Here is a 248,251-nt window from a genome sequence, read left to right on the forward strand (position 1 = left end):
TACTGATAGTTTTTAAAAATTTGTTCATAGGGCATGGATGACCTTGACAAGGACGCATTTACTGTTCATCCCTAGCTTTCCTGAAAAGTTTGTTGAGGGCCTGCTTCTAAAATTGCTGCAGCCTGTGTGCTCATGGTGCTTTGAAATGATGTTAGCCAGGGGTTTTCAAGTTTCGGACCCAGCGAATGGGGAGATATAATCAGGATGTTATGTGACTTGGAGATGATGGTATCACCATAACAATGCTGCTCTTGTCCTCCTTTGTAATAGAGGTCGCAGGCTGGGAGGTACTGCCATGGTAACCTATTAGGCCTATTACTCACAGACGCAAGCGTTGCAATGCAAGGAGAAATATATAGGTGCTTCAATCCATATTTTTGTGACAGATTCAATTAGTCAGGAGACTGAAACCAGAAGGAATGTAAATTACATGAATGAGGAAGGTGTTCTAAATGAACAGCATATGCAATAAATTTGATCTGTCTTAAATAGAAATGTCTCCTTTAATCATACATAATTATCTTATATCTTATTTTGTAATTTTTTTTACTCGCTCATGGGATGTGGGTGTTGCTGGCAAGGTCAGCATTTATTGCCCATCCCTAACTGCCCTTGAGATATAACCCTGTGAATATAATTGCATGCCAGCTTTGTACTTACATAACTCATTAATGCAATGGTTACTTGCTCTCCCTGCGGCATTCTACTCCAGATATTTTGTGTATAAGGTCAAATTTTGGCTCATGAGATGGATGGGTTTGCCTTTAAAGTTGACTTGCTGTCAGCAGTGAGTGAAGTATGATCACTTAACACCTTCTTACCTTGATAGTTCTAAATTATGTCTTTCATTTCCCACGGGTCCATCAAGCACCTTACAGGAGTTGGTGCAGGAGAAGAAAGAAGACTCCTCAGAGGAGATCACAGACTCAGAGAGTGCACCGTCCCATGTACCAACTCAAATACACTTCGGTGGGACTGGTAAAGAAGTTACTTAGGTTTTCACCTGGTGAGCTCACATATCATAAGTGAGCAAGAGTAGGTGGTGGAGACAGGGACAGTAGTGGAAAGTCCACATTGGAGGCCACAGGTGCTCCAAGTTCTATTCAGTTGGACACAGATGCAAATGATGATGACACTGTTAAGACCAAGGCGGGAGCAATGCACTGTCAATTCAGTCCCACAGGTCATAGCAAATTATTAAAGTTTTCCCACCTACTGGAAATTAGCCAAATTAAACACTTTATAGAATAAAGAATAAAACAGATCAAACCAGGTATCTTTAAACAACAACAAATTAACTATTTATGAATAAATTAAATCTTAAACCCTTTCGAGATAAACCTATGTCTAAAAGACTTTATAACTTCTTATTTCTCCTAACTTTTATGCACACACACATACATTCAAAAACCAATGGTTAACTGGTTTCAAAAATTATGTTTAAAATTAGAGCTGTTTCTTAGGAATAAATAAATAACTGGGTTGTAAGTCTTTGTGGGTTATGTTCCTGGTTCGATGAGGTGTCCCAGAGCCGAACAGTCAGATGCCACTTGAAGTCTCCAGCCAAATTTGACGAACAGTCTTTAATGGATAGGCATTTAAAGCACTTCGGTTGCAGCAGGTGTCACAGTTTTTTCAACAAGGAGTATAGCAACAGGTCTATTTGGATTTTTAAATTCCTATCAGAAGAAACTTCACTAAGAATTTCAGAACTCGCAGAAACACAAAAAGGCACTCCTGAGGCAAATACTTCTTAGAGATTGGAAGTAAAAAGGAATTTGCTTAAACTAAACAAGGGCGGGGGTGGGGGGTGCGGTGAGGGATCAAGCTTGGGTAGATGTAACAAACCAAGGGGCAGAGTCAAGGCAGAACAGCAGAATAGTAATATGGGAAATGAAGATTAATACTTCAGTGCTAATTAATCAAAATCATGTAGGTCTTATAGATGTCTTGCATTTCCTGACAGCATATTTCTAGGACTGTACAAAAGAGAATAACTTTGTGATTTTCGTAAGAGCCCTTTTGGTACTGTAGTAGAGGCGGAAACCTGATTGGATAGAGTGAAACATGGATTCGTATATCAAACCCATGCTCTATCTGCCCAAATCACTTCCACTTCTCACCTGCTACCCCCCCACATTCAATCAGTACTCCACATGCGCCTTGTGTCTAGATGGCCATGTCTGCCTCTGCACAGGTGCACCTAGAGCAGTCTTTGGCAAGGCCCTCATGGGTTCCAAAATCCAGAGATCATTGGTCAAGAGTATCTCAACAGTCAGAGTAGGGACCTGAGTAGCCTACCTTTACTTCTGCTGAACCCACAGGGGTTGTACCACAAAGAAGTGCTGGGAATTCTGCAGCAAGTAACTCACTTCCTAGGGGCGGCACAGTGGCACAGTGGTTAGCACCGCAGCCTCACAGCTCCAGCGACCCAGTTTCAATTCTGGGTACTGCCTGTGTGGAGTTTGCAAGTTCTCCCTGTGTCTGCGTGGGTTTTCTCCGGGTGCTCCGGTTTCCTCCCACAAGCCAAAAGACTTGCAGGTTGGTAGGTAAATTGGCCATTACAAATTGTCCCTAGTATAGGTAGGTGGTAGGGAAATATAAGGTCAGGTGGGGATGTGGTAGGAATATGGGATTAGTCTAGGATTAGTATAAATGGGTGGTTGATGGTCGGCACAGACTCGGTGGGCCGAAGGGCCTGTTTCAGTGCTGTATCTCTAAAACTAAAACTAACTCTCAAAAGCCTGTCCACCATCTACAAAGTACAAGTTAGTAGCTAACCTAAACCTTATGGTTACTGTCTCTTAAATGTTCCTCATCTGACACTTGATCTACTTGACCCACTTCATTCCCCAGAACCAGATCCAGCAATACCCCCTCCATCGTTCAAATTCCTCCAATCAAGCAATGTGAAGCTAATACAAATAAGGTTAAATGTGTCTTAAGAAGAATGCTACGGACAGGTGGTAAAGGGTGTGGGTGGTTCCCACTGTTCAACTCCCAAATGACCGCACTTATGTTTTGTTAAAATTATGCTTTAGACCCTAAGTGTCCTTAGGGTCAAATAAACAGACAAATGACAGATTTTCTCATTGGTAAAAAATAAGTATTTTTAAACAATCATTTTAAAGAAATGATTGCAACCTTACTCACACAGACATTCACCCAGACAAACATACACAAGAATAGATAGATAGAGAAAAAAGGGTAAGAGATAGTTTAAAGTCCCAAGTAAGTGTTCATGGTTTACAGAAGATTATTGAGTCTTCTCAGGATGAAATGTTTTTTTAAAAAAGCCGCAGGCCTGATTATTCACAGTCTTGAATTTGCGGAGGATTTGTTGAGCTCTAGTGGTTGTAATACAGCCCAAAGCTGGTAGTGTGTAGTTTGTTACCTTCACAGAGGGTGGCACAGTGGCGCAGTGGTTAGCACCGCCGCCTCACAGCTCTAGCGATCCGGGTTCAGTTCTGGGTACTGTCTGTGCAGAGTTTGCAAGTTCTCCCTGTGTCTGCGTGGGTTTCCGCCGGGTGCTCCGGTTTCCTCCCACCTCTAAAAGACTTGCAGGTTGATAGGTAAATTGGCCATTGTAAATTGCCCCTAGTGGTAGGAGAATGGTGGGGATGTGGTAGAGAATATGGGATTAATGTAGGATTAGTATAAATGGGTGGTTGTTGGTCGGCACAGACTCGGTGGGCCGAAGGGCCTGTTTCAGTGCTGTATCTCTAAATAAATAAGATGGTTAGTCTCACAGTCACTTACCAGCTGGATCCTTCTCACAGGCTTTCTGTGATGTTGGCTTGATCACCCCCACCAGCAACTCCCCTCCCCCCCCCCCCACCACCCACCCTGCTCTCCAGAGAGCTACCATTTTAAGGTCAAAATTGATCATATTGGAGTTCCTGTTAGGAGAAGCATGTCCCTTTCCCCTGTTGCAACCACGCAATGGATCAGGATCATAAACATGGTCATCATTTGATGCTTGAATGGGAATCATTCTATTATGATGTTTCTGCTTTACACCTTATTTATCTTGGTTTGGCGATGAGTCAGAATGTCTCCAGCATCCTCTGTCAGTTTATTCATGTCAATCAGAGTCATTAATATGCAATAGTTACTTTCAATTCCAAAGGGATTCTCCCCAGAGCTATTTCAGATGAAGTTAATCTTTGCAGACAACTTTGTGGATTTCTAGTACAGGAGGGGGGGTCACATGACCATCACTCCATTTTGACCATGTGTAAGTGATTTTGTTTAGCAGTTGAATATTAAATTCAAATTCTTCCATTTCATTGTTTATTTCATCACAGCTCCTTCCATGCGTGACATGCATATAAAGGGTGCTTGACGTAAATTGAAACTCATTATTTTGACTTTGGCTAGATTGTTGCTGAGATCACATTTGAGATATTGAATGCAATTTTGGACATTCTACTTTCAAAGGAACATTAGTGCATTAGAGATAGTTCAGAGTTAGACAGACAAAGATGATGCCAGGACCTAAGAATCTAAGTAAAAAAGTGAGACTCACAGAACTGAATTTATTTTCGTTGAAGGGAGACCATAATCAGGTTTTACAAATAATGAAAGATATAAATGCAGTGGACATTCAATATAGCAAAGTCCAAGGGAATTACTCTGAACTAATATATCATGATTTTGATATATGGAAAGCTGTTGCTCCTGTCTTGGTCCCATTTACATGAACTTTCCAATATTAATCTCTTGCATTTCTTTTTCTAGACTTTCATAGCCTTAGGCTGCCTGCATTTGCTAAATGTATCTGTGTAGTATTCTTAACCCTGCTCTGGACCAGTTCTGTGGTACTCTCTTACAGTGTTCGCCAATGCAGTTCTGCCAGTCTCACACAACGGGCTGAATTCAATAAGCCCACCGCCAAAGAAATGGCGGCCCGCCCATGCGGGATTCGCACCAAAGAGCCGCCATGATTCCAAGTGCGGTGGATCATTTAAATAGCAAGGTCGGGCCCCCCACCCCAATCACGTGGAGGGGGCAGGCTGTCCGTCCTCGGCAATGGCATCAGCTGCCTGTGCGCAGGCGCTGACGCCATTTTTAAAGGGCTATTAGCCATACCGGCAAATTTAAATATTTAAAGAAAGATTAAATGAAAAATTAAATAACTACATCTATTTTGTCCCTCTCCCACCACTCCAATAACAATTAAATTAATAATTTGTCCTTTACCCCCCAAAACACGTACCTTTATCTTCTGACCTAGGGCCCAACAACTGCACAAACTTTAAATGATAACCCTTCCCACCATTCCCTGCACCCATGATGTTAATTTGACCCCATCCCTGCCCCCCACACCCGCACTGAGAAACTTACCTCCACTCCCCCATCCCCACCAGTGTTGCACCTTGTTTCCCCGGACGGGGATCTGAAGGCACAGCAGTGCCGGCCACTGGAGTAAAGATCACAGCGGGACGTCAGGAGGTGATGGGAGAGTAATTAATGCAGGTATTTTAATTTATTTAAATATTTAAATTGTGGTCCTATCGCTGAGGTCCGTGGCGGGCCTGATCCAAGGCCATCTTCAGGCTGTCCCCACCACTGATCCCGATGTCAAGGGCTCTATAGATTCCAGCCCTATGAATTTTCCATCTTCCAAACAGAACAGGAATTGTGGCCTCAAAATTGGTTTACACAGCACTATTCAGATTGCTATGGCCCCAATATGGCAGGCTGGAAGCATGCATTATATTTCCAGATGTAAGTATGCTACCCACAATATTGAATAACGACAAACAAGAAGGGTCCTTTACCTACACCCGAAGCAGGTGTTAGGCCGAGTACAAGTGAAAATAAGGGACTAAAGCCAGCTTGAGATTCCCTTTCCAAGATTAGTTTGCTCTGAGGTAGCCCACACCATCGCAGACTGCACTCAGGGAAATCAGCCTTAGCGATTGTCTGCAACAGAGAAGGTGAGTAACTTACCTGAATGTGGAGTGGGAAGCAGCCAAGTGCTCCCCCCGACTCCACATTAAAGCATTTGGTTGCCGCTCCTGAATCCCCTCCATCGTTGCTGATCCTGACCTGATCCTTGGTCTCTCCTCTGCTCCTAACCAGCCCAGATATCCCCTCCTCTCCCAACCTCCAACTACCCTCTCCTCCCAACCAGATCCCTGGACCCGACCTGAATGTTAGTCAGATCTCCCCTCTGCTCTCAGTCTGACACCTGTGATCCTTGGCCCGCATCTCCCCTCTGCTCCTGACCGAATCCATGGTCCCAATCTCTCCTCTGCTTCCAGTCCTGACCCTGGCAATGCCCAGTCCCAATCTCCCCTCTGTTCCTCATCCAATCCCTAGCCCCAATTTCCCCTCTTCTCCCAGTCCCAACCCCTGCAATGCCCAGTCCCAATCTTCCCTCTGCTCCTGGTCCTGAACTGGGTAATGCCCAGTCCCAATCTCCCCTCTGCTCCTGGTCCTGAACCGGGTAATGCCCAGTCCCAATCTCCCCTCTGCTCCTGGTCCTGAACCAGGTAATGCCCAGATCCAATCCTTGGCCCCAATTTCCCCTTTGGTCCCGGTCTCGACCCCTGCAATTTCCAGTCCCAATCTCCTCTCTGCTTCTGACCCAATCCTTTGCTCCCGATCTCCTCTCTACTAGAAGGCCGATTTCCAGATCTTCCAGGCTCTGCAGCCAATTTAAATGCCTCTTCTGGTGCTGCAGTCACTGTCCAGCTTCAGCATTGCTTGAATTTTGCAGGCAGGTAATTATAGGCTTCCACGTGGTGGTGAGATTCCCATTGAGAGCCGAACAGCACTGACCCAGGAGAATAGGTCAGGGTTCGGTGGTGCCAGGGCAGTAGGAAAAAGTCCCATCCTATGGAACATCACACTGGGAGGAGTCTCATCTTTACAGTGACGACACTGTCACGGTTCAGGATTCGGGATCCCATGTGGGTTGTGGACCTGTCGACAGATGAATAGTAATTCATATGTAAGACAGGGAGTTGTTTCACACAGAGGAAAAAGATAGGAAATTCTTTAGCAATGCGTTGTTATTCAGAAAGATATTTAGACCTTGATATTGGTGAACCATTTTGATTTCATTTGTCACTACAACCAGTAACTTTATAGCTTGGTACATCCATCACTTTTCTATTACCATCAAGTTGGAGATCAATCCTGTTTCAATGAAAATGCAGAAGGACATCTGAGGACCAGTAGCAAGCATAATGAAGAATGAGGCTTAAGCACAGTGCTAAACAACCAAAGCAGCAAGATTGAGATAAGAGATCCCATAGCCAAAAAATCAGTGAAAAGATATGTAGCTCCACCACATCCAGCAAAGAATTGAGGTGGGCAATAAGGAAAGTAAAGGGAGGAAAGGGCTTCATTGATATCTCTACATCAGTCATGGTGAAATCCAGCATGTGAACATGAGAGTTAAGGTTGTCATACGAACATACGAATTAGGAGCGGGAGTAGGCTACTTGGCCCTTTGAGCCTGCTCCGCCATACAACAAGGTCATGGCTGATCTGATTGTAACCTCAACTCCACATTCCTGCCTACCCCCAATAACCTTTCACCCCTTACTTATCAAGAATTTATCTACCTCCGCCTTAAAAATATTCAAAGACTCTGCTTCCACTGCCTCTTGAGGAAGAGAGTTCCAAAGACTCACGACCCACTGAGAGAAAAAGTTTCTCCTCATCTCTGTCTTAAATGGGCGACCCCTTATTTTTAAATAGTGACCCCTAGTTTAAGATTCTCCAACAAGTGAAAACATCCTTTCCACATCCACCCTGTCAAGACCTCTCAGGCTCTTATATATTTCAATCAGGTCGCCTCTTACTCTTCTAAACGCCAGCAGATACAAGTCTAGTCTGTCCAACCTTTCCTCATAAGGCAACCTGCCCATTCCAGGTATTAGTCCAGTAACTGCTTCCAACGCATTTACATCCTTCCTTAAATAAGGAGACCAATACTGTATGTACACAGTACTCCAGATGTGGTCTCACCAATGCCCTGTATAACTGAAGCATAACCTCCCTATTTTTGTATTCAATTCCCCTCGCAATAAACGATAACATTCTATTAGCTTTCCTAATTAATTGCTGTACTTGCAACTTGCATACTAACCTTTTGTGAGTCGTGCAGTAGGACACCCAGATCCCTCTGCATCTCAGAGTTCTGCAATCTCTCACTATTTAGATAATATGCATTTTTTTAATTCTTCCTGCCAAAATAGACAATTTCACATTTTCCCACATTATACTCCATTTGCCAGATCTTTGCCCACTCACTTAAACTATCTATATCCCTTTGTAGCCTCCTTATGTTCTCTTCACAACTTACTTGCCTACCTATCTTTGCGTCATCAGCAGATTTAGCAACCATACCTTCTGTCCCTTCATCCAAGTCATTTATATAAATTGTGAAATGTTGAGGCTCCAGCACTGATCCCTGTGGCACACCAAATGACTTCTTGCCTTTATTATTTCTCATCTCTACCCAAACCGCTTCCACATCTTAGGTTTCCTGAACTTAGGTCATCCCTCTCTAACGTGCTAATACAATCATTAATTAAGAGAGCCACCCCTCCACCTTTTCCTAGCTTCCTGTCCTTCCTAAATGTCATGTACCCTTCAATATTCAGGTGCCAATCCATGTCATCCTGCAGCCACGACTCTGTAATGGCTATCAGATCGTTCTTATTTATTTCTATTTGCGCTCTCTGTTCATCTGTTTTGTTTTGAATATCAGATGCATTCAGATACAGAGCCTTTAGTTTTGTCCTTTTTGTAATCTCTAGCTTTGTCTGCTGATTTACTCTTAGATTTGTACTCACTGTCCCTTCCTGTCACGGTCTATTTATCTTTTCCCATATTAAAACCTTTCTCCCTTGCCTTGTCTCTATTCTTTGATTTACCACATCTTCCCAAATTTGATCCCTTGTCCCCACTTTTTAGTTTAAAACCCTCTCTACTTCCCTAGTTATGTGGCTCACTAGACACTAGTCCCAGCATAGTTCAGGTGTAGACCGTCCCAACATTACAACCCCAACTTTCTCCAGTACTGCTGCCAGTGCCTCACAAACCGGAACCCACTTCCATCACACCAGTCTTTGACCCATGCATTCATTTCTCTAATCTTATTTGCCATATGCAATTTGCCTGTGGCTCAGGTAATAATCCAGAGATTATTACCTTTGAGCTTCTGCTTCTTAATTTGCTGCCAAGTCCTCATACTGACAATGCAGAACCTCTCTCCTTGTCCTGCCTATGTCATTGGGACCTATGTGGACCACGACGACTGGATCCTCCCCCTCCCACTGCAAGTTCCTCTCCAGCCCTGAGCAGATGTCCCGAACCCTGGCACCATGCAGGCAACACAGCCTTCTGGACTTTTGCTCTTTTCTGCAGAGAACAGTGTGAATCCCCCTCCCTATACTATCCCCTACTACCACTACTTTCATTTCTGCTTTCCTCGCTTGAACGGCTTCCTGTACCATGGTGCCATGGTCAGTCTGCTCATCCACACTACAGCCTTTGCTCTTGTTCATACAAGCTGCAAGAATCTCGAACTTGTTGCTCAATTGCAAGGGCTGAGGCTGCTCCACTCCCACTTTTTCAATCCCCTGATCCCTGCCTGACTTGCAGTCACATCCTCCTGTCCCTGACCACTGCCCAAAACAGACAACTCTATCCTAAGGGGTGTGAATGCCTTCTGAAACTAAGTGTCAGGGAACCTTCCCCCTTCCCTGATGCATTGCAATATCTGCAGCTTGGCCTCCTGCTCATCTACTCTGAGCTGAAGCTCCTTAAGCTGCAGACACTTACTACAGACGTGGTTGCCATGGATTGCCATGGCAGCCAGGAGCTCCCACATACTGCAGCCATGACACATCACCTGTCCTGCTATCTATATTGTATTAATTACATTTTAAAAAAATTCTTAATTAAGTTATAGTTCCCTTCCTCACCAAACTCCCTTCTTCACACTCTGTGCACTCAAGCAGCACTCTGTGCAGACAAGCAGCACTCAGAGACCCCAGAATTTATACTGTCTGGAAAACAATGATGAATCAGCTTTGCTAGAGTTCAGAAACCAGTTTAAGCTAACTACCTAATCACTAGCTGTAGCTACTCTCAGAGAGCTTGTATATCCCTGTTTGAAACTGTAGACAATATCCTAGCTGAAGAACTGTCCACCAGAGCTAGCTGGCACTTTAGCTAAGCTATTCCAATGCGGTTATGACACTGGAATCCAACTGACAATGTGAAAAAAAGCTGAAGTATTTACTGTCCACAAAAGTCCGGGCAAAATTACTCTTTACATTACCACTTCATCTGCCTCCTCCCAATTATCAGAATAGTGATAAAGAATCATCAATTATCCCATTAAGTGAAATCTATTCATAATATCTGCTCCTTGACTCTAAGCTTGGATTCCGTCAGAGCTAGTTAGCTTCGGAACTCGATGCAAGTTTGATCCAGACATAGACATAGGAACTAACTACTGGAGAATGAAAGCAATTGCTCTCAACTTCAAGACAACATTTGAACAACTAGGGCAACAAGACAAGTCAATGGAAAAAAAACCTCTAGTAGCTGGACACATATCTGACACAAAGTAAGATGGCTGGGGTTGTCAAAGACCAATCATCACAGTCCCAGATAGGTGTTCTTTACAATTGTTTCATTACTGATATTCCCTTCATCATAAGGCAAGGCTGTAGTAATTTGCTTTTAACATCCGTGACTCGATGTCATGACATCACATATGGGCCCATAATGACTCACATTGACACCAACTCAATGCCCTAGTTGGCTGTTAGTTCCTGATTCTATCATGTTCTGTTCCATTCACAACTCCTTGGATAACAAAGCAGACCATGTCAGCTTACGGAATGATGTGGACAACATCCAAACTTTGGCTGACAGTTAAGTACCATCTCCAATATGAAAAAAATCTAAACACCTTCCTTTGACCTTCAATTGCACCAACAATGCTTGTCCCCACCATCAGCTTCGTGGGAATCACCGCTGACCATCCCCCCACTGACCACAAACTTAATTAAGTCAGTCAATTCAGCACCATGGATAGAAGATCATAACAAAAACTGACACATTATGATGAGTGGTTCACTTCCTGACTCTTCAATGCCTCTACACCATGCTCAAGTCAGAAGTGTAATGGAATACTCAACGCTTGCCTCAAGAAGCTCGATACAATGCTCAATGTCCATCCCCTTCCTGACTAGCACATTGTGGCTACAGTCTGTACGCTGCAACTCGCCAAATTTACTTTGACAGCGCCTCACATCGCAACAACCACTGAGAAGCAACAACTCAAGGGAGTGCCATAGCTTCCAAATTCTACTCCAAATTATATCTCATCCTGAGTTGGACCTTTACTACTGTTCTTTTATTGTCACTGAGTCAAAATCTTGGAACTCCCTACCTGATTCAATCTTGGGAGAACCATTAGTACAAGGACTAGAATGGTTCAAGGAGAAGGCCTGTTGTCTTATCGACCAACTGAATTAGTTTCTAGCGCCAGTGGGCTGCTAGGAGTAGTAACACAAGGTACTGCTGTCTGTCAGAATAGAGAGACAGTGGTTCCTTTTATGCTTCCCGTTGATGACAGCATATGAGAAAGATCTTTGCCAGGGCCAGGCCATACTTACAAGCTCAAGAGAGATGCAGATTGAAGCTGGTCCTTCAAGAACATCAGTATTCTTGAGATGGGTGTCACTTCAGCCTCTTAGGGCTGGATTTTACAGAGCCCCCCAATGTCGGGTTTTGTGCGGGGGTGCGGAAAATGACTCCACGAGAAGGCTGCTACGCATCCGGACGCTGGAAGGGGCCCACCCAATATTGCCAGTGGCAGCAAGGCCTCGTGGTGGCCCAACCCCCCACACCCCCCCCACTCCCCACCACCCCCCGGCAGCTCAGCGATGGGGCCTCCATTTGCATATTCAAATAAATGTAAATGAATGCATTAATTATACTTAGGTCCCCACCTGAGTTCCCGCTCTGATCTTCGGCCCGGTGGCCGGCACTCCCCTGCCTTCGGATCCCTGTCCGGGGAAACAATGCGGAACACTTGTGGGGTGGGGTGGAGGAATGTAGTTTCTCACTGCAGCGCGGGAGGGAAACGGGGTCAAAGTAACATCATTGGTGCAGGGAATGGTGGGAAGGATTTGAGGTTAAAGTTTATGCACTTTGGGCGGGGCAAGGTCAGGTGGACAAGGTAAGTGTTTTGGGGGGGATAGGGCAAGTAATTAATTTAATTGTTATTGGGGGTGGGAGAGAGGCAGAAGAAATGTCTTTTTTATTTTTATTTCCCTGTGCTTTAAATATTTAAATTTAACAGTAGGACTCAAAGCCCTTTAAAAATGGAGTCAGCGCAGGCAGCTGATGCCAATGCTGGGGACGGACAGCCCACCCCCTCCATGTGATCGGGAGGGCGGTCCACCCTGGCTATTTAAATGAGCTTAGGATTGCGGCGGCTCCGCGACGTGCAGCCCGCACGGGCGGACCACCATTGTTTTCACCCACTGCTGATTTCAGCAGCGGACTTATAAAATTCAGCCCTAAAATTCCAGCAAGAACGTCCCAGCTACCTACCTTACAACTTAGGGGTGTTAGGACATTGCTAGTAACTACAGGCTGATCAGTTTAACAAGGTGGGTAAGGTTTTAGAAACAATAATTAGGGAAAAAAATTAACAGGCACTTGGAAAGGTTTGAGTTCATTGAGGAAAGCCAGCATGGATTTGTAAAAGGCAGATCATAATTTAATTTTTTGATGAGGTAACAGAGAAGGCTTATAAGGGTATGTGGTGGATGTTGTCTCTGGATAGCGGTTGGACAAAGTACAGCATAAAAGGCTGGTTAACAAATTTGAGACTCGTGGAATAGAAGGGTCAGTGTCAGCTTCGATAAAAAATTGGCCTAAGGACAGAAAACAGTCGTAGTAAATGGTTGTTTTTCAGACTGGAGGATGATAGACAGTAGTGTTCTCCAAAGGTCAGTGCTGGGACCATTGCTTTTTTTGATATATGTAGATGACTCTGATCTTGGAATACAGAAGAAAATTTCAAAATTTGCCGATTATTCCAAATTTGGAGTTGTGGCAAACAGTGAGGATGATACCAATTGACTGCAAGAGACATTGATAGACTTGCAGAATGAGCAGTCAAGTGGCAGATGGAATTTAATACAGAGAAGTGTGAGGTGATGCATTTAGGCAGAAGTGATAGGGAGAGGCAATATAGGCTAAATGGTACAGTTCTAAAGATTGTGCAGAGACAGAGGGACCTGGGGATTCATGTGCATAGAAATTTGAAGGTGGCATGTTAAATTGAGAGAGTAATTAGCAAAGCATATGGGATCGTGGGCTTCCTAAATAGAGATATTGAGTACAAAATCAGGGAGCTTATGCTAAACCTTTATAAAGTTCTGGTTAGGCCACAACTAGAGTATTGTATCCAGTTCTGGTCACCACACTTTAGGAAAAATATGAGGGTCCTTGAGAGGGCGCAAAGGAGATTTACTGGAATGGTTCCAAGGATGAGGGATTCTAGCTACAAGGTTAGGTTGGAGAAGCTCTAGTTGTTCTCCTTGGAGCAGAGGAGATTGAAGGGAGATGTGATAGAGGTGTGCAAGATGATGAAAAGCTTAGATAAGGGAAATAGGAAAAGCTGTTCCCATTAGCTGATGGTACAAGGACTAGGGGGCACAGATTTAAAGTTTTAGGCAAAAGATTGAGGGGTGATATGAGGAAGAACTTATTTAAGCAGTGAATGCTATTGACCTAGGGGAGGCAGTGGCATAGTGGTACTGCCACTGGACGAGTAATCCAGAGTTCAGGCTAGTGCTCAGCGGACATGGGTTCAAATCCCACCCCATCAAATGGTGAAATTTGAATTCAATTAATAAAAATCTGGAATAATAAAAAGCTTGTCTAATGGTGGCCATGAACCCATTACCGATTGTCATTAAAAACCCATCTGTTTCACTAATCTCCTATAGAGATGGAAATCTACCATCCTTGTCTGGCCTACATGTGACTCCACTGTGGGTTGACCCTCAACTGCCCTCTAAAATGGCCGAGCAAGCACTCAATTGGGCAATAAATGCTAGCCTAGCCAGTGATGCCCACAAACAAATAATAAAAACAAAACCTGGAACTCACTGCCTGTGAGGTTGATGGAAGTAAAGATGATCAATGATTTCAAAAGGAAATGTGATGGGCTCTTGAGGGAAATAAACTTGCAGGGCTATGGGGATAGAGTGGGGGAGTGAGACTGACTTGGTGGCTCTACAGAGTGCCAGAATGGACTTGATGGTCTGAATGGCCTTCTGTGCTGTAATGACTGCATGACAACTTCCTGACAGATAGGGTTGGTAGACTTAATGGCTTATTAATTCCAGCGGCAGCCATTTTTAAAGGGGTGCTGAAGCACCCAAATATTTCAGGCAGTAAGCCTCTTGATTGTACATATTTGGATCCTAGTTAGCACCTCGATTGCAACTTTTAGTGCACTCCTGCTGGAGTTACTACTGATTTTCAGACCCTATGTATCTCCACCTGTGTTTGTCTCTATGCACAAGTATCTTTGGGCATCTGAGTTTCTGTTTTATATCTGCACAGATGGACTTTTTTGTGTCCCTATGTATGTGTGTGTGTGTATCGATTTGCATAGCTTCGTGTACATGCCAGGCTGCATGTTTGCCTCTCTGTATGAGTATATATCTCTGCTTCTTTGCATGAATGTGTGTCTATCTCTGTCTGTGATATGTTTTGGGTGTTTCATGTTAGCTGTTCTCTCTGTTCAGTGCCCCTAGACACTGTCATAAATGGACCAAAGCTACTAAGTATCATCACCTCATTCCATGACAATATGAAAGGCACAATTCGGCATAGCGGGGCCTCATCAGACCCCTTTCCTATCCTGAGTGGCGTGAAACAGGGCTGTGTTCTCGCACCTACACTGTTTGGGATCTTCTTCTCCCTGCTGCTCTCACATGCGTTCAAGTCTTCAGAAGAAGGAATTTTCCTCCACACAAGATCAGATGGTAGGTTGTTCAACCTTGCCCATCTAAGAGCGAAGACCAAAGTACGGAAAGTCCTCATCAGGGAACTCCTCTTTGCTGACGATGCTGCATTAACATCTCACACTGAAGATTGTCTGCAGAGACTCATCGACAGGATTGCGGCTGCCTGCACCGAATTTGGCCTAACCATCAGCCTCAAGAAAATGAACATCATGGGACAGGACGTCAGAAATGCCCCATCTATCAATATCGGCCACCATACTCCGGAAGTGGTTCAGGAGTTCACCTACCTAGGCTCAACTATCACCAGTAACCTGTCTCTCGATGCAGAATTCTACAAGCACGTGGGAAAGGCTTCCTCTGCTATGTCCAGACTGGCCAAGAGAGTGTGGGAAAATGGCACACTGACACAGAACACAAAAGTCCACGTGTATCAAGCCTGTGTCCTCAGTACCTTGCTCTACGGCAGCGAGGCCAGGACAACGTACGTCAGCCTCCAGAGAATCCTTGGCATCAGATGGCAGGACCATATCTCCAACACAGAAGTCCTCGAGACGACCAACATCCCCAGCATATACACCCTACTAAGCCAGCAGCGCCTGAGATGGCTTGGCCATGTGAGCCGCATGGAAGATGGCAGGATCCCCAAGGACACATTGTACAGTGAGCTCGTCACTGGTATCAGACCCACCGACCGTCCTTGTCTCCGCTTTAAAGACGTCTGCAAACGCGACATGAAGTCCTGTGACATTGATCACAAGTCGTGGGAATCAGTTGCCAGCGATCGCCAGACCTGGCGGGTAACCATAAAGGCGGGGCTAAAGCGTGGCAAATCGAAGAGACTTAGCAGTTGGCAGGAAAAAAGTCAGAAGCGCAAGGAGAGAGCCAACTGTGTAACAGCCCCGACAACCAATTTTATCTGTAGCGCCTGTGGAAGAGTCTGTCACTCTAGAATTGGCCTTTATAGCCACTCCAGGTGCTGCTTCACAAACCACTGACCACCTCCAGGCGCTTATCCATTGTCTCTCGAGATAAGGAGGCCAAAGATTATAAGAAGATTAGAAAATTATATCCCTTCTGACCAGAGTTTACTTGTTCTGCTCAATATTTAGATAAATGATAGTGAGGCCTAGGGATTGTAACAGAAAACCCTGACTCTGTACATCAGCGACATGAAAATATTATCTGCCAGCTCCTCTCTCTTTGAAAGGCAGATTGATGATATACTGTTACTAGACCAAGACTTGTCTGAAGCAACAAATGGTATTATTTAAATAGGAAGTAAGAATAATAAACAGTTTTAGACAGTGTCGGGACTTATAACTTTAACTGGCAGGCGAAAAATGGGTGATTGCAAAAGTGCCCCACTGATTTTCACCCTACTTTATTTCCGTTCTGTGGAAAGCAAGATTGGGTGGGGTGTAAAACAGGCAGCTGATGTGTTACTGCTCTTTTTTTTTGCCTGGCAATAAAAGTTAAAGTTACCTCAGTAAATCATATTTTCACCAGTCTCCTAATCTCCTAGTTCACTACCAGCTGCTTAAAGTAATAACTACGCTATTCACTTTCTCTCTATACAAAGATTTTAATCAGAAATTACCCTGCTCTAGCATCCATTTGACTTAGCTTCCTTGCTTAACTGGCACAAACTTAGGTTGCTGGTTGCAAAGCTGAAACTGATTCCCTGGTAACACAGGCTTCCTGCAGAAATAGGATTACAACTACTTTAAAGTTATGCAGAAACAAAAGGCACCATCTTTCTTTATTATATCAGATCAACAGTCGTCCATTAATATTGAATGAATAGCAGTAGCTTTGGCCACATAAACAATTAACAGCTTGGACTTGCTTTTTTCATGTAACAATTTTTACCTTGTGGAGTCCTCCACAGCAAACCTGTCTGGTGCCTGAGCTGATTGCTTTTTGTTGGAAAATAGCTTCTGTAACCCAGGATTTTTAATCCTTCACATGCTGTTTCTAGTAATGCAGCACACAAGTTAAAAATTCAATTTAGATAAAAATCCTTTTTTTTAGTCAGTGCATGGGTATCCATCTTTAACTCGGTATGCACTTGGAAGATTATCCTGAAACGCAACACATGTGGGGTCAAATAGGATGCTAAGATGATGAAGAGTCTGGTTCAGCCCTGAAAGAGTGGCCAGGGAGGGGGATAAAGTTGTTGGCTAGGGTACGCAGGCTGTGGCAGGACCAAAGATGACTTTTGTCTTTTTGCTATTTAGCTGCAGAAAATAATGGCTCATCCAAGAACTGATGTTGGACAAGAGGTCTGACAGAGGCAGTGGTGAGGTCAAGAGAGGTGGCACAAAGTCAGAGCTAGGCCTCAACTATATATCAGTGCACATGTGGAAGTTGGTTGTGGATGATGTTGCCAAGCAGCAGCAGCAAATTGATGAGGAAGAGTGGGAGGCAAAGGATGAATCTTTGGGAAACTTTGAAGGTGACATTGCAGGGTGGAATAAGAAGCCATTATTAGAGATTTCCTGGTTGGCTAAGAGTGGAACAAAGAGTAGGTTATTCATAGGATTCTTTAGAAATTACAGAACAGAAACAGGCCTTATGGTCCAAATGGTCTGTGCTACACGAACCTCCTCCCACCCTACTTCATCTAACCCTATCAGCTTTTCCTTCTATTCCTTTCTTTCTCAAGTACTTATCTAGCTTACCCTGAAAAGCAATCATGCTATTCACATTAACTACTCCATGCAGTAGCAAGTTCCATATACTAACCACTCTCTGGGCAAAGAAGCTTCTCTTGAATTCCTTGTTGGATTTATTAGTGACTATCTTAAATATTTATGACCTCTAGTTTTGGGATCCAGAAGCAGAAGATACCAATTTAATGTGAATGGCAAAAGGACGAAAGGCGACATGAGGAAACACTTTTTTTACGTAGCGAGTGGTTAAGATCTGGAATGTAATGCCTGAGAATGTGGTGGAGGCAGATTCAATCATGGCTTTGAAAAGAGAATTGGATAAGGACGTGAAAAGAAAAAAATTTGTAAGGCTATGGGAAAGGGTGGGGGAATGCTGAGTTGCTCTTGCAGAAAGCTGGCATGGACACGATGGGCCGAATGGCCTCCTTCTGTACAGTAACCATTCTATGAGTGAGGTATATCATGATGTCACCCAGCCAGATCTAGTGATGGATGGCTAAGCCAGTTGTGCACCAGATATGCTCATGTCTGTGCCCCTTGCCTGAGGAAGGATGATGTGACAATGGCACCAGAGAGTGTTAAGATGGAAGACAATAAAGGTTTTATTGGGGAAATTTGTATCAAAGGTGAAGGTGAGGGAATGGTGGACTAAATCAATAGTTGCAAAAATATCATGCTGAATGGACAGTCAACAGAGAGGCAGTTGGGGGAGATGGTGGAGTAGTGGTAATGGCACTTAATCCAGAGGCCCAGGCTAATGCTCTGGGGACACAGGTTCAAATCCCACCATGGCAGCTAGTGGAATTTAAATTCAATTCATTAATAAATTCAAAAAAAAATCTGGAATTGAAAGCTAGTCTCAGTAATGGTGCCATGAAACTATTATCGATTGTCATAAAAACTCATCTGGTTCATTAATGTCCTTTAGGGAAGGAAATCTGCTGTCCTTACCTGGTCTGGCCTATATGTGACTCCAGATCCACAGCAATGTGGTTGACTCTTAACTGCCCTCTGAAATAGCCTAGCAAGCCACTCAGATGTCAAGGGCAATTAGGGTGGGCAACAAATGCTGGCCTTATCAGCGATGGCCGCTTCCCATGAAGGAAAAGAAAGTGCAATTGTAGGTGACTTGGAGAGGAGTTTCCCCAGATAAAGCTGTAGAATGAAGTGGAATTGGAAGTGGGTAAAAGAGTGTGGGTGGTGACAGATATGAGGAAGTGATATGTTGATCGGGTGAGCTGAAGTAAGGTGGTTGGAGGCTTGATCAAAGCATAAACACCGCATAGCCCTGTTAGGCTGAATGGTCTGTTTCTGTGCTGTAAAATGATATGTAATTCTATGATAAGAAATCACCTTGTTAGTGATTGACCATGGGAAAGGTGAGGCCTCAGGAGATGATGAGATCAAATAGGTGGCCATGGATATATGCAGGAGAATGTATATGGGATGGGGATTTTAGGGAGTATGATGAATTTACATGAGAGACAGCAATGGGAGATGAGATGGAGATTGAAATCATGAAGGAGGTGGAGTCACTGAGTGCAGCGGCTGAGAGAGCAAAGGAGAAACTTGGGGTGGAACTTGGTTTGGTGTCAGTAATCAACAAAAGTTTTAACAGAGGTGAGAGGGATGAATCAGGTGAGGTGCTTGTAGATGGAGAAGGTACCAGATGAATGGTGGGGGGGGGGTAAGATAAAGATCTGGCTTGAAGACAAGGACCACACTGCTACATGGCGGTTAGAGAACGGTAGATGGTGGAAAGTATAGCCAGGTAGTGCGGCTTTGGTAAGCGATATGGTGTTGTCACACGTAAACCAGGATGTCAAATAGATTCATCTCCAATAATGGCTAGGGCTTGTTTGTCTCCTTCTTGCTGTTTGTATTCATGTCTCATTATTTCTGTCTGTATGTATGTCAGTGTTTGTCTTCATGTCTGCCCATGTCTATATCTCAGCTTTTTTCAGGTAACTATTTCTGCATGTATAGAGCACACGAGAAGGCCATTCCACCCATCATTTTTGTGCTGGCTCTTTGAAAGAGCTATCCAATTAGTCCCAGACCCCTGCCCTTTCCCCATAACACTTCAAATTTTTCTGTTTCATGCACGTAAAAACATAGAAAATTTACGGCACAGAAGGAGGCCATTTGGCTCATTGTGTCTGTGCTGGCCGAAAAAGTGCTAGCCAGCCTAATTCCACCTTCCAACTCTTAGGCCGTAACCTTATAGGTCACGTCACTTCAGGTGCATATCCAAGTATTTTTTTAATGTGATGAAGGTGTCTTCCTCTACCACCAGTTCATGCAGTGAGTTCTAGACCCCACCACCCTCTCTGGGTGAAAATATTTCTCTTCAACTTACCTCATTAATCCTTCTACCAATTACTTTAAATCTATGCCCCCTGGTTATTGACCTCTCAGCTAAGGGAAATAGGTCCTTCCTTGCCATTCTATCTAGGCCCCTCATAATTTTATACACATCAATTAAATCTCCCCTCAAATAAAGGACTGCTTGGGTCTGGAAAAAAAACCCCAACCCGAGCCCGACAGAACCAAATCGGATCCGAGCCCAACCCAGCCCGAGTCCTTCCATTTTCTCCTGTGCCCAACCCGACCCACGCCTGACCCGACCCGAACCCGACCCGACCACTGGAATGTTCACTTTCCCCAGGTGACAGCATTCGTTTTACATCCATAGTGCACTCACTGTACTTACCATTTTTGGATGGATGGAATGGAAGGAAGCTGCAGCATGAGCGCGATGACGTCATAGAGACGCTCACTGCGCAGACCCAGAGTCTGTGAAGTCTGGATGCATGTTCCCTCCTTGATGTCCCGGACTCCCTGCTCAGGCAGGCTTTTCAAATTTTTACGCTTACTTACTCAACTTCCCTTTTCCTCCCAGCAGAGCAAAAGGCAGTACTGTGTGTGTCCGATCTGGACCCGGCCCGACCCGAGCCGAGCCCGAAAGCTGGGCCCAGAAGAGCGACCTGACCCAACCCGAACGTGACACGTGTCGTTGGGTCCCGTCGGGTTCGGTCGGGTAGCCGGCCTTTACCCTCAACCTCCTCTGTTCCAAAGAAAATAACTCCAGTCTATTCAATCTTTCGTCATAGCTAAAATTCTCCGTTCCTGGCAACATCTTCATAAATCTCCTCTGCACCCTCTGTAGTGTGATCACATCCTATCTGTAATGTGGTCACCAGAACTGTACTCGGTACTCTAGGTGTGGCCTACCTAGTGTTTTGTATACTTACATAGAAACATTGAAAATAGGAGCAGGAGTAGGCCATTTGGCCCTTCGGGCCTGCTCGCTATTCAAAAAAGATCATGGCTGATCGTCTAATTCAGTACCCTGCTCCCGCTTTATCCCCATATCCCTTGATCCCTTTGGCATTAAGAAATATATCTATCTCCTTGAATATATTTAATGATTTGGCCTCCACTGCCTTCTGCAGTAGAGAATTCCACAGGTTCACCACCTTCTGAGTGAAGAAATTTCTCCTCATCTCGGTTCTAAATGGCATACCCCATATCCTGAGACTGTGACCCCTGGTTCTGGACTCCCCAGCCATCGGGAACATCCTCCCTGCATCTAACCTGTCTAGTCCTCTTAGAATTTTATAGGTTTCTATGAGATCCCCTCTCATTCTTCTAAACTCTAGTGAACTCAATCTCTCCTCATACGTCAATCCTGCCATCCCAGGAATCAGCCTAGTAAATCTTCTTTGCACTCCCTCCATGGCAAGAACATCCTTCCTCAGATAAGGAGACCGAAACTGCACACAATACTCCAGATGTGGTCTCACCAAGGCCCTGTATAACTGCAGTAAGACATCCTTGCTCCTGTACTCAAATCCTCTTGCAATGAAGGCCAACATACCATTCGCCTTCCTAACTGCTTGCTGCACCTGAATGCTTGCTTTCAGCGACTGGTGTACAAGGACACCTCCCCTTTCCCAATCTATCACCATTCAGATAATAATCTGCCTTTCTGTTTTTACAACTAAAGTGGATAACCTCACATTTATCCATGTTATACTGCATCTGCCATGTATTTGCCCACTCACCCAACTTGTCCAAATCGCATTGGAGCCTCTTTGCATCCTCCTCACAGTTCACATTCCTCCCCAGCTTTGTGTCGTCTGCAACCTTGGAAATGTTACATTTAGTTCCCTCACCCAAGTCATTAATATATATTGTGAGTAGCTGGGGCCCAAGCGCTGATCCCTGCGGTACCTTACTAGTCACTGCCTGCCACCCGGAAAAAGACCCGTTTATTCCTACTCTCTGTTTCCTGTCTGTCAACCAATTCTCAATCCATGCCAGTGTATTACCCCCAATCCCATGTGCTTTAATTTTGCACACTAACCTCTTATGTGGGACTTTATCAAAAGCCTTCTGAAAATCCAAATACACCACATTTACTGGTTCTCCCTTATCTATTCTACTAGTTACATCCTCAAAAAACTCCAGCAGATTTGTTTAGCATGATTTCCCTTTCGTAAGCCCATGCTGACTTTGCCCAATCCCGTCTATTCTTTCCAGGTGTTCTGCTATCACATCCTTTATAATAGCCTCTAGCATTTTCCCCACTACTGATGTAAGGCTAACTGGTCTGTAATTCTCTGTTTTTTCTCGTGCTTCTTTTTTAAATAGTGAGGTTACATTTGCCACCCTCCAATCTGTAGGAACTGCTCCAGAGTCTATAGAATTTTGGAAGATGACCACCAATGCATCCAGTATTTCCAGGGCCACTTCCTTTCGTACTCTGGGATGTAGATTATCAGGCCCTGGGGATTTGTCAGCCTTTAACCCCATTAATTTCCCTAGCACTATTTTTTCACTAATACTGATTTCCTTCAGTTCCTTCCTCTCATTAGACCCTTGGTTCCCTAACTTTTTTGGGAGGTTATTTGTGTCCTCCTTTGTGAAGACAGAGCCAAAGTATGTGTTTAATTGTTCTGCCATTTCTTTGTTCCCCATTATAATTTCCCCCATTTCTGACTGTAAGAGACCTACATTTGTCTTCACTAATCTTTTTCTCTTCACATATTTATAGAAGCTTTTACAGTCAGTTTTTGTGTTCCCCCACAGGTTTACTTTCATACTCTAGTTTCCCCCACTTAATCAACCTCTTTGTCCTCCTTTGCTGAATTCTAAACTGCTCCCAAACCTCAGAATTGCTGCTTTTTCTGGCAATTGTATATGCCTCCTCTTTGGATCTAATACTATCCCTAATTTCTTTTGCAAGCCACGGTTGAGCCACCTTTCTGGTTTTATTTTTGCGTCAGACAGGAATGAATAATTGTTGTAGTTCATGCACACGTTCTTTAAATATTATCCATTGCCTATCCACCATCAACCCTTTTAGTAAAGTTTCCCAATCTATCATAGCCAACTTGCACCTCATACCTTCGTAGTTTCCTTTATTTAGATTCAGGACTCTCCATCTTAATGAGGAATTTATTTATTTATTTAGAGATACAGCACTGAAACAGGCCCTTTGGCCCACCGAGTCTGTGCCGACCAACAACCACCCATTTATACTAATCCTACATTAATCCCACATCCCCACCATTCTCCTACCACTTACCTACCTACACTTGGGGCAATTTACAATGGCCAATTTACCTAGCAACCTGCAAGTCTTTGGCTGTGGGAGGAAACAGGAGCACCCGGCGGAAACCCACGCGGACACAGGGAAAACGTGCAAACTCCACACAGGCAATACCCAGAACTGAACCCGGGTCACTGGAGCTGTGAGGCTGCAGTGCTAACCACTGTGCCACTGTGCCGCCCCAAATTCTATCATGTTATGGTTGCTCCTCCCCAAGGGACCCCGCACAACAAAGATTGTTAATTAATCCTTTCTCATTGCACAATACCCAGTCTAGGATAGCCTGCTCTCTAGTTGGTTGCTCAACATATTGGTCTAAAATACCATCAAGTACACACTCCAGGAAATCCTCCTCCACAGTATTATTGCTAATTTGGTTTGACCAATCTATATGTAGATTAAAGTCATCCATGATTACAGTTGTACCCTTATTGCGTCTCTAATTTCCTGTTTAATGGCATCCCTTACATCTCCACTACTGTTTGGGGGCCTATAGACAACCCCCATCAATGTTTTCTGCCCCTTGGTGTTTCTTAGCTCCACCCATATTGGCGTGGGACAGCCACCGGGAAAAGGTAAGTTGATTTGCATGTTTTTTCATTGATTTAAATATTTAAATGAAGGCTCCGCCACTGATAAAATGTGGCAGGGCCTTCTCAGTGTCGGAGGTCATGGCAGGTCACTCCCGCAAGTATTTTACGGGCCCCCCCACCCCGCCATGACCCCCGACATCGAGCGGCTGGTAAAATTCAGCCCTATGTTTCTCACAAACAATATTTCACACTCTTCCTCCTTAACTACAATGAATGTGCCATCCCCCTCCTTTGTGAAGGTAGATGCAAAGTATTCATTAAGGACTATGCCCATGTCTTCCGTCTCCACACAGGTTACCTTTTTAGTCTCAGAAAGGTCCTACTCTTTCCTTTGTTATCCTCTTGCTGCTTTTGTATTCATAAAGCATCTTTTGGTTTATTTGCCAATAATTGTTCATGCCCTCTCTTTGCTTTCCTAATTTCCTTTTTAATTTCACCCTTGCGCTTTCTATATTCCTCTCGGCTTACTGCAGCATTGAGCTCTTGGTATCTGACATGAGCTTGGCTTTTTGTCTTGTCTTACCTTGTACGTTTCTTGACATCCAGAGGTCTCACCCTTTTTCTTCATGGGAACATGTTTGTTCTGAGCATTTTGTATCTCCTCCTTGAGTGCCTCCCACTACTCTGACACTGATTTACCTTCAAATAGTTGTTTACAATCCACTTTGCCAAATTACAGCTCAGCTTAGTAAAATTGGCCTTTAGAACTTTTATTCCTGGTCTATCTTTGTCCTTTTTCATAACTACGCTAAATCTAACTGGATTATGATCCCTACCACCAAAAAGCTCTCCCACTGAAACCCCTTCCAGCTGCCCAGCTTCATTCTCTAAAACTGTGACAAAGACAAAGGACAACTCTTCAAAGCTAAGAAGTGACAATTGCACCCCATCCTAACATATTACAGAATTGCATGTCTTCTTCTAAAACAAAGAAGGCATGAAGTAGCCACATCCTGGGACATTGTGTGATCACCATGGGGAAGAGATAAGAAAGTCTCCTACCAGGAGGTGAGGAGTAAACAGCTTTACCTTTTTAAAAAAGCCTAAAGCCAGAGCCAGAGAGAGAGAGAGAGAGAGGCAACATCTAACAGCTTGTGTTCCAGCAAGCCAGAAAGCACATGCCATGCTGTAGAATCCTACATCTACATTATACAGCAGTGTGAACCAAATGTCCCAGTGTTTTCAACTGAACTTTCAAACAGGGGAGAGATCTACAATCATCTCAGGCCTGCACCCATCGAGAACTTGATTTCCAAGAGAATTTAACAAGTTTATCATGACCTGCCCCCACTAAAAGTCGCCTTCCTTTTTACCCCTCTCTGTCTCTTTTTGTGCGTCTGTGTGCACGAGCGAATGTGTGAGTGGTTGCAATTGCAACAATTACGGGATAAAGCGTATTGATCAATAAACAATTGATTTTCTGTTTTTCAAAACCGACAAGAAAAGCTGTCACTGTCTGTTTATTTGAAAAAATAAAACACCAAGGGGTTAAACCCCAATAACAAGACACTTGCTGTAGTCAATGGGGAGTTGAACAGTGGGAACCACCCACATTGCATCACATGGCTGTAAAAAAGACTGGTCGCTCATGTCCAGGATCTGAACCACCAGATAAATGAGAGATTTGGAAAATGGGAGGAAAATTGACCTCTAAAGTTGTGGAAAAATAAATTAACAGGTTTTCATGTATTCTTCTGTTTTTTCTCTATGGTGCTAGAAACAAAAGAGATGGCCATGTTTAATGCTAAAGAGTTTGTAGAACAGGGAGAGATAGCCCATGATAAGTCAAACAAATTTAAGTGTTGAAGATTTAAAAAGCTTAGCTGCAGATGTTGGAATCACTTTCAGACAAAAAGCAAAGAAACTGAACTGGTGAAAAGTCTAGCCAACTTACCCCTGAACTAGAAGAAGAAAGCCTAGAATTAAAGTCTGCAAAAATAATTCTAGATCGAATCCAGTTACAGATGAAAAAGAAAGAGATGCAGTTTCAGAAGGAAAGAGAGGATGCAACCAGAAAATTTGAGCTAGAAAGGCTACAAACACAAGGTGAGCATGCTACCAGTCTACTCAAACCTTATCCCCAATTCCGAGCAAAACTTTGATGTGCAAGGCTAGTGCCAAAATTTAATTAGGAGGAGGTTGAGTCATACTTTATCTCATTTGAGAAAATAGCTACCAGGCTAAAATGGCCAAAAAATTTTTGGATTCTCCTCTTACAAGGCGAGTTCATGGGTAGGGTTCATGAAGTTTTTTTGCCTGTTATCAGAAAAACATTCCTCTGATTTTGAACAAACTAAAACTGCAATTCTAAGTGCATATGAGCTGGTATCAGAAGCACACAGACAGAAATTCCAACACACATTGCTTTTGATCGCTGGATACGATCTCTCAAGCTAGAACCTATGAAAATTTGAAAGACGTGATATTGCTAGAATAATTTAATATCAGAATCCCAGGTAGTATGTGAATCCACATCGAAGAACAAAGACTCAGAAGAGTAAGGGAAGCAGTTAAAATGGCTGATGGTTATGAATTAACACACAAATCTCTAACTCAGAATAAATTTGGGTCTAGTAACTCTTACAAGCCAGGAAGAGATAGCAGGGATGCAGAAATGGGCTCAGGAGAGAAGGAGAGTAAGGAAGGAAAACCAGACCAGTCTCCAACTTTTAAAAGGAGGAACCTCAGTGATAAACCAGTAGGGGTCTGCCCAACATGTTTTCAGTGTGACAAATCTGGGCATGTCCAAGAAAATTGTTGGTATGCCAAAAAAACTAACAGGAGGCATGTTATGAAAATTATTCTTTTTTTTCTTAAAATATTTTTTAAGGAATTTATAGTTAAACTGAATAAATGTTGGACCAGTTTATTTTTTAAAAAAGAAAGTCATCAAGGGGGCACTGAAACAACTGGATTGGCAACAATGTTACTGGTTGTCACATGACTCAAGTTAACGATAGAACAGTGCACAGTGGCGTAGTAGTTAGCACCGCAGCCTCACAGCTTCAGGAACCCGGGTTCAATTCTGGGTATTGCCTGTGCGGAGTTTGCAAATTCTCCCTGTGACCATGTGGGTTTTCGCCGGGTGCTCCGGTTTCCTCCCACAGCCAAAGACTTGCAGGTTGATAGGTAAATTGGCCATTGTAAATTGCCCCTAGTGTAGGTAGGTGGTAGAGAATATGGGATTACTGCAGGGTTAGTATAAATGGGTGGTTTTTGGTCGGCACAGACTCGGTGGGCCGAAGGGCCTGTTTCAGTGCTGTATCTCTAAATAAATAAATAAAACAGAAACCCTGGTAATAGGGGCAGAGAAGTGACAAGCATCCCTTGACTGGACAAGCCCAGTAGCAGCAGAGCGCACCTGGGATGGGCAGAAAACTCACAAGCTTTTTGGTTGTGTGTCAGTGCGTGTGTTTTACCTTCTGGAATGAGCGGCTGATAAAGTAAAGTCTGCTGAAGAAGTAAAAAGGAGAGAAAACCACAACCCAGCTTCACTTTGCAGCATCTCTGAAGGACCCTGAGAAGTCCACTGTGCCAATTCATCTTGTTTCCTGACTTTGAAGAAATTCTGCTAAATTACTTTTCAAGACCGCCTGTCAGTTTTGGAACAACATATTTCATCTGCTGTTTCCTTCAAAAATGAGCAAGTAATCTGCCCAAGTCGTTTCTTGTCTGTAACAGAGCTCTGAATTTCTAAAATTCCCTTTTATCTTTTTTCGGTTAACTAGTGTATATGTGTGAGTGTAAGTGTGAAGGGAAACACAGAAGTCCTCGAGGCGGCCAACATCCCCAGCTTGTACACACTACTGAGTCAGCGGCGCTTGAGATGGCTTGGCCATGTGAGCCGCATGGAAGATGGCAGGATCCCCAAAGACACATTGTACAGCGAGCTCGCCACTGGTATCAGACCCACCGGCCGTCCATGCCTCTGCTATAAAGACGTCTGCAAACGCGACATGAAATCCTGTGACATTGATCACAAGTCGTGGGAGTCAGTTGCCAGCGTTCGCCAGAGCTGGCGGGCAGCCATAAAGACGGGGCTAAAATGTGGCGAGTCGAAGAGACTTAGTAGTTGGCAGGAAAAAAGACAGAGGCGCAAGGGGAGAGCCAACTGTGCAACAGCCCCGACAAACAAATTTCTCTGCAGCACCTGTGGAAAAGCCTGTCACTCTAGAATTGGCCTTTATAGCCACTCCAGGCGCTGCTTCACAAACCACTGACCACCTCCAGGCGCTTATCCATTGTCTCTCGAGATAAGGAGGCCCAAAAGAAAAGAAAGAAAGAAGTGTGAAGGGACTAAAGTAAAAAAATCTGAACTTTAAAATTTTGATCTGTCTGTTTATGCTTTACTTCATTACTAATTAAGACTTATGATATAATAAACTGATAATTTTGTTGTTCATTAAAGAAACTTGGTTAGTTTGCTCCATTCTGGAAAAAATAGAATACATGATTGACCGTATTCATGCGGGAAAACTTAAAATAATGGAACATTGTTGCTGGAACTTTAGGGCCAATATTTATAAGCTCGCTGGCGGGCGAAAACAATGGTGGTCGGCCCACGAGGGCCGCAAGTCATGAAGCCGCCATGATCCTAAACACAGCAGCTTATTTAAATAGCCGGGGCAGGCCGCCTCCCCATGATCACGTGGAGCAGACTGGCTGTCCATCCCCGGCAATGGCATACGATGCCTGTGCACAGGCCCTGACGCCATTTTTAAAGGGTTTTGAGTCTACCATTAAATTTAAATATTTAAAGCGCAAGGACATAAAAATAAATAAAGACATTTCTTCTGGTCCTCTCCCACCCCCCAATAATAATTAAATTAATTACTTTCCCTCTCCCCACCCAAAACACTTACCTTGTCCACCTGACCTTACCCCCACACAAAGTGCATAAACTTTAACCTCAAACCCTTCCCACCATCCCCTACACCAATGAGGTAACTTTGACCCCATTACCCACCCCCGCACTGAGAAACTACCCTCCTCCCCTCTCCCCACAAATGTTCCACCTTATTTCCCTGGACCAGGATCCAAAGGCCCAGGAGTGCCAGCCACTAGGCCAAAGATCTGAACGGGAACTCAGGTGGGGATGTAAGTATAATTAATGCATTCATTTACATTTATTTGAATATGCAAATGGGGTCCCGTTGCTGAGTGGCAGGGCTGCCACCATGAGGCCTCGCCGCCACTGGCAATATCGGGCCAGGCCCTCCTGGCATTGGGGTGCGTGGCGGCCCTCTCCCGGAGGCATTTCCCGGCCCCCCCCAGCCATGAAACCTGATGTCGGTGGGTCTGTAAAATCCAGTCCAATATATTGTGACCTGTGGAGAAGTGGGACTAGAATGAACAGTGCACTCCTCCCGCCTCAGTCTTAACAGGTGCTGCAGTCAAGCCTGTGTCTGTGACTTTGAAAATGGTAAGCCTGTGTTCTAATATACCTCAAGAGTAGAGCACATACCAGAACTTTTTACACAAAGGAAAAATTACTCCTTTTGTCTCCCAGGCACCAAACAAGGAGATAACTATCCTCAGGGATATCAGTTGCTCCTGGCAGCCAAACTGGCAGAAATGCAGGAAAGCAGGAAAAATACCATGGTATTAGTAAAAGGGCTTACAGGCAAATGCTTGAAGGTTCCCTTAGTTAGAATTTACCTACACAGTAAGTTGCTTACCAAGGTAGTGACAGTTGGAATCGTTCTGAGCTTATCCATGCAGTCGGTAGACCTATTGAATTAGAATTAGAACATTACAGCGCAGTACAGGCCCTTCGGCCCTCGATGTTGCGCCGACCTGTGAAACCATCTGACCTACACTATTCCATTTTCATCCATATGTCTATCCAATGACCACTTAAATGCCCTTAAAGTTGGCGAGTCTACTACTGTTGCAGGCAGGGCGTTCCACACCCCTACTACTCTCTGAGTAAAGAAACTACCTCTGAGCAATGACTTGGCAGGAAGCACAATATTGTACCCACAGTGTCCAGAACAGTCTACGGAGACTGGAGAAACTGAGAGGAACAAACAAAACTCTGTGCAACTGCAGAGGGCAGGGAAAGTCCCAAAAATTCCACAATGGGTGATAGCGCCAGAAGAATTTAAAAGGACCCAGATAGATTTTAAAGAAGCTAAGACAAAAGCCACAAAGGTTGAAGGAAAAGTACCAGAGATATGATTAGCTGAAACATTTTTCAAAGATTTAAATAGGGATGAGGAAAGTTCCCAAACAGAAAAGCCAAGCATAAGGGAGATGCCACACCTAGTTGAAGTGCCACAGGGGAGTGCCTTGGAAGCTGGACAGCCACCTGCGAGCAGTAGTGTCCAAGAGGGCATGGGGCAGATTAGAGAAACACCTATCTCTGAAGTAAAAGGAAAAGGGAAGGTAACATACCTTAAAGTGAACGAAACTTGTCAAAATCACAAGATAACTAAAAGTGAGGTCAATGTGGATCTACCCACTGAAGAATCAAATGATCAGGTTCCAAACTCAAGACTAATCAAACCCACAAATTAGATTTAGAACTCAGCAAAAACAAGGGGCAGGACAAAATCCCAGACACGTCGCAGGGGCTAAAAAACAATGGGCTGAATTTTACCGGCCCCTTGACACCGCGAGTCACAGCGTGGGGGGCGGTAAAATTCTGCAGAGGGAGGCCTGCCTCGACCCGTGATGTTGAGAAGGCCCCGCTGCGAATTACCAGTGGAGGGACAACATTGGTGCGCCTCCCCACCCCGACACACAGCGGCAGCACCACAATTAGCATTTGGTAATCGGTACTTTCCTTTCATGATTATGCAGCCCGCTGCCTCTCCACTGACACTTTCTGATTTTTCGCTGAACGGGCGGCTGTCGCGTGCTGTCTCATTCACGATTGGAAAAGCCTGTGGGTCCACAGAGGTGGAAGGTTTCGTGGCAGAAGGAAAGTTTCATTTCAGGTGTCTCACTCTGCATTCCTAAAGGAAGGTGAGGTGGGATACACAGGGGTCTCACTCTGCCTTCTTAAAGGGAGGGGGCGATACACAGGGGTCTCACTGCATTCTTAAAGGGAGGGGGGAGGGGGGATACACAGGGGTCCCACTCTGCGTTCTTAAAGAGAGGGAGACTGGGATTACTGGAGGGAAAGCTCCGCTGGCATGAAGGGAGGTACTGCATACCCTCTCTCCATTAACAGTGTATGCTCTGTGTTTGTTTGTGCTTGTGAATGGCACACTAGGCACCCTGTGTGTGGGGAGGGTGCCAGAAAGGGCAGTAGCATTAAGGTTATATGGATGGTGGGGGCAATCGATTCAGCTGGTCGGATCTTGATGTGGTCATGCTGTGCCACTGAGTGGTGGCCAAGATGGGCAATACCATGGCACGCCACATAGTGGATTCAGGAAAGCAGCTGATGTACCCGCCAACACCAAACCCTGTCCTGATAGAAACCTTCAAATACATGAAGGGTTCGACTTTATTTATCACATGGAGATAGGGTATGGCTCATCCTACATTGTGTGATCCTCTGTTTGTGAGGATTCGTATGCACCAGAGGCAATATCAATAGGCAGGTGCAATCCACGTAGAGGCCGCTGGTCGTGAGCAGCAGCCCCCAAGGGGAGCTTGCCATTACGTTTGCCATGCATCTACAGGCCCCACATGACATGATATCAGATGTCAGAGCACCAGTGTCAGAGGAGATTGCGCATGTAGAGAGGGTGGTGACACGTCTCTGTGCCCTGCTCAGAGATGACCTGCAGCCCATGGGCTTCGGTGGACATCCCATGCCTTTGGTCCTCATAGTGGCAGTGGTTCTCAAGCCTGACGCCTCTGCAGCTTTTCAGGGGCCCACCAGAGACCTTTGTGGGGATCACACAGTCAGCAGAGTACCTCTGCATCAGGGAGGTCACCAATGCCCTGTACTAGAGGGCCAGTGAGTATGTCCGCTTCAGGACGGACTCTCACAGCCAGGCCCAGAGGGCCATTGGTTCTGGCACCATTGCCGGAGAACCATAGGTTGTAATGTTGATAGACTGCACTCATGTGGCCATCAGGCCTCCCGCCAGGCTGCCACCTGCAGACGTCACCATTAAAGGAGCCCTCTTAAGCTAGGTGAAGCTGGTATTTGATCACCATGGATGCTTGCAGCAAATGTGTGACCGCTTCTCAGGCAGCTGCCATGACACCTGGGTCTTGCGCCAGTTCCGGCTGCCACCGCTGTTCACTGAACTGGCTCAGATGGAGGGGTGGCTTCTTGGAGATAAGGGCTGTCCTTTGCAGACAAGGCTCCTGACACCAGTGAGAGACTCCATCACTGCTGCAGAGGAGAGATACAACGCCAGCCACTGAGCTACATGAGCCACCATTGTGCAGGAGATCAGCATGCTGAAAGAGCGCCTCCAATGCCTGTATGGATAGTGTGATGCCCTGTACGACGGGCCAAAAAGGCCAGCTCCTTTCTTTGCTGCTCTGCACAACTATGCACCCAATAGGGGTCAGGCCTGGCATGATGAGGAGAAATGTCAACGGGATTCCTCCTTGGACAATGAGGATGCTGAGGACCTACAACATGAAAGACACATGGGAGGGCAGATGGCACCCAGGCTCTGCTCGCAGGGCTAGCAGTGAGCTAGGGACGTACGGAAGTGGCTTATCAGACAAAGGCTGTCTGCTCCATAGGAACCGACATGAGCTCTGCAAGACACATATCATCCTCGATCACATGCCGTGCACCAGTCCACATCTGCAGCATCCCTGCGTAAACCATTAGAGACAGCAGCTGACTGAGCCAATGTCCATGCCACTGCATCCGTGGAGACGCTCATGAGTAATGGTGGCATGGAAATGATGTTATTGCATACGTTGGCTCTCCTGAAGGGCCAACAGTGCTAAGGGATGTGACAGTGGTGCTACATGCTGGCACACATTATGCGCACAGAGAAAAGGACACACATGTTGGTGAAGAACATTTCGTGAAAGACGTATTTACATTGCTGTGACACCCGTGCATTCCCATTTGTGTCAGTGTGTTCTCTGTAAACCTCTGTAATACCTTACTTGGTCTATTTAAGTCTCACGTCCTAGAATGTGCAAATTTAAGATTATTCACCCAGGTGCGGCACGCCCACAAAAAGGAATGTTACACTTGAGTGGAAAAAGAGGATTGCAACTTCACAGGACACTGTAAGTATGTGGCAGCAAAGCAGAAAGTGCTGGGGTCACTCAACAGGTCAGGCAGCAATTGTGGAGAGAGAAGCAGAGTTACCTTTCAGGTCTGTGAACTTGGACAAGTTAACTCTGCTTCTCTCCCCACAGATGCTGCCTGACCTGCTGGGTTTCTGCAGCACTTTCTGCTTTGCTGCCAGATTGACAGCAGCCCCACTCTTCAGTAGTCAGGTAAGTATTTCTTTGACAGCTTTCAGGAAGCAGGTGCTGGGACACTTTAAATAGGGCCCCAGCACCTGCTGCACAGCTGTCAAAGGGTTCCTCACTGGGCCGTATGTCCCGCCTCTTCCCACGTAATATGGGAAGGGTGGCTCGGCGCCGTGATCCTAATGAGCCCCCATGCATAATATTGCGGGGCTCTGTGGCGGCCGCTAAATGCGGGCGCTCCAGCGCGGCCTGAATAATATTCAGCCCAATGTATCAGCCACTATCACCCTAGAAGTAAGAACTATCATTGTGCCAGAACCTGAATGGTTAATGCAATGTATTGTAGAAACAGTAGTTAAGTCGTTAAAGTTTGTACAGACAGGGAACCTTGCACAAGCAGTAACAGAAATTTGCATACTACAAGCTTCACCAACAATCACATGTTCCTGGATAGTAACGTTCCTAAAGTAGTACAAACTGGTGCGAGAGAAACTACAACCCCATTTGACAATGTGTAACCAAAAGAAATGCAATTTTTTAATGGTATCTCATCCAAAGGAAGGATGATGAAAAAACATAGACTTGAACCTGAAATGGCTGCTACAAACAATGCTAACAGCAGCAGATGTCAGATGGAGGAGTGAATGAAATGATTGTGTACAGTGGTGTGACCCTAAACATTCTTACTAAACCCAAAAAAAACAAGCAACATAAAAAGGAAATTGAAGGAGGTGTCATGCACACCGGAAGTGTGATGATACAAACTATGGACCAACTCTGAAGAGTTATGAAAAACTGACTTTGCCTTTTAAAAAATGAATCTTTATTTTAAAAAAGTGAACAAGGTCCAAGATGGCCACTGAAGGAAAAGGGACTGGCCTTTATGTATTCAAAGTGTCTGACAAAGACAAAGGACAAATCTTCAAAACTAAGAGGTGTCAATTGCATCCCATCATCAAACATTCCAGAATTGAATGCCTTCTTCTGAAACAAAGGTGTGAAGTAGCCATGCCCTGGGCCATTGGGGAAGAAATGAGAATGCCTCCTACTAGGAGGTGAGGAGTATCACAGCTTTACCTTATAAAAGAGGCTGCGTTTGCTGACAACGCAGCCACTAGGTGGCGCTGCACTGTCACATGCGCAAATGCAGCTTGTTCAACTAAAATGTCACAGTCAGCAACGTTCATGCTGCTGCCAGCACTAAAGATAGCGCTGCTCAAATAATCACACAAAGGCAACGTAAACGCACGGCAGCACACAATGGCCGGAGAGATTGGCTGGCTGGGGAATGGCCAGAGAGATCGGCTGGTTGGGGAATGGCCAGAGAGATCGGCTGGCTGGGGAATGGCCAGAGAGAGCGGGTGGTCAGGTGGGCAGGCGCGGGGTGGGAATGGGCGGAGTGAGCGGGCAGGTGGGAGGAATGGCTGGAGAGCAGGAGATCGGGGGGAATTGCCGGAGAGAGCAGGCAGGGAGGCAGGAGGAGAGCACACCCGCTGCCACCAAGGTCTTCGGCTGCTCTCTCCCCGCTTCCCCCCCCCCGCTGTCTCCCTGCTTCCCCACAACCCCGCCCCCCCCGCTGTCACCCCGCTTCCCCATCCCCCTGCTGTCTCCCCACTTCCCCACCCCCCCTCTCTCCCCGCTTCCCCCCCACGCCGCGCTCTCCCCCAGCTTCCCCCCCCACGCCGCGCTCTCTCCCAGTTTCCCCCCCCACGCCGCGCTCTCCCCCACACCCCGCTCTCATCCCCTCTCCTCACTTCTCCCCCACACCCCGCTCTCTCCCCGCTTCTCAGCTTGCTCTCTCTCCCGTGTTATGCGATGACGTCATCTGGGCATGCGTGTACCCGTCCTGGCAATTTAGGTGATGACGTCATCCGCGCATGCACCAACCGGTCCTGGCAATGCGGAACGCAGCGCACGTGCAGAGAGCAGGAACCCGTTTGCGCATGTGCGCAGGTTGGTGCAGTCGGATGACGTCCCCACTGGCCGCGTTGTCGAGAATCACTTTGTATAAAAAAAGACAGCCTAAAGCCAGAACCAGAGAGAGAGAGAGAAGCAACATCCAGGAGCTTGTGTTCCAGCAAGCCAGAAACGCATGCGCTAGTGTAAAATCCTACATCTGCATTAGACAGCAGTGAACCAGGAGTGTCCCAGTGTCTTCAACTGAACTTTCAATCAACAGCGAGATCTACAATCATCTCAGGCCTGCACCCATCGAGAACTTGATTTCCAAGGGAAGTCAACAGGTTTATCGTGACCTGCCCCCCAGTAAAAGTCACCTTCTTATCTGTCTCTTGTGTGTGTTTGTGTATGCATGTGTGTGTACGAGCGAATGCGTGAGTGGATGCGGTTGTGACAGTTTTGGGATAAGGCATATGGATCAATAAACAATTGATCTTTTGTTTTTTAAAACCTACAAGAAAATCTGTTGCTCTTTATTTGAAAAAAAAACACCAAGGGATTAAACCCTAATAACAAAACACTTGCTGCGGTCAGGTGGGGAGTTGAATAGTGGAAACCACCCACATCGCACCACGTGGCTGCACTGCATCTTGTAGAGGGTACACATTGCTGCCACTGTGCGTCGGTGGTGGAAGGAGTGAATGTTGAAGGTGGTGGATGGGGTGCCAATCAAGCAGGCTGCTTTGTCCTGGATGGTTTCAAGCTTCTTGAGTGTTGTTGGAGCTGCACCCTTCCAGCCAAGTGGAGAGTATTCCATCACATTCCTGACTTGTGCCTTGTAGATGCTGGACAGGCACTGGGGAGACAGGAGGGAGTTACTCGCCACAGAATTCCCAGCCTCTGACCTGTTCTTGTAGCCACAGCATTTATGTGGCTGGTCCAGTTCAGTTTCTGGTCAATGGTAACCCCCAGGATGTTGATGGTGGGGGATTCAGTGATGGTAATGCCATTGAAGGCCAAGGGGAGATGGTTAGATGTTAGATTCCCTCTTGTTTCAGATGGTCATTGTCTGGCACTTGCGTGGCGTGAATGTTACTTGCTACTTACCAGCCCAAGTCTCGATATTGCTGCATAAGGACTTGGGCTGCTTCAGTATCTGAGAAGTTGCAAATGGTGCTGAACATTGTGCAGTCATGAGCAAACATCTCCACTTCTGACCTTATGATGGAAGGTCATTGATGAAGCAGCTGAAGATGGTTGGGCCGAAGACACTACCTTGAGGAACTCCTGCAGTGATGTCCTGGGACTGAGATGATTGACCTCCAACAACCACAACCATCTTCCTTTGTGCTAGGTATGACTCCAACCAGCGGACAGTTTTCTTCCTGATTCCCATTGACTCCAACTTTGCTAGGGCTCCTTGATGCCATTCTTGGTCAAATGCTGCCTTGATGTCAAGGGCAGTCACTCTCGCCTCACCTCTGGAGTTCAGCTCTTTTGTCCATATTTGGACCAAGGTTGTAATGAGGTCAGGAGCTGGCCAGCTTGGTCAGTAGTGGTGCTACTGAGCCACTCTTGGTGATGGACATTGAAGCCCCCAACCAGAGTACATTTTTTGCCCTTGTTACCCTCAGTGCTTCTTCTAGTTGGTGTTCAACATGGAAAAGCACTGATTCATCAGCCAAGGGTGGGGTGTGCGGTATAGTAGGCGGCAATCAGCAGGAGGTTTCCTTGACCATGTTTTAGCTGATGCCATGAGACTTCATGGGGTCTGGAGTCAATATTGAGGACTCCCAGGGCAACTCCCACCCGATTGTGCACCACACTGCTGCCACCTCCGGTGGGTCTGTCCTGCCGGTGGGACAGGACATACCCAGGGATGGTGATTGTGGTGTCTGGGACATTGTCTGCTTGGTATGATTCCATGAGTATGACTATGTCAGGCTGTTGCTTGACTAGTCTGTGGGACAGCTCTTCCAATTTTGGCACAAGCCCCCAGATGTTAGTAAGGAGGACTTTGCAGGGTCGACAGGACTGGGTTTGCCATTGACGTTTCCGGTGCCTAGGTCGATGCCAGGTGGTCCGTCTGGTTTCATTCCTTTTATTAGACTTGGTAATGGTTTGATACAACTGAGTGATTTGCTAGGCCATTTCAGAGGGCATTTAAGAGTCAACCACATTGCTGTGGGTCTGAAGTCACAAGTAGGACAGACCAGGTAAGGACGGCAGATTTCTCTCCCTAAAGGACATTATTGAATTCTAAAGGGGGTGCAGGAGCAGAGTGACCTCAGGGTATATGGGCACAAATCAGTGAAGATGGCAGGGCAGGCTGAGAATGCGGTTAAGTATATGGCATCCTGGGCTTTATATATAGGGCATAACAGTACAAAAACAAGGAAGTCATGACAAACCTGTATAAAACACTGGTTCTATACTGGCATCAACTGGAGTATTGTGTCCATTCTGGGCATCACATTTTAGAAAGCAAGTGGAGGCATCAGAGAGGGTATAGAAAAGATTCATGAGAATGGTTCCAGGGATGAGGAACTTCAGTTACCTGGATAAGTTGCAAAAGCTGGCACTGTGCTTCCAGGAGAAGAGCAGATTAAGAGGGGATTTGATAGAGGTCTTCAAAATCATGAGAGGTCTGGACAGAGTAGATAGGGAGAAACTGTTCCAATTGTCTGAAGGATCCAGAACCAGAGGACACTGATTTAAGCTGACTGTCAAAAGGAGCAACAGTAACATGAGGAAAAACTTTTTACTCAGTGAGTGGTTAGGATCTGGAATGCTCTGCCTGAGATGTGGTGGAGGTGGATTCAATCGAGGTATTCAAAAGAGAGCTGGATAATTAACTGAAGAGAAAATGGAGAAAAGGTGGGGGAGTGGGACTAGGGGAGTTGTAGAAAGCCGGCACAGACACGATGGGCCAAATGGCCTCCTTCTGTGCTGTAACCATTCGAAGATTCTCTCTGTCAGTATCTGTCACTGTCTGGGTGTCAGTTACTGCATTTTTTTCACTATGTCAGTGTCTCTGTGTTGTTCCCCTCTGCCACTCACAGCAGCTCGCCAGTCTCCCGAATCCATTGGTTGGGTGCAGCCTGCGATCTATGGGCTGGAGAAAGCGATGAACATGACGCATCCGCCGGAGCAGAGTCTGCGGATGGGCAATCTCGGCAACAACGGGCAGCCGCAAACCGTGGCTTAACCTGGGCTCCGCAACCTGCTGCCGGCCCGGCTCCCGGCCAAGATACAGCCACAGCCTCTGACTTTCTTGGATGTTTCCCCACCCCCCGCATTGAAACCGCTGCGGCAATCAGCAGCTCGCAGGCCCGGCGATTGGATCTAGAGGGCGGTACAGGAAAAGCAGAAAGTGGCAACCCGATTATCAGAGCTGTGAGCGCTCCACACACAGAAACACACATATACACACACACTGCTGGCAGGAAGTGTGTGCTGGGGGTCAACTACATACAACTTGTTGGCTTTTACCTGCAACTGGGAAAGAAGGAATCAGACCCCCAAGCCCTCTTGAGACATGGGAGAGGTGGCCGAGGGCTAACTCTTGAACCAGGCTGTCCCAATAAAATGTTGCACTAGGTAGGGAGTGAAGAGCCTTTCTCAAATCACCATGCTGCCTGGCGTCGGTGTGTTTGGCACCAGCTTGACGACCAGGGTCATCATCCCTCTGCTCCAGAGCCAAGGCTTCCCGGTGAAAGCCCTGTGGGGAAGGACGCCAGAAGAAGCGGAGGAACTGGCGAAGGAGATGGATGTCCCCTTCTATACTAACCGCATGGACGATGTCTTGCTGCACCAGGATGTCGATTTGGTCTGCATCAACCTGCCGCCTCCCCTGACCCGCCAGATCGCTGTCAAGACTCTGGGTAAGTTGGAGCAGATAGTTTTGTTTTCTATCAGGTTTTTTGTTCCATTTAACGAGCTGGGCAGAGCGGGCGAGGCAATTCCGCGCATTCCTCTATGGCTGTTCAATTATCTGCCTTAATTTGTTCCTTTACAGGATCGATGGGTGTAGGGGAGGGAATTTCTATGTGCTAGCCTGTTGTGGTGCTAAATAGCGAGTATAAATATATGTAAATATATTTATGTAAACCTATTTGTCATCTGCGTCTCCAACATACACACACACACATAGAAACAAACCCTTGTGGTGAATTCAGTGTAAGGTATTATTCTTTGCTGCTGGTTTTCAACCTGATCGTTCACTGCAGTGGCATTTTAAACACAAGGTAATGGACAAAAGGATGAAGGTTATTGATTTTTACTTGATGACCGAGAAAGATCCTCATAAGTCACAAGGGACATGGCTCAACATGTTAAATAGCTTTTCTCATGCGCAAAGTAAATAGAGGATGTGTCACAACCAGTAGCAGGATATAATAAATATTGCCAGAATTGGCACATATCTAGATAACTCAGGGGTGACAAAGCCACACATGAGTTATGATCCTCCTGGTAAGAAGGAATATATCCTAAACCATACCACTGGCTGCGACTTGTTCTATTTCTACAGCAGAATATTTAAATTAATTTATGTTTTGGTAACACCACAAACTGTACAGATAAGAAAATAGCTTCACAGTTCTCAGAAATTACATGCTCTCGGAAGTGATGCGTCACTTCCTCTACCTTCTGTTCATTATGCTTGTGTGACCACTCCAAAACAGTATAGATCGGCTTATAGAAATCTATTTTGAATTAGTACTAAAAAGAGTCAATAATTTGAGAGATTATTTTGTTGGGCAGTGACAAGAGCCATGCTAACATTTGCCTGTCCCTATGTTTATCTTTATTCTGGCATGTATGGAAAGCCATTACCATATGGAAAAATCTCCCGATCAAACTATTGAGATATAAACAGATTTTCAGTTTGCCAACTTACCCTACATACCTAAATCCAGAAAATGTAGGCATGGTTGCGCAAGAACAAAAGCTTAGGATCCCCAAGTGAGCAAAGGGGCACTTCCAGAGCTTAGCTAAAACCACACAGCTTATCAGTGTAAAGTATTGGTAAACTTCCAGCTACTAGGCCAACTTGGACCATCCCTACCTATCAGGGCTTTGGCTTGTAGGGTTAGTTGGAGTTGAATGGAGAGAATCCTTAAACTTCTTCCCTTCAGGCCCCATTATTGAGCCAGGCAGGTTGGCCAGTCACCAACAGCAGACATTATTTGGTCAGGTGTTGGATTATTGAGTATGCCACAGAGGATCAACTCGCATGTCATCCTGGAGCCACCATGACTCCAAAGTAGCCCAGCTTATGTTCCTCAAGGAGGATTGCACCTGTGTATAAGCAGAGTGAGAACGTGAACTGAAATTTTATTAGATAGTGTCGATAATATTTTACTTCAGTTAAATGATTAATTCAAGACATGCTGATATAAGGCTCCGTTTTAAAAAATTCAACCATTAAATCACAAAGGAACAGTTTTCATCATCTACAGGATGCTAACTTGAGCAGAAGAAGGAAAATAAGGTGCTCCGACTACAATGCATTAGTGATTTCTTTCACTCCTGGGAGAAAGCTTCATAATTCACACACAGCATGTTATTGGACTTACTGCAGTTTTAAAGGAGCACTATTCTTCATTTGATGTTGGCAATGGAACTGCTAATAATGTACTTCTGGCACCAGCAATCAGCCAATTAATACAACGTATTATATAAAGGAATATTATTGCTTGGTGATATTTAGTGGTGGTACTATGAATTTTGATAACTTTCCAATAAGAGATTGAAAGGATAGATAGTATGAAAATGTGGATATTATTACAAAATGAATTGATTTGAAGAGTGTTCATGGTTGTAAATACTCTCATGACAGAGTCAAATTAAAAACTGTTGGTGTCCCCGACGTGATGGCAGTCATTGGTGCAATGCTGTTTTACATGAATTTTAAATGTAATTATTCCCGATTTAATGACTGGATCGTGATTTTATGGATGGTGTGCGGTACTCACATGCCTTCAGCACTGTGACCATTAAAAGCTGGCGGCACCAAGCAAGAGGCCTCAGTGCCATGACGGGGAGGTATCCTGATCATTGCAGCACAGGGCAAGTGTGGAGTTCTGCGGCCATTGTTGCTTTGCTGATGTAGGATCTGTAAGGGGGATGTGTGTATTTGGAGTCTCTGCAATGAAGCTGTGTGTATCAAGAAGGTTCTGCAAGGGTCTAGGTTGGGTGTATCGGGGAGGCATTAGAGGGTATCATAAATGCTGTTGTACTGTTTGTGGTGTCTCACACAGCTGGAAAAGATGGTAGCCCCTCAGTAACCTTTAGTCTTGAGGCACATCAGGCATTCAGACGAGCAAATATTGATAAACATAGTTGCCAAGGCAACATTGTCTCTGAATCTGAAGCGATCCGAATGCCCCAGGACATCTGCCATGGGTCTCATACACCCTGTGTTTTTGGATTCCCTTGGCGTGTTGAGGCACCTCAAACAGAGACAGGCCCAAGAGGCAGCTGCATCTGACCCTGAAGCTCCACGACGAGAACAAAAGCAGCTGACTAGGCCAAGAAGGCCCCACATGGGCCAGATTGTGTACTGGACTTGCATCACCTACCTCCAAATGTCCCAGTGACACTGTTAGCAAAAACTGTGGCTCTCCAGGGAGGCCGTCACCAACTTATGTGGCCTTTTTGAAGGACGATTTGCAACCTATCGGATTTGGGAGTAACCCTATGTCAGTGGCCCTAAAGATTACCATGGCACTAAACTTGTGCATGTCTAGATCTTTTCAGGGATCCACGAGGGACATGTGTGGAATCTCCCAGGCTGCAATGCACTGTTACATCAAGGAGATGACCAATGCCCTGTTCAAGAGGGCTGGCAACTATGTGCACTACCAGACTGACCCTGACAGTCAGGCCGAGAATGCCATTGGTTTTGGGGCCATAGCTGGATTCCACAGGTGCAAGGTGTAAAGGTTGCATGCATGTGGCCATCAAGGCTCCAACGAGCTGCTGAAAGGACTTTCATTCAATCAACGTTCAACTGGTCTGCGACCACCGAAAGTGTTTCTTGCATGTGTGTGCCCGCTTCCCAGGAAGCAGCCATGGCACCTACATACTTCAAAAGTCCCAGGTGCCTCAGCTTTTTAATCCCCCCACTCGCCTTCAGGGATGGATTCTTGGGGACAAGGGCTACCCATTGAAGACATGGCTTCTGATGCCTGTGAAGAACCCTTGCACTGCAGCAGAGAAGTACAACACTTGTCATGGCTCCACCTGAGCGACCATCATGCAGGCCATTAGACTGCTGAAGATGAGATTCCGGTGCCTCGATCGATCTGGTGGAGCCCTGCAGTATCTCCAGCGAGGGTCTCACATATCGTGGTGGGCTGCTGTGCTCTGCACAATCTAGCACTGCAGGGGGGGTGGCCTTACATGAGGAAGATATGCCTAAGCAACAATCATCCTCCAATGAGAAGTGCGCAGAGGAGAGACAAGGACAGGCAGCAATGGACGATGATAATACGGCAAGGGAGACCAGACATGTTGAGCAATGCGCAAAGGAGGCAAGGGACAACCTCATAATGAGCTGCTTTCAGCCACCCTGATGTCCACTCACTGAGAATCCAATAAAGATTCACCTTCATGCATGTAGTCTTCCGTCTCCTTTCCATCTGTGTTCCCTGAATGCCGACCAGCTGCAATGCGCGCTAGTGCCCATGGGAAAACATATATTAATGAGATCTTCAGTCACATTGCCATGATAATGAGGGCCGTGGTCAAACTGGCACTGCACTAAAGGATAGGGTGGAGGTCAGAAGCTCACAATTAAAGCATGATGGAACATGGTTTTCACACAATGATGGCCAATGATTGGCACAAAAGAGCATTTAATTATATTCCAAATAACATATTTGCGTCACCTGTGAATACCTATGTGTGGCTAGGCGCTTTTCTTAATACGCTTGTGGGTGCTCCTATGCGGTGTGACCCCTGTGCTAGCAGCTGTGCTGGAGACAGGCTGCTGATCAGGATGCCCTTGGCCTGAGATGACTTCGGCAGATGTCCTCTGGGTGCCTGAGGCCTGGAGGGCCCTGACTGCCTGAGGGTTACCTTGCACTGGTGCAGGACTCTCCTCAGGCGTTGCGCTGCTGGAGCTGGGCTCACTGGCAGAGGGGCTGAGGAGCCAGTGGGCACACTTGAAGCGCCCTGAGGAGAGCCCCCAGATGTGGAGAGCAGCCTATCCTCCTCCCTTTCAAAGCTTACTGGAATCTCTCTGCTCACCAGGGACGAGGAGCGGGAGAAGTCTCCAGGCTCATGTTCCTTCTCGCCTTGCCACTGCTGATTTGAACTTGTGGCCAAGGCGATGGTGTGTAGGCCCTGATGCATCTGCGGGATCTGGCACTCCAAGAAGGTTGTCAACCTCTTGATGGAGGAAGCCATACGCTCGTCTGCCTGGGACATGGCAACAGCATCTCCGCCAGATGTTGCCTTACCTCACCCTGCAACTCCAACATCCCCTGTGCTCTTGACAACAAAGGCTCATTGTCAGCCTGGGGGTTAGCATGGGTCTGTCCTCTGACTGTCGGAGGCCTCAGCTGTTTCAGCCCCAACCAGCTGCTCAAGCACGTGTGCAGTGCTGTCACCAGCTTGTGACCCTGATTCTAATGCCGATCGATTTCTCACTGAGGTGAAATTATCTGCGCTGGTGGAAGGTGCAGGAGAGTCATGAGACAGTGCATCCTCTGAGTGATCCTCCTCCTCAGAGGTCAACGGGTGTCCCTCTGGGGCTGCAGCCACCTGCGAATGCCGACCTGCATGATAGCACACAAACATGTGTGGGTTAGGCTGCACATATCCCGTTATGCCAAGCGTGCCTGAGGTGGTTCTCCAACATTCATGAATATTTCAATGAACTGAAATAATCACTCCCTTCCGCAGGGAATCCAGTCTCCCTGTCATATACAGTGCGTCCACCTTGGCTCCCTGCTACTTCCAAGGCTTCTTCTTTGTCCTGTGTGAGAGGACGTATGTCAGGGACACATTCAACAGTCCTGGCTGCCTCCCTTCTGCGATGGGCCCTCTTCTCCTGCAATAGGAAGAATTGACCCACATTTCACCATGACTGTTCTGCTACTATGGGCCCCACGTGGCGCAGTGGTTAGCACCGCAGCCTCACAGCTCCAGCGACCTGGGTTCAATTCTGGGTACTGCCTGTGTGGAGTTTACAAGTTCTCCCTGTGTCTGCGTGGGTTTCCTCCGGGTGCTTCGGTTTCCTCCCACATGCCAAAGACTTGCAGGTTGATAGGTAAATTGGCCATTAGCAATTGCCCCTAGTGTAGGTAGGTGGCAGGGAAATATAGGGACAGGTGGGAATGTGGTAGGAATATGGAATTAGTGTAGGATTAGTATAAATGGGTGGTTGATGGTTGGCACAGACTCGGTGGGCCGAAGGGCCTGTTTCAGTGCTGTATCTCTAAAACGTCCCCAAATGGGGGATCTGATTTATGTCATGATGACACACGCTGTCATGGCATTTACTGGAGCTGAGCTATGAACAAGGGCGGCATGTGCCCCAGTTGCAGACATGCATCTGTCGTGATGAGGTTATAACCTCTCTGTCATTGCGCTGGCAGTGGTACCCTCACCATATCGCACACCCTTTAGTAACATCCAAACCCCAGAAAAGAGCATTCGAACACAGCAGTCACCTTGGCTGAACTCAGGAGGTCATTGACCTCTTCCTGCACTGCACCCAGTTGCATCGGGTGATTCCATGGCTGCTGATCTCCTCTGCAATCTCCACCCAGACCTGCTTGGTCAGGCAGGAGGACCTCTTCTTGCCATCGCTGGGGAAGAGAACCTCCCGCCTTTCCCTTGCAGCCTGGAGGAGAATCAGGAGAGGCATCACTGAAGCGTGGAGCCACCCTTGGTCTTACCTCTGCCATCCTCTCCACTATTCCTAAGGGGGGTTGATTGTTGAAGGAAACAGTGCTGTGGCTTTCTATGCCTAACAGCAAACCGACCATTCATAGACTGCAAGGCAGGAGTGAATGCAGGGTTGGCAGTCTTTTAAAAATGGTGCCAGCATCTGTTCTGATGTCCATGCATGGCATCTCGCCTGCTGCCCCTGCCACGGTATTGGGGGTGGAGTGCTGCTTCCAAGATGTAAAATGGCTGCCCGCAGCATAATTGCGGCAGTGTGACTGCACACATGATGCACGGGACCGCCGCTGTTTTCTGCACCCGCCACCATTCCTGATGGCGGGATCATTGAATTCAGCCCGATGTCTCCGGTGCCAATATAAAATGAGCACTGTCAAGAAGACTTTTATTGTAATTGTAGAGCTGAGTTCTTTAGGCAATTGGCCTGTATTTGCTGTGGAAGTTTCAATGATTGTATTTCTAATTTCAGATGTGAATCTGTTCCTTGTATTTATGTTTCTGGTTTGAGTTTTGCCTTCCTGGGGCAAACTCTTTCATCACCTTTGCAGTGGAAAACCATCAGCTCTTCATTTTTTTCATGTGGCAGATTTCACTAGAATCACTGAATTATAGAATGGTTTCAGCACAGAAGGAGGCCATTTGGCAGGTCGTGTCACTGCCGACACTGCATGAGCAGATCAGCTAGTTCCACTCCCCCATCTTTTCCCTGTAGCCCTGTAATTTTTTTTCTGTTTCGATAAATATTCAGTTCCCTTTTGAAAGCCATCATTGAATCTGCCTCCACCATACTTTCAGGCAGTGCATTCCAGATCTTAACCACGCGCTGTGTAAAAATAGTTTTTCCTCATGTCACCTTTTGGTTCTTTTGCCACTCACCTTAAATTGGTGTCCTCTGGTTCTCAACCCTTCCGTCAATGGAAACAGTTTCTCTATCTACTCTACCCAGGCCCCACATGATTTTGAACACCTCTATCAAATTTCCTCTCAACCTTCTCTTCCCTAAGGAGAACTTCTCCAATATATCCACGTAAGTCACTTATCCCTGGAACCATTCTCATAAATCTTTCCTGCACCCTCTCTAATGTTTTACTTGCTTGCTAGGGTGTGGTGTCCAGAATTGGACGCAACACTCTGGTTGAAGCCGAACCAGTGTTTTATAAAGGTTAACTATAACTTCCTTTCTTCTGTACTTTCTTTTATAAAGCCCAGGATCCCATATTAACAGCTTTCTTAACCTGCCCTGCTACTTTTGACATAAAAACAAGAAATGCTGGAACCACTCAGCAGGTCTGGCAGCATCTGTGAAAAGAGAAGCAGAGTTAACGTTTCGGGTCAGTGACCCTTCTTCGGAACTCTTTTGACGATTGGTGCACATATAATCCCAGGTCCCTCTGTAGCTGCTCGCCCTTTATAATTGTATCCTTTATTCTAAACTGCCTCTCCTTGTTCTTCCTACCAAAATGTATCACTTCACATTTATCTGCCATGTGTCCATCCATTCCATGAGCCTGTATATGTTCTCTTGAAGTCTATCACTATCCTCCTCACAGTTCACAATGCTTCCATTTTTGTGTCATTCACTATTTTGAAATTGGGCCTTGCACACCCAAGTCAAGGTCATTGATATAGCTCAAGAAAAGCAGTGGTCCTAATACTGACCCCTGGGGAAACATTTCTCCAGTCCGAAAAACAACCGTTCACCACTACTCTCTGTTTGCTGTCACTGAGTCATTTTGAATCCATGCTGCCACTGTCCCTTACACCACATTAACCATATTATCCTCATCAGCTCTCTCTGTTACTTCATCAAAACACTCAAACAAGTTAGTTAAACACAATTTGCCTTTAACAAATTCACGTTGGCTTTCCTTAATTAATTTACATTTGTTCAGATGACTGTTAATTTTGTCCCGTGTTATTGTTTCTAAAAGCTTTACCACCACTGAGGTTAAACCGACTGGCCTGTAGTTGCTGGGCTTATCCACATACCCTTTTTTGAACAAGGATGTAATATTTGTAATTCTCCAGTCCTCTGACACTACCCCATATCTGAGGAGGATTGAAAGATTATGTCTGTGCCTCTGCAATTTCCACCCTTATTTCCCTCAGTTCCCTCGGATGCATCTGATCCAGTCCTGGTGACTTATCAACCTTAAGTACAGTTAGCCTTTCTAATATCTCCGCTTTATCAATGTTTAACTGTTCCAGTGTCTCAACTACCTCCTCTTTTATTATGACTTTGGCAGTATCTTCTTCCTTGGTAAAGACAAATGCAAAGTACTCATTTTGTACCTCAGCCATGCCCCATTCCCCTGCTTCCTGCCTCCATGCATAGGTCTCCTTTTTAGTTCTTAATCTGCCCCACTCCTCCTTTTACTACCCTCTTACTATTTATATGCCTATAAAATATTTTTGGTTTCACTTTTATGTTAGCTGTCAGTCTCTTCTCATACTTTCTCTTTGCTTTTCTTATTTCTTTTTCACTTCCCCTCTGAACTTTCTATAGTCAGCCTGATTATATTATAAACCTGACATCTGTCATATTCACCTTTTTCTGCTTCATCTTTCTCTCTATCTTCTTTGTCATCCAGGGAGCTCTAGCTTTGTTTGCCCTAATTTTCCCCCTCATGGGAAGGTACCTTGACCGCACCCAAACCATCTCCTCTTTAAAGGAAGCCCATTGTTCTGTTACAGTTTTGCCTGCCAATCTTTGATTCCAGTTTACCTGGGCCAGAACCATTCTGACCCTACTGAAATTGGCCCTCCCCCAATTAATTATTTTTACTCTGGATTGCTTCTTGTTCTTTTCCATAGCTAATCTAAACCTTATGATACTATGATCACTGTCATCTAAATGTTCCCCTGCTGACACTTGATCCATTTGACCCACCTCATTCCCCAGAACCAGATCTACCAAGGCCTCCTTTTTTATTGGGCTGGAAACGTACTGATCTAGAAAATTCTCCTGAACACACTTCAAAACTCTTGCTCCCTCTGCCCTTTACACTATTACTATCCCAGTCTATATTAGGATAATTAAAGTCCCCCATTATAACTACTCTATAGTTTTTGCACATCTCTGTAATTTCCTTGCAAATTTGTTCTATATCTTTCCCACTAGTTGATGGCCTATGGAATACACCCAGCAGTGTAATGGTACCTCTAATGTTTCTTGGCTCTAACCAAATAGATTCTGTCCTTGATCCCTCTAGGATGTCCTCTCTCTCGCACTGTAATACTCTCCTTAATCAATACTGTTATTCCTGCTCCTTTCTGTCCTTCCCTTTCTTTCCTAAACACCTTGAATCCAGAAATATTTAGTACACAGTCCTGTCCTTTCCTGAGCCAGGTCTCTGTTATTGCCACAACGTCATATTCCCACTTGGCTATCTGTGCCTGCAGCTCACCAACCTTATTTACCATACTTCGTGCATTCAGATTCTGGGAATTGACCGCCCTGACCATCTCTCTCATTTCCTTCTCAGGTTGTGCCTTGAGGGCCTCCTGGCCCCTTGTGGAAGCATTGCTTCTCTCCTCCTTTCCACCTCCGGTACTACTGCCTCTAGTGCTGTATCAGAAAATCTGGGAGCCCTTTCTCTTTGCTGTTGCTCGAGCTGATATGCAGCACAGTGGCGCAGTGGTTAGCACCGCAGCCTCACAGCTCCAGCGACCCGGGTTCAATTCTGGGTACTGCCTGTGTTGAGTTTACAAGTTCTCCCTGTGTCTGCGTGGGTTTCCTCCGGGTGCTCCAGTTTCCTCCCACAAGCCAAAGACTTGCAGGTTGATAGGTAAATTGGCCATTATAAATTGCCTCCAGTATAGGTAGGTGGTAGGGAAATATAGGGAAAGGTGGGGATGTGGTAGGAATATGGAATTAGTGTAGGATTAGTATAAATGGGTGGTTGATGGTCGGCACAGACTCGGTGGGCCGAAGGGCCTGTTTCAGTGCTGTATCTCTAAAAAAAAAAAATTCCTCCACAGGCAGTCAGCTGCAGCTTCTGTATAATAAGTGCAGCTCCATTTTAAGAGGGACATGCTGCCTTTAGATGAGCAGGCTAGCTGAAACAGGTGCTAACCATGCGCACTTCTGAGCACCGTTTCGACATTGCAGCCAGTGAGCAGGGCGTTTGTGCTGGGCTGTATGCTGCAATCATTGAAATGAGGTGGCAGCATGAAATTTGCATGCTACCTGCCTCAATGGGACCGGGTGCGGTGCAATCATGTACTGTGACCCCAATGGCTGAAAATGGGATCAATCCAATTTCTTTCTCAAATAATACAAATATCAGGAAAGGAGGAACAGGCTGGGGCTCTATTCTCCAGAAAAGAAAAGGCTGAGAGGTGACATGATACATACATTTAAAATTATGAAGGGATTCAATAGAATCGACACAGAGAAGGTGCTTCCACTTGTGAGGGTATCCAAAACCAAGGGTCATAAATATAAGGTAGTCATTAATAAATCCAATTAGGAATTCAGGAGAAACTTTTTCACCCAGAGTTGTGAGTAGGTGGACCTTACTAGAATAAAGAATCTTAGAATGGTAACAGCACAGAAGGAGGTCATTCGGTCCATCAAGACCATACTGGCTTTCTACAGAAGCAATCCAGCTAATTCCAGTCCTTCAGCATATCCCTGGAGCCCTGCATTTTTTTTATCCTTCGTGTATTCATCTAATTTCCTTTGGAAAGCCATGATTGCATCTGCCTCCAAGACCCTTTCAGCCTGTGCATTCCAGTTTATAACCACTTGCTGCATAAAAATTGTTTTTCCTCATGTCACCTTTTTTTTTTGTCAATCACCTTAAATCTGTGTCCTCTGGTTCACGACCCTTCCACCAATGGGAACAGTTTCTCCCTATCTACTCTGTTTAGACCCCTCATGATTTTAAACACCTCTATCAAATCTTCCCTCAACCTTCTCTTTAAGGAGAACAGCCTCAACCTCTTCAATGTATTTATGTAACTGAAATCCCTCATCCCTGAAGCCATTCTAGTAAATCTCTTCTGCATCCCTCTTAAGCCTCACTTCCTTCCTAAAATGCAGAATTGGACATAATACTCCAATTGTGGGAGCTTAACCAGTGTTTTATAGAGGTTCATCATTGTTTTATTCCATGAAAACTGATGGTGAAGGATAGAACTGGAGTCTAGTCTTTACACACTTTTATAAGCATTTATTTACAGATGAGCACATTACAAGCATGCACCTCCTAACCCGACCACCACAGTTTCAGTCTGTTCGTATTTATAGGAGCATAAGTGAATCTCCAGTTAATGCCCACCACCTGCACACAATTAAACACAAAATGAATAGACAATTAACAGATTCCCTTTAAATAAAAATTAGACTTTTGATGTATAACCAAAATTTCAAACAAATTAAATTAAAACCCTCTATATTCTGTGCAAAGCCCTACATTGCGAGATGCCTCTCCTGCAGGACCCTAACAATTTTGTCGTACATGCATTTCTTTTCGTAAAACAATCCGACAGTTGATGCTTTGCATCTACCCATTTAATTTTAGACAATTCCTTTCTCTTCAGCATTTGTTTCAAGCCAGCAAGGTTAATCTGTAAAATTTTCTTACTTACACATTTCGTAGGGTGTACACAATGAACGATTGTCTATATAACATTCAATGGGTATGATATGTTCAGTACAAAGAACAAAGAACAAAGAAAATTACAGCACAGGAACAGGCCCTTCGGCCCTCCAAGCCTGCGCCGATCCAGATTCTCTATCTAAACATGTCGCCTATTTTCTAAGGGTCTGTATCTCTTTGCTTCCTGCCCATTCATGTATCTGTCTAGATACAACTTAAAAGACGCTATCGTGCCCGCGTCTACCACCTCCGCTGGCAACGCGTTCCAGGCACCCACCACCCTCTGTGTAAAGAACTTTCCACGCATATCCCCCCTAAACTTTTCCCCTCTCACTTTGAACTCATGACCCCTAGTAATTGAATCCCCCACTCTGGGAAAAAGCTTCTTGCTATCCACCCTGTCTATACCTCTCATGATTTTGTACACCTCAATCAGGTCCCCACTCAACCTCCGTCTTTCCAATGAAAATAATCCTAATCTACTCAACCTCTCTTCATAGCTAGCGCTCTCCATACCAGGCAACATCCTGGTGAACCTCCTCTGCACCCTCTCCAAAGCATCTACATCCTTTTGGTAATGTGGCGACCAGAACTGCACGCATTATTCCAAATGTGGCCGAACCAAAGTCTTATACAACTGTAACATGACCTGCCAACCCTTTTACTCAATACCCCGTCCGATGAAGGAAAGCATGCCGTATGCCTTCTTGACTACTCTATTGACCTGCGTTGCCACCTTCAGGGAATAATGGACCTGAACACCCAAATCTCTCTGTACATCAATGTTCCCCAGGACTTTTCCATTTACTGTATAGTTCACTCTTGAATTGGATCTTCCAAAATGCATCACCTCGCATTTACCCTGATTGAACTCCATCTGCCATTTCTCTGCCCAACTCTCCAATCTATCTATATTCTGCTGTATTCTCTGACAGTCCCCTTCACTATCTGCTACTCCACCAATCTTAGTGTCGTCTGCAAACTTGCTAATCAGACCACCTATACTTTCCTCCAAATCATTTATGTATATCACAAACAACAGTGGTCCCAGCACGGATCCCTGTGGAACACCACTGGTCACACGTCTCCATTTTGAGAAACTCCCTTCCACTGCTACTCTCTGTCTCCTGTTGCCCAGCCAGTTCTTTATCCATCTAGCTAGTACACCCTGGACCCCATGCAACTTCACTTTCTCCATCAGCCTACCATGGGGAACCTTATCAAACGCCTTACTGAAGTCCATGTATATGACATCTACAGCCCTTCCCTCATCAATCAACTTTGTCACTTCCTCAAAGAATTCTATTAAGTTGGTAAGACATGACCTTCCCTGCACAAAACCATGTTGCCTATCACTGATAAGCCCATTTTCTTCTAAATGGGAATAGATCCTATCCCTCAGTATCTTCTCCAGCAGCTTCCCTACCACTGACGTCAGGCTCACTGGTCTATAATTACCTGGATTATCCCTGCTACCCTTCTTAAACAATGGGACAACATTAGCAATTCTCCAGTCCTCCGGGACCTCACCCATATTTAAGGATGCTGCAAAGATATCTGTTAAGGCCCCAGCTATTTCCTCTCTCGCTTCCCTCAGTAACCTGGGATAGATCCCATCCGGACCTGGGGACTTGTCCACCTTAATGCCTTTTAGAATACCCAACACTTCCTCCCTCCTTATGCCGACTTGACCTAGAGTAATCAAACATCTCTCCCTAACCTCAACATCCGTCATGTCCCTCTCCTCGGTGAATACCGATGCAAAGTACTCGTTTAGAATCTCACCCATTTTCTCTGACTCCACGCATAACTTTCCTCCTTTGTCCTTGAGTGGGCCAATCCTTTCTCTAGTTACCCTCTTGCTCATTATATATGAATAAAAGGCTTTGGGATTTTCCTTAACCCTGTTTGCTAAAGATATTTCATGACCCCTTTTAGCCCTCTTAATTCCTCGTTTCAGATTGGTCCTACATTCCCGATATTCTTTCAAAGCTTCGTCTTTCTTCAGCCTCCTAGACCTTATGTATGCTTCCTTTTTCCTCTTAGCTAGTCTCACAATTTCACCTGTCATCCATGGTTCCCTAATCTTGCCATTTCTATCTCTCATTTTCACAGGAACATGCCTCTCCTGCACGCTAATCAACCTCTCTTTAAAAGCCTCCCACATATCAAATGTGGATTTACCTTCAAACAGCTGCTCCCAATCTACATTCCCCAGCTCCTGCCGAATTTTGGTATAGTTGGCCTTCCCCCAATTTAGCACTCTTCCTTTAGGACCACTCTCGTCTTTGTCCATGAGTATTCTAAAACTTACGGAATTGTGATCACTATTCACAAAGTAGTCCCCGACTGAAACTTCAACCACCTGGCCGGGCTCATTCCCCAACACCAGGCCCAGTATGGCCCCTTCCCGAGTTGGACTATTTACATACTGCTCTAGAAAACCCTCCTGTATGCTCCTTACAAATTCTGCTCCATCTAGACCTCTAACACTAAGTGAATCCCAGTCAATGTTGGGAAAATTAAAATCTCCTATCACCACCACCCTGTTGCTCCTACATCTTTCCATAATCTGTTTACATATTTGTACCTCTATCTCACGCTCGCTGTTGGGAGGCCTGTAGTACAGCCCCAACATTGTTACCGCACCCTTCCTATTTCTGAGTTCTGCCCATATTGCCTCACTGCTCGAGTCCTCCATAGTGCCCTCCTTCAGCACAGCTGTGATATCCTCTTTGACCAGTAATGCAACTCCTCCACCCCTTTTACCTCCTTCTCTATCCCGCCTGAAGCATCGATATCCTGGGATATTTAGTTGCCAATCATGCCCTTCCCTCAACCAAGTCTCAGTAATAGCAATAACATCATACTCCCAGGTACTAATCCAAGCCCTAAGTTCATCTGCCTTACCTACTACACTTCTTGCATTAAAACAAATGCACCTCAGACCACCAGTCCCTTTGCGTTCATCATCTGCTCCCTGTCTACTCTTTCCCTTAGTCACGCTGACTTCATTATCTAGTTCCTTACAGGCTTTAGTTACTACCTCCTTACTGTCCACTGACCTCCTCATTTGGTTCCCATCCCCCTGCCACATTAGTTTAAACCCTCCCCAACAGCGTTAGCAAAAGCACCCCCAAGGACATTGGTTCCCATCCGGCCCAGGTGTAGACCGTCCAATTCGTAATAGTCCCACCTCCCCCAGAACCGGTCCCAGTGTCCCAAAAATCTGAACCCCTGCCTCCTGCACCATCTCTCAAGCCACGCATTCATCCTGACTATTCTTTCATTTCTACTCTGACTATCACGTGGCACTGGTAGCAATCCTGAGATTACTACCTCTGAGGTCCTACTTTTTAACTTGGCTCCTAACTCTCTAAATTCTGCTCGTAGGACCTCATCCCGTTTTTTTACCTATATCATTGGTGCCTATGTGCACAACGACAACTGGCTGTTCACCCTCCCCTTTCAGAATGTTCTGCAGCCGATCTGAGACATCCCTGACCCGTGCACCTGGGAGGCAACATACCATTCGGGAGTCTCGTTTTCGACCACAGAACCGCCTATCTACTCCCCTTACAATCGAATCCCCGATGACTATAGCCCTTCCACTCTTTTTCCCGCCCTTCTGAACAGCAGAGCCAGCCACGGTGCCATGAACCTGGCTACTGCTGCCTTCCCCTAGTGAGCCATCTCCCTCAACAGTATCCAAAACGGTATACCTGTTTTGGAGGGAGATGACTGCAGGGGTCACCTGCGCTGCCTTCCTGCTCTTTCTCTGCCTTTTGGTCACCCATTCCCTTTCTCCCTCAGCAATCCTAATCTGCGGTGTGACCAATTTGCTAAACGTGCTATCCGCGACCTCCTCAGCATCGCGGATGCTCCAAAGTGAGTCCATCTTCAGCTCCAGAGCCGTCATGCGGTCTAACAAGAGGTGCAGCTGGACACACTTCCAGCACGTGAAGGAGTCAGGGACATCAGCTGTATCCCTGAGCTCCCACATCGAGCAAGAGGAGCATAACACGGGTCTGAGATCTCCTGCCATTTTTAATCTTAAGCTTAACTTAGTCTTAACTTAGATAAATGAAAAAGGAATGAAAAGTTTTTACCAATCACACGAAAAAAAAATAAATAGAAAAAGCCTTACCTTATCTGCACACCACCGAGTCCTTTTTTTTTGGTTAGAGGAGGAGGGCGGGTGGGAGACACTACAGGTGTAGTGTCTCGGGTTCAGCCGCTGCCCAAATATATAGGACTTACTTACCCAGCTGCCACCTCGCTCTCCCTGTCGCCGCTGCAAAAAGAAACTGCCGAAACAAAAAGGTAAGTTTATATAAGTTGTAAACTCACTTACCCAGCTGTCACCTCGCTCACCCTGTCGCCGCTGCAAAAAAAAAGTATGCCCATTGTACAGAGTTTCACCTGAAATATTTGGCAAATAGAATCCCACATCTACTGCCTCCACAAAAGCTCGTGTTTCGGCAGCCAAAACACTTTTAACAACCCTCTTTATTTTCTAAGTTTCCCAAGCTAAAGGACAACAGTTCCCATTTTCACCTCTAAGAAATATTATGAAACCAGCTGCACTCAAAATATCCATCAGGAAGATTAGCACGTGAAGCCTCACTAAAAATGACTAGCTTCATATTCTTTGGGTCACCTAAAGATGGGAACGTAAGTACGCATTTCTCCAGATTTAATTTTTTGAATGTTTTATTTGCCCTTAAAACATTCTGTACATTAGGGTGTTTCATCATAGTACTTAACTCCAACACCTCAAAACAAGCATCTGCTGTAGTCTGAGTACCCAACCAGTTCAACAGACCAATCAAGCTTTGCAATTGCTCTGTCTTTTTTCTAGATATAACATCATCTTTCTGTGATGACCTAATACGATTAACCAATTGGCAGTAACACTCTCTAAATAAGAATTATTCCAGAACTACTTTACTTAATGTGTAAACCAATATATTTAAAAGCCCCACAAGCCTGACTCCAAATTTAAAATTCTAATTTAATCTTATTAAATTCCAGAGTAATACATCATAAGAAATCATCAATATGTGCCATGAATATTCCTGAAAGTTTTCTTTTATGCTCCCAGTAAAACATTGTGGGATCTGCCTTTAGTGGAACACAACCTATTTTCAGCAAAACAGATCTCACTAAAAAATACCACACCCTGGAAGCATCATTCAGACCACAGATGCATTTCTTTAGTTTCCATAGTTTTCCTTCTGCATCTGCTGCATCTTTGAGCAGTTTCAGGAACACTTTTCTCTGAAAAGTATCACCCTGCAGAAATGACACTTTTTATGTCAATTGACCTACACGCCCATGAATATGTGGCCAAAAGAGCTAAAAAGATCTTTAAGGTTACTTTTCCAGATGTGGGAGAGTCCACTGTAACATCTGTATCACCAGTTGCTCTTCAAAACCCCTAGCTATTAGCTCCACTTTAGTCTTTTAGGTCCCATCTGCAAGGCCTTTTTCAGTACAAATCCACCTATGTGACAAGATGTTACCCTTATATGGTACCTCAGAATAAACTCCAAACTCTGTCCAACAATCTAACTTCCTTAATTTTGGCTCACTTATTAGTTTATCCTCAAATTTATTGGCAGCCACCAAAACTTTACGATCATAAGGACTTGTGCTTCTAGTTCAGTTCTGAGACTGTCTTGTGGCCTTTAATTATCTAAACTATTCAGACTATGGCCTCTACTTCCAGTTTTATGTCTGTCGGGGCTGCTACTGCGAGATCTCCCTCTTGCACTATCGGAGATTCTCTGTTTTGTGATTGTTTTCTAACACAAGAGTGACTTCTGGACTCACTAACTGTACTTGCACTGTGCTTTTTCTTACTTTCCACTCTTGCACCCCATTCTGCCAGTCTATGGAGCTCGCTTCTTGACCATCATCCTGAACATTCAACCAATATTTAAACTTGCCATTAGCTTTTCCTACATGTCCCTCAGTTATTCGTTCATTAGACCTCTCTGGAATATATGTCACTTGAGTACCCACTCTAGGCAGCTTGCTTTTAGATGTGATAGCTCTGTCCTGTGTATTGTGATTACTCACATTACCACTATCCAGCCCTTAATCTACCACATTCTGTTCTTCATAACCCTCATCACAAAAAGCATGAGCATTTGAGGGACAGGGTGCCTCATTTACTTCTATCAACTGCTCAGACTTGAGATTTTATAATTAATTCTGATTAATTGTGAGGAATGAACCTTAATAATTTGGCTGTGATTTTTGATAAGTATTGTCTTAGCATCACAATCCATTACCTTACCAGGGCCTTTGCATTCCCTATAACCCACTCTTCTTTATTATACTAAATCTCCTGAATTAAATTCTGTCTCGGACAGTCTTACACAATGCTCCAGTGCTCTCTGAATTTTCTCCAAGACATGAGCCTGGATGACAGCCTGTCTCCCTGCATGTAAAGCATTCAAATGTGGAGAAAAAAATTGAACTTATTGTAGTACTTTCTAGCACAGAAGGACTATTGCAAAGAACAGAAGGCAATTTGCATTTTCGCCCATAGACTAATTGATAGGGACTATACCCTACACGTGAATTCTTTGTATGAACTGCCCATGCCGGGGCAGTTGTCAATTTGCAGTTTGGTTGATCAGCTAAAATTTTATGCAGCATTTCATTGATCACAGCATGATTCAATTCCATTGTTAAAGGGCCTGTCAGTTGTGGTATTCATGACCGTGATATTCAGATTTTCATACATGTTTTTAACTCATCATTGGCACATTCCACTCCATTATGAGTCAGAAACTTTGCTGTGCCTCAAGTCCAATCCCAATCCATTTCTCCATTTTTTTGTCTAAAATGACTCTTGTGTCCTTCCTATGTATTATTGTAGAAAGACTAAATCTGGTCACCAAGTCCTTAAAATGTAGGATGGAATATTTCTATATTGTCCCCTATCTTTAGATCCATGGTGAATACCTTGTTAAAGTCATGTGCCAGTGGAAGGCATACAGTGGGACATTGCGTATCCTTCGGGACACGTTACAGATGTCACAATTTTCACTGATCTCTCCTACTAGCCTCATATACTCTTCAACAACCACACCTTCATCTTTTAGCAGAATTTGTAATGCAGACCCCAAGTCGGGTGAGCAAACTGTCTATGTAACTTTAAGACAACTTTTTTTTCTCTCTTATTCTTATCATCTGATGCCATTAATATTTGTCTAACACTCTGATGCGAAACATCAGGTTTTGTTAAGGGGACACAATAATGTCCTGACTGGGTAAACTGCAGATCAATGGATTTTTGCAAAAACAGTTGCCTTATCATGCTCCATGTCAAGTTTCATTGTGCCTTTTTCTTAGAAGGTTTACTCAACAGCAGTGTTCCCTGTAATGTGCCCTCATGCATGACTGCGCAGCAACCTAGAATATACTGTGCACTGAGATAACAAGCTGGTCAGAACAGTGAATTCCAGTAGTGTTGGGGGGGTGGGGGGGTCTGAGCATCGAACAACAATCGCAAAAGCGCAAATAGCTGGACAGAGAGCAAGAAAAATGCAGCTGTGATTGACGGAGCAGCAAATGCGGGAGAGTGGGAATCTGTGATTAATGGAGCAGTGAACTCAGAAGAGAGGGAATCTGTGATTGGAGGAGCAGCATGTACAGGAGAGAGGGAATCTGTGATTAGAGGGAATGAGAGCTCGAGCATAGGAGGGGAAGATGTGTCCAGAAGTGAGCAGCACGTGGTGCGAAGGGCAGGGCATGAGGAGCTGGACAAAGCCTCAGTGACCCTGCAGAGACTAAGTTCAGAATATGGGAGCACTCCGGATTCACCGGTCAAAAGTACTGCGGGGGTGGGAAGGGGAGACTTGGGAAAATTCCTTGATAGCTGCTCGGCCTGTGAGGGGAGGGAAAATGTTGAGCCAAATGAAAGTGATGGGGCCCTTGGAGCATCTGCCAGCCCTGTATTAGGGGGAGACCCGGGAGTGCCCACCAGTCAGCAGCACTCAATGACCCAGAACTCAACCTGGAGCTGAATGTCCCAGAAAGGCCCACAGCAAGTAAAGGTCATAAACCCATTGGCTACCATCCATCATGGCCAGATAAACACACATAGTCTGGGACGAAGTTGATCAATGGATTTAGTCTCACTGTGCATCTAATGCTTTCTAATGGGCAGGTTTATGATGCAGATTGGGTCAATGATCATATATGGAACATGACCAATGAACACCTGCCTTTAGCATTGGCTGAGCCACATAGACCAGCCTGAAACCACAGGTTAATTGAAATTGTCTGAGTTAATGGATATTGCATGGGAGAACAGCTTATGTGAGTTTCCTTTCAGTATTTGACGAGATGAATGGATTTTTAAGGTTTTTTATGATCTAAGCCCAGATTTTCAAGCTGTGTGAATCCTCCCCACTCCTTTTGCATTTTCTCTACTCTCCTGAAAGTGTGAGATCTTATGTCGGGAAAGAGGACCTAATAGTCCAGGTGTGGTTTATGTGAGTTGTGGTAGAACTGGTGGATATGAGAAGGGGTAGAATGGGATGTATGAAGAGAGGGAGAGTGCAATCAGTGAATGGAAAGTTAGAGTGGGACCTGTGAGAGTACAGGTAGAATGGGATGCATGAGGAGAGTTAGAATTGTATACGTGAGGAGAAGTAGAATAGGAATTGGGAAAAGTGTTAAATTAGGATGAGAGAGGAGAGGGAAAATGGATGCGTGAGGGGAGGGAAAATGGGATGTGTGAAAAGAGGGAGTATGTGACCTTTGTGAGGAGAGGTAGAATGGTTTGGGGCCATCACTGGATTCCCCCAGGTGCAGGGTGTCATTGACTGCATGCGTGGCCATCAAGGTTCCTAAACACCAGCCAACAGCCTTCATCAATAGGAATGGCTTCCACTCCCTCAAAGTACAACTGGTCTGTAACCACCGTAAATGGATCCTGCAGGTCTGTGCATGTTTTGTGCAAAGTTGTCACAATGTCTCCATTTTGCGGCAGTCCCAGGTGCCAGAGCTTTTTCAGCCACCTGCACACCTTCAAGGTTGGATCCTTGGAGACAAGAGCTAAACCTGAGGACATGGTTACTGATGCCTGTGAAGAAAGCCCGCACAGGTGCAGAGGAGAGATCCAACGCCTGTCATGAGGCAATGTGAGCGACCATAGAGCAGGCCATTGGTCTGCTGAAGATGAGATTCAGGTGCCTAGATTGATCTGGTGGAGTCCTTCAGTATGCCCCGGCGAGAGTCTCATGTATCGTGGCAGCTTGCTGTGCATTGCACAACCTGATGTTACAGAGTGGGGAAGCAATGAACAATGAGGAATGCGAAGAGTGTGCTTTGTCCTCTGACAGTGAAGATATAGAGGAGGAAGCTGGCCAAGTATCGCCAGATGAAGGACATCAGGGACAGCAGGAGAGACGTCATGAGATACATGAAAGGAGACATGTGATGCCCTTATACATTCACATTTCCTTTGATCCTTACTGCCAGTTGTACGTTGACCTATTGAGACTTACCTTTATGCAGCCCTGTTGTCGCCTTCTTTCCTTCAGGAAACAAATGCTCATTGATCAGTTGCGCAGTGCTGAGCTGGCAAGGCTCTAGAATGGACCCCTCGCAGCATGATGTCTCTTCTCAAGCCTCTTCACAGAGTCTGGGTTGAAACGAAGTGCCAAAGGCCATACAGAATAGGAAGGAGATTTTGTTTGTTGGAAAAAATTCTTTACCGACTGTGATAGCAAAAACTACCCTTTCCCTCTACAATACAGACTCACCCGTGAATAAATAATGCTTCTAGGCGCTCTTCTTCAATTTTTGCATGCACTCCAATGAGATGCTCCCTATGCGCTTTCTGCTGAAGTGGAGGCAGGCTGCTCTTTGGCTAGGGATGACCTTGGCAGTCATCCTCTGGTTGCCGTAAGCCTGGTGTGCCCTGGCACGTTGGGTCCTCCTACACAGAAGGAGTAGCACCTTCTGTCGTCAGGAATGATGGAGGCCCTGGCATCACTGGCAGAGAGGCAGAGGAAATGCTGGCCGCACCAGGAACACCCTGAGAGGAGCTCCCAGCACTGTTGGACAGCTGCTCCTCTTCCCTTGCAAGGCACATTTGTGCCTCCCTGCTGTCCTGAGAGGGTAAAGGAGCTGGTGGTGACTCCAAATCCCCTGTCCTCCTCTCACATTGCCATTGCTGCCTGCAAGGTCAAGATGAGGGTATGCAGGTCTGCAAGAATGTCCTGCAGACACTGAGTGCTCTGCTGGATGTGGCTATCCATAAAAACCATCAATCTCTCAATGCAGGATACCACTTGTGTACCAGTCAGAGACAGTGCAGCACTCAAGGCCTGGATGAACTCCTCCATTGTCGGCACTTGGGCACGCATAGTCTCTGGCATCTCTGCCAGATGTTGCCTGACCTCTCGCTGCAGCTACAGCCTTTCCTGTAAAGCTGGCGACACCAGATGCACATCATGAGCCTGGGCTCAGTATGGGTCTGGCCTCCCACAGTCCGCGGACGTTTGGAGTCCTCCGACTGTCACAGCCTCCATTGGCTGCTCGGGCGCGTCTGTGCTGTGCCCACCAGATTGTGTGCCCGAATGTGACCATGAGCGGATACCCACTGACGTGCAGTATCTGCACTGGTGAAGGGCGCAGTGATATGAGATGACACTGGACCCTCTGGGGCTTCATCTTCCCCTTCAGAGGTGGCAGGCTCTCCCACAGTCTCAGAGGCTCTTCAAGTAGGTTTCGCGTGATGTGCCCAAGAGAACAGAGATTGAAGGATCAAGGGCCTCCCCTCTGGACAAAGCACACACCCTTACATTGGAGGTCCCTGTGGGCACTAGATGCCAGATGAGCAGCAGAAGCTGGGAATCCTGCGGCGAGTAACTCATCTCCTGACTCCTCAAAGCCTGTCCACCATTTAGAAGACACAAGTTAGGAGTGTGATCGAATACTCTCCACTTGCCTGGATGCAGCTCCAACAGCACTCAAGAAGCTCGATACCACCCAGGACAAAGCTGCCCGCTTGATTGGCACCCCATCCACTACCTTCACTCCCTCCGCCACCGATACACAGTGGCAGCAGTGTGTACCATCTACAAGATGCACTGCAGCAACTCACCAAGGCTCCTTCGACAACACCTTCCAAACCCGCGACCTCTACCACCTAGAAGGACAAGGGCAGCAGATGCATGGGTGACACCACCTGCAAGTTCCCCTCCAAGTCACACACCATCCTGACTTGGAACTATATCGTCGTTCCTTCATTGTCACTGGGTCAAAATCCTGGAACTCCCTTCCTAAGAGCACTGTGGGTGTACCTACACCTCAAGGAGTTCAAGCGGTTCAAGAAGGCAATTCGCCACTACCTTCTCAAGGACAATTAGCGCTGGGCAATAAATACTTGGCTCCATAGCTGCAGATGCACCTTTTGCCCCATGTAGACCTTACTCACTGTCTTGGGAAGGTGCCCCTGTCTCTCCGTCCGTAACACTTCTTCCATCCTGCGGCCCAGCCAGTTCCATGGCCTCCTCCTCTATTGGGGTCAGGATATGGAGAATCGGCAGCCCACTGCCAGTCTTGGCTCACTCTCTGCGATTGTTTGCAATCTTCTCCTGCAGACGCAGGGATGAATTCTGTTGGTCTCCCAGCAGGAACAATCAAAAGACATAGGCTGGTATTTGTCCATCGGTGACTGATGGGGGCACACAGATGCCTCTTGCATCCAGCCCTTTTCCTGGTACCTTGTGAGGGTCTCCAATAACAAAGGGCCACCTTTCAGGGCCATTTTTCCATGCCTCAGGCAGGTTGTGTGCAGCCTCTAACCCTTTTCCCACGTCTGGGTGGGCACTCCTTCTCTACCCAATGCACCCTCCTGCTTTGCCAGACGCAAGACCCGAGAGCTGAAGACAGTAAGTGGTGCTTACTTTCGCTGCCCGGATGAGGTCATTGAGCCGCTTGTGGGGGGTGATCCCACGGCTGCTGATCTCCTCCGTAATCTGCAGCCAGGCTTGCTTTGCCAGATATCCTCCTCCCGTCCTTAGGGAAGAAAATCTCCTGCTTTTCCCTGGCAGCTTGTAAGAGCACCTGGAGGGAGGCATCACTAACCCGTGGGGTCTGCTGTCCACCATTACTCTGCAGCATTTCAGTACTCTGGAGATCATATTACAACGGGCAGCAACATTGAATGCAGGTCTGGTAGCCTTTTAAAAATGGCGCAAGCGCCTGTCACAGCATCAGCTGATGCTGGTGTCTTCCCCATCCCCCGCCCACCAACATCCACTTCATTAGTCAGCCCCTGCGCCTGATTTGCCTTAATTGGCCGGTTGGTGCTGGATCATGTGCGGCTAGCCGGCCATTCGTGCTCCCGAAGTAAACCGTTCCTGACAGCAGGACCGGTGGCTTCATCATAAAATCCAGCCCAATCATCTTGATACAACTAACATAAGATGGGCAGAAGCATAAAGTCAGTTTCCCATTTTAGGCAAAAGATTGGTTGGTATCAGTTTAGGCAGAATATTAGGAAGCAGTGTTAAAATAGTACATTATTAAAGTTTATCTAGAACACTTTTCAAAACATAAGTCCACTAATGCTTTAAATATATTTCCCACAAGCTACTCCATCCGGTAGTGGCTATTTTGTGGGTGATTACTGTGCTGTCATTCATGGTGACATCACTGAGCTAAGCCAAGTTACAATTTTATAGACATCGTATCCCCGAATCGTTTGTGTGAGGGCTTAAAATAATGGCAGCATCCTTTCCTCCACATTTGCCATTCACTCATGCTGACTGCAAGTTTTACTCCCAGGGTTTCGGGAGGGGTGTGCTGCCACAGGTCACATAAATATTGAAAAGGTGGGGAACAATGACATAATTTAGACCCCGATGAGAATTAAACCCCAGGCTGCATGAAAGCAAAATACTGCGGATGCTGGAAATCTGAAACAAAAACAAGAAATGCTGGATTCACTCAGCAGGTCTGGCAGCATCTGCCAGACCTGCTGAGTGAATCCAGCATTTCTTGTTTTTGTCCCAGGCTGCATGAGTCACTCGCCATTCCAACCATGCCTGGGAAAATTGCCACAATTTGGATCCAAGGCCAGAAGAGGCCCAGGTAAATGATGTCCTAAATTTCTGAAAGATTTTTTGTGGGCCAGGAGAAGCAGGAGTGCTCCTCTGCAGAGCCCCACAAGGAATCCTTCGCTTTCCCTGATCCAAGCTTTCCTTGCGACTGCAATCGCATTGGACCACCTCCTGTCATTCATCTTGCTGGAAACCATTGCCTTGTGCCTCCAGCACCAGCCTGCTGTCATGTAATTTTCTGCTCCCACCTATCGAACATTGTTCTTGCCATGATTTAAAAAATTAAAGTGTGGTCCGGGAGTTAAAATGGTCCAGTTCTCACACTATGTAGTGATCCAAACTTTCCACTCATGCCTCCCCAACATCTCCCAACCTCACATTGTCCCAATGCCCTGCAGTAAAAGCGGGGATCTTCAGATCTTACGATGACCTGGAACCACTGCAATTCTAGTACAGGATGGCCCTTGGTCTCCCTGTGCCAGTAAGTGTCCCCTTGAATAAATCCCCTTGAAACACTTGCTGGCTCGTATCAATTTGAATGAGCATGAAATCCACTGACATCTCAACCAGTTTTTTCCAAAGTCAGTTAAATTAATTGGGTGAGAGTGTTCTTATTCTGAAATCTGTTGGGAATAAATGCCCCACATCGTTCAAAATGGACCACTTACAGATTATAATATAATGTCAGGCAAGTCCCCCACCTGCCAAGAATGAGGAAAAATTAATTTGGCCACATGAATATTGATTTTAGACTGTTGTTAGTGAAGAACGAACTTGCTTTAAAAAACAATTGGAGACTTTGGCTGGAGAGAGACATTAGCATATCAAAGGACAAAGGGGCTATTCCCTGCTCCAATTTAATCCATAATGGACTTTTGATTATCAGATGTTGAAGGTGGAAAGGCTGGCATTCCAGGTTAACTGCTAAGATGGCCGAATACACAAACAGACGTGGTCAGACCGGTTTGGGTCACATGACTAAATGACTTGGAGTTTTTTGAATTTGAACTTCCAACAAGGAATTTGAAATCAGAAAGCTGTTTGCTCCTGGACTGAGAACAACTCTCCCCTGTCTGCTCTCATCTGTCTCTCACCAGCTTCGGAAACCATTGAAGACACATGAACCCCAAGACAGAAACGACTCCTACAGTAAACAAGGTTTAAGAAGAATTCTGAGCCCCAACAAAAAGCAAGACTACTTACAAAAGGACTACAGTGAGCTCGAAGCATAGTAAACAAGAAACTCTTCTGATATTGCCTCAAACCTCTCCATTTTATTTTTCTTCTCTTTTCTGCCCCTATTTGCATGTGTGTATCTCGTGTGCATGCTAGCGTGGGCAGATCGTATATCTGTAGGTGTTAACCGTATTAGAGTTTAAGTTTAAGGTTGAATAAATGTCACTTTTCTTCTTGAAACCTAAGAAAGCCTGTTTATGCTCATTGCTTTGCCTTATAATTGGAAAGTGATGAACAAGGATTCACCAAAGGGGGAGCTCAAAACACGGTGTGTTTAAAATTAAACCCTGTTACAATTAGACCAGACGAAGACAGTAAAAGACCCTGAGACACCTTTCTCATCTGGTTGTAATAATAACTTCAATAAAGTGAGTTATATTCCTAGTATCAACAGGGTGGAATAGCCACTGGTGTTTTAAAGAGGCACTCATTTTGATTTGCTTATTTTCTTTCTTTAAAAAAAAATGCTCATCAAGCTGAGGAGTGTTAATGTTGGGGACTGGAACTCTTTCTATCTCAGGTACCCAGGGTCAACTTCAGGTAGCCCTAGATCAGATACAGACAGCCAGATCCAGAGGAAAGCTGTACCTCAGTCTCATCCACAGAACAGTACTCCTACTTCATACACTAACCATTTTTCAGCCCATCTGGATTCCATTGGCAATTAATGCAAAATTAGGGACAGTTTTGTGCTGTAGGTTAATGCCCACCAGGAACTAAATTGGGATTGTTCAAACTCAGCAAGCATGGTAGCCTTGTAGCCATCAGTGTGATCTGAATTTGAACCTTGACCCCAAAGGTGATATCCTACATGAAACTGATATCAGATTTCCTGACACACAGGATCAGGCTGATAAATGAGACAGGACTTAACTGTGGGCTCCATGACCCGACATCGGGACCAAATGGGGTCCCCGAGCCCACAGGTGCTGGCAACAAGACCAGCTCAGCAATATTCCTGGAGGCAGCCTCTTAATTGGCTATCTCCATGCTCGCCATCCAATTAAAAATAGCGGGTGGGATGTAGATGCTGCTGGCCCAATCAGAGGGTCAGCAGCTCTGAAGCAACAGCAACCCCACCAGGAGAGGTGGGCACTGCTGAGGCAGGTCATGAATCGAGAGGGCGCCTCAAAATGGAGGCTTCCTTGGACAGGTAAGTGAATAATGTAACATCAGAGGGGCCAAGTAGGTAGACCCCTCTGGGTGACCCATTGGGGTTGCAGGGCCAGCCTTTCCTGCCTGCAGCCCCATTTTTGGGGTATGGAGCCTCCAGCTCCAATGGTCCCTCGGACAGCCACATGGAGGCCACCTCTATGAAGCTGACCATCTCCCCACATAGCGGAAGGCCTTTCCACCATTGGCAAAATGTCAACAGCCCAGGAAAATCGCCCTTAATAGGGCCATTGATTATTTAAAGCATCCAGTCCACTGGAAGTGGTTAGAAAATTCTGCTACCTTGGGTCTACAGTGACAGACAAACTGTCCCTTGATGCAGAGCTCGATACACATAAAGCGAAAGCAGCTACCATCTTTGGCTGACTTGCGAAACGCACATGAGATAACACCAAGCTGACCCTTAGGACCAAGCTGACAGTTTATAAGGCCTGTGTTCTCAGCACCTTACTGTGTGGCTGTGAAACATGGGTAGCTTACAGCTACCAGGAAAAGAAGCTGAATAATTTCCATTCTCGCGGTCTGTGGTGCATTATGGGTATATCCTGGCAGGAGAAAATCACAAATGCATTAGTCCTCTGAAAGGCAGAGCTCTCAAGTGTGTCGGCACAAACAAACAAACCGGGGCGGCACAGTGGCGCAGTGGTTAGCACTGCAGCCTCACAGCTCCAGTGACCCGGGTTCAATTCTGGGTCCTGCCTGTGTGGAGTTTGCAAGTTCTCCCTGTGTCTGCGTGGGTTTTCTCCGGGTGCTCCGGTTTCCTCCCACAAGCCAAAAGACATGCAGGTTGGTAGGTAAATTGGCCATTATAAATTGCCCCTAGTATAGGTAGGTGGTAGGGAAATATAGGGACAGGTGGGGATGTGGTAGGAATATGGAATTAGTGTAGGATTAGTATAAATGGGTGGTTGATGGTCGGCACAGACTCGGTGGGCCGAAGGGCCTGTTTCAGTGCTGTATCTCTAAACTAAACTAAACTAAACCATCCAGGACAAAGCAGCCCGCTTGATTGGCACCCCATCTACAAACATTCACTCCCTCCACCACCGATGCACATGGCAGCAGTGTGTACCAACTACAAGATGCACTGCAGCAATGCACCAAGGCTCCTTAGACAGCACCTTCCAAACCTGTGACCTCTACCAACTAGAAGGACAAGGGCAGCAAATACATGGGAGCACCACCTGCAAGTTCCCCTCCAAGTCACACACCATCCTGACTTGGAACTATATCGCTGTTCCTTCACTATCGCTGGGTCAAAATCCTGGAACTCCCTTCCTAACAGCACTGTGGGTGTACCTACCCCACATGGACTGCAGCGGTTCAAGAAGGCAGCTCACCACCATCTTCTCAAGGGCAATTAGGGATGGGCAATAAATGCTGGCCTGGCCAGCGACACCCACATCCCATGAATGAATAAAAAAAAAGATAGTGCTAGAGTAGGGAATAGTAAATTATTAGTTGGGGTCAGAGTAAGGGAGAAAGTAATTAAGTCTAAATCAGGGTTAATGTGCATGTATGTGAATGCACAGAGTGTGGTTGATAAGATTGGTGAGGTACAGGTGCAGATTGCCATGTGGAAATATGATGTTGTGGCTATAACAGAGACCTGGCTCAAAGAAGGGCAGGACTGGTGTTAAATATTCCTGGATACAGGGTGTTCAGGAAAGAAAGGAAAGAAAGGGTGGTGGCATTGATTAAGGAGAGCATTGCAGTGCTGGAGAAAAAGGATGTTTCAGAGGGATTGAGGATAGAATCAATTTGACCAGAGCTAAGGAACAAAAAGGGTGTTGTCTATAGGCCACCAGCTAGTGGGAAGGACGTGGAAGAACAAAGTTGCAAGGAAATTACAGAGAGGTGCAAAAAATATAGGGTAGTTATAATGGGAGACTTTAATTATCCAAACATAGACTGGCATAGTAGTGTAAAGGGAAGTGAGGGGCAAGAGTTCCTAGGGTGTATTCAGGAAAATTTTCTACAGCAGTATGTTGCTCGTCCAATGAGAAAGGAGGTACTGCTAGACCTGGTTCTTGGGAATGAACTGGGCCAAGTGGATCAAGTATTAGTCAGAGAGCATTTAGAGGACAGTGATCATTGTATCATAAGGTTTAGCCTGACTATAGAAAAGGACAAAGAATATGCCAGAGTAAGAATAGTTAACTGGGGGAAAGCCAACTTCAATGGGGTAAGAATGGAGCTGGGGCGAATAAATTGGAGTCAAAGGTTGGCAGGAAAACTGGTAGCTGAACAATGGGCTGCCTTCAAAGAAGAGATAGTTCAGGCACAGTAGAGGTATATTCCCTCGAAGGGGAAAGGTAGGGCAAACAAATCCAGAGCTCCCTGGATGATAAAAGAGGTAGAGATTAACATAAAGGAAAGTGTGCTTATAACAGATGCCAGGTGGAGAATATTATTGAGAACCAGGCTGAATATCGAAGGTCCAGAGGGAAAGTGAGAAAGCAAATAAGAGAAGCAAAGAGAGAGCATGAAAAGAGACTGGCAGCTAGCATTAAAGGAAATCCCAAAGTTTTCTATAGACATATAAATAGTAAAAGGGTGGTAAAAGGAGGAGTGAGGCCAATTAGGCACCATAAAGCGGATTTACACATGGAGGCAGAGGGCAAAGCTGAGGTATTAGATGAATACTTTGCATCTGTCTTTACCAAGGAAGAAGATGCAACCCAGGCAATGGTGAAAGAGGAAGTAATTCAGACACTAGAAGGGTTTAATTGATAAAGAGGATATATTAGATAGGCTGTCTGTACTTAAAGTGGATAAAGCACGAGGAACGAATGAGATGCATCCAAGGATATTGAGGGAAGTGAGGGTGGAAATCGCCGAGGCACTGGCCATAATTTTTCAGTCTTCCTTAGACTCGAGAATGGTGCCAAAGGACTGGAGAATTGCAAACATTACACCCTCGTTCAGGACAAAATTAATAGTCACATGGACAAATGCAGGTTAATTAAAGAAAGCCAGCATGGATTTCTTAAGGGAAAATCATGTTTAACTAACTTGCTGGAGTTTTTTGAGGAGGTAACAGAGAGGTTTGATGAGGGCAATGCTGTTGATGTGGTGTACATGGACTTTCAAAAGGTTTTTGATACAGTGCCACACAACAGACTTGTGAGCAAACTTATAGCTCATGGAATAAAAGAGACGGTAGCAACATGGATATGGAATTGGCTGAGTGACAGGAAACAAAGAACAACAAAGAACAAAGAACAGTACAGCACAGGAACAGGCCATTCGTCCCTCCAAGCCTGCGCCGATCTTGATGCCTGCCGAAACTAACACCTTCTGCACTTCCGGGGCCCATATCCCTCTATTCCCTTCCTATTCATATATTTGTCAAGATGTCTCTTAAACATCGCAATCGTATCTGCTTCCACCACCTCCCCTGGCAGCAAGTTCCAGGCACTCACCACCCTCTGTGTAAAAAACTTGCCTCGCACATCCCCTCTAAACTTTGCCCCTCGCACCTTAAACCTCTGTCCCCTAGTAACTGACCCTTCCACCCTGGGAAAAAGCTTCTGACTATCCACTCTGTCCATGCCGCTCATAACTTTGTAAACCTCTATCATGTTGCCCCTCCACCTCCGTCGTTCCAGTAAAAACAATCCGAGTTTTTCCAACCTCTCCTCATAGCTAATGCCCTCCAGACCAGGCAACTTCCTGGTAAACCTCCTCTGTACCCTCTCCAAAGCCTCCACGTCCTTCTAGTAGTGTGGCGACCAGAATTGCACGCAATATTCTAAGTGTGGCCTAACTAAGGTTCTGTACAGCTGCAACATGACTTGCCAATTTTTATACTCTATGCCCCGACCGATGAAGGCAAGCATGCCGTATGCCTTCTTGACTACTTTATCCACCTGCGTTGCCACTTTCAGTGACCTGTGGACCTGTACGCCCAGATCTCTCTGCCTGTCAATACTCCTAAGGGTTCTGCCATTTACTGTATACTTCCCACCTGCATTAGACCTTCCAAAATGCATTACCTCACATTTGTCCGGATTAAACTCAATCTGCCATTTCTCCGCCCAAGTCTCCAACTGATCTATATCCTGCTGTATCCTCTGACAATCCTCATCATTATCCGCAACTCCACCAACCTTTGTGTCGTCCGCAAACTTACTAATCAGACCAGCTACATTTTCCTCCAAATCATTTATATATACTACAAACAGCAAAGGTCCCAGCACTGAGCCCTGCGGAACACCACTAGTCACATCCCTCCATTCAGAAAAACACCCATCCACTGTTACCCTCTGTCTTCTGTGACTGAGCCAGTTCTGTATCCATCTTGCCAGCTCACCTCTGATCCCGTGTGACTTCACCTTTTGCACCAGTCTGCCATGAGGGACCTTGTCAAAGGCTTTACTAAAGTCCATATAGACAACATCCACTGCCCTTCCCTCATCAATCATCTTCGTCACTTCCTCAAAAAACTCAATCAAATTAGTAAGACACGACCTCCCCTTCACAAAACCATGCTGTCTCTCGCTAATAAGTTCGTTTGTTTCCAAATGGGAGTAAATCCTGTCCCGAAGAATCCTCTCTAATAGTTTCCCTACCACTGACGTAAGGCTCACCGGCCTATAATTTCCTGGATTATCCTTACCACCCTTCTTAAACAAAGGAACAACGTTGGCTATCACCCTTCTTAAACAAAGGAACAACATTGGCTATTCTCCAGTCCTCTGGGACCTCACCTGTAGCCAATGAGGATGCAAAGATTTCTGTCAAGGCCCCAGCAATTTCTTCCCTTGCCTCCATCAGTATTCTAGGGTAGATCCCATCAGGCCCTGGGGACTTATCTACCTTAATGCTTTGCAAGACACCCAACACCTCCTCCTTTTTGATAATGAGATGACTGAGACTATCTGCACTCCCTTCCCTAGGCTCATCATCCACCAAATCCTTCTCCTTGGTGAATACTGATGCAAAGAGTAGTGGCTAATGGATGTTTTTCGGGCTGGAGGAAGATTTATAGTGGAGTTCCCCAGGGGTCAGTGGTGGGACCCTTGCTCTTCCTGATGTATTTTAATGACTTAGACCTTGGTGTACAGGGCACAATTTTAAAGTTTGCAGATGATATGAAACTTGGAAGCATTGTGAACAGTGAGGAGGATAGTGTAGAACTCCAAAAGAACATAGACAAGTTGTTGGAATGGGCAGACAAGTGGCAGATGAAGTTCAATGCAGAGAAATGTGAAGTGATTCATTTTGGTAGGAAGAACATGGAGAGACAATATAAGTGAAAGGGTACAATTCGAAAGGAGGTGCAGGAGCGGAGAGACCTGGGTGTATATGTGCATAAGTCATTGAAGGTGGCAGGCAAGGATGAGAGAACGGTTAATTAAGCATACAGTATCCTGGGCTTTATTAGCGGGGAATAGAGTACAAGAGCAAAGAAGTTATGTTGAACTTGTATAAGACACCAGTTCGGCCTCAGCTGGAGCATTGTGTCCAGTTCTGGGCGCCGCACTTGAGGAAAGACGTGAGGGCATTGGAGAGAGTACAGAAAAGATTCACAAGAATGGTTCCATGGATGAGGAACTTCAGTTATGAGGACAGATTGGAGAAGTTAGGACTGTTTTCCTTGGAGAAAAGAAAGCTGAGAGGTGATTTGATAGAGGTATTCAAGATCATGAGCGGTCTGGACAGATTAGATAGAGAGAAACTGTTCCCACCTTTGAAAGGATCGAGAACAAGAGGGCACAGATTTAAAATAATTGGTAAGAGAAGGAAAAGTGACACGAGGAAAAACCTTTTCACGCAGAGAGTGGTTTCGGTCTGGAATGCGCTGCCTGAGAGTGTGGTGGAGGCAGGTTTAATTGAAGCATTCAAAAGGGAATTAGACTGTTATATGAAAATGAAGAATGAGCAGGGTTACGGGAAGAAGACAGGGGAATGGAACTGAGGAAATTGCTCTTTCAGAGAGCTGGTGTGATCATGGTGGGCCGAATGGCCTCCTTCTGCACTGTAACAATTCTCTGATTCTGTAAAAGAGATTAAATTTAAAATTTGTGTATTAATGACATGTTCGAGAGTAGAGGTGACCCAGTTGGAGGAACAAACTGGTGTTACAAAGCCAGATAATTAATTTCTCTTATTGGCAGCTCCACAGAGAGTAAAGGGTATTGAGTAGTTGTGGATAAACATCTCATCCTTACAGGTTCAAATCTGATGATGGGAATATATGTGCCATTTATTTTTCCTTCTTATGTACAGCATTTTACACTTGCTTGCAATAAATTGTTCGGCCTACCTGTATATTTAGCCTAATTCATTCTGTAATTTCTGAGCTCCCTCCTTCACTTCCACTCCTCCTAGTTTGCTATCATCAGCAAATCTGACTATTTTGCATCAAGTTTCTGAATCCAAGTCATTTATGCAAATTAGAAACAGTAGCACTCCCACCACTATGCCTGAGGCACCTCACTCAGTACTTCTCCACTTCCTCAATGTACAACTGGTTTGAGACAGTGCATCATTCAGGTGTCTGCACCCTGCACTCTTGACAGCAGTCATGAGTCATTCATCCTGGCCAATCCACTTGTCTTTCTTTCAGACATGAACTGTGGAGGGGGCCTACAGTGAGAGCCAGGCTGCCACAAGAAACACGATTGAACAAGAAATTGGCATCTACAAGCAATACTTCTGATGCCTGGACTGATTTGGAGGAGCTTTGCAAGACACTCCAGGGTGGATTTGTGGTTGTCTGTTGCCTGCTCCATTACCTTGCCATCATGAGGGACCAGCACTGACCACTAACTCTCCAAAGGGCACTTCATTTAAACCATCACTCCCAGCTGCAATACGTCAACAACCGCACAATCCTTACCAATGTTCTTATTATCACCATCTGATTGCTTTCCTTCAGTCGAGGCTGAAGGGTCTTTCCCTTACTTCTCTGCAAATCTGAACACCAATACCTGACCCAGAACTAATAAAAAAATTAACAATTTAATACCATCTCCATCTAGTGGTAAACAGAGTTAATTCTGAAACGCCATTGTGGAAGTCTTTGCGGATAACAAGCCACGCTGCACTCTAAACGTAAACACCCAGACTACACTCCAAACATAAGCACCCTGACTACACTCCAAACAGAAACACCCAACTACACTCCAAACATAAACACCCGACTGCACTCCAAACATAAACACCCCGATTACACTCCAAACATAAACACCCAACTACACTCCAAACATAAACACCTGACTGCACTCCAAACATAAACACCCGACTACACTCCAAACATAAACACCCAACTACACTCCAAATATAAACGCCCAGACTACACTCCAAACGGCACAGTGGCGCAGTGGTTAGCACCGCAGCCTCACAGCTCCAGCGACCCGGGTTCAATTCTGGGTACTGCCTGTGTGGAGTTTGCAAGTTCTTCCTGTGTCTGCGTGGATTTCCTCCGGGTGCTCCGGTTTCCTCCCACATGCCAAAGACTTGCAGGTTGATAGGTAAATTGGCCGTTATAAATTGCCCCTAGTGTAGGTAGGTGGTAGGGAAATATAGGGACAGGTGGGGATGTGGTAGGAATATGGAATTAGTGTAGGATTAGTATAAATGGGTGGTTGATGGTCGGCACAGACTCGGTGGGCCGAAGGGCCTGTTTCAGTGCTAAAACAAAAAACAAAAATAAACACTTGATTACACTCTAAATATAAATGCCCAGACTACACTCCAAACATCTAACGCCCAGACTACACTTGAAATATAAACGCCCAGACCACACTCCAAATATAAACACCAGATTACACTCCAAATATAAACACCTGACTACACTCCAAATATAAATGCCCAGATTACACTCCAAACATAAACGCCCAGATTACAGTCCAAATATAAACACCCAGACTACACTCCAAATATAAACGCCCAGACCACACTCCAAATATAAACTCCCAGACTACACTCCAAATATAAACTCCCAGACCACACTCCAAATATAAACGCTCAGACTACACTCCAAATATAAACACCCAGACTACACTCCAAACATAAACGCCCAGACTACACTCCAAACATAAACGCCCAGATTACACTCGAAATATAAACACCCAGACTACACTCCAAGTATAAACATCCGACTACACTCCATATATAAACACCCAGACCACACTCCAAATATAAACGCCCAGACCACACTCCAAATATAAACACCCAGACTACACTCCAAACATAAACGCCCAGATTACACTCGAAATATAAACACCCAGACTACACTCCAAGTATAAACATCCGACTACACTCCATATATAAACACCCAGACTACACTCCAAATATAAACGCCCAGACCACACTCCAAATATAAACACCTGACTACACTCCAAATATAAACACCCAGACCACACTCCAAATATAAACGCCCAGACCACACTCCAAATATAAATGCCCAGACTACACCCCAAATATAAACGCCCAGACTACACTCGAAATATAAACGCCCAGACTACACTCGAAATATAAACGCCCAGACTACACTCCAAATATAAACACCCGACTACACTCCAAATATAAGCACCTGACTACACTCCAAATATAAACACCCAGACTACACTGCAAATATAAACACCCAGACTACACTCCAAATATAAACACCCAGGCCACACTCCAAATATAAACGCCCAGACTACACTCCAAATATAAACGCTCAGACTACACTCCAAATATAAATGCCCAGACTACACTCCAAATATAAACACCTGACTACACTTCAAATATTAACGCCCGGACTTCCCTCGAAAAATAAACACCCCGACTACACTCCAAATATAAACATCTTCACTGTACTGAATGTAAACATCTCCAATATGTTTCATAATATAAACACTGCCAGCTATACTAGTTACTAATCTTTTCCCCTCTATGCTCCATAATTTAAATATCCCAGCTACTCTCTAAAACAAACACCCCTGCTATTTTCCATTATATAGACATCCCTGCCTATATTCTATGCTGCAACCACGCCTCGTGCTCTTTGCATATAAATATCCCGCCTGCACTCCATAATATGGAGCTACATTCCATTATGTAAATTTCCCTGACTGCAGGTTATATGCACCACTCCATTGTGTAAACATTTCAGTTACACTCCATAATATAGACTCCACCTACTCTCAATTGTGTAACCTCCCTGATGACATTCCTTCACATAATCCTTACTGTCTGTACAGATACAATCACTCCCATGCCTGAGGAACTGACACCATCATGGTTGCATGAAAATATGGCTCTGAGTTTATCACTGGATGAAAGGAAATTATACACAGGGAGCTGGCTTCACATCTCCACTGTTAGAACAATTGTCTCTTTCTACTATATTGTGAAACCAAGACATATGACACTGTCATAAAAGTATAAGATGAGGAATAATGCACAGAGGTCACTTTATGGAGGTGTGGTCGAGTGAAAGATTTTCCAAATGTGAGAACACTTTCAGATGAGATCAGTCCAAACAGTTTCTAGTTCAGACAAGTGTCACACCACATGGTTATCAAGCATTTAACATTAAACTGGCAACTCCACTCAGAGAGATGAAAAGGTTGGTTGATGGTAGAAGTGGACAATTCACGTAGGTGCATTAGAGTGTAGTGTTCTTTTGTAATTAGGGTCACGTAATGTTGTTGGGGCAGAATAGAGGGATTGTCACCCTGTAAACATCTGTGCTATATCTGGCCTGTTGTATCTGTGGTATATCTGAAAAATAATCCATTCTGGTAAGGGAGAATTGTACACTCCTGTTAACTCAGAAATGATATAGGTTTGATGTACTTGTTCCAAGATGTGTAATAATGGCCGGGATTTTATCTGGACAACCGGGGTCTCGACCACAGCGAGAGCCCTGCTTCGCCTCGTCTGGGGATGGCCCGCTGGATCAAGTGCCAATTAGGCACTTAAGTGGGTAGCAGCCGGCCTTCCCCAGGATCAAGGACCCCTGCGGCAGAAGTCCTGCCTGCTGAGAGCTGCCGACAGGCAGTTGGTTCACTGAACAGCACTACCATGAAGGTGGTGGCTGCTGCTGGTACTTGACTGGACCCTGGACCCAGGCCACAGGTAAGTCAGGGCGGGAGGGGTTTCGTGGGGTGGGGTTCATGGGGGAGGGGGTTGTAGGGAGGTTGGCAGCCAGGGCAGGGGGGTGGTTCTCATTGGGCCTCTCCTTCCTGATTCCAAGTCCCTGGATCAAGTACTAATTGCCTATTAACGAGGGCTGTCCCCCCTACCCCAGAGCTGGCAAGGAAACCGTACGGGTTTGCTTGGTGTGCTCCCCATGTGGCAACAGGCCCGCCCGCTGCTGCACTAATTCCGGTGGCGGTGGGATGAGGCCTTTAATTGAGCATTAATTGTCCACTTAAGGGCCTCAATTGGCAGGGCTGGAAGGCCATTTTCAGGCCTCTTGCCCAGAACTTAATTTGGGCAGGCTAGCCCCCCCATCCCCCCACCCCACTCCCGCCACCCTTCCGCCCGATTATATGCTCTCCCCACCTCCAAATCTATGTGGGAGAAAGCATAAAATTCCTTCCAATATGTGGACTTGTCCCAGCTTATTTTATGCTCATCCTAGACTGCCAAAGGTGTGTTACCTAGAATTCCAGAAATATGTCCTCTAGATGAAACATCAAATTGCTCATGATTTGTAATCAGCAATTAAATCAAAGAGCAACTTGTTTTATTTAAATATGTGAAAGGTTTATGTGTCTACTTTGGGCATTGCTCAGCTCTGAACAACTTGTCTCCTGAGGAAGAGATTATTTGCTGTCTGCGTGAAAGATGTAGACTTCCTCATGGAAGCATGTGAGAACTCATCTTTGCAAAGCTAATGGGTTTCACTGTGCAGCAGCAACTGTTTGTATTTTGTTCCTAACTCTTCATGCAACATGGCAAAGAGCTTTGAGTTAACGGAACATGGTTTTGTGAAGTTCACAATTTTAACTACTACAGAAGTCATTGTAGAACTCTGCTGACATCTCACTAGCTCCAGTGCTGCTCTATGATTCATGTGGTGAGTTTGACTATCACAAAGACTACAATGTGCATCCTTGTCACGAGACAGCACTGAGTGCTCCTTGAGTGCACAGAGTGTGACGAAGGGAGTTTGGTGAATGGCAGGATATTAAGGGTTAATCTCTTTCTAAAGCCTAGTTTTTGTTTACATTTAGCAATTAACTAAAAATTACTGATTACGATAAGATTCAAGTTAAGTTTCTTTCGGTTTTAAACAGGGGTATATAGGATTTCTGAGAGCAGCGGTAGCTAGTTAATTAGTTAGCTTAAACTGTTTTCTAAGCTCTAGCAGAGCTCTAGGAAAGTTGACTTATCATTGTTTTTTAGAGAGTATAAATTCAGGGGTCTCTGAGTTCTGCTTGAGTGTACAGAGTGTGAAGAAGGGAGTTTGGTGAGTGTGCGAGTTTGGTGAAGAGGGGAACTATAAATTAATTAAAAATAAATTTAACTTAATTAACACAATAAAGATGGCAGGACAGGTGATGTGTCATGTCTGCAGCATGTGGGAGCTCCTGGATGTCACGGCAATCCTTGGCAACCACGTCTGTAGTAAGTGTCACTGCTTGAGGAGCTTCATCTCAGAGTAGATGAGCTGGAGGCCGAGCTGCAGATATAGCGTTGGATCAGGGAGATGGAAAGTTACCTGGACACTTTGTTCCAGAAGGTAGTCAAACCCCTTAGGATAGAGTCGTCTGATTTCATCAGTGGTCAGGGACAGGAGGGAGTGACTGCGAGTCAGTCAGGTAAGGGGATCGAGAAAGTGGGAGTTGAGCAGCCTCAGCCCTTGCAATTGAGCAACAAGTTCGAGGTTCTTGCAGCTTGTATGGACAAGAGCGAGGGCTGTAGTGTTGATGAGCAGACTGACCATGGCACCATGATACAGGAAGCCATTCGAGTGGGGGAGTTAAAAGGAATGTAGTGATAGTAGGAGACAGTATAGTCAAGGGTATAGACACAATTATCTGGGGCCGAGAGCGAGAGTCCAGAAGGCAGGGTTTTTTACCTGCCCGGTGCCAGAGTTTGGGACATCTGCTCAGGGCTGGAGAGAAACTTGCAGTGGGAAGGAGAGGACCCAGTCATCATGGTCCACATAGGTACCAACAACATGGATAGGACAAGGAAAGAGGTTCTGCATAGGGAGTATGAGGAGCTAGGCACTAAATTAAAAGCAGAACCTCAAAGATAATAATCTCTGGATTATTACCTGCACCATGTGAAAATTGACATAGAGTAATTAAGATTAGGGAGATGAATGTGTGGCTCAATGACTGGTATGGGAGAAGTGGGTTCCAGTTCGTGGGACACTGGCAGCAGTACTTGTGAAAGTGGAGGCTGTACTGTTGGGATGGACTTCACCTGAACTGTGCCGGGAACAGTTTTCTAGTGAGTCATATAACTAGGGAAGTAGAAAGGGCTTTAAATTAAATAGAGGGGGGAAGGGATCATGTAGGGGAAGATTGAGTAAATTAAAGAGAAGTGACAAGGCAATAGGTCAAGGTATCAATAAAGGTAATGATGATCAGAGTATGGCAAGAAGGGACAGTGATTGCAATCTTAAGAGTGCTCCAGCAGATAGGGCCAGAGTTTACTTACATAATAATAAAACTGAATTAAGGGCTCTGTATCTGAATGCCTGCAGCATTCACAATAAAACAGATGACAGGGAACAGCTCAAATAGAAATTCATATATATGACCTGATAGCCATTACAGAGATGTAGCTACAAGGAAACAAAAGCTGGGACCTGAATATCCCAGGACACTTGACATTCAGGAAGGACAGGAAGCTGGGAAAAGGTGGTGGGGTAGCTCTCTTAATTAAAGAGGGCATTAGAACTGTAGTGAGAGATGACCTTAGTTCTAAGGATCAAGACGTAGAATCAGTTTGGGTGGAACTGAGAAACAACAAGGGGCCGAGAAACATTAGTCAGAGTTGTTTGTCAGCCACCAAACAGCAGTGGTAATGTAAATCACAGCATAAATCAGTAAATTAGAGGTGCATGTAACAAGGGTAATATAATAATCATGGGGGATTTTAATCTACATTTAGATTGTGTAAACTTCATTCATACTAATGTTATGGAGGATGAATTCTTGGAACAAAGAACAGTACAGCACAGGAACAGGCCATTCGGCCCACCAAGCCTGCGCCGATCTTTATGCCTGCCTAAACTAAAACCTTCTGCACTTCCAGGGTCGGCATCCCTCTATTCCCATCCTATTCATGTATTTGTCAAGATGCCTCTTAAACGTCTCTATGGTGCCTGCTTCCACCACCTCCCCAGGCAAAAGTTCCAGGCACTCACCACCCTCTGTGTAAAGAACTTGCCTCGCACATCGCCTCTAAACTTTGCCCCTCTCACCTTAAACCTATGTCCCCTAGTAACTGACTCTTCCACCCTGGGAAAAAGCTTCTGACTATCCACTCTGTCCACATGTCGCCCCTCCACCTCCGTCGTTCCAGTGAAAACAATCCGAGTCTATCCAACCTCTCCTCATAGCTAATGCCCTCCAGACCAGGCAACATCCTGGTAAACTGTACCCTCTCCAAAGCCTCCACGTCCTTCTGGTAGTGTGGCGACCAGAATTGCATGCAAAATTCTAAGTGTGGCCTAACTAAAGTTCTGTACAGCTGCAGCATGACTTGCCAATTTTTATTCTATATGCCCCGACTGATGAAGGCAAGCATGCCGTATGCCTTCTTGACTACCTTATCCACCTGCGTTGCCACTTTCAGTGACCTGTGGACCTGTACGCCCAGATCGCTCTGCCTGTCAATACTCCTAAGGGTTCTGCCATTTACTGTATACTTCCCACCTGCATTAGATCTTCCAAAATGCATTACCTCACATTTGTCCGGATTAAACTCCATCTGCCATTTCTCCGCCCAAGTCTCCAACTGATCTATATCCTGCTGTATCCTCTGACAATCCTCATCATTGTCCGCAACTCCACCAACCTTTGTGTCGTCCGCAAAGTTACTAATCAGACCAGCTACATTTTCCTCCAAATCATTTATATATACTACAAACAGCAAAGGTCCCAGCACTGAGCCCTGCGGAACATCACTAGTCACATCCCTCCATTCAGAAAAGCACCCTTCCACTGCTACCCTCTGTCTTCTATGACTGAGCCAGTTCTGTATCATTCTTGCCAGCAACCCTCTGATCCTATGTGTCTTCACCTTTTGTATCAGTCTGCCATGAGGGACCTTGTCAAAGGGCTTTACTGAAGTCCAAATAGATAACATCCACTGCCCTTCCTTCATCAATCATCTTCGTCACTTCCTCAAAAAACTCAATCAAATTAGTGAGACACGACCTCCCCTTCGCAAAACCATGCTGTCTCTCGCTAATAAGTCCATTTGTTTTCAAATGGGAGTAAATCCTGTCCCGAAGAATCCTCTCTAATAATTTCCCTACCACTGACGTAAGGCTCACCGGCCTATAATTTCCTGGATTATCCTTGCTACCCTTCTTAAACAAAGGAACAACATTGGCTATTCTCCAGTCCTCTGGGACCTCACCTGTAGCCAATGAGGATGCAAAGATTTCTGTCAAGGCCCCAGCAATTTCTTCCCTTGCCTCACTCAGTATTCTAGGGTAGATCCCGATCCCATCAGGCCCTGGGGACTTATCTACCTTAATGCTTTGCAAGACACCCAACACCTCCTCCTTTTTGATAATGAGATGACTGAGACTATCTACACTCCCTTCCCTAGGCTCATCATCCACCAAGTCCTTCTCCTTGGTGAATACTGATGCAAAGTACTCATTTAGTACCTCGCCCATTTCCTCTGGCTCCACACATAGATTCCCTTCTCTGTCCTTGAGTGGGCCAACCCTTTCCCTGGTTACCCTCTTGCTCTTCATATACGTATAAAAAGCCTTGGGATTTTCCTTAATCCTGTTTGCCAATGACTTCTCATAACCCCTTTTAGCCCTCCTGACTCCTTGCTTAAGTTTCTTCCTACTGTCTTTATATTCCTCAAGGGATTCGTCTGTTCCTAGCTTTCCAGCCCTTACGAATGCTTCCTTTTTCTTTTTGACGAGGCTCACAATATCCCGCGTTATCCAAGGTTCCCGAAACTTGTCAAACTTATCCTTCTTCCTCACAGGAACATGCTGGTCCTGGATTCTAATCAACTGAAGTTTGAAAGACTCCCACATGTCAGATGTTGATTTACCCTCACACAGCCACCCCCAATCTAAATTCTTGTATGCAAAATGTATGCAAAATGGTTTTCTAGAGCAGTATGTTGAGGAACCAACCAGGAAACGGGCTATTTTAGATCTAGTATTGTGCAATGAAAAGGGTTAATTAATAACCTTGTTGTAAAGGAACCTTTTGAAAGAGTGACCATAATATGATAAAATTTTATTACATTAAGTTTGAAAGTGATGTAGTTCAATCAGAAACTAGGGTCTTAAATCTCAGCAAAGGAAACTATAAAGGTCTGAGGGGAAAATTGGCTATGGCGGATTAGGAAACAACATTAAAAAGCATGGCAGTAGACAGGCAATGGCTAACACTTAAAGAACTATTATATAGTTTATAACAAAAATAAATTCCTTTAATATACAAAAACCCAGCAAGGAAAGTGTTCCAACTGAGGCTAACGAAAGAAATCAAGGATTGTATTAGAGCAAAGGAAGAGGTGTATAAAGTTGCCAAAAAAATGGTAAGCCTGAGGATTGGGAGTATTTCAGAATTCTGCAAAGGAGGACCAAGAAAAAGATTAAGAAAGAGAAAATGGAATATGAGAAGCATAAAAATGGACTGTAAAAACTTCTTTCGGTGTGTAAAAAGGAAAAAACAAATGTGGGTCCATTACAAATGGAGTCAGGAGAATTTATAATGGGGAATAAGGAAATGGCAGAGACAGTAAACAATACTTTGTGTCTGTCTTCATGGAGGAAAATACTAAAAACCTCCCAGAAATAATGGAGAATTAAGGGACTAATGTAAACGAGGAACTACAAGATATTAATGCTAGTAAAAAAAAGTACTAGAGAAATTAATGGAGCTTAAAGTAGATAAGTCCCTTGGACTTGATGATCTACATCCCAGAGTGTTGAAAGAGGTGGCTGTAGAGATAGTAGATGCATTGGTGGTCATCTTTCAAAATTCTGTTGACTCTGGAATGGTTCCTGCAGATTGGAAGGTGGCAAATGTAACCCCACTCTTTAAGAAGGGAGGGAGAGAGAAAACAGGGAACTACAGACCTGTTAGTCTAACATCAGTCATAGGGGAAATGCTAGAATCTATAATAAAGGATGTGGTAACAGGACACTTAGAAAATAATGGTAGGATTGGGCAGAGTCAATATGGATTTTTGAAAGGGAAATCATATTTTAAAAACCTGTTGGAGTTTTTTGAGGATGTAACTAGCAGAATAGATAAGGGGGAACCGGTGGATGTGGTATATTTAGATTTTCAGAAAGCTTTTGATAAAGTCCCACTCAAGAGGTTAGTAAACAAAATTAGACCACATGGGATTGGGGGAATATACTGCTATGGATTGAGAATTGGTTAACAGACAGAATAAATGGGTCATTTTCGGATTGGCATGCTGTGACTAGTGGGGTACTGCAAGGATCAGTGCTTGGGCCCCACCTATTCACAATCTATGTCAATGATTTGGATGTGGGGATTAAATGTCATATTTCCAAGTTTGCAGATGACACAAAACTAGGTGGAAATGAGTTGTGAGGAGGATGCAAAGACGCTCCAAGGGATTTGGAGAGGTTAAGCGAGTGGGCAAAAATTTGGCAGATGAAATACAATGTGGAGAAATGTGAGGTTATCCACTTTGGTTGGAAAAAACAGACATACAGAGTATTTCTTAAATGGTGAGAGGCTGGGAAGTGTTGAATTTTAAAGGGACATGGGTGTCCTAGTTCATGATTCACTGAAAGCTAACAAGCAGGTACAGCAAGCAATTAAGAAGGCAAATGGTAAGTTGGTCTTCATTCCAAGTGGATTTGAGTATAGGAGTAAAGATGTCTTACTGCAATTATATAGAGCTTTGTTGAGACCGCATCTGGAGTAGTGTGTGCAGTTTTGGTCTCCTTACCTAAGGAAAGATATACTTGTCATAGAGGGAGTACAACGAATGTTCACCAAACTAATTCCTGGGATGGAGGGATTGTCATATGAGGAAAAATTAAATAGACTGGGCCTTTATTCTCTGGAGTTTAGAAGAATGAGAGGTGATCTCATTCAAACATGCAAAATTTTTGCAGGGCTCGACAGGGTTGATGCAGGAAAGATGTTTGCCCTGTCTGGGGAGTCTAGAACCAGGGACACAGTCTCAGAATAAGAGGCAGGCCATTTAGGACTGAGATGAGGAGGAATTTCTTCACTCAGAGTGTGGTGAATGTTTGGAATTCTCTGCCCCAGAGGGCAGTGGAGGCTCAGCCGTTGAGTATGTTCAAGACTGAGATTGAAAGATTTCTACATATTAAAAACATCAAGGGATACGGGGATAGTGCAGGAAAATGGTGTTGAAGTAGAAGATTAACCAGGATCACATTGAATGGAGGAGCGGGCTCGAAGGGCTGAATGGCCTACTCCTGCTCCTATTTCTTATGTTCTTATGAATCCATAACTGAAAATTCCAACAGGAGCTAAAAGCATTAGCTTGGCTCAGTTGATAGCTTTGAGTCAAAAGGCTGTAGGTATAAGCCCCACTCTGGGTTAGATGAGCACATAATCTAGCCTGACACTTATGTATAATACTGAGTGCTGAATTATCAGAGGTGCCATCTTTCATATAAGATATGAAACTGAGGCCATATTTGCCAACTTAGGCAGATAAAACAGGCTAATGCAGTGACCATAACTATACTGCATATAGTTATGGTCACTGCATCACCAACTCGTTCTTTCACACTAAACCCTGTCACCAGGTTTCATGGAAGCACCCAAGATCACGTCGTTGGCACCAGCTAGACCTCATTGTCACAAGGCGAGCCGCCTTAAACAGTGTTCAAATCACACGCAGCTTCCACAGTGCGGACTGCGACACCGACCACTCCCTGGTGTGCAGCAAGGTTAGACTCAGACCAAAGAAGTTGCATCATTCCAAGCAGAAGGGCCACCCGCGCATCAACACGAGCAGAATTTCTCACCCACAGCTGTTACAAAAATTTCTAAATTCACTTGTAACAGCCCTTCAAAACACTCCCACAGGGGATGCTGAGACCAAGTGGGCCCACATCAGAGACGCCATCTATGAGTCAGCTTTGACCACCTACGGCAAAAGTGCGAAGAGAAATGCAGACTGGTTTCAATCTCATAATGAAGAGCTGGAACCTGTCATAGTCGCTAAGCGCATTGCACTGTTGAACTACAAGAAAGCCCCCAGCGATTTAACATCCGCAGCACTTAAAGCAGCCAGAAGTACTGCACGAAGAACAGCTAGGCGTTGCGCAAACGACTACTGGCAACACCTATGCAGTCATATTCAGCTGGCCTCAGACACCGGAAACATCAGAGGAATGTATGATGGCATGAAGAGAGCTCTTGGGCCAACCATCAAGAAGATCGCCCCCCTCAAATCTAAATCGGGGGGCATAATCACTGACCAACGCAAACAGATGGACCGCTGGGTTGAGCACTACCTAGAACTGTACTCCAGGGAGAATGCTGTCACTGAGACTGCCCTCAATGCAGCCCAGCCTCTACCAGTCATGGATGAGCTGGACATACAGCCAACCAAATCGGAACTCAGTGATGCCATTGATTCCCTAGCCAGCGGAAAAGCCCCTGGGAAGGACAGCATTACCCCTGAAATAATCAAGAGTGCCAAGCCTGCTATACTCTCAGCACTACATGAACTGCTATGCCTGTGCTGGGACGAGGGAGCAGTACCCCAGGACATGCGCGATGCCAACATCATCACCCTCTATAAAAACAAAGGTGACCGCGGTGACTGCAACAACTACCGTGGAATCTCCCTGCTCAGCATAGTGGGGAAAGTCTTTGCTCGAGTCGCTCTGAACAGGCTCCAGAAGCTGGCCGAGCGCGTCTACCCTGAGGCACAGTGTGGCTTTCGTGCAGAGAGATCGACCATTGACATGCTGTTCTCCCTTCGTCAGATACAGGAGAAATGCCGTGAACAACAGATGCCCCTCTACATTGCTTTCATTGATCTCACCAAAGCCTTTGACCTCGTCAGCAGACGTGGTCTCTTCAGACTACTAGAAAAGATCGGATGTCCACCAAAGCTACTAAGTATCATCACCTCATTCCATGACAATATGAAAGGCACAATTCAACATGGTGGCTCCTCATCAGAGCCCTTTCCTATCCTGAGTGGTGTGAAACAGGGCTGTGTTCTCGCACCCACACTTTTTGGGATTTTCTTCTCCCTGCTGCTTTCACATGCGTTCAAATCCTCTGAAGAAGGAATTTTCCTCCACACAAGATCAGGGGGCAGGTTGTTCAACCTTGCCCGTCTAAGAGCGAAGTCCAAAGTACGGACAGTCCTCATCAGAGAACTCCTCTTTGCTGACGATGCTGCTTTAACACCTCACACTGAAGAGTGCCTGCAGAGTCTCATCGACAGGTTTGCGTCTGCCTGCAATGAATTTGGCCTAACCATCAGTCTCAAGAAAACGAACATCATGGGGCAGGACGTCAGAATTGCTCCATCCATCAATATTGGCGACCACGCTCTGGAAGTGGTTCAAGAGTTCACCTACTTAGGCTCAACTATCACCAGTAACCTGTCTCTAGATGCAGAAATCAACAAGTGCATGGGTAAGGCTTCCACTGCTATGTCCAGACTGGCCAAGAGAGTGTGGGAAAATGGCGCACTGACACGGAACACAAAAGTCCGAGTGTATCAGGCCTGTGTCCTCAGTACCTTGCTCTACGGCAGCGAGGCCTGGACAACGTATGCCAGCCAAGAGCGACGTCTCAATTCATTCCATCTTCGCTGCCTTCGGAGAATACTTGGCATCAGGTGGCAGGACTATATCTCCAACACAGAAGTCCTTGAAGCGGCCAACACCCCCAGCTTATACACACTACTGAGTCAGCGGCGCTTGAGATGGCTTGGCCATGTGAGCTGCATGGAAGATGGCAGGATCCCCAAAGACACATTGTACAGTGAGCTCGCCACTGGTATCAGACCCACCGGCCGTCCATGTCTCCGCTATAAAGACGTCTGCAAACGCGACATGAAATCGTGTGACATTGATCAGAAGTCGTGGGAGTCAGTTGCCAGCATTCGCCAGAGCTGGCGGGCAGCCATAAAGACAGGGCTAAATTGTGGCGAGTCGAAGAGACTTAGTAGTTGGCAGGAAAAAAGACAGAGGCGCAAGGGGAGAGCCAACTGTGCAACAGCCCCGACAAACAAATTTCTCTGCAGCACCTGTGGAAGAGCCTGTCACTCCAGAATTGGCCTTTATAGCCACTCCAGGCGCTGCTTCACAAACCACTGACCACCTCCAGGCGCGTATCCATTGTCTCTCGAGATAAGGAGGCCCAAAAGAAAGAAAGAAAGATTACAGGAAGATGTGATAACATTGGAGAGGGTACAGAAGAGATTTATGAGGATGTTGTGAGGAATGGAGAATTTTAGCTGTGAGGAAAGATTGGATAGGCTGGGTTTGTTTTTGGAACAGAGAAGGCTGAGCGGAGATTTAATTAAGGTGTATAAAATTATGTGGGGCCTAGATAGAGTCAATAGGAAGGACCTATTTCCTTTAGCTGAGAGGTCAATAACCAGAGGGAATAGATTTAAAGTAATTGGTAGAAGGATTAAAAGATATTTGAGGAATACATTTTTCATTCAACAGTTGGTGGGGTTCTGGAATTCACTGCCTGAAAGGGTGGTAGAGGCAGAAACCCTCATACATTTAAAGATCACTTGGATATGCACTTGAGATGCCGCAACCTCCAAGTCTACCGACCAAGAGCTGGAAGGTGGGATCAAACTGGATAGCCCTTGACATGACTGGCTAAATGGCTTCCTGTGTTGTAAATCTTTCTATGTTTCTATAGCCCTATTTGAAGAAAGGCATCTAGCTGTCTGGCTTCCCAATTAAATGTGTTAAACAATGGTAAGTTCTTATATTGACATTATAGATACAGAACTAAACTTGCATTAAAATGTTAGGGCTCATTCTTTCCAGTCTAAGTGCAGTGTCATGGTTGATAGAGAATGTTGGTAGGTGAATAATGTGGGTGTGGTGCATTCAGCAGTGTGTAAGGCTAATGGTGCAGTTGGTGGGGTTTGGCATTTGAAGATGCATTCACTGACCTTGACCACTTGTGTGAGGCCATTGAACTTTTTGTGATACTGCGTCCAGGTCCTTAGGGGCTTGACTCCTGACATTGACCACCGCAGCTATCTGCTCCCACTGCCTTTACAGAGTTTGACTGGAGAGCCTCCAGGCCCCCTGTGAATAGATGACATTCTTTTTCCTTGCCACCTCCTTCACCAAGGCCTCCAGTGCAACATCGAAAAATCTTGGATTCCACTCTGTCGTATTGTACCGTTATTAAGTGTTCCCCACTTCAGAATCACTTTCAGAATGACTTCCTGCTCCAGCCATAGTGAACCTCCCCTTTAAGAGGTATCGTCTGAATTTAAGTAATGTAGGTTAAATTTAGCTTTAACTTGCGGTAGCCTCTCATGATTTTGCACCCCCTGCTTGGGCTTGCAGCCACTGAACAGTGCTCTTAACATCGTTTGCATGTTACAATCATTTAAATTGGCAGGCAGGATGAAATTTGCTTGCTGCATGCATTGGAAGCAACGGGCACAGGGTAATCCCGCATGGTGATTCTCGCGGCTGTTTTTGGGTTCTGTCCAATTTTGCACCTGCTGTGTTTAACTGTACATAAATACAGAATATGTTTTGTCAGTGAGTGAATTATTTCCTTGCATAACTTTGAACAGTTGAATTATGCAGTCACTTATTCTTGACCTACAGGTTAATAGTTTGATTTGTTGGGTCTCTCAGCCATTGCTAAATTAACCATGAGTTTAGGTAAATTTGTAGATTGTTTATATAATTTTCCCTCAATCTCAATTTTCTCTGATTTTCTTAAGACAGTATTGTTTTGTATTGGGATGTGGTTCTACTGCTCTCTGGTATTTTACTCTTCTTTATGCATAATGCTGGGCCTGCATCCAATTTGCGACTGAGGCGGTCCCAGGAAGCTCCTGCAAGAAATCAAAATCTTCATGGCAATATTCAGATAGTCTTGGGGGGGAGGTCTTAGCGAATCCCATATCTTTTTCTGATCTTTTTTGCAACAGCACCACTTCCAAATCATGCCTCTTGGGCTTTCAAGGTTGCTATGACATCAGCTTCAGGTGAAAATTCAAGGGGAAAGTAAGCAAATTAAATGAACAATTTTGAGGTTATTTCTGCACCAATTTTAGTTTTATTGCTGCTCTTAGGTTCCCATGTGCCTCTATGGTCATTGCTATGCTGCTTATTCTTTACTTCCTGCTCCATTAGTGCCCATATATGCAGGATTTGTAGAAGAGGAAAAGAAAAACCAGCAGAGGGATGGCAAGCAGGTCAGGCTACAGCAGAGGTGTTCTATGCCTACCCACCAGAGAGGCATAATTCATTTTCGTGTGTCATTTTCCTTCTGCAATGTAAGGTAGGCACCCATTTTGAATGGCAATCAGAAAATGTGGGCTTGAGGGCCTGCATCCAGACTCTCTCAGATCAGTCAAGTGATGAGGAGATGGAGCCTGCAAAAATACCTTTATGGATACTGGAGACCGTCCTTGGGCCAGGAGGTTTGTTAGTTGCTGCTTTTGGGTAGCAGCCAGAATGACCCCAGCCAGCAGCTAATGCATCCCAAGAATGAATTTTTAAAAACTGCTACATTCTGAAGGAAACAAATATTCTAAAATTAATGAAAACATTTAATTTTAAATTCTAAAATTTTAAAAAATTCCAGGGAAGCTTGCCTCCAGACCCTCATCCACCCAACCCCTCCAAACAAATGCATAAGTGCTGAACACAGGAGTAGTGGGGTAGCACTTGGAAACAATGAGCAGAACCTTATCGCCTTTGAAATTATTCTTCCATTGGGCACAAATGCTGGTCCCAACCCCAGTGGTCTTTGAGTCCTGCCCGCCTGCCCAATCTTCCCAGAGGCGGCCAATTAAGAGGCTGCCTCCGGAAGCCCTGTCCAATTAGGAATGGCAGACAGGCTCTGAAGGCGGGAGCACCAGTGGGAGTGCTCAAGGCTATTTTATTGATTTATTGAGAGGTACAGCACTGAAACAGGCCCTTTGGCCCACCGAGGCTGTGCTGACCATCAACCACCCATTTATACTAATCCTACATTAATCCCATATTCCTACCAGATCCCCACCTTCCCTCAATTCCCCTACCGCCTACCTATACTACGGACAATTTATAATGGCCAATTTACCTATCAACCTGCAAGTCTTTGGCTGTGGGAGGAAACCGGAGCACCCGGCGAAAACCCACGCGGTCACCGGGAGAACCTGCAAACTCCGCACAGGCAGTACCCAGAATTGAACCCGGGTCGCTGGAGCTGTGAGGCTGCGGTGCTAACCACTGCACCACTGTGCCGCCCGCTCTGGGTGGGCCGCAGCCCCACTGGGAGAGGTGGGTGCCACTGATGTAGGAGGGAGACAGCAGGGATGTCTCAAGACAGAGGCACCCAGCGGCCACAGCTGCCAGGCCACCATTGTGGAGAGGGGAGCCTTCCACAGGATGGCCTGCAGCCACTGCTATGGCTTTATGGCAGACGTGCCTTGGTGAGGGGGGATGGGGTTGGGTGCAGATAAAGGAGGCCTCGCTGGTCCCCCAGCCTGGTGCTGGGAGGCCACTTCCAAACATCTGCTGGGATTCGGCCTCAGTGAGGGGCCCATCTGCTGCCGGTAAGATCCCAGTGGTGTCTCCTAATCTACCCCCAAATGGCCACTTAATTACCACTAATTGGCTACCCGCTGCTGTTAGGCGGGATGCTGGTGCCGATATGAGCCCGCCTCTGGAAAAATCGATCCGAGGCGGAATCATGTAGCAGCTGATGCCCTATTCTGCAAGTTTTCTCCTGCTTCGGTGGGACTTGGGAGAATTCCGCCCAATGTGTACAATTCATAATTTTCAGCCCTAAATTGCTTGCAGTAAATGACCCATCTCTGCTTGTTTATGCAATTGAGAAGATGGGGGTCTCTTACCAGTTAATAATGTGTTTACATTCAAGAACTGCTTTAGAAAACCACAGTGAGGGTACTGACTTCTCATTTCTGGGGACGTAGATTCATCTTCAGCACAACTTGAGGGGATGAAAGTTTCCTCTGTCTACTGAATGCGAAGGTAATATGTGAAAGTTTGAGACATCTGAATCCATTCCGAGTGGCAGAAAACTGCAGCTAATTTGCCTCTAATATGAATTTCGTTCAGGGAGGCCACAGGTTAAAGGTATGGCAAATGGAAAAATTGTTACATTGGTTCGGGATAGAATCCTCTTCTGAGGTTGGCCTGGGACAGACACATTGTTAGGGTAGAGGGGGCTTTTCTCTGCATCTGCCTCTGCTATCTCTGACTTGGGAATATTCGATACTGACATTGGAGCCTGAAATGCACGAATAACCTTCACTTAAATGTTCGCAAAAAACACAAAAAGAAAACCCAGTTTCTTTTTATGTTGTCATTGGGGCAGTGCTGTTTCTGGAAGTATCCATGGAAACCATGTCTTTTAGTATGCACACTGTCTCTGATGCCAGCAGCTTTGGCTGATTTACATTACATTAATATTGGTAGCAGTACGCTAAGTTTAGCTGTTTTTGTTTATGAGATTTAGTGCATTTTTATAACGCCTTTGACATCCTCAGAACTTCCCAAAGCACTTAAAGACCAGTGAATTGCTTAATATTGTTGTCTCTATTGATTGCAAGGCAAACTAGTGATGTCCTGATGCATGTACAAGCACTGGGCAAGGTCATGTATGTGATTATATCATGATAATGTCTTTGTGGGAATGTGCCTACATCACAGTGCTCTTTTGCTAATCTCAGACTAGCACAGGCACCAGAGGAATAATGGATCTTCCTAACCATCAGTGTAAACAAAATCCAGCAGTTTGTTTCATTAGGTCATTGGCTGTGGGAAACCTAGGTACAGGCTTTAGTGGGCAAAGAATAACATAAATGCAGCTTATGTGTCAGCTTGGCTCAGTTGGTAACCCTCTCACCTCTGTGTCAGAAGGTTGTGGCTTCGAGCCTAACCTCAGAAACTGAGCACATAATCTGCACTGTACTACTAAAGGAATGTTGTGCTGTTAAAATGTGCCATCTTCCAGATGAAATGTTAAACAGAAGCTCGATCCACTTGTTCAGGTGGACATAAACGATCTATGGCCCTATTTGAATGAGAACAGCTTAAAACCTATTACATTTCTAACCTTAGCCAGTTCTGATGAAAGTTCACAAACCTGAAACGTTCACTCGTCTCTTTCCACAGATGCTGCCTGACCTGCTGAGTATTTCCAGCACTTTCTGTTTTTATTTCAGTTTTCCTAGTGTCCTAGTTAACATTTCTCCCTCAACCAGTGCCACTGAAAACAAATTACTGGTGACTGAACCATTTGCAGTGGAATCCTCCTGTATGCAATATGGCTGCTTCATTTATCTATATAGCACAATAACCGTATTTTAGAATTAATCAATTGGAGGCCCTGAAAGGAGTTATGTAAATGTAGCTTATTTCTTTAACTGTATGATTTGGATCACAGAGGTTACAAATATTACCTTGCACACCCTACAATCTGCTAAAAGGCTGTGACCTTTATGCTAATGATGTCAATTATTTTCTTAAGAATAAGTGGAAATTGTGTGGTATTGTTTGATAAGCTGAGTCACTAACAAATTGTTAACCCAGGGTGATGTCTACTTCCTGTTTAGTACTAAAACTCCCAACAGCTGAAGTCAAAACTCATGAGATTGTATTTTCCACTCTACATAAATTTTAACAAAAAAAGACATGAACAAGACCAAAAATACTTATCTGAATGTGAAGCCAGGAAGTATAGGAGTCCTTTATTATTATTATTCACAGTTTTGTTCCCTTGTTGAAATATTTTCAGAAGTTAGGATACAAAAAACTCATTAAGGACAATAAATCCTTGTTTAAGGGCAATCAGGAGATAGTTGTGTAGGTTTTTGCTTAGGAACTGGGGGTGGGGAGAATAAATCCCAAGAACAGAGTGAATCAGTCAGTCCTTCCTGTGAGTTAGTCTTAAGAAGGGATAGATTACAGTTTCAACAGGGCACAGAATATCTAAATATACTGAGTAGCTTTGTAAGGCTCCTTTCCCAGTGTGAGGCCTACCTAAATAGGAGCATGATTATAGAATCACTCCCACACTTGGGCCCTCACAAACTACCTGTCTATATTAGGAATGTTTTCATCTGCACAGCAGCCACCAATGAGTTTCATCTCATCGTGCGGCCAGAACTCCAGGAGGTTGGCCTGGGAGAATAAGAAAACGCATAACTCACAGTGAAGACTATATCAGAAAGCTGGTGTACTGCAACACAGTCAATACCTGGGCACGATACCTAACAGTACTCTGTTCATCAGGGAGGCTGTGACTAAAATTTGCTACATCATCCACAACCTTTTGTATCTTATTACCAGTGACAGTGGACCTTCCAGGCACCCACAGAGAGCTTAATGGAAGTTTTCCAGTTTATTAGTTTGGCTTTTGGACATCCGATTCTTTGAAAAATAACAAATGAGAAATATATTAAAAGTGAAATTATTTTGTTTAGTAAATAATTTTTCAGTTTGAACACATATGATAGAGCTTATTCGTGCCCAAAGAGGGAAACAGTCCTACTGAGTCTCCAGTGTGTTTTACAAAGAATTACACCAACAACCAATTTAAGATTATCAGTCAGGCTTGAAATGTGGCTCACTTATGCTTGCTAAAAGCTGCATATATTCATACACATGGACCTGTCCTCAACAGACAAAAGGAACATGTCCAGGCATTGCGCCTTTTTTAAATTTAACAAAAATTTGAGGGACAGTAGTTCCCTGGTGCATTCTTCATGGCAACGCCTCGCCCAATCAAAGTCGACTTGGCAATCAATCAGCATCCTTTTCTCATGCAGTATAAATTGTTGCTCCCTTTGAAATTTGGCATTTATGTGTCTGTCCTGATGAATGCAAGATGAAAAACTTTGACAGCATGTCTCTTTTTTCAGCAATATAAAAGTGCTTTACATTATTCCTTGTGTTTATTGTATTTATACATATTTTGTTTTTATGCTGTTCAACTAAATGTTCCCCTAACTGAGGAAGTACCTGCAGTGGGTGAATGCTGAGCCAACTGATGAACTACCTGTGATTCGCAAGTCCAACTGCCTGACTAACTTGTATCAGCGCCAGTTGCCTGTAGGTCCTAGTTGCTCATTGGTTTCTGATGCCAAGTTTGCAGCCAGTTGTGCAGAACTGTCTGGTGACCTAAAATTGCCATTGACATTACTCTCTATTGATCGCTCTTGTATTTTTGCTTGCATGTTACTGCTGGAGGCTGTCTCCTCAAAATGAGCACTGAGCACAGAATGATGCTTTAATATCCATCCCTAATGTTTTTCTGTAAACACTGTTCAACTGAGTTGAAGCTGAGCTTCGCTGCTTCTTGGATCTTGGACGCCAAATTGTCCATAGTAGCAGCGGGGCCATTCATTGGAATGACTGTATTTGCAACTGGACCTGCCCCTGATGTTGCTGCATGCATCATGTTAGATTACTGTGTAGACCAGATTACTGTGTGTCCGTACCTTGTTCAACCATGGGTTTGGAGACACGTGGCTGCTCAACTTGGTGCACATGCTAATGACAGTTACAGTACCACTTTTTAAACACAGCTTCTCTCTCAGTAGCTGTTCTGGTCTCCATTTGAGTGAGCCACACCACACCATATCAGTTATGTATTTTAAGTTATGTAGCCATAGACTAAAGGGTTACTGTTTTAAACCGTTGGAATTTGCATAGTCTTCTCATTACTTTAGCCATAAAATATGCTTTAGCAGACTGAATGTCATTTTAATTAAATTGTGAGAAATGCTGACCTTGCCATTGAGGCCTACATTCCGTTAAAGAATTTTAAAAAATCATTATAGCTGCATAAACTCCTCAGAATGCGTGGTTCTGCCTCCTACATAACAAAATAAAACTAGAAAATGTTCGAATTACAAAGTTGGTTCATGAGCTTCTGAAAAGAGGAAAATCAGGTTAATATTTCAGTTGTGGACTACTCATTACAACTTGAAATTCGAAGGTGAACTAACAGGATTGAACCAATAGGTAACTATGAGCCCGTGAGCTTAACATTGATACTGGGGAAAATGAAAGAGACTGTAGTGCGGTATCAGGAGATAGAATAATAAAAGGTAGCCATTTGCATTTACAGATTTACACATAAGCAAGACATTGAAATGGGATGAGAAATATATGCCTAGTTACCTTTTTAATTTGGTGTAGGAATTCTAACGTGGTCCAAAGAGGGTCCTTTATATTTTCTGAAACAGTCAAGAATGATTCCTATCTATTCTGTCAGATAAAGAAATAATCAATCCAGATGTGGTGGATAAATAACAACACACATTAGTTCGCCCAAATGGCCTGGTGTGTGTTTTAATTTCTATGTCTGGCTTGACAGAGGCACATCAGAGATTCAGGCATTGATGTTAGTACACCTGTTAGTACAGTACACTTGATTTTTTTGATCATTATGCGCTCCCATCTAGTTCTACTTTGTATTGGGGAAGGGTCTTGCAGTTTCTGGGCTTTAAAGTTTAAAGAATATTTGGGTTCATTCTGTGATCTGGTTACGACAGTGATTGTGTGGGTGGTGGTGAGGGGTTGCAGGATGGGGGTGGTGGTGGTAGTTAATAACAATTTTCTAAGATACTCTCCCTATGAGTGCTGAGTGCTGTAAATAGCTAGCAGCACAGGATCACCAAATATGATTTTTTTAAAAACTAATTTCATAATAGATAATACGAAATGTTTGCTTGAGGAGGACAACCTCCAAGATTAGTAAACAGAAGAGCTTGATGAGCTGATTGGTAACTTGATGAGATTAAGCATCTGTTGTTACATTCTGAACCTTCCCTATTGGTCAATATGGTTGTATTACAGTAGAGGTTTGAGCATGTTACTGTTGGCTTCATCAGTTAATTGTTATTAACTACCACAGAAACTAGTTCTGTGAGGACAACTAGTGCTACTTTAACTGGCAGATACTTTAATATGCTTAAGCTATCTTGGAAGTCTAAGAGCGAAGTCCAAAGTATGGAAAGCCCTCATCAGGGAACTCCTCTTTGCTGACGATGCTGCTTTAACATCTCACACTGAAGAGTGCCTGCAGAGTCTCATCGACAGGTTTGCGGCTGCCTGCAATGAATTTGGCCTAACCATCAGCCTCAAGAAAATGAACATCATGGGGCAGGACATCAGAAATGCTCCATCCATCAATATTGGCGACCACGCTCTGGAAGTGGTTCAAGAGTTCACCTACCTAGGCTCAACTATCACCAGTAACCTTTCTCTAGATGCAGAAATCAACAAGCGCATGGGAAAGGCTTCCACTGCTATGTCCAGACTGGCCAAGAGAGTGTGGGAAAATGGCGCACTGACACGGAACACAAAAGTCCGAGTGTATCAAGCCTGTGTCCTCAGTACCTTGCTCTATGGCAGCGAGGCCTGGGCAACGTATGTCAGCCAAGAGCGTCGTCTCAATTCATTCCATCTTCGCTGCCTCCGGAGAATACTTGGCATCAGGTGGCAGGACTGTATCTCCAACACAGAAGTCCTCGAGGTGGCCAACATCCCCAGCTTATACACACTACTGAGTCAGCGGCGCTTGAGATGGGTTGGTCATGTGAGCCGCATGGAAGATGGCAGGATCCCCAAAGACACATTGTACAGCGAGCTCGCCACTGGTATCAGACCCATCGGCCGTCCATGTCTCCGCTTTAAAGACGTCTGCAAACGCGACATGAAATCCTGTGACATGGATCACAAGTCGTGGGAGTCAGTTGCCAGCGTTCGCCAGAGCTGGCGGGCAGCCATAAAGGCGGGGCTAAAGTGTGGCGAGTCGAAGAGACTTAGCAGTTGGCAGGAAAAAAGACAGAGGCGCAAGGGAAGAGCCAACTGTGTAACAGCCCCGACAATCAAATTTTTCTGCAGCACCTGTGGAAGAGCCTGTCACTCTAGAATTGGCCTTTACAGCCACTCCAGGCGCTGCTCCACACACCACTGACCACCTCCAGGCGCTTACCCATTGTCTCTCGAGATAAGGAGGCCAAAGAAAGAAAGATCTTGTCTTTAACTGAAGGTAGCATGTTTTTTCATGAACCGTGTAATGCTAACTCACAGTGATCCCCCTTACAATTTCCAGTTCTAGTGTTTCCAGCTTTAAAAAGCCATGACAGGGTAGAGAAGCCACATCAGAGACTGTAACCCTCAAATAAATTCTGAGCACTCTCACCCATCCTTACTGGAATAAAAATGTTAATAATAGGAAACTGACAACTGATTTTAGGAGTTCACATAAAAGCATAGTGATCATGTTACAGAAATAAACATTTCAGCATTTCTGCTGATTACTATGTTAATCAACTTCTATTATTAACTCCCAATTGCATTAGAAACAGCTGCAACTTCACTTGTCAAGTTTCTTAATTTGGTTCCACAGCCTGATGAGGTGACTTCCTTTTGTGACCTATTTACACTGGGAATCGTTACAGTGCAGAAGGAGGCCGTTCGGCCCATTGTGACTGCACCGGTTCTCTGAAAGACCAGTTCACTTACTGCCATTCCCCCATCTTCTCCCCATAACCCTGCACATTCTTCCTTTTCATAGAACAGTCTAATTCCCTTTTGAATGCTTCAATTGAACCTGCCTCCACTACAATCTCAGGCAGCGAATTCCAGACCTTAACCACTCGCTGTGTGAAAAAGTTTCTTCTCATGTCGCTTGTGCTTCTCTTACCCATTACTTTAAATCTGTGCCCACTTGTACTTGATCCTTTCACGAGTGGGAACAGTTTCTATCTACTCTGTCCAGACTCCTCATGATTTTGAATACTTCTATCAAATCACCTCTCAGCCTTCTCTTCTCCATCTTCAAAACTGAAGTTCCTAATCCCTGGAATCATTCTCATGAATCTTTTCTGTACTCTCTCCAATGCCCAAACATCTTTCCTAGAGTGCGGCACCCAGAACTGAACGCAATACTCCAGCTGAGGCCAAACTAGTTTCTTATACAAGTTCAACATAACTTCCTTGCTCTATGCCCATATTAATAAAGCCCAAGATACTGTATGCTTTATTAACTGTTCTCTCAGGAATACCACAGAAGGTTGTTGAAACCGCTGAGCTGCTTTTTCTTCACCACTTGACTCTTCCCCGTAGCAGTAATATTGTTTTACCTTCTTTGCCATGCAGGAAAACACCTGTTGAGCACAAGCTGTTCTTTTGACTGTGCTTCAGCCCCGAACAGTACATCCATTACTTTATTGTCAGCTTCGTGGATTGTGAAGTGTCAAGATTCAAACCAAGTGATTCAATCCATCAGTTGTGTGACATTCTTGGCAACAAACTGAACCTCCTCATTAAGCTGTGCATTATTCAGAAGGGTAACAATGTCTGTTAAAACCTGTGTTTTTGGTGTCAGTATGAGCTCTTCTGAGATGAAGTCTGAGTAGTATTTCAGGTGAGCTGCATGTTACTGTACTGCCTGAAACCAAGAATTTCAACGTATAATTACTGACATTGGAGGAAGGGCAATGTTTTGTTCTCCAATTTCAGTCACATTTGCAGTGTGTTGCCTGTATTGAAGCTTGTGGCTAGGGCAGTATTTGAAGATCTTTTTAATGGAGCTGACCAGTTTGTCAACTTTACCAAACTCGCTTTTCCACAGCTCACTGACAAGAAATTATATCTGCATTACGTGTAATATGGACAACATTAGGCATTACACTTTGGAGCACTTGGAAGATTTTGCCATGCAAATTGTATTGTCACTAATGAAAACAGACACTTTGTTGAAATCTGCACCCTATTTTGAAATGATTTTGATTATCGTTTGGGAAACTGTGGTGTGATTAACAGCTTCTAAGTGGATGCAGTCTGCGAGTCTGTTGTTAGCTTTCCTGGCTGCACATCTTCGGCCTTACCAGTCATAAAATCAAACAAAACATGAAGCACATCGGTGGACTCGTTACAAATAATTGCAAAGATTCACATACGTTAATCTCCTCACAACATGTAGCAAAAATCTTCAGTAGGTAGTCCTGTCGTAGTTTATTTGGATTGAGCAAGCAACCACCATTGTTGACATTATATTGAATGAATACCCACAGCTTTGGGTGATCAAGTTTTTCCAATGGTATGTTGGCACTTGCAAAAGCATCCACAAGTTCCATTGTAACCAACTGATGATTTTCTAAGCTCTCTGTTGACTTCTGTTATGACCCGGTGAGGAAGGTGTCTAGGGGTCCCTCTCAGCCTTCACCTAGTCTTACCGTAACAGGGTTTAATTTTAAACACAGCGTGTTTTTAGCTCCCCCTTGATGAATCCTTGTGCACCGCTTTCCAGTTATAAGGCAAAGAAACCGGCACAACCAGGGTTTCTTAGGTTTAAAGAAGAAAGATTGAAATTTATTAAACTTGAACTTAAACTCTAATTCGGTTGACGCCTACGGATATACGACGCGCCCACGATAGCATGCATAGGCAATACACACATGCAAAATAGAGACAGAAATGAGCAGAAGAAAAATAAAGTGGAAAAATGTGAGGCAATATCTGAAGAGTTTTTGTTACGGTTCTTTGAGCTCACTGTAGAGTCCTTGATTGTAAGCAGATCTTGCTTTTCGTTGGGGCCCAGTATTCTTCTTAATCCTTGTTCACTGTTGGAGACTTTTCTCTCTTGGGGTTCATGTCTCTTCAGTGGATTCAGAGGCTTGTAAGAAAGAGATGGGAGCAGACAGGAGAGATCTTCTCAGTCCAGGAGCAACCACACACTGAGTTCAAACTGTTTGTACAATTCAGAAAAACCCAGGTTGCCCAGCAGGTTAGTCATGTGACTAACTGGTCTGACCACATCTTGGATTGTATCACCTTAGCAGTCTCTGCAATGCTCCTCTTACACACAATACCTGGTGATCAAGGTCCGTTGTGGGTTGAATGTCAGGGAATGGTCCTTTGACCTTCCAATCACCATCTGTTAATATGCAAATTTCTTTTCCAGCACGGCTGATCTCTTTAACAAGTCCTTTCTTCACTCCAGTAACAGTTTAAAATCAATGCTCATTGCAAAATTAATGTACCTCGTTCTTGGCAGGTGGGGGCCTAGCATGACACTGCTTAAAAAAAGATGAAATTGTTGCTTTTTTTGCATGTTTGTTTTCTAGCAGTGAGGTGTCAGATGCTCTCTTTCTGCTGCAATGGCTTTTGGACTCTCAGTGGTGCTGAACCATTGCCCACTGTGTGTGATCCAATGAAACATAGCAGCTTGTACACAGCAATATTCCACCATCGGCATGCTCGATGTGCTGCAGTAATCGTTGTGGCCGTTTTCGATTTGCTCATTCTGGCATTCTCACTTGTCTGCTAATGCTAGAGATTGCTTCCCTCAAAATTGCACCGGTAGCCTTCCATCATCTACCAGTCAGCAAGGTGAGCCTTGTGACAATGAATAAAATGCGCAATGTTTGAAAAATGCCCAACAATCAGCGAGGTGAGCATTGCGTCAATGAATAAAACATGCTAAGTTCACAAAATGACCAATTTCACGAAAGACCCGACAGTCCATGACGTATTTTTTGTCGGCTGTGAATTTGGTAGGGCCCTAACAAAATTAACTTGAATTTCCAATATGCCCACCTGCTGGGAGAAGCTCCCTACTGGGAGCATGAAGTGGAAAAATGATCCCAGATAAGTTGATATGGGCACCATTACATCACTCTGAATACCTAACTGCATCCTTTATATATACTTAATTTGCTATTTTGTTTCTGTGTTCTAAGTTAAAGTTTTTTTTATACAGAACATTATTTAAAAATTTCTCCTCACATAGTGGTACAAAGTCACATTTTGCTGATTCCTATACTCACATCCTCACAGATTATTGCATATCCAAACCAACAACTAAAGGGTAAATTTTCTGGACATCAGGGAATTGCACCCAAATTTAATGGATAGAAAATCATGGGTTTAAGATACACAATTTACCAGATATGAACAGAAAATTCATCTTTGGTGAAGAACCCATTGCTTTGCCCAGGAGGCAGCGACAAAATTCAGATGGAGGTGTCATTAAATTGGCAAGCGATGGAATAATTTAGTGCCCAAAATTCTTGACTGATAGCTGGCGAAGTGGAAGTGCTGTGCAAACAGGGCCACCCTTTCTGGCACTCCTGGGCACCATCCCCAGAGGACAGCGGTGCAGCATACCTATGAGGGAGTGATGGCAAGAAAGTTGAGGGAAAAGGTGATCTTGCCTGTCAGTGGCTGTCATTATCTTTCATTTTGGCTGCAGATGTCTTTGTAGCAGATAGCAATATAAACTAAATGGTACAGTTTTAGATGGGTGCAGGAACAGAGAGACCTCACGGTTTATGTACACGAGTATTTCAAGGTTAAAGGACACGTTGATAAGACTGAAAAAAGTAAACGAGATCCTAGGGATGAATTTTAACCCCCCAAAATGAGCAGGTTTGGGTCAGGCAGGATAATAAAATGTTAAAAATTTGAATCCCAATCCCCAACCCATCTCCAATCTGCCCACTTCTCATTTTAACAAAGGCAGGACAGGGAGCAGGCAGCCAACAGATTCGCAGGAGGCAGTTGGCAATTTAAATATTATAGTAAGGCTGCATTCCTCATATTTCACCACCATTTTAAACTTAGCTATGGCCGTCTGAATTTTCCAGGCCTTGGAAAATCAGACAGCTAAAGGGAGGTGAGGACTGCTGGATACATTACCTTTCCACTTACCTACTGGATCCAGTAGACCTGTTTCACCCACCCTCCGACCCTTCCAATCTCTCCCCACCAACCCTTCTGAAAAAAAGCCCGTATTGATTCAGTTGACCAATCTGTACAATGCCGACATTTGTCTCCAAGGTGAAGCTCAGAGCCTACATGGCAGCCGTTTGAGCTTCTACCAAAGCTGCAATGGTTAGTGAAATTGACTGTCTTTGTAAGAGACCAGCTGCAGCGTCCCTGGAGGTGGTCACTTTCCAAGGTAGAGCAGAGTGCGATGTCACACAAGACTAGAAAGTGACTCCTCCATACTTTAAGCTATGGTGCTGAAACTTGTTGGCAGGAATTCAAATACCTTGTATTACTGCTTTGTGAGTTCAGCAGTTCGCTTTTCATAACTGAGACTCTGAAGTCCATCTGCAGGCCAGAGCCTGCTCAGTGGAGCTGGGAAAGAACCTCACTCTCCCTCCAATGAACTCTCTCCTGGGCTGCCTCTGCCACCAGTACCTGCTGCTGTTCACTCATGTTGAGTATTTCACCATGTACAGAAAACTCAGGCTCACTATTTAGCCCATGTGGAGTGCCATTGTCTGTGCTGGTTCTTGGGAAGGAGAAGCACGTAACATGACAATTGCCTTCCTCCAAAGTGTCTTCTTCAGGAGGGTCCAGATGTCAAGAAGGTCCTATAGCAAAGAAGGCACTGAGGGCCTGAACATTAGCAGGAACAGTCTTGAGAATGCAGCTTGCTGAATACTTGCTGAGGTGAATGAAGGGTTACAAATAATATGCAGACAATCTGTTCAAATAAGCCATCTGTCTCACCTTTCCCAATGCTCATTGCTTTTCTTGGGCTTCATAGATCCCTGATCCTTTTGGGAGCGGGCTATGAGGCCTGGTACTCCTCCCCTGATTTTGTTTCTGTGCCTCACACTTTGGGCTGCCTTTTCCTTCAGAAAAAGAGGGTAAGAGATTTTAAAAAGTCTGTTGGAAAGATAAGTGGAGATGTGTTGGACTTGTGCATATAGGGCGGCACAGTGGTTAGCACCACAGCCTCACAGCTCCAGTGACCTGGGTTCAATTCCGGGTACTGCCTGTGTGGAGTTTGCAAGTTCTCCCTGTGTCTGCGTGGGTTTCCTCCGGGTGCTCCGGTTTCCTCCCACATGCCAAAGACTTGCAGGTTGATAGGTAATTTGGCCATTAGCAATTGCCCCTAGTATAGGTAGGTGGTAGGGAAATATAGGGACAGGTGGGGATGTGGTAGGAATATGGAATTAGTGTAGGATTAGTGTAAATGGGTGGTTGATGGTCGGCACGGACTCGGTGGGCCGAAGGGCCTGTTTCAGTGCTGTATCTCTAAACAAAACTAAACTAAACTGCTGACAACTATAAAAGAAATAAAATAGAATGGCGATGTGGAAGTGATGAATGTAAAGCTAAATGTGTGGAAAGTGAAGCTTGGAGCCCTGAGAAGAGTTTCTGCTTGTGCATGCACTAGGATCTGAGAACAGAATGCTGCTCTGTATGTGGTGTGCATTTTCCTAATGATCCTTCTTTGAAATCTGGCATCAGGGAATGCAGTCTCGCTTTAAGTGGTGCATTCCTGCTTTAAGTAGGCCTTTGAAGGACTGCCGGGAACTGTGTAGTGAAAATGGGCGGACAGTCTTTTTCCTGACGCGATCGGGTGGTCAGCCTATCAGTTCTTTCATAATGAGGTCCAGGCCTCATACTGGAGACGTCATGGAAGCTTATGGCTCTCCCCACAGCACCCATCCCGAGTTAAAATTGAAGCTACAATGCATTACTTTGCTGCTATGTTGCAGTTATGTCCCTTTAGTGAAACAAAGTCTAATTGCCGTTAAGAATTCTCCACCATGTATTATTCTGCTGAAGTTGAGCTGTGTGCCTTGAAGGCAATAAAGTCTAGTTGTTAGTTATTCAAAGTTCAATTGTTATTTTGTCTGGAAACTTTAAAAATTGTGAAGTGCATGGCAGTTTTGGCTCTGGGCAAGGTACACCCAGCAGAATATAAATTCTATCTTCCTCTCTTTGTAAGATTGTTTTTCATCTGCCACCTAGAAAGACAAGGGCAGCAGAGACATGGGAACAGCACCACCTGCAAGTTCCCCTCCAAGCCACACACCATCTTGACCTGGAACTATATTGCCGTTCCTTCACTGTTGTTGGGTCAAAATCCTGGAACTCTCTTCCTAACAGCACTGTGGATGTACTTAGACCACATTGAATGCAGCAGTTCAACAAGGCGGCTCACCACCACCTTCTCAAGGGCAGTTAGGGATGGGAAACAAATGCTGGCCTAGCCAGCAATGCTCACAACCCATGAAAGAATTTTTAAAAATTGTGACATCTGGAATTTGATGTCTGATGCATGTCGATGTCCCATTTGTCAGGGTAACTGCACCAACCTGAAGTTCCCAGTTTTACTTGAAGTGAATGTAATTCAGACAATCAGAGTCATTGGGCTGGATTTTAAGGAGCCCTCGACGCAGGATCTGTGGGGTTGGGGGTACCTGAAGACGGCCCCGGATAAGACCCGCTAGGGACCTCGACGGTGGCAGGGCCCAGCCTGTTCCTCCCGGCGGTGGGGAGGCACTGTGGCGGCCTCCCTGCTGCTGGGTGACGGGACCACAATTTTAATAGTCAAATCAATTAAAATAATGAACTTAGATATACTCATGCCTCCGTTTGATGGCCCGCCGCGATCTGCAGCCTGGCAGCCGGCATTCCTATGCCTTCGGATCCCCATCTGGGGAGATGAGGCACAACACTGGTGGGGAGGGGGGAGGAGGAAGGTTTATCAGTGTTGGGGGAAAGGATGGAATCAAATCAACATCATGGGTTAGGGAATGGTGGGAAGGGTTGTCGTTTAAAGTTTGTGCAGTTTGCGGCGGGAAAGGTCAGATGGTAAAGGTAAGTGTTTTGGCGGGAGAAAGGGCAAATAGTTAATTTCATTATTATTGGGGTGGGGGAGGGGCAAAAAAATTTATTTATTTAATTTAATTCAATCTATCTTTGAATATTTAAATAAGCCGGTAGGGCTAAATCCCTTTAAAAATGGTGTCAGCGCCCGTGCACAGACAGTTGATGTTATTGACGGGGATAGACAGACTGTCCCCTCTACATGATTGGGGTGGGGGGGGGGGGCAGAGGGGGGATAAGCAGCCCCCCCCCCCCTGCCCCCGACTATCTAAACGTGCCACCATGCTTGAGATGGCAGCGGCTCTTTGGCGAGCAGTCTGCGCGAGGGGGCCACCATTATAAAATCCAGCCCATTGTGTTGAAGCGCTATCTCCAATTTGCACTTCATTTGAGTATCGCTCCCTAATAGCAGTGCGGGACCAGTGAATTACTTGTCAGTATATTTTGTACAGATAGATTTGTGGATGGATATATAGATACAACTATTTCTTTATACATGCTGCAGCAGGAAGATCACAGCATAAAAATTCTAAGCTAATAATTATTGTGCAGCAATTTGTGGCAGAAATCTTTGTTTTCAAACTTTCATATCATACCACTGCATCATCACAGAATTTGACCAACCTGCCACCACAGAAACATAAATCCCTGACACCTGTACAAAATGAGATAATTAGGAATTATAATTACTTAGCTGGTTTGCACTAACAATCATAATACAGCCAAAATTCCTACCTTTGAAAAGTAGACATGAGTAAAATGTGGCAAAGTGGATGCAAGTAAAAAGTTGTGGGACTGTAGCAAAAGCACTAATGGTCTATTTGGCAATGCTTGATGTTACATTGAGAATTCCTAACTCTTGAAAATCAGGTTAACCACTCTTAGTGAAAAAGAAGGTAGGAGAAAACCTGTTTGGGCCTTGTTCACATTCTATTATGGGCAACCTGTGCACAATTACTCAAAAAATAACAACTTATATTTATATACCACATTTAATCACAGGGGCATTATAAAGCAAAATTAGACACTGAGCCACATAAGGTGATATTAGGGCAGATGGCTAAAAGCTTGGTCAAATAAATAGGCTTTTAGGAGCATTTTAAAGGAAGAAAGAGAGACAGAGAGGTTTAGGAAGTGAATTCCAGAACTTAGGGCCTAGGCAGCTGATGGCACAACCACCAATGGTGGAACAATTGGATATGTTCAAGAGGCTGGAATTAGAGGAGCACAGATATCTTGGAGGGTTGTGGTGTTGGAGGAGATTACAGAGATAGGGAGGGGTGAGGCCATGGAGGGATTTGAAAACAAAGATGTGAATTCAAAATCATGGCGTTGCTTGACTAGGAGCCAATGTAGATCAGTGAACACAGGGGTGATAAGTGAATGGGACTTGGTGCAAATAAGGACATAAGTTTTGGGTGACTTCAAGTTTACGGAGGGTAGAATGTGGGGGGCAGGCCAGGGGTGTATTGAAATAGTCAAGTTCAGAAGTAACAAAGGCATGAATGAAGGTTTCAGCAACAGATGAGCTGAGGCAGAGGTGAAGTCGGGTAATGTTCCAGAGGTAAAAATAGACGGTCTTTGTGATGGCATGCATATGTGGTCCAGACGGGTTCAAACGTGGCACCAAGGTTGTGAACAGTCTGGTTTAGTCTCGACAGTTGCTAGGGAGGGGCATGGAGTTGGGAGTTAGGGAATGGAATTTGGAGTGTGGACAAGGACAATGGCTTCAGTCTTCCCAGTATTTAATTGGAGGAAATTTCTGCTCATCCAGTACTAGATGTCAGATAAGCAGTCTGATAATTTAGCAACACTGGAGGAGTCGAGAGAGGTGGTGGTGAGATTGAGCTGGGTGTCATCAGCATATATGTGAAAACGAATGCTATGCTTTCAGGTGATGTCACGGGACTAGTAATCCAAATGTCCAGGCTATTGCCCTGGGGTCATGGGTTCAAATCCCACCACGGCAGCTGGTGGAATTTAAAATCAATTAATTAATAACAACCTGGAATTTGAAAGATAGTCTCATTATTGGTGCCATGAAACAATCATCGATTGTTGTGAAAACACATCTGGTTCATAAATGTCCTTTAGGGAAGGAAATCTTCCATCCTTACCTGATCTGCCCTACATGTGACTCCAGATCCACAGCTATGTGGTTGACTCTTCACTACCCTCTGAAATGGCCTAGCAAGCCACTCAGTTGTCAAGGGAAACTCGGATGGACAACAAAAGTTGGCCTTGCCAGTGATGCCCACACCCCACGAAAGAATTTTTAAAAATGTCACAGAGGGGCAGCATGTTGTTATGGACACGTGGTGAGGGGCGTGGGTGGTTCCCACTGTTCAACTCCCAACTGACTGCAGCAAATGTTTTTGTTGCTAGGGTTTTTACCCCTTTTGTTTTATTTGTCAAATAAACAGACAGCAACAGGTTTTCTTGTACGATTACTTATTTATTGAGCAATATTCCTTCTCCCAAAATTGTCAGAACAATATCCACGCATGCATTCACTCACGCATGCACGCACACACACACACAAGAAAAGACCGATAGAGAGGAAAAGTGGTAAGTGGTTTGAAGTGAGGTAGGTTTTCGGGGTTCACGGTAAACCTGTTGAATCTTCTCGGAGGTAAATTTATCTTTAAAGTTGCAGGCCTGGGTTGTTTGTAGATTTCTCTTGGTTGAAATTTCAGTCTGAAGACAGGGGATTATTTTCAATTCTCTGCTGCACAAGATGAAATGTAGAGCTCACAGCAGGGCTGCTTCTTTAGCTTGCTGGATTTCTCCCAGCTCTCAGCTGGATAGGCTTTCGTGATGTTTGTCTTGATTCTTTCTCTCTCTCTCTCTCTCTCTCTCTCTCCGGAGAGCGCCTTTTAAGGTCAAAATGGTCTCACATCTTGCCTCTGTTGGGAGACATAGATCTTCCTCCCTGTGGTGATATAGCTACTTCAAACCTTCTTTGTTTCAGAAGAATGCATTCAATTCAAAAATGTCTCTTGATGGGCTCAGGATGGGGAGAATTAACATCTCTCGGTTTAGAATGTTTCGTTTTGTCCTTGCCAGATACTAAGACAGCTTGAATACAGTTTGACCGTCGGTGGCCATTTTTGAAGCACAATGTCCACTTTTTAAAGGAAAAGTCAATTTTTATAACCCTTCACTTTGAGTTCTATATTTTCAATCGCTGCAGTTCGCATGAGTATGATAATGTAGACGACAAATAGGAGGAAACGAAGGATGGATCTTGGGGGGCACCAGAGGTAAAAGTGCAGGAGCAAGAAGAGAAGCCATTGAGGTGATTCTCTGGCTGCAATTAGATAGATAAGAATGGAACCAGGTGACTGCAGTCCCACACAGCTGGAAGACAGTGGAGAGCTGTTGGAGGAGATGGTGTGGTCAATCATGACAAAGGCTGCAGACTGGTCAAAAAGGATGGGGAGGGATGGTTTACCTTTGTCACAGTCACATAGGATGTCATTTATGTCTTTGATAAGAGCCGTTTCGGTACTGTGGCAGGGGTGGAAACCTGATTGGAGGGATTCAAAAATGGAGTTGCAGGAAAGATTTGGGAGACAAGAACATGTTCAAGGATAAAAGCAAAATACTGCGGATGCTGGAAATCTGAAATAAAAACAAGAAATGCTGGAACCACTCAGCAGGTCTGGCAGCATCTGTGAAAAGAGAAGCAGAGTTAATGTTTCGGGTCAGTGACCCTTCTTCGGAACTGTTCAAGGACTTTGAAGAGGAAATGGAGTTTGGAGATGGGGCAGTAGTTTGCAAGACAGTGGGGTCAAATGTTTTTTTGAGGAGAGGGGTGATGATGGCAGATTTAAAGGAGAGAGGGACAGCACCTAAAGACAGTTAACATGGGCATCAGGAAGGGAAGTTAAAAATGAGCATTTAAAGTCATGTCAGACCTGCTATTAGTCAAAAACAGGACAGTATAGTTCAGAGTAGCTTTCTGCCTCACAGACTGGTGGACAGTTTTGAGTTCCTGTTTGTGGAGGAGGAGCAGCAGGAAGAGGATATGCTAGCCTAAGAGTGTAGCTAGAAACCAATGGTTCACACCTGAGCTAGACAAGAGTCCGCTATGTGAGTATGATAGAGGACCTGCACGTTAGGAAGCCCTGGGTCACTGGGAAGCTGTAATTGAGACCTACCAGCTGATTTAAGAAGACCTAAAGGGTCAGTCAAGCATCCAAGTATGCTTTCTGTAGCAATGGATATGCTCCTTTAGGTTTCCTTCTGGACAACTGATGCTTTCTTTTTGTGTGAAGAAGAATGCAAAGTGAATTTGTTTTACTTATCTTAGCTCACATAGTGCCTGTGTTATGCAGGGGAATTTTGCATTTGTGCACTGTAAATGTCCGTGTCCTGATACTTGCGATGGACTTCTACTAATTGTGTATTTAAGTGGTAAGCTCTACCAAATACTAAAGGGTTGTATCGACAGCAAATCTTAGGGGTATCCTTTGCTGAAGTAACGTGTTCATTTTAAAGGTGTTCATTTCAAATAGTGCTGGGCCAAGATAGACCTGAATTTGAAACAGGATATGATTTTGGGCGAGCTGAAAACCACAAAATGTCCAAAAGCACTTTACATTTAAAGAAGTACTTCTTGAAGTGTAGTCACTGTTGTAATGTAGGAAACACAGCAGCCAATTTGCGCAAAGCAGGCATCCACAAACAGTAATGTGATAATGACCAGATCATCTGTTTTTGTGATGTTGATTGAGGGGTCAATATTGGCCAGGACACCGAGGATAACTTCCCAGCTTTTCTTCAAAATAGTGCCATGTGATCTTGAGAGGGCAGAAGGGGCCTTGGTTTAACGTCTTATCCAAAAGATGGCACCTCTGACAGTGCAGCATTCCCTCAGTGCTGCACTGGAGTGTCAACTTTGATTTTTGTGCTCAAGTCCTGGAGTGGGACTTGAACCCACAACCTTTGACTCAGAGGTGAGAGTGCTACCAGCTGAGACTCACCTGACACAAGATGGAGGATGTGAGCTCAGCCAGGGAAGCATTGGAATGGTTGAGTCTGGATGTGGCAAAGGTATGGATGAACTATTTAAGAGTAAATGGACTGAAGCAGGAGCAGAGACAGGCAGTGTTAGGGAGGTGGAAGTAGATGGTCTATGTTGATTGCATGTTAATTGTATTTAATTCTGTGCGAGTGATGGGCATTAATTGGGGATTCACTTATGCTGCTATAAATAGGAACAGACTGAAACTGTCGTTGTTGGATTAGGAGGTGCATGTTTGTAATCTATCTATGTAAATAAATGCTTATAAACCTTTGTAAGGATTGGCTCTGGTCCTATCCTTCATCACCTGACTATTTGGAATATAATATGCTAGCAGAGGATAGTTGCCTAAAGATGAAGATTGAAAACTAAGGAAGTTTTTCAGTCAGGAAGCAAAAATTCTAGTGGCCATTATGGAAAATGGCAGAAAGCAAATGTAAATTGTCAGGATATGATTACCCTCCAATGTTCTCGGAGTCTGAACCATATGACCAGTGGAAGAATAAAGTGGATATATGGACACAGATTATGTCCCTACCAAAGAGAAACAAGGTATGGCCTTGGCTTTGCCACTTTCTACAAGAAATGAAATCAGAAGTAAAGTATTTGTGAGATGGATGCCTGTCAGTTGAATTGTGATAATGTTTGGAGCTTCTTTTACCATTCTCGGATACAATGTAAAAGAAAGATAATCTGTTACATGCCTATGAGGCATGGTCAGAATTTGATAGATTTTGTAAAACAGATGGTCTTCCATGGAAGAATATATCATGGACTTCAACAGATTGAATAAAGGTTAACAGAATTCAATTTGGGATCCCTGGATCAGTACTAGTGGTTAAATTACTGGATTTTGCTAAGGTGGCTCTTATGGACAGGCAACTGGTTCTAAGTGGTGTTCGATTCTCTGAGAAGGAGACCCTGTTGGAACAGATGTCTGGTGCCTTAAGAAAATCAAAGGGAAACAGTCATTTCCTTCAACCGTCGTGGAACAACTGGGACATTCTGTGGTGTCACAAAGAATAGAAGACTCAATGATTGCCAAATTTTGAAAAAGTCCAGTTACTGGAAACAGACATCAATACAATGGAAGGATTAAAGACAGGCAGAATGAGGATGAAAGCACCTTTAGTAGATCTGACTATTATAGCAGAAGACAAGTTTGAAACAAAAATAGTGATCTAATGAATCCCATGAATGCCTAAGGAACAGTTAATAGCTGCTTCAGGTGTGATTCAAAGTACCATTATACGGTGAACTGCCCAAAGCAAAGAGGCAGAGTCCTCAAAATGACACATATTGAAGAAAATACTGAGGAAGATGATGAAGATAATGATGAATCTAAACAAATTATACTGGTCTCGAGTTTTAGGCCTGTGATGGATTTGTTAGTCACAGACTCCTTTAACTGTGCAGTATTAGATATGGCTTGTACTTCAACAATACGTGGGCAGATTGGTTAAAATATTATCTTGCTTCACTAAGTAGTGAGGATCGATGCAAGGTTAAGGAAGACTAAAGTACGAGTTGCTTTAGGTTTGGTGATGACAACACATTGAGGTAACTAAAAAGAGTTGTAATTCCATGTAAGTTAGCTACAGTAAGCCATTTTATAACTCTGATGTAGTCTCTAGGGAGATACTTATACTGTTGAGTAAATCTTTTATGAAAAAGGCACAAATAATACTTGCAATGGAGCCTGATAAGGCAATTATTTTTGGAAAATCAGTTGCAGTTTACCAGTCAGGACATTATTGCTTCCCTTTAACAAAACCGGATGTTTCTCATCATAGTATTAGACAAGTATTAATGGCATCAGGTGATAAGAGTAAGTGAGAAAAAATGTCTTGAAGTTACATAGACAAATTTCTCACCCTATTTGTCAAAGGTTAAAAATCCTGCTAAAAGATGCAGGTGTAATTGATAAAGAGTATACAAGGCTAATAGCAGAGATTAGTGATTATTGTGAAATCTGTAAAAAGTATCAAAGGACACCACCATTTCCTATTGTAAGCTTCCATTGGCATGTGACAATAACAAAGAAGTTGCCATGGATCTAAAGGTATGGGACAAAGACATAAATATCATCCCATATTTTATAGACCTGGTGGACAGACTTAGTCTTTCTGCCGTAACAAGGTCAAAAGGGTTATTATAGACAACATCGTGTAGAAATGGAGAGGGACCAGACTTGGAACATCAGTGAAGTTTCTGACTGATAATGCAGGGGAATTTGCCAATGACAAGTTCAGAGACATGTGCGAAAACATGAACATCATGGTCATGAATATTGCAGCTGAAAGCTCTTGCAGCAATGGACTTTGTGAAAGGAATCATGCGGTGATCGATTAAATGTGGAATAAACTTTTATCTGATCAACCAGATTGCAAGTTGACACTGCCCTGGCATGGGCAGTTCATGCAAAGAATTCACTTCAGATGGTTGGAGGATATAGTCCCTATCAGTTGGTCTATGGGCGAAATCCCAAATTGCCTTCTGTGCTGTGCGTTAGTCCTGCTGCTCTAGAAGGTACGACAATTAGTTCCATTTTTTCCTGCATATTTGAATGCTTTGCATGCAGGGAGATAGGTTTTCATCAAGGCTGTGGACTTAGAGAAAATTCATAGAGCACTGAAGCGTTGTATGAAACCATCTAAGACAGACTGCAGTTCAAGAAATTTAGTATACTATAAAAGAGTGGGTTGTAGGAATGGAAAGTCCCTGGTAAGGTAATAGATCGTGACGGTAAGACAGTACTTATCAAACGTGGCACTCAAACTGTTAAGGTTCATTTCTCATGATTAATCAGAATTAATTACAAAAGCTTGGACACCAGGCAGCTGATAGAAGTAAACGAGGCACCTTGTACTTGAAATGTTCATGTGTTTTGTGATGAGGGTTCTGAGGAACAGAATATGTAGATCAAGGCTGGATATTGGTAATGTGAGTGATCATGACATACTGGACAGAGCTATCATCACATCCACAGGCCAATTGCCCAGAGTGGGCAATTGGATGACATATATTCCAGAGGGGTCTAGTGAATGGAGGGATGTGGCAATTGTATGACATGCAGGAAAAGCTACTGACATGTTTAAATGTTAGTTGAATGTTCAGGATGACAGTCAAGAAGTGAGGTTGATTGGCTGGAAAAATGGGGAGTCTGGAACTGACTCTTGTGTCAGGAAATGATCACGAACTGGAGAAAGAACCTCCAATTGTGCAAGAGGGATATCTCGCAGTAGGAGTCCCAGCAGACATAAAAGTGGAAGTAGAGGCCATAGCTTGAATAGCTTAGACAGTGAAATAAAGGCCATGGAACAGTCACGAAACACAACTGGAAGCAGAAGACCTCATGATTGTTTGCTGCCAGAAAACTTGAGAACAAACTAATAGGAGAGGCAAAACAAAGAGATATTTGGAGACAGTTTGGAATTTATTCTGAGGTATCAAATAAGGGGCAACCAGCTTTGTCACATAGATGGTTTTGTACTAAAAAAGTCATTGAAGATGTGACTTAAAAGGCTAAAGCGAGGCTAGTTGCTAGGGGTTTTGAAGAGCGACTGGGTGATACAGATGTCAGAGTGGATTCTCCGACAGCTGGAAATGTAATCTTAAAAATGTCTTAGCTCTGTTGGGGTCACATATTCATGGAACATAAAAGTGGCATTTCTGCAGGATGATACTTTTCAGAGAGAAGTGTTTCTGAAACTGCCTGAAGAGGCAGCAGGTGCAGAAGGAAAACTATGGAAACTAAACAAATGCGTCTATGGCCTGAATGGTGGTGTGGTATTTTTTGGTGAGATCTGTTTTGCTGAAAAAAGGTTGTTTTCATCTAAAAGCAGACCCTGCGATGTTATTGGTATCAGAAAGGAAAACTCTCAGGCATCTTTATGATGCATGCTGATGATTTCTTACGGGCTGGTAGTGTGGAATTTGAGAAATGTACAGTGGCGCAGTGGTTAGCACTGCAGCCTCACAGCTCCAGGGACCCGGGTTCGATTCTGGGTACTGCCTGTGTGGAGTTTGCAAGTTCTCCCTGTGTCTGCGTGGGTTTTCTCCGGGTGCTCCGGTTTCCTTCCACAAGCCAAAAAACTTGCAGGTTGATAGGTAAATTGGCCATTATAAATTGTCACTAGTATAGGTAGGTGGTGGGGAAATATAGGAACAGGTGGGGATGTTTGGTAGGAATATGGGATTAGTGTAGGATTAGTATAAATGGGTGGTTGATGGTCGGCACAGACTCGGTGGGCCGAAGGGCCTGTTTCAGTGCTGTATCTCTAATCTAAAATCTAATCTAATCTAATAAGACTAGAGTAGAATTTAAAATAGGGAGGTCTTGTGAGGCTTTTAAATATAGTTTAGATATTAAGAAAAGTAGGTTTGGAATAACTTTATATTGACAATCCCATTTAAAGAGTGTTACTCCCATCATGGTTAATCATACTAGGTCATCGCAGAAAGATAATGTTATATCTAAAGAAGAGACAGAGTAATTGCAAAGTTTGATTGGACATTCAGACTAGACCAGATGCTAATTTTGAAGTGTTAGAGTTAGGTATTTGGATGAAACACCATAAAGTAGAGAATGTTTTAAGGGCAAATATAACATTAAGAAAGTTAAATGGAGATAAATGTGTACTTAAGTTCCCATCCTTAGGTGACCCAAAGAACATGAAGCTAGTCATTTTTAGCAATGCTTCACGTGCTAATCTTCCTGGTGGGTATTTTAGTGCAGCTAGTTTAATATTTCTGAAGGGTGAGAATGGGAAATGCTATCCTTTAGCTTTGGAAGCTAAAAAAATAAAAAGGGTTGTTAAAAGTACTCTGGCTGCCAAACACTGGCTTTTGTGGAGGTATTGGATATGGGACTCTACTTGCCAAATAGATGTCAAATGGGTGCACTGAATATCGTATACCCATTGAATGTTATGTAGATAATCATTCCTTGTGGGATACTGTACACTCTACAAAGAGCGTGTATGAGAAAAGATTACGGAGTGACCTTGCTGGCTTGAAACAATGCTAAATAGAAAGGAAGTCTCTAAAATTAAATAGTTTGATGCAAGTCATCAACTATTGGATTGTTTTACAAAAAGAAATGCATGTACGAAGAAATTGTTAGGGGTCCTAGAGCAGGGCGTCTCACAATGTAATGCTTTGTACAGAATATGGAGGTCTTTAAATAAAATTAGAGTTTATATATACAACCAAAATTTCAAAACAGATTAAATCAAAGAGAGGGAAGGAAATCTGTTAATTGTATATGAATTGTACTTAATTGCATTCCGGTTTTTGCCATGAACTGGGGATTCACTTGTGCTCCTAAAAATACAAACAGACTGCAACTGTGGTTGGTGGGTTAAGAGGTACATGCATGTAATGTGTATCTGTGTAAATAAATGCTTATAAAAGTGTGCAAAGATTGGCTCCAGTTCTATCCTACACCACCTTTCTTTCTAGAATTTAACAGTCTTTGAAGTGGAGAGACTATGTGGTTAGGGTACGGTAGCATAGTGGTTATGTTACTGGACCAGTAAGATAATTTTTTAATGCCTTTTTCTTTCCGAAATTTTCTCTCCAGCCCTTTATGTAGGACAAAGATTGTAATGTATCCCCCCACTGCCACATGATAAGGTTGGACACCCCTGCTCTAGACTCACAGCAATGTGGTTGACTCTTAACTGCCCTCTGAAATAGCCCAGCATGACACTCAGTTGTATTCAAGGTGGCTCACCACCTCCTTCCCGAGGGCAATTAGAGATCGGTGGAAAATGCCTCAGGCAGAGGCCCAGCTCAGGCCTTGACACCACGAAAGCCCGGCCCGATATTGCCGGCAGTAGCAAGGCCTCGTGGCAGCCCCACCACCCCCCATCCCCCACTGCTCGGTGACAGGAGCCCCATTTCAATATGTAAATTAATTGAGATGCATGAATTAATCACCGTTTCACTCCAGCTGTCTGTCCCGGAGCGATATTCGTGCAGGTGGCCGGCACTCCCGTGCCTTCGAATCCCCATTCAGGGATCCGAGGCAGAACACTAGTGGAAAGGGGAGAGCAGGTAAGTTTCTCAGTGCAGGGGATGGGGTGAGCAGGGTCAAAATTATATCAATGGTTAAGGGGATGTTGGGAAGGGTTAGAGTATAACGTTTATGAACTTGGGGGGCGGGTAGGTCAGGTGGACAAGGGAAGTGTTTTGGGGGGAAGAGGGCAAGTAATTAATTACATGGTCATTGGGGTGGTGGTGGGAGAGGAGCAAATTAAATGTTTTCAAAATTTCTTGTAATCTCTTTCTTTAAATATTTAAATTGACTGGCAGGGCTCGAAGCCCTTTAAAAGTGGTGTCAGCGCCTGCGTACAGGCAGCTGACGCCATTGCCAGGGATGGACAGCCTGCCCCCTCCATGTCATCGGGGGGGGGATGCGGTCCGCCCTGGCTGTTTAAATGAGTCACCGCATTTAATAGCAATGCGGCTCCGCGATGTGTGTCCCGCGCTGGCAGACCACCATTGTTTCCGTCCACTGCCATATGGTAGCGGAAGTATAAATTTCAGCCTAATGGCTTCAGTTTGTCCAGTGTTTAACCAGAGGTAATTATGGTTCATCCTTGATTGAATATCAGGCAAGCAGAACAACAATATGTAGGCATTGAAAGGGTTGAGAGTGGCTGCAGAAATGGCGAAGTACATGTTGCCAGCATGCCTATGGAAGCTTATCCTATGCCTGTAGATGATGTTGTCAAGGAGCAACATACACATGAGGAAGATGAGAGGACCAAGGATCGATACTTGGGGGACTCCAGAAATAACGTTGTAGGGACCGTAATAGAAGCTGGAGATATTTTAGCTATATTTGGGTATGCATGCTACAATGTAATCAAGCAAGGTCATTCCGACTGAGTTGGACTATAGAGGAAAGAGATTGGAGAAGTATGGTGTGGTTCACTGTGTCATAACCTGCAGAGAGGTTGAGGAGAACAAGGGGGTTAATGCACCACAGTCATCAAAGAGGATATCATGGGTGACTTTTGTTAAGGCCATTTTGCTGCTGTATCAGGGATGGAAATGTGCTCTGAGAACATCAAACATAGAGTTGTGTGAAAGTTGGGCACGAATTTGGGATATGACAATACGTTCAAGAACTTTGAAGAGGAAATAGAAGTTGGAGATGGTTCATCATTTGCAAAGACTACAACAGAGGCTTTGAAAGGGAGAGGGACTGTATCTGAGGAGAGGGAACCATTTACAATGTTAGCTATCATGCAGAACAGGAAGGGAAATTGAGTGATCAGAACTTTAGTTGGAATTGGGTTAAAGGGGTAGGAGGAGGATCCATTGGAAAAGATGAGTTCAGAGAGAACATGAGGAGAGATAGGAAAGAAGAAGAACAACAACTTAGGGTGGAAAGGGCAGGGAAATAAATTAAGGAGATGGTTGATTGTGGAGAAAACAAAGTGTGGGTTATCTTTGCTCACCAGGATCATTCTCGAATAGTGGGTGGCTTTGTCAGGGGAGACTGAGGCTTGATGGTGCATGATATGGTCCAGTCAGATCTGACAACGTATGCTAAGTCAATCGTGTGTCATATATGCTCACATCTGCACCCCTTGGACCTGAGGGAGTGAAATTGGTAGACAAACCAGGGGGATTGACTGGATTGGGGGAAGAGTAAAGGGTTTAATAAAAGCAAAATACTGCAGATGCTGGAAATCTGAAACAAAAACAGAAAATGCTGGAAATACTTAGCAAGTCTGGCAGCATCTGTGGAGAGAGAAGCAGAGTTAAGGTTTCAGGTCGATGAAAGGGTTTGCTGGGGACAATGGCATCAAAGGTGTTTCCGTCCACTGCCATATGGTAGCGGAAGTATAAATTTCAGCCTAATGGCTTCAATTTGTCCAGTGTTTAACCGGAGGTAATTATGGTTCATCCTTGATTGAATATCAGGCAAGCAGAACAACAATATGTAGGCATTGAAAGGGTTGAGAGAGAGTGGTTAAGTAGACCAATAGCCACAGAGGTACGATAGCAAATGGAATGCAAATGCCTGGGCAATTGGGATTTAGAAAGTACAGTTATAAGTGATGGGTAAGGGCTTTTACCAGGAAATGGGTTTGGAAAAGGGTAGGAGGATGTGTGCAATGAGGGATACATGGTTGGAGGTGGCCTTGCCTGTGATCAAGATCATGGAAGTACACAATAGAAGGCCACAGAAGATGGCAAAGTTGAGGAGGTGGTCATGAATAAGAAAGGGTTTTGTACCAACAATCCATGCAATGCTCAGCATTTGAAAGCAGCAGTCTAATCAAGTGCATTACAGTCTATATAACATTTGAGCAGTTAGACTGAAATATAGTACATTGAAGAATATAGTGCCTGTGGCAAGAAACAGCAAACATACTCATCATCACTTTCTCAAGGGCAATTAGGGATGGCAACAAATGCTGGCCTTGCCAGCAACGCTCACATCCCATGAACGAATAAAAAAAAAACTTCGTTTGTCCTCAATTTCTTGGCTATTATCCTTTCATTAGTAATTCCTACACTGGCAAAAAGGTTCTATTTTTCCAGTGAAGTTCAGGATGGATTGCAGAGTCCTGCGAATCCCAAATGAATTGGGGATGAATGAATGGATATTGGAGCTCATGTAGCTGTCAAGAGAATTCACGACTGTGAAGTTTTCATGAATTTTAATGAGAATCTTTATTCCTTCATTTTGATATGAAAGTGCCAGAGCCAAGATCATCATTAATTGTGGTGTGCCAGCCAGAATAATAATGCCTACAATTTCTTTCCGTCTAAACACTGTTTTTATTGAATTTCACAAGATTTAATAATGTAATCACTACAAAGGAAGTGCAGTCAGGAAATAGATTATTCTTAAAAGTAACAATCAGCTTCACATTTTCTCTCCTGCTATTAAATACCAATAAATGAATCTCTTGATTTAAACAACCGTAGGGCCCGAACTAATGCAAATTTCTACCACATTCTTTTACAACCCAAAGGAAAGACCTTTATGAATTTCTGATATATGCTTCCAGTAAGCAAAGCTCCTTGCTAGGAGTGCAAACTCGAGGGAGAATTTTAATGCTCCCCAGTCAGCAGGAATGGAGTGGTGGAGCTGTGGCTCCATTTCCCACTGCATTTCCACTGCTCTGTGACTTTAATACTGTTGGCTTTGGTGGGAAATGAGCCTTCCACCAGCATGCAGTGGGTGTCTCATTAATAAAGGGAAATGACTGTCCCACAGGTGAACTGGTCAGAGGCTCATCAAGGTAAGTTTAAAAAAACATTTTCTCTAGTTGTGTCTGAACAAATAAGAGTCTGGGTCTCTGCTGCTCCAGGGACCCCCTCCTCAACTGTGAAACCTTAAGAGAACCACTCTCCCCCAAGCCTTTTCAAACTTACCTTGTTGCTGGTAGTCTTTTTATGCTATGGTTCTTTGTTCTCCTCCATTTGCCTATTGCCGAAAATGGCTGAGGAGCTGACCGCTCCTTTCAATCCGTGTAGGATTACCATCCACTCACCTGGATTCCTGTTGGTAATTAAAACTAGTCCTTCAAAAATTTACCTCCACTCTATTTGGTGAGAGACAACAGTTCATACCAATCCGTTGGTCACACTGACAGGAGATTGATTCTTTAGGTTACACATTTGCTTTTGTTTTTGGTTCTGTAATTGCTTTTCTAGGAAACTGCACAATTTGGGACGTGTCATTAATAGGTTGAGTGCACATGGTCCCACAGAGGCATTTAAATGTTTCTGGGCCTCCATCCAAGTCTGTAAAGTCTGTATCAGCAGAGGATAAGATTTAATTTCTGAAGGTCTTAGTCAGACAACAAAGTTTGGAAAATACAGAAAAAGCAACTTGTCATATGTTCCTGGGTCTATAGGCTGCATTTGCAATTCGGGGTAGGGTCAGGAGGAAGGAGAACATTTGTTCAGTATCTGTAAATGAGAGACCTAGGTATAAACTTTCAGATATGTCAAGGCTATCTGTTCCTGGTATTACAACAGGAAATTTCCTCAAACATATTCTGAAATAATGTCCGTTTGGTTATTTATTGAAGTCTATTTACTCAGTATGATGAAATCAAGATTTGCATGTAAACAGTAAATCTACAGAAGTAATTTTGGACTCCAATTATTCTATAAGTAACAGAATCATATTAGATCATGAAGATCCCAGGTTTAGTGCTGAGTTAGCTGATCACAGCCAAGGTAGCAGTAAGCGAGGCTATAATGAGACTCAGTGCTTCAGAGTAGAATATTGGCTAGAGTTCCTACTCCTTATAATTCAGTCACATTAGGTGGGAATAATAGCCACTGCATAATTAACATACAAATTAGGGGCAGGAGTAGGCCGCTGAGCTCTTTGAGCCTGCTCCGCCATTCAATAAGTTCATGGCTGAACTGATTACTCCACATTTCCACCTAACTCTGATAACCTTTCACCCCCCTGCTTATCAAGAATCTATCTACCTCTGTCTTAAAAATATTCAAAGACTCTGCTTCCACCCCCCTTTGAGGAAGAGAATTCAAAAGATGCACGACCCTCTGAGAGAAAAAAATTCTCCTCATCTTTGTCTTAAATGGGCGACCCCTTATTTTTAAACAGTGACCCCTAGTTCTAGATTCTCCCACAAGGGGAAACATCCTTTCCACATCCACTCTGTCAAGATCCCTCAGGATCTTATATGTTTCAATCAAGTCACCTGTTACTCTTCTAAATTCCAGCAGGTACAAGCCTAGTCTGTCCAGTCTTTCCTCATAAGACAGCCATTCCAGGTATTAGTCTATTAATCCTTCTCTGTACTGCCTCCAACACCAAAGTGGACAATTTCCCACTTTGCCAGGTCTTTGTCCACTCACTTAATCTATCTGTATCCCTTTGTAGCCCCCTTATGTCCTCTTCACAAGTTACTTTCCTACCTATCTTTGTGTCATCAGCAAATTTAGCAACCATACCTTCAGTCCCTTCATCCCCTTCATCTAAGTCATTTATATAAATTGTAAAAAGTTGAGGCCCCAGCACAGATCCCTGTGGCACACCACTCGTTACATCTTGCCAACCAGAAAATGACCCATTTATGCCTACTCTCTGTTTCCTGTTAGCTAGCCAATCTTCTATCCATGCCAATATGTTACCCCCGACACCATGAGCTTTTATTTTCTGCAATGACCTTTGATGTGGCACCTTATCAAATGCCTTCTGGAAATCTAAGTACAATACATCCACCGGTTGCCCTCACTACAAAGGCCATTTTGGCAAGTTACTACATAGAACCTGGCATTTGTGGAACCTTAGGGCTTGCCAGGCATGCAACCGTACAGCCCAGCTTCTATGGAATCATAGGGTTAGTTTTGTGCTTCTACTGGGGAGCTTATCGGGAATGTGTATACGTTCAGTGGGTCACAGAATCTGATGTTTTTTTTGGCAATAATAGAACCCACAAAAACAAGTGGCTTTCTCATATCTCACATTGTAAATGGTGGCTCTCTCCTCAGGTACTGTCCCCCAAAAGTCTGCATGATTCCTAAACATTGTATCCTTTCAGATACCCTGTCCTGGCAATTTAAATTAATGACTAATCATCCAGGTGAAATCTCCTCTCGTTGTTTAGATCTCAGATATCTTGCCTATTTCCATAATCACATCTGATCTGACCACTCCACCTAACTGTCTATTTATAAAGGCAGAAAGACTTGATTATGACAAAATGAAAAACAAAACAACTCACCTGCTTGCAAATAATATTTTATATTGTATCTCTTTTTTGCCACATCTATGTATCTTGCTTTGCAGTCAGTTGACTTCTTTGCACCACAGAAAATCCCCTCATGTTTCATTGTTTTTACGGCTGATTTCCTCTAGTTAAAATTTGTGATGACTTTTAGTGAGTAAACAATTCAATTTTGGTGTGGTATTAAAATAGTCATACCCACAAAACAACAAACAAATTTAATCATTTTCAAGTATGCTTCACCCATTAAAGTTCAGTCATAGTATTACTCCATTCTCAGTCTTGAGGAATATATGCACTGGTGTTAGATGGACAAAATATCACCCATGTTCCTAAGAAGAGACTTTCCTCTTCTGGATGGAACTCACTTTAAAGCTTGGTTGAGAACACACAAAATGCATTATGCACAGCTGTCTCTCATTAGAGGCTTCATCTCATAGCACATCAGAGGGAAGGAGTGTCTTAACAGGATCAAATCAATTAGAAAAAAAGACAATGCCTGGAATTTTACCCTCGGACGGGAGCCATCCACCGACTGAAAAGTAAGTGGCGATCCTGCCTCCGTCTGGCCTGGAGATCCGGACTGCATTTTGCGGTTCCCAGGCCCTTAATTGGTCTGAGGCGGGACTTCCACTTCTTTGAAGCAGGAGATCCCACCTAATGGAGCTGCGGGTCAATCAGCGGGCCGGCAGCTCTCTGTCCCAGTAGCCCCACTGGGAGTGGTGGCCACTGCTGGGACTGCAACCCAGCTGAAGACAGAAGATGTCGGGGAGTCCTGGAGAACTGGTAAGTTTTTGGGACCACACCGAGGGCAATTGGACAGGCCCCAGCAAGGCAAGGGTGGTCAATTTGGGGAGACAGGGATTGTGTTGGGCATTGGGGATGGTTGGGGCATCGGGGGCAACCCTCCGTCGGATACATGTTGCCTGATCAGGAGGGCACCCCCGCCCCCAGGCCTACTTTTAACAGGCGGCTTTTGTCGGGCCTGGGACGCCTGCCAGCCAAGGGTAAAATCCCCATGGCAGTGGGCGGTGGCCCTTCACTGGCCATTAACTGGCCACTTAAGGGTCTGGATTGGCCTGGGCGGGCAGGCGGGCGGTTTTCTGCTGTCACCACCCTGCGTTAAATGGCGGCGGGGTTGGGAAGGGCCCCCCCAGCCTCCCGCTCCATTTTATGCCCCGCCCCCGCCCCGCCACCATCCAACTCTTTGGGGGGAGTAAAATTCCAGCCAATGGGTTTGGACAGATATTCATTTTCTGCAAATGTCATTGAAATTCTATTAGAGGTACAGACACATATGAAGGTCATCTCAAGTCACAGTTCAGCTAATCAGCACCATAACTTTGATTGCTTATTTCAATGCAATTGATGCAATTCAGAAATAAGTTACCAGTGACCAGATTTCCACAAAACAAGGTAGATTGTACATGAAATTAATTGGGATAAGCCTACTACAGGGATTTAGAGCAGGAAGGCACAAAAATCCTTTGTTGAAAAGACTTGCATTTTGTATAGCATTTTATTATGTCTCACAGAAATGTCACAAAGCTCTTCATGTTCAATTAATTATTTTTAAAGTGCAATGATCGTTATTGGGTAAGCAAACACAACAGCCATTTTATTCATAGCAAGATCCCACAAACAATAAACAGATGAGTGAGCAGTTAGTCTGTTTTTGATGGAATTGGTTGAGGGAGGAATATAGAGCAGAACATCAGAAGAATTCTTTGTTCTTCTTCAAATAGTGTAATGGCATCTTTAATATACACCTGAACTAATGGAACAGAGTTGTTTAATGTCTGATCTGAAGGATGGTACCTTTAACAATGCAGCACTCCCTTAGTACTACACACCAGAGTCAGCTAAATTATGCAAAGCCCCAGCATGGAGCTCAAACTCAGATAACTCTAACTCACAGGTAATAGTGCAACTAACTATGCCAGATAATGCTTGTTGTAAGGGATTGGTTGGCATCCTTCCATCCACAAAAGATGATGGACACGCAGCAAACAGTCCATTTCGGTAGGCTGTCTTCTCTTGGTGCACCTTTGTTGATGGTCAATCCTTGAGAGGCAGGTTCTGCCACAAGTGCTGCATGTGAAGCTGCCAGGTGACGCTGTGAGTTGTTGTTTTTGACGTTGACGCCTGTTGCCAAGCTGCTGTAGCAATTGGTCATCGTGATAGAGCACAGCAGTCCATGGGATGTGTCGCCATTTCCCTCTTTTGTCAGCTAGTGACACCGAAGTGAGTTAGTCAACATTTAAGGCCTGCATGTCACGCTTGCAAGCATCCTTCAAGGAGAGCTCTGGGGGCTCCAAAGGTCATCTGGCCCTGACTACCTCACTGTACAGAAGGCCCTTGGGTATGCAGCCATCTTTTTTTTAATTCATTCATGGGATGTGGGTGTCACTGGCTATGCCAGCATTTATTGCCCATCCCTAATTGCCCTTGAGAAGGTAGTGGTGTGCTGCCTTCTTGAACCGCTGCAGTCCATGTGAGGTAGGTATACCCACAGTGCTGTTAGGAAGGGAGTTCCAGGATTTTGACCCAGCGACAGTGAAGGAACGGCGATATAGTTCCAAGTCGGGATGGTGTGTGACTTGGACGGGAACTTGCAGGTGGTGATGTTCCCATGCAACTGCTGCTGTTGTCCTTCGAGGTGGTAGAGGTCGCGGGTTTAGAAGGTGCTGTCTAAGGTTTTGCCGATGTGTCCGATCCACCGAAGCCGCCTCTTTTTGATTAGTGCCAACACACTTGGGAGCTCTGCCTTTGAGAGGACTGCCACATTTGTGAGTTTGTCCTGCCAGGATATACCCATAATATGCTGCAAACAGTGAAAATGGAAATTATTGAGCTTCTTTTCCTGGTAGCTGTAAGTCATAGAGTCATAGAATTATACAGCACAGAAACGGGCCCTTTGACCCATCGTATCTGTGCCGGCCATCCAGCACCCAACTATTCTAATCCCATATTCCTGCACTTGGTCCGTAGCCCTGTACGCTATGGCGTTTCAAGTGCTCATCTAAATACTTTTTAAATGTTGTGATGGTTCCTGCCTCCACCACCTCTTCAGGCAGTGTGTTCCAGATTCCAACCACCCTCTGGGTGAAAATTGTTTTCCTCAAATCCCCTCTAAACCTCCTGCCCCTTACCCCTAAATCTATACCCCCTGGTTCTTGACCCCTCCGCTAAGGGAAAAAGTTTCTTCCTATCTAACCTCTCAATGCCTCTCATAATCTTGTACATCTCAATCATGTCCCCCCTCAGTCTTCTCTGCTCCAAGGAAAACAACCCTAGCCTTTTCAGTCTCTCTTCATAGCTGAAATGCTCAAGCCCAGGCAACATCCTGGTGAATCTCCTCTGCACCCTCTCCAGTGCAATCACATCCTTCCTATAGTGTGGTGACCAGAACTGTACACAGTACTCCAGCTGTGGCCTAACTAGCCTTCTATATCGCTCCATCATAACCTCCCTGCTCTTATATTCTATGCCTTGGCTAATAAAGGCAAGTATCCCATATGCCTTCCTAACCACCTTATCTACCTGTGCTGCTGCCTTCAGTGATCTATGGACAAGTACATCAAGGTCCCTCTGACCCTCTGTACTTCCTAGGGTCCTAAAATCTATTGTATATTCCCTTGCCTTGTTAGTCCTCCCAAAATGCATCACCTCATACTTCTCAGGATTAAATTCCATTTGCCACTGCTCTGCCCATCTTATCAGCCCATCTATATCATCCTGTAATCACTATCCTTCTCACTATTTACGACACCACCAATTTTCGTGCCATCTGCAAACTTAACTGATCATACCTTCTATATTCACGTCTAAATAATTTTCTAGACGCTTATAGTCAAGGAGAACAAGTTACAGGCACGGGAGAGACTGTCAATGAGTCTTTGTAGCTGAGTTTCCGTGTGAGCGATGAGTGCAGCACCATCAGCGCAAAGGAGTTCTCTGATCAGGACGTGATTTGTTGTACGATGGTACTAATTAAAGGGAAGCATTCAGCTCCTCTATTGAGCTTAAGTTCAGTTTTAATATGATCCAATCAATGATCCAGGGCATTAGGTCCCTAAGTGTCAAGGCAACTAGCCAGCATCGAACTTACTGGTTTACTTCTGAACTGTTGCTGCTGAGGTTTATAGGAGTGAGTCTGAAATCGCACACTCCTCTGCTCCCAGCAGGAAAACTGTACTCGCATAGAGCATGTTCGATATAGGACTACAGCACTGTAGAGGCAATTATCTGATCTGCACTCCCTGGAAGTGCATGATTGTACAATCACTTTTTATAACTCACCATTGGGCAGAAGACATTCTCCCTTGAAATACAAGTTGTCTCTATTTAAGTACAAATTGTGGTTGTTATTTTTGAAATCCTCCTCATATATGTCATCTGATCAAGCCTGGATTGAAATTATTGTGTTATTTTGAAGGACTAGATTCTATGGGGAAGTCTTTCAGCAGTGAATAACAATAACAGGTTGATCTGATTTTGAAACCTCCCACTGTGAAAGCAAGAAACGTCAAGTTTTTGCAAGAACATGCTCACTATTACTATATCCCCTTAGGTGGTAGCACAGTGGGTGGGACTGGCCCTAGGAGTTCTCAACATTGACTCTGGACCCAATGAAGTCTTGTGGCATCAGGTCAAACATGGGCAAGGAAACCTGCTGATTATGACCTACTGCCCTCCGTCAGCTGGTGAATCAGTACTCCCCCATGTTGAGCACCACTTGGAAGAAGTGCTGAGGGTAGCAAGGGCACAGAATATACTCTGGGTGGGGGACTTCAATGCCCATCACCAAGAGTAGCTGAACGAGTTGGCTCAGTCTCTATCTACTCTGTCTAGACCCCTCATGATTATGAACATGTCTATCAAATCTCCTTCAACCGTCTCTTCTCTGAGGAGAACAACTGCAGCTTCTCCAATCTATCCACGGAACTGAACTCCCTCACTTGTAGAACGACACACAGCACCTGCTCCAACCACAGTGCAACTCCCATTTAAAAAGTGTAGACTAGCTTTAAGAAGTGGAGCATAGCTTTAGGTAGCGCTAGTTAGTAATGATATTGAACCCCCTGCTGATGATGCAGACAATGAACAACATGCTCACAGAAATCATTATAATTAGCAGGCAGCATAAAGTTGGCACTTGGCCTGCATTCCATTCAATGAGTGCAGATTAATTGCACATTGTGATTTCAGGGGCTAACCAATTTAACTCCTGGCATCTTTTCAAAGGAGATGCTAAAGCAAGGTCTCAATTCCCTATGCTGATTATTTAAATGAACAACAGGGATCCATGGTACTATTTGAAGAAGAGTAGGGAGTTCTCTTGGCATCCAGGCCAACATTTTTACGACAAGTTTAACTGGTCAGTCATCTTATTGCTATATGTTGAACATTATCATGTGCAAAATGGCTGCCACACTCACCAACAGTAACTGCACTTCAAAGTAATTCATTGTACATCAAACATTTGAAGCATTTCTGAGAGATGTATGAGGTGCTATTTAAATTCAATTCCCTTAATTTTTTAAGTGCCCAATGCACGTTATTGTGTGTAACTTAGAACTTGCATATTATGAATAGTGCAACATTTCAGGGTTAATTTTACCATTACCCTTATATTGAATGTAAATCCATTTACCATTGTACAACTTAATTATGATGTGGCATGATTGGGGCTCTAAATAGCAGTATTATTAGTTTGAAGCTTGCTCCAAAAAATTGCTTGTAGATTATTAGTTTTTACAAATGAGAGATTGAATTCAAGAAATATTATGAAATCATAGTCCTCTTGTAGTACATTTTGAATTCAGTACTTCGCTAAAATTGTAAGCTGTCTATTAACATTAAAATAAGTGTTTAAAAACCAAGCCATCAGTGCAGTATTTGCAAATCATCTGTCTGGAGCTTCAAAATTACTTTCCTGGCAAAATGCCAAATGGCCTGGGCAGTCTAATGCTTTCAGTAACCCTCAAATGACTAGTCCTGGTTTTTGTTGCATGGTCTTATGGAATTGCATAATGAACTAAAACCATATCAAAAAGTGAAGACATTGGACTTGCTAGCTATTTTAAATGCCTTTAATTTAGAAAATCAGCCCAAGGTGGTTTAGAAAAAAAGATGGGCTTAGAGGAGGCTTTTAAATGCAGACAGAAATAGAGAAACAATGGGGTTTTGGAAAGTAGTCCTAAAGACTCAGGCCTGCAGAATTTGTTAGTAACAACACTATAAAAGAATTCAAGGAGATGAAAGTCATCTTGGGCAGCAGTGCAAAGCAGGTGATAGCGAATTGGAAGCCCATTTTACATCCAGTTTGGTTTTCCTCTCAATTGACTTCACTGGAAAGGAAAATTGGTCATGGATTCGCTATTGCCAGTTTTGCACTATTGCTCGAGACCAATTTCAACCCCAGAAGTCAAAGTGTGGGCTGTGATTCTCATCCACGTTTTCAAGATGAAAATTGCATTGTAGCAGTTATTGCGCCCTTCCCACCAACATCTGCGCTCTTGCCCGAAACAGGCGGTAGCCTACTTACAATGTGCAAATGGGGGGTGGGTCCAACAGCATATTTAGGACCCCTATGCAATTTTGGTCACCAACTCTGTCCAGTGGATTTGATCATTAAGTGGCCAAACTAGCAGTCCTCAATCAGGCAGCTGCAAGCCACCTAGAAAATTACTAAAAATTGCTTTGCCAAAAAATTGTTGTTGGACTAGGAGCATTACTGCTATTCTTGGCCCCACAAAAGGCTTCCCACTTGCTGCCAGTCCCTTTGAGCTCTCCGAACCCCCACAGTTGCCTCTTCCCACCTTTAATGCTCCACTTCTGATTCAGCTCCGTGATGTTTTTCCACAGTCCTCTAAATCGGCAAACCATTAATACTTATTCAATGCTGGCAGCTTGTTGATATTAGCGTAATGAGGTCTGACCATTTAAATCAATTTAGATCTCAAGGTGAAGTGGATGTCTTGTCCACCATTTTATATGCTAATCAAAATTGCAACCGTGAGTCCTGAAAAATTTGCTGCTGTTCTGGCATACGCCTGCCTCTACCTACCTCTTACTGGGCTATTATCTTAAGAAGTGAAGGGAACATCATGATATCAGGACTTTCGGTGCTGCATGCTTTGCAGAGACCCAGTGTATTGTCACAGGATGTATGTATCTGGAAATAAAAGCAAGTCTCAGTAATGGTAACCGTGAAACTACCGGATTGTCGTAAAAACCCATCTGGTTCGCTAATATCCTTTAGGGAAGGAAATCTGCTGTCCTTACCTGGTCTGGCCTACATATGACTCCAGACCAACAGCAATGTGGTTGACTCTTAACCACCCTCTGAAATGTCCTAGCAAGTCACTCAGTTGTATCAAACGGCTACAGAAAAGTATGAAGATGATCACTCGGCATTGGCCTAGGTATTGGATACGACATAGGTACAACCAACCCAATTGACCCTGCAAAGCCCTCCTCAGTAACATCTGCGGACTTAACTCTTTGACTTGTGCCAGAATTGGGAGAGCTGTCCCACAGACAAGTCAAGCAAGAGCTTGACATAGTCATACTCACAGAATCATACCTTACAGCTAATGTCCCACACTCCTCCATCACTATCCCTTGGTATCTCTTGTCCCACCGGCAGGACAGACCGACCAGAGATGAAGACACAGTCAGAGGAAGTGGCCGTCGGAGTCCTCTACGTAGACTTCGAACCCCATGAAGTCTCATGGGATCAGGTCAAACATGGGTAAGGAAACCTCCTGCTGATTACCACCTACCGCCCTCCCTCAACTTGGTCCTCCTTGTTGAACTCCACTTGGAAGAGGTACTGAGGGTAGCAAGGGCACAGAATGTACACTGGGTCGGGGACTTCAATACCCATCACCAAGAGTGGCTTGGTAGCACCACTACTGACCAAGCTGGCCGAGTCCTGAAGGACATATCTACCAGATTAGGTATGCAGTAAGTGGTGAGAGAACCAACAAGAGGGAAAAACCTACTTGACCTCTTCCTCACCAATCTATCTGTCACAGATGCATTTGTCCATCACAGCCAAAGACTTGCAGGTTGATAGGTAAATTGGCCATTATAAATTGCCCCTAGTATCGGTAGGTGGTAGCGGAATTGAGGGAAGGTGGGGATGTGAGAGGGTAATGGGATTAATGTAGGATTAGTATAAATGGGTGGCTGATAGTCGGCACAGACTCGGTGGGCCGAAGGGCCTGTTTCAGTGCTGTATCTCTAAATAAAATAAAATTATTGGTAGAAGTGACCACCACATAATCTTGTGGAGGCAAAGTCCCATTTTCACACTGAGGACACCCTCCATCAAGTTATGTGACATTACCACTGCGCTAAATGGGATAGATCAGATCAGGTCAGATCTAGCAGCTCAGAACTGGGCATCCATGAGGTGCTCTGGGCCATAAGCAGCAGCAGAATTTTACTCCGCACATTACACCAATATTGATTGACATGTTGCTAAGACAGCAGAAGGCTCTGCCACCACTAATGGAGCAAAGGGAGAGGGATATATTGAAAGTCATGCAATATTCTGCCTCTGGCAGACTAACAAATTTTTAAACATGAGAAAAACGGTGAGGCTAACAGCACTCCCTGTTATTATGGAGCAAAACCAGACAGTAACTTCTGGAGTATGCACACGTGCAATTAAATATGGAAATCCAGTTGTGGTCTGAGTTAACCTGCTCCTTCACAGGCTGTCCTATAACAGTACCTTGTCGATAGATTTGGCATTGAAATAAATGTAACGGTGTGAAGTTACTGTACTTACCCACTAGTTACCCACTAAACATGCCAGAACAGGTTAGGGCTGGTGTATTTAGGTGTAAGTGAATTTTTAATGGAGTGATAAGTCATAATTACTGCCAGGCAATCTCTCTAACCCTGAAAAATTTAATTTTATATGTGTGGAGTTGCATTTCTTCAGAATTTAATTAGTGATGGAGAATTTTTTTTAAATTAAAGAAGTTATATATTTTTATTCTTTCATGGGATGTGGGCATCACTGGCAAGGCCAGTATTTGTTGCCCATCCCTAATTGTCCTTGATAACTGAGTGGCTTGCTGTGCCATTTCAGAGCTTAGTTAAGAGTCAACCACATTGCTGTGGGTTTGGAGTCACATGTAGGCCGGATCAGGTAAGGACAGCAGATTTCCTTCCCTAAAGGACATTAGCGAAGCAGTTCCGTGTTTACAACAGTCGATGATAGTTTCATGGCACCATTACTGAGACTAGCTTTCAATTCCAAATTTTTATCAATTAATTGAATTTATTAACTAATTCAATTTAAATTCCACCAGCTACTGTGGTGGGATTTGAACCTGTGTCCGCAGGGCATTAGCCTGTGCTTTTGGATTACTAGTTCAGTGACATAACCAGTACGCCATCATTGTCCCCTAACTGTTTCTGTCTGCCTCTTTTATCTCTTTCTCTTAATCCCATCTTCTGTCCCAACTTTTATTTCGCTTTCTGTACATGATTTAAATTTACAGGTTTATACTTCCTGGTTCAGACTCTGTGAGGGGACAATTGGATAAGGCCAAAAATGGGCATGGGATCCGTGATGCATGATTAACACCCACCCATTCGTTGCGGTTAATGGAGCACGCACACTTTGTGTTGCCTGCTCCTTATGATTGCAGAATCCAGCCAGCACTAAGCGCACTGTTGAGTGACTGAGTAGGGGGTGCAACATTGTGAGAGACTAGTGCAAGTTCAAGCTAGCTTAAGTGAAGCCGACACTTTTTAAAGGTTGAGGGTATGCCTTTTGACTTGAGCAGGTGCTAGAGTTCAATGCAGAAGTGGCTTGGCCCTAGGAAAGACAAAGAAATGGCACAACATGGCAGAGAATGGGCTCCACTGGAGGTCTTGGTGCAGGAGGTGGACAGGAGGAGCGAGGTCCTCTATCCACAGGGGTCCAGGAGGTCCTGCAGGGTAATCAGAGTAGATATCTGTGCAGCCAATGCCAGGAATGTAGCCCTGAGGATCTGAATGCAGCGCTGAAAGAAGTTCAACTTCACGAATTGTCAAAGTTAGTGAATGCATCTTCAAATGTCACATTCCACCAAACTGCACCACTAGCCTCAGACTGCTCAGTGCATCACACCCTCACTCACCTACCAACAATCTCCATCAATCCCCATTCATACCTCACATTCATAGCTTCACCTCATCCTCACACATTTAAGACTGCTGCAAGTCTCACACCCACCTCTCACAACTTGCACACACTGCCAGCTATTCAATCATGATAGCCACATCACCCAAACACATTGCACCACACGCACTGACACACATCCATCTCTCTTGCACATAACCAAAGGCAGCAGCACCTAACCGACAGGGGACAGGCACGGTACATATCCTCACCCTACTCACTATTAGTGGAGCAGCCATAACTGAGGTCATGGCCAGTGGTGGGACTGAAAGGGTTGAAGATGATATATGTTACCACCTAATTCTCCTTCTTACATCTCGCTTACTCCTCATCCCAATCTTTTGTGAATCCCAAGTTGCAAATGGTATAAGCATGCACCTCTTGTTTCCCCCCTGCCCTCATTGCTACCCTACCCTTGTGCCTTTCTCCTTTCAGATACCTAAGAACTGCAGCCTAGCCAGGCAGTGGTACAGGTGAATGAAGTGCAAGAGGAAGAAGAGACTGATAATGATGAAACACAGTTACTCATTCTCACAGCAATAAAAATGGTTTTGACTGGCTACAGATTCACTTCCAAAGGCTAGTTATGAAGCTAATCAAAAGTCAGTACAATGATATTTAGCACAGTCACCACACAGATCAAATCAGTTGCAAATTACAATCCTATCAACCGTGAGACACGGTTAAATAAATAAGAGAAAAATATGAGTTAACAGAGGCACTATTACACATATTTAATAAATTATTTAGAATGGTATAGTGCCAGAGGACTGGTGGATAGCTAATGTTATACGTGTATTTAAGAAGGAAGATTGAACATGTCCAGGGAACTATGAACCAGTCAGCTTAACATTGGTGGTAGGAAAAATAATGGAATCCCCACTAAAGGAGAACAAAGAATAACATCTAGAAATCAAAAATATAATAATGAATAGTCAGCATGGATTTCAAAAGGGAAAGTCTTGCTTGACCAGCCTCATTAAATTGTTTGAACCGGTAACAGTGAAAGTAAACAAGGATAATGCAGGAGGTGAGGGGAGGCGGTTGTGTAGTGTTATTGTCGCTGGACTAGAAACCGAGAGACCCAGGGTATTGTTCTGGGGACATGGGTTTGAATCCCACCACAGCAGAAGGTGGAATTTGAATTCAATTAATAAATCTGGAATTAAAAGCTAGTCTAATGATGGCCATGAAACCATTGTTGACTGTTGTAAAAACCCATCTGGTTCACTAATGTCCTTTAGGGAAGGAAATCTGCTGTCCTTCCCTGGTCTGCCCTACATGTGACTCCAGACCCACAGCAATGACTCTCAGTTGACTCTTACATGCCCTCTGAAATGGCCTAGCAAGCCACTCAGTTGTATCTAACCGCTACAAAGTCAATAAAAAGGAATGAAACTGAACGGACCACCTGGCATTGACCTAGGCACTGGCAATGACAATGGCAAACCCAGCCTTGTCAACCCTGCAAAGTCCTCCTTACTAACACCTGTACCAAAGTTGGGAGAGCTGTCCCACAGACTAGTCAAGCCAGACATAGTCATACTTGCAGAATCATACCTTACAATATACCAGACACCACCATCACCATCCCCCTGGGTATGTCCTGTCCCACCGGCAGGACAGACCCAGCAGAGGTGACGACACAGTGGTATAGAGAGGGAGTTGCCCTGGGAGGCCTCAACATCGACTCCGGACCCCATGAAGTCTCATGGCATCAGGTCAAACATGGGCAAGAAACCTCCTGCTGATTGCCACCTACCGCCCTCCCTCAGCTGATGAGTCAGTACTCCTCCATGTTGAACACTACTTGGAGGAAGCACTAAGGGTGGCAAGGGTTCAGAATGTACTTTGAGTGGGGAACTTCAATGTCCATCACCAAGCGTGGCTCGGTAGCACCACTATTGGCCGAGTCCTAAAGGACATAGCTGCTAGACTGCATTTTTGGCAGGTGGTGAGGGAACCAACAAGAGGGAAAAACATACTTGACTTTGTCCTCACCAATCTGCCTGCCGCAGATGCATCTGTCCATGACAGTATTGGTAGGAGTGACCACTGCACAGTCTTTGTGGAGACGAAGTCCCGCCTTCACATTGAGGATGCCATCCATCGTATTGTGTGGCACCATGACCGTGCTAAATGGGATAGATTTCAAACAGATCTAGAAATGCAAAACTGGGCATCCATGAGGCACTGTGGGCCATCAGCAGCAGCAGAATTGTACTCAACCATAATCTATAACCTCATGACCCGACATATCCCCCACTCTACCGTTACCATCAAGCCAGGAGACCAAACTTGGTTCAATGAAGAGTGCAGGAGGCCATGCCAGGAGCAGCACTAGGCCTACCTAAAAATGAGGTGTCAACCTGATGAAGCTAAAACAGAGGACTACTTGCATGCCAAACTGTAAGCAGCATGCAATAGACAGAGCTAAGCGATCCCATAGCCAACGGATCAGATCTAAGCTCTGCAGTCCTGCCACATCCAGCCGTGAATGGTGGTGGACAATTAAATAACTAACTGGAGGAGCTGGTTCCACAAAATATCCCCATCCTCAATGATGGGGGAGCCCAGCACATCAGTGCGAAAGATAAGGCTGAAGCATTTGCAACAATCTTCAGCCAGAAGTGCTGAGTGTTTGATCCATCTCGGCCTCCTCCTGAAGTCCCCAGCATCACAGATGCCACACTTAATCCAATTCGATTCACCCCGCGTGATATCAAGAAACAACTGAAGGCACTGGATACTGCAAAGGCTATGGGCCCTGACAATATTCCGGCAATAGTACTGAAGACCTGTGCTCCAGAACTTACCGTGCCCCTCATGTTCCAGTACAGCTACAACACTGGCATCTACCCGGCAATGTGGAAAATTGCCCAGATATGTCCTGTACACAAAAAGCAGGACAAGTCCAACCTGGCCAATTACAACCCCATCAGTCTACTCTCAATCATCAGTAAAGTGATGGAAGGTGTCATCAACACTGCCATCAAGCAGCACTTGCTTAGCAATAACTTGCTCAGTGACGCTCAGTTTGGGTTCCACCAGGGCCACTCAGCTCCTGACCTCATCACAGCCTTGGTTCAAACATGGACAGGAGAGCTGAACTCAAGAGGTGAGGTGAGAGTGACTGCCCTTGACATGAAGACAGTATTTGACCGAGTATGGAGTCAATGGGAATCAGGGAGAAAATTCTCCGCTGGTTGGAGTCATACCTAACGCAAAGGAAGATGGTTGTGGTTGTTGGAGGTCAATCATCTGAACTCCAGGACATCACTGCAGGAGTTCCTCAGGGTAGTGTCCTAGGCCCAACCATCTTCAGCTGCTTGACCTTCCTTCAATCATAAGGTCAGAAGTGGAGATGTTCGCTGATGATTGCACAATGTTCAGCACCATTCGCGACTGAAGCAGTCTGTGTAGAAATGCAGCAAGATCTGGACAATATCCAGGCATGGGCTGATAAGTGGCGCAGTGGTTAGCACCGCAGCCTCACAGCTCCAGTGACCCGGGTTCAATTCTGGGTACTGCCTGTGTGGAGTTTGCAAGTTCCCTCTGTGTCTGTGTGGGTTTCCTCCGGGTGCTCCCCTTTCCTCCCACATGCCAAAGACTTGCAGGTTGATAGGTAAATTGGCCATTAGCAATTGCCCCTAGTATAGGTAGGTGGTAGGGAAATATAGGGACAGGTGGGGATGTGGTAGGAATATGGAATTAGTGTAGGATTAGTATAAATGGGTGGTTGATGGTCGGCACAGACTCGGTGGGCCGAAGGGCCTGTTTCAGTGCTGTTTCTCTAAACATTTGCAGCACCAGTTCAGATACTGGCACTATGCGTGCTTTAGAGGGTAGGACTGAGGCAGGATCTGCTTGTGGTGAGTCACTGGACATGAGTGGCCTACGACCAGGGTGGGTAAAGGGGACGTGAAAGCTCCACAGAGGGCGAAGTTGCACACAAGATATGCTGCAGAGGATTTGGGTCAGAACTTTGATGGGGAGGGATGCAGAAAAGTTGGTGCATTGGTAGGCCTGCTAGAAGGTCTGCTGTCACTGTCAAGGAGCATGGAGGAGTTCAGCACCAACTTGGCACAGGGCTTTGCTCAGAGCTTCGAGCCTATCCTTTCCAATGTGGAAATGGTGGCCACCTCCATGAGAACACTTACAGACCCAACTATCATGCAGTGTCTAATGGCTGATGTCTCTGCTTCCATTGCAGGACAAGCAGAAGCCATCCACCGTCTGGTTGCTGCAGTGGTATCTCTGACTGAAGGCAAGCTCAGCTTGTTGGCATGCAGACTCAAACTGCTGCTGTCATGTTTGTGGATACCAGCGATTAAAGGTGTTTGCAGTGTCAGCAGTCCAACAGATTACTAGGATTGCTGAGACAGCACCCTGGGGAGTGGCAGAAGCTTCACAGAACATGAACCTGCTGTCCACCCTCAGGATGACAGCATTCATCCTCCCAACATTGCCACTTCACCAGTACCTTGCTGTTGCCTGTCTGCCAACCAACTCAGACTGCTGCTACACATGCCGAGGTGATACAGTCTGAAACTGACCCTTCTAGGGCCAGAGCTGTTTGAGGTCATCCTGCAAGGCCATCTGCAGTCTACCCCAGTGAAAGTCAGCAGCCTTCTGGCAGTCATGCTGCAGCCACTGGGTAGCACTGAGTAGGAACACCAGGACAGGCAATGGCACATGGGAAACATGCACTAAGGGAATGCACAAGGGTGATAAATTGACTTATGTATGGAAAATTGGTTGGTTTATTTGATAAAGATAATTTGGTTTGGTTGGTTTGCGAGGGCTTTTATTTCAGCATTTTGGCTAGGAGGATGTTTAGAGCATGTTCAGCTGTGCAAGGTTAAGAGAGGGCATTAGCTGGAGCATTGATGTCGAAAATGGCACTGCTAAAGTCAAAGCAACGTTACAAGCTGACTGGCATAACAATCTGCTTACTGTGCATACTTCCACCACATGCTCCTAATGCCCATGTGTAAGGTAAATCTACGCCCAGTTTTTTATAAGTTCTTTTCCTCTAAGATTATGAAATTGACTATGACTCTAGATAGTTTCACAATTCAATTTATTGTTCGAATTTTAGTATTTAGTCATCGGATGAGGAGCTTACAATATTATGGCTCAAAGTTCCTTTTACTCACAATCACACTACAGGTGATCTGTCTGTAGCTGAATGTGTCAGTCAGCTGATTAAGCTGTTGCATTTTGTTCCTCTTCCTGTTGACTGTAAGGGCTAGCGCTGATTGTTCTTGTCCTTCAAGATTTATACTTACAGTGGGGCTTACTGGAATGTTCTTTTCGAGCGATACAGGTGCTAGTTAGTCAAATACATATCATCTATCTACTGAAAAACTGCCCACTTCCTCCTCCGATTTTCATAGTTCTTTTGATATGGCAATGCTGAGTATTTTTTGTGGTTTCGACCCTCCACGGTTCTCAATTCCTTTTTGTTTATCTCATCATCGGAATAGGGTATCCATAAATCTCGACCATGTACAGTGTGCTGACAGACGTAACACCTTCACTTATCAGCAGTTTCAACATGTGGGCAAACCCAAGTGGTGTTCACAGGGTTGATTGACTTACAAGCCAGACATAATGGCCAGATTTTTAAAGGCGGGTGTGCGCATGATTTGAAGATCACGTTCTCAGAGGTTGGCACTTGGTCCTGGCACCTGCGGAACGCAAAGCCATTTATAAAGGGACGTCGGGAGGGAGGGAACGGCAACCCCACATGCCTCCAATTAAGTGCCTGTTGAGCTCATTGAGGAGCTCATTAACAGGCTTGTCAGCTGGAGGTTACAATTTTCAAAGGAAGAGAATGTGAAGAATGCCATGTCAGGAACACAGCAGGGTGTACAAGTGGTGAACAATGTGGAGGGCCATGATGGCAATGGGAAGGGCTGATAAAAATAATGCAGAGGCACAAGATACAGCTCAGCTTCTCCAAAAGTGCCGCAGAGTAGCCATTGCTACAGCTGTAAAACTTGCATTTCTCAGTGGTGAGTGGCAGGAATCCAGAGAGGGTCGTGAGGCTGATGGCATCACTTGGGAAGCTGGGGTTGGCAGGGAAAGGCCTGTTGAAAGCACAAAGCCCAGCTGAGGGAGTTGGGATGGAAACAGGCTACTCTGACGTTGGACAGAGCAGCCAGGATGAGCTTCAGCAGATGCAACCTCCTGGACAGCAGGAAGCCAGAGGAGCACAGCAGGGGCTACAAGGGAAAGAAGGTGCTACCCAAGACATCGGGTCTACCGCCCAAGAGTCAGCTACCTGCAAATGACAGAGCGCCAGTGCCATAGGAGGCTGCGCCTATCTAGGCAGATGGTCTCGGACCTGTGTGCTCTGATCCACAATGACCTGAGGCCTCGCGGCCCCCATGGCAGTCCCCTACCTGTAGCTGTCAAGGTCATAGTCACCCTAAACCTCTATGCAACTGGCTCATTCCAGGGATCAACTGCGGACCTAGATGGCACCTCGCAGTCACGCCATCAGGCAGGTCACGGATGTCATATTCAGGAGGGTGGGGGACGACATCCACTTTGACATAGCTGGGCCTGCAAAGGTACAGAGGGCTTTGGGCTTTGCCGCCATCGGTGGATTCCCTCAGGTCCAAGGGGTCATCGATTGTGCCCACATAGCCATGAAGGCACCGACACACCAGCCAGTCAGATTCTTGAACGGAAAGGGCTATCACCCTATGAATGTCCAGCTGGTCTGTGACCACAGAAAGCGAAACTTGCCGGTCTGCACCCAGTTCCCAGGCAGCTGTCATGACTGCTTTATCCTATGAGAGTCCCAGGTGCCGCACCTCTTCAGGCCCACATCCACACTCCGTGGGTGGCTACTGGGAATAAGGATTGTTCCCTAAGGAGATGGCTCTTGGCACCCATTCGAAACCCAGACAGGGATGGAAAGAGGCGCTACAGCCATCTCCTAACACGGACCTGTGCTGAGCAGACCATTGGCTTCTTGAAGATGCACTTCCTTTGCTTGACTGGTCAGGTGCTGCCCTCCAGTATGAGCCAGCCAGAGTGTTCCGTCTCGTGGTCATCTGCTGCACCCTGTATAACATGACAATAGAAAGAGACCTGAAGATGGATCAAGAGGAGGAGCTGGAATGCCATTGCACCTCGGAGGAGGACTGGGAGGAGTAAGAGGAGGAGGAAGGGATCTCTTCAGAGGTGGCTGGTGCCTAGGAAGCGGAGGATGCCAGTCAACGTTGTCCCAGGAAACTGGCGTGGCAGCAAGGGCCATGCTGATTCAGCAGCCCTTCACCTGCTCTCCCCCAGCCTTTGAGGCTGATGACCCCACAACTCACCTTCCAGTATACAGAGCTATTTCACTGCTATAACACTTAACTGCGAGGTCCCATTGGCAGCCATGAACATGCAGATGGAGGATTCCTTCACCATTGTCCAACATCATAAGGCATGGGCACATAACATTTCCAGGGCCCCAAGTCCTCACCACCGGCCCCACACTGCAACGGTCCCCTTTTGAGATGAGACATCAACAACACACCTGTCAGAGTGATGAAATGAAGAAGTGATATTGTGAGGCAAACAAAATAACAGACAGATGTAGACAATTTCATATTGATGTCCCATTAAGTGAATTCAATGCCGTGGTGCCTTCCTCTCCCTAACACTTTTACAGGGTGCTCCTCCTGTGGCAGATGAAGTGGAGGCTGCCTGCTCCCTACTCTCTGCCACTGGCTGAAATGCTTCTGTCCTCATCCTGGAGGTGCCCATGGGGGCTCCTCCACAGGCTGCTGCATTTGCATCATGGCAGGATATGCCTCTGTCACAGGACCCTGGCACACAAATGGCTCCTGAGTTAAAGGTGAGGGGCCGATGAGTGATGCTGGTGCCCCCTGAGGGGTGACCCCTTCATCTGCCACAACTCTCAGCCCGTTCCTGGCGTCCATGGATGCTGGAAGCAGGTACTGACACGGACGCAGCTGGCATCCACTCCGAGCACCTTTGCGCCATCAATGAAATTGAGTGGTCAATGTTGCAGAAAGTTTCACTCCTTCTCTGTATATCAGCATGCTACTGCTACACCCACTTGGAGGGGTGCTGCATATGGCTCTCCAAGAGTTTGCCCAATCCTTCAATGGAGGAGCTCATACAATCGAATCCCTGAATCCTGACAGAGCACATGCGCTGCATGGACTCCCCCACAGCTCCACAAGGCCTCAGGAACAAGAACTTACCTGCCTCTGGCAGTTGAGGAAGACCCTCCTGGTATGTTTACACCCGAGGCCCAGCATCTGCATTCAGTGAAGCACGTCGTATCTTCCATCCATCCTCTGGAGGGGGGACTGCCACAGGTGACTTTGCCTCACCCTCATCCTCCTGCTTGTGGCTGCTATGAGGTTCACCCAGTACTCCCCTTTCTCTGCTGCTCTGGGGCCCAACCGAAGTGAATGTCTCTGCGTTGGTGGAAGGTGCCGCAGTATGATGTGATGGTGCAGGTTCCGAGGACAGCCCTTTGCTGAGGATTCTGGTGCTGAAATGGCAGGTCCATTTTGGTCCCGCTCTGCAACTGTTCCTGTGGGAGACACAGGAAAATAGTATAGAGAACTGGTCCTACTAAACAAGTGCCTCAGCACAACTAACCCCCTCAGATGTCAGGGGTCTAAGACTTATAGCACACATCGGGTAGGAGTCTCCTCCACACCTTTCACCTCAAGAAAGAGCTATCCAATGACCCTGTTGCTCATGGCCTCCCATCTCGCCATCCCCCACCAAATGCCTCAAGGGCACCCTGGCGATCTTCAGTACTACCTCCTCCACTGCTGTCAACGTGTGGAGCTTGGCCATTCCACCTCTCGTTCTGGTTCGCATTATGGGCTCTCTTCTACTGCAGAATAAGAGGAGAAAGATTCATGAGTAGGCTGCCCTCCCTCATCTCTCAAGTGGGCTGATATTCCTTTCAGTGATGTCCCTATCCGAATGTCGTCCAATATGTGGGGTTGGCTGCATCTCATGTTGAGAGCTTTCACTTACTCTGATAAGGTGAGGGAGAACTATGGACTTTCTGTGAGGTCAGCTCGTGTGCATTCTGGTGCTTAGAGAGTTGGTGCCCAATGAACCGGGTGCCGCTAACCACTCATCTTATCAGACCAGAAGAGATCATTGAACCTTTCTCTATACTGGACCCAGGTCCGTCTTGTGGGTCCCCGGCTGCTGACGTCCGTGGCCACCTCCATCCATGCCTTCTTGGTCTCGCTGGGCAGATTTCTTCTTCCTGAGCCTGGGAAGAACAGCTGTCTTCTTGCTGATACTGAATAAATGAGTACCTCCAGGGAGGCATCAGAGAAATGGAGTGCCACCCAGGAACGCATGTCCATGCCCACAGAGGCTTTCCGATCTCCCTGGTGCTGCATTACTGAAGGCAACAGCAAACCTAGTCAAGGCTGCCACTTCCTTTTAGAATTGCCCTCAGTGATGTGTTCCCACCTCCAGGATGCCAGTGTTTATACACCACATAAGCCTCCTCCCACATTACTTCCTTACTTTAGCTCACCCTATCAATGTAGTCTTCTGTTCCTTTCTCCATCATGCATTTATCTAGCTTTCCCTTAAATGCATCTATGCCACTTGCCTCAACTGCTCCATGTCATAGTGAGTTCCACATTCTCACCACTCTCTGAGTAAACACAAGTTTCTCCAGAATTTCTCATTGGATTTATTAATGATTATCTTATATTTATTCCCCTAGTTTTGGAGTCCGCCACAAGTCTGTGCACATTGGATAAAAGGACACAACTAGTCCCTGTTAATATTCAGAAAAGTCTGCTTTCAGGAAGGAAATCGAAAAATAAAAAATACTACTAATGCTTATGACATTGTAGAAATTAATTTTAATTCATGGTTGCTTAAACCTTCTATCGCATACAGAAATACAGCCGGAAGGTCCAAAAACACACAACTGATAACAATGCACAGGATCCCTTTTTTCAGCTTTTAAAACCTCCTGTTGTTTTGTTTTTGTCTGCTGCTTCCTTGATTTTGAACTGGAAGCTGGAACCTGAGGGTTACTTGGAAAGTCTGTTGACAGTGATGTTAGGTCATAATACCATCTGGTTACATTACACAACTCTGCTGTGATTGGGTAATAGGAAGCTCAACGACATGAAGTTGTTCAGTTACAAGGCCCCGTTTCTGTCTTGTGTGATTGGTCTGAGGTGACATCATGATCTAAGTTTAGGGTAGTGTGGTGTGCTGTACTTGTAGCAGTATTATTGTGAATAATGGCAGATATTTATGAGCATCTCATTTGAGAACAAACTATGTGCATAATAAAAATCTGGATTTTTTTATAATGCATAAAAGTTATAGTACGAGAGAATATTTTGCTATCTGTAATATATGCGCAGCTTTTTAATTAAATTGGTCCTATACTGCTTTTTTATCATTTACTTTTGATACACTGATGTCACAATTGACTATTAGGGAAGATGATGTGTTCAGTGCCACTGAGCTATTGCATAGTTTGGCTTCAAACCTGTATACTGACTGCACAGGGTTCATTAAAACCCAAATTTTATTTAAACTTAAATACAAGCAAAATACCTTGATGCTGGAAATCTGAAATAAAAACGGAAAGTGCTGGAAATATTCAGCAGGTCTGGCTGCATCTGTGGAGAGAGAAGCATAGTTAACGTTTCAGGCCTGTGACCTTTCATCAGAACATGCTGGTCTTCCAGTGCAAGGAGCTGTCAATGACTGAATGTTGCAGACTGGCACATTCCAAGGTCCAGGACTATGTGCTGAGGGCAGCACTAAAGTTTGGGGCAGCGGCCGCAAAGGCTCAATGGGGAAAGGCCACTGTTTAAGGCCCTCCCGACATAGTAAACGGAGGGGCTGGAACCCGTGTAAAACCCCTTGGGCTGTACGCACCAAAATATGTTTTTGCTGTGTAATGCAAATGTATATTGTTGTAATTATAACCTGTATTGGCAAATATAGTGAGGGTTAGGGTTACTGTATTGAAAGAAACTGCACTGTATTGCACTTTTTTGTAATGTCACATTTGAACTGTTGTGTAATGTATTTTTATAAATTTCATGAATAAAGTATATTTTTGGAAAAAAAGGTTAAATTAGAGACAAAGCCCCATAATGCATCTGGGACACCTAACCAGCATCCCACATGCTCCAGTTCAAAATGGGTGTTTCAAAAAAGGTGAGGGCAAAAATATTTTATATTGCTCAGTCACCCTCTGCTTCACATTGGGCCTCTGACACTTGATGAACACATTGAACAATTTCTGAGGAAGAGATTAAAAAAAGAAATTCAGGTAGTGCTCTAACAGCAGACAATTACCTTTTAACAGCTGATGGTGGCAAGAACCTGTGACTTTGGCACTGTCTCAGGATGTTATGTGCTCCATGCTGGTAGCACCTCTAAATATGTTAAGTAGTTGACCTTACATTATGGGGGATGTCGCTTCAGTGCTCCAAGCTCAGACAGCGTCCAATGTGACACTAGGACTGCATAATCATCCACATATTCTTACTCAAACATGAGTTTTTCTAAATGAAATACTTTGTAATAGAGTGTTTCCCCTAAAATTTAAATTCTGGGCTGGAATTTTCCACTGTTATACCACCAGAAATTGATCAGTTTAGCAGTGGAGAATGATGGAAAATGGGCCTTACCACACACCCAACCCAAACCAGATCCCTATCCTTAAAACTGGTGCCATAAATCAAACCCACTCCCCCAAGTAAGGAACTCGGCTCCACCGTCCTTGACCACCAACTGCATTTTAATGATGGCAGGAGCGAAGCCGGGAAAGCTGGCTGATTTTCCTGACTCCTACTTAACATACTGCTAACTCCAAGTTATGTCGGGAAGCAGTGACGATACTTGCAGATGCAATGATGGGAAGGTGCTCATGGCCCTGATGGAGGGATACATTCTGCTGGTAGCTACTTCTCTTTGTTCTGCCCTCATAGTTGCATCAAAAAAGGCTGTTTTTAAAAAATTCTTTGATGGGATGTGGCATTGCTGGCAAGGCCAGCCTTTGTTGCCCATCCTGAATTACCCTTGAGAAGGTAGTGGTGAGCTGCCTTCTTGAACTGCTGCAGGCCATCTGGTGCAGGTATACCCACAGTGCTGTTAGGGAGGGAATTCCAGGATTTTGATCCAGTGAAGGAATGGCGATATAGTTCCAAGTCAGTACGGTGTGTGGCTTGGAGAGGAACTTGCAGGCGGTGGTGTTACCATGCATCTGCCATCCTTGTTCTTCTTTCTTGTGTCTGAAAAGACAGATGACAGGCTGTTCTTTGCTGACACAGGAGACAAAAAGATCTGCTCCAAAGTAAAGGAAATTTGAAGCCACTGTGAATCGACCTACTTCTGCGAGGGTTTGGAAGGTGCTGTCAAAGGAGGCATTGTGAATTGCTGCAGTGTATCGTGTAGATGGTACACGCTGTTGTATTGTGCGTTGGTGGTGGAGGGAGTGAATGTTTAATATGGTGAATAGGGTGCCGATCAAGCGGGTTGCTTTGTCCTGGATGGTATCGAGCTTCTTGAATGTTGTTGGAGCTGTACTCATCCAGGCAAGTGGAGAGTATTCCATCGCACTCCAGACCTGTGGCTTGTAGATAGTGGACCGGCTTTGGGGAGTCAGGAAGTGGGTTACTCACCGCAGAATTCCCAGCCTCTGACCTGCTCTCGTAGCCACAGTATTTATGGGACTGCTACAGTTCAGTTTCTGGCCAATAAGATGTTGATAGTGGGGGATTCAGTGATGGTAATGCCATTGAATGTCAAGGGGAGATGATTAGATTCTCTTTTATTGGGGATGGTCATTGCCTGGCACTTGTTTGGTGTGAATGTTTTTTGCCACATCAGCCCAAGCCTGAATATTGTCCAGGTCTTGCTCATATGGACACGGACTGCTTCAGTATCTGAAGAGTCATGAAAGGTGCTGAACATTGTGCAATTATCAGTGAACAGTCTCACTTCTGGCCTTATGATTGAAGGAAGGTCATTGATGAAGCAGCTGAAGATGGTTGGGCCTAGGACACTACTCTGAGGAACTCCTGCAGTGATGTCCTGGAGCTGAGATGATTGACCTCCAACAACCACAACCATCTTCCTTTGTGCTAGATATGACTCCAATCAGCGAAGAGTTTCCCCCCGATTCCCATCGACTCCAGTTTTGCTCGGGCTCCTTGATGCCATACTCGGTCAAATACTGCTTTGATGTCAAAGGCAGTTACTTTCACCTCACCTCTGGAGTTCAGCTCTTTTGTTCATGTTTGGCCCAAGGCTGTAATGAGGTCAGGAGCTGAGTGGCCTTGGTGGAACCCAAACTGAGCATCAGTGAGCAGGATATTGCTGAGCAAGTGCCACTTTAAGCACTGATGATGACTCCTTCCATCACTTTGCTGATGATCAAAGGTAAACTGACAGGGCGGTAATTGGCCAAGTTGGATTTGTCCTGCTTTTTGTGGACAGGATATACCTGGGCAATGTTTCCACATTGCTGGGTAGATGCAAGTGTTGGAGCTGTACTGGAACAGCTTCGCTAGGGGCATGGCTAGTTCTGGAGCAATCGTCTTCAGTACTACGCTGGATGTTGTCAGGGCCCATAGCCTTTGCAGTATCCAGTGGCTTCAGCCATTTCTCGATATCACATGGAGTGAATCAGATTGGCTGAAGACTGTGATGCTGGGGACCTCAGGAGGAGGCCGAGATGGATCATCCACTCAGTACTTCTAGCTGAAGATGAATGAAATCTGGTTCTTCTAGCTTTAAAACACAGCCTTTCCCCTTGCCTTAGACTGCTGTGGATAATTTTGCTCCCTTATGAGCAAATAATTAACTAAAAAATGATATTTTAAGAAGAATCATACAAAGATCCTTTCATGGTGAGATAGTCGGAAATCCTGAAATATGATAAGGGATTTATGGTTAGTACAAGGATTTTAAATGCGCTATGTTGGGGGGACTAGGGCCAAACTTTTCCCAGCCCTATCGAGGTGGTTTTGGAGGTTGGGTGCATGAAATTTTGGAAATGAAAGCATCAGGCTGGCTCCCCGATGGGTTCCCGCCTCCTTGCACTTTTTCTGGAGGTGAGAGCACACCGCAACAGTAAAGCTCCTGGCGGAAGCATGTAGGTAGCTAAACCAATTAGAGAGGTACTTAGTGGGCATTTCATGAGCAGACTGCAATCTTGCTGGCGTCGCACAGGCCTCCTGCCGTGTCTGCATCCAGGCAAGAGGAGGCGACTGCAGAGAGGGAGTTGGAGGCTGCGTTACATATGATTGAGATTTAACTGATAAAGGCAGAAAATGTCAAAGCCACTGCCTTCCCATCTCACAGCCTTGCCATTGAGTGTGGAACTTGTGGAGATGGATGTCTCCGATCGCCATGAGCTTCATGATGTCTCAGCTGCTCCCCTGATGCTGATGGCAGCTGCAGTGCTTCCCCATCACTCCTGCTGCTTGCGCCTCAGCAGCGATTCCACTGGTCACTCGGTGGTGACTTTTGGCCTCCCTTGGCTGTGCTGTCCAGAGTTCCCGGCTCCGGAAGCCGCCCACTGCCCCTAATTGGACATCAAAGGCGGAGGCAGCCTGTTAATTGGCTGCCACCTGTAAAGTTAAGCTGGTGGATGCATTACCGAAAAGTGCAGCCTCAGGACCCAGAAGTGGCCCCGATGTTGAATTCCGAACTCATGTGGGAAAATTCAGCCCTGGGAGGCAGTGTAGGTCCTCAAGATTGGGTAATGGTTAAGTAGGACTTCGTGTGAGACAGGATGCACAAGGCAGAGTTTTGGCCAAGTTGTAGTTTATGGAGGGTGCAGGGTTGGGATGCAAGCAAGGAGTGTTCTGGAGTAACCAAGTCTGGAGCTGGAAAAGATATAGGAAGAAAAAAAGACATACATTTATCTAGCACCTTTCATGACTCAGCATGTCCTAAAGTACTTTATAGCTAATTGAGTATTTTTGAAATGTAGTCACTTTCAATGTAGGAAATGCAAAGTTTCAGCGGTGGAAGAATGAGGTATGGGTGAAGGCAGGCAAACTTGCATAGGTGGAAGGAGGCTATCTCAGTAATAGATATGATTTGGGGTTTTAATCCCACCAAGGTTCAGACAGACAAAAGGTACATCAGTCAAAAAATAGGACTCAATAAACTAGCTAACAACAACACTCTGCAAACTAAATATCTGAGCAGTTCTACTTTTGCCACTTGTGTATTTCAGATCATGGAGCAGTAATATCAGTGACACTCTCTGCGTTTGCATTAGTAAAACTACCTTCCATATCCCAATGGCAGAATTGTAGATGTATGAAAATGTAGGTCTGTAATTCTGCCTTTGGGATTAGTGAGCCAGTTTAAGTGATGCAAACATGTGATATTGGCACATGGATATTGAATCCCACGATCCGAATTACAGAAGCGCCAAATGTAGAGGCACCTTGATATCCCTTTGCTTTAGCTTGTTTTTTATCCATCAGAATAACAATGACATTTTGATCAGGTGACATTTGGGTGGTGTGACTCTTCTCGTGCGCTCCAGTATGGCTCACCAGTCCATAATGAGAGGCAGATGCAACCACTCTTAGTATAGGTGAATTCAGAGTTTGTTCCAGTCTGTTGTCAGTATGTCTTTCACCTTATTTTCTTTTTCATTTTTCCTGTACAGCCTCAACACACTAGCCCAGATGTTCTAATTTGGCATTTTTTAATGCTGGCATTAATCCAGTTGTTTTAAATGGGTTAATCTAGCATTAAAATAACACCAGTCAGAAAGTCCAGTATATTATCGTGAATGCCATTCTGCCACTAGGCTACAGCCAGCTGTTTGCAGGATTCCACATTGATCTCTCTTCTTTAGATTAATTTTCAGTGTGTTCTTTTGGCACTCGAACTACCCCAGTGAATAGAAAGTGTACGGATTTATGTACATTGTGTAGCCCTGACTGTAGTGTCGGTCTTATGTACAATGTACATAAATTGATGGATAGGTTGTAGTTTTTGGCTACAGATACAAAATGGTTGGTGAATATATGTGGGCCAATAGAGCACAGTCATCAGGGAATAGGATCTCATGTACGATGGCTTTTGTAATTTTGAACTTTGCTTGTAGTCTGTGTAAGGTGAACAGTTTCTCTCTGTCCTGAACTACAAGCATACTTCTCAGAGATCTGACAGGTCTTCCTTCAACATGGCACAATAGAACAGACCAAACAGGATGAGTGTAGGAACACACCCTTGCCTGACCTCATTCATGATGGAGATAGCATCAGACATCACCCCATTAGTTATCATCCTTTCCGACGTGTAGCTGTTGAATGACATCAATAAACTTTTCATGACAGCCAAACCAAGTCAGTAGCTACCAGGGCCCCTTGTCTACTTACAGTGTTTAAAGCCTTTGTCAGATGAATGGCACAAGAGACTCCCAGAGAAGGTAACTGATTCAGTGTCAGTGAACATCTTTAAAAGGGGTTGTATCGATATAGTCGGCTCGTGCTAACTAAAAATTATTTGTTTGATAAAAAGTTGCTTCTCTGGTAGATTGAATTAAGACATTTTAATAAAGCAATAAATTAGGTTTTTTTGCATGATTTTAATTCAAATTAGCAAATAATTTAAGTATATTTGAATTAAAAGTAAATTGGACTTATTGAGAAGCAGAATTAAAAGCTATAGAGATATGAATAGCCTATTTTATTTTAGGAGGTAGGAGAAGAATTTAGCTTTCCTTGTAGGTGGTGGGACAAGGCAAAGATATAATAATCATACATGAATTAGGCTTGATGACCCAAATTCCATTTTGTAGCTGAGGACTTTATATTGTTACAATAATGACCATGAACAGAACTTTGTTTTGTTCTTTACATTTCTCCTGAATTTGCCTTGCAACAAAAAATATGCCCACGACTGATCCCAGGAGATCATTGTCGATGGTGATCTTGTTCAGATAGTTCAAGAGGATCTGCGAAGGATTTTCCCAGCAACAGATAAAGTGAGATGCAATGGTAGTTTTAATAGTCATCCTGGTAACCCTTACTTTTATCTGCTGTGATAACTGAGCAAACTATTGGGGTTAAAGGCAGACAAGTCACCAGGGCCTGATGACCTACATCCTAGGGTCTTAAAGGAAGTGGCAGTGGAGATAGTGGATCCATTGGTTATAATATTCCAAAATTCTCTGGATATGGGAAAGGTTCCAGTGGATTGGAAAAAAGCTAATGTAACGCCCTTATTCAAAAAGGGTGGGAGGCAGAAAGTAGGAAACTATAGACCAGTTAGTTTAACATCTGTCGTTGGGAAATTGTTAGAATCCATTATTAAGGAAGTAAGAACAGGACATTTAGAAAGTCAAAACGCAATCCATCAGAGTCAGCATGGTTTTATGAAGGGTAAATCGTGTTTGACTAATTTGCTAGAGTTCTTCGAAGCTGTAACAAGCAAAGTGGATAATGGGGATCCTGTAGATGTAGTATATCTGAACTTCTAGAAGGCATTTGATAAGGTGCTGCACAAAAGGTTAATACACAAGGTAAGTTCACATGGGGTTAGGGGCAATTTATTAGCTTGGATAGAGGATTGGCTAACTAACAGAAAACAGAGAGTCGGGGTAAATGGGTCTTTTTCTGGTTGGCAAGATGTAACTAGTGGGGTGCCACAGGGTTCGGTACTCGGGCCCCAACTATTTACAATCTATATAAATGACTTGGATGCAGGGATAGAAGGTACTATAGCCAAATTTGCAGATAACACTAAAATAGGTGGGATAGTAAGTCACAATAAAGAAATAAGAAATCTACAAATGGATATGGATAGATTAGATAAATGGGCCAAAATTTGGCAGATGGATTTTAACGTGGATAGGTGTGAGGTTATCCATTTTGGTTGGAAGAAAAGAAAGGCAAATTATTATCTAAATGGAGAGAAACTTCAGAGTGCTTCAGTGCAGAGGGATCTGGGTGTCCTCGTGCATGAATCGCAGACAACTAGTTTGCAGGTACAGCAGGTGATAAGGAAGGCAAATGGAATTTTGGCATTTATTGCTAAAGGAATAGAGTATAAAAGTAGGGAAGTGTTGCTACAATTGTACAAGGCATTAGTGAGATCGCACCTGGAGCATGGTGTACAGTTTTGGTCCCCTTACTTGAAGAGGGATGTAGTTGCATTGGAGGCAGTTCAGAGGAGGTTCACTAGATTGATTCCAGAGATGAGGGGTTTGCCTTATGAAGAGAGATTGAGCAGTTTAGGCCTTTACTCTCGAGAGTTTAGAAGAATGAGAGCAGATCTAATTGAGGTATATAAGGTGATAAAAGGGATTGACAAAGTAGACGTAGAGAGGATGTTTCCTCTTGTGGGGCAATCTAGAACGAGAGATCATATTTTTAGGATAAGGGGTAGCAGATTTAAAACAGAGATGAGGAGAAATTACTTCTCTCAAAGGGTCGTGAATCTGTGGAATTCATTACCCCAGAGTGCGGTGGATGTCAGGATATTGGGTAAATTTAAGAAGGAGATAGACAGATTTTTAATTTGAAATGGGTTGAAGGGTTATGGAGAACGGGCAGGAAAGTGGAGTTGAGGCCAAGATGAGATCAGGCGTGATCGGATTGAATGGCGGAGCAGGCTCGAGGGGCTGAATTGCCTACTCCTGCTCCTAGTTTTTATGTTCTTATAAATTATATTCTCATGCCAGATCAGTTGGAGGATGCTGAACAGATCAACCCACAAAGGTTGCACTCCTAAAAGAGAATCACTAATTTTGTAAAATATAGAAGTGCCTTTGCTGAGACTGACTACTTGTGCCAAATAGTCCCAAGTTATGGATAGCTTTATGCTGTGCACTCAAGTCCATTAGGAACCAGGTCGAGTCTGCGCAATACATTTTCACTTAGATTCTCTGCCATCTGAAAGGGGAGATTTTCAGTCTTCCTACTTGAGATTGAATTAATCTCAGGTCTTGGATGGGAAATTACAACATTCTAATCCACTGCCCAGCAATCCATGTATACTTGCAATTAAGGAATCTCACATGGAAAGCATCTCCAAAATTTTCCACAGAAAAAAATCCATGGCCCTCATCTAAAACAAGAGTCAATACTACAAAGCTTTTAGCAATCTTCCTGATTGCAGGGGAACTTCTTCTCCAGGTGAATATTCAATGACTTTCTACAAAGAACAGCTATAAACAAGTCCTCCATTTGAGTACATCACGGCAGCTCTCTGCTATGCAACCTAAGGCACATATATTAACCATGCTCCTACCCTACCAAAAAGATCTCTGTGTTAGGCCAATGTAGCCACTTTTGTTTGCCACCCCTCAACCATGCTAAGTCACATCAAGTGAATTCCTCTGGATATATTTAATCAATGTTTGTGGGCATTTAGAGAATAGGCTTTGTTGCATGATAAAATTCACTTTCCAGGAGTAAGTTCAACTCCAGTAGTTCAGTTGTTACTGACAGAGCATGGGCTACAATGAAAGTTCCCATTTGAGCTGATTAAAGCACTCTTTAGATTTTTAATCATCTCTGCCCTCCTGCTCCAAAATAAAAGATGCATTGTACTAACTACAGAGAGCAATATTGTCATAACTGCAGGCTCAGACAATTAGTGAGTACCTCAAGGCCAGTAAAGTCTGATAGTTGTGGGAACAAGTCAAGCTGCAATAGCAATAGGTTTAAGCAACACAATGTAATCAATTACTGAATGAAATTTCATTATCATTAAATGAACCAGTTATAATTGGTCATTGGTCGTCAAATTCTCTTCTACCTGATGATCTGGGCGCCAAGGTCCAGGATTCCTTACAGCCGAGAAACTGGGGAGGAGTCTCCAGGATTACCTGCACCTGAATGGCCAGGGACTAGGCTCCATGGTTTTTATTTTCTTTTTTTTTCTTTTGCTTTTCCCGTCATAGGAAAATAGTGGCTGTACAATGGGAATGAATGGGAAAAAGATTGGTCCATTGGGATTCTGGACAATGGGAGTGAATGGGAAGGGGTTTGGTCCATTAGGATTCTGTGTTTAACTAGGGTTTATATTTATGTGGAGTTAAGTACATCTCATATATGCAGGCTCCATGGTTATCTACACCTGACTGACCAGGGACCAGTTTCCAGAATTACCTGCACCTGAGATATTGATGATACCAAACTTGGAGGAGTGGCAGATAGAGAGGATGATATCAATCGACTGTAACATGGCATAGATATGCTAGCAGAATGAGCAGATAGTAACAGAGGGATTAATACAGAGAAGTGTGAGGTGATGCGTTTTGGCAGAAGGGATAGTGAGAGGCAATATAGACTTAAGGGCGCAGTTCAAAAAAGTGTGCAGGAACAAAGGGACCAGGACATATTGAGAGAGTAGTTAGCAAAGCAGATGGGATCTTGAGCTTCATAAATAAGGCTCAACCTTTATAAAGCTCTAGGTAGGCCACAACTAGAGTATTGTGTCCAGTTCTGGTCATCACAATTTAGGAAGGATGTGAAGATCCTTGAGAGGGTGCAGAGGAGATTTACCAGGATGGTTCTAAGGATGAGATATTTTAGCTAGAAGGTTTGGTTGGAAAAGCTGGGATTGTTCACTTGGAGCAAAGGAGACTGAGGAGAGATTTGATAGAGGTGTATAAGATTATGATAGGCTTAGATAAAGTAGACAAAGAAAAGCTGTTCCCATTAGCTGATGGTACAAGAACTTGGGGACACAGATTTATGTTTTTGGGCAAGAGTAGCAGGAGAGATGTGAGGAAGAACTTTTTTATGCATTGAGTGGTAATGACCTAGAACTCGCTGCCCACAAGAGTGGTCAAAGTGGAGACAATCAATGATTTCAAAAGGAAATGGGACAGGCACCTGAGGGAAATAAACTTGCAGGGCTACAGGGATAGAGCAGGAGAATGGGACTGACTGGATCGCTCTACAGAGAGCCTGCATGGACTTGATGGGCCTCTGACTTTATGACTGGAGACCAGTCTTCAGGATTTCCTGCGTCTGAAAAACTGGGGAGTAGTCTCAGGATTACCTGCAAATGACCAACCAGGGACCATTTTCCAGGATTACCGGAGCCTGACAGACTGGGGAGCAGTCTCCAGGACTACCTGCAAGAGACCGACCAGGTTTACCTACACCTGATAGATTTGGGGTAAATCTCCAGGATTACCTATGCCTGATGGATTGGGGACCAAATTCCAGGATTATCTGTACCTGCTAAGTGCATGCTTTAGACAGAGTGGCGAGAATGTGGAACTCACTGCCACATGGAGTAATTGAAGCAGATAGCATTGACACTGATCCTCTACTGATGTTACATTTTCCTTTTCAGTTAGTGTCTTGGCGCCCATTGAGTTTAAATCTCTTCTCTCTGTATCTATCCTGATGGTATTTGCTAATTTTAAATTTCCTCTTCCTGTACTTATCCTGTTGGGCTATGTCTGATCTTAAATCTCCTCTCCCTGTACCTATTCTCTGGGGCCATTGCTGATTTCAACCTCCTTCTCCCTCTATGCATTCTGCTGGGTTGTTCTCAACTTTGAATCAGCTGCAGCAGGAGTCTGGATTGAAGTTGGGTGGAGAGTAATCATTTAAAACAGCACTGAGAATGTGGATGTACTGCTGTTAAGTGTTGTTCTACTTTTTGAGCTTTGGTATTTAAAATAGCAAATCTTGCTCTCAGCTGCAGCTCAGGCTTCTAACACTCATTTAAAATTGCAGACAGCCCTTCACTTATTACACACATGTAAGGTGACAATCTATAAACAGGAATTACTCATCTCTCATACTCATGAATGCAGCTCATTGCAGACGGTAGTTCTTTGGCCACCAGCTGCACTACATAGAGTAAATCAGATGGTCTTCAGTAAACAAGACAGTGTTATGGACTGACACTGTACAGCCCGGCATCATTGCAGGAGTTGGTTTCCCAATGCAAAGTATACAAAATAGAGATGCATGGAAATCAAAAATTCAATAAAATAAAAAGCATTTTTATATTAAGAAATACAGGATAGTTCTTTGAATTCTGTTCTACACAATTTGCATAACAAATGCTGTGACGGGAACTGTAAAATTATATGCCTTCACAGATGAGTTTCCGGTCATTATGAGGCTATTATGATGATTTAGAAGTAAATTCCAGGCAACTGCTTTTATGTGGTAGAAACTTTAAACAATACTGCTTCGCTGATGTCAGCAGAGCTGCTGTTTTCGCTAAAGAGGGAAGTGTAATAAAAGCCACTAGGAAAATAGATCCAGCAATAATCTCCCAATTGTTGCAGTATTTTGAGTTACATCTTTGGGAAATTTCACCTCTGAAATAACCTGTAATGTATTAATTTGGTTGCACAAGGATACTAGTAGGGTTTGGGTATACCAGTGCATTTGAATTAACAACTTTGTTGTCAGTGTTGCAGGACTCTCTGACACTAAGGCAAGCCAATATTCTACATCACAATTTCAAAAAAATTAAATATTTCTGAAAACCTATGTAACTCCCAATCCAAGTGGAGTTTGCTTTTTGTTTGATAACACTCCTGTGAAGTGCCATGTCGTTTTACTACATTAAAGATGCTATATATATGCAAATTGTTGTTTTTGTTAGACTGGAGGTCCTGAAACCCCTCTCAATATGTCATCTGATGTGAGATCACAAGAGTACTCATATAAATTCTAGTGATAAGTGAGACCTTGGCTGAGCTCTGAGTTATACCCATAGCAAACAATAGGATGTCTTTTTAACACAAAGGTGTAATTTATAAAAAAAATTAAATAATTAGATTGTGGCCATTATTCAGTTTAGTTTGAAGAACTTGCCTTGATCTAGCACCTTATTATATACCCTGGATATCAGAAAGTACTTCATAGACAATAAATTACTTTTCCAAGTGTTGTTATGTAGGCTCACATGGCTGCCAATTTATGTGCAGCAATGTCCAGCAAAAGAAATAAATTATCCAGTTAACCTGTTTTTGGTGGTGTTGGTCAAGGAAGACATGCTGGCCAAGATATTGGCAGAACTTCCTGCTCCTATTCAAATCTTTCATGGGATCTTTAATATCAATTTGAATAGACATACTGGGCCTTTGTTTAATATCTCACCTGGAAACACAGCACTCAAAAAACACACCACTTTCTTAATACTGCTCTGAAGTGTCAGCCTTGATTATTTGCTAAAGTTTTGGAATGAAGTTTGAACTTAGAACTTTCTCACTCAGACAAAACTGCTACTAACTATACCAGAGTAACACCAGTTTAATGTTTGGATCATGGGTGCTATATTATCAGTAAAAGAGATGCCAGGGAAACCATAGATTGGGTGACCGCTTTGTGGAATACATCCGCTCAGTCCGAAAGCATGACCCCGAGCGTCCAGTTGCTGGCCATTTCAACACACTCCCCTGCTCTCATGCCCACATCTCTGTCCTGGGATTGCTGCAGTGTTCCAGTGAACATCAACGCAAGCTCGAGGAACAGCATCTCGTTTACCGATTAGTTTAGTTTAGTTTAGAGATACAGCACTTTAACAGGCCCTTCGGCCCACCGAGTCTGTGCCGACCATCAACCACCCATTTATACTAATCCTACACTAATCCCGTATTCCTATCACATCCCCACCTGTCCCTATATATTTCCCTACCACCTACCTATACTAGGGGCAATTTATGATGGCCAATTAACCTATCAACCTGCAAGTCTTTGGCATGTGGGAGGAAACCGGAGCACCCGGAGGAAACCCAAGCAGACACAGGGAGAACTTGCAAACTCCGCACAGGCAGTACCCAGAATCGAACCCGGGTCCCTGGAGCTGTGAGGCTGCAGTGCTAACCACTGCGCCACTGTGCATGCTACAGCCTGCCAGACTAAACATTGAGTTCAATAATTTCAGAGCATGACAGGCCCCCCTTTTTATCTTTATTTTTCGTTATTTTTTCTTTTTTATTTGTTTAATTTATTTTAGTTTGTTTAGTTTGTTCTACTGTGCTTACCCACGGTTTTTTTCATGTTTGTGCTTTGGGCCAGGGCTGTTCATCATTTTTCTGTCAATTAACCTCCTCTCTGCACTAACGCTTTGTCTTTCACCACACCATTAACATACCATTTGCCTTTGTTCCATGACCTTCTGGTCAGTTATTCTTTGTGACCTTGTCCTATCAACACCTTCTCTTTTGTTATCTCTTGCCCCACCCCCGCTTTATTTGCTTAACACCAATTACATTTCTAATATTTGCCAGTTCTGATGAAGGGTCACTGACCTGAAACGTTAACTCTACTTCTCTCTCCACAGGTGCTGCCAGACCTGCTGAGTATTTCCAGCATTTCTTGTTTTTATGCCAGGGAAACCAGTTTGTCATAGCCTTTGGTTGTGTATTTACTATGTGTCACGAGGGAGGACACAGCTATTGTTTGTTAGACTGTTCCTTTGAAGGAATGATTGACACGTTCTATCTACAGCCTCTCATTTATCAATTGGCTCTTCCTCCTACACTGATTAAGCACTGTGTACCTGATGTCAGCACATGGCGACAGCAAATCAGCTTATCAATCGAATTACTGACAATTGATGCTGCAGCTTTTGTCACTGGCGTACTGCAGGAATTCATACATATTAGCATACAGTGCAAGGATGGCACTCATAGCTGAATAAATACTGTCAGCAGAAAATCACAAAAGTGCTGGAATTGAACTCTTAATGGGAGCTGCATGCGAAAGGAGCGCAAATGATATAATTACAACACGACGGTGCCAATTGTCCAACCCATGCTTTCTTTGAGTATGGCTCCCCATTAGGAGCACAAGATAATTTACTCTCCTCCAACCACTATTTACTGCTTGTACTTTGAAAACAAAACTATTCCTGAAATCTCTCACCTAATTTAAAACATTTCAGAAGAGATGATTTTTCAGGTTTAGGGGGTCAACATTCCTCTGCACATTGACCTGTTCAACAGCTAACAATTTAACTGTGCTGCTCTGAGGGTTTTTACTTATCAAAGTAAAGGTGAAATATAACAGTGAGAAATTAGTTTTGTTTCTTGTTAAAGGTTAATGATGCACTCACAATGCATTCCTCAACTGCAAAGGAATATTTTCATACTGCAGATCAGACTGGCATTAGTGATTTAAACCAAAGGGAAGATTCAGAGTACCACTGCTGTATGATTGCCTTTAACAGTGATGTTCCTTTAAGATCTCAGTATGCTAATGAGCTAAGTATCAGGATATAGTTATGTGACTACAAGCCAGAGTCACTCTGCAACTGCAACACCTAGAGGAAGGTTCTGTAAATAGAGTGCACTGTACTGTACATACTAGTTCAGCAGTTAATAAATCTGTTAGAGATCTTCAATGAACTGAACTCCACGCATCTCATTTATGTTGCATAAGACAGCAGAAAGAACTCATTACATGATGGCAGTGGTGAAAAGACAAAGTCTAAGTTGAAGACCACGGGTAAAGCAGCTGTGAAAATGACCCTTCCTACAGCCACTAGAGAGAAAGTTCAAAAGAAATATGGGCCCAAACAGTGGAAAGAAGAAAGGACTTACCTCCGGCTGTAGAATACAAAGCTCAGAACGACAGGCTACAAGTAAAGTCCTGCGACCGAGTGAGTCATTGTGCCCACGGTCAAGGAATCTCCCTTTTAAAAAAAAAAGCTTTGAAGTGCTTAAAAGTTAATTTTTTTCAAAGGTTCCATTAAAAAAAAAAACAGGGAAGACCTGATTCCTCTCCCAGGCTGATCAAGGTTGGCAGCATCACTGGAGGTGTTCTATAGCAAAAAGCGCAGAAAAACCTCGAACACTGCAGAGTCTCCATTCACATAGCCAAAGGTAAAAAATTAAACCATTCAAGCACGAAGAACAGTCTCCATTCACACAGCCACAGTAAAAAAAACATTTAACCACTCGAGTATGAAGAACATAAACAAACTAGCAAAAAAAAACTATTGAACTGCCTATTGAACAGCTGTGTAAACAGACAAGCTTAAGTGCTGCAATCAAGATAAACAGAACACTGTTAAATACCTGCTCCTCGCCATCCAAGTAGTTAGTCTAATTAAAAGAATTTCTTAAAGGGGAAACAGCGCAGAGTAATAGAACAAGTCTTAAAGCAAGTTTTAGGCAAAAGAACAGCAGAAAGATGGATATCAAATTTCCCAGCATGAATTGGAAGCCCATTGATATCCTATCCAAGTTACAACTTTTTAAACAAAGAATGCAGTTATGCTTCACAGATCAAATGATTGTAGAACCAGAGAAGCAAGCTCTAAAAATTCTGATAGCAGTTGGAAAAGAGGGATTATATAGAATCAATACCTCTTGCTTAACTAAAGAGGACCAGAAAGATCCCACAAAGATATGGAAAGTGCTAGAAGATCAGCTCCGATGAAGAATTAATTTTAGAATTCACCAACTGGAATCGATGTCCTACAGGCAACAGCCACAGGAATAAATAGACTAGTTCATCAGTAGATGCCATAGTAAGGACAATGAATGCAATTTCTAGAAACTTAGCTGACAGTGCGACGAATGGAGCTGGTGATTGTCTCAACACCTATTGAAGTGTTTCAGAAAGACCACTTGGGGAACAAAAAAGGTTACAGCATTGATGCGCTGCTAGAAGGTGGCAGGAAATATGAAGGCATGGTAGCTAGACAACAGCATCTGCAAGCACTAGGTGCAGCCAACAGTATTGGCAGGATAACCAGGTTGAAAAGAGCAAGCAAGCTGTGTGGTAAGTGTGGTTTGCCCCACTCACCGTGAGGTTGTGCTGTATTTCAAGATCTGCAAGGTGTGTGGTGCAAAAGGACACTGGGCCCGCCTATGCAAGAAATCTGGCTCCAAAGATGCAGCCAGAAGTCACAGTAGGACACAAGCAAACAGAAGACAAATTCAGCAATAGGGCAACAGCAGCAAGGAAAGCACCAGAGAACTGCGTAAACGCAAGCTGATACACAAAGTCCACAGCGAAACATACCCGAGACAAGACTCACAGCAGATCAATTCTCAGCCAGAAGACGAGCAGGCATTTCACATTGTGAACCTGACACACATCATGTTGATGAAATCAGACAACTGGAAGCCTTTTCTACCATTAACATCATGTGCCCAAAGAAAGTTGACAAACACACACTCAGGGTTAAGATTGACACCCGACATAGTGCAAATATACTACCAGTCTGAATCCTGAAGGATATGTACTGGGGTCATTGGAAATCAATGATACAACCAACAACTGCGTAGTTATCTGCATACAATGGGTCACCCATCCCTTGTAGTGGCACTCTGACAATGCAATGCAGCTATGGCAAGTCGGCATGGAAGCCACAAATATTTTACCTGGTAGACGTGAGTGGACTAGCAGTGGCAGGACTACCAGCGTGTAAGGATCTCAACATCTTGACTATACACGAGGTCACCAAGGTACCCATTACAGCAGAAGACACAGAGGGTACCCGCATTGAGTCAGTCCATGACCTACAACAAATGTACCCAGACAGGTTTGACACCATAAGAGATTTCAAAGGCGGTGTTGTCAGAGAGGATGCAATTCCGTCAGTCGACCCTCCCAGAAAGTGCAGCGTGCACATACAGGAAAAGCTTAAGGGCGAGTTAGATGACATGGAACACAATGGCATCATCCATTGTGTGCGTCATCACAGACTGGTGCAGCTCAATTACATGCGTACTGAAGAAGGATGGAGCAATCAGAGTATGTCTAGATCCAAGGTGTTGAAACCTCTCCCTAAAAAGATGCCCCCACAAGATTCTGACATTCGCGGAATTGAATCCCAAGTTCACAGGAGACAAATTCTTCTCCAAGTTGGATGCTAAACAAGGATATTGGTCGGTACACCTAGCCAAGGAATCTCAAGAAGTCACCACCTTCTGGACACAAATTGGAAGATGCTGCTTTCCAGAGACTATCCTTCGGCTTATTTCTCAGTCAAGATCTGTTTCAGCAGCATATGGACAGAATTTTAAAAAACGTGCCTGGATGTATATGCATTGCCGATGATATTGCGGTAATGGGCAGAACCATTGTGAAGGGCTCGTTTTTAACAGCAAGAAGTGCCAGGTGAATGCAAGTCAGATCAATTTCTTTGGCTCCATCTATTCAGGATATGGAATCCATCCTGACCCAGGCAAAGTTGAACCCCACAAGACAAGGAAGACCTCCAGAGATGTCTTGGATTTTTCAACTTCTTGGCATCATACATTCCAAATTTATCTGACAAAGCATCATCACTGAGAGAGCTCTTAAAGAAAGACGTACCATTTCTATGGCAGGAGGACCATCAGCATATGCTTGAGTCTCTCAAACAAGCATTGTCAGCAGAAACCTGTTCCCTGCAGTACTACGATCGAAGGACGAAGACAATCCTGGAAGTCGATGTCTCACAGAAAGGGCTAGGAGTATGCATCCTGCAGGGTGGCAAACCAATTGCATTCAACACCAAATGTTTATCCTCAGCACAATCCAATTACTCAAACATAGAGCATGGAACACTTGCTCTAGTTTTTGGGATCACAAGGTTCCACACCTACCTGTTCGGTAATCAGTTCAACGTACCGCACCAAGGATCTTTAGACAGCACCTTCCAAACCCGCAACCTCTACCGCCTAGAAGGATGAGGTCACCAGATGCCTGTGAACACCACTACCTGCAAGTTCCTCGCCAAGCCACACATCATCCAGACTTGGAATTATATCACCATTCCTTTACTATCGCTGGATCAAAATCCTGGCACTCCCTTCCTAACAGCACTGTGGTGTACCTACCCAACATGGACAGCAGCGGCTCACCACCACCTTCTCAAGGGCAATTAGGGATGGGCAATAAATGCTGTCCTAGCCAGTGACACCCACATCCCATGAACGAATAAAAAAATGTTCACAGTGGAAACCCACCACAAACCACTGGAGACGATCTGGTGCAAACCATTGACAAGCGCACAACCTCGACTACAGTGACTATGAGTGAAAGTACAGAGGTACCACCTTGACATCTGCTACAAACCGGATACCAAAATGGTCACCTCGGATACACTGAACAGACTGCCAAATCCGAGCAAGAATGAAGATGTTCCACTGGATCGACAAGTCGACAGCATGGACATCGAGGTGGAAAATGTGCTCAAAATTGATTTATTGTATTTTGGTCAGCACAAATGTGACCAACTACAATCAGAAACAGTCAATGACCCACAACTGAAGGCACTGTGGCGAGTCATCATAGAAGGTTGGCTGGATATGGAAAAAGAGGTGCCAGAAACCCTCAGGTGCTTTTGGCCTTATAGAGATAAACTTGGTACCTCAAGAGCCGTCTCCTTCAAGGTAAAACAAATGATTGTACCCAAATCTCTCCGACAGGACATCTTTTCACAACTCCACCCAGGCCATATATATGGACATATAGCAAATGAGATGACTGGCATGAGACACTGTTTATTGGGCAGGGACCAACGATGACATCGAAAGGTTAGTGAGGAGTTGGTGAGGCATGCCACAGCCACCAGCCACAACAGCGCAAAGACCCTCTACACCCTCACGAGATTCCGTCAGTCCCATGGTCCAAAATGGCCACTGATCTATTTTCTGTTAATGGAGACGACTTTATCTTAGTCACCAATTATTTATCCAAATTTCCAATTTTCAGACAGGTAAAAGACACTTCAAGCCCGGTCAGCGCAGACACATTATGTGCCATATTCAGTGCACTTGAAGAAATCATTTCTGACAATGGGCCACAGTAAATGGGCAAACCTTTCAGGGATATGTGTGCCAAATGTGGTGTAAACTATGTGACGACCTCACCACATTATCCTAGATCTAATGGTCTTGCTGAGCAAATGGTTTGCACAGTCAAATCACTTATCCTGAAGTGTAGGACAACGAAACAAGATTTTCGTGTTGCCATGCTCCACCTCAGAGCTACAGCTGTGGATATGGGCTTACGTCACCAGCAGAGATCATGTTTGGCAGCCAAGTGCGAGCAACTCTCCCAAGCCATCATCTGTCCAAATTCTCCGAGAGGCAGGAGATACTGCTCGAAAAACAAGGGAGAATGAAGATGATGCATGACTGACACGCAGGGGTGGAACTACCTCAGCTACACATAGGACAAAAGGTCAAGGTCATACACCCCACAATGAGAACATGGTTACAAGCAGAGGTATCCAAAGTATGCAGTGAGCCTAGGTCCTACGAGATTACAACATCTAGTGGAGCAGTGTTGAGAAGTAACCAAAGCCAACTTAGAGAAGTGTGATATACTCCAATTGCGCACAGCAGACTCAAAAGACCACACTCCGATGATGAGGATGTGATGGAACCACAGGACAACAACCAACACATTGACAACATGCCTGCAAACCAAAAACAGCCAAGGGTAAAATCCACATCCCCTGAAGTTTATACTGTAACCAAATCTGAAAAAGATGTCAAACCACCAAAACGTTTTTTGGACTTTTATGCCTCTGTACTTGTAAATTTCACATCCCTATCCTTATATTTTACAATCTATATCCCATATAACTAATTTTGATATTATCTAATTTTATGTGTTTTTACTTGTGGCATACGAGGCTTATCTTTGGAAAGAAAGGGAATGTTGTATGATTGCTTTTAAAAGTGATGTGCCTTTAAGATCTCAGTATGCTAATGATCCATGTACCAGAATGTAGTCATGGTTAGGCTTTAAGAAGGTAAAACTCAGCACATTTTAAAGATTAATTTCCAATTCATAGTAAATCAATTGTACATACATGGGCCCAGATTTTGCATTGGGACTAATGTTGAGGCTAACAGCATTCACCATCATAATGGAGTAAATCGGACAGCAACCTCCGCTAAATGATTTTGCAAATAATTAAATCTAACTAATACTTCCTTGTTTATACACCCTAGTTCAGACTGCGGCCATAATTTTACAGTATAGGAATGTCAGTTGCTTGTGAAAACCTATCTGGTTAGCAACAATTTTGCAGATGTAATCTTGCCCTAACCAACCCTACCTCATGAATATGCTAATTGTAGGCTATTTAAATCAAAAAATCACAGATTTCTAATAGAATTACATCTTGGCAGGGGTTTTCTGCTGTTGTGCTTGCCAGCCTGTTGTTTTCTGCAGATAGAAAATCACACGCTGGCAAGAAATAGAAATACCCAGGGACTGTGGCATCGGTATTGACTGGGGCAGCTTGTGGAAGCGGGAGGAAGAGTTTTGGGCAATAAACTGGAAGTGCGAATCTTTTTTGTAAAAAGGATCCCCACCTGGAAGTCAACATCATTGACAAGCTTGGCTCCCTGTCAGGCGGGGAAAGCTGTGGAGGATACCACAGTCCAGTAACAGATAGAGAGCGTGCTGCTGCGTCAGTGGGAGCATGGAGGTGGGAGGGAGTGTTGGATCCCTGAATAGTCTGAAAACAAAGAGGAAGGTAAGCTTCTGGGGCCAGGAAGAAGCACTCCTGCTCCTAGCCCACAAGCAGTGCTAGAAAGCCACATGTCTTTTCCATGCATCAGTCCTCACCTTCCTTTAGGTGCCATGTTTTTAGAGAAAGTTGTTGTTTTCCCTTACACTGGTATTCTTTCAGATTGTCTTGATGAGTGCAAGACAAAAAGCTTCAAAAACATGTCTCTATTTTCAGCAATACTCAAATTCTGTACTACCAAAATAGCATTTATTAGAAGTATGTAAGTAATATTTGAAGAACCTGCCTTTTTTCACATGGACAGTCAGCATTTTGCAGCCAGTGAATGCTTGTCTGTTTTTGTGTATGAAAATCTGTGCTGTTCCATGCAACACAATTCCAGTTCCTATCCGATGCTACTACGATTCTGAGGAATGCAATTTCACTGCACCCTTTGGGCACAAATTCTTGTGTACAGTTTTCTGAGATCAGGAATTTCTACCTACAGTGTGCCGCAGAGTTCTATCCTGGAGAACAGCATTAGCTTCCGGTAGGAGCCAGGAATTGTGGTGAGGAGGAGGCTGGCTTGCCCCCCACTGTTTGGACGGTGGGCAGGGCCACCGCCCCGACATAAAATTCTGGCCAGTGTGAACTGAGGGAGGAGACTGTGAAGGGTACCAGCATAAAGAGGGAAGCAGGTGCAACAGGTAGTGCAGAGACGAGTGCCACCATGAATTGAGGAGGAGAGCGATGAGAGTGACAATACAAGCTGGTGGCATGACCTGGAATGGGGCAAAGACTGCCAGCATGAACTGAGGGGAAGAGGGAAAAGAGTAAATCTATAACAATGTGACTACACAGAAACAATTTAACAATCAGACTTTGCATCAGAGAATACTAATACTTAGCTGAATATCCTATAAATTATCTGCAAGAGAAAAAAAATCCCTGTAATATTTTTGTAACAATCTTCTGCTATACAAGTCCAAGGGACACTGATCTAAACAGATATGGCAGAAACTGGTTTAACCATTCACCGTCAGATCTGGCTGAACCACGTAAAATGCTATTGGGTCCCGCTGTACTCTGCTAAAAGTGCTCACTTTGGAATGCAAAGATAACCCCTGGCTTCTTTTCTCGATTGCAGATCATATTAAATCCCTCTCCCCTATTCCCTCCACCCTTACCTCCAACAATAAGTGCGAAGAGCTCATATACATTTTTTAAAAATTCATACCATCTGATCAGCTGCCTCTGCCACTTCGCTCTCTTCAACCGCCCAATGGGTCAAATTTCCTCTAAAGTTCTTCCCTGCCCTAGCCCTGAACTCATATCTTTCTCTAGTTTCTTGGGGTGCTGCCCTTCTCTCCTTTAAATCTGTCATTATCACCCCTCTCAAAAAATCAACTCTTGACCCACTGTCCTGGCAAATTACCAGCCCTTCTGCAACCCCCCAGTCCTCTCCAAAGTCTTTGAATGTTTTGACACTCTCAAATCCGTGCCCAGCTTACCCAGCACTCCATGTTTGAATCCTTCCAATCCGGTTTCCGTCCCTGCCACAGTACAGAAACGGCTGTCACTATGATCTGAAATGACATCTTATGTGACTGTGACAAAAGTAAACTATCCCTCCTCATCCTTCTTGACCTGTCTGCAGCCTTTGTCATGGTTGACCACACCATCCTCCTCCAATGCCTCTCCACTGTTGTCCAGCTGGGTGGGACTGCACTCACCTGGTTCCATTCTCATCTAGCTGGTCATAGCAACAATGTCACTTTCAATGGCTTCCTTTTCCACTCCCATACAGTTGTCTCTGGTGTTCAAGGATCTATCCTTGGTCCCTTCCTATTTCTCACCTACATGCTGCCCCTCAGCTACATCATCCGAAAGCACAATGTTACTTTTCAAATGTACGCTGATCACACTCTGCTCTACCCCATCACCACCTCTCACCACACCTCCACTGTTATTAAATTGTCAGACTGCTTGTCTAACTGTCTAAGACTGAACCAGACTATTCACAACTTTGGTGTCATATTTGACCCTGAGATGAGCTTCCAACCATATATCCGCGCCATCACTAAGACCACCTATTTCTGTCTCCGTATCATCACCCAATTCTACACCTGTCTCAGCTCGTCTTCTGCTGAAACCCTGACCCATGCTTTTCTTACCGCTAGACGTGACTATTCCAATGTACTCCTTGCCTGCTTCCTACATTCTATTCTCCACTGCGGCACAGTGGCACAGTGGCGAGCACCGCAGCCTCACAGCTCCAGCGACCCGGGTTCAGTTCTGGGTACTGCCTGTGCGGAGTTTGCAAGTTCTCCCTGTGACCGTGTGGGTTTCCCCTGGGTGCTCTAGTTTCCTACCACAGCCAAAGACTTGCAGGTTGATAGGTAAATTGGCCATTGCAAATTGCCCCTAGTGTAGGTAGGTGGGGATGTGGTAGGGAATATGGGATGAATGTAGGATTAGTATAAATGGGTGGCTGTTGGTCGGCACAGACTTGGTGGGCTGAAGGGCCTGTTTCAGTGCTGTATCTCTAAATAAATAAATTTGAGGTCACCCAAAACTCTGCTGCCTGCGCACTTATTTGCACCAAGTCCTGACACTTATTACCCCTATGCTTGCTGGCCTACGTTGGCTCCCAGTCAAACAACTTCATGATTTTGAATTCTCATCCTTGTTTTCCAATCATTCCATGGCCTTGCCTGTCCCTATCTTTGTAATGTCCTACAGCCCCACAAACCTGCGAGGTATCTGTGCTCATCTAATTCTGGTCTCATGAGCATCCCTGATTTTAAATGCTCCACCATTGGAGCCTAGGCCCTATGCTTTGGAGTTTTCTCCCTAAACTTCTCTGCCTTTCTATTTCTCTTTCCTCCGAATATCTCTTTGTGGCTTAGTGTTAAATTGTGCTTTCTAATGCTCTTGTGAAGTGTCTTGGGATATTTTAATGTACAAGTAGTGGAATAGTAGGGGGAAAACGGGATTAATGTAGGATTGGTATAAATGCGTGGTTGGTGGTCGGCGCGGACTCGATGGGCCGAAAGGCCTGTTTCGGTGCTGTATCTCTCGATGACTCTATAACTCTAATATTGCTATGCTTGCAGTTTAAACCTTGATAAGCCCCAATGTACTTTCAGTCTAACGACATGAACTGGAAGGGGAAAAGAGTTTTATGAACTTCATCAAATCAAGCTATGATACCTTGAGCGTGATTTTCACTTCTATAAATACACACACAGAAGGTACAATGGAAAAGAAAGGGACTGAGATCAATGAAGCCCCCATTTTGTATGTAGCACGCACTTCCAAGGGCTATCTAAATCAACACAAGAAGCTCCTGCCAGGAGATGGAGCCTCATTTCAGTATACTAATGGAGGCAGGAGAGGAAGAGCTTTGCTTTTGTGATAACATTTCCACCTCTGAGTAAGGAGGTTATGGGTTCAACCCCAGTCCAGAGAGCTCTGCTGAGCAAAGACAAAGAGTTCTGGGCTCTGAAAACCAGGTTGACATCCACAAAGTACTCGCATCCAATATGAGTGGGGTGGTGCACCTTACCCCGCCACCACCCACCCCCCCGCTCCTGCCAACACCCCCGCATCAGATCTAGCCAGTCCCCCTTGCTCAGGCTAATGACCTATCCATATAGAAAGGGGTCTTTGCTACAGAAACAATCCAGAGTATGAACTGCTGGATGTAAAAAGCAGTGGAAGAAATTAGTTGCCTGATGTGCTGCTAGGCATGCAAAAGAAGAAGAAGAATAGAGGCAGAATGATATTTAGAGAGAGAGATACAGCACTGAAACAGGCCCTTCGGCCCACCGAGTCTGTGCCGACCATCAACCACCCATTTATACTAACCCTACAGTAATCCCATATTCCTTACCACCTACCTACACTAGGGGCAATTTACGACGGCCAATTTACCTATCACCTGCAAGTCTTTGGCTGTGGGAGGAAACCGGAGCACCTGGCGATAACCCACGTGGTCACAGGGAGAACTTGCAAACTCCACACAGGCAGTACCCAGAATCGAACCCGGGTCCCTGGAGCTGTGAGGCTGCGGTGCTAACATTCTCACAAGTTTGGACCCTTAACCCTGTTTTGCATTGACTTCTAACAATGTACATCACAAAGGGCCTTCAGGACTATGAGGCAACCGTTGAAGGAGGCATTTAAACTTTAAAGGGCAAAAGGGTTGCTAAATGCATTTTTGGAAGTATTCTTAAATTCATCATAGCAGTTTTTCTATTCAAGGTTTTTGCAACTACTTAAAGGATACAGTTTTGTGCCTGGATTCTGGCACTGTCATATTATCAATTCTGAAATGTTGATATTTTCAGGAAAAAAGGAAGAGCTATGGGCAGATATCTTGGCACGCCAAAGAGGTTAACACAGTTCTCACTCACTTCAGGCAGCACAATGTCCACTTCTCCAACGATGAGGGTTCAGAGCTGGGCTGCTTTTGCCCCTGACTATATATGGTGCCTCCAAACTGGATTTTCATTTTGTCTGTCAATTTTCTTCACCTTTACAGCTTCACTAAATGTTCTTGTTATCTTGAAATATCTTTTGAAACTTTCCAAAGACATTTAAGATTTTTGGCCCCCTCTGTATGGTCACTTCCCTTTAAGTGCACATTTCTTTAAATTGCATCGTCAAATAGTTTTCCAGTTCCCCTCACCCCCACTTCCGCACCATTAGGCCACCTCCCTGCAACAAGCCTAAGCTTTTCTGGGAGCTGTGAATTATTAAGCAAATGAACTAACTCTGGAAAATTCTGTGATATTCGTATGCTACACTTCTGGCTGAAATTGCACCAATTCTTAACCATCTGGACTGAATTTTGCCAGTATATGAAAAACTACCCCATGTAGGTTCTCTATCATTGTGGACAGCTACAAACTAGCCAGGCCAGTATATATTTCATGAGACAAAAACAAGAAATGCTGGATTCACTCAGCAGGTCTGGCAGCATCTGTGGAAAGAGAAGCAGAGTTAACGTTTCGGGTCAGTGACCCTTCTTCGGAACTGACAAATATTAGAAAAGTCACAGATTATAAACAAGTGAGGTGGGGGTTGGGCAAGAGATAACAAAGGAGAAGGTGCAGATTGGACCAGGCCACATAGCTGACCAAAAGGTCACGGAGAAAAGGCAAACAATATGTTAATGGTGTGTTGAAAGACAAAGCATTAGTACAGATTAGGTGTGAATATACTGAATATTGAACAGCAGCAAGTGCAAACCTGAAGAAAAACAACCTGAAAAAAACAGTGGGTAAGCAAACTGAACAAACTAAGATGAAATGAAATAAATGCAAAAAAAAGATTGTAAAAAATGTAAAAAGGAATGTAAAAAAAAAAGGAAGAAAAAATAACTAAAAATGACTAAAAATGAAAGTAAAGTGGGGGGCTGTCATGCTCTGAAATTATTGAACTCCATGTTCAGTCCGGCAGGCTGTAGTGTGCCTAATCGGTAGATGAGATGCTGTTCCTCGAGCTTGCGTTGATGTTCACTGGAACACTGCAGCAATCCCAGGACAGAGATTGTCACTTGTTTATAATCTGTGACTTTTCTAATATTTGTCAGTTCCGAAGAAGGGTCACTGACCCGAAACGTTAACTCTGCTTCTCTTTCCACAGATGCTGCCAGACCTGCTGAGTGAATCCAGCATTTCTTGTTTTTGTTTCAGATTTCCAGCATCCGCAGTATTTTGCTTTTGCATATATTTCATGAGTTTGCTTTTGTTCGTCTAAGATAAAACTATTCTTTAGCAACCTGGTTAATGATTCCCTGGTGATTTCAGCACCATCTATTCAGGTTAGGATTCTCACTATTAAAATCATTAGATATGCCAATCCTGAATGCATAGAACTGCTGGTCTCCACACAAGAACACAAGAAAACACAGTTATCTTGATGTAGGCCAGCCCATAAATGTCTGGTTTGGAAAACTTGATAATTCAAACACTGGCGGAGGGGAAGCTATTGAAGGGTGGGAAATCATAAAAACACAGGAAGACATTAAACAAAATTCAATGGGCCATTTTGTTCAGATATAAAGCTACACATTTGTCCCTTATTCCACCAGAAGTTGTTGTCCACATATCTGACTGCAAGATAAAATGCATAAACAAACAGTTTTTAAAAAAATGGATTATTTTGTTGACTTCAAGCTTTTGTTTTCAGAGTTATTGTAGTGTTCTGGAATGCCCTAGTAGCTATTATAAACACGAAGCCAGCATACCTAACAGTTGCCCCGTGCAAACAAAATCTGTCGGTTAGTAAGAACAAAAGACCTTGCATTTATATATCATCTTGTCACATCCTCAGGGTCTTTCAAAGTATTTCGCAACCAATGGATTAGTTTTGAATCATAGAATGGTTACAGCACAGGAGGAGGCTATTCGGCCCGTTGCGTCCATGCCAGTTCTTTGTAAGAATCTTCCACCACCACACTCTCAAGCAGTGCATTCCAGATCTTAAGTACCCACTGCATAAAAAAGTTTTTCCCTCATGTCACCTATGGTTCTTTTGCGTAAAAATTGCTGTCCTCTGGTTCTTGACCCTTCCGCCATGAGAACAGTTTCTCCCTGTCTACTCTGTCCAGACAGCTCAAGATTTTGAATTCAATTCTTTTTTTTGCATTTTATGTTCTTTGAAACATGAGAGCACTATATAAACACAAGTCTTATTATCAATGACCACAAAAACCAAGGATAATGTAGTAGATGTAATATATCTGGATTTTGAAAGACCTTCAATAAGACAGGTTGATGATTAAGGAAAGAGTATGTGAAGTCAGGGGACAAGTAGCATAATGGATAGCAAACTGGCTACAAAACAGAAAACAGGGTACAGCTTAAGGATAGTTACTCAGACTGGCAAAAGGTGGTGTTCTTCAGGGATCAGTGCTGAGACAATTGTTCACCATTTACACAAATGATTTGGTCTCAGGAATTGAAGTACAATTTCAAAATGTGTAGACAATACAAATTAGGGGTGTATTGAGGAAGACTGCAACAAAATACAAGATGACATTAATAAACTTGCACAATGTGTGTATAATTGATGAATGAATTCCAAAATAGATAAATGTGAAGAGATTCATTATGGTAGGAAGATTAAGGAAGCCACATACTGCTTGAAAAATAAGAGTCTAAACAGTGTAGATTGAACAGGTTGTGGCTCTTTTCTCCAGAAAAGAGAAGGCTGAGTGAGGGATGACCTACAGAGAGATCTTCAAGACTAGGAGACGGTTTGATATGGTAGACGTAGATGTTTTCATTGTTGCGGAGACCAAAACTAAGGGCCATAAAAAGATAGTCACTAATGAATCAATAGGGAAGTCAGAAGAAACCTCTTTACCCAAAGAGTGGTTAAATTGTGGAATTCACTACCAGAGGAAGTAGTTGAGGGAAATAACATAGATGCACTTACAGGAAAGCTAGATAAACAAGAGGAAGAAAGGAGTAGAGGATCTTTTAAAAAGTGTTAGATGAAGAGGGGTGGGAGGAGGATCATGCGGAATATAAACATCAGCATGGACATGTTGGGCTGAATGGCCTGTTTCGATGCTGTACATTCTATTTAATTCTATGTAAATATACTAACAGGAAAATAACATCTGCAACAGCATTCTTCATTCTATAGGTTTTTGCAATTGCATATTGTGCTGCCAAGTAACAACCATATTAACAAGTCCACCCATACCTCAGATGCATAAAACCCCTCACTAAAGGGCTGTAACACACTCTAAGATACGTTAAATACCATAGAATGTGTTGCTCTGATGACCAGGGTACATTTAGGCAGAGTAGCTAAGTCACATAAACCAGGAAGGCCCAAGGTTCAATGCCCAACTCTGCTGAGTTGGTTGAAATAACCTGGAACTGAAGTATGCAAATGGTCTCAACCCTCTTGGGTTAAGGAACTAGCTAGGGTTTTTGCTGCTGATCAATCTTCAGTGACCCCTACTCAAAATGCATTTGCATGGACATCAGGTACGAACAACCTCTGAAGCTAGCTGCTGGATATTCCATTTTATATCTGTTCCTCAACATCAGAATGAATTATTAGCCAGTTCCCAAGCTATCATATACATTGAACAAAAGCTTTGAAGTATGCAGAATAGTAAATACCTGTCCCCATCAATTAACATATGCATAATGGCTACTTGGACAAGATACCAGAGGGTGGTCAGGGTATGACCAGCATGCGCAGAACCAAAGAAGGTATATCAAGGTTTCACAAGGTAGAAAGTAAAATTTCTAAAGAACAGAAGCATGACAATAATTACAAAGAAGGAAAGTAATCAAGGCAGACATCATGAATCACAAGATGCATACACTCTTATGAGTGTATTTTAGACAGAAAGGATTTCTGTCAATATTAACCAGTAGTGTATCCTATATCATTGATGTGGGGCGTCATTTACATGCAATATTAATGACTGTGTTACCATTGTTGCAAGATTATGAAAAGACAGTCTACAATTGATTACAGGGAAAATCTTTGTCAAGTATATAATTACTCTGTGGAGTTAATAGCATTATGGGTGAGACATGCACCACATCTGTAGTTAGTGCAAAAAAAAAGGGGAAAAATGATTCAGTTTGTGGAGTATTTGAAGGACCACCATTAAAGGTGTTTGTGGAAGTCCAAGCCTTTTGCTACAGTTTAACTACAGAGCTGCAGGACAATCGGGTGTAAAATCCTCACAGTTAGGAAGGCAAGTCTATTCATTCTAGTAGTCCCTGAGCCATGCCAATTATCAACTTTAGATTTGTGAACACTAATTAACTAAGACAGTGTACCAGATTTTATCCCAGCAGTGGGCTCGCCTCTCTGTCAGTCCCCCAGTGGAATTCCATGGCGGGCAGCCAATAAACCGCCCGCCTTTGGGAATGCTGTCCCTTTAAGGGATGATCTCCTGCCTTCAGAGCTGCCTGCCAATTGGAGGGCCAGCAGTTCTGCAGTACCAGCAGCGCCACCATGAGCAGTGCCCACTGCTGCACTTTGCAGGAAGACTGCAGTCGACAAGATGTCAGAGACCCCGGGACGCAGGTAAGTTGGGTCAGGGTCACTGGGGTCAGTGAGGCAGGCCCCGGTGAGGGAGTAGGGAGGGGGCTTTGGTGAGGATCAGGCGGGGGGACTTGCTGCAGGGGTGGCCATCGATGGCCACAGATTGCCCCCAGAGGAGGGACCCCTGTCCTTGGCCTTCCCCCGCCCACAAAATGGCATGGGGCCAGGACAACGTCAGGCATGCCACTCAATGTCACCTCTTGCCATTTTGTGTACTCCCCCACCCCTGCCTCCATTCCTATTTCCAAGAGCAGGATAAAATCCTGCCTAATGACTTGAGAAGAATTCACTTACTCCATTTCATCAGAACTTGATAGCATGAAGGGGGCATTGTATTTACATGGCAGAATCTGGTGCTCTGGAGAATGTCACCAGATAATGATTCTCTAATGAATCTCAGTGGCGGATACCCAAACAATTAGAATTATGAAGGAGAGAACTACCTTATTCTCAAGGTTTAACAGGGACATCTGAGACAATTTTCTTGCACTGTAACATTTACAAAATACTGCAGATTCTCTTCCTTATTTTTCCAAATAGAATATTGTTATGTTATATATTCAGTTTAGTTGCAAAGGTATTGTATGAAAATTACAAGTACCTTAAGAAAACAAGTCATAAAAAGTGCCTTTAATGATGTATCTGTCAGCATTGTTATTGGTGGCGGGATCCCTGTCTTTAAAGGGACGGAGATTCCGGCGCTGGGCACTTAGATTCCGGAACAACGTTGGATCGCGTCGGGGGGGCTCACAAAGGCAGAGACAGGGCTCCCCACACATTTTCAGCCTGTGCCGGGAGCCCCACCAGTGTCACAAAATCCAACCCAAGTTTTAGACTATGATGTGTGACAGTTGACAAGCCCAAGAGAACAAAATGTATTTAATGCTATAGTTTTAGCTCGAAATGGGATACTGTTGCATTCTTCCGAAGAGAAAGGTAAATCTAGCAAAACTACAAAAATCTGGGTGGGAGTTAAACTTGTGCAAGAGGTTCAATCCCTTAGATGAGCAAATTTAGTTTGTCTGGTCAGTCATCGCAAATAGGACAAAGATGAATACTGTTTGCAGAAGGGGAAGGCAACAGTTTTTTTACAAGTTCAAGGAGCTGTTGTCAGCGTGAAGGGAACTTCAGTTCTGAAAATGTTTCAAGTAGGAGGAATCTGCATTCCTATGCTTCACATGAAAACAACCTAAAGTATTTTATAGCCAAGGGATTACTGTTAAATTTCAGTCATTGTTAGGATAGCAAATATAGCAGCGAACCTACACGCAAGATCTCAAGGAGCAAATGACGAACCAGAAAATCTGAATTTGTTTTTGATGGCAGTGCCTTGGAATCTTTCATATACACCTGAGCTAGCAATTCAAAAGATGGTACCTCTGACAATGCAGCATTCTTTAAGTGCTGTCATTGTTATTATCTCAAGAGAGGAGGTGCGTGGAGCTGGAGGACCATCAGAGGATGATGAGCATGAGGCACCTCAACAGTTGCCGCTGATGATGATGGCATCACAGGGCCCAGGTCACCGGGCAGTGATATGTGTGGCAGGGTTCAGCACATGCTTCACACAAGGTCAAGTGCAATGGGCCACCAAAACATGAAGACTTCCAAAGGTGGCCTTGCTGACCCTTCATCAGAGGTCCTTACCATCTTTCTGGAGCCATCATCACTACATGCCAAGGCCTTCTGTTAACACAGGTGTTCATGAGGTGCACACCTTTATAAACCATCAATATATTTGATTCCAAATTTGGCCACTGCCAGCTGGTGCACATATAAATACACGAGCCGTTATACATTGCATCACAAGAACTTTAACTCTCATAAAAGTATACAGAAATCTATCGATTTCAGTCTTGAACATGCTCAATGATTGAACTTCCACAGTCCTCTGGGGTAGAGAATTCCACAGATTCACCACCCATTGAGTAAAGAAATTCCTCCTCATCTCAGTCTTATAATGCCCTGTCCTTTATTCTGAGACTGTGGCCCCTGGTTCTAGACTCACCAGAAATGGCACCACTCATGGGATGGATGGATTCCTCCATCGGTTGTGCATGGGAGTGTACTGTCTCTGGAAACTCTGGCAGATGTTCACACATTTCATGCTGTTGCAGAAACATCTGCCGTTTTGCTGATGACACCCGAAGCCCGCCATCTGCATGAAGTTCAGCATCGCTGGGCCCGTCCTCACTCCTCTGAGGGAAAGTGGCTGCAGTTGTCATTGTCTCCCTTACCTCCTCCTGCGCATCAATGCAGAGCTCACCAGATTCTACATGTGCAACAAGCCCGACGTGAGTGAACCTGCACTGGTGGAGGGTGTGCTGGAATGAGTACGTCCTAAGATGATGATGGATCCTCTGAGCTTTCCAGTGGATCAGGAGCCCTCATCTCTTCCTCATCTCTTCCTGGAGAAACAGCTGCTCCATTGAACAATCCCTGGTGCCTCCCTTTGATCATGTGCTTCCAGTGGCATCAAAGGCTCACAACAGGCCTCACATTTCATACATGGTTGAAGGAATGATGCCTGCAACAGTCGCTTTACTCATTATCCATTGGTTCCACACCCGCCTTGCCCTCAGTGACAGGATGCCTTGCTGCAACCCATTCGATCTCCATTGCCTGCTCCTCCATTAGCAGCACCACAGCATTGGATGGCACTCCACCTCCCTGGTGGAGTGCCTGGTGACACTCCCTGGCATTATGAGCTCGCTTCTCCTGCAAGCAAAGATACACGCAGTGTCACTCCTGTCTCCTGGCCCAGATGTGCTGGTCACTCTGACACACTGTAAATGTGCAGCACCGTGCCGCTGAGATGGCATGGTGACGCAGCCATTCAGTCACCTAAATGCAGCGTCCAACCATTACTGATGATGGGGTTCAGGTGCATGTGAACTGGGCACCTCAATGTGGATATTGGTGCCTGGTCCTGTCCCAAGTCTACTACCTGGCCTTACATTTCATGTTGGGTTTTCTGTTTGCCATTGTAAATGCCACTCACCTTTCCTCACTGCAACAGGTCATTAAATCTTTTCTGGCATTGGATCCACATTCTTGCAATCACCCCGCAGCTACTGACTTCCTGTGCCACATCCAGTTATGCCTTCTTTGTTCGGCTTGCTGGCCTCCTCCTGTTTGCTGGAAACAGGACCTATCTCATTTGCCTTGCCGCCTGCAGGAGCACACCCAGCGAGGCGTCATTGAATCCGGGAGGGACGCTTCCTCACGATCAATCCATTCCTCCACAGCCTCAATTGCTGTAAACCCCTGTGTCTGCAGCCTGCCTGAATGATGCAGATTTTCCTTTAAAGATGGTGCCTTCCAGCAAGCTGCCAGCACAGTAACCTGACTGCCATCTTTAATTGGCTGGCTCCCCTGTCTGCCAGCCCTTAATTGGCTGATCCTCGTAAAATCGCTGAGGAAATCACACCACCGTGCTTGCGTGCCGCTGACCCAAATATCCCCCCACCATCGGGTCATATGCCCGATTGGTAAAATTCAGCCCGATGATACACTGAAATGCAAGTGAAAATAAGCAGGCAGTTTCTGAAAACAAGTTCTATTCACAAATTAATCAACTAACTTACTGATCAGGTTGTGAAAATGGTCAGCATATATTATCAAATTTCCAAATCTGAATCAAATAGTATCACCGTATCATGTAAGATAGCAAAATAAAGTCCTCACAGCAAGAAAAAGAGGAACAGAAAAATTGACCACACAGTGTCTTTGTGTAAAAGGACCATTTTGTATTCCTGATCTTCACTCTACTTAGTTTTCATTTTGTTTCTCTTTCAAGTTTGTGACCACTTCAGTATTGTTTAGTTCAGCTGTTTTTCTGAGATATTTTGAATGATGAGCAATTCGCTATGGGTACCATCTCATTGGCTATTGTGGCGTTAACACCAGAGAAAGCCCATAAGTATAGCATGATTGCATTAAGGGAGCCAAAGATTGGGACTATACTAATATCCGTGAGCTAAAAACCTGCATTAGCACAAACCTCAGCCTCTTCTTGGCCTACCATAACTAATTCTTACAGGGATCAATATCTTATGGAAAGCATTTCATTTTGACATCAGTAATTCCTTCTTAAGTATCCTCAGTGTCTTAAGCTTATTATTTTCAGATTATGTATGATTTTGCGGACTGTTTTACAATTCAAGCTCTTAACTGGTACTTTACTCAGTACCAAAAAACACTCTGTTGAGTAAGCCCTTGCTCCCTCTGAACCAAAGTATGACTTTACACACACTATCTTTAGTTGCAATATTTCAGCAAGTTCATATTCTGTCAAAATTGAGGCGTTTGATGCCCTTGTCTCACGCCCAGTCACGCTGGCCCCTTGCTCTGGAATTCATTCCCTAAATCCCTCTACCTCTCCACCACCAGCTCTTCCTTTAAGGCTCTCCTTAAAATCCACATTTTTGACCAAGCTTTCGGTTACTATTCGTCATATCTCCTTCTCTGGCTTGCTGTCACACGAAATGTGATAACGCAGATGATTGGCATGCTGAAACAATACTTCTGCTATATGGAGCACTTTGGAGGAGCCCTGCTGTATTTGGCAGAGTGGGTGTCAAGATTCATGGTGGTCATGCTGGACAACCTCGCCTTCATGAATGCACAGCTATATGGTGCATAGTTGATAAGCAGGAGCATGAGGAGGAACAGGAAGGGGAAGAGATGAGGCAACCAAGAGCTGTAAAGCTATTTACGGCACAGAAGGAGGCCACTCGGCCCATCGAGTCCATGCCAGGTCTCCACGGAGCAATCCAGTCAGTCCCATTCCCCCACTCGATCCCCGGAGCTCTGTAAATTTATTTCCTTCACATGGCCACCTAATTTCCTTTTGAAGTCATTGTCTCCACTTCCACCACCCTTGTGGGCAGCGAGTTCCAGGCCATGACCACCCACTGCGTAAAAATGTTCTTCCTCATATTCCCCCTACATCTCTTGCCCAAAACCTTCAATGTGTGTCCCCTAGTCCTTGTACCATCAGTTAATGGGAACAGTTTTTTCTTGTCTATCTTATCTATGCCTGTCATAATCTTGTATACCTCTATCAAATCTCTCCTCAATCTCCTTTTCCCTAAGGAGAACAACCCCAGCTCTTCCAACCTAATCTTGTAACTAAAATCCCCCATTCCTGGAACCATTCTGGTAAATCTCCTCTGCACCCTCTCAAGGACCTTCACATCCTTCCTAAAGTGTGGTGACCAGAACTAGATGCAATACTCCAGTTGGGGCCTAACCAGAGCTTTATAAAGGTTCAGCATAATTTCCCTGCTTTTGTACTCAATGCCTCTATTTATGAAGCCTCTGATCCTATATGCTTTGCTAACCGTTCTCTCCATTTGTCCTGCTACCTTCAAAATCGATGCACATGAATCCCCAAGTCCCTCTGTTCCTGTGCACACTTTAGAGCTGTGCCATAAAGTATATATTGCCTTTCTCTATTCCTTCTGCCAAAATGCATGACCTCACACTTGTCATTATTAAATTCCATCTTCCACCTGTCTGCCCACTCTGCTAGCCCATTTATGTCCTCTCGGCAGTTCATATCATCTTCACTGTTCACCACATCTCCAAGTTTGGTGTCATCAGCAAATTTTGAAATTCCACTCTGTATTCCAAGATCTAAGTCATTTATGTATAGCAAAAAAAAGCAGTGATCCCAGCACTGACCCTTGGGGAACACCACTATCTACCATCCTCCAGTCTGAAAAACATCCATTTACTTCAACTCGCTGTTTTCTCTCCTTAAGCCAATTTTTCATCCAATTGGACACTGACTCTCCTATTCCATGAGCCTCAATTTTGTTAACCTGCCTTTTGTGTGGTACCTTATGAAATGCTTTCTTAAGATCCATATGGACAACATCCACCGCATTCCCTTCATCAACCTTCTCTGTTACTTCATCAAAAAATTAAATTAGATGAGTCAAGCCTTTTATAAATCTGTGCTGACTCTCCTTAATTAACTCGAACTTCTCCCAAGTGTCTGTTGATTTTTTTCCCTGATTATTGTTTCTAAAATTTACCCACCACGGATGTTAAACTAACTGGCCTGTAGTTGCTAGGACTGTCCTTACACCCTTTCTTGAATAAGGGTGTCACATTTGCCACTCTCTAATCCTCTGACACCTCCCCTATATCTAGGGAAGTTTGGAAGATTATGGCAAGCCCTTCCACTATCTCCACCCCCACTTCCTTTAACAACCTGGGATGCAAGACATTCAGACCAGGTGACTTATCTACCCTAAGCATAACCAGCCTTTCCAGTACCACCTACCTCTCAATTTTTGCCCTATTTATTGCCTGTACTCTCTCCGCTTCTGCAGATATTTTGTCAGATTTCTCTTCCTCAGCGAACATTGATACAAAGTACTCATTAAGTATATTAGCCTTGACTTGTGCCTCGAAGCATATATTACCCTCTTTGTCCCTAACAGGCCCCACTCCACCTCTTACTACCCACTAACTATTTACATGCTGATAGAAGATTTTGGGGTTTCCTTTTATGTCGACTGCCATTCTATTCTTATATTCTCTCTTTGCCAGCCTTATTTTCCTTTTCAGCTCCCCTCTCAACTTATTGTATATGGTCTGGTTCTCACTTGAAGAATTCACCCTCTTTTTTTGTTTCATCATAATCTCTATTTCCTTCGTCATCCAAGGAGCCCTGTTTTTTGGTCCCCTTACCTGTCGCCCTTGTTGTAATCTACCTAGCCTGTACCTGAAGCATCTCTTCCTTAACGATAGCCCATTGTTCTGATACAGCTTTTCCTGTCAGTCTTTGGTTCCATTTTACCCTGACTTGATCCCTTCCTATCGTATTGAAATTAGCCCTCTTTCAATCTAGAGGTTCTATCTTATTTCGTTCCTTGCTTTTCTGCATTACTACTCTAAACCTTATGATACGATGATCACTCTTACCCAACAGAACTTGGTCCACTTGGCCAACCTCATTTCTCAGCACCAGATCCAGAAATGTCTGCTTTCTAGTTGGGCTGAGAGCATACTGATCGAGGAAGTTGTCCTGAAAACATTTCAGAAATGTCTGTTCCTCCTTACCGTTTACTCTAATATTACCCCACTCGATATTAGGGTAGTTTAAAGTCCCCCAATATCATCACTCTATAGTTCTTGCACAGCTCTGTGATTTCCCTACAGATTTGCTCCTCTATCTCTCTCTCACTATTTGGGGGCCTATAGAATACCCCTAGTAGTGTGATCATAACCTTTTTGCATCTCAATTCTAACCAAATGGATTCTGTCCTTGCCCCCTCGAGGACATCCTCCCTTTCCAACACTACAATGTCTTCCCTAATTAATACTGACACCCCACTTCCCTTTTCTCCTTCTCTATCTTTTCTGAACACCTTTATCCTTGTATATTAAGTGCCCAATCCTTGCCATTTTTAAGCCATGTTTCCGTTATTGCCACTAAATCATACTCCCATACTGCTATTTGTACTTGTAGCTCACCAACCTTATTCAACACACTTTGTGTGTTTACATACATGCATTGTAATCCTGTCTTTGCATTCCTCATAGTCCTTCTAAGTCTGCTCCAATTGAATATGGAACCTCTCTGTTACTGTCTAACACTTACACATTATGCACTTTATTCTTCTTTTCTATTTCTATATGCTGGTACCCATTCCCCAGCCAACTTATTTTAAACCCTCCCCAACCACACTAGAAGGCATTGGTCCCAGTCCTCTTGAGGTGCAACTCATCTGTTTTTAATAGGTGCCTTCTGCCCCAGAACTGGTCCCAATGCCCCCAGAATCTGAAGCTCTCCTTCCTGCACTATGCCTGAAGCCACGCATCGATTCTTCCTATCTTCCTATTTCTACTCTCGCTCGCGCATGGCATTGGGAGTAATCCAGAGATTACGAGCTTCAAGGTCCAGCTCTTTTACTTCCTTCCTAGCTCCTGAAAATCTGACCGTAGGACCTCAATACCTGCCCCTTGTATGTCGTTGGTTCCAATGTGTACCACAACTACTGACTCATTCCCTTCCCCCTGCAGAATATTCTACACCCTCTCTGTGATGTCCTTTACCCTGGGAGGCAACACAACATGTGGGACTCATGATAATGGTTACAGAAATGCCTATCTGTCCCTCTGACTATGCAGTCTCCTTTAACAACTGCATTTCTGCACTTTGCTGTTCCTTCCTGTACAGTCCCATGCCCATTGAGGCCATGGATGGACTGCACTCCTTCGAGGTTCCGTCACTCCTGGCAGTCTGCAATGCTGAATATCGATTTGAGAGTGGCACACACCCCGAAGACTCCTGTACCTCCTGCCTCTTTCTACTCTTGCAGATGGCCATCCACCTACAATCCTGAACTCTTACTGTCTGTGGGGTGACCACCTCCTGGAACATACAATCCAGGAAATTCTCCTGCTTTCTGATGCTCCACAGTGATTCTAACTGCCCCTCAAATTTGGAAATCCTGAACTTGAGCTGAAGTAGCTGGAGACACTTCCTCCACACGTGGTCACCCAAGACACGTGAAGTGTCCTTAAGTTCCCATATGGCATAGGAATTGCAACCAACAGGTCACAGCTGCCAATCCATGATCTAAAAAAACCCCTCTATTCTCTTTTTTTTAACAATCTATTTAGTAGCCTCTTTCAAATATCTGCTCAGGGCCAGAGAAGAACTTACAGTGAGAGGGGGAGGATCTAGTCGCTGTGGTCCATGTAGGTACCAACGACAAAGGCAGGACAAGGAAAGAGGTTCTGCATTCTCAGTATGATGACTTGGCAGCAATTATGGAGCAGAAGCTCAAAAGTAATAATCACTGGATTATGACCTGAGCCATGTGCAAATTGGCATAGGGTGAATATGATTAGAGAAATGAATGCGTGGCTCAAAGACTGGTGTGGTAGAAGTGGGTTCCGGTTCGTGGGGCACCAGCACCAGTACTGAAGAAAGTGGGGCCTATACTGTTGAGACGGTCTTCACCTGAAATGTGCTGGGACCAATGTTCTAGTGAGCCGCATATCTAGGGAGGTAGAGAGGGCAAGGGATCAAATTTGGGAAGATGTGGTAAATTAAAGAGTGGAGACAAGGCAAGGGAGAAAGGTAGTAATATGGGAAAGACCATGACAGGAAGGGACAGAGATTATAAATCTAAGAGTAAATCAGCAAATAAGGCTAGAGGTTACAAAAATAATAAAAGGACAAAACTAAAGGTTCCGCATCTGAATGCACGTAGCATTCAAAACAAAACAGATGAACTGATAGCGCAAATAGAAATAAATAAGTACGATCTGATAGCCATTACAGAGACGTTGCTGCAGGATGACATAGATTGGGACCTGAATATTGAAGGGTACATGACATTAAGGAAGGACAGGAAGCGAGGAAAAGGTGAAGGATGGCTCTGATAATTAATGATAGTATTAGCGCAATAGAGAGGGATGACCTAAGTTCAGGAAACCAGGATGTAGAAGCGGTTTGGGTAGAGATGAGAAATAATAAAGGCAATAAGTCACTTGTGGGATGGTGTACAGGCCCCCCGACAGTAACCGCATGGTAGGATGGGGTATAAAGGAAGAAATAATGGGAGCTTGCCAGAAAAATACAGTGATAATCGTGGGGGATTTTAATCTACATATAGACTGGAAAAATCAGATGGGTAAAGGTAGCCTAGATAAGGAGTTCATAGAATGTTTTCAGGATAGTTTCTTAGAACAGCACATTCTGGAGCCAAAGAGCAGGCTATACTAGACCTGGTATTGTGCAATGAGGTAGGATTAATTAATGACCTCATAGTGAAGGCGCCCCTAGGTAGCAGCAATCATAATATGATTGAATTTTACATTCCATTTGAGGGCGAGAAGAGTGGGTCTAAGATTAGTATTTTAAACTTAAATAAGGGCAATTATGAGGGTATGAAAGCAGAGCTAGCTAAAGTGAACTGTAGGTTAAGGGATAGGTTAATAGAGATGAGTGGCAGACATTTAAGGGTATATTTCAGAATACACAGAATAGATATATTCCAACAAGAAAAATTCCAAGGGTGGGACCTACCATCCATGGTTAACTAAAAAAGTTAAAGATAGTATCAAAATTAAAGAAAAAGCATTTAATTGCGCAAAGATGGCTGGCAGGTCAGAAGATTGGATAGAATATAAAAACAGCAAAGAATTACTGAAATATTGATAAAGAGGGAAAAATTAGAGTACGAGAGAAAGCTAGCTAGAAATATAAAGACAGATAGTAAGACTTTCTATCAATATTTTAAAAAGAAAAGAGTTAACAAAGTAAGTGTTGGTCCTATAGAAAGTGAGTCTGGAGAATTAATAAGGGAAAATAAGGAGATGGCAAATGAATTGAACAGGTATTTTGCACTGGTCCTTACTATAGAGGATACAAGGAACATCCCAGAAATAGCTGTAAATCAGTAAATGGGGGGAGGGAGGAACTCAAGAAAATTACAATCACCAGGGAAGTGGTACTGAGCAAATTGTTAGAGCTGTGGGCTGACAAGTCCCCGGATCCTGATGGACTTCATCCTCCGGTCTTCAAAGAAGTGGCTAGTGAGATAGTTGATGCATTGGTTTTAATTTTCCAAATTTCCCTAGATTCAGGGAAGTTTCCATTAGATTGGAAAATAGCGAATGTAACAGCTTTATACAAAAAGGAAGGGAGACAGAAAGCAGGAAACTACAGGCCAGTTAGCTTTACATCTGTCATGGGGAAAATATTAAATGCTATTATCAAAGACGTTATAGCAGCGTACATAGAAAAATTCAAGGTAATCAGGCAGAATCAACATGATTTTGTGAAAGGGAAATCATGTTTAACCAATTTATTGAAGTTCTTTGAAGAAGTAACCTGTGCTGTGGATAAAGGGGAACTGGTGGATGTACCGTACTTAGGTTACCAGAAGGCATTTGATAAGGAGCTACATTAAAAGGTTATTGCAGAAAATAAAAGCTCATGGTGTAGGGGGTAACATATTGGCATGGATAGAAGACTGGCTAGCTAACAGGAAACAGAAAGTAGGCGTAAGTGGGTCATTTTCTGGTTGGCAAGATGTAACGAGTGGTGTGCCACTGGGATCAGTGCTGGGGCCTCAACCTTTTACAATTTATATAAATGACTTGGATGAAGAGACCAAGGGTATGGTTGCTAAATTTGTTGCTGACACAAAGATAGGTAGGAAAATAAGTTGTGAAAAGGACATAAGGGGGCTACAAAGGGATATAGATAGGTTAAGTGTGTGGGCAAAGATCTGGCAAATGGAGTATAATGTGGGAAAATGTGAAATTGTCCATTTTGGCAGGAAGAATAAAAAAGAAGAATATTACCTAAATGGTGAGAGATTGCAATGGTCTGAGATGCAGAGTGATCTGGGTGTCCTCGTGCATGAATTGCAAAAGGTTAGTATGCAGGTACATCAAGTAATTAGGAAAGCTAATAGAATGTTATTGTTTATTGCAAAGGGAATTGAATACAAAAGTAGGGAGGTTATGCTTCAGTTATACAGGGCATTGGTGACACCACATCTGGTGTACTGAGTACAGTATTGATCTCCTTATTTAAGGAAGGATGTAAATGTATTGGAAGAAGTTCAGAGAAGGTTTACTCGACTAATACCTGGAATGTGTGTTTCAGCCATGATCTTGTTGAATGGCGGAGCAGGCTCGAGGGGCTGAGTGGCCTACTCCTGCTGCTAAATCGTATGTTCGTATGTATGTTCATATGTATCAATTTTAATTACTACCTCTAAACCTACTCTGTGCTATACACTTATTACAACACTTACTGTTATACTAACCCAATTGAATATTTTTAAATTTCCAGCTCCTAATTTGAACTAATACCATAGTTTAGAGAGAGAAAAGAGAAAAATATTCATCAACCAATCATTACCTTCTTCCCTCTGATGATACAATGTCGATTGGCACCTGTTCCTTGGCCCCACTCCTTTATCCTGCCACCAGTCTCACTCTCCCTCTCAGACCCCCTCTTTTACTCTGCTGCCGGTCTCACTGTATGCCCACTCAGGCCCCTCTCCTTTGCACTGCTGCCAATCTCACTGTGCTCTATCTGGACACTACTCCTTTATATTGCCGCTAATCTCACTGTGCTCCCTCTCAGGCCCCGCTCCTTTACATTGCCACTGGATTCACTGTGCTCTCTCTCTCAAGCCCCACTCCTTTACATTGCCGCCAGTCTCACTGAGCTCCCTCTCAGGTCACCCTCCTTTACACTGCTGCTAATCTCACTGTGCTCCCTCTCAGACCCCACTCCTTTACTCTGCCGCCGGTCTCGCTGTGCTCTCTCTCGGCCCCACTCCTTTATACTACCGCCGGTCTCACCGTGCTCCCTCTTGGCCCCGCTCCTTTATCCTGCTTCTGGTCTCACTCTGCTCCCTCTCAGGCCTGCTCTTTTATGTTGCCGCCAGTTCTGCTGTGCTGTCCTTGAACAGCTGATCTGACTACCGTATCAGTCAAGGTAACCCTCCCCACCCATTCATGACCAGTCCTATGCCTTGCCCTTCCTCTGTTACTGATGATCACTGCATTCACTTGGCTGCAATACAAAAGCAAAAGCCACCACAAAGTAAACATTCCAAACCAAATGTATAACTCAAAGCGTGCTATATTGCATATAAACGCCAACTAAACAACCTTGTGTATTCCCTCAGTGCCTGTCTTCTGTATGCCTTTGCCCGCCCAAGTGCTCGTCAACAGTGTACCGCAGTGCCTGCAGCATGGCTAGAAGAAGGTTTGTGACTTATAGTGGAAGAGACTGCAGATGGCCTTGGAGGACAACTCAAGCACCTCTGGGCATAGAAGGCCTGGCTTTGGACTGCACCATCTTGGTTTGGCGGCAGCAGTCCGGGCTGTCTGGCTGACTAGCAACAGCAAGGGCACTGGCAGAGTGGCAGTAGTGGGAGAACAAATGCCGTCATCCTGAAGAGCACAATAGTTCGCCCTCCATGGAGCCACTGCCACTCCATCGGGGGGCAGCTCATGAAATCTTAGTAATCTGTTGGAGGAGAAATTGCTGGACTGCTGTGACACCCTGTAAGCCCCTTTCAACGCTGGTATCTACAGCTTTGATGGTCGCAAGCTGAACTTGCATTAGAGAAGTCTGAGCTTATGTGATAGCAAGCTGAGTTTGCATGACTTCAGTCTGAGCTTCCACTGCAGCATAGTGGGTAGCTTCTGCTTGTGCTGCAATGAAAGCTGAAACATTGGCCTTCAAACTTTGCATCATGGTTGGGTCCACAAGTCTGCTAATGCAGTTGACCACCACTTCCATGCTGGAAAGGATAGGCTCCAAGCTTTGCACAAAGCCCTGTGCAAAGTTGGTGCCAGACAGACTCCTCCATGCTCCTCAACATTGCATACAGGCTTGCTGGCAGGCTTTCCAATGCATCAAACATTGCACTGTGTGAACCCATCAGCCTTCTTCTATAATAAAAACAGAATATGCTGGAAATGCTCTGCAGGTCTGGCATCATCTGTGGAGAGAGAAACAGAGTTAACTTTTCAGGTCAATAACATTCCATCAGAACTTCTGAGGCCTGCCCCATCAAAGCATTTATCTGGGCCCTCTACAGCAAAACTCATATGCAACCTCGCCTTCCAATGAGCTGGCACCTGTGCTACTCTTGCCCCCTGCCAAGGCTGCAAGCCAGCTGTGGCTGGTGTCTCACCATGTGCATATCCTCCTCTAAGCTATCCTCTAAAGTACATGCAGGATTTAAGCTGGTGGCTGCAAGTGTGTGATTGAGTGACGGTGTTTCTTTATCATCTCTGTCTTCTTGCTCTACCGCCCATTGCTCTTCCATGTCTGCCATGCCAGGTTGCAGTTCTTGGGTATATGAAAAGAGAAAGACACAAGGGTAGAGTTGGGGTGAGGGGATGGGAGTAAGTAAGAGGTATGTGAAGAGCTGCATGTTTACACCATCTGCAGCTCGTAAATCAGAAGAGATTGGGTTGAAATTTATACTCATGCTGCCAAAATTGGCAGCAGCCGAAAACAATGGCAGCCCGCCCGTGCAGACTGCACGTCATGGAGCTGCCATGATATTAAGCGCGGCGGCTCATTTAAACAATGATGTGGAGGGGGCGGGCTGGCCATCCCTGGCAATGGCGACATCTACCTGTGCGCAGGCACTGACACCATTTTTAAAGGGCTTTGAACCCTACTGTTGAATTCAAAAATTTAAAGAGACATCGAATTAATAAAAATTAAAAACATTTCTTTTGTCCCTGTCCCACCCCCCAATAACCATGGAATTAATTACTTGCCCTCTTCCCCGCCCCCCCCAAAAATATTTACCTCGTCCACCTGACCTTCCACCCCCAAAGTGCATAAACTTTAAACTATATTCCTTCCCATTATCCCCTACACCAATGATATTACTTCGACCCCGCTCCCCTACCCCTCGCGCTGAGAAACTTAACCTCCTCCCCCCTTCCCCACCAGTGTTCCGCCTCAGTTCACTGGACGGGATCCTAAGGCATGGGATACCGGCCAGCGGCAAGAAGATCGCACCGGGCAGATAGTGGGAACATAAATATTTAAATTGCGATCCCATTGCCGAGTGGCGGGGGGGGGTGGTGGGCGCTGCCATGAGGCCTCGCCATCGCCGGCAATATCGGACTGGGCCCTCCTGGCGTCGGGGTGCATGGCAGCCCTCTCCCGGAGGCATTTTCCGGCCATCCCCGCCATGATCCCCAACGTCGGGAGGTGGTCCGTAAAATTTAGCCCATTGTGTGATGAGCAGTAAGTGGGATATGAGAAGGAGGTTTAGGTATGAGAATCTTCGATCATCTTCTAGCGTTTCAGCCCCGCCATTGGCCATGGCCTCAGCTCCAGTGATGGCAGGCATGGGGTAAGGCTATGTGGACATGTCTGTCCCCCGCCAGTTAGCAGCTGCTGCCACTTTGGCCTGCAAGAGAGACGGAAGTGTGTCAGTAACTGTGGTGCAATACGTTTGGATGATGTGCCTGCCACAGTTGAATAGCTGTTAATGTGTGCAAGCTATGAGATGTGGGTGTGAGGCTTGTTGCAGTGCTAAGTGTGCAAGGGTGAGGAATAGCTATGAATGTTAGGTATGAGGCCTGATTAATAGAGATTGTTGGTAGGTGAATGATGGCGGTGTGGTGCTTTGAGCAGTGTGTGAGACTTAGGGTGCACTAAACAGATATAGCATTTGCAAATGTATTAATTGGCCCCGACCACTTGTGTGAAGGCATTGAACGTTTTGCAGCTCTGATTCCAATTCATTGGGGCTTGACTCCTGGCATTGACCTCCATGGCTATCTGGTCCCATTGCCTTTTGAGAGTTTATCTGGAGGGCCTCCTCGTGGATACAGGAACTCTCTCCTCCCCTGTACCTCCTCAACCAAGGCCTCCAGGGCAGTTTCAGAAAATCTCGGAGCCTGCTCTCTCCCATGTTGCACCATTCTTGGGTCTTTCCCAGGTCAGAATCAGTTGTAAAATGACATCTACAGCCACAATGCACTCCCCTTTAAGAGGTGCAGGCCAGCTTTAGCCTATGCTAGCCTCTCATGATTTTGTTTCCCCTGCTAAGGTATACAGGGACTCAACAGCGCAGTTAGCACTGGCTGCATGCTGCAATCATGTAAATTATCGGGAAGCATGAAGTTGGCATGCTGCCTGCATTGGAAGCAACAGGCCTGGGTTCATTCTGCATCACGATCCCCACTCCCATTTTCGGGGCTATCAAAATAATTAATTGTCAGTGGCTTTCTGGTGGAATGAGCTCGTTTCCCAACCCTGCATCCACTGCAGAATGAGGTCCAACCAATTTTAATGGCCCGGCCAGGTGACAACCTGCCCAGAAGAGGCGGGAAATTGATGAAAGCAGCAGAAAATCGCGTGGCCTGGATGCCATCTGCTGAGATAAGGTAGGAGACAGGAACAGATTCCAGGGGTGTCTAGTTGGATGTGTGTGGGGGTGGGTGGGGCTCTCACATTCAGGAAAGTGGGTGGGGTCTGGGTTGGGAAGCCCTAAGCTTTACTTGTGAGCCCCGGAGGAGCACTCCTACTTCTCCTGGCCCCACAAAGGAAAAGAAAACACTTAGGAGGAGAAATTTGTTCATATAGCACCATTTCTAGAGGTGCTGTGCAGACTTAACGTCTATTCCTGGGGGCAGGCAGCACCGCAGGCTGCTACTATTAGAAACAGTACGACGGAAATGAATTTCTCCCCCTTAAACTTCTCAGGCTTTTTATGGGGCTCATCCCCTCTGTCCTGGGTTCGCCTGGTAGGAGAGTTACAGCAGCATCCCTGCTCAGACCTGAGTTAAAATGGTAATCCAGTCCTAATGACATCAACTGGACTGGCCATGCAGATGCAAAGAAGGACCCTGCCTGATTTGGATGATTCAATTAGACAGGCTTATTTTGATATATCTCTCATTAATTGTGATTCTTACTATTGCAGTGCATCATGAAAGATAGTGAGTAATGGCAGCTTACAGTAGTTTGCAAAAGATTGGTCTGAAGCAAAATAAGGCATGCAGTATTGTTGTTCATGCAAATCTCAAAATATTTTGGCCAGGGAGTATTAGTATCGGTCATATACAGAGTAAAGCTTCTTTAACTGCCCATCAAGCATTCCCAGGCAAGATATAGCATTAATTAGAGTAAAACTCCATCTACATTGCTCACAGGCAGTTCCAGATCAGGTACAGAATGGGTCAAATATAGAACAAAACTCCCTTTTCTTCCATCTCAAGCCTTAATCCTGCCCTGCACCAGTGTGACATTTTAATTTCCCATGTCAGTCATTCTTACAGCTTCTATGAGTGAGGTTTTCAATTTAGTGCCAACAAACATTGAATTATGTGTAGTTTGATGTTGTGGACCCATTTCAACTAAGAAGGGGTAAGATTGCCTGCACTAATTGAATTTGGAACCTGACAACCAGAATGGAAGGACAGAGAAAGAGACAGATAAAGTCAGAAAGAGAGAGAGAGAGAGTGACAGAGAGAGACAGAGAAAGCAGACTTATCTCACCACCCCATGCAGGATTTGAAGCCCGAGATAAAGGATAGTATCCAGCTGCTGCTCCCCACTTGGCAGTTTGGCTTTATTCTATTTTGAGTCATATTTTAACATTAAATGATATGTATTGAAAGATGTCTATCCTTCAGATTATTTCTAATGTGCCTGTTCGAATGTGACTTTTCAAAAACCATTAACTCTTTTCACCTTCAGTTAATTGTCCATCTGGTAGTTCCATAATCAGTTTTGCCACAAAGTCTAATATCCAAGAAGCATTGTAGGCAGGTGCTAGGGAGTTGATGAACCTGTTAGAAAACGAGTATGAGTGGCAAAAATCATTTTGTGGCAGTTTCGTAGATTTGATTGAAAGTAAAACACAGCACAGTGATTCATGGCCAAGCTGGAGTGGCAGATGTGATTTGCTGCTGTAGAGTGCAAACACACAAAAAAAAGCAATTCAATGTTCTGTCCTTGAAATGAACTGCTAACATGGCAAATTCCTTCTTTAATGCTGGAATATAAACCAACTTAAAACAATATTTTCTGAGTTCTTTAACGTAATTTCCATTTTTTCTAATGACTTGTATTGATCTAGTCTCGAAGAGCAGCATTAAATGGAAAAATGAAAACCAAATTGACCAGTACAGGTTCACAAAAAAACTTGTTTCTGGGTTAGTTCATAACCCAGCATTAAAAAAGGCATTTGCAGTGTTACACCTCAATTCATATTGAGGACAGAATATTTGAATAGCAGCATTTTTGGCAGTGTGGACAAAGTTAGCCTAATTTTACTGAGTAAAATTGGCCTTTATTGCTAGGGGGTTAGAGTTTAAAAATAGGGAGGTCCTGTTACAACTGTACAGGGTGTTGGTGAGGCCACACTTGGAGTACTGCGTACAGTTTTGGTCCCCGTATTTAAAGAAGGATATACTAGCATTGGAGGCAGTTCAGAAAAGGTTCACTAGGCTGATTCCTGGGATGAAGGGACTGTCTTATCAAGAACGGCTAAACAGGTTAGGCCTTTATTCATTGGAGTTTAGAAGAATGACAGGTGATCTTATCGAAACATATAAGATTTTAAGGGGGCTCGACAGGGTAGATGTTGAGAAAATGTTTCTACTAGTGGGGGAATCTCGAACTAGGGGACATAATTACAGAATAAGTGGGCACACATTTAAAACTGAGGTGCGAAGGAATTTCTTCTCTCAGAGGGTGTGAATCTCTGGAATTCTCTGCCTCAGAGAGTTGTGGAGGCTAGGTCACTAAACGTATTTAAGGAGGAGTTAGATAGATTTTTGAAATCTTGGGGAATTGAGGGTTAGGCAGAGCAGGCCCGAAAGAGAAGTTGAGGACTGGGACAGATCAGCCATGATCTTATTGAATGGCGGGGCAGGCTTGAGGGGCTGAATGGCCTACTCCTGCTCCTATTTCTTATGTTCTTAATTATTTTTTACTTAGATAACAGTGATTAGCAGTATTGGAATGTAAGTAGTATTGGTATTTTAACCACAGATCTCTCGCCAAATAATTGGTACTTGTGTTCCCACATTATGACCAGTTGTTCCACAATGACTACATGGTTATTTCTTTAGGTTTTGCTAAAATATGGGATTTTTCCCATGTATTTCCCTCTATTCATACACAGGTAGTACGTTCTTGTACACATACACAGCTACAATACCTCATACATTTACATGTAGAAAATTGTACATACACAGGTACAACGCTATACACAGGTAGAACACAGAGGCATAATGTTTTGTATACATGCACAGGTAGAATATGTTGCACATATGCATATATAGAACACTTTTCAAAGATGCACAATGTTTTACTTGTCTTTGGATACAGAATGTTTACTCTTGATTGCATATATTATGCTGCCTAGGTACAGTTTGCTACCTGTATAATGATACAGAATAAAAACAAGAAATGCTGGAAATACTCAGCAGGTCTGGCAGCATCTGTGGAGAGAGAAGCAGAGTTAACATTTGAGGTCAGTGACCCTTCTTCAGAACTAGCAGATATTAGAATTGTGAAAGGTTTTAAGCAAGGAAAGCGGGGGTGGGGCAAGAGATAACAAAGAAGAAGGTGTAGATAGGACAAGGTCACAGAGAATAACCGACCAGAAGGTCATGGAGCAAAGGCAAACAAAATGTTAATGGTGTGTTGAAAGACAAAGCATTAGTACAGATAGGGTACTAATGGACTAAAACCTGTCCATCATGTTTTGAATTCACCCAGGATTACAGACATCTCCGAGAAATACAACATTCCTCAGACTGCTATTCTCGCTGCATCCTGAGATCCACACTCAGTGCTATGCGCCGCCACATGTTCCAACTGGACCTCTCTCTCCAGCAGCACCACCTCACCTTATCTCAAAGCTGCTCTACTCCACAGTTTCATTTCATCCTTCGTCTTATCTGACGCATTAACAAAAAACTTTTTTTCTTCCTTTCAGGTGTCAAGGAACGCAAGCTCCAGCAGCTGATGGGGACTAATGCCCCTCCTGATCCTTCTTCCCCTTCACTTCCTTCTGACGCATCCCTTCTGATCTGACCCCTTGCCATGTATTCACTATACTCTCTGACCTCCCCCTCTCTGACGCTGAACGCTCTGTACTCAGCAAAGGTCTCAGTTTTATCCCCTTACTCCCTCACCTCAATGAATTTCGCACTCGGCATGACGTTGAGCTCTTCTTCCATCGCCTCCACCTCCGGGCTCACTTCTTTGACCAGGAGTCCTCCCCCTGGCCAGTGGACCCATTCACCCGCCTCCAGCATTCTCCCTCTACCTGGACCCCTCCCCCTGGCCTCTTACCCGCTCTTGAACTTTTCATTGAAAACTGTTGGCGAGACATTGGTCATCTCAATTTCTCTGCCTTCCTCACTCACTCTAACCTGTCCCCCTCTGAACTTGAGGCACTCCGTTCTCTCAGGTCTAACCCCAACATTGTCATCAAACCTGCAGACAAGGGTGGTAATGTTGTTGTATGGCGTACCAACCACTACCTTGTAGAGGCTCAGCGTCAACTTTCAGACGCTTCTTCCTACCTCCCTCTGGACCATGACCCCACCACCGAACATCAGGCGACTGTCCACAGGATTGTCACTGACTTCACCTCCTCTGGAGATCTTCCCTCTATAGCTTCCAACTTCATAGTCCCGCAACCCTGGACAGCCTGCTTCTACCTCCTTCCCAAAATCCACAAACAGGACTGTCCCGGCAGACCCACTGTTCCTGCCCCACTGAACTTATTTCTTCCTATCTTGACTCTATCTTTTCTCCGCAGGTCCAGTCTCTTCCCACCTACATCCGTGACTCTTCTGATGCCCTACAATATTTTGACAATTTCCAGTTTCCTGGCTCCAATTCCTCTTCACTATGGACGTCCAATCTCTCTACACCCCATCCCCCACCAGGACGGTTTGAGGGCTCTCTGCTTCTTCCTTGAACAGAGGCCCAACCAGTCCCCATCCACCACTACTGTCCTCCGCCTGGTTCTCAGATTGAACAACTTCTCCTTCAACTCCACTCACTTCCTTCAAGGAAAAGGAGTTGCCATGGGTACCCGCATGGGTCCTAGTTATGCCTGTCTATTTGTGGGATATGTCGAACATTCCTTGTTCCAGTCCTACTCAGGCCCCCTCCCCCAACTCTTGTTCCGGTACATTGATGACTGTATCGGTGCCGTTTCCTGCACCCGCCCCGAACTGGATAACTTTATCAACTTTGCTTCTAATTTCCACCCTTCTCTCACCTTTCCATTGTCCATCTCCGACACTTCCCTTCCCTTACTTGACTTCTCTGTCTCCATCTCTGGAGACAGGCTGTCTACTAATATCCATTATAAGCCCACTGACTCCCACAGCTACATCGACTTCTTCACACCCTGCCTCTTGTAAGGACTCCATTCCATTCTCCCAGTTTTTCCATGTCCGATGCATCTGCTCTGATGATGCTACCTTCCATGACAGCACTTCTGATATGTCTTCCTTTTTCCTCAAACGAGGATTTCCCCCCACTGTGGTTGACAGGGCACTCAACCGTGGCCGGCCCATTTCCCGCACCCCTACGCTCACCCCTTCCCCTCCCTCCCAGAACCGTGACAGGGTTCCCCTTGTCCTCACTTTCCACCCCATCAGCCTCCATATCCAAAGGATCATCCTCCGCCATTTCCGCCACCTCCAGCGTGATGCCACTACCAAACGCATCTCTCCCTCCCTTCCCCTGTCAGCGTTCCGAAGGGATCGTTCCCTCCGCAACACCCTGGTCCACTCCTCCATTACCCCCACCACCTCGTTGCCTTCCCACGGCACCTTCTCCTGCAATCACAGGAGGTGTAATACCTGCCCATTTCTCCTCTCTCCTCACTATCCAAGGCCCCAAACACTCCTTTCAGGTGAAGCAGCGATTTACTTGTACTTCTTTCAATGTAGTATACTGTAGTCGCTGCTCACAATGTGGTCTCCTCTGCACTGGGGAGACCAAATGGAGACTGGGAGACCGCTTTGCGGAACACCTCCGCTCAGTCCGAAAACATGACCCCGAGCTTCCGGTTGCTTGCCATTCAACACTCCCCCCTGGTATCATGCTCACATCTCTGTCCTGGGCTTGCTGCAGTGTTCCAGTGAACATCAACGCAAGTTCGGGGAACAGCATCTCATTTACTGATTAGGCACACTACAGCCTGCTGGATTGAACATTGAGTTCAATAATTTCAGAGCATGACGGCCCCCCATTTTACTTTTATTTTTAGTTATCCTTTCTTTTTTCTTCTTTTATATATTTTTTGTGTTTGTTTTATTTTATTTTATCTTACTTTGTTCAGTTTGCCTACCCACTGTTTTTTTTCATATTTGTACTTGTGGCTGTTCAATTTTCAGTCCATTAACACCCTATCTGTACTAATGCTTTGTCTTTCAACACACCATTAACATATTGTTTGCCTTTGCTCCATGACCTTCTGGTCGGTTATTCTCTGTGACCTTGTCCTATCTACACCTCCTCCTTTGTTATCTCTTGCCCCACACCCGCTTTCCTTGCTTAAAGCTTTCACATATCTAATATCTGCTAGTTCTGAAGAAGGGTCACTCTGCTTCTCTCTTCACAGATGCTGCCAGACCTGCTGAGTATTTCCAGCATTTCTTGTGTTTATTTCAGATTTCCAGCATCTGCAGTATTTTGCTTTTATAATAATACAGAATGTTGTCTTTGTTGTTATACATACGTATGCAGTTTATATAACATTGTACACATACATGAATTCAACATTCTGTACACATTCACAGGCACAACAGGGTAGGCGGTGGTGTAGTGGTATTATCACTGGACTAGTAACCCAGAGACCCAGGGTATCTCTCTGGGGACATGGGTTCGAATCCCAACACAGCAAAAGGTGGAATTTGAATTTAATTAATAAATCTGGAATTAAAAGCTAGTCTAATGATGGCCATGAAACCATTGTCTATTGTTGTAAAAACCCATCTGGTTCACTAATGTCCTTTGAGAAAGGAAATCTGCTATCCTTACCTGGTCTGGCCTACATGTGACTCCAGACCCACAACAATGTGGTTAACTCTTACATGCACTCTGAAATGGCCTAGCAAGCCACTCAGTTGTACCTAACCGCTACGATGTCAATAAAAAGGAATGAAACCGGACGGACCAGCTGGCATCGACCTAGGCACCGGAAACGACAACGACAAACCCAGCCCTGTCGACCCTGCAAAGTCCTCTTTACTAACATCTGGGGGCTTGTGCCAAAGTTGGGAGAGCTGTCCCACAGACTAGTCAAGCAACAGCCTGATATAGTCATGCTCAGGGAATCATACCTTACAGACAATGACCCGGGCACTGCCATCACCATCCCCGGGTATGTCTTGTCTCACTGGCAGGACAGACCCACCAGAGGTGGTGGTACAGTGGTATATAGTAGGGAGGGAGTTGCCCTGGGAGTCCTCAACATCGACTCTGGACCCCATGAAGTCTCATGGTATCAGGTCAAACATGGGCAAGGTAACCTCCTACTGATTACCACCTACCGCCCTCCCTCAGCTGATGACTCAGTACTCCTCCATGTTGAACACGACTTGGAGGAAGCACTGAGGGTGGCAAGGGCACAGAATGTACTCTGGGTGGGGGACTTCAATGTCCATCACCAAGAGTGGCTCGGTAGCACCACTGCTGACCGAGCTGGCCGAGTCCTAAAGGACATAGCTGCTAGACTGGGTCTGCGGCAGGTGGTGGGGGAACCAACACGAGGGAAAAACATACTTGACCTCGTCCTCACCAATCTGCCTGCCGCAGATGCTTCTGTCCATGACTGTATTGGTAGGAGTGACCACCGCACAGTCCTTGTGGAGACGATGTCCCGCCTTCACATTGAGGAGACCGTCCATCGTGTTGTGTGGCACTATCACCATGCTAAATGGGATAGATTTCGAACAGATCTAGCAATGCAAAACTGGGCATCCATGAGGCGTTGTGGGCCATCAGCAGCAGCAGAATTGTACTCAACCACAATCTGTAACCTCATGGCCTGGCATATCCCCCACTCTACCATTACCATCAAGCCAGGAGACCAACCCTGGTTCAATGAAGAGTGCAGGAAGGCATGCCAGGAGCAGCACCAGGCATATATCAAAATGAGGTGCCAACCTAGTGAAGCTACAACACACGACTGTCTGTGTGCCAAACTGCGTAAGCAGCATGCGATAGACAGAGCTAAGCGATCACATAACCAACGGATCAGATCTAAGCTCTGCAGTCCTGCCACATCTAGCCGTGAATGGTGGTGGACAATTAACTGGAGGAGGTGGCTCCACAAATATCCCCATCCTCAATGATGGGGGAGCCCAGCACATCAGTGCGAAAGATAAGGCTGAAGCATTTGCAACAATCTTCAGCCAGAAGTGCCGAGTTGATGATCCATCTCGGCCTCCTCCTGATGTCCCCAGCATCACAGATGCCAGACTTCAGCCAATTCGATTCACTCTGCGTGATATCAAGAAATGACTGAAGGCACTGGATACTGCAAAAGCTATGGGCCCTGACAATATTCCGGCAATAGTACTGAAGACTGTGCTCCAGAACTTGACGCGCCCATAGCCAAGCTGTCCCAGTACAGCTACAACACTGGCATCTACCCTGCAATGTGGAAAATTGCCCAGGCATGTCCTGTACACAAAAAGCAGGACAAGTCCAACCCGGCCAATTACCGCCCCATCAGCTTACTCTCAATCATCAGTAAAGTGATGGAAGGTGTCATCAACAGTGCCATCAAGCAGCACTTGCTTAGCAATAACCTGCTCAGTGATGCTCAGTTTGGGTTCCGCCAGGGCCATTCAGCTCCTGACCTCATTATAGCCTTGGTTCAAACATGGACATAAGAGCTGAACTCAAGAGGTGAGGTGAGAGTGACTGCCCTTGACATCAAGGCAGTATTTGACCGAGTATGGCATCAAGGAGCCCGAACAAAACTGAGGTCAATGGGAATCAGGGGGAAAACCCTCCGCTGGCTGGAGTCATACCTAGCGCAAAGGAAGATGGTTGTGGTTGTTGGAGGTCAATCATCTGAGCTCCAGGACATCACTGCAGGAGTTCCTCAGGGTAGTGTCCTCGGCCCAACCATCTTCAGTTGCTTCATCAATGACCTTCCTTCAATCATAAGGTCAGAAGTGGGGATGTTCGCAGATGATTGCACAATGTTTAACACCATTCATGACTCCTCAGATACTGAAGCAGTCCATGTAGAAATGCAGCAAAACCTGGACAATATCCAGGCTTGGGCTGAGAAGTGGCAAGTAACATTCGCGCCACACAAGTGCCAGGCAATGACCATCTCCAACAAGAGAGAATCTAACCATCTCCCCTTGACATTCAACAGCATTACCATCGCTGAATCCCCCACTATCAACATCCTAGGGGCTACCATTGACCAGAAACTTAACTGGAGTCGCCATATAAATACCGTGGCTACAAGAGCAGGTCAGAGGCTAGGAATCCTGAGGCAAGTAACTCACCTCCTGACTCCCCAAAGCCTGTCCACCATCTACAAGGCACAAGTCAGGAGTGTGATGGAATACTCTCCACTTGTCTGGATGGGTGCAGCTCCAACAACACTCAAGAAGCTCGACACCATCCAGGACAAAGCAGCCCGCTTGATTGGCACCCCATCTACAAACATTCACTCCCTCCACCACCGACGCACAGTGGCAGCAGTGTGTACCATCTACAAGATGCACTGCAGCAATGCACCAAGGCTCCTTGGACAGCACCTTCCAAACCCACGATCTCTACCAACAAGATGGACAAGGGCAGCAAATACATGGGAACACCACCACCTGCAGGTTCCCCTCCAAGTCACACACCATCCTGATTTGGAACTATATCGCTGTTCCTTCACTGTCGCTGGGTCAAAATCCTGCCACTCCCTTCCTAACAGCACTGTGGGTATACCTACCCCAAATGGACTGCAGCGGTTCAAGAAGGCAGCTCACCACCACCTTCTCAAGGGCAATTAGGGATGGGCAATAAATGCTGGCCTGGCCAGTGACGCCCACATCCCATGAATGCATAAAACAAAAATAGTTGGTATACATGCACAAGTATAACACACTGTACACATACAGTGGTATAAGACTGTATTTGTATACAGGAACCATAATTTATATGCGTACAGAAGTAGAGCAAACTGTATACACACAATGCCAATTTCTATTTTCACTGTTTTTACAAATGTTGTTTTATGGTATTTGATTCCTGCTGAAAAAGGTATATGATGTGCTGTTTTCAAAGCACTTTCAGGAGTTAAATACATTTCACATTGTCTGCTGATTCATGTGGGTCATTTATTTATTTGGGTCATTTACAAACCTGCCAACTGCCTAAAGGGGCAATTGCTGACTCAATATAAGAGAAGCTTTGTGCTATGTAATGATACCTTTCCACTATTCCAATATTTAGCCATCTCTGATCTGTACTGCAAGTCCACAAATAGTATTATTGTATAGTAGAGAGAAGAAAACTCATTAGGTATGTACACAAATATTGTAACAGATTCCAACCAACGAACCATGGTGAGAAATCCTTTGCGCTGCACTGCCTAAGATAGTGGAAATCAATATTGCAGCTCAAAGCTATTTGGATTAGAAAAACAATATCCCTTTGTTACAGAAAGGGAAAAAAAATGTGAACCAGTGCTTTCCTTGCCAGCTAGCAAGTCAGTGTTTATCTGAGACCGACTGGTCAAGGCATTTAATTTAATACATGACTGCGGATTACCAAGTCCCACTTTACTTTTGTGTTAATTCTCATGATGAAACTAGGATAAAAGTGATTAGTTGATTTGGCATTCACTGGGCCAAATCTTTTTCTCCTCCTGACGTTGGGTTCTGTGGCACTTTCGATCATCATGCAGTAACACATCCTTGGAAGTATATGTGTGTGAATGTTGATTGAAGGAAAAATGTTATGACTTCCCCCGTGGCAGGTTTGGAGGCAGGGAGAGCCTGTGAACAGCCTTCTCGCCCCGCCACCATTTGAGGCCCTTAAATGGGCAATTAATATCCAATTAAGGGCCTCATCCCACCGCTGCCGCAATTGGCAATAAAGACCGTGCAGGCTGCTTGCCGGCTCTGGGGAGGGGTGGGAGGGGTCCCTCGTTAAAAGGGCACTAAGTGCCTGAACAAGGGATCTGGCATCAGGAAGGGGGGGCCGGCTGAGAGTCAACCCCCTGCTCTTGCTGCTGACCCCCCCTAAACCCCGCCCCTCCCCTGCAACCCCCACCCCACGAGCCCCCTCCAGCCCTAACCTACTGTGGCCTGGGTCCAGCGCCACCCCTCAGCCCAGGGTGGTGCTCCACCAGCAGCAGCCACCGCCTCCATGGTGGCGCTGCTCAGATTGGCTGGCAGCTCTCAGAGGGCGGGACTTCTGTTGCCAGGGTCCTTGATCCTGTGGAAGACCCACTGTTCTGTTACGTGCCAACTTGGCACTTGATTCGGTGGGCCTCCCACAGAAGGGGCGACGCGGGGTTCTCGGTGTCACTTTTGCCAAAGGTCGAGAACCCTGTCACCCAGTTAAAATCCTGGCCATTGGATTTAAGTGTAATGCTGTGAATAGTTGAGGAGCTGGGCAACACTTATTGACTGGGCTAACACATGAAGGATGGACACTTAGTACCCAAGGAAGGCAGCACCTGTGGAACTACACTACACTGGAGTAAACATCCTAAAACACGGAATCGAGAAAATTTGAGGGGTAAGGGGGAATAAAGCAGATCCAGCTTTATAAAACCCTTTGATGTACTGTGACTCCTGATATACCTTTACCTGGAAATAACATGCTTTTCCATCTGACACTATTAGGTTTTATGCATGGATTCCAAAGTCAGCCTTATAAATGGGGTGTACTGTAATCATTATGAAAGTACTGGCATTAATATTGCACCTTTCACATCCTCAGGATGTCCCAGAGTGCTTTAAGTCAATGAATTGCTTTTGAAGTGGTCAGATTTTTATGTAGGTAAATGCAGCAGCCAATTTGAGCAGTTAATCAGGTTTTGGTGGTGTTTCTTGAGGGATAATTGTTGGCCAGGGTATTGGCAGAACTCAGTGCTCTTAGCCCTTCTTCAAATAGTCACAAGATCTTTTACATCCATGTGAACCGGCAGAGAGTACCTTGATTTAACAGAGGACTTGATTTACATATTATTATCCTTCAATATAGGAGGAGTAATGTAAGATGAAAACCTAAATTGCATTTATGATTTTTTAGTAATGTTTGGCAGCTCTGTAAAACTATGGACTGATTTAGATAATGTTTCCTTCTACCCTCATTCAAATGATTGCTAAAGGTTAGGGTTTGTGGTGTACTGAACTATTAATATTCAAACACACTGGGTCTGGAGAAATGAGAGGATACTTCATTTACCATCCAATGTCTGTGACATATAGATTGGACTTATTGAAATGTCATGACCAGGAGAATGTAGTCAGTCTGAGATAAACAGACTGCCCGCTGGCGAGGAAATTACAAATTTATTTATTTAGAGATACAGCACTGAAACAGGCCCTTCGGCCGACCATCAACCACCCATTTATACTAATCCTACACTAATCCCATATTCCTACCACATCCCTACCTGTCCCTATATTCCCCTACCACCTACCTATACTAGGAGCAATTTATAATGGCCAATTTACCTACCAACCTGCAAGTCTTTGGCTGTGGGAGGAAACCGGAGCACGCGGCGAAAAACCACGCAGTCACAGGGAGAACTTGCAAACTCCGCACAGGCAGTACCCAGAATTGAATCCGGGTCACTGGAGCTGTGAGGCTGTAGTGCTAACCACTGCGCCACTGTGCTGCCCAATGTTACGCCCTTGTCCAAAAAAGGGTGTTAGAATAAATCCAGCAACAATAGGCCAGTCAGTTTAACCTCGGTGTTGTGGAAGCTTTTAGAAAAAATAATCCGGGATAAAATTAACAGTCACTTGTACAAGTGTGGTTTAATTATGGAAAGCCAGCATGGATTTGTTCAAGGAAAATCGTGTTCAACTAACTTGATTGAGTTTTTTGATGAGGTAACAGGGAGGGTTGATGAGAGCAATGTGGTTGATGTGATGTACATGGACTTCCAAAAGGCACTTGATAAAGTGCCACATATAGTTTGTCATCAAAGTTAAAGCCCATGGAATAAAAGGGGCAGTGGCAACATGGATATGAAATTGGCTAAAGGACAGGAAACAGAGAGTAGTGGTGAACGATTGTTTTTCAGATTGAAGGAAGGTATACAAGGGTCAGTCCTAGGACCACAGCCTTTTGTGATCTATATTAATGACTTGGACTTGGGTGTACAAGGCACAATTTCAAAAGTTGTAGTTGACACAAAACTTGTAAGTGTAGTGAACAATGAGGAAGATAGTAGTAGACATAGACACGCTGGAATGGGTGGATAGTTGGCCAGCGAAATTTAACACCAAGAAATACGAAGCGATTCATTTTGGTAGGAAGAAAGAGGAGAGACAATATAAGCTAAAGGGTACAATTCTAAAGGGGGTGCAGATGCAGAGAGATCTGGGTGTATATGTGCACAAATTGTTGAAGATGGCAGGACAGGTTGAGAAAGTGGTTAAAAAAAGCATACGGGATCCTGGGCTTTATAAATCGAAGCGTAGAGTACAAAAGCAAGGAAGTTATGATGAACCTTTATAAAACACTACTTCATTTGTGGATGAACCATTGTTTCATAGAATCATTAAAAGTTTACGGCACAGAAAGAGGTCACTTAGCCCATCATGTCTGCGCCAGCCAAAAAACGAGCCACCCAGCCTAATCCCACCTTTCAGCATTTAGTCTGTAGCCCTGCAGGTTACAGCACTTGAGGTGCATATCCAGACACCTTTTAAATGAGTTGAAGGTTTCTGCCTTTACTACCCTTTCAGGCAGTGAGTTCCAGACCCCCACCACCCTCTGGGTGAGAAAAGTTTTCCTCATGTTCCCTCTAATCTTTCTACCAATCACTTTAAGCCTATGCCCCCTAGTCACTGACCTCTCTGCTAAGGTAAATAGGCCCTTCTTATCCACTCTATCCAGACCCCTCACAATTTTGTACATTTCAATCAAATTTCCCCTCAGCATTCTCTATTCAAAGGAGAACAACCCCAGACTATCCAATCTTTCTTCATAGCTGTATTTTTCCACTCCCGGCAACATCTTCGTAAATCTCCTCTGTACCCTCTCTAGTGCAATTACATCCTTTCTGTAATGAGGTGACCAGAACTGTACACAGTACTCAAGTTGTGGCCTAACCAGTGATTTATACAGTTCCAGCATAACCTCCCTGCTCTTATATTCTATAACTAGGCTAATAAAGGAAAGGATTCCTTATGCCTTCTTAACCACCTTATCGACCTGTCCTGCTATCTTCAGGGATCTGTGGACATTCACTCCAAGGTCCCTTACTTTGTCTGCACCTCTCAGTATTCTGCCATTAATCATGTATTCCTTTGCCATGTTTGACCTCCCCAAATGCATCACCTCACACTTCTCCGGGTTCAATTCCATTTGCCACTTTTCTGCCCACCTGACCAGTCCATTCATATCTTCCTGCAGCCTACAGCTATTTGCCTCGCTATCTACTACACGGCCAATCTTTGTGTCGTCTGCAAACTTCTTGATCATGCCCCCTACATTTACGTCCAAATCGTTAATATATACCACAAAAAGCAAGGGACCCAGTACTGAGCCCTGCGGAATGACACTGGAAACAGCTCTGCAGTTGCAAAACCACACATCAACAATTAGCCTTTGTTTCCTGTCACTGAGCCAATTTTGTATCCACCTTGCTATATTTCCCTGGATCCCATGGGCTTTTGTTTTTTTAACCAGTCTGCCATGTGGGACCTTGTCAAAAGCCTTGTTAAAATCCATGTAGACTACATCAACTGCGCTACCCTCATCAATTTCCTTGCTAATTCTTCAAAAAATTCATTCAAGTTACAGACCAGATCTTTCCTTAACAAAACCACGCTGACTATCCTTGATTAATCTGTGCCCTTTAAGTGACAGTTTATCCTGTCTCTCAGAATTGATTTCAATAATTTGCCCACTACTGAGGTAAAACCTACTGACCTGTAATTATTTGGTCTCTCCCTCGCTCCCTTTTTAAACAGAGGTACAACGTTAGCTGTCCTCCAATCGTCCGGCACCACAGCTGTATCCAGTCCTTAAAGAAGGTGCAGAAACATTCATTAAAATGGTTCCAGGGATGAGGGACTGCAGTTATATGAATACATTGGAGAATCTGGGGTTCAAAATCATATGGGATCTAGACAGAGTAGAGAGAGAGAAACTGTTCCCATTGGCAGAAGCGTCTAGAACCAGAGGACACAGTTTTAAAGAGATTGGCAAAAGAACCAAAGGTGATATAAGGAAAACCTTTTTTTGTGCAGCAAGTGATTATGACCTGGAATACACTCTGTGAAAGGGTGGTGGAGACAGATTCAATGGGGGGAATTTTATCCTGGTGGCTGGGGTCTCAATGTCAGGAGAAACTGACACCGAGATCCCGGTGTTGCCTCTTTTGCGGAAGGCCCACCAAATTTAGTGTCAATCAGGCACTTAAGTGGATAGCAGCGGGCCTTCCATAGAATCTCGGACCCCAAAGGTGACCGTCCTGGAGGCCCTGCAGCATCGCTGGAGCCAGGCCTCAGGTAGGTCAAGGCAGGAGGGGTCTCATGCAAGGGGGGTCGGCAGCAAGGGCAGGGGGGTGGCCTTCAGCGCGCCCCCCCCCCTTCCCGATGCCAGGTCCCTCGTTCAGGTACTAAGTGCCTTTCAACAAGGGATCCTCCCCCCTGCACACCGCCCCCCCGACCCACAAAGCATTCCACACAGTTTTTCCTACTGTGCTTCCCAGACGGCAATAGAGCCACCCGCCACACGGCAATTGCAGCTGTGGTGGGAAGAGGCCCTTAATTGGGGTTAATTGCACAGTTAAGGCCCCCTCAGTTGGTGGCAGGGTGAGAAGCCCATTCACAGGCCTTCTCACCCTGGACTAAATTGTGGCATAGGCGGGAACACCCCCTCCCTCCGCCAGCATCCCACCTAAATTTATGCTCTCCCCGCCTCCAAACTTGCCACGGGGGAGAGCTTAAAATTGCACCCAATGTGTGGCTTTCAAAAGGGAATTGGATAATTATCTGAAGAGAAAAGATTTGCAGGGCTACGGGGAAAAGGCAGGGGATTGGGGAGTGCTGGATTGCTCTTGCAGAGAGCATGGACTCGACAGGCCAAATGGCCTCCTTCTGTGCTGTAGCCATTCTATGATAACCAGGGGCACTGAAGACAATTTGTCATGTCCCTACCGTTACCTCAACTAAAATTAGCTAATTCAACACAGATCAGGGATTGAACCTGGGTTCTGCATTTACTAACTTGAGCCCTCCTGGACTGGAGCTTACTTTAAAGCCATAAAATCACAAGGCCCAATAGTTGCTGACAACAAACTTGCAATTAAATAGCGCCTATCACATAGAAAAAGATCCCAAAATGCTTCCCAGAGGTGTAATCAAAAATAATGAATGCTGAGCCAAAGAAGAAAATATTAAGGGGGTGAGCAAAAGCTTGGTCAAAGAGGTGAGTCTTAAGAAGGGTCTTAAAGAAGGTGATCAGGCAGAGAAGCTTAGAAAGAGAATTTTAGAGCATCTGTCAAGGATGTGAGGCTGGCCAGGAGAGCATTGGAACAGTCAAGTCTGGAGGTGATATAGACATGGATCAAAGTTCCAGATTGGCTGAGGTCGAAGCGGGCAATGTTTTGGAGGTGGAATTAGGCAGTCTTTTTGATTGAGAACATAGGGGGTCAGCAGCTCAGCTCGGAGTCAAATAGGATGCCAAAGTTGTGAGCAGTCAAGTTCAGTGTGATACAGTGGCTAGGGAGGGAAATGGAGTTAATGACAAGGATACTGAGGTTTCTGCTGTGTGATGCAGATGATGGCTTTGGTCCTTCCAAAGTTTAGCTGGAGAAAATTGTGGTTCATTTCAAGACTTGATGTTGGGCAAGCAGTCTGGCTGAACAGACTGGAGAGATTGAGAAATGGGATATAGAGGTAAAGCTGGTTGTTGAATATTTTCATCAAATCAATTTGCACTGGATTTAAACCTAGGTCATAAAGGTGCAAGGCCAGTGGCCACTACATTTCACCTTTCAGCTGCCCCCATTGTAATTTTTAAAGAAAAACATTTATATTTTGCACTTAAACTGAAAGCAGCGGGAAATGTTTTGAGAGCTATGAGTGACAGACGCTTCAGCGATCTTAAACTGTGACCTGTTCTAGCCCTTTTCTTATGTCCTTAATGTAAAAACACAATTCTGTACATGACATCATACTGCAGAGACTTTTTCCTCCCATCACACTGCAAAGAGGTAAGTTGTTCTTATCTAATTGTAAATAGCTCCTGCATCCTTTGTACTAAACAACTGGTAATATAGTTGCAGAGGAGAATAAAACAAGTAAATCCAAAAACAACTATTAATAATGAGATTCCAGATGACATAGTGTCAATTTTGAACACATTTTGAACTTGACCAGAGCCATTCTCCCCTTTGACAGAGGGCTTGGGAGGTAATGTGAACTCCTCTGTTTTAATTTTTACAGTGAGCTTAGGGTGAGCTTCATCTTTCTCTCCTGCAAACCTCAATTTTTAACTCAGTGGGGGGAGGAAGGTGGTGAAGTGCACATAGCCTTCCCATCTTCAAAGCCTGTGTTTTATCTCTGGAGGGGTGGAAGGATGTCTTTTCCATGCGCCTCACGCAGGCCTTGATTTTTGTTTCAATGTGGGTGGAGTCCTTAAAAATTACTATATATGCATAAAGAACCTTAGTATTCCAGAGGGCAATAAATTGTTGGCTGTGGCAGAAGGAGTTCCATGAACAGTTCGCAGTGCTATAGAATCAAGTATGACAGCAAATATTCCAAATATTTCAGTTAACTACATCAGGCAGCATCTAAAGACACGTGAGTGAGAACAAAGAGGTGAGGGTGCCTGGGTTCAATGACTGAAGTGGCCTGCTGGAATGGACACACATAGTGGGTTGTGATAAGAGATTGTGGTCGTGCTATGCGCCAAAGGAATTAAACATTTCAAAGACATAGGGGCTGATTTACATTTTGCAACTGCCCCGTTTATGCCTAAGAACCAAATCAGGGTCAAATGACAAAAGTTGAATCCCCGACTTCATTTTTGTCTTTATCCACATAGTTTTTCAACCCGCCTAATAAACCATGGGTAGTACAGGTCAGGAGGCAATCATTTCCAACAGTATTTAAACGGTTCCTTAGCTGCAGTAATAAAAAACCGGAAGCAGATCTGGAACTCATTTTTACCACAGTCGTTTATGTGTTTTGAATCTTCTAATATTTGATTTCTCTACTTTGATTAAATCTGAGAAATCAAGAGTTATCTAGTTGTGGTTAAACATTGAGAGTAGGTGTTGGTGTTTGCGACTGGATGCTCATGTATTTTCTTTTCATTTTCAATTAGGAATTGGGAAGAATGTCATCTGTGACAGAGCTGCAACTCCTCTGGATGCGTTTAGGATGATGTCAGCAGCACATTATTATCCCAAACTCATGAGTATAATGGGTAATGTTCTCCGTTTCCTCCCTGCTTTTGTTAAGATGAAACAAATGATTCAAGAGGGCTACGTGGGAGACTTATTGATCTGTGAGGTTCAGGTTCACAGTGGAAGTCTTCTGGGTAAGAAATACAACTGGAGCTGTGATGACCTGATGGGGGGTGGCGGGCTACATTCAGTGGGAAGCTACATTATTGACCTTTTGACTTTTCTGACCAGCCAAAAAGCTGTCAAAGTCCATGGCTTCCTGAAAACCTTTGTGAAGCAGACAGAGCATATCAGAGGGATCCGTCAGATCACCAGTGATGACTTCTGCACATTTCAAATGGTTTTAGAAGGTGGTGTGTGCTGTACTGTGACTTTGAATTTCAATGTTCCTGGGGACTTTAAACAGGAAATCATTGTGGTGGGGTCCACTGGCCGATTAATGGTGAGTGGCAGTGACTTGTATGGACAAAGAAATAGCGCAACACAAAAGGAATTGATTTTAGAAGACTCAACTCCTGTAAGCAATGCACTGCTCCCAGAAAAAGCTTTCAGGGATATCCCATCCCCATTCCTCAGGGGTACGATCATGATGGTTCAAGCCATTCGACAAGCATTTGAAGACCAAGAAGATCGACGGACCTGGGATGGGAGACCACTAACTATGGCAGCAACGTTTGAGGATTGCTTGTATGCACTATGTGTAGTGGACACAATTAAAAAATCAAACGAGACTGGTGAATGGCAGAACATTGTGATTATGACAGAAGAGCCAGAGATTAGCCCTGCATATTTGATCAGTGAGGCTATGCGTCGTAGCAGAATGTCCCTATTATACTAAATGCTTTTAATAATTTCTCATAAGTAGGTTTTCGTATGTAAAGGGAATTAATATCTTTGGATCAGATGTGTTGATGCTATACCTCTGGGACTTCCTGGTTCAAATAAATATTGACACATCTACAGAGTTTATTTGCAATATACCAAGTAAAATTAAAATGATGTGTCTGGCAACAAAATTGTTATTAAAGCAAACAAGTGTTAATAACTACTGAGGACCATCTAAGTTGGTGGTTACTGTAAGCTTTTGAAAAGGCAATGATTTTCATTATCATGTGACATTTTAACTTCCTAGTAATTCAAGTGATTTGTGTTGGAGCTCACTTTGTTTGGAAAGGGGTAAATATTATAACTTAGCACTCCAGGCACAGAACTTCAGAGAACTGGAGCACCTATCAGTGAATGTAGAGTTCTATTAATTTTAGTTTACAGAAAATCAAGGCAGCCAGGAGTTAGAGGCACAAACCTCTGTGTGTGAATTCCTGGTGCGCGTTGCCATTGTACAAAGTTCTGTGTCAGGAATGCTATATCATAAAATTCACCCCTGGAAGATACATTTTTTAAAATCTAAACAATTTTGCAGCCAGTCGACTGCACGTCTGTTTTAACAGTTCACTATGCAATGTATTTGTAATCCTAATTGGTTTCATGGCGGAGTGACTGAAAAAATTCCTGTAACCTGAAGCATGTACATTTCCTGGTGCACGGCTGGAGAACACCATTGGGGAACACTTGAGAGTAGGTTGCCAGGTAACCTTTTCATCAGGTACATGTTAAGACATAAAGAAGGAAAGGATAAAGTGAGGAATTTAAAAAATGAAAACTGATTTTTGAAAAATAAATTAAAATTTGTTTAAAAAATATATGGTATGTTTTATAATCCTGTACAATAATGTAGTGATTATGTTACTGAACTAGTAATCCAAAGGCCTGGATTAATAATTCAGATATCGTGACCTCAAACCCATCATGGCAGTTTGAAAATTCAGTTTAAAAAAAATCCAGAAATTTGAGAAAAACAATGCAAAAGTGACAATGAAGCTGTTCGATTGTGAAAAAAAACCCAACCAGTTCACTAACATCCAATAGGGAAGGGAATCTGGCCGATATGTGACTCAGTCCCACACCAATGTGATTAGCTCAACTGCTCTCTGAAGTGGCCTGGCATGCCACGCAGTTGGGCTACTAATGGTTCAAGAAGAAGGTCCATTACCTTCTTAGGGCAACCAGGGATCGACAATAAATGCCAGCCTTGCCCACATCCCAAGAATGAATAAAATTATATTCATTATATGTTGCATAATTTCGTAAGATGCAACACAAATATTAAGCAAGGCTGGGATATGTAAACAAAAACCACAACTGGTAAAGCTCACTGATGCATAAGCTGTGCCATAAACCGACCAAAGGGTGAACATCCCACCCTTTGCTGATGTTTGCATCTAGGCTTCCCCAAGTAACAAATTGTCAGTCTCAAAAGGGCTATTCGGCAAACCACTGAGCAGTGAAGTAGTGAGTCAAAAGGAATCAGCAAGCATGGGTTCTACTCGAGTCAATACTCATCAATTCTTGCATTGTAGCAGTGATTAAAGTTGTGAAGATGCTCACAAGTCACATGATTATCCCCTCTGCCAAAGTCCAGGGTGTAGCAAAAGAGGATAAAATAAATCTCAAAATTTAAATCTGTAAAGTAAATTAAAAATGTTGTGGGATTGAACAGCACGACTTTTAACATCCAATCCTTGTGAGCCTTGTCAACTAAAGCTTTTAGTGCTGTACACATAAAAATTGCTAATGAGATAGTGGTTGTGATAGTTTTTATGGAAGACAACATTTTTTTTAAATCTGAAGTTTCAGGAATTTAAAGAAAGTGATACTTGGAACACAAACAGTGCAATTTAATTTGGGTTTATAAGATGGAGCTACTGGTATGCTAGAAAAGGTTCAATTCATCCTCTCCCCCCCACCCCCCACACACACCATGTTGTGAATGCCCATTAAGGTAGCTTTCCGCCAACATACTGAGAAGAACCCATGTAACTCTCTCCCCACCCCCCCACCACCCTCCCAATCCTCCTTCACTGGCACTGAAAAGATGCTGCTGGCAGTCATGACGAAGTATGTGAATAGGTGCCAGGAAACATTGGGCAGACTGACACTGAATATTCCTCTAGGAGTCCAAACACAGCAACTCTAGGTTCCAAATATTGTTTTATGCAACCTTGCTCCAGAGGAGGCAAAAATAGCTGTAAATGAAATCCATACCACTGCAGGGCAGGAGTCAGTAAAACATTCCTTACATAAACAAAAAGGCCTAAAATGGATGCAGAGGCAGGCCCTGCCAAGTTATAATACTTATTCTAGTAACTTTTTGCTCCATGATGAAACTAATACATTATATGCTGCAAATTGTGTGAAGTAAATTTCATCCATGGGTTAAAGTTATATCATGTTGAAAAATGACAGGTATGGATTTTTGGATGCTGATCCTATCATTGGGGAATTCAGATTTATCTTCTGAGGGATTTCTCTGCTGTTGCAGCAGCAATCTCTATAATTTTTATGCTTTACTGGACCACTTAAGATATAGAGGCTATGATCTTTTCCTTAAGGCTTTAATCCACAAATACTAACCATGTTATTTTCACCCACCTTTCAGCACTGGTGCATTCGAAAGGTACAGGTAGGGGTAATTTTAATAATCTGTGCTCCCACCATGCAGTTTCACCCAGAAGAAGCATATATCAAGAGGTCAGGACAGAACAGTGTGGGGCCAAGCCCAGATTCTTGATATGTGCTACCAGTGGGTGAAGCTTCCAGTTGGGAGTAAAAATTGCCCCATCATCCTAGAAAAAATTAAAGAGTTAAAATTATCTATTTTGGCCACTCCCTACACCAAAGGCACATACAATCACGGCATAAAGAGCCATAAAGGAGATAAGTACCCTTTAAATATTTATTTTATTTAAATAGCAGTGTAGGAAATAATTTGATATGCATCCAGTATTGGATTCTTAAGCAGCAAGCCCAACACTGACATCATGGAAGGTGAAACCAGTTCTCTGGTGGCTGGGAGCTAGGAACTGTACTAGGAGCTGTCCGAAAACAGTTAAGAACAGTTTCTTTTGCAATATGACAGTATTTTTACATCAAAACGATAATTTGTGTAAGATAACACAGCTTTATACAATGACCTACTTAAGGAGGTAATCACAAATAACTGGGTTGAAATTGCTGCTAAAAAGAAGTTACAGCTCCTTGGGCTGTTGTAGACATGAAAGGCACAGATGCAAGTGATTGGCAAAAGACCCAGAGGAGACAGGAGGAAAAACATTTTTATGCAACGAGTGTTTGGGATTTGGAATGCACTGTATGATAGGGTGGTGGATACACATTTAAAAGGGAATTGGATAAATAATTGAAGGAGAAAAAATTGCAAGGATTTTGGGAAAGAGCTGGGGAGTGGGACTAATTGGATTGCTCTTCGAAGGAGCTGGCGCAAACTCAATGAGCCGAATGGCCTCCTGCTGTGCTGTACTATTCTGTTCTATGAAAACTGTGTGTGATAAGCAATTTTAAAGGTGTGCAATAATAAAAATCACGTGCTGGAGTGATTGCAACAAAGTATTTCAAGCCACCCCTATTTAGATTTGGCTGGCTCTGACTCAGAATTCGTATAAAAAGACAAATTTGTACTTTGTACCAGAATTACGAACCAAAACAATGCAAATGGAGTAGAACAAAGCCAACCCATGTCCCCACCTGCATCTCACATGAATTAATCTAAAACATATTTCAAAGACTTACATCTGGCTCCACTAAGGTGGAACCAAAACATAAGTCCCAGTTGAGGCTGAGTCATTTATTTCTAGGACAAGATGATCAGTTTTCTAACAGTTCTGAACCATTTACCATCCAGAGTCATAAAACAAAACATAAAAACTATATATAAAACAAGCAATCTATGATAAAACAATGGCTAAATTAGAACATTTAAAAATGTGTTTTTCAGTTTTTAAAAAAAACATCTTTTAGCTGGGATTGAACGAGCAATAATATGCTCGCTCAGACCACTGTCTGCATTTGTACTTGAAACTAAATGTTGCTGATGACAAGATGTGAATTAATAATCGTTACTAAATGAGATCTTCTAATGGTTTTTGAAATGTTATATGTACAGCGAAGACTTGTCTGTCAATTCTTTGTGTTATTTATGGTAATGTATTTTTAGCATGAATATCTGTATATATGCAGAAAAAGTATTTATCAAGGTAAAAATTCAAGTACTATAAACTATACAAAGTTTATATTTTATATAATATGACAGACAAAAACATACTTGGTTTATTAAAATAAATACTCTTATTTAAAATATGCACAAAAAAATGGACTTTAAAATCCTAGTACTGTGAAGAGGGTTAAAGAGGCTGTATTGTTAGGTAAGCTTACTGTGTATGTTTGTTGGTCTCTGCTTGTTAGATGTAGTTTGTGCTGTTTATTTGTCATACTAAATGAATGTGGTGCTTTTTGTCTGAGCTTCCTGGTATGTGCAGCTTGTAATATGTGAATGATTCTGTATGCATTGTTATATTCTGTTACTGCTTTTACAGTTTGTCCAACTGAGTTTATCAGTTTTCTAATGCTACATGCCCTCATTTGCAACTTAAGGAATGCTGTTAAGGATTACCAGAAATTGTGTTATGTATTTCTGAAGAGGGTGCAATAATTGTATTGAAATCTATCTATTTTTACTGTCTAAATTTTACAAATTGTTTATATCTTTAGGATATTGATTGCCTTATGGAACATAGGTACAGATTATTTCAAGTCTGATGTGTAGCTATAGACAAATTCTAGTAAAATGAACAAATTTCATCGATTGCCTATTAATTGTTCATGATACTAAAGTAACTAAGAGAGTACCTGTGATTCAATAGGCTATATGTATCTACTTTTTAGAAGTATTCCTCATGGTAGAATGTGTAATATTCCTTTTTTTGTAATGGCAGCATGAAGCATTACCAGGTCATATATTGTGTGATTGGTGACAAAGTTAGAACAATACGTTCTCCTCTGATAATAAAAAAAATAAAAGAACCTTTATTTCAAATTGATCTGGTGCTTTTCAAATATTATTTCATGATGATCCTGTCAATGGGGTCATTCTGCTACATCCCCTCCTAAACCTGTCACTTTTGAGATGTTTGTGGGTTGCATCTCAGTGTATCCAGCTTTTCAATAATGGGTTCCAGCAGGGCACCCAAAACCTAGTTATTGCATCTAAAACTATCGATAATTTAGCCAGCATTTTTGAATACGATCAATTTTTCACTTTATATAGTAGAGCTAACTACATTTTTGTCCATTATACTAATTAAACAACAACCTGCATTTATATAGCTCCTTTACTGTAGAAAAAGTCGCAAGGTATTTCACAGAGGAAAAAGGTAAGATTAGGAGAGTAGGCCAGAAAGGGATATGTTCAGAGAAAACTTATAAGGTGAAAGGGAATGGGATAGATGGGCAGAAGGGGGGGGGGATGAGGGATGTTGAGAAGAAAATTCCAGACAGCAGGGTTAAGGCGGTTGATTCAGAAGTGAGAGAAGAGCACTATTAATAGTGCTGTGATTCACCATTTCTCTGATGTTAATATACGCTGATTTATATTGCATTAAATTGTTGGAGATAAAAATGGGAGTACCTGGCATTTTGATTACAGCTGTTCAACACAACATTAGTGCCACAGAAACACAGAATATTTGCACATCTCTCAAATGGAGCAATTCATGTATAATAACAAGGTCAGCCAAAACCATGATAATCAACTGGAATTAATACTGGAATTAATACAAGTCAAGTAAAAGTGGTGGGTATTAACATGAGGGGAAAGTTATCATTTGCAACCAAAGATTTGAATTCTGAATAGCAACAAACATAAAAGTATAATTGTTAATGCAAGTTGGCTGGGAGTATGTTCAAGGCTATATATAACACTCTGAAAGGAGTTCAAAGACTGGTTATAATATCAAATTTGATCCTATTATTTACAGCTTCATCAAAACTTCTTGAGTGTTCTGCAGCCAAATAACAAATTCCAATCTATGTTAAGAACGTCATACATAACAATCTATATGTTTTAAATTCAATAGAAGGATACATAGCTGGAAATACTACTTAAATAAGAACATATTTTAATTACGCCATTTTCAAACATACAATGCAAGTGCAATCCTACAATCTCTTTGGAAACTTATGCAATGGATTGGTGAAGAACTTTGGGTGGACAGAAAATTATATTCAAAGTACTTCAAAATCTATGATTTTGAAAAGTGGCTAAAAATAAGAAAATGCTGGAAAATTATGATCTTGAGTGCAGTACATAAGTACAGCAGTCATCATTTTAATGGTTTTACTAAGTTAAGAGTGTCAATTAGTAGAACTATATTTCCTACACTTAAATCACAGAATAATATATTAAATTCAGTTCAATATTGTTTCAGGCCAGTCAACTTGCACCTTTTTCCATTGTCTCTCTGTAACGGTACTACCTGATCACACTCAATGTAGCACAGCAATTTCCACGGTCATTAAACTAACAGACTACTTATATACAAAGTTCATGCTCCAGTTGCTCCAATGAATCGATGCTGTATTGTGTTCACATTAACCGTCAAACCTCAACGTTTTCTGTTTTTGTTGGGATGTTGGAAGGTATGGTCTCAATGAGCCAAATGGACTTTACCACATATTCTTAATTGCTTATTCTGCCCCGGATGAAGCCTACCACCGACCTCGATGCCGGCAGGGCCTGTCCTGATATTGCCGGTCGCAGCGAGGCCACGTGGTGGTCCCCCCAATGCTCGGAGACAGGACCCAGATTTGAATATTCAAAAAAATTAACTCACCTGCATTAATGATGTTCCGTCGACTCCTGAAGTGCCGCCTGGATCTTCATCCCGGTGGCCGACACTTCCGCGCCTTCGAATCCCTGTCCGGGGAAACGAAGCGCAACACCTTTGGGGAGGGGAGAGGAGGTAGGTTTCTCAGTGCGGGGGTGGGGAGCAGGGTGAAACTCTTTGGATTGGTTGGGGGGATGGTGGGAAGGGGTTGAGGGTTAAAGTTATTAAAAGGGGGGGAGGGAAGGTCGCGCTCTGAATCAAAGATTTTTTTGTGGGGAAATGGGCTATCAATTACTCAATTATTCCTTGGGGGTGTGGATGAGGGGAGTGCAGATGTAATGTAAAGTGTAAATTAACTTTTAACACTTCGGTCCCTTTAAAAATTAAAATGTCTTCTAAGGGCTTGAAGCCCTTTAAAAATGGCACCAGTGCCTGCGCAGTGGTGCCGGATGTCGTTGCCGGGATTGGCTCGCCCGCCCCCTCCGCGTCATCGGGGGGGGGGGCGGTCCGCCCTGGCCACGTTAATGAGCCGCCACATAGAAAATCGCGGCGGCTCTGTGGAGTAAGACATGCACGTGCGGGCTGCCGTCTTTTATGGCCGCCGCCATACTCAGTGGAGGCAACATAAAATCCAGCCCAACGTTTCAGGTCGATGACCTCCACAGATGCTGCCTGACTTGCTGAGTATTTCCAGCACTTTTTGTTTTTGTTTTAGATTTCCAGCATCCACAGTATTTTGCTTTTAAGTCAATTCCTGCAGTCTGGACTTGAGAACCTACAGCAATGCCACAAGAGGCCTAAAGAACCTTAGGCAGGTGCTCATTACCAATGAATGCATCTTCACATGACATCTCCCACCCACCAGACATCCAGCCTCTCACACAGCTCAATGCACCACACCCAGGACTCAGGATACACACGCACTCAGGACTCATGCCTAACATCCAGAGATTCCACCTCCGTCACGCACCTACCAATGCTGCCAGCCTCATCCCCACCTCTCATTGTCTCCACATACCTCCAGCTATCCAGCTATGGCAGGCACATCACCCAAACACAGGACTACACAACTGACATTCTACCTTATCTCTTTCAGGACATGATGGTACACAATAGAAGGGAGCAGCACAGAGCTGGCGGGGAACAAGGATGCCTTCATCTCCTGAGGCCTGCAGAGGAGATGGTTCTCTGCACCATGATGCAAGGGGGCCCGTAGCATGTGATGTCACTTTGAACACTAAGGATGACTGCATGTCCCTGCCTTATGTACCTTAACTGCTATCTGGAATGATGAGCAGTTGTTGATGGTGTAACCATGAACCTCTTGCTTCCCACCCCAAACCCCTTCCCTCACGCCAACATTCCCCTTCTGAATTCCTGCTTTCAGATATCCAGGAACTGTCACCTGCCCAGCGACAAGAGCCTCAGGAGGAGGAAAGAGAGCAACAGCACAGCATTGATGATGAGGCCCATTCACTTAATCTGACACTCACAGCCACCAGCTCAAATACTGGCATTGCACTTACCTTGGAGGTTAGTATAGAATTGGGGTCAGCACATGGTGAGTCACCGGGCATGAGTGGGTGCAACCAGACCAGGGGTAAATGATGGTTCATTTGCCAGCTCACTGGAGGACGAGGTGGCTAACGAGTACTGCTGCAGGGGACTCGAATGAGGACCTCGACGGGTGGCATTCAGGGGACTGCTGAATGGGCATACACAGATGCTGAGTGTATTGGCCAGCCTGACAGACAGCCTCCTGACATTGTCAAAAAACATGGAGGAGTCCCGCTCCAACTTGGCAGAGGGAACAGCCATCTCCCTGTCATTCTGCAGACCCAGAAGCACAGCCACTGCTGCCTCCATAACTCCAAAAGATACTTTCAAATACACTGCAATTGAAAAAGTTTCAAAAAAGTAACCTATGCAATCAGGGTGCCTGGTCTTTAAATAATGCTACTATGGGACCTATCTTGCTACTTCACACTTTTTAATAAGTAGACAACACAAGTGTTGCCTGGCCATGCATGGTCCAAATTTGGCATCCCAGCATCAAATCACGGTTGGGCTGTGTGACATCAGGATAGCGCGAAATTAATGTGTTCCGGCACATGCAGTCAACCATAACGCTACTTTGACTGAATTTCTCACCTTTGATTAGGTTAACAGATAGATAGGACAGATCAAATGCTGCCCTTATTGAGATCAGCTAAGGATGGCACACTGTCTCCCTCTCTTTATGGCTTTCAAGAATGCAAAGATTACTCCCAGCTTCTTTTCTCCATTGCAAACTATCTTCTTAACACACTGCCCTCCCTGTCTCCGCCGCCCTCACCTCCTACAATAAGTGCAAGGAGCTCACTGACTTCCTTGCCACTAAGATTGAGACCATCCCATCAGCTGCCTCTGGCCAGTTCACGTGTGTGTTTATTGCAAATTACATACTGTGCATGCTCTGACATCTTATCTCATTAACATAATATATGAATATATTACAGACACATTTGGCCACACCATTCTTTTCAATGCCTCTCCAATGTCGTCCAGCTGGGTGGTAGTGCACTTGCTGTTTCCATTCTTATCTATCCAGTCATAGTCAAAGAATCACCTTAAATAGCTTCTCTTCCTGCTGCTGAACCTTTACCTCTTATGTTCCCCCCTTGGCTCCCTCCTATTTCTCATCTACATGCTGCCCCTCAGCGACATTGTTCAAAAACACAGCATCAGTTTCAAAATGTACACAGACAACACCCAACAACTACCTCACCAACACCTTTCACAATCCATCCACATGTCTCTAAATTGTCAGACTGCTTGTCTGACATCCAGTACTGGAAGAGGAGAAATTTCCTCCAGTTAAATATTGGGAAGACTGAACACGTTGTTTCTGGTCCCCATCATAAACTCTGCTCCATAGCTACTAACTCCATCCCCTTCCTTGACAACTGTCTGAAGCTGAACCAAACTGTTTGCAAACTTAGTGTCATATTTGACCCTGAGATGACCTTCCAACCACAACTCCGTGCCATTTTTCGCTCTAGACTTGACTATTCCAACGTACTCTTGGCCGGCCTCCCACATTCTGCCCTCTGTAAACTTGCAATCATCCAAAACCCTGCTGCCCGTGTCCTAACTTGTATCAAGTCCTGTTCACCCATCATCCCTGTGCTCACTGACCTACACTGGCTCTCGGTTAAGCAATGCCTTGATTTTAAGACTCGCATCCTTACTTTCAAAATTTTCCATGGCCTCGCCACTCCCTATCTTTGTAATCTCCTCAAGCTCGACAACTCTCCCAGATATTTGCACTCCTTCTGGCCTCTTGAGCAGCCCCAATTTTAATCAAAAGCAAAATACTGTGGATACTGAAAATCTGAAATAAAAACAGAAAATACTGGAAATACTCAGCAAGTCTGGCAGCATCTGTGGAGAAAAAAAAGAGTTAACATTTCAGCTCAATGAACTTTCATAGGAACTGATTTTAATCACTCCACTATTGGTGGCCATGCCTTCAGTTGTTAAGGCCCTAAGCGCTGGAATTCCCTCCATAAAGCTCTCTGTCTCTCTCTTTTCTTGCCTTTAAGATGCTCCTTAAAACATACCGCTTTCACTAAGCTTTTGCTCATCTAACCTAATATCTCCTTATGTGGCTTAGTGCCAAATTTTGCTTGATAATGCTCCTGTGAAGTGCATTGGGATATTTTACTACATTATAAGCCCTATATAAATATAAGTTGTTGTTGTTGTATTACTAAGTACATTGGCCAATATGGACTGAGCCATATAGACGAGGAAAGTCTCAGGTACAATACCTGGTCTGTGCTGAGTTAGTTGATCTCTTGCTTAGTGTCTCCGGGCTAGAGAGGGATCCTATTTAATAACTCATGTTGGAAGATATGCATAGGATGATATTGGAGAAGGACAGAATGGGCTCTGTTGTGATGCTCCCCGCAGTTGAAGAGCCTATTGACAGTCACTAACACTGTACACAAATTATTTCTTTAATTTATTTGTCGATTGCAACTGAAATGCAATGCTTACTCAGATGTTGGATGCCACAGTCTTGTACAGTATTTATTTAATATGGGCGTTTGGTATTTAACCTGGAGTTGGATGCTTATTCTATTTAAATTGGCATAACTCTTCAGGGTAATGTCTAAAAAAGGATCTGGTTTCTATTTATAGCTACCATCAACCTTATATCTGCGGGCATGGAGGTGACCTTGTTTTAATATTTGCGTCTTGTATTTGAAATTATGTGCTCTAGATTCATTGCATTCAGTTCCACACCTTCAAGTTTTCAAACCAGAGCAGCTGGCAACACAGTAATTTTACTGCAGCTAAAGAGGAAATGGATAGCAGTGATTTTTCCCAATAGGTAACAAAGGTATCAAGGACTGTGTTACGCTTACACGAAGTGCAGCAATTGAAAATACAGAACTCAAATGAAGAATTATAAAAATTGATTGTTTCTTTAAAAAGTGGACGATGTGCTGCAAAAATGGCCACCGAAGATCAAACCTGTTTATTCAAATGGCCTTACTGTCTGGTAAGAACAAAAGCTCAGAGGTGTCAATTACACCCATCCTGAATCCATAAAGAGACATTTTTGAATTGAATGGGTTCTTCTGAAACAAAGAAGGTGTGAAGTATCCACATCCTGGGTCATTGTCAGTCACCACAGGGAGAGAGATCTATGTCTCCTAACACAGTCAAGAGGTGAGACCATTTTGACCTTAGAAGCAGCTCTCTGGAGAGACTGACTCAGGCCAAACATCATGAAAGCCTGTCTAGCTGAGAGCTGGGAGAAATCCAGCAAAAGCAAAGGAAGGTGCCCTGCTGTGAGTTCTACACTTGAACTTGTGCAGCAGAGAACTGAAAGTGATCTCCCATCTCTAGATTGAAGACTCAGCTACCAGAAAAAATTACAAAACCCAGGCCTGCAGCTTTAAAGGAGAAACTGACCACTCAGAAGATTCAACAGGTTACCATGAATCCCGAAAACCCACATTACATCAAACCCCTTACCCCTTTTCCTCTCTATCTGTTTTTGTTGTGGTGTGTGTGTGCACACACATGAATATTGCTCAGTAAATAGTTAATCTTCTGTTTTAATCCTACAAGAAAACCTGTTGCTGTCTGTTTATTTGACAAATAAGATACAAAAGGGTTAAAACCCTAGTAACACTTAATGCAGTTAGTTGGAAGTTGAACAGTTGGAACCACCCACACACTTCACCACTTGGCCATAACAACTGGGATGTTATGTACTCTCTCTCCTCTAACCCTCAATCTTGATTGTACATATTTCTATGTTGTAGTGATAGATTTCTGAGTTTCAGTATAAATGTAACATTTTTTCTAACCTATATGGGTGGAGAATATAGGAATATAAGAACATAAGAGGAGTAGGCCTTATCCCCCGAGCCTGTTATGCCACTCAATTAGATCATGGTTGATCTGCATCTTAACTCCATCTACCCGCCTAGATTCCATATTCTAAAAATCTATCAATTTCAATTTTAGTCTCAAAAGCTTTTTAGGGGGATTAGAGTTCCATATTTCCACTATCCTTTGTGTGGAGAAGTACTCCCCGACATCACTCCTAAAATGCCTAGATCTAATTTTAAGGTTGCACTCCCTTGTTCTGGACAGCCCGACGAGAGAAAATAAGGTTCACTCACTTTATCCAATCAATTCCATTGATCATCTTAAACACCTCAATTAGATCACCTCTTAACCTTCTACACTCATAGGAATACAAGCCTAGTGTATGCAACCTGTGCTCCTAATTTAATCCTTTCAGTCCCAATATCATTCTGGTGAACGAACACTGCACCTTCTCCAAGGCCAATAGATCCTTCCTGATGAGCGGTGCCCAGAACTGAACACAGTGCCCTGAATAAAGTCTAACCAGAGCTTTCCAGCTTCCAGTTCCATCTAGTCTCCACTCTTTTTCACAATTCGAAATTTCAACCACAGCAAGGAGGGAGAACATGGGGCCCTCCTATGGTGATGTCAGATGAGGAAGCAGAACTGGCAGGAAAATGTCATTAAAGAGAAATCTGGCTCGTTCCACATTCTGGTAGAAGTGAGGTCCACATTGCGGAGTGATTGATTGCCCTTAGGAAAGAGGAAATACTGATTCTTTATGTTGAAAGATTCTTTGGCTAGATTGGCCTTCACCTACCATAAGAAGAGAAAGCTGCCTTCCAAAATGATTTAATTCTTGGACTCCCACAACATGCCTGCTCAGGAAGTGCCATAAGTGGCATGAATGCTGATTTAGGAACAGGAGTAGGCCATTCAACCCCTCAAATCTGTTCCATTATTCAATCAAATCATGGTTGATAAGTACATCAGCTCCATTTACCCTTTTCTCCGTATCCCTTGATACCTTACCTGACAAAAATCTTCCGAACTCAGTTTTGAAAATTCCAATTGCATTCACAACCTTTGGCAGCTATCGACTATGTTTTGTATGAAAAAGTGCCTCCTAATTTCACTCTTAACTGGTCTAATTTTAAGATCATACGGGTTAAATTGGTCCGCATAGTGCTCTTATTTTAGGTGCTACACAGCCCCTTAAGCGCCCAAATGTTCGACAGCAAGCTTGCATATGCTTCCAAATGGAACTGTGCCACCTGCAAAATTGGTTAAAGACAAACAGAGGTGTCCTTTATTAATACCTCAGGCAGCAATTAGGCCCTTAGTATATGCAAATAAGGGGCCTAATACATCCTTCAGTTCCCGGTTGCAATACTGAGGTGCCCTGAGAAATCTGGCGCTAACCTAAGCATTGCCTAAATAAAAATTGCCCTGTTCTCACATGCGTGAATTCTCATTAACAGGACATGCCTTTGCTGATAATGCTATTTTTTTTGCTGGTCCCGTTTATTATAACCATTGATCAACATGTACTTTCTACCCCGATCTTTCAATTTTATAGTAACTCCATTTCACATTAAGATGATATTTATGGTTTTTAGAAGGAGGCAGCACTTAGTGCCCAACACATCACTCAACTTGATCAATGTATATTGAACTACCTGGATAGTGCTTAGCAGAGCCAGCAGCTCCTCATAAACTCTCAAACTTTGCAAGGGCTGAAATCTATACAAGAATTGAAAATAAACACACGGGCGCAAATACGGGTGGCACAGTGGTGCAGTGGTTAGCACCACAGCCTCACAGCTCCAGCGACCCGGGTTTGATTCTGGGTACTACCTGTGCGGAGTTTGCAAGTTCTCCCTGTGACCGTGTGGGTTTCTGCCGGGTGGTCCAGTTTCCTGCCACAGCCAAAGACTTGCAGGTTGATTGGTAAATTGGCCATTGTAAATTGCCCCTAGTATAGGTAGGTGGTAGGGGAATTGAGGGAAGGTGCGGATGTGGTAGGAATATGGGATTAATGTAGGATTAGTATAAATGGGTGGTTGATGTTCAGCACAGACTCGGTGGGCCGAAGGGCCTGTTTCAGTGCTGTATCTCTAAATAAATAAAATAAATTCATATCTGGATTAAAATTCCCACGTTTATCAAAATACAGTTGGGTAGTAACTCTTGGCCAGAAATTGCAACTCGAATCTTATAACTTAAACATTTAGTTGTTACGCCTTCTTTTTGATCCAACTCATATTCCTCATTGTGAAATTCCTTTTTTTTTTAAATGTGCTGACACCCCTTTTGTGCAACCACCCTTAGGGAAGAAAGCATATTAAAACTTACACGCATTCGTTATCCACACAATTTCTGCAACACTCATTCAACTTAACTTAAGATGAAAGAAAGAAAACAGGAAATAAAGTGCATCAGTGGTCTTGGTCCTTCATTTAAATCTGCTAAACTTCAAACAGCGGCCTCTCACAAGCATGGGGGGGAAGGAAAGGGTGGTCTTCGAGTTTTTCACCCACAGGAACAATCGAATTGACAGTGCTGCGTATCATTCCCTATCAGTCCCCTTTAAAGGAACCCTTCTCTCTTTTCCCTTGCCAAAACAAAGTGTGTGCTTTAACAGCTTCTCATCCATTTTAAACAGCTATCAAATCTTTAGAACATCATGCAGGACCAGACCACTGAGGGTTAATAAGCCATTAGTTCGGTGACACAGACAGAGCTAACACAGACAGACAAGGAAATCACAGGACACTAATATAATACACAAACAGAAACCTACGCATGCATGAGATTTCTTCCTGACTTCTGCCTAAGTCTGTTCAGGACAGATCCCTAAAACGGTAAAACAACCCCAAATTATTTACTGCTGACCTTCTAAGATCCTTTATCTTTCCTCATGACTGCTACGCACCACGTACCCACGCTCCTGAACTTATGTGCCCATGACACAGGGCTACAATTCCCTTTTTTGTTTTATCCTTCATTTATTTGTTTGTTCTTTATCTTAGATGACATTTTAGTTTCTTAAAAGTAACTTGCTAAATTACATTGGACTTTTTGCATCTGAAAATTATCCCAAATTCAAATAACAGTGCTGCTGGAGTGACAGGTTTTGTTAATGTTCCATTGAGTTCTTCCCAAAAGAAACATGTCTCTATATTCGTGGAAACCACCTAGATTGCTTGTTTTTTGTTTCTAGATTTTGATTTTTTCCTTAAACTTCAAATCATCTCCTTTAGGGAAGGCAACATTTTAGATTAAATCCCAATTGTTTCCAAACTGTTAACATTTTGAATGAGGTTCCTAACCCAAGGATTTTTTTTGATACAACAAAGATGATTCCAAAGTCCAATTCACAGCAATAGACATTAGAAAGTCAAAACTGCCAATGCTACATACAAGCCAGCCTTATATCTGGAATTAAATACTCCCTCATACCATGAGATGATAACTTCTAAGTTTATTGTGGTCACTAATGAAATTCCAGTTTTCCCAACTTAACAGGTCAGTTAACCTTAATAATTTAAATTTAATTCAAACCAATGCTTACTAACTACAATAGAGCAGAATAATGCGTGCTTTTTAAAAGAAAGGAAAATTCTGTCATGCTCTTTCTTTCGGCGCCTTTTCAAATGACTGTAAGAAACCAAAAACTAAAGAAAAAGTTATATAACATTCTTACAACAAAGACTTAACACCAGCCTCTTAAACTAACTTTAAAATCTTTCCAATATCTCCTTTATTTATCCTTTAACAGTCAGTAAGATATGTCTTTAATTTAAACTTTAAAAAAAAGCAATAACAAATTTTTAACTTTGGTCCAATCAAAGCAAAGCATTTAAAAACTTCAAATTGGATTTCTGCCAGGCATCCTCAAGCCTTCAAGGTTTATCTCTTACAAAATTGTGCATTGCCCTTTCACAGTTTCAAAACCAACTTTTAAAAACAAATAAAACACTACACCAGCATTTTTAATTTAAAATGTAATTCAGCTTTATATCCCATTTCTGGGTGCACAATCTTAAACTGAAATGAACACATTCAACAATCACATTCACACTTTCTTCATTCCAAACAACTTAGAAATATTGATTTCTGTAATTGGTTATGAATTCAAAGTACCAAAAATCTGTATTAAGTTCCCAGTCCCAAGCCCAAGGAACACACACAGGTTCAACTAGTCCCCAACTAAAACATGACTCAAGCTTCCCACAGAAATATACATGTGCAAGACTAGAACAAATAACAGACTCATACTTTCAACATTAAACCCAGACAACAAAGGGTTAATGACTGTTAGCTCTACAGCACACAAGCTTCACAGACAAGGACATAACGTCGTGGAAGCTTCCAACATTCATACAGGCTCAAACAAAGACACAGTAACTTGCTTTTACTCACTTTAAATTTCACTAAAGCATCTTGTTTAAATTGTCCCTCTTACCTCAATCTGATACCTCTCACTTTCCCACTCCGGCTTCCACCTTTCTAACACTTGTAACCTATCTCTTTTCCTGAGTTTACCTAGCTAATTCACACTTTTCAGACTGGTACATCGTAAGATAGCACTTGCATAATACAATAATTCCCTTTTGCCTGTTCTTTCCACCATTCTTTATGCTTATCCGGGGTCCACGAGGGATCCCAACCTTCCTGATAATTTTTTCTTTTAGTTACTCCACCCATGGACCCGTTCTTTGGTTCAGATCCTCAAACTGGCCTGCCAGCTTCCCATCCTGAACGCAACCTCCCGATCTAATGGGTGGTAAAGTAAATGTACTCACCCACTCTCTGAGGCCAATGTTCGACCAGGCGCCAGCGACCAAGTCTCAAGGATCCTGCTGACCATGCCAAACTGCTGTGGGGAAAATATAACCACTCTCGAGTCCATGGGATTAAAAAAAGTAAGGACTTTATTTTGACAAGCATATGCAAGGGAGAAGTCCTTGGTTCACCAAAGAGCTTCTCAGTGAAACAGAGTGTGCAGAACACATTTATAGAATACAATAACCATTACTCATTTGTTCACACTACCCCGACATATTCCAGGTTTGCAGCTTGATCAATAACCTGGACTGTATTGCCCCACAAACCTATCTCCTCCCAAACCTTGAAGCTGCCAGCTCCCATAGTTTACTGCTTGTATCGTCTTCCCAACCGCCTCCTCTTCACTATGGACGTCTAATCGCTCTACACCTCCATCCCCCACCAGGATGGTTTGAGGGCTCTCCGCTTCTTCCTGGAACAGAGGCCCAACCAGTCCCCATCCGCCACCACCCTCCTCCGCCTGGCTGAACTTGTTCTCACATTGAACAACTTCTCCTTCAACTCCACGCACTTCCTTCAAGTAAAAGGTGTCGCTATGGGTACCCGCATGGGTCCTAGTTATGCCTGTCTTTTTGTGGGATATGTCGAGCATTCTTTGTTCCAGTCCTACTCAGGCCCCCTCCCCCAACTCTTTTTCCGGTACATTGATGACTGTATCGGTGCCGTTTCCTGCTCCCGCCCCGAACTCGAAAACTTTATCAACTTTGCTTCCAATTTCCACCCTTCTCTCACCTTTACATGGTCCATCTCTGACACTTCCCTTCCCTTCCTCGACTTCTCTGTCTCCATCTCTGGGGATAGGTTGTCTACCAATATCCATTATAAGCCCACTGACTCCCACAGCTACCTCGACTACACTTCTTCACACCCTACCTCCTGTAAGGACTCCATTCCATTCTCCCAGTTTCTCCGTCTCCGACGCATCTGCTCTGATGATGCTACCTTCCATGACGGTGCTTCTGATATGACCTCCTTTTTCCTCAACCGAGGATTTCCCCCCACTGTGGTTGACAGGGCCCTCAACCGTGTCCGACCCATTCCCCGCACCTCTACCCTCACCCCTTCCCCTCCCTCCCAGAACCGTGACAGGGTTCCCCTTGTCCTCACTTTTCATCCCACCAGCCTCCATATCCAAAGGATCATCCTCCGCCATTTTCGCCACCTCCAGCGTGATGCCACTACCAGTCGCATCTTCCCCTCCCTTCCCCTGTCAGCATTCCGAAGGGATCGTTCCCTCCGCGACACCCTGGTCCACTCCTCCATTACCCCCACCACCTCGTCCCCGTCCCAGGGCACCTTCCCTTGCAATCGCAGGAGGTGTAACACCTGCCCATTTACCTCCTCTCTCCTCACTATCCCAGGCCCCAAACACTCCTTTCAGGTGAAGCAGCGATTTACTTGTACTTCTTTCAATGTAGTATACTGTATTCGCTGCTCACAGTGTGGTCTCCTCTACATTGGGGAGACCAAGCGCAGACTGGGTGACCGCTTTGCGGAACATCTCCGCTCAGTCCGCAAGCAGGACCCTGAGCTTCCGGTTGCTTACCATTTCAACACTCCCCCCTGCTCTCATGCTCACATCTCTGTCCTGGGATTGCTGCAGTGTTCCAGTGAACATCAACGCAAGCTCGAGGAACAGCATCTCATCTACCGATTAGGCACACTGCAGCCTGCCGGACTGAACATTGAGTTCAATAATTTCAGAGCATGACAGCCCCCCACTTTACTTTCATTTTTAGTCATTTTTAGTTATTTTTTCTTCCTTTTTTTTGCATTCCTTTTTACATTTTTTGCATTTATTTCATTTCATCTTAGTTTGTTCAGTTTGCTTACCCACTGTTTTTTTCAGGTTGTTTTTCTTCAGGTTTGCACTTGCTGATGTTCTATATTCAGTATATTCACACCTAATCTGTACTAATGCTTTGTCTTTCAAAACACCATTAACATATTGTTTGCCTTTGCTCCGTGACCTTTTGGTCAGCTATGTGGCCTGGTCCAATCTGCACCTTCTCCTTTGTTATCTCTTGCCCAACCCCCACCTCACTTGTTTATAATCTGTGACTTTTCTAATATTTGTCAGTTCCGAAGAAAGGTCACTGACCCGAAACGTTAACTCTGCTTCTCTTTCCACAGATGCTGCCAGACCTGCTGAGTGAATCCAGCATTTCTTGTTTTTGTTACCTATAGTTTTAGTTTAGTTTAGAGATACAGCACTGAAACAGGCCCTTCGGCCCAGTGAGTCTGTGCCGACCATCAACCACCCATTTATACTAATCCTACACTAATCCCATATTCCTACCACATCCCCACCTGTCCCTATATTTCCCTACCACCTACCTATACTAGGGGCAATTTATAATGGCCAATTTACCTACCAACCTGCAAGTCCTTTTGGCTGTGGGAGGAAACCGGAGCACCCAGAGAAAACCCACGCAGACACAGGGAGAACTTGCAAACTCCACACAGGCAGTACCCAGAATTGAACCTGGGTCGCTGGAGCTGCGAGGCTGCGGTGCTAACCACTGCGCCACTGTGCCGCCCTGTGAGCTCACCTGTGAAAACCCAGTGATTCTAAATACATTTTTTAATACTTTTACGTGAACTCCTATGTGGTGCTACCCCATACTGTCAGCTGAGGTGGAGGTTGCCTGCTGACCTTGGTACCCCATGGCTACAGATGACCTTGGCAGCTGTCTGCGGGATGCCTTGGGCCGGGAGAGCTCCAGACTGCTGTGGGCCTCTTGCAAAGAAGCAGTATTGCCCTCTTTTGGCTGGGATGTTGGATGAACTGGTGACATTAGCAGAGGGGCAGAGGAGCTGCTGCCCACACCAGGATCATCCTGAGAGGAGCCAGCTGTGGGAGGGATACACTCCTCCTCTCTATCAAAGCAGGCTTCTTCCTCCCTGCTGACCTGAGAGGACAGAGGACCTGGTGGTGACTTGGTCCCCTGTACCCTTCATGCCTTGCCACTGCTACCTTGCGCCCATGGTGGGGACAAGGGTATGGAGGTCTGCACGAATATCCAGCAAACACTGAGTGCTCTGCTGGATGTGGCTCTCCATCAGATCTGTCAACCTCTCAGTGCAGGAGGCCACTCATGCACCAGTCAGAGACAACGATGAGGCAAAGGCTTGGATGGACTCCTCCATTGACCATGTCGGGGCATGCATTGCCTCTGATATCTCTGCCAAATGTTACCACTCCTCTCACTGCAGCTGCAGCATTTCCCTTGTTGCTGCCGAAAGCAGAGGCACGCCATGAGCCTGGGGCTCAGCATGGGCCTGGCCTCCCATGGTCCTCAACTGTCAGAGGCATAGACTCTCACTGCCTCCATCAGCTGTTCGGGCACATGTTAGCCATGCTCACCAGATTATATGCTCACTTTATATATAAACTTGCGCACAAACCTACTGAGGTGCATATATCTGTGCAAGTGGAGGGTAGAGGAGTATGAAATTCCAATGGACACTCTGAGGCTCCTTCCTACCCCTCAGAGGTGGCAGGATCTGCAGCATTTTCCACTGGTGTCCGATTTGGCACAGTTTGACCTGCATGACAGAACAAAGCTATATAAGGGTCAAGGGCCTGCTATCCCTCCATTGCAGACACTGACAACGCAGACTCCTGTGTGCACCGGGTGCCTGATGAGCAGCATGGCTCCATAACTGCAGATACATTGTTGCGCCCTATGTAGACCATACTCACTATCTTGGGAGAATGCCCCTGCCTCTCGCTCTGCAATGTTTCTTCCATCCTGCAGTCCAGCAAGCTCCATGCCATCCTCCTCCAGAGGTATAAGGACATGCAGCAATGGCAGCCCAACTCTGATCATCAACACTCCCTACAATTATAAGAACATAAGAAATAGGAGCAGGAGTAGGCATTCAGCCCCTCAAGCCTGCCCCACCATTCAATAAGATTAAGATCTGCCCCAGACCTCAATTCCTCTTTCGTGCCAGCTCGTCATAGTCCTCAACTCCCCGATATTTCAAAAATCTATCAACCTCCTCTTTAAATACTTGCAGTGATCTAGCCTCCACAACTCTCTGGGGTAGAGAATTCCAGACATTCATTACCCTCTGAGAGAAGAAATTCCTTCGCATCTCAGTTTTAAATGAGTGTCCCCTTATTCTGTAACTATGTCCCCTAGTTTGAGATTCCCCCTCTAGTGGTAACATCTCAACATCTACCATGTCAAGCCCCCTCAGAATCTTGTACGTTTCAATAAGATCACCCACCATTCTTCTAAACTCTAATGAATAAAGGCCTAACCTGTTTAGCCGTTCTTGATAAGTCAACCCCTTCATCCCAGGAATCAGCCTAGTGAATCTCTTTTGAACTGCCTCCAATGCCAGTATATCCTTTCTTAACTACAGGGACCAAAACTGTACACAGTACTCCAGGTGTGGAACAGTTGTAACAAGACTTCCCTATTTTTAAACTCTAACCCCCTAGCAATAAAGGCCAAAATTCCATTTGCCTTCTTAATTACTTGCTGCACCTGCATGCTAACTTTTTGTGTTACATGCACAAGAACACCCAGATCCCTCTGTGCTCCACTTTTTTGAAGTCTCTCTCCGTTTAAATAATAGTCTGCCTTTTGATTCTTCCTACCAAAGTGCATGACCTCTCACTTTCCTACATTAAACTCCATCTGCCAAGTTTTTGCCCACTCACTCAACCTGTCTATATTCCCTTGCAGTTCCTTATATCCTCATCACAACATGCCCTCCCACCTATTTTTGTATCATCAGCAAATTTGGATATATTACACTTTGCCCCCTCCTCCAAGTCATTAATATAGATAGTAAATAATTGAGGCCCTAGGACTGATCCTTGTGGCTCTCCACTAGTTGCGTCTTTCCAACCTGAAAAAGACCCATTAATCCCGACTCTCTATCTTCTGTGAGTTAACCAATCCTCAATCCATGCTAATATATTACCCCCAATACCGTGAGCTCCTATCTTGTGCATTAATCTTTTATGTGGCACCTTATCTAATGCCTTCTGGAAATCTAAATACACTACACCTACCGGTTCCCCTTTATCAACTCTGCTTGTTATATCCTCAAAGAACTCCAGCAAATTTGTCAAACACGATTTCCCTTTCACAAAATCATGTTGATTCTGTTTGATTGCGTTAAGCTTTTCTAAATGTCCTGCTATTTCTTCCTTAATAATGGACTCTAGCATTTTCCCAACGACCGATGTTAGGCTGACTGGCCTATAGTTTCCTGCTTTTTGTCCCCCTCCCTTCTTGAACAGGGGCGTCACATTAGTGGTTTTCCAATCCGCTGGGACCCTCCCGGAATCCAGTGAGTTCTGGAATATTTCGACCAATGCCTCCACTATCTCTGCAGCCACTTCCTTTAAAACCCTTGGATGTAGGCCTTCAGGTCCTGGTGACTTGTCTGCCTTTAGTCCCATTAGTTTGTCAAATACTTTGTGCCTCGTGATACAGATTGTGCCATCATCTCCTGCAGACAGAGGGAAGGGAGATGTTGGACCCCTAGCGACATCAATCCCAACACATAGGCTGCTAGCACTGCAGTTGCCACTAATGGGGGTACACAGACGCCTCCTGTATGTATCCCCTTCCCAGGGATCTCGCGAGATTCAAATGTGACAAGGGGCCTGCTTTCAGGGCCACTGTGACAGGCCGCTGACAGACATTTTGCACCCCCTGTCCCTTTGCCCACTCCTGGGAGGTAGATAGCTCTTATCCCAACGCAACGTCCTACTTCGACAGATGCAAGGCCCAAGAGGATGAAGGGATTAAATGATACTCAATTGTGCAGCTAGGATGAGATCATTGAGCCACTTGCAGCATTGTAGCAATGTGCACGGGGTTATGCCACAGCTGCTGAACTCTTCAGCAATCTGGAGCCAGGTCAGCTTGGTATGGCTCGCGGGTCTACCCCTCCCGACCCTTGGGAACAAGATGTCCATCCTCTCCCTTGCAGCCTGGAGTAGCACCTGGAGGGAGGCATCAGGAAAGCATGGGGCTGCACCGGGTCTCCTGTCAGCTTTCTCTAATACAGCCCTTCCCAATGCAGAGTTCAATGCATGGCTGGCATCCCTTTAAAAATGGTGCCAGACCCTGCCGAGGCATCACCTGACGCCATGTTCCCCACCTCCATGCCTGACTCCAACCACGCAATTGGTCGGAGCTCATGGCTCATTAGTCTTAATTGGCTGCCGCCGCTGAATCACATACAGCCGGCCACTCTAGCCCCTTACGTGCCTAGAGCCCACCTTCACGCCCAATGGTGGGACCGGCGTTCAAAACATAAAATTCAGCCCAAAGATTCAAACGTGACATATAAACTAATTTGTTACCGAAAGATTTTATATGTATGATCTCTAGTCCTACCATCCCCATCCATTTTAAATATCGCATCTAACTGTACAGCAATCAATAATTAACCATTCACTAATATCCATTCTGCACTTCTCCAAAGAAAATAAGCTTACTTTAGACCCAATCCTCCTAACTAAGATTTAGTCAGCTGACTGTGCACAACTCTAGAGTCTTAATATCTTTCGTCATGTCTGACGACCAAATTTGGACACAATAGAGGGAATTTTATGCAGTCCACTGCAGCGGATTTGGTAGCGTGTGGGGTAATATAATTAGGCAGGAGGTGTTTTTCGGATTTCAGACAGCGGGATCCTTTAGAGGAATTAAGTCAGCGGCGGTTTTGCGGCGTTCCCCCAGCGTGGTGGCAGATTGCAGCTTTGAGTTCATTTAAATAACATGAATACTCATCATCCTATGCATAGTTACGATTTATTCTTACCTGCCAGATTAAGTGAATGGCGAGCGATAGTCCTGTGCCACACGGGTCATGTCGCAGCACTGTGCTCTTCCCTCTAACTCAGTCGCTAAACTAACGCCAGCATTGGAATGGATGTTTGCCTCCCGGCTCGGCACCAGCAAGGGTGAATGATCTGAGAATGGCGGCGATGGCATGGGCAGGGGCTACATGGAGGAGCAGGGGAGGGTAGTCGGGGAGGGAAGGGTGGGGCGATCTGGTGCATGGAGGAGCAGTGGAGGGTGGAGTGGAGCGTCCAGGTTTTTGAATGGTTGATGTTGATGGTGAAGATGCATTTTGTTGGCTGTGGGGGTGGTGGGTGGATTAGATCAGTACTGTGTGAAGATATTTGGCAAGGGCCTAAAGGGAGGGTTGAGTGCTGTCAATGTTGGGGAGCTGTGAGGCAAATTGAGGGTATTGGCCAGCAGAGGGAATGATCACAGTCAACGGGGGCAAACGGGGGTGGGGGGAGGTCAAGACTAATGGATGGGTATTCGACAGCTTCATATGGAGGGGAACGGGACTCAGCAACAATAGTCAGTTCAATTTGAGGAGGTTCAAGGGTAAGAGTCAGCATGTCAATAGGAGTAGGAACAGTGGGGAGGTATGGCATGAATTCATTGATGATTACACTGTGCACGGTAATGGGGGGGGGGAAGATCAATGGTTACAGAGGGAAGGGTAACGGTAACATTGGGTGGGTCAAGGGTGATGGGTTCAAGCTGGAAGGTTACAGGAGGTGGTTGGAAGGTGGGGAGACAGGTCCTGAATTCCATGCGTACCACTTTCTCCGACAACAATGGAAACCAAGTGGATAGTCAAGGATTGCCAGGAGAGTGGGAGGAGGCAAATGACAGCAGGTGTGTCTTCTACCTGGCAGCAATTTGAAGGCAGATATCGCTCTCTAGCAACAGAGGGCTGAATTGCCACGCTCTGCTTATTTATTGTTCAGAAAAGCCACAGTGACATGGCTCTCATACACTTAATTTGTCTAGTACCATGGGAAGAAGAATAAAGAGAGAGACCATGGAGGGCTCTTTTCCTTCAACTCATGATGCCTTAGCGGTAGCAATAGGCAGAACAGGAAGGTGAGGATGCTCCAAATGATAACATCGAGGAATGGCCTTATCGAAGACGAGCACTGACATGACATCGCATCCTCAGGACAAGGACAAACTACCTTCAAATGTCAGAGATGCAATTTTTTCTCCAGCGGCTCCTTCCAGGGATTCACGGGCAACATATGTGGTATCTTGCAGTCTGTGACTCACAGATGCATCAAAGAGGTGACCAATGCCCTTTTTGACATGCCAATGATTTCATCTACTTACCTATAGACGAGGACAGACAGGAAGCGAAGTCTGCGGCCTTCAGTGCCATTGCTGGGTTCCCTAGAGTGCAAGGGGGGGGGATCGACTATACTCAAGTAGCCATTACAGCTCCCTGGAACCAGACTGCTGTCTTTGTCAATCGCAAAGGCTTCCACTCTTTAAACGTACAACTGGTTTGCGACCACAGGAGAAGAACCATGCATGTTTGCACACGTTTCCCAGGCAGCTGTCATGATTCCTACATTTTGAGGAATTCCCAGCTGCCAGCAGTTTTTGAGGAACCAGCTGAAGTGGATGGATGGATCCTGGGTGACAAGGTTTGATGACACCAAGGCATCATCTCCAAAGTGCTGCTGAAGAGAGGTACAATGTCGCTCACGCATCCACTAGAGCCATCGCTGAACACACCACTGCATGCTGAAAATGCGATTTCATTGCCTTGACTGGTCTGGAGGGGCTCTTCAGTACATGCCACAGAATAATCGTTGTCTGCTGTGCCTTGCACAAACTTGCAATTGGACATGGCAACATTCTGCAAGCGGAGGAACAGGAGGAACACCAGTCTCCTCAGATGAGGATGACTATGAAAAGGTTGAGGAGGAGGCCAACAATGACAACGATGCCGTCATTGAAATGAGGGCAATGGATAGACAAGCAAGGGAAATCAGGGCGAACCTCATTTATGTACATTTCAGTCAACACTAAGGCACATCATCAAGGAATGTTGGGAGGAGAAACATAACAATTCCCCACAGAAATTCACTTGTGCATGCAGTCGTATTCATCTCTGCAATCTTAACGAAGCATTATTGCACTTTCATGTGATTGTCATTTGAAATCATCTATGGGCTACGATGAATGCGACTACACACCACTGCAAGCAGCGTTAAGTTATAACCGTAGAAAAGTATGACAGTATTGGAAAAAGTTAATAATCATCAATAGGAAAACAGCCAGCATTGAAGAGTGAAGGCTCAAATTCAATGAGATATGAACACCGGACACTTCCTGAAATGCTTTGCAAGCATCATTGCGTTCTTGCCATAGGCCTCCAAAAACTTCTTTGTATCCATCTGTAACCAAGCAAAACATTACTGCGGGTGGATCACATTTTGCATGAAATAAAAACGTTTTGATACATCTTTGCAATTGTGACAATTTGTACAGCACCCGTGCCACCTTTGTGATCAAAACGGTTTCAAATTTCTTTTTCTCCCACTATGTCGAGGTGCTACCGTGACATTAGTAACTGAGGTGGAGGCAGTCTGCTCAGTGTGCTGCCCTGTTGTTGTAGATGATTGTGGCGGGCGTCCTCTGGAGGAACGGGGCTTTAATGGATCCATCCTACTGAGGGTCTGCAGCACTGGTGTTTGAGTATCCCCCCATGTGCTTACCTCCTGGAGGTAAGGGGATTAATGTCGGAGGGCGGGGAGGATGAGATGCTGCTTGCCCTGGGAGTGTCCTGACAGGAAGGCCCCGGGGAAGCTGGCACACACTTGTCCTCCATCTGGGTGCATGATGGCACCTGCCTTTCTCCCTGAGGGGAAGGAGCACCCATAGGGAGGTCCAGGTTCCTCATCCCGCTCTCACTTAGACTCTGCTGCATGGAGCCCACAGCAACAGCGATGCAGTGCAGGTCAGATCGCATATGGCTCAACCAGACTCGCCACAGATCTCGCCAGACTCTCGATTGGGGAAGCCATACCTTCAAATGCCTGGGACATGACAGACGTCATGGCTTTCATGGACTCCTCCATGACACGCACAAAGCCACACATGACCTCACGCATCTCCGACATATTTTCCACATGGCTTTGCTGCACATCCAGCAGACTTCTCATAGCAACAAAGGATCACCATGAGCGTGGGGCTGAGTAGGGGCCTGGTCCTCAGCAGTCCTCCAATTGTCAGGGGTCCTGGCTGGCACATGCTCCCTCAATTGCTAGGACGTACATGTGTTGTGTACACCAGCTTACGACCCACATTCTAATCTTAGGTCCCCCCCCGTGGACTGTGTGCATGTATCTGCGCTGGTGGGGGTGGAAGAAGAGGCAGGTGACGGTGCACCCTCTGGGGCATTGGTTTCTTCTTCCTCCCCAGAGGAGGATTCTTGGGCCACGCGGCATTCTGCTACTCAAGTGCAGGCACCTACAGTGGAGACACAAACAGAGGCACTTTAAGCATGTGCTTCGCATGAGTTCACACAATTTCCTTCAGTTTCCACTTATGGCTGCAAGAGTGGACATGATACGGCTTGTGACTCCTGCCTCACCATCTCCTTCTCTTTCATGATTCCAGAGGCCTCCTCCTCAGCCGTGGTCAGCAGCCTGATGTCAGGGATCCCACCTCCCATTTAAGCATTCTCGTGCTGTTTGTGGCTTTGTTCATCCTACAACAGTGCAGATTTAATGACATGGCAAATGATGCATCATAACCACCGCATGCCTGCATCAACATTACTCATTCTGCATTGGCTTTCGCACGACACATCCAATCACATAAACAATGCCAATCTTCATCATTTAGTAGATGGCATCAAGGCTGCTCATGTATTCGACTGCATTCTTTGCGTACCCTCTGCCTTAAAGGCACCAAGCCACGGACGAAATCAATGGGGCAGCCTTGCCAGGACCACTTACCCTTGCCGATCTGAGCAAGTCACTGATGCGCTTGCGGCACTGTGGCCACATTCTAACAGTTACCCCATGGTTCAAGACCTCCTCCGCTACCTCCATCCAGGCCTCCTTGGTGAGGCGGGAGGGTTTTCGCACTCCGTCTGCAGGGAAGAGGACCTCCTGCCTTTCCCTGATGGCCTGCAGGAGAACCTGCAGGGAGGCATCACTGAACTGTGGGGCGGAACGCTGCCTGCTGGCTGCCATGTCGTTCACTTTGGCTGTAGAGAAAATAAATGATATGAAGTTGGTGTGAGTTTCACAAAATAAGGCAGGCAAAAACATTTTGATTTAAGTGAAAGCCTCCATTCAAGTTATTCTGAAGATACTTAAAGAAAGGAAGGCTGCTGTTCTTTGAGGCTGCAAGCACAGAATGTTTTGTATCTGTGCTGATCATGGTGCTTGGGGCAGTGTCAGTAGGTTCCACCAATGAAAGGCTACCCTCGCATGATCCCATGTGCTCCCCATGCCCATCACTGCATGACAAATTTAAATACAAAATCTCATGGGAAACAGGATTTGCAGCTGAAGCGGAAGTTACGACAACTTTCAGTCCTACCGTCAGGAATGCTGGAGCAATGCACCCAATATTCCAAGTGTAAATGTACCAAAGTCTCATATAGCCCAGTCCATAACTCTTAATTTTGTATTCAATGGCCCTAGCAATACAACCTGAAACATTCTTTAATCATCCACGGGATATTGATGTCACTGGCAAAGCCAGCATTTATTACCTATCCCTAAGTGCCCTTGAGAAGATGGTGATGAGCCATTTTCTTGACAACTGAGTGGCTTGCTAGGATATCTCAGTGGACAGTTAAGAGTCAACCACATTGCAGTAGGTATGGAGTAGCATATGGAGCAGACCAGGTAAGGACAGCAGATTTATTTTCCTAAAAGACATTAATGAATCAGATGAATTTTTAGGACAATCTGGTAGTTACATTGTCATGATTACTGATACTAGCTTTTATTCCAGATTTATTTAGTTAACTGAATTTAAATTCCCCAGCTACCATGGCGGGATTTGAACTCATGTCTCCAGATCATTAGTCCAAGCGTCTAGGTTACTAATCCAGCAACGTAACCCTAAGGATGAAAATCCTCAGTCATTTTCCGACAGTTATCCCAAATTACTTCTGCAACCTGAGTTGTCAACCTGATGAAGCTACAACACAGGACTACATGCATGCTAAATAGTGGAAGCAGCATGCTACAGACAGAACTAAGCCATCTCACAATCAACGGATCAGATCAAAGCTCTGTGGTCCTGCTACACCCAGTCATGAATTGTGGTTGGGAAGGGGCGTGGGTGCAATTTGAAAGTCGCGTTCCTGGAGGATGGCACTGGATCCCGCTGCCTCCAGAACGTGAGACAATTTTCAAAGGGAGGGTGGGAGTTGGGGAACGGGGAATCTGCCTGCCTCCAATTAACAGCTCATTGAGCTCCTTGAGGAGCTTGTCATCAGGCTGGGGAGAACGAGAAGGTAATTTGCAAAGCTGAAATCACTGAACCCAAACAGTCTGATGTACGTTAGTGCATAGCAGTCGGGTTCAAAGCAGGCAGAAGTTAAAGTTTTTTTATTGATGATGAAAAATTTCAGGAGCTGGGGGATCTTGCGCTGGATTGTGCACTTTACCTTCCATTTGGCCCTTTGGCCACTTTTGTGTTGATTGAGGCTGCTGACCCTTCGAGACACTGCCTGCTCTCTTCTGCAAAGCAGCAGCAAGCCCCATCACGGCTGCCATCTGCCTTTGCTATTCACACTCTGTAGGTAGCCCCTGCCTCCTGGTGACACTTGGCACCATTATTTGAGCACCAAGCTCACCTCCAGCCCAACTACAGCATTTACATTTAAAGATAGCATCGTCTGAACAATGCAGTTGCAGCGTGGGATTGGTACCCGGAAATTATCTGGGCATCGGGTTCCCAACCCCAATTTGAAAATCAAGCCCCATATATCTCAGGCCCAGGATTTCGCTGCAGGTGCTCCTTAGGGCGGTGTCCTAGGCCCAACCGTCTTCAGTTGCTTCATCAATGACCTTCCCTCCAGAAATGGGTATGTTTGCTGATGATTGCACAGGGTTCAGTTCATTTTGCATTTTTTCAGATAATGAAGTAGTCTGTGTCCACATGCAGCAAGACATGGACAAAATCCAAGTTTGGGCTGATAAGTGACAAGTAACATTTACACCACACAGCTGCTAAGCAGTGACCATCTCTAACAAGAGAGAGTCTAAACACCTCCCATTGACAATCAATCACATTACTATTGCTGAATCCTGGGGGGGTCACCATTGACCAGAAATGTAAATGGACCAGAACATAAATACTATGGCTACAAGAGCAGGTCAGAGGCTGGGTATTCTGCGATGAGGGACTCACCTTTTGACTTCCCAAATTCTTTCTAACAACTGGCAGGCATAAGTCAGGAATGTGATGGAATATTCTCCACTTGCCCAGATGAGGGCAGTTCCAAAAACACTCAAGAAGCTCAATACCATCCAGGACAGAGCAGCCTGCTTGATCAGCATCCCACCCACCGCTGTAAAGATTCATTCGAACACTGGCGTAATGTGTGTGGAGTATGCACCATCTACAAGATACACTGCAGCAACTTGCCAAGACATCTTTCACAGCATCTCCCAAATCCATGACCTCTAATAGCTAGAAAGACAAGGGAAGCAGGTGCATGAGAACACTTCAAATTCTCTTCCAAGTCACAGAGCACCCTGACTTGGAAATATATAATTGTTCCTTTATTGTCGCGGAGTGACATTCGGAAACTCTCTACCCAACTGTACTGTGGGAATGCCTATCCCACATGGGCGTCAGTGGTTCAAGAAGATGGCTCACCACCACCTTCTCAAAGGCAATTAGGGATGGGCAATAAATATTGGCCTTGCCAGCGACATCCGCATTCCATAAATGTCAGAGAGTCATCTGGGGGGTGGTGAGGTGGACTTTTATGCTGGCGGCAGGGGTCTCGTCGTTGGTGTAAACTGACGCCGAGATCCCCATGTTGCCTCTTTTCCAGAAAGCCCGCCAAATTTAGTGCCAATAAGTCACTTAACTAGACAGTGACGGGCCTTCCATAAGATTTAGGACCCCATTGCCGGAGGTCCCGGCCTTGCAGAGCAGCCAACCAATCAGAGGCCGGCAGCTGCAGCGCCACTGTGGAGGCTGGAACCAGGCTTAAGGTAGGTCAGGGCAGGAGGGGTCTCACGGGGTGTGGGTCAAAGGGGAGGGTGGTCAGCAGCAAGGGCAGGGGTTGGCCCTCAGCGGGCCCCTCCTTCCCAAAGCCGAGTCCCTCGTTTAGGCACTAAGTGCCCCCCCCCCCCCGCCGCAACCCCACATCCCCCGGAGTTGGGAAGCAGCCCGCATGGTTTTCTATTCCATGCATCCGGTGCGGCAACAAGGTTGCTCGCTGCACAGGTAATTGCGGCTGTGCTGGGAAGAGACCCTTCATTGGGGGTTAATTATCCAGTTAAGGGCCTCAGTTGGCGGTGGGGTGGGAAGGCCGTTCGCATGCAGAGATGGGATGATGGCAGGGTCTCCCCCACCACCATTCCACCCGATTTTATGCTCTCCCTGCCTCTAAACCTGCTGCGGGGGAGAACATAAAATTCCACGCATAGAGTCATTTACGGCATAGAAGGAGCCCATCGAGTCCATGCCAGCTCTCCACAGAGCAATCCAGTCAGTCCCATTCCCCCACTCAATAAATGCAAATTTATTTCCTTCAAGTGGCCATTCAATTTCCTTTTGAAATCATTGATTGTCTCCGCTTCCACCACCCTTGGGGGCAGCGAGTTCCAAATCGTTCCACATGCTACGTAAGAAAGTTCTTCCTCATATTCCCCCTGCATCTCTTGCCCAAAACCTTAAATTTGTGTCCCTAGTCCTTGTACCATTAGTTAATGGCAACAGGTTTTCCTTGTCTAACTTATCTATGCCTGTCATAATTTTGTACACCTCTATTAAATCTCCCCTCAATCTCGTTTGCTCTAAGGAGAACAACCCCAGCTTTTCCAACCTAACCTTGTAACTAAAATCTCCCATCCCCAGAACCATTCTTGTAAATCTCCTCTGCACCCTCTCAAGGACCCTCACATCCTTCCTAAAATGTGGTGACCAGAACTGGACGCAATAATCCAGTTGGGGCCTAACCAGAGCTTTATAAGAGTTCAACATAACTTCCCTGCTTTTGTACTCAATGTCTCTATTTATTACTCTATTTCTGAAGCCCAAATCCCATATGCTTTGCTAACCATTCGCTCAATTTGTCCTGCCACCTTCAAAGATCAATGCACATGTACCCCCAGGTCTCTCTATTCCTGCACACTCTTTAGAACTGTGCCATTAAGTATATATTGCCTTTCCCTATCCCTTCTGCCAAAATGCATCACCTCACACTTGTTTGAATACATAAAAAAGCTTGAACCCCCAAGTTTCTTCCCTGATCAATTTCTTTTAATGGACACCCCTGTATGGTGCAGCTACGACTGGAGTTTTCTAGCCATATGTGCATGACATTGGACTTGTCCACATTAAATAGCATCTGTCATGCTTCTGCCCATACAGGCAATATATCAAAGTCAGCAATGATTTGTTCTCAAATACAAACACTTCACACATTTTTGCACCATCAGTGAATGAGAATGCTAGATCAAAAATGGAAACAATCAGTAATGTACAAAGCACAATACCGTGAGGAACTCCACTCATATCCAACCCCAATCAGATTCAGTCCTATGGATAATAACTCTATTTTGCAATCAGCTACCTTTTCATTGTGCCGACTGTCCGATAATCCGATGAGACCTAATTATCTTGTCCTTCAGCATCAATTTCAAACAAATTCATTTTTCCATGTATTCTGGTTATTTATGTCAAACATTATATTCCTGACAAATTTACCTTCCCCAGAAAATGTTCTTCAGCTATCTACAATTTTTAAAGTTTTTCTTTTTTATTCCATGCCTTCAACCAATTATTAAACCAATGATCTTACCTTTCCTTTTTGACAACCTCCAAAGGCCAACAACAGTCCAGAGATTATTAGTTCAGCACCTTATCCTTAAATTTGCTCTGTATTTTGAGGTAACTGTCCTCACTTATCATTCTATAATGTTATGTACACCGGAAGTACGATGATATAAGAATCATGGACTAACTCTGAAGAGTTATGAAAAACTGACTTTGTCTTTAAAAAATGAATCATCATTTTAAAAAGTGAACAGTGGTCCAAAATGGCCACCAAAGAAAAAGGGATTGGCCTTTCGGGTATTCAAACTGTCTGACAAAGACAAAAGACAAATCTTCAAAGTTAAGAGGTATCAACTTCACGCTATCCTAAAAAGCATTCCAGAATTGAATTACTTCTTCTGAAACAAAGAAGAAGGTATGAAGTAGCCACGTCCTGGGCCATTGTGCGATCACTATAGGGAAGAGATGAGAACGTCTTCTACCAGGAAGTGAGAGGTGACACAGTTTTACCTTAAAAAGAGACAGCCAGAGAGAGAGAGGGGGGGGGGAGAGAGACGGGGGAGGGGGGAAGCAACATTCTAACTGATTGTGTTCCAGCCAAGCCAGAAGGCATGTGCCCTGCTGCAGAATCCGAAATCTACATTATATAGCAGTGAGAACTAGAAGTGACCCACCATCTTCAACTGAACCTTCAATCAAGAGAGAAATCTACAATCAACTCAAGCCTCAACCCATCGAGAACTTGATTTCCAAGAAAATTCACAGGTTTATCATGACCTCTCCACTCACTAAAAGTCCCCTTCCTTTTTCCCTTCCTTATCTGTCTCTTTGTGTGTGTGTGTGTGTGTGTGTGCGCGCGCGAGCGAACGTTTGAGTGGATGTGGTTGCGACAATTTCGGGGTAAGGTGTGTTGATCGATAAACAATTGATTTTCTGTTTTTTTAAAACCTACAAGAAAACCTGTCGCTGTCTGATATTTGAGAAATAAAACACCAAGGGGCTAAAGCCTCATAAAAATACTTGCTGCGGTCAGGTGGGGAGTTGAACAGTGGGAACCAACCACATCGCACCATGTGGCCGTAACAATAATTTGTACCGAAGCAATTAGTTTTCTTACTTTCATCAAACCTTTCTACCCTACTTCCTATGTTGTTAACCTTAGCCCTAGGAAAACACATAGGACTGCTTTCTTGTGAATTTGATTAGTAGCAGTCATATGTGTTTGCATGCATAATATACCAGAGTAGAATAGAACATCGACTGAGAGAGCGGATTCAGTGCTCATGTCCTGTGCCTACTACTGATATTTTCCTCTGCATGCTAGGTGAAAGTGTGTTGTGACTGTGCATATAGCTGCATTGAGAAATTTTCTGTGCACATTGCACTCAAGATGCCAACAGTGCCGTATCTCATCTGATGCTGTTAAAAGGTAAAAAAAATCATTTTTTAAAATTAATATGTGTTTAAAATAAATCATTAGTTATACAGCAAGAAATCAGGATTGTTGTTTCATCGGCATATCTTATTGTGTTTGTTAGTGTGTCAGTTTTACGGCATCACTATACTTCACCTTATTAAAGGAACAGCATCAGAGCATTGCTAATTAGCCTTATTTCTTAAAACAAGCTTAAATTGCTGTGCTGCTGCATGGTATTTATTCAAGATAAGCATCCCAGTGAGAAGTGAGACCAAATTTCTTAAAGTAGACAAAAATTCTGGGATCTATTTTGTTTTAAACATCTCAATTCTATTTTATTTTAATTGGGTAACAACTCCACTAAAATAGCAAAGAGAGGAATTTCAGATGAACATGTTAAGCATTCATACACTAATACCCATGCCGTAATTTCAGGGTCTAGGTTTTTAACTCTTGTGATGCAAATGACAATATCAAATTACTAACTAATTATGAATTAAGATAGGTGATATTGCAGGCAGTGGATATGGAAGCATAAAATTACAAAGAGAAATTAACAGATTGAGTGAATGGGCAAACTGTGGCAAGTGGATTTCAATATGGGCAAATGTGAGGTCATCCACTTTGGACCTGAAAAGGATAGAAGAAGGTATCTTCTAAATGGTAGAAAGCTAAAAACAGTTGAGGTCGAGACTTGGGGTTCCAGGTACACAGATCAATAAAATGTCATGAACAGGTACAGAAAATAATCAAAAAGACTAATGGAATGCTGCCCTTTATAGGAATAGAATTCAAGGGGTAGAAGTCAGGCTTCAGCTATTCAAAGCCCTGTTGAGACCACATCTGGAGTACTGTGAGTTGTTCTGGGCACCACACCTTAGGAAGGATATATTGGCCTTGGAGGGGTGTAGCATAGGTTTGCCAAAATTATACTTGGATTCCAAGGGTTAAGCTACAAGAAGAGATTAAACAAACTAGGGTTGTAGTCTCTGAAATTTAGAAAATTAAGGGGTGAGTTGATCAGTTTTCAAGAGATTAAGGGAACAAATTGGATAGATTGAGAGAAACTATTTCCTCCAGTTGGAACGAGGGGGCATGGTCCAAAAAGTAGAGCCAGACCTTTCAGCAGTGATATTAGGAATCACCTCTTCACATAAAGGATGGTAGAAGTTCGGAACTCTCTTCTGCAAATGGCAATTGATACTAGATCAATTGTTAATTTTAAAACTGAGACTGATAGATTGTTGTTAGCCTAAGGTAAGGTATTAAGGGATATAGTTTGCAGATCAGCCATGATCTTATTGAATGGTGGAACAGAATAGAGGGGCTAAATGGCCTACTCCTGTTCCGATGTTCCTAACTCATTACACTCCACGTATCAACATTCTGGCAAATCTCACCAGTGGCAATAACAGGAAAAATCCTTTAAGCTGAGTGATCCCTCAAAAAGCAACAGAATCAGCAATATTTCATTTCTTTCTATCTTTTTCAAAAAAAACCTGGTTGCATTATATATAGTAAACCTTTTAACTACAGCTTGCCTAAGAGTCAATTACCTGTTGTATTTTTTTCCTCTGTTTGTTCACCCTAAGAGATGTGCTTATCTTCCAGCTCTAATGAAGGACACACCCTGAAACATTCAGCTCTTCTCAGATACTAGCATTTATTTACAATATTTTCTGTTTTGTTTATTAATATGTATGCAATTATTGCTTCCAATTATCATAGCACAAAGTTCTATTTAGTCCAGCAAAGTCAGTTTGTACTAGTTTGAACATAGGTGCCGACTGGAGGGCAGCGTGTGGTAACACATACCAGCAACATTGATTGCTTTGGGTCTTCTGGAAAACTAAATTAATTCCCATTTTAATGACTGGTGCCTCTATGTTAGATGGAAAATAAATATCTATATAATCCCATGGCGAATTAAAAACATGCAGCAGCTCATACTGATTATAGTACTGGGGCTTTCAAAAATTATCATAACCCTAATCAGCATTCCTGGAACAGATGAATTACCAAACACTTTTAAGATCAAAACTGTGCTCATGATACACCAGAGCACTTTCTTAACAGTTTTCTTGCATAACAGCTTTTTCCTGATCAGAATTTATATTTTATCCTCTCTCTTATCTCTCCGCTCCTGAAGATGGCAGCTTGTGCTGGGATACCATCTAAATTTAAATGAAAATCTGGGTTCATTACACGCACTAGTGTTACTGAAAATGTATTCAAATTCCACCGATTAGCAGGGATGCAGTATCAAACACCACGGCCGGAAGTTTACATTGGGCGGGACCAGCCAAAATGTTGGGAAGCAAGCCTGCCTCCACCAGACCTGGGAGCCACATGGCCCATGCCTTTAACTGGCCTCGGTCGGGACGTTCGCCCCTCTGAGGCAGGAAGCCCCACCGCCAAGAGCTACCAGCAAATTAGCGGCCTGGCAGCTCTCAGTCCCAGCAGTGCCACCAGGAGTGGTGGCCACTGCTGGGACTGCAGCCAGGGAGAGGAGAAAGAGGGACACCGGTTTCGGAAAAAGATGTGTATGGGGCCTCGCCAGCGACAATCTGTCGGGCCCCAGCGAGGCAAGGCGGGGGGGAGGGTTGGTTGACAGGGAATGCAGTTCAGTGGGGGCGGTTGGCTAATCGGGCACCCCCCCCCCCCCCCCAGCCCGCAAGGAGGCTGCCAAGTTCGACAGAGCAGCCCCCTGGGAGTTCTGAGCAGCCCACCTGCCCGCCACTGGTAATATACCAGTGGCAGTGGGAGGAGGCCCTAAAGTGGCAGTTAATTGACCACTTAAGGGCCTTAATTGGCCTGGGGGTGGGGGGGTGGGCTGTTTCTTGTTATCACTGCCACCCCTCGTAAAATTGCAGCGGGGGCGGGAAGGCGACTGTAGTGGGGGGTGTAAAATTCCAGCCCATGAGTTATAGTTGCTTTTAAATTCATTATGACATTTCAAACATTGTTACTTGATATTTTGTACAGCAGTAATAACCAATACACTGGTGATTTCAACCTGAGGTTAGAAGCTGAGTGATACATACAACATTACAACTGCCACTAAGTGCTGTGATGCTCCTGCCCCCCAGTGGAACAAATGCACATGCAAGTCAGCCAAAGAAACGCCTTGTATTTAAACTTGATTTTATTTTCCTTTGCTTACTCAGTGCAAGTGGTTAATTTATTTTTAATCACAACTATATTTTCTGTTTCAACAAAATAGCTTATAATGAAAATTAGGAAATGTACAGATTTCTGTAACAACTTGCATTTATATGGCGGCATTAATATACACATCCTAAGGTGCTTCAAAGAGGCGTAACTGAAAAATATTAGCACTAAATCCAAAGAGATATTAGAAAGGTTAGGCCAAAAGCTTTATCAACAAGATGGGTATTAAGGAAGGTATTAAAGAAGGAAAGGAAAGTAGAAAGTGGAGAGATTTAGGGAGAGAATTCCAGAGCATTGGACCTGGGTGTCTGAAAGCACAGCCACCAGTGGTGGGGTGAGGGGATGGAGGATGTCCAAGGGAATGAAGAGTTTGGGGAGGGGTTCTATAACTGAAGGACATGACAAAAATGGGGAGGGGTGAAGCCATATTAAGTTTGAGAGTGACATACTCCAGTCCAAAACAAGAAACTTAAACTTAAACAAAGTCAATTTCATAGGTATGAGGCAAGAGCTGGCTAATATTGATTAGGGAAATAGACTAAAAGGTATGGTGGTAAATAAACAGTGGGAAACATTGAAACAACTTATTCAAAATTTTCAACAAAAATTTATTCCATTAAAAATAAAAACTCAGCAAGATCTATCCGTGGCTTACTAGGGAAGTTAAGGATTAGTATTAGATTGAAAGAGGCTTATAAGGTTGTGAAAAATCTGAGGATTGGGAGAGCTTTATAAACCAGCAAAGGACAACCAAAAAATTGATAAAAAGGAAAAAATACAAAACTAGCCAGGAATATAAAAACAGGTTGGATTAATTTTTACGAGTATATGAAAAGGGGGAGAGTAGTATCATGAACAGATAAGAACCAACTGTAAATTGTATTTTTGTGTACTTGGGTGTTATTGTCAACTGCCATTATATACAGCATGTTGTTATTTTACTTCTGTGTTCCACTTGTTAAATTGGAGGTGATGGGACAGCTACTTGAAGGGGTCTGGTCACATGACCCAGAAGCCGCTCTTTTCAGCCTGCCTGGATTTGAAACAGTAGCAGATGAGGGAACACATAGTTCAAAAACACAGCTGCCTTAAAGCTGCATCTCACTTTTCTGAGGCCTTCCTGCAAGAAAGAAGCCACAGTCTGCAACACAGCAAGAAAATCTGCTCTCTGCCAGTTTTCTCTTCGTCAAAAAGGGTGAGAACAGACACTAAGCTACCTCAACTTATCTTCGAAAGTGCAAGCAGAAGAAAGTGTAAAAGAAAAAAGAAAAATCTAAAATCTAAAAAAAGGAGGTTTAAAAGACTTCTACCCCAACTCAGCATTTCCAGTCAGTTAACTCCAGTTTTTCGACTTTCTGTTAATTAAAAAAATGGACTCTAGTTTCAACTGAAACCCCCGTTAATTTGCAGTTAAACTATTTTCCATTTAGTAAATGTCCTTACCCTTTTGATGCCTTTACCTTTCCTTGTATGTCTGTGAGCGTGCGTTGCGGTTAACCCCTCCCACGTTAAAGAGTGTGTGTTAATAAATCCTACTTTTTTTAAACTTTAACAACAGTGTTGTTGGTGTCCTTTACAAATCAGGGTTCAATGGAGGAAAATTCAATCACAATCTGCTTGTAGAAAAGACAGAGAAATGGGTTTAAAAAAAAATTAACAATAACAGTAGCTAAAGTAAAAGTTGCCCCTTAGGGGCATAGACAGGTGAAATTATCATGGGAATGAGGAAATGGCAGAGACATTAGACAAATTCCCAGGACCCAATGGCCAACATCATAGGGTTTTAAAAGAGGTAGCTGCAGAGATAGTGAATGCATTGGTTATGATTTTCCAAAATTCCCTAGATTCTAGAACAATCCCAGCAATAGAACGTTAACAAATGTAACACTGCTACTCAAGGAAGGAGGGAGGGAGGAAACAGGGAACTACAGCCCAGTTAGCCTGATATCAGTCGTTGGGAAAATGCTGGAATGTATTATTAAGGAAGTCTTAACAGTGCACATGGAAAATCATAGTATGATCAGACAGCGTCAACATGGTTTTACGAAAGGGAAATCATATTTGACAAATTTGTTACAGTTTTTTGTGGGTATAATTATTAGTGTAGATAAAGGGGAGGCAGTAGATGTAGTATACTGGGATTTCTAAAAGGCATTCCATAAGGTGCCACACAAAAGATTAATATGCGTGATAAGGGCTCGTGGAGTTGGGGGTAATATATTGGCATGATGGAGGATTGGTTATTGGACAGGAAGTGGAGGGTAGGAATAAGCAGGGCATTTTCAAGTTGGCAGGCTGTAACGAGTGGAGTGCCGCAAGGATAAGTGCTGGAGCCTCAGCTATTTACAATCTATATTAATGACTTAATGCCTTTGTTCATCTGCTGTTGAAACCTTCATCAATTCCTTTGTTACCTCTAGACTCAACTTTTCCTGACCATTCTCCACCTTGCACTCTTTATAAACTTGAGCTCATCCAAAATTCTGTTGCCTGTATCCTAACTCACACCAAGTCCTGTTCACCCATCATCCCTGTGCTCACTATATTGTCTTATGGTACAGCAACGTCCCAATTTTAAAATTCTTATCCTTGTTTACAAATCCCTTGCTGCTCCAACAACAACAACATGTATTCATATAGTACCTTTAACGTAATAAAACATGCCAAGGTGCTTCATAGGAGCATTATAAAACAAAATATGACACTAAGCCACATAATTCGTTATTAGATCAGATGACCAAAAGCTTAGTCAAAGAGGTAGGTTTTAAGGAGCATCTTAAAGGAGGAAAGCGAGGTAGAGAGGTGGAGAGGTGTAGGGAGGCCATTTCAGAGCTTAGGGCCTAAGCAACTGAAGGCACAGCCACCAAAGGTGGAGCAATTAAAATCAGAGATGCTCTAGAGGCCAAAATTGGAGGAGTGCAGATATCTCAAAGGGTTGTGGGGCTTGAGGAGATAACAGAAATAGGGAGGGGTGAGACTAGGGTCAAATTTGAAAACAAGGATGAAAATTTTTTAAATCTCATTGCTTAACCGGGAGCCATCAAACACAGGGGTGATAGGTGAACAGGACTTGGTGCGAGTTAAGACATGGGCAGCAGAGTTTTGGATAACCTCAAGTTTACTGAGGGTAGAATGTGGGAGATCAGCCTGGAGTGCATTGGAATCATCAAGTCTAGAGGTAACAAAGGCATGAATGAGGGATTCAACAGCAGATGAGCTGAGACAGGGGTGAAGTCGGGCAATGTTACGCAGGTGGAAATAGGCTGAGTTACTAATGGTGTGAATATGAGGTCAGAAGCTTATCTCAGAGTCAAATATGACACCAAATTTGCAAACAGACTGGCTTAATCTCAGGCTTCTGCCAGGGAAAGAGATGGTGTCAGTAGCTAGGGAACGGAGTTTGGAGCTGGAATCGAAAACGATGGCTTCAATCTTCCCAATATTTAATCAGTCCTGGATGTCGTACATGTGAAACGTACATGTGAAAACCAACTAACTCCAGCCCTACAACCCTCTGAAATCTCTATGCGCCTCCAATTTTGGCCTCATGCGCATCCCTGCTTTTCATGGTTTCACCATTGGTGGCCGTGCTTTCAGATGCCTAGGCCCTAAGCTCTGGAATTCCCTCGCTAAACCTCGCTCTCTCTTCCTTTAAGATGCTCCTTAAAACTATTTATTTGGCCAAGCTTCTGGTCACCTTTATTTCTTTATGTAACACAGTGTCACATTTTGTTTGATAATACTGCTGTGAAGCGGCAATGCATTAAAGGCACTAAATAAATGCATGTTGTTGTCGACAGAGGATTTCAACAGAGTAGTTAGAGAAATTATTTCCTCTAGTGGGAGAATTCTGAACAACAGGGCAAGATCTTAAAATTAGCACTAGGTCATTTAACAGTGAAATTAGAAAATATGTTTTTGCACGAAGGTTAGAGAAAATCTAGAATTCTCTCTCCTAAAAGACTGTGGATTCTGGGCCCAATAAAAGTATGACATCAACAGATTTTTATTAGGTATGTGTACAAGAGATATAGATCAAAAGCAGGTAGTGCTACCATGAACTCACTAAATGACGGAAG

The 248,251-nt window shown here is 44.3% G+C and overlaps 1 protein-coding gene across 1 annotated transcript; it reads left to right on the forward strand.

Annotated features, from left to right (window-relative positions):
* The first annotated feature begins 38,279 nt into the window (after positions 1-38,279).
* On the forward strand, positions 38,280-211,749 carry gfod1 (glucose-fructose oxidoreductase domain containing 1). Its single transcript, XM_068058081.1, has 2 exons — positions 38,280-39,054; positions 205,737-211,749. The coding sequence occupies exons 1-2, from the start codon at positions 38,802-38,804 to the stop codon at positions 206,654-206,656; spliced, it is 1,173 nt and encodes a 390-aa protein (XP_067914182.1). The 5' UTR covers positions 38,280-38,801; the 3' UTR covers positions 206,657-211,749.
* The last annotated feature ends 36,502 nt before the right edge of the window (positions 211,750-248,251 follow it).

The sequence above is a fragment of the Heterodontus francisci genome, chromosome 2 (genome assembly GCF_036365525.1).
Source record: "Heterodontus francisci isolate sHetFra1 chromosome 2, sHetFra1.hap1, whole genome shotgun sequence".
NCBI classification, from domain to species: domain Eukaryota; kingdom Metazoa; phylum Chordata; class Chondrichthyes; order Heterodontiformes; family Heterodontidae; genus Heterodontus; species Heterodontus francisci.

Excerpts from the sequence above, each read along its gene's own strand:
- gfod1 (XM_068058081.1), top strand. The coding sequence starts at position 38,802 with ATGCTGCCTGGCGTCGGTGTGTTTGGCACCAGCTTGACGACCAGGGTC. Across the intron at positions 39,055-205,736 it reads GATCGCTGTCAAGACTCTGG|GAATTGGGAAGAATGTCATC; the intron begins GTAAGTTGGAGC and ends ATTTTCAATTAG.